The sequence below is a fragment of the Sorex araneus genome, chromosome 10 (genome assembly GCF_027595985.1).
Source record: "Sorex araneus isolate mSorAra2 chromosome 10, mSorAra2.pri, whole genome shotgun sequence".
NCBI classification, from domain to species: Eukaryota; Metazoa; Chordata; class Mammalia; order Eulipotyphla; family Soricidae; genus Sorex; species Sorex araneus.
This window is the reverse complement of record NC_073311.1, coordinates 27,053,655-27,342,012: the sequence shown is the minus strand read 5'-3', so window position 1 is coordinate 27,342,012 and position 288,358 is coordinate 27,053,655. Positions and strand designations below refer to the sequence as shown.

The following is a 288,358-nucleotide window of genomic DNA, read 5'->3' as shown; positions in this document are numbered from 1 at the left end:
GAAGGCTTAGGTTTTGGTTTTATATCTTCTTTCTGGAGGCCTAGATTACTGGCCTGCAGATACAAGAGAATAATGTTGCCTCAATGTTCTTCCTGTAAGATCTTTTGGTGCCTTTGGTGACTGTCAATGTATTGCACCATGAGCCAAAAGGGGTTCCGAGAGAGAGACAAGGGGAAGGAGAGACTAGAGAAAGGAGTGAAGTAGATCCAGAAAGAGGGTAGAGCTGTTGAATAAAAAGTAACAAATCAGCAACCATCTGGGTTCTCACTCTTCCTTTGACCACTGCAGTCCTCGGTGACCATTAGTTTTTTGACACTGCCTGCCTTCCTATTTTCTCCCTTTCTTCCTTCCCTCCTCCTTTCCTTCCCTTATCTCTCTTTTTTCTCTCCTTTCCTTTTTAAGGGGGTATATCTAGCTGTGCTCAAGAATTGCTCCTGGATCTGTGCTCAAGGATCACTTCTGATGGTTTTCAGAAGCCCATATGTGGTGTCAGGGATCCAAAACCGGTAGGCTGAGTGCAAGGCAAGCACCCTACCCATTATACTATTATTCAACCCCTAAGGTAAGCTTTCTTAATTTTATTTTGCAGATGAAGAACCCAAGATTCAGCATGGATTTAATAAATTACTCTGTCACTGATTCATTTGGAATTCCGAGTGGTTCTTGTTTCATACTCTAGGACATATCAAGTATCTAGATAACTATTTCAGTAGTTTTTTGCTTGTTTGTTCATGTTTGGACTTACCCAGTGTTTCTCAGGAGTTACTCTGCATTCAGGAATCACTCCGGGCTATACTCAGGGGTCATATAAGATGCAGGGACCGAACCCGTGTCAGCCATGTGCAAAGTATATACTCTCTACAGAGTATATAGTACTATATACACTATAGTACACTATAATATAGTGTATAGTACACTATCTCTATAGTACACTATCTCTCCAGCTCTTATTTCACTGAAAAAAATTTAAATATTTTACATACATTTCTCTCTTCCCCTGATTTTAAATCTCAAAAAACTACCATAATAAGTATAGAATAACATTACATGAGGCTGAAACCCAAGGACAGTAAATTCAAGGTCCAGGAGGATTGTCCCATAGCTGGAAAGTGGCTTCATGAGCGGAGAAAAGGCAGATGGAATAGAGAAGGGATCACTAAGAAAACGATGGCTAGAGGAATCAGTCAGGATGAGAAATGCGTGCCGAAAGTAGATAATGGGCCAAACATGATGACCTCTCAGTGTCTGTGTTGCAAGCCATAATGCCCAAAAGTAGAGAGTATGGGGCATATTGTCTGCCATGAAGCAGTGGGAGGGTGGGATAGCACGGGTATACAAGGGATATTGGTGGTGGGGAATGTGCACTGGTGAAGGGATGGGTATTTGATTATTGTGTGATTGTAACCCAAACATGAAAGCTTGTAACTATCTCCAGTGACTCAATAATTTTTTAAAAAACTACCATAATATTTAACACAAGGAAAAAATGCAATCTATTTCAGTATTACTTAAAAAATAAGTTAATTAATGGATATTCTTGAAAATTTCTAACAATTCATTTTATGTGTTGCAGTAATGCATAAAGCAAGAAATTGTAATATACGTTTATCTTATACAATTTTTAGTTAAAATTAGGCATCTCAAAGAAGTACCATTACTTCTTCAGCTACAACACATCTTCTTTTCAAATTATAGCCTATTATTCATATATTTATACAAAGAATTTGATCTCCTAGTTCTTTTAGGGGTGAGTATATTTCAATATGTGTTTTCCATAACCAATCAACATCAAAACCACAGGCCATATGACACTTGAAAGAACTTCAGTTAAAAGGTTCATTTAAAAAAAATCAAACATTGCACAATTCAAATGAAAAAAAAAATCAGTAGGGAATATAATAACAGTTATGCCAAGAAATCAAGTTTTGATAAAATTTGGTGTTATTTATTACCAGTACTGACTAGTTTTCCTTAGAAATAATTCCTTTTAAGCAACCAACTTCAGAAACACACATGTCTAAGAGAATACCAGAAGCAGCATAAATCCGCTAAAAGAGCAATAAAATACCTTTCCAAAGAAACCAAATCCAGATTCCATACCATAATTCAGGCAGCACGGCCCATCATAAACAAAAATTCATTATGCCTGCTGTGTGGAAAAATGTTAAGCAAGAAGAAATAAACAAAGAATGTTTTAACAAATTATATTAGCCAAATGAAAAAAAAAGAGAGAGAGAGAGGATAAAGCCACAGTTCTGAATGAGTCTGCCAATAAAGCTTAAAACTGAGCCAAAATTTGGAAGAAATCTAAACATAACCAGACCGAGTCTGAGTCTTCCGAAGATATTATATTCTGGGTTTTTCCTTTCAACTATTTTCTTTAGGTTTAAGGGGAAACCTTGACCAGATCTAGAGATGTGATATTAAATCACACAGACTGCATCCAAACCTAAATTGAGGATGCAATCGAATGAAATTTAGAGACATAAAACAGAGCATCATTCCCATACATGAATTATGCAATACTTTTAGGAGAACATGAAAATGACTGTAGTTGTAGAATGTTGCCTTCAAACCAATCTTTTAAATGGCATTTATAATCCAGCCTAATGTGAACACATATACACACATACGTATTTATACATATATTTTCCTCAGCAATTTAACAATACATTATTATTATTTTTTTTTTTTTGCTTTTTTTGGTTCACGCCTGGCGATGCACAGGGGTTACTCCTGGCTTTGCACTCAGGAATTACCCCTGGCGGTGCTCAGGGGACCATATGGGATGCTGGGATTCGAACCCGGGTCGGCCGGGTGCAAGGCAAACACCCTACCCGCTGTGCTATTGCCCCAGCCCCAATACATTATTTTTTCTATAAATATGTAATAAATCTTAGTACATTGGAATGTAATAAAAAATACCTTCTAATTTGATGCAACACATAATGGCACTAGTCTGAAAAAAATCAAGAAAAAATAAACTTCATCAAGAACTAAAAGATGCCTTTGATAGAACACGAATGTTTGAATTTTTCCCATCCTAGTACTTGAGGCAGGTACTCTCTTCCTAATCAGAGTAGACACCCACTGACTCTTGTCTGTGTGAATAAGATCATTGTGTACTGGTCAAAATTTAGGACTATAGGGCTGGAGCGATAGCACAGCGGGTAGGGCGTTTGCCTTGCACGCGGCCGACCCGGGTTCGAATCCCAGCATCCCATATGGTCCCTTGAGCACCGCCAGGAGTAATTCCTGAGTGTAGAACCAGGAGTAACCCCTGTGCATCGCCGGGTGTGACCCAAAAAGCAAAAAAAAAAAAAAAAAAAAAATTAGGACTATAATCCTTGAAGAAGGAGTGACAAAGAAAGAGAAAATATAAAGAGAAGAAAAGCAAATTAACCACTAGAATCTGTTCCACCTCAGACTGATAGAATTAGTCACATTCTTTTCTCTCTTGAGAAATGTTTCTTGTTGTCAGTAATTATGCAGATTGTAGAATTTAACCATGACTAAGAATTATTTAATATGGAAGCAAAATAAAGTCTAGTATATATCTTTACAATTTAATTATAAATATATTTTATTATATAATACCAATGGGTATTGCAGTATTTTATAACATACTGAGATGTCTTGAACCAAATACCCTTTACACACCTACCATAATTAAAACAAATTTTTACTATATTTATAAGTGAGAAACTTAAAAGAATCAAAGTTAATCATTTCAAATGGTATTTTGCTAGTTGATCATATAAAAACATTGTCAAAGTCTTCTCTAGTGTAGGCTGTTTTAAAAATAACCCTCCAAATACTGCATTCTTTCTCCATGAATACATTTCTGAACTAGCTGTGTGATTTGAAAGAATCTGTATTTATTTCTATACATTATATTCACACATACACATGTTATTTTTTAAAAGGCAAGAGATGACAAGAGGAAGTGTAAGAAAAAAATAATGGCACATCTGTCCTGCACATTTGACTTATCAGTCAGTGTCCTAAGGCAATTTCTTCTATTGTCCTTCCTTCTTAAATTTCCTTTATATTTTATCAGACTTGAATCAGCATTTCCCAATCTCCCTTCCTGAAAAAAGAAAGAGAATACTGGTGGGTCAAGAGAAAGAACAGAAGGGAAAAACTCATCTCACACTCCTAAGAAAAAGCTTTCTGAAAATCAGCATAATTAAGCATCAGTATAATTCAGATACCATTCAAGGACATAGAAATTGAATAAATTCATATTTCTTTTTCTGCTTAATAATGAGTTGGAGAAATAGTGTTTGGACAATTTTTAAAGGAAAAAATTTAAAACTAAAACCTCAAGTGCTGTTTTCAATAAATAGATTCATTTTCTTCTTGAGTGTTTTTTTTAACCGGAAGTAATAATATTTTGAGATAAGAATTAGTAATTCCACTCACTTTTCCCCCTACAGAGAGTGTATATATGTCTATGTTTACATATGTAGATCATCAACAAAAAAGATTGAGTCTACAGTGAACAATTAGACTAAAAAATATGACCCAGAAAAGCTGATGTATGGCTAATCCATAAATAATGCAGGATACAGCTTGTGCATTTTTTTAATAATTAAATCCAGCCTTATTTTGGCTCACAAGTTTTGAAAATTATTGAATTCAGTTTTTAAAAAGTAGCTAGCAAAGAATTTTATTGCAAATTGTTATCAAAGACTTCCTTATTTGCCTATATTTTTCTTATTAGTTTGTTTATATTTGAAAAAAAGAAGAGAAACATATTCATCAATATGAATTTATAACTAAGTTTTCCTTAAGTCCTTAAACTAAAATTCCAGAAAACAAATATGAAATTACTTATTTTCATGACATCTAGTATTTTATATCCTTTAAATGCTATCAGAATAAAAATTATAGCAATTAATCTGTTTCAGGCTAATGGCTAAATATTCCAGTTTAAATAGACATTCTCCTATGTACTTTTCAACAAAAGCTTTCCTTATGCTATACTCAATGCTGACAACTTCTAACTAATTTACTGAAAATGAAATATTCATATTTATAATATCAATAAATCACTTATGCTTCCATAGTCATGAAAACAAATATTTTGCTGTTTGATTATATTATTTAGAAATCACAACTTTTCTAATTTAGCCAGATTATACTAGAGGTTTAAATGATGTTCTTTATTAGAATATACAGCATAGAACTATTGACAAGGAAAACATGCATAATTGAAAAATTTTTAAAAAGGATAAAGATCACTTCTTTAATAAGACATTTTAATAAATAATCTATGGTTTAGCTTCCAGGTATCTTGCTCTGGGAAGATGCTTGTTTTTATGCTTTGCAAGTTACAAACAAGGTTGTTTATGCATGTAATATGAAATCAGTATTGAAAAGTGAAAATTGATAATTGCACTGAATAAACATTTTATTTTAAAAGATTAAATCATTTTACTACTTTATTAACTTTAAAGGTTACAAGCGCATTAAAATCTGTACCAATTGTTATTCAAAATAATCAAAGAATTATTCCAAATTGGTGTTTCTCTCTCTCTCTCTTTTTAAATTTTATTGAATCACAGTGAGGTACTTATAAGCATTGTGTGATTGTAACCCAAACATGAAAACTTGTAACTTTCTCTCATTTTTTAAAGAGAGTATATGTTTTTGAACTCACTATGTATAAAATTATCTCTCTGTATTTATATATTTAAATACTCAAACTTGTAATGCTAAAGCAAATATTAAAGCCTATGTAATTGGTATAATGAAAATTAGCATTCTAAATATTAATAATTGTTTTCTTTGGTAATATATACATAGACAAAATAATTGTTAATCATAAGATGATATAAAAATGAATGCATAAAGGAGGTATAAAGATATTAATTTTTTGTTGATAAATTTTGCTTAAGTATTCTCTGACAGCATAAACACAAACATACTTCTGCACAAATGTGTTCCTACACATCTAAATTTTTCTTCTGTATCTTTTTCTTCATATTTGGTTCTTGTTTTGACCTGCAGATGCAAATATGCATTTTTACACGGTTTTTATTTGTAAAAGTACTATACTACATTGAAGGATTTAATAAATTTTAGAATCTGTAAAGCGGAAGCATATATAAACAGATAAGGAGGATTTGTATCATTTTTCTATCTATATCCGTAGGTACACTGGATATAAATATATATACATAGACATCCACAGAGCACATGTTACCAATTAAAAGTTACATAAACTTAAATCTCAGTAAAAGCTTCAAAGCATGTCAGTCTACGAAAACATATATTGTCTTTAATTCAATGGAAAAATACTTTTCATAAGTAAATAAGTAAATGAATTCTTCTATATTTAACTTTCTTCCTGTGAATCTGTAAAGTTGGAGAGTAAATAGGCAAAGATGACTATTCTCAATTTTGGCTAAGTATGATCTAATGTAATAATTATAAAGTTACTAGAATAGTTATTCCTGTTTGAAATCAAGTGTCATATTGCCTGTAGCCATTTGTTTATAATATTTTTGACTAACAGTAAATCTGATATTTAACTTTGAAACATAGAACCAAGCATTCATTCATTTATAGGCACTGATTAAATAAAAGAAACGTTATGGAATACTAAGGAAATTTTCTTTAAATATCCTCCTGCTTTCTCTAGAGAACACTCAGGTTAAAAGAAAAGTTGTGCACGTGTAGCTATCTAATTCTTTTAAAAATTGAGGTATGATCAAAGTGAAGCAGCAGAAACCTTCAGAAGAGACTGATGACTTCCAACCAGGGGGTTGAAAATCTGGAGACTTTACAGATATCTTTCTTAAGGAACAGTAGCAGCAGATTTCAAAGAAAATGTCATAACTAGAAATTTACAAAAGTCAGGGACCCATGGCATGTCATAACAAACAAGACACAGAGTGATGCTGTCTAGTCATATAAACCAGTATGATGTTTTGACTGACTTAATCAGTCAGGTCAGAAGGAAAAAAGGTTTACTCTTTGATTGACATGATCGATAACAGACAAAACAATCACACTTGTCTCGGCATGTAAAAAACCAGAGTGTATGTGTGTAAACATTGCACAAGTTAAGAGAGATAGTGATAGAAGTGACTGTGGTTCATGGATTTATTGAATGTTCTCTTCTCCCTGCCATGATTCTGGAGACAAGGAAGGCGAAGGAGAAACAGAATTATCAATTGAAAGGAACTAGAGAAAAATTACACGGAGTCAGAGGTAGAGAGCAAGAGTCAAATGTTAACAGAAAAACAAGATTAGAAAAATGAAAGGGAGTAAGGAAAGAAGCAAGGAAAAAAAGTCAGAAGGGATGGGGAAATATATATAGAACACTGGAAAAAAATAGGAACTATTGAAATAAGGTAAAAGCTAACATCTGTTGCTCTGTTCATAAAGCAGAGGAAAGGACATATATACTTTGCACATCGACAAGGTATGCTAAAAAACTAAAATGCTTTCATTGAATTGTATGCACGTAGGAAAACAAATTCAAATTTCTTAAGTGTTAGTAACTATTTGTGTTTAGAGCAGGTTCTATGTTACAAAATCTATTTTGCAATTGTCTGCTGAAAATGTGCACATACATGTTAACTAAAAATGATTCATATAATGTATTTATTTTTTAATTGAAAGAGATCATTTTTACTTCAAATTAGAAACAAGAAAAGTATTGTTAATTTAACAAGATAGTAAGTAGTATTGACAAGCCTATTTGAGTACTATTTGTTCTGCTCTGTACCCTAAAGCATTCTGTGTCTGCCAATAAATGAGTTTCAGAAACCTTTGAACATTTCCTTTATTATTTTAATGGAAAAATGCATTTGAGGTAATAGTCACTAAATTACAAAGCATGCCATTATTTTCAAGTATTATTTTCTGCTTATTAACTTGTCTACAATCTACTCAGGTAAAATATCAATCTTTACAACTATTTTTATGTGTATAGAATGTTTTTTATTAATTAAATAAATAGACAAAAACACATTGCAGTTTTATTGCACACTAGCAGGTGCTTTGCAAACAGAACAGTTAGTGAAAATTCAAATATTTAATGCTTATTTGGAACTGGATATAGGTTTTATTTTTTTAAAGGCTGTAAACTCATATATGATTCTCCAGTGCTTTTCTTCATATCTCTACTTTGGAAGCATTCTTCAAAGGTTAGTACAGTTAGAAGGTACTGAATAAGCACAATAAATTCTTAGGTCCTGTAATTTTTTTTCTAGCTTGGGAGGCTTCTGGCTGGTATGGTATGTGAAAGCACAGAGAATGTCCAATTGAGTAGTTAACATGTACAACATCAACTCCTTTTTCACTTTTGAGTCTCTTCAAAATGTACAAATTTCATTTATCTTAAGAAGCAGAAATGTAAGAACAGTGAGAAGATGTAGCTGAAATATACATAGCCAAATATAAAGAGTTTAACTGTATAATCTTAAACATCTCAAAAGGCATTTCAAATGATAAACATGTAAAGGAGAGGGAAGTTAAAAAATTACCATTACATTATTAGGTAATAATTAGTGCAGGCCAGTTTCATTAATGAATACTGAAATTCATTGGCAAAAAAATTAATAAGAAACTAGATACTTGCATAGCTTCCTTGTGTCTGAAAAATAGTTATTAGTTTCTGTACTTATTTTAACATGTTGCCAAATAACATTAATAATATATCCTCTAATGTGGAGCTTCATCCACCTCCAAATATTGTATGGAATAGGAAAGTTATAGTAGTTAAAATAAGAGAGTTAATGCTTTCTTAACCAAATGATCAAGGCTCTGATCATTAGTAGTTGATATTAGCTTTATCAACAGTTTTGTTGATATTAAGTCCTCCAAATATGCTATAATATGAATAAGATTTTATTTTGTGGATACTCTTCTAGAAATCCATAACACCAAACCTAATAAATAAATAAGTTTGGCAAAGAAATAGTATAGCAGATAAAGCACTTGCCTTGTAGTTGGACAATCTAGGTTCTATCCCCTGTTCTAACAGCATCTGGCCCCCAAAGAACCACCTGAAGTGATCCCTGAGCACAGATCCAGGAGTAAGCCCTAAGCACAGCACTGTGATCCAACAGCCTCCCCCCAAAAGAAAAAAAAAACTCAAACACAAATAGGGGAGATTCTATAATATTCCTTACAAGTTCCTTTTTTTTTACAAAAAAAATGCTAGAACAGAAGGAGAAATGAAAAACTAAAACTCTATCATAGACAAAGAAATAAACACGATGACCTCTCAGTATTTGTATAGCAAATCATAGTGCCCCAAAGTAGAGAGAGAATAAGAAGGAAAGTGCCTACCATAGAGGTAGAGGGTGGAGTGGGGTGGGTAGGGGGATCAGAACATACTGGATACTGGGGACATTGGTGGTGGGAAGTGCATACTGGTGGAGGAATGGATATTTGATCATTATATAACTAAAATACAATCATGAAAGATTTGTAACTATCTCACGGTGATTCAGTAAAATATATATATGTATATACACATACATATGTATGTGTATATATATATATATATATATAGAGAGAGAGAGAGAGAGAGAGAGACAGAGAGCGCTAAGATCTGGAAACAGCCCTACTGACCACAAAAATACCTGGATAAATAAATTGTGGTGTATATACAAAAAAAGAGTCTCTTGCCCGCACGCCTGGCTGTCTTCCCTGGGGCCCCTCAGAGGGGATGGGCTCCAGCTTCCCTCCCCGCCCCGAGCAGAGCTCCCGGCAGCCGAAGACCTCCGGAACCTAGCCACAGCCATATCAAGGCCCCTCTCCACATGTTCGGACAAGTCTGATGCATGAAGGTACCAGCAGACGAACCCAGGTGTGTGTAATCCCATCAAAGGCCAACATCCAGAGACTTAAAAGCAAACTCCCAGAAGCGCATGGCCGCAAAATGGCCTTGAGATATCGTATGACCTACTTTTCCCCTGGGAGAAACTAGCAAGCTACTGAGAGCTTCCTGACGACATGGGACAGCCTCACAAGCTTCCCATGGTGTATCTATATGCCAAAGCCAGTAAACAGCTGAATCTCATTCCCCTGGCCCTGAAAGAGCCTCCAATGCGGCATCGTTGGGAAGGCCGAGAAGAGAGAAGCTTCTAAATTCTCAGGGATAGGACGAATGTAGAGGTTACTGAGACCACTCGAGCAACTCGATGATCAGTGGGATTTCATGATCGTGATACAAAAAAAAAAAAACCCTCTATCATAGACTAATGAACACTAAGCAAGCATTAAGACAAAGTACAATGTGTATTCTTTATGAAAAAGAGGTGCAGCAAGGAACCTTCATGGAAGAGCTGATTAATCAAAATAAAACCAGTTTCTGTTTTTGCTACTGCACTGCACTGTAGCACTGTGGTCCTGTAGTTCATTGATTTGCTCAAGCAGGCACCAGTAACTTCTCCATTGTGAGACTTGTCGTTACTGTTTTTGGCATATTGAATATGCCACAGAGAGCTTGCCAGGCTCTTCCTTGCAGGGGGGATACTCTCAGTAGCTTGTTGGGCTCTCTGAGAAGGTTGAAGTGAACCGAACCCGGGTCGACCTCGTGCAAGGCAAACGCCCTACTTGCTGTGCTATCGCTCCAGCCCTAATGTGAATTTATTTGTGTGGTAAATTTGTTATGTTTAGAAAAGATTCATATGAGATGTTGCTGAATCATGCTTCTTGACTGAGGAAAATACTGTGTACAGAGAATTCTGTGTTCTATCTTTATAACTTTTTGTCAATCTAATATTATTTTAGATTAGAAGTAAAGAAATTAAATTCCTTACAGTAAGGTATAACACTTCAGTAATTCTAATTCCATTGCCTTGAATCTCTTATCCTTTTATTGACATAAAGGACATCGTTCTCCCTGGGGTTTTATATATGTCACCTTTGTGACTAAGACTTCTGCCTAAAGTCTTTGCATCTCCCTAGAAGCAATGTCAAGCCACTGTCCCCAAGATTCCATCCCTGAATATTCCACTTGTAATGACCTTATACACTAGTAATTCCTTACCTTGTATTCCTCTTTTTTTCAACTTAACATTCTTTGCTAATAATACACCATTAGAAAATTTATGAAAGTCTTATGAAAAAATATTAAATTTTTCTTTCTACTAATTTCTCAAAGTATAATTTCTATAATAATAGGAATTTTTTTCATTTTGTTTACTGCCATGTATCAAGCAATTCTACATAAGTGCATTTCTACTATATTCCAGGTTCTGTGTACAATTGAACATTATCCCTTTGTCCCTGCAAAGTTACAGTATAGTTACCTACAGATCTAAAGCAATATGATAATTGCTAAAAATTCAGAAAGTAGATGTTCTAAAGGTCTTTGAACAGAATCACCAAAGTGAAATTCAGCAAAAGGTAAGCAAAGACTAGGGCTTAGTAATTTTTAGATTATAACTCAGAGTGAAAATATCATTAAACAAAGAGGAAAGTAGAAAAATACTTTTTTTTAGCTTTTTGGGTCACACCCAGCAATGCTCAGGGGTTACTCCTGGCTCTGCAACCATATGCTGGGGGCACCATATGGGATTCTGGGGATCGAACCCGGGTTAGCCATGGGAGAGGCAAACACCCTACCTGTTGTACTAGTGCTCCAGTCCTGAAGACACTTTTTCAAAGCAAAGATAACACAGAAAAATCTAAAGTTATAAAAACTCATGGTGCATACAGAAATTGAACAATTGACTCTGAATTGGACCATCAAATGGGAATGGGTGGGTGTGTTAGCAAATTTCATATCAAAGAAACTCTTGGCAACCACATTACAAGATTTTACTTCGACTTGAGGTACTTAATGGTATGGAAGTGATTTGAGAAGTGGTTTAATTAAATATGAGTTTTATGCTAGATGGCCATATAAACATAGAGTACAGATTGTAATAAATAAGATTAGAGGCAGATATTTATTAATTTTAGTAGAAATGATAACTGGAGTTAATTTTTATAACTGTAGACAAATTTCTCTTTTAATCTTGCTTAACATAGAATATTTTTTAAAAGCTTTTTCTTCAAATTAAGTTTTGTCATTAAATCAAAAAACTTATGCCCAGTAAGGCCAGCTTAAGGCATCTCTGTAACTCTCCTTTAGTTATATATTCTTAATCTGCATACATCTATAGACACATATATTCACATATGCAAGCACATGAATTTGACATTGAGATACAATTGAAATAGTTATTATTCAGGAGATAAAAGTCTTTGAGAGAATTCTTCTATAAGGTACTGATACAAAGTTCCTTAAAATGACATTTTTATTTACTCATAATAGCATGAGTTTTCTTTAAAGCTTTCTATCAGAGTAAAGTCCAACATAAAATGTTTGAAAAGTGACATTTTCTAATGCATAGGTCAACTAAATGCAAATAACAACAGGCAAAACAAGTTTTTAAACTTGTATTCTGTTTGGGGGACATATCCAGTAGTCAGGATTTACCTCTGGTTTTCATGCTCAAGGTTGACTCCTGGCAGTGGTGGAGGAACCCTATGTGGTGCCAGAGATTACCACATGCAAGGTATGTACCTTACCCCTTGCACTATTTATCCAAACTTATAGTCATAACTAAACAATATCGTGAAGACAGACTCAATGTCTTAAGGATTTTTTTTTCATATTCTCTATGGTACTCATTCCCTGTTTGCCACACAGAATATTTTCAGATTTGGTAAGCATGTATAGTCATCCATACATGACATTTCATAAAATTATTTTTTTAATTCTGTTGAGCCCTTCCTACACGTCATTATTGTTTAATCTATTGATGCCCATTTGAAACTCACAAAAGAACAAAGGGAACATGCATTTTAAATTGTTTTTGGTTTGTATATCTTACCATCTTATTTAATTATGATGAGTATGTTAATTGCTTTATTAGAAATTAGTGCTTAGATGCCAGTGTACATAGATTGAAAGTTAGTATGATTAACAACACAACAAAAGGCATTCTCTGTGTTTTGTTTTGTTTGTTTGGGGGGGTTCTTTTGTTTGCTGCTTTATTTCTGCTTTTACAAAGTACTTCATGATATTTCTAGTTTTTAACTTCTTGCATGGCTTTGTCTGTGACTGGATGAGTTAACAAGTAATCATCCCTAGAGGCTCTCCAACATGATCAAAAATCTCTTTCCCTCCCCTCACCAATGAAAACTTGAGACCAATATTTTGGAAAAATTTTTCTGGAAGGCTGCCAGCTCCTGCCCCTGGACATTAGTGAAACTTTATTTTCATTCCATTTAGGTTACCATATCTCAAGAAAAAAAAAAGAGGAAGAAAAAGTCATGGAATTTTCAGGGATGGGAGCATTACTAGTAAAGACAAATAAAAGAATAAAATGAGGTCCTTTAAAAGGAGCCCAAAGAAGAAAACCAGAGAAGTCAACATTTAACTTTTCCTTTGAGGGTCATATTTCATGTGCTTGTAATTAACTATACCTTTACATACTTCGATTAATACATGTGAGTCTTTGCCCAAAATAAACTCCTTGATACTTTGCTTTGTTCATCATTATATCTATCTCTTACCTCATCAGGTAAACACATTCTTTTCATCTCTTATTTCTGATGCTATCAAAAGACAGAATTGTTTTTGCACACAATTTCTTAACTCACATGTAAATTGCCTAAAATAAAAATGACCCTAGAAACAATTGGGTCTTCCTGTAACTGAACCAGGAAGAGGTACTAAAGTTAGTCGATTCCATAATTCAGTCTTCACACAGGACTCTTACACTACTAACTCTGCTGCCAAGGGCGTAAGAATTCATGGTAACTGAATGAGGAATAACGTACTGTAGTTGGAGGTGAGAAGAATATATATTCAACACCAGTTAGTTGTTCTTTTATAAACCAAAAGAGTAGGTTTTTCTGCAACTTGTACCCAAACAGCCATGGAAATCAACATGGCTGGCACTTCAAAACATATGTTCAAAGTGAAAGGTTAGTTGAAGGTCAAGAGGGGGGTGACAATTTGCTTCATGTCCTCTCAAAATGGTTCAGTCAAAAGTACCTTGTTTTCAAGGTTACCTAATTTTCTCCCTCTATCAATGAAATCAAAAGTAATAATGCAAAGGAGATCTCTCCCTCTATGGGGCAGGAAGCTTCCACACTATGCCACTCATGTATTCCTTGCAATTGATTAAGATTCCCTTAGATGTGGGGAAGCTGTTTCTGATCCCCTTATCACAGTGTAAAGTAAAACATGCTTGACTGGTTAATAAAAATGGAAGATGGAGTTACAAAGAGGAAAAGTTCACTTGAAAATCCAAACAAAGACTAAAGTCCTTTGGTCACACCCAAGAAAGTCAGACAGTATCTTTTAGAAAGAGGTCTAAAAGTTCTCTAGCTAAAAATTTTCTCATTTACCATTAAATATATATATATATAACTAAAAAAAGAGAATTCCATATTAACTGTCTGAATTAAACACACAAAAAAACAAATATAAATGTTCTCCAGGTTTAAGTTCCTCACTAGGTATGCAGTTGCCAAAGGCATCTGTAAAAGCAATTTTTTTATATGTAAAAAAATCTCATACTAAATGAGTTCACTGTATCACTGTACTTCATAAGTAATTAATATGTATGGTTTTAACTTCCTCTTCCATAAATCACCATTCATTCTCTCTAGTTTTTCCTTTTAGAATATAATCCATTTCGGACATTGCACACATGATCATTTCTCTAAGGTTGTGCAGTAACAATCAAAGAGAAGCATAGAACAGTAAGAGCAGTAAGATTTCAATAGATCTTAGGGATTAGCAGGTTGGCCCCTCATTTTATAGATGGGGAATTTTAAGGTCAAAGCCATGTCAGAACTGGCTTCCTACAATTCAGTTTTCTAAGGAATATCACTATACCATAATGATTTCAATTGTTGTTTGTGGAAGCTAGTTGCTGAAGTTTGAATCCTGGCTCCTCAGCTCTCTAGTTGTGTTCTTGGGATAAATAGTCCTATTTCTCTAAATCTCCATTACCTCATCTACAAACTAGGGATAATAGACATTATAAAAGCAAACTTGGAGAGAGGGTAGTGAGATAGTACAGAGGCTAATGCATTTGATTTTCACACAGCCTACCAGGGTTCAATCCCATGTGGCTCCCTGAGCACCACCAGGAATAACTCCTGAATGTAGAGTCAGGAGTATCACCCGAGTATCACAAAATCAATAAATAATACAAAGTGCACTGGGATAAAACTGCTTCACAGAGTGCTTTTGAAAGTTGTTGATTCAGTGCTTAATCTAACAGTAAGTATATTAACCTTTGTAGTATATCAACCTTTATTAAGATTCTCATATCCATTGAAGCTGTGTTGGAATGAACATTTTCTCTAGAAGTTTTCTTTAAAGTCAAAACTTTGCCATAAAGTTTAAAGTTGAACAGCAACCATAAAAAATTCTTCATTTCTATATTCCAGAGTTTCTTAGTCAAGTATCTGATAGAACTATATGTCCACTTATATTGCTATCAAGCAAGTTTACTTTGAAATTGAATAAGACATTACATCGAGAATTTTGAAATCTTCAAGGATATAGTGCATATATAAAACATAGAAAAATTAAGAACCAAATATAGAATATGAATAATATTAGGCATAGTATTTATTATGAGAAGGAACATATTTTTTTTCTTTTTGGGTCACACCCAGTGATGCTGAGGAGTTACTCCTGGATCTGCACTCAGGAATTACTCCTGGTGGTGCTTGGGGGACCATATGGGATGCTGGGAATCAAACCCGGGTCAGCCGCATGCAAGGAAAACACCTTACGCACTGTGCTATCGCTCCAGCTCCTGAACCTATTTTTTGAAGATAGAAATACTTGATTTTCAAAAAGTGGAATATGTTTCATTAACATATATTTAAACAGGAAGACTCACCATCTTATAAGTAGCACTTGTGATGTCACAAATATATTTTCATGTAGCTAACTCTTCTCTACATGTGGTTGAAGTGGTTGAAGAGTTCACAGGAGGCCCTTTTTCTTTCTCAAGTCTCACATAAATGGTGTCATTTCAGGATGTTGCTAAGCACTTAGAGTTTGCAATGTGGTTCTTTTTAGTGCTGAGAAATTCTTCTCAGTGTTACCCTGACCTCAAGTGGTCTATTTCCTAATGCTTTTAGCAGTGAAAAACATTACATTACGTTCAAACTTATTTTATTACTTATACAGTTTATAAATTGGGTAGAAAACACTATTGAGTTTAAAAAACCAGTTTTTTAAAGTCTGCAACAAATATTAGGAATAGCAATTTGCACTTTGAGGTTCACCTGACTTCATTTTTCAGTTCTAATCATCTTCCATTTTATACAGCATAATTTTTTAAAAATGTGTTATTTTTGTTTTGTAACTCACAGTTAGTGCTTCTGATTATTTTAATAAATTCAGATCATTTATACCTTTGTATTTCCCCAGTGGAACCTATGCTACCTGTTTCCTCAAGATGGCAAGCAAAGAAGTATATTTTTCAAAGTCAAAAGGCAATAAATGCCAATGACATTGTTCTGAAAACTATTAAAATGCAGGATTATAATATTACACTGCTTAAGAAAGCACAGTCACAAATCAAACAGAAATAATTTCATAGCTCTTTTCAGTTGTTTATTGTTACTCTAGTTTTTTTTTTCTTTTTGGGTAACACCTGGCGATGCACAGGGGTTATTCCTGGCTCCGCACTCAGGAATTACTCCTGGTGGTACTCAGGGGACCATATGGAATGCTGGGAATCGAACCCGGATTGGCCGCGTGCAAGGCAAATGCCCTACCCGCTGTGCTATCGCTCCAGCCCCCAACTTTTATATGAGTTTCTTAATCTTTGTCATCTGTAAAACATACAGAAAGCAGGAGATCAACTTCAATTAGTTGTGGAGATAATTAAGTGAAACAATACAAGTAGAAAACAGCATTGGACATAGCACTCTATATTCTCCAAGTATTAATTAGTGTCACTGTCATCATGCAAAGCAACTGGCAGAGCACTTAGCATGTGTGTTTGAACCAAAGGGACTTAATGTTATAAAAGCTTAAAGTCACAGCATTTGATAATGACAGAACGAACTCATACAGCTTCTAGATACACAGGTGATGTGCCACCTTTGAGATGCAACAAGATATATGTCAACAAACCAGTGACATTCAATCTCCTTCCTCTGATGGAGGTAAGTATGATGTGGAAGGCAGATCTGTGGTTCTGGACTGCATACTCCAGCTCACAGGTGGCCGGCCACGTACTCTGATCACACACCAGGCATGCCCTGACTGTTGCCTATGGGGACTTGAGCCATACAGCATGTGCTTTTCATTAGTGAGAATTGTAGCTACCTTTGATGTTCTTGTTTTAAAATCCAATAATACTAAATATTCAGCCATCCAAATTATATATAACTGCCCTAGGATTTTACATAGCTCCTTATGGGCTTACCAATTTCTGTGTCAAATACAAACTTCATTTTATACACACTAAATCCCAAGGACATTTATTTTGGAAACTTTTGGCATTCTAGTTCAAAACAGATGAACATGACTCAATAAAGCTAGGTCTAGGAGATAAATTATGTAATCACATCTCTGAGTCAGGCATTCCAGTGAATCTGTTTTTAACAATAAAAATCTGCTTGGTACACTTATTTAACCTGAAGAGAGCATCAAAATCTATAACAGTATTTCCCAAATAGGCGCTATGTAACAAAGAGTCTTTGATTGATTAGATTAGAAAATTTTATTAGACATCACTGTCTGGAGATTGACATGTTAAAGATTCTTAAATCTATCAGTGGGTCAGAAATTTTCTCAAACTTGATGAATGTAACAAAAAATTATAATGTGTATTGCCTTTGAATAAAGTACAGTTTGAAACAGGAATTTATTTTACTTGAAACATTTTTGAGAGAAAATTATTTATCCAGTTACTATTATAGAAAAGCAATGATTCTTCCCCTATAGATCGGATGCTTGAGTTCTATTTAAGATCTCAGCTATTGTTTACATCTCCTGAAAGGAGTGAAAGCCCAATCTTTCACTACAATCTAGGTATGGTTCATACTTGAATTCTACCATTGATCTTTGCATGCCTTTGTCTTTGTGCTTTAGAGTGTTAAGGCTGGCCTGGTATGAAAGTAATCTATTTTCACTTTCACAAAATTCTTAACCAAGAACTTTAAACTTAATGCAAAAAAGCAGTTTTCAATAAATACATCAAAACTAAATGTAAAGGATTCCAAGTTTAATTTGCTGTCTTCTTGACCACCTAAAGCTACAAGTTTTATTCCTGGTGCCACTCCCTTGTGCTGAATGTGAGTCTGGCAACTAATTCTTTTGTGGCTGGGAAATTCCTGTCTGAAATACCTGGCACAGGTGACTTTAGATCCCACTACAATTATGATTACAGGTTCACTTCATCAGTCTGACCACCGTTGAGCATCACACAAGCACCTATGTGAGCACTGCAGCCACCGCCAACACTACACAAAGAATGTGCACCCCATTTTTTTAAAAAAGCTGAGCACACACAATGGATAGTAATCTCATCCATTAATGAGTACAAAATCCTGACATGCAACTCTCTAAAGCACCACAAAAAAATCAGTGAGCCTCACAACCAAGGATCTTAATAACAGACTCCAAAGAGGGAAGAAGAGGGGAAAAGCACATAGTTGTAAAATATCTTAATACTGCAGCCAATAGTATCCTAATCTTCAGTTAGAATCAACTGAAGGCATTTAATCCATTCATTTGAAAACACTTAACAAATGTTTGTTTAGCACCAAGCATTGGATATCTAGGAGCAGGAAATGTGATACTGAGATATCTTCAGGATCATGGTATAAGTGATTGAATAATAGAAAACTTACTACTGTGGTGGCATGAATGTAGAAGGTCACAGGAAGAGATCCGAATGTCCATCCTAGTGGCTGGGACTTTAGAGAAGAACCTAGGACATAGGACTAGGGGTTGGGTCTTTAAAGATGTCCAAGCACATAGAACAGCCAGGTTAAACAGAGAATCCCCAGTTACATTCGAATTTCTAAAAGACAATTAAAAAATTAATAATATATGTGTTTTTTCCATGAAATGATTATAATAAGATATATTTTATTTTCATTTTTAATACCGGGTAATTCTAAAGACCATTATGTTTAAGCTGCAATTTGAGCAAAATTGTCATATGAAGAGGAGAAACCATGCGACCAATGGACACATGGTACAGAGACAAATCTTTTTCAGCTTTAATGCAATATCTGTAGCTGGTTTTGACAGAATTAGTGATTTGGATGGACAGAGATTAATTTGAAAGTCCCTGCTTTCATTGTTGATGATGGAAAACCATATAATAGTCCCAGTTTTAGTGATAATATGTTTCTACTTTCAGAACAGCTTTTCGGAGTAGGACCAGACTGGACACACACACACACACACACACACACACACACACACAAACATACAAACACACTAAAAGCATGTTATTAGTAAACTGTCAAAAGATGGCAGCACTTGAATTAACATGGCAACAAGGATAATTAAGAGATGCTAATGAATTCAACATACATTTAGAAATCAGTACAATGGTTGTGGGTGAAGATCCCAAACTTCAATTGTTCAGCTGCTCATAAGCTACTTGTGCTAATATATCATAGGTGTTAAGATAAAGATCTTTCATTCTATTCATAGAAGTAGAGTCTTTATGAGCTAAGATTATCATAATCAGTATGAGATATTAGCATCTCATTATGCTAGTATTATATTAAATGGTACTTTGTAAACAGATAAATTTATATAAAGTTTTATTTAATGAAGCATAAGACTAGGTGACTTATGGGTTGTAAGGAAGAGGAGGAGGAGTAAAAAACAATATTCAGGTCTATGGGCTAAAGTGAAAGAAAACGAGGGGTGAAAATCAGAAGGATAGCTGTAGTAAGCACAAACAAATGTAGTCAAATGATCTTTGACAAAGGAGTAACAGTGATTTCAGAGAGAACAGTCTTTGAACAAATGGCATAGGAAATCTTGAAAAACAGCTATCACTGTCACTGTCACTGTCTTCCCGTTGTTCTTCCATTTGCTGGAGGGGGTGCCAGTAATGTCTCCATTGTGAGACTTGTTGTTACTGTTTTTGGCATATTGAATACGCCAGGGGTAGCCTGTCAGGCTCTGCCAAGCGGGCGAGATATTCTTGGTAGCTTACCAGGCTCTCTGAGAGGGGTGGAGGAATCGAATCTGGTTCGGCTGCATGAACAACAGCAGGAGAAAAAAATGAATCTAAAACAACCTTACTCTACAAAATCTAATACAAAATAAATCAAAAGTCAAAAGATCTGATAGATTTGTTGCCAATGAAAGTACATAGGTGACAAATAAGCTCATGAAAACATCTGTTCATATGTCATTGATGATTTGGAAGTCAAAGTAAGATACAACTACATACCTATTAGGACTGCCAAAATCTAGAACAGAGGCCACCATTATTCAATGGCAAAAAGAAAAAAAATATCAAACCACAAAAAGTTGTTAGGAAGCAAAAGTATATTGTTATTAGAAAGAATCTAATCAAAAAGACTAATATTATCTCGTTTTTGCACATGACATGCTGCAAAAGCCAAAGTTCTGGAGATGATAGAAGACCAGTATTTACCAGGAGAGATGAACAATCTTGAAAGGATAGTTAGAGCAGCAAAACTATTGAGCAAAACTACTGCTGCAATGAAGAATGAATTTCTCAAAATTCATAAATTAGACAAAGTGTGAACCCTACTATAAACAGTGTATTTTAGGTGACAATAGTAGTCTAGATTAACTCATCATCTCTTTATGCATGTACCATACATATGCATTATATTAGTGGTAGGAAGATGTATGCAGGAGTTTTCTATTTCCCTCACAATTTTTCTATAGACCTGAAACTTTCTTTAAAAAATTAACTCTAAAATATAGATATGTATAATTTCTGAGTTTGCGCTTGAGTTTTCCCATGCCCATTGTTTCTGGAGCATAAAATATGTAGTTTTGCCCATCATAAGGGAGATCTGGAGTATGGTCAATGGAATAGTCACTGCAGTTTTAAGAGTCTGAAAAGAATATTGATAATGATGAGGCAAGATGAAAGCGCCCCAAATCCCCAATATTGAGGTGTGTGGGAAGAGTAGAAAAAAGAGGGAAAGACAAGAGGAAGGTTAAATGAGTGTGGGGGCAAGAAAACTCCCTGGGAGCCTCCCTTGACACTAGTAAAAGTCCACATGCCAAATAATTCTGACACTTTGGATTAGTCAAGCTGTTTTAACAAAGTACCACAAACTATGTTGCTTAAAACAACTGAAATCTATTGAATCTGAAATCCGGATGGTGATTGGATATGAACTGGAGACTGGGTTGAATAGCCCATTCGGCAGTTTTTCATGTTGGTTCTACTTTAAGGGTTCCTTCATCATCACAGGATTTTCTTTTTCTGTCTATCCCTGTCAAACTTTCTCCTTTTTTATAAACATAATAGTCATTAGATTGGAAATGTTCAAACTTACTTGAAACTTATCTTGATTGCATCTGTAAGGACCCTATTTCTGAATACGATGGCATTCATAGACACTGATGTTAGAAGTTTTAGGGGGACATAATTAAATCCAAGACAGAATAGAATTGAAAAGTGGCCATTACTTTTAGGTTATTGATCTTAAACAAAGTAATTTCCATGGATGGATCAAATAAAAAAAACCAATAGCAGGACTTTGAATAGTGAGTGGTAAGAAAAAAGTAGAATTACTCAGAGAATATAAGCCTTGATAGAAAGTTTTGGTACAAATCTGGAAGTAGTGAACTGGAGTGAATGTTTGATCCAGCTTTTATTTTCATTACTATTTAAATTATATATGTAAATGGTAGAAAAGATAAGTTGAAGTATATAAGGGATATCTAAACATTCTGACAAAATCAAAGGGTATGAATATACAGCACAAAGACTAGCATTAGAAAGAATATTGTTCTTCTCCTAAAATAACCCAGAAGAGGAAACCTTAGATGTAGGTTTATTGTTAAATGCTGTGATGAAAATGGAGAGTTCACTTATTTTTTTTTTCTTTCAAGGTAGGGATGGGGGTGGGCAGAAAGGAGAAAGTTTAAGGTAAGTAATTTAAAGAGAAACAAGACTCAGTGTTCATAGTGAAAAAGATGAAAGAGAAATGACTGGTTTAAGAACCAGATCCAGAATTCTGGAGTAATAATAATAATACATTATCGTAGGGGAGCTAATCTGCACGTTTCTGGTAGGTGTTTTTTAAGCTATATTAATTAACACATTGGTGCCATTTTTCACTGTGATAAGTCTTTGAAAATATTGGATATTGAGTAGCTGAAAGAACGAAAAATGACTTTTTAAACTGAACAAAAAATAAGTAGTTACAGAAGGGACTGTCAGAGAAAGCAGCCAAGGTCTAGGGAATGGATACTTTGGTAGGCTCAGACAATCAATACATTGTAAAAACCAAATTTAAAAAGTTTAATGGTGGTTGGGAAGAGAGGTAATACATGGATTAGATCACACCTAGGCACCTCTAGGAATATAGTCCTCAGAGCATCACTGAGTGTGGTCCAATCCCCATCCTCAAATTTAATGCTGTTAGGTACAGAATGCGGAGTTGAATTTTCAGACCCCACAATGGCCTGGTTGTGGATAATATAAAAATCTGTAGTTTCACCAGGGAAATGAGGATGGTTGAAGGAAATAAAAGATGCTTTACAGGCGCCGATGATACAAAACATTGAGAAACACAATCTTCTTATTAAAGTTTTAAGTACTGTCTATGTCAGCCAGAATAAACAATATTAAGAATAGAGTTTGAGTTTCTTAGTTTGTGGGTCAAACCTGTTGATACTGGGGCTGGAGAGATAGCGCAGAGGGTAGGGCGTTTGCCTTGAACGCGGCCAACCCGGGTTTGATTCCCAGCATCCTATATGGTTCCCTGAGCACCACCAGGAGTAATTCTTGAGTGCATGAGCCAGGAGTAGCTCCTGTGCGTGGCCAGGTGTGACCCAAGAAGCAAAACAACAGCAACAACAACAAAATCACAATGGTAGTATGCGATTCCATGCATGCACTCCAGCTCTTTGTACTACCAGTTCTTTGTACTGTCTAACCTTCCAAATAATAGATTCATTGATGAGAGTATCCTGGTACGATGCTAAGAAAAGTTGCAAATAGTTTGATTTTATGTATAATAACCTCTTTTCTGTGTAAGTTTATCCCATTTCTCTCCACTAGGACCCACAAGCCTCCTCTTGAAAGACCCCTTTGATTTTCTCAAAATTACCTCCAGGCTTCTAAGAATTCCCTTTCTTTCAGATTGACTGTATACGTTTTAATACCTTAAACTTTCAAATACCTCCTTAAAAGTTATTGAATATATGAATGAGTGATTTGTGCTAGGGAAATAAAAAGGAGCAAAGAATTAAAAGAACAGACTAAATAAAATAGTTGGGCCAAATTATTATCCTACCACTTGCTAGCTATGTGACACTAGAAAATCTTTTATTTTTTCCTATTCATTCTCTATTTTTTTCCATTTAGTTTTTGGGCTACACCTATGGTACTCAGGGATTACTCCTGGTTTCATATTTAGGGATCAATCCTGGTGAGCTTGGGGGACCATATGGAGTACCAGGGATTGAATCTAGGTTGGCTTCATCTGCGGTAACACTGACCTACTGTATTATCACTCCAGCCCATGACATTAGGAAAATCCTGACCTTTCGGTGCTTCCATTTTATTTTCTGAAAAGGAGCTAAAACAGTATCTGTCACACTATTTAAGTGTTTGATAAATACATTTGTATTAATGAATGTGCATTCACTCATGCAGAAGCTGAGACTCCCAAATTCAATACTTGGAGGAAAAAAAAACTCTAGTGGAGGGAATTTTAACCAGCCAACTTGATGATCTCTGCACAGTCACATAGATGCAGCTGCCTCCTCTATCTGTGCACTGCCATCTACTGGTAATAATGATGTCGATGGTGTTGATGATGATAACGATGATTTGACTTTTCCCTCAATAAAATACTTTGAAAAAAATTCTAAATTTGTTAGCCAGCTTCTGTTAAGGTTTCATAGCTTAAAATATCAATGATATTGTTTAGTACTTGCAAGAGCTGCTATACCATGGCCACCATCATGTCATGATTTTGTCAGCGTTGTCGCAACGTATCTATTGTTTACATCCTTTGGCATTCTCAGTTCACAGTTAATTTCTGAACTTCAAAAATGTGTTAAATTCTCAGATCTTTTTGCCTGATAGCCTTCCCCTTGCCTATTTTGATTTGCTTTTGAAAAGGTAGGTTTCATAAACTAAGGCAATGAAATGCATGTACAAATGCTTTAGAAGGCATATCTCTGTACAAATTCCTATAACTAACTTGATAATTTACAGGGTAAAATTAGAAAAATTTTAATCAATATTAAGTGTCTAAATTGCACTAAAACTTTCCAGAGACAGAAATGAAATAAAACCATGGACAAAGGAAGATGAGTAGCTGCTTGTGGCTTGTAGCTGGCTTTACTAACGATTATGCATTCGGGGGCTGATAAGATGGTACAATGGGTAGATTGCCTGCTTTGCACACCCCAACACCCCAACCCCAGTTCCATCTCTGGCACGCCATATGATCCCGTTAGTCTCATTCTTGAGCACAGAGCCAGGAGTCAGTTCTGAGTACTTTTGGCTGTGACCCAAAATCAGAAAATAAAAATGAAAAAGATTATGCAGTTTGTCTTCAAAGATAACATCAAGAAAACATGCACACTGGAGGATGTAAGGTCGTTGGTTTCTTACTCCTGTGTGAGGATTTGAGGCTGCTCTTTCCAAAATGTCTCACATGACTTTAAAGTTAAAAAATGAGTTTAATTATGCCTCCGAGGGTAGTAAAAGGGCTAAGGTCCTTGCCTTACATGTGTGCTTGTATGTGTCAGACCCTCGTTCAGTCCCTAGCATCGCATATGAGTATGTCCTGAACACTGCTAGGAGTGACCCTTGAACCCCTTGGCCCCCGAAAAAAGAATAGGTGTTAGTTAGGTAAGGATCCTAGTAAAGATTATAGGATTTTTTTAAAGGGTAAAGGATAGATTAAGGAGTGGGGGAGAACTGTGAAACTAAGATAAGGAATTAAAAGATAGATTTTTAAAAGATTTCATACAGTGAGTGTACAGGATGGATGTAAATGCAAGCAATATTTCTTCAACTATAATAATTTGTTTCTAAATTGGATTTTTAACCATTTTTAAAAGACTCTACTGCTTAGTTCTAGCTTTGTTTTATATAGTGCCACAAAACTGGTTTTTTGTATTTTTAACAATTTAACATGACTTCAACTTATTGGTAAATGGTGATTGTCATATGATAAGTAAGAATAAACTTACATAAGTTTTTGATTGAATTTCACTTTGCAAACACAGACCTAACTAAATTAGAGACAATTTCTTCTCCCAGGTTTTAGATCTTTTGGGGTGATGAGATTAACAGTCTTTGCAGCATAGCTGTATGCACATTTAGAAAAATGCTTCTGTCAGAGGACTAGGATAAAAACAATCTGCCCCCAATGGGGTTTGTTTGTTAATTGCTTTGGTCCACTTTACAAGGTCAAATCCATTCTCCTAATGACGAATCTCATCTGTTCTGGCAGAGAAAGAAATGTTTTCTTTCACTTCTACGTGTGGCAAGAGCTCATTCATCTCAGTAAGTTCTGAAGAGAAATCTAGCTACATCAGAGAGAGGAGGATTCAAAGGGCAGCTGATGGCCAGGAAGATATATGGAATTCACTTTCCTGAGACAGACATTCAAATGGTAACAAGTGATAGAAAACAGCTCTATATTTCAGCATGATGTGTGTTCGCTCCCGACGATTAAACCCCCTGTGAGCCATCTGCGTTTAATGGGTTAGAACTACTTTGTAGCTCCAGTTTTTTCTTTCCACTGCTCTCTTATTTATTTGAGAGGAGACCGAACTCCATTCTTTAAAAGTTAAGCATGTAAGAAATCCTGCCAAGAGAATCAGAAAGAAAAGGCAAATTTATAGCCTGGTGTTGTTTTAAGCATTTAGTAGTATAAATAATAAGTGTAGATAAATGTGTACAAGTAGACTCATAAGTGACCCTCTGTTTATCTCAGTTACATTATTTGCCTAAATTCCAGAGTAGAATTAACCCAATTAGTTTATATAATGGCTAATGCTGTCCCTCAGCTGAGCTATTAGGGATATGCATAGCCAATACTAGACAGGAGATGGTGTTATTTTACTTCTCAGCCTTGGGGTCTGTGGTTTGTGTCTGGTGATTCTTGCAGATAGAAATCAGAATTAAGTGTAAAAATTATTGTTCCTCAAAGCAGTATACCTTGTGGGTGTTATTATCACAATTAAAATAGACTTCTAGTTTTAAATGCTACTAATGATAATGACTTTCTATATGTGGTGCTGTCTGACTGAAGACATGTCACATTTTACTAGCATCTCATTATTTTTCCCTGACTTAGAAAAGTCGGCAGCCATAAGCACTCAATAAATATTTGCTGAATTGAATTGAACTCTAAGAACTGAGAGGTGAGGTGGCACTGAACATTGGTGACAGATCTGGGATCAGAATCTTGACTTTGTTTCGCCAAGTCGTGATCTCAGCCAATGCCATTGGAAATATCACATGAAGAAATTTAAATTTAAGTAATTTTCACATGACAGGCTCTGTTACTCTGCAGTATATAAGTAGAGAAGTCAAGTAAATCTCTCTTGCCATTTGTTTTTCTCTTTTAATATATTGACTAATTTCAGGAGTTTCCTACTTAATAAAATCCAGCTAGTGAGTTCTTTTGCTAGATTACTGAACCCTGTTTAAAATCTCCCCATGAATATTCTTTCCTGTCTTTCCCCCTCTTTGAACCAGAAAACACATCCACAAGGGTAGGCTACTTGGACTTTAAAAACATCAATCAACTTCACAGCTGGGAATAGCGGGATCTAGATAAGAGAGCAATTCCTTCAGTAAGTCTCTGTTTACAAATTTTAAGCAAGGATTTTGTATAAAGTAAAACAAATTTTTACCATACTGAGGTAGGCAAAGAGTTAAATTAAAGATACAAAAGCAACACCCAGCTGCTACTTCTTTTTCTTTTCCCTTTCCTGGAGAAGGGAGTCATTTTCCTGCAATGACCTCAGAATCTTCTGTCTTTTTCTTGGTCAGAGATCAAGGGGTATAGCAGGGTGAAGCCTTCTTATTGAACTTTTCTATCAACTTTCTGCAGATGTGTACTTTGAAGGTGCACTTACAATTTTTTCATTGCCTCTGTTATACATTTATACAAAATCTTATTAAACATGTATGCTAACTCTTCCCATTAGGCAAGCTTCAGCGAATGTCATCAAGCAACTGAGCTATTTTTTGAAGACAAAGGGCCATGGTTTGCATTCACTCTATTTCTAGATTAATACTTTTTCATATGGAATGGACACATCATCACTGAGTTCTTTGAGGGTCATCAACTTTAATGACATTACTGAGTAAAACTATTTCTATACTGGACCTGAGAATTTATATCCTATTAAACAGTAAAGTGAAGAAAAAACACATTTAAAATGATAGAAAAGTTATAGTATAATGTAAACAAAGTATTTCCAATTTTTTTACAGGATGGATTTAGCTTTCCATAAATTTATTGGGGTTCATTCAGAAAGAAAGATAAAGTACTATAAATACAGGTTCCAACTCATCATTAAAGGATTGACTTAAGTATTACTTCCTCTCTACAGTTTCACTATGACTTGTAAAAAGGTTGAATTAAATTATACCTTTTTTCAATATTTTTCTTGTTTTTTTTTTCTGTCATGGCACAACTATTTGTCTCCTTTGTCATTTAAATAGGTTCATTTATTTTAGGTCTTGGCACTAAAGACAGAGGTGGGGGAGGGGGTCATTGGTACTTTTGTGTTGTTGGGATGTAATAACTTCATCAGTTATATACATAATATCAGTACTATAATAAGTAATATCAGTACTATATATTTTAACACTAATGTACCCACATTATCAGAACATTATTAAAGGAAAGATGTGTCTGCTGAATGGAAAACTGAACCTAAATTTTATAATCAACAAGAAAGAAAGATAAAACTCATAGGAAGAGGAAAAAATATAAAATACTTCATTTCAACACTTCACAAACCACAATAAAATGCTTTTCAAATGCAAATTTCAATTATTTTTCCATGATAGCTTTAAAGGCAGCCTTACGAGGCAGAAGAAAAGACTTCACATTTAGAAGTTCCTTAATATTCAATTCATAAATTTTCTTTAGTGTTAATTGGAGACAATGTAATACTGTTAAAGTCATAGAGAAAAACATCTTCCCATATAGATTTGTGCAACTGTTAAATATGTACAAATTAAGATTCGATGGAATAGAAAAACCTATCTAAATATTTAAATCTAAGAATAGTAGAAATAGGATTTTTAAAGGAATGCTCTTTTATCTTAAATTTTAATTCTTTAGCCCCTTTTCCCAATTGCCTAGTCCGATCGACTATATTCTGATTCTCATTAAAATGTCTTATTCACTCATTAATTTATTTATTCATCATCCTTTCAATGATGAATACACTAGCCTAAGGAATCCCACTCGACTTCCTCAATGCCGCCTCGGGAGATGGCGAAATCACCCCGTGATTTCGCTGAGACCCCTTTAAAAGCCCACGATAGTCAATGAGGAAGACCAGGATGCTAACCAGGTACCAGTCAGACTGATATGTCAAAATTCAGAGCAACTGGAAAAAAACAGGGGCATTAATAAGGGTCTTCAAAAATTCAAAGTCCAGATTTTATGCTCAACACTGGTTATGGGAGTAACTGGGGAAAAAAAGCGCATGCTGTCTGTAGCTTCTGAAATTCCCTGGCTCAGAAAACATTAAGAAGCTTGAGGTGCTGCTGATGTGCAACAAATCCCAGTGTGTCAGGATTTCTCACAGGATCTCCTCCAAGAACTTTAAAGTATTTCTTTTACTTTGTATTGAAAATCTATCACGTCTGATGATGTCAAAATAATTATTCTGGATTATTCTCTTAAGCACTTAAAATGGTGTGTCAGGTAAGTAAGAGAAAATAATCATACATTAGGTGAGGCTACCTTAAAAACAGCATTTAAAAGCTGCTTTAAAAACAGGATTTAATATCTAAAGACAAATGTGCTAGAAAATATACTAGCACACTCAAATGAAGCCATTTATTTATCTGAACCGTTTTTTAAAATGCATGAGTATTTTTTAACTCTATACTGTTTCATTCATTAAAACAGGGCTAGAGAGATCATACCATGATTAAGATTCTTGCTTGACTTGCTCACAACCAATCCCAGTTCAATCTCTGGTATAATATATGATCCTTTGAGCAGCCCCATCAGGAGTGGATCCCTGAGCGCAGAGCCAGAGTCATAAGCAAGCCTTGAGCACTACAGACAGGGCCCCAAAACAAAAATAGCAACACAAATTACTCAGTAAAACTGAAGAATTTTGCCCTGCTTGAAGTCTTACTTAGAATTTTTAATTTATTTGGTTATTTAGTTTTGGGGCAACACCTGGTGATGCTCAGGTTTTACTCCTGGCTCAGCACTTAGGTATCACTCCTAGCAAGATCAGGAGACTATATCCGAATATATGGGGTACCAGGGGTTCAACTTAGATCAACTGCATGCAAGGCAAACACCCTACTATTCTACTATCGCTCCCACCCCTTGCTTCAAAGTTTTGTAATCTATTTCAAGGACAAATAACAGTGACATATATGTTTTTAAAAACATAGTTTCTCATTTTCTATATCCTATAAAATTAATAGTATATTTGCTCTGGGAGTGAGAGATTTCTGTTAAAAAAACTGGTTCTAGGGACCAGAATCTAGCATAGCAGGTAGGACACAAGGCTAGCATGCAACTGCCTGGGTTCAATACTGGCACCATGTGGTCTACTTAACATTGTCATATGGTCCTGGAAGAACCCTGAACATCACTGAGTATGACACTAAGTATTATTTGGGCGACCCTGGTGGTCCCTGACAACACAGGGATCAAGCAATAATGAATCTTAGGGCCTCAGTATTGAACCACCAGGCCCCTGTAAATGAGTATCTGCAGGAGTGGTCCCTAGAACATTTGGCCATTGTTAAAGAGACTCACCTGACAAAAATAAGCCCTGACCTGCATCTAGTATTTCACTTCTAAGTTTTTTGATTCAAATTTTTAATGAAACTCCTGCTTGACTTATAAAATATATTATATATATGGACTTTGCTTCTAAGAACAAAAATAATATTTGATATATCACATAAAGAGAGTCCCTTATAATAAACCATCTTAGTTTTCAATTACAGATTTCTCAAGCATGCATGAAAAATAGAAGTTGCTAAAAGGAAATAATGTTTATTGGAATTATAGATGTCTAATTTTTTAGAGTTGTCTTAAAGTTAGCAATTGTGCTTCAGTAGGAAGCACAGGTTTTATTCTAGGGAGAGAAATGGAAAGATAATCCAACTAGGATTTAAAAGTCAAGATCACAGTGGGTAAGTGCTGGACTGGTATACAGCCAACCTGGATTCTATCTCCACATATGGGCCCTCAAACCCTGCCAAAGTCACTGTTGAGCACAAAGCCAGGAGTAACCCCTGAGCATCATTGGGTGTGCCCTCCCCTCCCAAAAAAAGTCAAAAAGTAATATAAATTAAAATAAAAATCTTGATCACTTTTATCTCTACCCTAAAATAGTTGCAGCATATGTAGCAGTTGTTTTAAATTTTTCAAATTGCATCTACAAATTACATCTCACTTTAAAATACTATTTAACTTAAGTGTTGAAGGACATAAATCAGGGACACCAGATCCATTTAGAAAATTAGAAATTAGAAATCAGATTTTTAGACTGGTACCACTAACATGGTCATTGATCTCACTTCCTGCTTAATCACTGATTTTGCTTCAGTTAATAGACCTACAGCATTATATATTTTTAAATATATATATATATTAAACTGAAAAGTGATGAAGAAATTCTTTTAAGTAAATCAAACAAGAATCTAGTACTTGAGAAGAGAAATTAAGAAAACAAAAAGTGAAAGCAACTTACCATCTTTACAATAATTGCATAACGGGGCAGGAGCAATAGTGAGTGAGTGAGTAAGAAGTTTGGCCTTTCATGCTCCTGATCTGGGTTCCATTCCCTGAACACTTTGTAGTCCCTGAGCCCAGCCAGGAGTGATGCCTTAGTACAGACAAAGGAGAAAACCCTATGTTCCACTGGGTATGCTCCTCCCCCAAATAAACAAAAAGCATTAAATGGGTGATCTGTTTCTTCCCTATTTGAGGTTTGAAAAAAAGTCAAAATCCTGATAAAGAGCTATCACACTCGGTTTACACACATAATTTCATTCATTTCAATTAAGTTAAAAGATGACAGACTTCTTGTATTTTCATAGAAAGCTATATAGGAGGAAAATAAACACTATTTAGTTTTAGAAGTAAATGTTTTGTCTTCAAAGACTCACAGAGCCATTTTCTGAATTTTATTTTATAGTAAAGAAACTGAAGGCTTACCATATACTCCCTTAAATTTGTTTATCATAAAATCCAGATGTTAAAAGAACTACTCAGGGAAGGATATAAGACTGTCCCTTTAACCACGTGCATAAGAAAACTGTTTGGAAGAAATAATTAGACTCTCCTGAGGATGAATGACAATGCAATGTGCCTACACTTCCCCAAATTCCCCAAATCGATAGTTAGCCTACTGAGCTGGAGAGATTATATCACTGTTATCACTGTATCACTGTCATCCCATTGCTCATCAATTTGCTGGAGTGGGCACGGAGAGACATAGAGTACACATATATAGTGTAGTAAGGAGGGTGCTTGACTTATGCAGTGGGCCTGGGATTTGATCCCCACCATCCCATATGGTGCCCCAAGCTCCTCAAGGAATACCTCTTAAGTGCAGAATCCAGGAGTTCAGAGTAATCCAGAGTCCAGCGACAATCCCTGAGCATTGCTGGATGTGGTTCAAACACACACACACACACACACACACACACTAAATGAGCCTATCTAAAATTAAATGAAATGCTCTCTTTTTCTCTAGGAGATATAAATTTAACATATTTTATAAAAAATATGAATTCTAATATAAACACAGTTTTGCCTTAGGCAAAAATAAAAAAAGAGACAGCTCAATTAGTGCATTTTATGTCCTATTTTAGTGCTGTCTTATCCCATTATATTATTAATTTTATTATACTTCAGCAATTTAACTACAAAGTTTAATTTTTGGTCAGCGAAAAAAGGAAGCTGGAATGACAACTTCAAACTGTCATAAAATGTGAGTTGGGGTTGAGGGTGCAAACAATTATGCACTCATTAGTCCAGAAAGATTGTGTGATCGGAACAGACAAGAACAATGGCTCCAGTACTCATTTTATTATCCCATGTAGTATTTCACATACTATTGGTGGTTTAAAATCTTGTTGATTAAATTTTATCTATACAAAGCTGGAAAGCCTTCCTCAGCTAAAAATAAGTGAGGGGAAATGAGTTATAGAAGCCCCAATTAATTTTAGATGAAATAAGAGAAAAACTTAAAAGTCCATTTGCCCCGTGTTGCAATTATGCGCATGAGAAAACATTATTAACAGTATGGTAAACCACAGAATTGGAACTAGTTATTTTTTTAATAGGGTAAGGAAACAAAGGAATAAAAATGAAATTCAAACCTTATTCTATGAATTTTGCTTCTCATTTTAAAACAAGGCAATGGGGCTAGATTCATGAGACTGAGTACATGATTTCCATAAAGACTTAGGCTTGGTTCCCAGCACCACGTGGTCCCCCCCAGCATAGCACTGACTGCCAGAGAAATGCTCTCCGGTCTAAGCACAGATCCAGATCCAGTTGTAGCTACTGAGCACTGTAGGATGTGATCCTCTAAAAAGGGATATTTAAATTTTAAAAGCAGAAGATGGACACCTCCCAGTTGGAAAAAAGTTATGAAAATATTACGCTTTTATTTTGAATTTTAGTTTCCAAATTCCTATTAACCATGTGTGTGTATATATATATATTTGTGTGTATGTGTTTTTTTTATAAGATAATAGCATATATATATGACATTCATATGTTTGTGTCATTATCTTTTAAAAACATTAAGGCTATTTAACTACTACTTAAATAAGCCTTTAACAAAGTTCCTGCATGTAAGTATAATTGTCAAAGTCAAATAACTTTATCTTGGGAGCAAAGCTAAAAAGGAGTGAATACAAATGTAATAAAAATCAGGGTTAATATATGGTCAGGGAATGTTTATTTAGGACATCACTCATTTCCATCATCTGCTTGTTTTAAATTTTATGATATAAAATATATAATACTGTAAATATTTTCCCTACTAGAGACACTGTTGAATTTAAGTAACTTTTTCCTAAAACTTAACCTTTAAAATTCACATATTCTTATTCAGAGCCCTCCAAACAAATCACTAAAGCCTGTGGGAATCACAGGAAGATTCTAACAAAGTACAAAGAACAGATCTTGCTCTGATCCAAGCCATGGAAGTCATCTTCATTTCAATTAATTTACTTTGCCTTTATGAACTTAAGAATCTTTCAAGGAGGTTGACATTTCACTCATCTGAAAAAGCTTGGAATGTGACAGGGGAAAGGGAGGAGAAGTAAATCAAAGGAGTTAGCAATTTTCCAGATGCAATGTATTTTTCTTCTCTTCTTTTCCATCAGAAATTTTAGAGAGCCATCTGACATTTTTATTCCCTACACAAAACCACAGTAGCAAAAAGGAAAAAAATGCAAAATGCTTGTATGTCAAAACCAAATCTACACATGCATTTACTAATGCACATAGCTTAAAACAAAAATTCAGATTTGCTGTTAATTGAAATGTTAACAGAAACTGTTTAATTAGATATTTTTGTTAAGGTTTTAATATATAAAATTTCAGTTAAATCATGTCTCTGCCTCTTCGCTAAGATCAAATGTAGTATTTGTTTTTGTCAGTTTAAAAGCGACATCAAGTTTTATACATGTATTTTTTCATTGTGTGAGATAAATATTGTGTGTGATAAAGTCAGTGACTTCATGCTGTCTTTTTCATGGGAAAGATGGAATTTATAAAACTTCTAGGAACTAAATTTTAAATCACCCCAGTATATTTCAGTTACCACGTCTAGCCACATGGTTTCAGGCAACTATGTCCAAGTATTTCAAGCAAATACTGGTCATTTTAACAGCTATTTTTTTTCTTCCAGAGTAGAAATTCATTAAAACAAGTAGAGGTAGAAAAAAATAAATAAATCTTTGAGGACTGAAGATAATTTCTTATCAAGAGGGATTAAAGCTATCATGTCTTCTAGGTAGAAAGGGAGAAATGCAGTTTACTCCCCCAAAAAACACCGTTTCAATATTTATCTGACAGCTTTGGTATATCAACATTTCCTCCAGTGCATTTTATCCTTTATCAGGTATTATTGTACAAGAGATTTCTTGTTATAAAGAACTAACATAAATCAATCTATAACTGCGGAATTTGTTTAATACATTTATTCTCTTAAAGGTTGCATGATCATATTTCATCGACTCGTACAATAGGGGAAAAAATCTTACTACTAAAACAAAGTTTGTAAAGATTGGAGCATGGTAAACCTATTGAATCTTTTCAGAGGTTCATTCTTAGATTTTAATGTTAAATAATAACAACTATTCATTTAAGCTGGTCTCGCCGTATATCTTGACCTTTAGCAATTCCACACACAGCAGCTTATTGTGGTATCCTTTAAATATGAGAAATAAGAATGTTTTACTTTGACATTAAAAGAAAAATAAAAGAGTACTGTATGTTACATGGCCCATGAAATATTGGCAGTGTGCTCCTTGGCTTTCATTCGAAGAACTGCAATACTGGAAGACCTCCTTTCAAACTCTGGCTTTGTTTCAAATGCATGTCCATTGGTAGCCCCAGTAAGAAGAGAGTCAGTGAAAAAATTGTTGAGGGGCACGTGGCTGAACTGGTTCTGGTGGTTTGAAAACCCTGTGTAACTGGAATCTGTCCGAGGCGAGTGAGAGTAAGGTGTCATACAGGAGGAACTGTCACGTGGTAACATGCATGAAGTAACCACAGAACCGCCGCTTGCATTTCCTGCCCACAAATTGTTCTGAATCTGGAATACATAAAAACAAATATTACATTTAGACATTCTCACTTGTGTTCACTTACATTTGCTAAACTGCATTTACTAAATTTTGTTGAGTGTTTACTGTTTGCTCCTATTGGGTGGTCTGTAACGATATTTTGTGTATTTAAAGCAATTACTGAAAAATTATTTGAATGATTCTTCCAATTTGTTATACTGTAATAGATCACCAAAACCCACATACTTGACCACATAAAACATACCAATCTCTTGAGTATTCTTTTTATAGTCATAATTTAGAAAATGAAATCTGGAAGACTTAGTCATGATTCATGACCAATTCATGTGCTTAGAAAGCAGTTTAAAATATGGTTTTAAGTATAAATATAGTTTTCATCTTTCTAAATAAAATGACACAGTTGCACTTCTTAGTTCTATAGTTGGACTTTTTGGTGTGGCAGTTTTTATTGGAAACCATTGCAGACAGTGGATTGTTTGTTCTATAGTTATTTTTTACCCCCTCCCCCACCAAAAAATTTTTTTTATGATAAAAAATTCAGTTTGGGAAATAACTGACTATGGCTTTTTATTTTTGCAATTTTGAATATAAAGCTATATGTACATAAAAATATATGTTTTATAAATTTACCATGTGGTTTTTGTGTCATATAGAGGGGCTGCAAAAGATCTGTGGCATATGAAACAAATTCATAATTCAAAAACATAGTCATTTAGAAAAAAAATCATAAAGTACTGCATAATATCTGATATGAGTAAAAGCTGTTATTTTATGTTCAAGAAATTTATATGTCCATTGTTAAATCACTCCAACAAATAATCAAATGCAATATTACCAATAAATATCTCTAAAGTTACTAGTATAAGAAACATAGAACACTACTAGCATATAAATAAACACTAACTATAACTTATATATTAATTTTTAATGGGAGGAATTGTAAAGTATTTATTTAAATTTTAAAAATAAACTATCATATGCATTAATGAGAAGATCATCACCCACAGTAGAATTTGGGAAGAAGAAAATGTTGCATGGTATCGCATGAAACAGTCTATCAATATATAATTAAAAAATCGCTTGACTTTCTACAGCATTATCACAATAGATTGAACTAGAGGATGGTAATATATGTTTTTATTCTGTCTTATCCGTGTTGAATACATACACAAATACTGTATTATTTTCTTTGCATTTTTTTATAGGGGCCACATCATGCAGTGAGGGGGTGAGGGCATATAATGCTGGGGAATGAATCCAGAACACACATAAACCAGGCATATGCTCCATTCTTTTGAGTCATATCCTCGGCCCTTTATATTTATTTCATAAAGAGCCCAGTACACTGCATATAAGAGCATGATGCTGTAGTAACCAAACTTAAACCACACTTTCTACAACTTTCAATGAGTAACAGAAAACAAGCTAAAAAATTTCTAGATTGCTTAATCACAGATATTATTGTCTCATGAAAGGACTTCAAATCTGCTTCAAAACAAAGAAAAACTGATTTAATAGCGAGGGTGGAGCTTTAGTGATTGGCATCATGCTCACTTCAGGTTTTTTAAATAACATTTTATTTAAGAATTTATAAGTTACGTTCATTGTGGTATATATCTAAAGATATGTACATATAATTTGCATGTTTTATTCATCTTAAATTTTTATGAGCTATATAATTTTAGACTTGGCTCATTCTACTCTAAGTATCCCACTTTAGCAAAAACATATGATTGATGTCAGTGATTGCTGAGTTATGTACATACATCAAAAACAGCAGGGGCTGATGTTATTGCTTTAACAAGTTCTTCAAACATACTTTGGGAGGAGTACTCTGGGAGAAATACTCTGGATATTCCCTACCAGTCTATATTGTTCTAACCATTACTGCCAGTAATATGATAACAAAAGAGCTTTTAAGAAATTAAATTAAACTTGCATACTTATGAAAAAAGATAATAAAAGGCAAATAGTGATAGTGGAAGATAATATAGATTTTATGTTCATTAACAATTTCTCAGGTACACAGTTACTAGAATTTTTGCCATCTACTTAATATTTAAAATACATATAGATATACATAGAAATTAGTTAAAAATTGGAAATAAGGAAGGGTATCAAAGATATAATTTACGAACATAAATTAATAATACATTTTCTCCTTAAAAATGTAACACTAATATACCTACAAATTTTAAAGAAAATTTCCAGTTGCTATGACAAATGTGAAGCTCCTGCTTATAAATAATAGAATAAGCGAATTTAAAAAATTCATTGGTAAAGTAAGTTACTGTAAAATTTACTTTTGCTGCAGTTAAGATTATATCAATATCCCTATGTAGTAGTAAGATTTTTGCTAAAACGTCTTTTCCAAAATCTCTCTCTTCTCCATCTCACCTTGTATATCAATTTAAAATTTCTGGCATGTCTTCATTTGAGACTCTAGTTGGTTTCAAAATTAAAAGTTAAACAGAGTGGGGGACAGAGAGATAGTTTATTGAATAGAGCGCCTGCCTTGAAAGTGGCAGACTAGGGTTTGATCCATGGCACCCCACATGAGATCAAGCCCAAGACCCTAGCACCCATCTAGGGTTCGATTCCACCAGGATTCTACTAGAGCCTGAAGTAGCCTCTGAGCGTAACCAGGTGTGTCCCCAACACACCAACAATAAAACAAAACAAACAGAAACAGAAACATAAAAAGCATATATTCCGAGTGAAGTCTGCCTTCCTCTGAAGCATTTCCTCTAGACTTTTAAACATATGATGATGACAATCAAAATCATACTCATGACAGCTAGCAGTAATTAACTAGTGTGTCAGACAGTACATTAAAAAACATCATGAAGACTTCTAATCATTTCAATGCACCCTAAAGGCAAATGCTTTTCGAAAGGCAAAACTATAGAACTGAGATCTTAAGAAACTCACCCAAGATTACATAACTACAATAGTGATCAACTCTAACCCCAGGAAATGTAAAACACTGCAATGACATAACTGGTCTTATGAGTTGAAATTACAGACTTGTTTATTCACAATCCTAACATCATAAGATTTCATAGGCTTTACTCTGAAAGCAAAGTTTTCAATGATTGTTCATAACTGTTTCCTCATTCTCAGACTAACACCATATAAGATATAAACATTTAATGTAATGTTCTTAAATTCAAAATTCTATAAGAATATGAAATTTTGACTGTTTCATCTTATAGATGGAATAATATCAAATTTATGGACATTTATAAATATTGAAATATATAAATATTTTAATCAAGATTAGAGTTATGGAATTAAAGTGCTGTAAAATCTTACTGGAAATCATAAAATTTGCGTACCTACACCTTAATGACTATGTTTGTATCTGGGAAGTTTTGTTTTCTTTAAACTCATATTAACACACATTATTTTGGAGATTCTGATTCACTGAGCATGGGATATGTCTCAGGTAATGTGTAGTTGCATGATAATAATACAAACATACAATTCTGAATATCACTGAATTTCAGGGAATATTATGGAGTTTTATCTTCTTCCCAAAGACCAAACTCTTTATATGTTTTCAATTATGCTTATTTCCTAAGATAAGAAGTCTATTTAAAAAAATCTTCAATCCGTTTTTGGAGAACTTTTGTAAAAAATAAACTTAACTTCACATATCACTTCTACTCCTTTCCTTTAAGTGATACAAAATAAGTTCCCTTCTCACACATAAAAATCTTTAGCTAGCTATCACCAGGAAGATAGTATAACAAGTCTTGTTTTCTTAAGTTTCTTCATAAAACAAGGTTCTTAGAGTGCATAATTCTAGTCACTTTCCTATGGATGCACTGAAGTTGTCAACACGCTTCACCACTATCATATCATAACATTGGCTAGAATATATCATATTGTGTGTGCTACTGAATGATATAGGGAAATCATAGCAGATATATATCATCATTGTTCTAGTTCATGACTTTTGCAAATAAATTTTAAATATCGGATCAAAAATAGTTATCAATCGTGTGTTATATACATCAATTGTAAAGGTGGGTTCAGCCAATTCCATCTCTTTACCAATTCTATTATGTGTTAATAATTTCACTATTTTCTGGAATCCATATCACACTATGGATATGGTGTGTGAAGTCTATTTACATTTACAATCTTATATATATGTAAATAGAACTTGTATACAATTTTCCATACATGTGCACAAATACATATGTATATGTGTGTATACATACATATATATCAAGAACAATATAAACTTTTTACCACTCATAAAATCAGTACATTTGCTGTTAACTTTTTAAATAAAAGAATGAATTATTTTCTAAACTAAAGCCTTTTTATTTTGAAGTACCTCATAGACACCTAAAATGGCAATGTTCAGCACCACATATTTTGAGGTTGAGGGGAAGCTGTAGGCCTCTAACTACACAATATTCAGGGGTTTTATTGCCAGAAACAAACATTATTCAATAATGCTCACAGCCTTCTTTCATGTATGCTGCTGAAAAAATATAAAGACTAACTGCCTTTCTATAATTTTTCTTTTGCCTTTTAAAGGAGTAGAGAACCTAAAACATTCCACATTTTAGTGTGCTTTGCAGCTTTTTTTTTTAAGTTCTAGGGATATGTTCAAAGCATTGACCAGGGAACATAGCCAACTGCCTCCCATTAGCATGAATGGAAGTTGAACTGCCTTAACTACACTCCACTTTGAACATTTGTCTCTTAATGTTTTTCTAATCAAATAAAAACGTAACACTTAATTATTCCATGACTTTGGAATTTTGGAGCAAAGTTGTTTCTTTGTCAATTTTTTTCAAAATTAAAATAAATTTGTTTAACAGTTTTCTTATAAGGAATTTAAAAATAATATAAAAAGAACATATATATGAAATATATTTAGACATACACAAGGAATTCTTATGTGTATGCAAATGCTTGTGGAGTTCTTCACTGTGGATATGATATGTCTATCATGAAGCAATATGATCACAAACATAATAAACATAATTCACGGTCAGGCTAGATACTTAACATATATCCATTTTTGTAACCAATACAACAGAGAAAATTTTAACGTGATAAACATTACAAAGCTTCTAACATATTCTCTGATTATGGCAAATAAAGGAAAAATGAGTTTGTTAGTCTTTTCTATAAAGTACTGTGATGGCTACAAACCATTCTAATATAAACTAATATTAGAGAATTTAGTCTCTGGAGTTTAATTTGAACTTAATAGAAATTTTGAGAAATATAAAAATATGAATATCACTTGTTCCCTAATTTTTAAAACATGTCTAAAGTCAATAAAATAAATATATTTTCTAAAGTTTAGTCAACACTCCTCATCTTTTCTACATCGACACTTCTACTTGCCAGAAGCATCTATATATGGACACCTACACCTCACATGTTCAAATCATGCTTCATTCATACTACCCTCTCATCACATGTGGGACAAACACTTTTCTGTGGCACTTACACATTGCTTTTAAAAATAGATCGGGGATTCACAAAGAGTTATTTGTGATGGAAGTATAACAACAGCTTCTTTGTTGTAAAAGACGAAAAAGGTGATTTAGTGTTTGCCTTTTTGAGAACTGTTTTACATCGATTGCACAGTCTATATTACTACATACTTACTTTATAGGTAGACCATATTATCATTATATAATTTACCAATTTGTTAAATAATGCTCTTCAAAGCATGCAGCTAGTTTATACAAAAGTTCATTTTTTTAAGAGACTGCAACATTCTTATCAGCATTCCCTTCCATAAAAATCTAGGATGACAAAATCATGTAAATTAAATAATTAACAATGCATAGATATTTAGCTATATACTAAATTTAGGATCCCATTTAACTTTTCTAGTACTGTATCAATATGCACGGAGAAAGAAAAAATGGTTTCATAAATAATGAATTTTACACCAGACCAGCACAGTCTGTCTTTATTCACCTGGAAAATAATTACAACTTGAATTAATTATAAACAAAGATTAATCTGGGCATGTGAAGGTACTATCAATATGAGAAAATTTTCATCATGACTATTTATTAAGTATAGTATTTACCAAAAATAAAACCCTAAAATTTTTAACAGCCCGTTTACATCCCAAAAACTCTAAAAGGGTATTTTCTTAACATATATTAAGCTGAAGTGATAAGAAATCTAGCAGTAAAGGGTCACGTACTAAATACTGATTCTTACTTTGAGCTTTAAATAAAGTTATAACTTAGAAATGTATGTACAGATTTTGAACAAGATAAAGTATCTTTTTCCACTAAAACAATCTGTCACAAAACAGTCAAATAATATCAATAGTCTGAGAGGAAAATTGCTTTCTAGTAAACTTAATATGTATTTATCTTATTATATATTAAAAATGTTAAAACCACTGACAGAAAGACTATATGTTTAATAATTATATAAATCTAATGAAACTTTATGTTATTCAAAAATATTGGAATGTGTCCCTTTAAATACATAAGACACATTAATGAATTTCTATTCCCCTTAATTTTGGATGCATTCTTAAATTTATGGGAAGCATGATAGTTTAAAAAATTTATCAAAAAGTCTCATCATGTATACCTTAGAAAGTAAAGTTTCAAACAAACTGATTTAAGGGGGAAATGAGATAGAGCATAGACTTATTTTATTATAGAAACAATAACTACTACGTAGAGTATTTTACAATGACTTTGGTAATATAATCCATTTTATTACATAAAATTAGCTATAGTATTATTCACATATTTTATAGTTATTGTTGGGTCATCAATGATTTCTTATGTTTAATGACATGATTAACTTATTAAAATTTTTCAAATCAAAAAGCAAATATTAAAATATAAAGTTTTCACTGCTAGTAAGTAATTGATATAGATCAAATATGCAAATACTGTAAATAGCACAAAATACCTTTAATTTTAGACCTAAGATTTTTTTAGGTCTTGAGTTAGTGCCATATATAAAATTTAAATCTATTTTTTAATATCTTAGTAAATCTGTAAATTATATTAATCTTTTATTTGCATTATGTACATATAGAGTTAGAGTTTTATTTTGTAGTTAATCAACTGTGAGTTGATAAATTTTTCTATTAAAAACTATGATTTAGAATAACAGATTAAAATCATATAAACATAGAATTAATGGAAATTGCAAATATAAAATTATATAGGGCAGCATATCGTTCAAACTCACAATAATAGTGTGAATTATAGGTCTTAACCCACCGGTCTGTTCTCATACACTTCTCAGGCTCTGATGCTTTTATTTCCCTTCTGTTTCTTCTTTATTCTCCTGTAAGGTGGTTTTTATATGTATAAGCTAACATTCACACTCTTTAAAAGCTTATGTTTATATTTTCCTCACAATTTATTTTGTTAACCTATTCAAGCTATTGATTTTTCCTTCCTCTTAAAATATACAGTATTCTTGGATTTTTGCATGGGTTTTGAATCATTAGTTTAAAAATTATTTACTATAACCACCTTTTCACCTAATTGGTACTGACAAAATATACTTCATGCTTCCTGTAACTTACTTTGAACTACACAAAGAGTCAACAAAATATGCTTCATGCTACATATAACTTTTTTGTAAATATAACATAAAATATTTTATATTTAAATAAAACATACCTATATATTCTAATGTTTAATTCAATCAGCAATGTTATCCATTGAAAAAATAAGCTATTTGAGTAATACAGATGATCATATATTCTATGATTTTAACTATTTGTACAGTGAGGAATTATACAATATGTTTAAGACATGGACTAATGATGCTGATAGTTGTGCCCTTCTATTCATTCTGAGGAATTTCACTGTAACACTATATGACTAGCTCATCTGGTTGTTCCACAGAGGTGAAAGGTTTCATTACAAAATGCATCAATCATTACAATATTATTTTTAACTTTTTTAAAAGACTTCATATTATTCATTTGCTTCAAATATTTAAAAAAGTAGAAATAGCGTAATAAAAATGTAATATTTTCTCTAGAGGTAAAAACTGTTCCAGATGCCTTTAAATTGCGAAACCACAATGGTCCATGGAGATGAGTTCCATATTTATTTAGCTGAGTAAAGGTAAATTTTAAGAATTGTAGGAACTGATGATGGATGAAAGTAGGAGGAACAGTATGTTCACAATCTCTATATACAGAAGTTTAAAATTTTTATTTAAAATTGTGAAATTGTAATGTAAGCAAGAAATGTTATAGATAGTTTTAATGGGTGCTTTAAATTACCCAATGGCTATAAATGATTTTTAAAGCTTAAGTTCAAACTCCAAGTGGCATATATTTATAAAGTCATCAATTAGAAAATAAAAAATGTGCATTTCTTATGCATTTGTTAAATAGAATTAGTTACAATACTTGTTATACAAAAAGTGAAACCTCGATGAATTTTTTTTCTTAATGTTCTTTTTGTTGGATGACACCCAGGTGTACTCCTGGCTTTGAACTCAGGGATCACATCTGGTGGGGGTGGGTGGGTCTATATAACGCCCAGGATTAAACCCAGGTCGGCAGCATGCATGCAAGGAAATGTCTTACATACTGTACTATCTCTCTGACACTCATTGAAAAATTTAGTGTGAATGAAACTTCAACTCTTCATTGAAGTGTTGGTGAAAATTTCATGAGTAAATAATTCTATCAGATTGAGACTATACTCAAATTTTCCTAATGTCAGCATATTTTATTGTCCTAATTTAAGGAAACTTATAGTTAGTGTTACCTTTCCCTATGTCTTTAAATAGAAATACTCACAGATTACAGATTTGCTTACATACAACAACCAAAAAGAACATTCAAACCACTTAGCTAGCTATTTTGTAAATTTGAATTTACAAATCAAATTTACAAATCAGAACCCAATGAACAATGACTCAAGGTATAGAAAGTTACTATTCATTAAGCACTGATGTGCAAGGCAATTTCCTTGCATAAACTAGTCTATGTATTCCTTAACAAAATGTGAACTTTCATCCCCATCCCCATTTTTCAAGTGGGGAGAAATACATCATAGAGGTTAATTTATTTGAAATATCTAAAATTAATTTAGTAACAGAGCCAAGATTTGATCCCAGGACTGTCTGGCCTTGAAATCCCATTGTTAATATATTAATAACCCGCTCACCCTGTATCCTAGGATTTATTTCCAGTAACTATTTGGAAGTCAATTAAATCCTCTCAAAAATAGAAATTATGCAGTGCATTATAATAAGAATAATAATCATTATTTATCACCTCATACCAACTAGAATTAGCAATATATTATTTTAAGAATAAAACATTTGAACATCAAGTAGTAAAGAGATTACCCAGTTAATATAATAAATGAAACTTAATACATCTGTAATCTGAACCGAAGGTACTAAAATTTGCATTCCTAAATGAGATAAAGCTTTGTCCTAGGAATATAATCTTCCAGAAAATGTTTATATCTCACAGAAAGTATTTAGCAAAATTGTTTTAAATATATTTTCATTTTGATAATATATATATAAGTTAGAATTTAATGCCCATAGACAAACCACTTTTTAAACTCAAGCAAAACATTGTTTATATCTTGCTTTGCTGGTTAGAGTTTTCATGAAGTACTTACAGAATTTCATACAAATATAATCCAGTCTGTAATCTGTCCATAAAGCAGAATATTTTGTCTGGATTACTCATTTTATTCCTATGCTTAAAACATTAGCTATCATATATTGTTGGGTAAAATGTAGATAACATTAGAAGGATAAAAGATAAAGGGGTCAGCGAAGTCTTTCTAGTCTATACTGTTTAGAAGAAGAGGAAATCAAGATTCAAAGAAGTTAATTGTTAAGACTGCAGAGCTGTTTAGCGGCAAAGATTCAGAAACAAGTCATTTTACTGAAAATTATTTAGCTCCTAATTTATAATATGCTACTAAATATTTAAGTGAATCACTACATACAACTTTCTTAATGTTATGATACAAAGACGAATCATCTTTCAAAATACATTACATAGTAAATGGGGTAGCAGACACATTCTATACAACCCACTGAATGTTAGTCAGAAAAAGATGTGCTGATTTAGGAGAATTAAGAAGAGGTTATGTGGAGGAAAAAAACTTTAGGTGATAGGAAGGGGAAGGGGAACAGATTCAGAACCAGAATGAAACTGTTTTTAGATGTCATATCATGGAGAACAATACTGTAATTTAGTTAAATCATAGTATTGCCATATGAGAACTGATATTATGAGACAATACAAAGGTTTAGTTAATGGCACTATTTTAGTACATCAAAATATAATGCTTTCGAGAATATCACCTCTAATATCACCCTTCTCTCCTTTTTGTGTGCTATCCAATATAAGGAAAATTAAGAAAAAGAATTATCTTAACAGTCTAAAACAATATAGTATTTTAAAATTCTTCATAACCTTATTTCATGATTTTAAAACTTGAACCATTTTTGTTTCCAAAGTTATTCAATGCATTTGTGTCAAAATTTAAAAAGTTAGTTGCTCAGCTATGAATTAAGGAGAATATGTTGCTAAACGTCTCTGGACTCCTGACCTCAGAAATACAGGCTTAAATTTAGCCATAAAAATGAAGCCTGGCTTAAAATAAGCCTTCAACTGGTAGTTATTATTTTAACTGTTAAGACTGTTACCATAAATACTGTTAGAATAGTATAATGAAAACCAGTGGAAACAAAAATATTAGCATTTTGGAAGCTGTTAATTACTGATATAAATAAACATTATGTGTTCCACAGATACAGAGACAGAGTGATAAGCTAGATATATACCTTTATACTAGGTATGGTTATTAAGTACACCAAGTCGGCTTGAGATAATTTTCTAAACCATCTGTTTTTCATGTATTTCTGTGTATGCTTTTGCTTTTCTGCCAAATTGCTAATTCTTTATTTTTGTCTTGGCTCCAACATTTTCTAGTTTCCAACTTTTATTGTAATTAATAATTTTTTCAGTAATTAGTAGCAGTAACAAATTTCAATGAGTTGTTGGATTCTATTTCAGTCCCCATATCTCTCATAATAAATTTCTATTTTTGAATCCACATGATAAATAAAAAAAATTTCCTTTAGGTTGAAGTCTCTGAAACATAATGTTGATATTTTTTTTAGCAAACAAAAAAATGTCCACTACAAGTTAAAATAGAATGTTGCCCCAACCTTCCTTAATACCTGCAATGAGGTGTGGAGGACAATTTTAGATTTTTTTTTACAAACATTAAATGATCAATCAATATAGAAAAATATTTGACTTCTAATTTTTACTGTTATTTAGAAAACTGGACTGTCAGGTAACTTCAATTTATTATCTCTGAGCTCTCATATTCGAAGAGTTCTCTAAGCTCTCATATTCATATAAGGTGGGTATATATACTAAACCGTACACCGGTGTATATGCCCCATATATATATAAATTATTTCGAAGCCACTGGGAGAATTACTGAAGAATTCCAAGGATTTCTGAAATAAAAATTTTTAATAAAACCTTTGTTGAAGTGGAAAGAAAACTGTCAGATAATTATCTTATTTTCTGACTAAATAATTTTATTCCCTGCTTAGCTACTTTAGGTTATTTCATTCTGTTGACAATGTCAAATGTTTTGAGTTACAATAAAATAATACAAACATAATCCTGGGTTGACGACCATTCCAAATATATTGTTATATTAAACTTTTATATGGTGATTCACTGGTGTCAGGCACTATTCAAAAAGATTCCCATTATACTTAAAAATAAAAGGGAGTGTGAGACAAGGCAACCTATAACAAGGAACAGAGATAATTAGAGAACAGAGAGAACAGAAGTGAGAATTATAAGGAAAGGCACAATACTGACATAAAAAGATGCAAACAAGATAAAGTGATATGGGACAAACGTATCAATAAGATTCTATAAAGTGCCCATGAAAATATTTAAAAGGGTAACTATATTATTTCTGAAGTTATCAGTCAAATAGTTGAAAATTACATGACGTATAGATATAAGCATACTATCTTCGAACTATAATACAGACTACACTGATGCAGCCTGAATAGAATGATCCTTTGGCATTAATTATTTATTCAATTATTCAAAGGTAGTTAATAGAGAAATTCAATTGTGAGGTTTAAAACCCTGCATTGGGGTCATCACATTAACTCTGGTCATTTCAGCAGTGATGACACTTAAGAAACTGAATAAATGCCTCATCACTATGTGCCTCAAGTTTCCAAATATGAAAAAATGGGGATAATTTATAGCACGATCATGAGGATCAAATAAGTTAACATATAGTATCAATTATGAATAGTGCCTGGTAAATTGACAGCTATAGCTGTGTTAGTAACTAGGAAAATATTGCAGTAACTGGTTTGTGGAGTTTACAGAATGGAAACTACTTTATAACATTTTATTTAGAACTCAACCAAGGACTCTCAAAAATAGTGGTGAATAAAACCTCATTCGTTCTATAATGTAAGTGTCCTGGAGTAGATGGATGCCTTAAGCAGGAGAAAAAGAAAGAAACTATTTCAAGATTAGTTTTAATTTTAGAAAAACAAACTTTTCCCATGGAAGGTGAAGGTATTTCTTTCAAAGGATATTCCTAACTTAGGTTTTCTAGCAAACTTTACTGGAAAAGCTTAGACATAGCAGCCCTCTTAAGCACTGCCTGTGAGTAATCATTGGGCAGGCACCACCCAATTCCTTAACTCACCTGAGCCAAGTCTTCCTAAGTTTCAAACTTCAAAACCTCTAGGGCTTTGCTCATATATATAATAGCACACAATAGAAAATTAGCACATGAATTAGTACTAAAGGACACAGTAGCATATTAATAAATGGTGATTACTTTCTCTAGATAAATTTTCAAGGATCAAAAGAGGTATAAGAATACAAACCTAGAACCAAATTGAAGGAGTGAGTAAATAATAGAGGTTAAGAATTTATAGCTGATGAAAATGAATGTTCTTAAGCTTGGAGTTACAATGATTTGGTGATTGGACTATTACAGTAGTACACTAGCCTACATGTTTCCAAAGTGAAATATTAGAATATATCATAAAACAATAAGGAATGAAATACAGATCGCTTGCTCTTTATAATACAAATAATTCTATCAAGTATCAAATATTATATTATCAACATTATTTAATTAATTAAATACTACTCAATTAGAAAGAAAAATATTTCATTTATATACATTACAAAATATTACAAACAGAAAAATATTTCTAAATTGAAAGAAAAATTAGAATATAATTTCTGAATATCTTTTAAAGTAAGAGTTCCCACTATAAATAAAAATATTTTACAGGTTATCATTACTTTAAATTATGTCTAATTCCATATGTTTTAAGACATAAATTTCTAAATGTCTTCTTGGAACACCAGAGAAACTGGAAAAGACAATATAGAAAAACCTATTATTCAATGGGCTTGAAGGTTTCATAGGCCTCATTTGACAGTAAATTATGGTATGGATCATGAAATAACCACAGAAAAAGCGTAACAGGCAATGTTGTAATTATTCTTTTTTAATTTTAAGAGAGAAGTAAGACTAACTTATTAAAATGTATAGCAATTAAAGTATTTATACTATGAATGATGCTATTTCAACTGTTACAGCATTTAATGACAAAAACACCTGAACTAGTTTTAGGTGACTGGCTCTGAAAGACATAACAAATGAATGTTTTACTAAACTGATCATTCTAATTAATGTAGAAAAGTTTTTATTCCATTATATTAATTTTTTATTCCATTATATTAAATACATCAATGCCCATACTAATCCTTTTACTACATAGACCTTTTTGCCATACCTGTGGGTAGCTGTCAGTCCTTGGCAAAACTGATATGTCATAGGTGGCAGCAAAATGGCTTTTAGCTTGTTGTATTTGGCCGTAACGTTCTCTTTTCCTCCACTTGGCCCTTCGATTTTGAAACCAAACCTAATATTTTCAAAAGAGTAAAATTTTTAACTAAGGAATATCTAACAATGCAAATATATTCAAAAATCTAAATCAGAAAAGTCAATTGAAAAAACTACTAATATGGCAATTTTTTATGTCAGAAAAGGCATACAAATTTTATTTTCTGTTATACTCTTAGAGCGGTATGTCCATTAGGCTCAAAGTGAAGATACTTTGAGCATATGTATTGATTATGTTTGAGCCTCTGTACTGTCTCATTTATGGAAAATGCAAGAATTAGATTATATGATCTTGAAGAGTCCTTATATCTTCAAATGATCATAGATAATCCTCTTCCACAGGAATGCTGCTAGTCTGGAAGACATTCATAAATTCAATTTGGGATATGTATATAACATTAACTAAGTCGATCTATAACCACATTAGTATCTGGACCATTCAAAAATAATTATCTTTAAAATATGCCAAAGAGAAGGCTCTTGTGAGTTGTACCCATACTCAGAAACCTTAGAAAATGTTTAACATAAAGATGACATCAAAGACATATGACAGCAGTAGACATATTACTATTATTTAAAAACAGAAAACATTAAAAATACACTTTGAGAAACAGAAACTAGGAAAAACAGAATGAAATGAAGTAGCATATGGTTTTAAAATATACAAAGGTGCCGAAAAAAATATTCCAAAATCTTCACAACTTTTTTTCTGATTAAAAACACAGACTATAATATATGAAAAAAATAGAGCATATACAACCAAGTATCAAGAAACCCTGTTAGTGCAGAATCAGAATCACCATAATTGTTCACAGAATTAATTATTCAATAATTCACACTTGTCAGCTTGCCAGAATCTTCATCTTCCTATCTTTACATATTAAGGGGCAATATAGAAACTTAGACTCAGTATGTATTATAAGATGTTTTTAGTAAAGATTGCAGGTACAACTTTTGAGAAGCTCTTTAGTCTAATAGAACCATATTCAAAATACAAATTTAGGCAACAAGCTGGAAATCAAAGATTTTTTTCCTGCGTGTTCAATTCTAACATCTTCTATCTGTCCTTCACCTTTAGGACAACATTCTAGAACTCAGTTTAATAATTTAGGTACATATTTCAAATTAAAGATGGCACTTTGAAGAGCTTTTGGCAACTGAAACAGAGAAGAACACTATATATTATCGCAAATTTAATATGGCACTCTGAAGAATGTGCAGTCATTACAAAGCAAGAGAGCTACCTTATCAGCAGCTTCTGAGAACCCAGCTAATAACTGTATTATCCATTAAGTTCAGGCTTAAGGCAAAGTCAACAAAAAAATAAAAGATGGATTTACTTGTCTCCAAAGACAGGCACAAATTAAAAATACTGAGAAAATTCAGCAAGGAACTGTTTTGTTTAGGTTTTTCAAAGACCTTTAAAATCTCTTTAAAATGTGTGCCAATTACCACTCTAATGTGAGAAACAGGAAAGAGAAACTGAGTCAATTTGGTTCAGTTTATTTCTCTGTGCATGTTCCTAGACAAAAATTAATTAGCACCTGATAAAAGATTAGGGGGAAATATGCATTGTACAAAGATTACGTTCACACAGTTGACTATATGAACACAGAATCAAAAACATTTATTAGTGGGACTCACATTAACACTTAATAATTCTTAAATTCTTTCTTAGGTGCAACTCTCTCTACAATTTCTTTCTGCACCTTAGATAAAGTAACTATTTGCCTTCATAAATCAAAGAAAAACTCAGCAGATTTTTCTTGTTATTTATCAAATGCTGTCTTTAATGATGTAAGGATCTTACAGTGGCTGAATCTTCAGAAGAAATGCAATCACTGAACTGAAAATAAAATTTTTCATTAATGTCCCTGTTTAAGAAGTTCATGAGATTTTCAAATTTCAATATTTTCTTATTTGGAATACTAAAAACACAAAGAAAAAAGTTATCCTCCTGAGTTACTGACAGCTGGGCATAAACATAAAATGTATTTTTTAAATATCCAAATCAATTCAAAATAAAATATATGATTTTATCCAGTAAATTTTTCTTTTTCAAAAGATAAAAATGTTCTTACTGAATCACCCAAATTGATAATTATATAATGAGTATATATACATACATATACATTACTTTAAGATAATGATTCCTAAAGCCTCTCAATAAACATATATGTTACCTAGAAAAAAATGAAATGGTACTTTTGGTAACTATTAAAATTAGGTCATTATAAAAGAGCTGTGTAATTTTTAATTGCATATAAAAATAGATTATGTTATATATGATATATGAAAATTTTTGAGGTTATTTCATTGTTTCATTATTTTATTATAAATCCAACATTAGTAAAATTATTCATATTTGGGTCATTATATAGATAATTTACCAGTTCATACTATATGATCTAAAAAGAACCTCAATATCTGATAAAAAAATAAAATTTACAATAAAATGCACAGAATACTAGAACAGCTAGTGACGATTCTGTTTAGTCCTTTAAAATCACTTTTTAAATCAGGTATTATGACAATCTGTACTTTTAAAGTAATTATTTGCTATGCCTCTGTAATAACTTGTTCTTTTATGGTTTTGTGAGTTGTTTAGCCCTTTGCAAGTAAAAAGAAGTTTTATAGACCTAGAAGTGTCTATTAATTATTTGTTCTGTGTCTTTAACTGAAGAATCAATTTCTTCCTTTGTGGCAATTCTAACATTTTTTAATGTTACCCCTGCCCAGACTCTTCCCACATACACCCAGACACATTGGATTCCTACCTGGACCCTGGCCTCAGTGAGCTCTGTCCTCAGAGCAAGCTGTTCTCTGACATATACATCTGGGTAATGGGTTTTCTGAAAGACCTTCTCCAGCTCCTCCAGCTGCAGGCTGGTGAAAGTGGTTCTGTGTCTCCGCTTCTTGCTGCTGGAAACATTGCTGTCACATTTATCCCCAAGTTCATCCAGTTCTCCCTTCTCTGGCATTCCTTTCACTGGAGACATTCGGAGACTGTTGCAGTTGTCCATAGCTCTGTTCAGTTCCGTGTGAAGAGGCTGTCCTTCTACTTTAGTGATCCCATAGTTCACTGCATCCAGAGAAGGAAAACAACAATTCTCAGTACTGTGAAACATCTTGATAAAGGAATTGGGCTGAAATAATTTAAAGTGTGAGGAATGCAATCTATTAATGAACCATTGTGGTAGTCTTAATTTGATCATCATTGCATCATGGACAATTAATGTATTTTGAGTATGCATACAACCCTTGAAAATATATGTGAGAAACTTATAATTTGCCAAAATTCACGGCTCTACGTTATGGGGCTAATGTATTTTTATACACATAATTTAGAATCAAAATAAGGCAGTCATGCTAAAACATCTCTAGATTTTAAAATAAACACTAAGTGAACATAATTATTGAAAAATAAACCAAACTTAAATATAACATTCACAACAGATGAAATCAACACTTTTATGGCCAGGAGATATATTTCAATTTTAAATAATATCTGTAAACCAAAATCCAAACTCTTATGCAAAGTTAACTTCCTCCTCCACAAAAAACCTATCGACTACAAATTTAAGGTATTATTACTTCTAATAGTTCAATCATATATCCATGTCAACACTTAATTTTTCAGTGATCTATTAAATTAATAGTGATTTTCAAATTAGTTTTTAGAAACACTTCCTATAAAAAAATTAAGTATAATCCTTTTCCTTGAAAACTCGGGTTACTCCGAAACGTCAGATTTGTCCTTATCTCATTATATACGATTTAGAGCAAAAAGCTTCATTTCTATCTACTCTAGTAAAGTATAAAAATTAAAACAGCCATTAAAAGATTGTAGAGGATGTCATCTGGCATTCTGTTTAGGAATGTTTTAATGTCACTGATTTCCTCCAGAGTTGATTGCATGCATGCACTATGATAAAAAAAAAACAACTATTCCTATGGCAAAACACACGCAAAGGACACATAAAGCGAAGTGGAAGACATTTGTTCTTAAAACGTAAAGTCAACCCAGACAAAAGAGCAATTCTCAATGAACTCACACATTTGGGAATTTTTAAATGATTCTCATTATTTATTTTCATAATGTCTCTAATCATTATACAAATGGGTGAGTGACTATGAATGCCCACAAGTTCCGTAAATGTCTAACAGTTTTTACGCCAAAGAGTTGATGTAAACCTAAACATAAAAAAGAGCCATGCCAGATTAACAATAAGGTTTTGTCTCTGGGGGTAGAGTTAAATCGGGAACTTCGGTAATTAGGAAGGGGGTGGGGGATTGTTCTGATGCTAAGGGCATCTCAGGAGAAAGACAGGAACTTCCTAAAGTTCGCGCACTGTTACCCACATGCATCTTACTCAACGTTTTCCTACTAAAATTCGTTCTAACAGTGCCATGTTGTTTAAAAGCCGATAAAGTGATCAGAAATCATGTTTATCTTTTTTATTTTGGATTCCCGACAATTAAAAATATGATTGAGCGTTGCCTGGCAGTCAACGCAAAATACTGCAGGTCCATGTTAAAAAATCCCGGTCACTTTTTATGTGCACTTAATAACCACCAAATGAAATAATACAGGCAGAAATACCCTACTACTCTACCCCCCAAAATTGTAAATACAAAAATGTTTCACCCACTTTGGCTATATAAAGGAGAAAAATTAACTGATTTTCTCTATTACTGGTGCTTTAATTTCTAGTTTGACCTTACAGATAAAGTAACTTTCCACGTTGAATCAAATAAAATATATGAGTTCGGTGTGTTAAGTACCCTACATAGAACGTATTTACGAAACAAGTTTCTATGAGCCAGCGCCTTGCCAGATTTTGAACCTCTATTAAAATAGGGGGCGGGAGGCTTGTTGTAAATATTTCACACTTAATTCGTTTGTTATTTTAATGCAACCCGCTCCTTACAGTTTTACTGTGCAATGTATACAATGATAAGAAAAGTCCTCTTGGAATTGTAAACTTGCTTTAGCTGTCGCTATCTGAAAAAAAAATAGGTTTGTATAGGGTTACAAGATAGAAAAGATAGATGGTTTGTTTTGATAACATTTTGACTTTGAGATACTCAGCCATTCAAAGTTGAAGACTTCACCCAGGAGCATTCCAAAAAGGCTTCTTGGATGACTTTTAACGTGGAATCAGAAAGACTGACAAGACAGAATTCGGGATGAGTAATTACACTTGGGATTCTCCGCCCGAGAAACTATATAAAGACCTGGCGCTTAACCCCGTTAAGAAAAAAAAAAAAGAAAAGAAAGAAAGAAAAGAAAAGAGAAACAGAAAAGGAAGAAGAAGAACTAAAGAAAAAGTCGTACTGCAAATCCAAGTGCGCAGAAATCGCAAACCCTCGGGAGCAAATCTAGCAGCCCTGCGTTTCGGACCTCTGGCAAAAATCAAAATCTTTTTAAAGGAGTGTGAAAGGTGTTCCGCTTCAGAGTTCTTGGTGACGGCGGTGACACTCTCCCGAAGCGCGAGGGACCGAGTTTGCAGGCTCCGGCGGGCGCGGGGGCTCCCGGAGGAGCGCGCGGCGCGGCTCCACTCCGTCGCCTTCGCGTCGACGCGCGAGTCCCCGAGAGCGGGGAACTGGGGGTAGAGGCTGGGGGGGGGGGGGGGCGGGGAGCCGGTCCCATCAGTGGGAGGCATCGGGGAGTCGGATCCTTTCCTTTTTGCACCCCCTTCTTTCCTCCCACCTCCTTCCCCCACCCCCGCCCCCAAATCTCCGCTCCCGTCGAGCGCAGCCGTCGCGGGCCGGCGTCCGGCCGCCTGTCCCCGGGGCCCGTCGCCCCACGTCCCGCCCGCGCGGGGCCCCGAGACTCACCGCTGCCGTCCTGACAGGGCGACGTCCGCTCCAGGCGCACGTGATGCTCGGCGCGGGGCAGCGGCCCGAAGGCCTGCACGCATTTGCCCGCCGCCGCCTTGCCGTAAAAGGACTCATTGTCCAGCGTCTCCATAACGTGCTCCAACGCGCCTCCCGCGCCCATGTAGAAGTCGCTGCTTTTGCTCGGCGGGCTCTTGAGGGCAAACTTCTCGCTCAGAAACTCCATAATCCTACAGCCGCGGCGGCGGCGGCGGAGCTCGGGGGGCGCCGGGGCTCGGCGAGAGGCTGGGGGAGGGCTCGGAGGGGCGGGAGCCGGGGAGGGGGGGACGCGAGCGCTGCGGCGCCGGGAGCGGCCCCGCTGCGGCCCTTTAATCCGTCCCGGCTGCACGGAGCGGCCCCGGCCCGCGTCGCTTTTATATCTTGAAACTCAGCTGGGCTCCTCGGGCAACCTCCCAGTTCTAATGAATATGAAAATCAGCCCGGCGACTAACTCCACCCCGGGGCCCCCCTCCGCCCCCCACCCCTCCCCACCCCCTCTCTTCCCCTACGTCCCCGGCGACGGGCGCGTCCGGGCCGAGGTTAGACAGACAGCTCCGTTGCAGACCAATGCCAGCAGGGACGAGGCCCCGACACCCCGAAACCCTGTCGCCGCCACAGTGGACTTGGCGTTCCCGAAGAGCTCGGTGAGATCGCACCGCCGTTAACCCTGCACTCCCCGCGGCCCGCCGGCCCGGCCCCCCACCCCGCCCCCCACGCCGGCCCCTCCACTCCCAGAAAGATTTAGAGGCGTCCAGAGAACTTGAAAGGCCGGAGGATGGCTCGGGGCATGCATTCCCTCCGTAAATCGTTTCTGCCGCAGCTCCTCCGGGATCCCAAAGCCCACGAAGCGGGGCACATGGGCAGCTATGAAGTGGGACCGCCGGGGTCCAGGGGGCGCTGATGTTTCTCCCCCGCGGGAGCGCGGCGCCTGGGACCCCGTGGCCTTTTTTTTTTTTTTTTTTTTTTTTTTACCCCTTTTTGCTGGATTCTGGCGGTTACTGGACGCATTGGCAGTGGGTGGCCAAGAGAAGCCGGGCAAGAGGCATAGAAAATCCTGATCACAGGATCAATCCCCGGCCCCCGGCGCCTCCCCAACCCTGCCCCTAGGTCGGGGACTGAAGCACTCGGTTCAGATTCTGCAAGGACACATAACCGAGCCCCAGACGTATCTTCCCCGGGCTCTGCTTCTCATCAGAGGGAAGCGAGTTACAGGAGGTGCGGGGGGCACGGGGAGTGCGGACGAGGAAGAAGAGGCGCCAGTAGGCCGTCGGGGTGGGGAGTTCGATCAAATGCCACCCGGTGCCCTTGTCCAAATCGCGGGAGCCAGGCGTCCTTGCCCAGCGTGTGCGGGGAACCAGGGCTGTCCCCGCCTTGGCGGCCAGGGCCCCCCGAGTCTGAGTCCCCGCGTGCGGGTGGGGTGCTGGCCTAGCCTGCATGCGGGCGAGAGAGCGCTGCAGGCTGAGAATCCCGCGTAGGCCTGGGGCCTGTCTGTCTAAAGCGCCCGGACGTCCGCGGCGTCTAAGGGAAAGACCTGCGGAGGCGCCTGGGCCAAGGAAAGGCGGTTCTTGCAAACGGGCCTGTCCGATGGGGGAGAGCAGCACCCACAAACGGCTGCGAAATGCGCCTCGTCCCCAGGGAGGCTTCTTGGACTCGAGGGTGCGGATTGCGTGCCTCGCCCGGGCGTGTGCAACCCCGCCGCCGCAGCCCTGGGGCGCGACAGTCACTTCCCCCGACCCTCCCCAACCTCCCCACCCGACTCTGCGGGATGACCAGGCCTTGTCAAGCTCGGGTGGGTAGTACTCTGATGCATGGTGAGTGCGGGGGTGTCCAGCGCCCCCAACTCCCTCTCTTCCACCCCTTTGGGCTTAGCGGATGCACGGGTGTACACTCGGCTGCGTTGATTTTTTTGTAGGTCAGAATTGGCCTTAGTCTGGCAGGAGCAATCTGCAGCCAATCTGCAGCGGGGCGCACATCGGCGTGGCGCGGTGAGGAGGCCCGGAGAAGGGGTCCAGGCCCTTAACCCGAGGGCACAAAGGGTGACTCTAGGACCTCGCTACCCCGGAGAGGAGGCGCTAAGCTCCGCGTGTCACTAAACCAGCACTCCGGTTCTGGGAGTCTCTTTTGGGATGTCCCTCCTTTAGACGTCCTAAAATTACTATCTCGGAGCTCAGGCCACGGCCCCAACCAGGAATGGTTAACCCTCGAGGGGGCGCGGTCAAAGAAACACCCTCGGGGACTGCATTCCCGGGGCCCCCCCGGAGCGTGGCTTTGGAGGCTGGGGCCAGTTAGTGGTTGGGGATGCTCTCCCATCACCCCAGTCCCTTATCTTTGGCTACTCTGTCAAATGAACTTTCTCTCACCAACACTGGGGAGGATGAGAGACATGGTCTTGGAATTGGTTTTTCAAAAATTCACAGCAGCAAGAACAACGCCTTGCTGACTTGAGGAAATATACAAACAACTCCCAGCTATAAACTTAGTTATGTCGTAGAGCTCTGTCAGCTTGTTTATAAATATGCGTCTTAAGAGCCCCAAATTCACTAAAAGACATCCAGTGTCTTTTAAATGAAAGACACATGATGTGAGCTCTAGAGTACTTGTACACCAATAAAGGTCCAACTTAGGAAATGACGGGAGAGCCAAGGACGGCAGCTGTTTACTAAACCGGTTTCCACCCCATACCTCAAACCCACTTATGATGTAGTGGTTGGAGAGATGAGTGCAAAGGTGTCACAACCTCACTGAACATCCTCAGAACTTTCTGAAAAACGCTAATCTATATTACACGGAATACTCTGTATTTTGGGACATGTAACCACATGTGCCCATAACAGAGGGAACAGCTAATGGCAAACTCCCATAACGAATGCTTAATCTGCAGTTTTTGGCAAGAAGCTGGGTCTCTGGTTGCCAAGAGTTGCATTAAATGGATTTTGAGAGGTTGAGATGGAGTTTATGGTAATGACAGAGCTCTAGCTATTGAAGCATTAATAAGACGTTTTAAAATAATTCTAATTAAAACAATAATTAAATGATTTCTGGAAGTTGCAAGAAAGAGGAAATCAGATTGGAGGCCATCCCACCTTCCAAAGGATCCACCTGGGCTTTTCTGCTTGATGCTTTGAGGATAACCCTCTCCGAAATTGACCATAGCACTTTGATAAATTCTTTCAGCTACTCTACCCAGACCAAGCATGGCTCTTTCCTTCTGCTCCATATCTTTATATGCCTTTTCCTAACCCCCTCCAATTCCAATTCTGGTTGGTCAGGACGTTGGGACCAGCATCTACAAGTCTTATAGTTGACTGGCCAAAGAGAGTTGTTTATTAAACTGGGTTCTAATGAAAATTTTTGTCTCATCACCTATACCCCTTGCTCCACCTTCCACTTTTACCTTGGAGAGATTCTATCCTTTGAATCTGGGTTCTAGTCTGAATATTCACCTACTCATCTTCAACCAGTTATAAAGTATACCTGGATTAAAACTCTTGTAGATATAGTTGGGAGTGGCATATGAGGGATTGTGTTGGGAAGCTATTTAGTATATTCATACACAAACATATGTGTGTTTGTGTGTGTATATATATGGGCTGGAATGATATATTCATTAAGGCTAACAAAAGTTAGGATTCCAGTGCTTGATAATTTCTGGGCATGGTGAATATTGATGAATATGGGTAAGCATCCTCCAAGGGTGTTAATGAATGTACAGATTCCAGAAAGCAAAGGAATAAGGGATTTTGAGCCCTTCTGCCTTTTAAGTTTCAAACCTTTAGCAATAATTTCTTCCCATTCCACTGGCAGGATGGGGTGCTACCACAGTGGGGAAAAAAAAGGTTATTTGGTGAAGTGACTTAGAATTTAAATTCACTTCTAAGATTTCTGCAACCAGTTTGTTGTTGTTAGTTGCCACATCCCCAAACATAGCGTTTTGGTGTATTTTTAAAAAGCTCCTTATTAAACTCCCTTTTGAGAACTAAGGGAAAGAAGTTAAGATTAAACAACTTGAAAAAGCCACTGAAATTACTAATTTATCTATATCCCTTTTCCCTTAAACTAAAGGTAAGTTTAGATATGTCAAATTCAGATAAAGGATTGGCTTTTTGTCAATTTGACTTATTTTATGTCTTAAAAATTCTCACGGCCTAAAAGCTGCTTGCAATGCTTTCCTCCCCCATGAGAATATATTTTGGGAAATGAAAAATATTTTGAGTACATACATCAAAGCCGAAGTTGAAACAATATGTCGACTATACTATTCCTCTCTCTCTCTCCACGTACTGACAGAAACTTCACACTTTTATAGTCATAGTCGAAATATCAAGATAGGATTGCAAGAATTTGAGTCTTAGCACTTTCTTTTTGCACAGAGAATTGGAGGCATATTGGTAAGTATAGCAAGGAAAAAATGCATGTGGAATCAGATGAACTATGCCAAATGTAGAAAAGCGTGGGTCTGAGGGGAAGCTGGGTGGAGGGAAAAACTCTCATGAAAAAGTACTAAAATAATTGAATGTCATGTATGATGGCAAGAAGCCAGGTGGCCTCATGTTTGTGTGTGCCTTGCTGCTGTTTTTCCTTCCCTGGCTTCGTCTTCAGTCTTCCCACACTTCTGCAGACACAACAGATACAGAAATATATATTTCATGGAAGTAGCTTGAGGATTTCAACAAAATAAAAATATGTGCACACCGACATTTGAGCTTTTCTTTAAATATAAGTCCCAATACTTCCATCTTCTATGCCAGAAAACATATCCACAGTCTGATAAAACATCTTGTAATACTTTGAAACTTCTTGTAGTTTAATTACAGAAGAAACTCACAAGGAGCTGAATTTTAATAAATCCTGTCAGTCTTCCAAGAATAGTGTTGCAAAGCTCCCAGATATATTAGATTAATTTACCTGGGGTTTCAGTAATACTTATTTTGCATTTCAGAAAGTCACAGGACTTTTCAAACAGCCCTGCTTGGTTTTCACTTCCAACTAGGAAAAGTAATAGTTATTTAAGTAGTTCTTCTTTTAAAGAAATGGACTGAATTTTGGCACTACTAATGAATCTGTTATAAATGTCAAAATCTAAGAACACTGTTGTATTCATGTGCAAGTATTTTGACATTCCTTATTTTGACATATCTAAGTGCAATTGCTTCCGTCACTATAGAAATCAATTTTATTATAAATATGTCCTTGATTAGTCCCCTTGATTAGTCATCATTTCTCAATGACGTAATCATTGCCTTGAAAATTCTGAACATAATAAAAATATCATTAAGTTTACGTCTTATCTGACACATATACCTTTAAATAGTGCACACATGGTCTTTCAATATTTTGATACATAACTTAAATTTCTGCTAATATTTTAGCTATTTAAAGACAGGACTTCTTATTTTCGGAAAGCTGTTGTGCATACACTTTCACGAGTTGTTTTCACGTTTCAGAGTCTTCTTAATAGGAGCATCTCGGTATAGATTGAGCCTAAATGACTGGAGCAATTTCGTCCTGAAGAGTTACGCACTGTAAGAATCAAGTCCATGCCACTCCAAGTACCCTGTGGTCAACAGATATAGTCCAAGCAGGTCCAAGCAGCGGAAGCAGAACCCCGCCGGTCTCCCACCAATCAATGCCCTTTATCCCGGGACGAGTGCAGAGTTTGGGTGGTCAGGCGAGAGGGTGCGTTTAGAATGCGCCCCGTTGTCCACAGCAGAAAGCCACTTGCAATTTCGCTTTACCTCTCAGCCGTGATCCTTTATACATTCAATAGAAAAGCAAGAAAACACCAACACCTTTGTTCCATCAAGGATTACAGGCCGGTGAGAAGGAGGAAAGCGCCAGAGACTCGGCTTTAAAACCCATTAAAGCTTGCAGAGAAAGAGATGAATATTCTCTCTTCTCCTTCCTCCACTATCCCACATTCCCCACCCCACCCCGCCCCCCAACCCACTGGATTCCAGATGGGAATTTCGATAAGAGCGATTCAACTTGCAAATGTGCCTCGGTGGAGTTTCGGAACACAAAGCTCTCTCAGATGGGCCGAGGAAAGCCGAGCTCCTGAACCTCCTGCTCCAGTGCAGAATGCCGGGATGCTTGGAGCAGCGCCTTGGCCGCGCGGACCCCCGTCCCAGCGCCTGCACCAACACCCAGCTGCCGCCGAAGCCCGGGCCCGCTGCTGGGCTGCCGGTGGCGAACGCGTGCGCCCGCTAGAAACGCAGCAAGACTTCGGGAGGCAGCGCCCCCTCGCCCCGGGGGGCCACCACCTGGCGCGCACCTCGCTGCTGGACCACCCTCCCGGCTCTTGGCCCCACGAAGACTCCGCCGACCGCCTTGGAGGACTTTAGGCTGCGGGTGGAGTCCAGACGCCCCCTGATTTGACCTCAAGGCAGTGGGCGATGTCACCTAGGAGCGGGGACAGCCTGCTAATTAGGTCGCGTCCTGTGAAGGATGCTCCTCGGAGGGGAGGAAAAGGAAAGGGATGAGGTTTCGCTTCTCCTGCAAATTTGAAAGAGCCTCGATGGGCACAGAAAGAAGTTAGTGGTTAACCGATTTGTTGCTAATATTTCATCCGTGGTGCTTTCCCTCCTTTAAAGTCTAACTCTTGGAAAAACAACATATTTTAAGCTTTCCATCCAAATATTGATATTGGCAAATAGATCATCTAACCGTCCCCTGGCAAGGACAGTGCCCTTTTTGTTCCACAAGTTGGCAATCAGAATTAATCCATATCACAGACGGCTGCAGATTTAGGGGATAAAGGAGGAGGCTTGTAACTTTGCCTTTGCGGCAGGAGCTGCACACGTGTGCGCAAGTGTGAGTGAAGGGGCGCACACCTCACTCTCCTACCTGCCCTCCACAGCCAGAGATCCACTGGCCCAGGCGGGGAAAGCCCGGGTTCAGCCTGACCTAAGGGACACGCGAAAGAAGGAGCCACGGTGCAGTGTCTTCTTGTGATCTCGTTTTACAGTAAGAAGTTCTTCCCTTTCATTGGATTTTTTGATGCCTCTTCGTTAAACAAAGCTAACGCTCTACTTCTAGCAGCGTGGCGCCTGCTTTATTAGAAGACTTCTGCTAAAAAAAAGGATTCTGAACGGGATTCTGTCACCTTTCAGCTCCCAAACTCCCAATCTTAGGTGCCCCAATGGGCCTTAACTTAAAAGAAGTCCTTTTGGACACGTTTTCTACCTTGAGTTTGCGGTTCTGAGATAACAAAACACAGTGAATGAACCAATTAATAATCAAGGTCAACTATAACACGTACTTAAAATATCTATTTCTATTCTACAAAGCTGTAGCACCCCTCCACCACAGTTTACTGAAAGAAATACACCTTTAAATGAATGATTTTTGTTAGACTCTTTATGATTTCAATTACTTGTGATAGAGATAGAAATAGATAAAAGCTTAGTTCTAAAGGATGACTTTAATTTTGAAAGAACCTTCTTTAAGGAAAATATTTCATGCAGTTATATTTAGATAACCCAAATAAATCTAATAGAGTCCATTTCTAGTTCATTATTTACACTGTATTTAATTGACATGTGCTACTTTTGATCCGAGAGCTTTGCAGTTATTCCTTGACTGCATTAAGAATTATTCAATAAAATAAACAGAAATTTCCCAGTGGATTGTATTAATCTAACTCATATTTGAGTGAGATCATTCATTTTTCTACCATTGACAAAACTGAGTTTTAAAATTAATTAAGGCTTATTGATAATCATTTTATTTTTATATAAACTTACCTGAGGACATCATCTCATATCAGCTATGGAAGTTTCTTTGATTATTTTTAACTGCTAAATCACAATTGAGGCAAACCATAGGATAAACATAGATAAAGATTTTAACACTGTGGATTTCTTAAAATCATTTTTAAGGAAATTTCATACAAGTATAATCCATTAAAGGTGAACCTTATGGCTATTCATAATTTCACTTAAACACCCTCAAATATACTTACCTAACAGTTTTACAAGTTATGCAACTTTAGGAGGGCCAATATTTTAAAAATATAAGGGAAATGGTAATAAAATACATTTGAATAAGGTAGAATGATAGAATTTAACCAAGGAGGTTAATAACATAAAGTTACAGATTAAGGTTAAATAATAAACATGAGGGGGAAAAAAGCTTATAAAGTTCCATAAATAAAGATACAAGGGTATTTTGAGTCTATAACATTACTTTGTTACCAAGGAAAATTAAACAAATTTAGTATATTTTACCTTAACAGAAGTCAAACAGTCACATGCCATGAAAGATCATATCTTATTACACACTGTATTGTACAGAAATTCGGAGAACTGAGACTTTTTTGATAATTTTTTTACAGAGTAAAATTAATAATTTTCACCATTTCTCGTGGCTTCTCAAAATTTATGTCATTTCACCAAAAAAAAGTTGAATAGAAGGAATTAAGTGATTTAAACTAAGAATATACATGCAAAACAGAGATTATTCAGTTTACCACCACTGCTGAGTTTAGTAGATTGGCCTCAGTTAGGAAGTTAGGAAGCATACATGTAAGAAAATAATAGAAGTTTTCTGTGACCCCAATGGACAGGTTCTTAAACCTGTCCTCTACTAGACAAGAGGTGTTACAGGTGGATTTCACCTAAATCAGAGTTTCCAAGTAGTTTTTTAATGCCTGCAATACTGTTACATTTAAAAAATGGTTTTCTTTCAAGCAAAATGAATTATTTGAAAATATTAATATCAACTAAGGATAAAATATATTTTGCTTATTTTAGGAGTTAAATAATCACATGGAATCTAGTGCTTTCTCTCATGTAACCATTGAATCACCCTGCTCTACTCATTATCTAAATAACCTTTGAATTACCTAATGAAAGCAAGTTTGACTAGTAGCACACACCTTTTAGCATTATGTTTATATAGCCCTATCTAGCTCACCTGTATAGTGTAGTTAAGTGTACACTAGTATTGAGATCCTCTGGTTTGGATTCTGCTGTACCACCTGCTGTCTCTGGGATGCTGAGAAAAGTCTGTAACCATCTATGAATTTGTGTCATCTGCTATAAAATGGCCTAGTAATAATACTAATCTCAAAGGATGGAGTAAATATAAAAAAGAGCTTATGATCTAAAACATTTAGGAATTGTACCTGGTTATATAAACAATAACATGTTTATGGCTATTAGGATTTTTTAAAAAATGAGAAAACAGAAAATAAAAGTATAGGTATATAGTACAATTAAACACTGATGCTATAAAATAATAGCCAACTTTAAAATTAAATGCATTTTGGCTGTATAAACTAAGAAAATATAATGCATAAATATGATTATTTGAGGTTAGTGATAAGTAATTACATATGTGAACTAATTTTTGTGAGGATCTTATTTCCTGACATATGTGTACTAGTATGAGTAAACTTGTCTCAAAATTACTGTACAGTCAGGCTATAAACACAGGTATTAGCTCTAAAAAATTTCACATGGCTTTTGAATCTTGTAACATAGGGGTTCTGCTGCTATCTATATAATCTCAAGCAAAGACAATTGCCAATTGACTTCTCAACTCTTTCATTAAAATATCTTCATAGAAAGTAACACATTAAAAATTATACTGAAGTTATTTGCTATAAATGCAAATCCTATAAATCAACTATTTTAGAAGAATGATTTGGATTGAATACCAAAACTTGTGTGCCTAGTAAATGTGCCTAAAAATGCATAATAAAATGATTATGTGTGAAATTCAATACTGAATGTCACATATTTGGAGGGAGTACCTGTGAAAGTTAGCTAGGTTTAGATTGGGCCTTTCCAGGTTCTTGTGATGAGACTAAAGCTCTATAAACAGGTGAAGGGACAAGAAATTTTTCTTCCTGTCATGGGAAGTAATGGCAAGAAATTGTGTAAACAGGGACTTATGCACTTACCAAGCCCTACCATATTGGCACCTTGTGAACTGGAGGCCTCCAGAACTGAAAACTAAATTCTTGTTTCAGTGACTCCAGCTATTGTATTTTACTGCAAGAGTTGAGTCAAATAACACTTACTTTGTTCTAGTATTCTTCAACTAAATATTATAAATTCTAGCTTGTTTTTAACAATTAATATACATAGAAAATAGCATAAGGATTCTGAAGACCTTATTGAATTCTGGGAGGAGTAGCTTGTCAGTATTCATATCAATATATTCTTTTCTTTTTTCTTTTATTTTCTTTGCTTTTGGGGTCACACCCGGCATTGCACAGGGGTTACTCCTGGCTCATGCACTCAGGAATTACTCCTGGTGGTGCCTGGGGGACCATTGAACTTGGGAATTGAATGCAGGTCGGTTGCGTGCAAGGCAAATGCCCTACCAACTATGCTATCACTCTGGCCCCCTCAATGTTTCCTTTTCAAGGAAAGCACTTATAATGAGTTTTGCTCATGTCCCAGCGAGGAAGCATCAGCACATGTAAAATTAACTCTCAATCGACTGAAGTATTTCAGTTGTTCACACTAAACACTAATTAGGAACTTTGGGTTAGATCAGAACTGTTCTTACATTTTATACGTGGAGTCAGATATCCCACATAACACACATAGAATAAATGTGTTCTTTGTGGAATAAGTATTCTCTCCAATCATGTGTATTTTAAAATTACCTTAGTAATTAGGATAATAAGTAGAATAACGTTTTCCATCTAGAGATTATACCTATAGCCTATAGGCTAAAGGAGTTTCAGAATACATTATTCCTAAATTCATTCCAACTATTTCCCTGTCTTTCTCATTGGGTGCTCACATTCTGTCTGATGTTGATTTCTTGAGTTATTTTACTTTCATTCACTGGAGATACTGCTATTTTCTTATTCCAGAAATTTGTTCACTCTGAAGCCTATGCCTTATTATTTCCCCAACTTCAATTCATGTTTAATATAAGTAGAAGTTCTCAAAGTTTGCTATCAATTCTCATTTGAAACTAATCTTTTCCATTCAAATATTTTTACCACTTTAGAGTAATTTTATTGGACTAATTCTAATGCTAATTAGTCTTTAATATATTAAATGAGTTTTGCTCACAATAGGGAAGATAACTTTAAACACTAAAATTAATAGATCAGGTTATGAGAGAGATAACTAATTATTTATCTGCTTAGAAATCACTATTTTCCTTGAAGAGGGTGTGGAGATTGCTAGAAAAGTGGTGAATGTGAGAAAAATTAGACAATTACCTGGCATTCACTTTGGGAGCAGTACTGAAAACATATATTTTTGAGAATAGAGTACTAATATTCCATATCTTTCAGAAATATTTTCTTTTTTGAAAAAATAACTTAACACTTCTCTTTACTTTTTGTTTTGTTTTTGTTTTGGGGACACACCTGATGATGCTCAGGGGTTAGTCCTGGCTCTGATCTCAGGAATCACTTCTGGCGGTGCTTGGGAAAACCATATGGGATGTTGGGGATCGAACTTAGGTCAGTCATGTGCAAGGCAAGCCCCCTACCCACTGTACTCTTGCTCCTGACCCAGCCCCACTCTTGACGTTTTAAAAGTGTTCTTTCTATACACTTTCAGTGGAGGATTTTCAAAATCATGAGAAGTCACTTGGGGTAGGGCCACAACAAGGTGTGTAGAGGAATTAATGATCTCTTAAAATATTTATATTTTCATGAAAATACTTTTTGAATAATCTATAAAAAATTGTTTCCTTTGGCAGTGGTGGTGGGGTTTGGGCCACACTCAGTTTTGGTACTCATTCCTCTGGGCTCAGGGCTTGTTTCTGGTGCTCAGGGGACTATGTGGTACCAGAGATCAAACTAGGGTCAATTTTTTGCAAGGCAAAACTTTTCAACTCCTTTACTATCTCTGCAGCAAATTATTGATCCAATTTGTGGTTTAATTTTTGTTTTCAATTTTTGGTTTGACTTTTACGGTTTGTTTGGAAAGGTTCTGTGTCATTTTTTTATTGAGTAGTCATGATAGCCAAGGTATCGAGCAAGAGAATTCTTGTACACTTTGTGTCTTGACCTCACAGAGACCTATGGGTTATCTTTTTTTGGGGGAGGTGGTGAAAAGCGGAATTGGGGATTTCTATCTGTACTGGGTCTCTATGCATTGCTTGGGATTAAACCTAAGCTTCCACATGCTTTGTCAATGCTTCATTCCTATCTGTAATCTTCCCATGCTCTATGAATTATGATTTCAATTTAGTGTTAATAGGCTCAAAGAGTTTGTCACTCATCAGATATAGCACAGTAGAGGATTATAACAATAAATATTCTTTAAAGCTTCTTTCATATGACATATGACAAAATATATAGATAGCAGAATAAAATTACTGTGCTGTTTTCTTACTTTGTACTATGTATTATATTTGGCAATTTTGTACATTAGCTGCATTTTGAAGTTAATAGAAGGTGACCCACAGTTGGACCAAACCTAAGTGATCTAAAGAGAGATGTGTAGTGGGCCTATTTTTAAGGTGTCATCATTTTCTCTTGATACCTGAACCCTGGAAAAGGAATTTTGAATCCAATATAGATTCAGAGGCAACATAAAGCTAGCAAAGCTGTAAAATTAGCGTCTGTTTTATCTCAATAAAAAGTAATGAATTGCTTTGAGGGAGAGCTTTCCAGCTGGAGGCCGGGGGGGCCTAGTGGCAATGCTTGGCCAACCAACTGGGCCTTTGGTTTAAGGTAAGGGCCAAAGGATTCCCTGGAATCTCCCAGCCATGCTGGGGGTCCCCAGAACCATACTTGGCAGTGCTGAGGAGCCTGCAGAGCTGTTGTTGCTGATGCAGGGGCCATGTGGTATTGGGTATCAGTCGTGGGTCAGAGGCACGCAAGGCATGCATACAGCTTAATGTTGCACTATCTTCCAGCTTTCAAAATGTGTATTTACTAGTAGTTATTAATTTAAAAATGCCGATCAAAGTTGGTATCTTTCTTTTATACCTTTTATATTTCCTTAAAATGAGCATTTTGAGGGGGGCTAGTAGAGATGAGATTTTCTTTTGTAAAATAATGTCCTTATAATCCCATTTGATAAAATTAACATACAGGGTTATACAAAACATATTGTTCTTATTTTTTTTACATTTATAATGTAGCTCTTAAAATTTTAAATTGTACATATGGTTCACATTGCATTTACAGTGCTTATCTAGACCAAGTCTATGAGATCACAAAACAAATTTCAACATTTTCACTATAACATTTGCAGGAAAAATTACTTTTAATAAAGTCCAATGACATATATATCATATGTGTCCAAATACATACATACAGACACACAGACTTTTAAATTTTACACTCACGTTTTCCATTGGTAGAGGCATTTAACCCTCCATGAAAAGTCTATGGATCTCCTAAGATGTAGAAGGTGTATGCAGTTTATTCAACAATGACCAATATAAGTCTTGAATTAAGAGAATAATTTCATATGTTTTCATGTAAATTGAATCGGTTCATCTTTCTCAAGGACTTCATATTAATGGATCTTTCTGTAGCATCTTGGTAGTTATCATTGGAACACAAAAATGACAGAGGTATCAGAGCAAGTTCCACTCCAATCCCTTAGAAAGAAGACATTCCTCACTCTGGTACTCAGGCACACTGCTTCATGCATGTTTGCTTCCTGCGCTCAGCAACCTCAGGATTACTTTTCCTTCCGGTGGCACCTTTTAGCCAACCCATCCTATGAGTTGACTTTCTAGTGTCAGGCCATGGATATCAATTTAAGTGATTCTCAACTGTGTCCCTGGCAGGGGTGGGGGTGGGTGGAGGCACAATAAATCACATGTTCAGATTTACAAACCCTGTACTAGAGGATTCTTGCCCTAAAGGGCCTGCAGGAATATGACTTACAAATGAAAAGTCACAGGCAAAGTTTCACTTCAGGTTTTGATGTGAGTTAGATTCTGACTTCTAGGAACATAAATGAACTCCATACTTGGAGGAGAAAGAAGAATGGTGGTGAGGTAGTACCACATATAGCAGGTGCTGATTATATGCTTTCTAGAAGTTTCAAACACATCACACTTGTTCTTTTCCAAATGTACTATTATTTGTTTATGCAATTGATATTGACTTCTGTGTTGTAGGCCTTAGATTAAAACTGAGTTCATTATACAGTTGGATGCCAAATATAATATGGCTCCCACAAAAAGGTTCCATCTTAGTCACAGTTCTAGTCCTAGTCATGACATTTAAAAATTACCAATTCTAGGGGCTGGAGCAATAGCACAGCGGGTAGGGCGTTTGCCTTGCACGCGGCCAACCCAGGTTCGATTCCCAGCATCCCATATGGTCCCCTGAGCACCGCCAGGGATAATTCCTGAGTGCAGAACCAGGAGTAACCCCTGTGCATCATCGGATGTGACCCAAAAAGCAAAAAAAAAAAAAAAAATTACCAATTCTACATATTTAAAGCCTAACAGAATACAAGGCAAGTACTAATCCCTTTTTATTATCAATAGGAATATAAATAAAAACTTTACATTATGTGAGGGATTTTATAAAAAACTTTTATAAAATAATGAATTTTATATTAACATGCATCTTAAATTCAGTTAATATAGAGCTAAATTCAATTATGCCATCCTGAAGACAAGAACCAAAGTGGAAGAAGTTATCTTTTTCATTTCATAATATTTTCTACATTTAATAGAATTAAAATTTCCCTTTAACTTAGCATTTTTGTCCTAATTTTTATTGTTCGGTATTTCCCTTTTGCCATTCTTACCAATTATTTCTCTATTAAAATACTTTACTAAATTATCTCACAGATCAGCACTGAGAATTAGTGTTACCCAACAGAAATGTAATCTTAAATATATGTGTAGCTTAACTTTTTCTGGTACGTCCATTTAATAAATATTGGGAAAAATTTTAACTGTGAGATACACACTTACAAAGTTGTTCATGATTGGATTCAGTCATATAATGTTCCATCACCTGTCCCTTCACCAGAGTATATTTCCCACCAGCAATACCCCAGTTTCCCTCCTGCCCCTCCTCCCTGTCGCCTACACTATGGCAGACCCTTTTCTTCTTTCTTTTTCTTTCTCTCTTTCTCTTTCCCTTCCCTCTTTGGGCATTATGGTTTCATACAGGTACTGAAAGATAGACATGTTTGTTGCTTTACCTACTTTCAGCACTCAGTTTTTGTTCAGATTGATCATTTCTGACTATCTTTGACGTAGCGGGTCCCTTCTCTATCCTTGCTGACTTTTTTTTTTCTTTTTGGTTCCCATCTGGTGATGCACTGGGGTTACTCCTGGCTTTGCACTCAGGAATTAATGCTGGCGGTGCTCAGGGGACCATATGGGATTCTGGGAATCAAAGCTGGGTTGGCTGCATGCAAGGCAAACGCCCTACCTGCTGTGCTACCGCTCCAGCCCCTCCTAGCTGACTTCTATAATGGGAAATTTTATATTCCTTACTTTATGTACATGCTTCAAATAAGGGATTTATTTTTCACTTATATAATATATAAATTCAAGTTAATTATAATACAATTATGTTTTATAATTATATCAAAGTATATATATGTGGTCAAATGTAGTTAATGACTAATGTTATGGATCACACAGATTGATATTAGAAGTTATTTTCTATTGAAAATAGCCTTTTTGTGAATCTCAGAATCATCAAGACAGCAACATATAGATAGCTGAAATTATTTACCCTAAATTTAATATAAATACATCTCCTATTAGTAATGAATTAGAAATTTTTAAAAAGTATGGGTGCAGTCTCCCTCTAAATCTATAACACAATTATTTTTTTTTAAATTTAAATTTTATTGAATCACCATGTGGAGGGTTACATAGTTCTCAGGATTATGTCAGTTATACAATACTCAAACACCCTTCCCTTCACCCGTGCCCATATTCCATCACTAACCACCCCATTATACCTCCCGCCCCCTCCCGCCCCCCCAGTCCCCGCCCTTGTAAGTGATAAGTTTCACTTTGTTTACGCTTTATCTTGGTTACAGTCCATGTTTCAACACATAATTCACTATTGTTGCTAGGGTTTCCCCCCAAAAAAGAAAAGACAGTCCCACTGTCAAGGAAGCATTTGATGGCTCTCCATTGCTGAGAATATAACACAATTATTTTGAAAACTCAATTTTCTCTCTACCTTAAACAAACTATAAATCTAAATGCATAATTTTTCTTACCTTCAATAATGATGAAAACAACATATAATGAAAAATGTTACTGACATTTAAAATATCTATAAGTGAAAGCTATTTTAAAATGCATAATGAAAATATTTCATAAGAAGTTATAAGAAGCTGATTATAGCAACTTTAACTAGAGCATATGATCAGTAAAGTACCATCAAAATATATTTTACATTTAAAATTTTATTACTTTGTATTTTGGATCAGTGTACCCATAGTTTGTAAAAATAAATTACAAAATTTATGTAAATTATGAACAACTGAGAAGATCTTGGGAAAAACTGATTTAATAACAGCATAATAAAGAAATATAAGAACTATAGTTTATTACGCTGATGTGAGGATTTAAAATTAGATAAAGATATGTTACAACCTTACTACTTATTGGCAATTTTTAATTTTATTTCAGTAATATTTTAATTTCTATCTTTGTCCACCAACATGTTCTTATTGTGGGTTTGTGGGTTTCTCCAAAACAGGAAAAGTCAAACATAATTCTCCAGATTCCTGGTATATCCTCTCATTTGCCTCTAAAAAAAAAAAACAGTGCCTAGAACAATACTTTGGTCTTAGTATATTACTCTGTTTTTAAATATAAGTGCAGAATCTCTTATTAATTTATAAGCACAATAAAGCTTTGTTGCCTGAAACATCTATGTATCTATATTCCTATAATGCTTTAGGTGCTTAAAGATGTTGGAAGACTGGACCTTGGGAAGTGGTTATTTTACAACAATGTAATCAACTATCATATCAAGATATTATGCAATTTTCAACCCCCCAACTGATACATCTGCCTTTTTATGATCAGTGATTCACTTTGCCTAGTAGGGATGTGAGTGATATTGTTTACAAAAATACTTTAGGAAGGAGACCAGTAAGAAGTTAAGAACTTAGTTGGGAGTCAGTGAGATAGAACAGTAGGCAGGGCAGTTGCTTTTTATTCAGCCAACCTGGGTTTGATCCCCAGCACCACATATGGTCCCCTGAACAACACCAGCAGTGATCTCTGAGCACTGAGACGGGAGTAAACCTGAGCACTGCAGGCATAGTCCTCAAAAAAACCAAAGAAGCAATCAAACAAAAAACAGAGTTGGCAATGGTTTTGAAGGTATAAGCTTTAAGATAAAAACAAAATGCTAATTTGGGTCTACAGTTGAGTAGTAGTAGCACTGTCCAATCCCATTACTGACAATCCCAAATTCAGTGTCAACAAAGTGATAGTATGGACTCATATTTTCCTTTGCTAAAATCCCCAAGACAAATATTTGCCTCATGCTTCTCTAAGGAAAGAAGGAAAAAAACTATGCCTTTTTGATTTCTTACAGAAAACAAACTATATGCAAATTTTTAATTATGAATTTTTAGATTAAAATGAAAATATATTAAATGCAACGGATTCAATTTAAAATCAAACATTTCATTTTGATGAAATTAACTAGTGTTAAATTTGATGTATGAGCTTTGGAAATATTTTAAAATTATCTCTTCTTTTTTTTAAATTATCTCTCTTTTTATTACTGAAAAAATACTCAAAGACCAACCAAGTTAGCAACATGTTACTCAATTTTATTGACATTCCAAGTATTATGTACAAATTTAATGCATCAGCATCCATCATCCTCTTACAGATTAATTTTATGAAAGTTATAGATTGTAGTATAAGGAAACTATAACTTAAAAGTTATTTTTAGGCACTAACACAGTATAATCATAAGCATTTCATTTCTCTTACTAGCCTTTCCACTTCATTGATTTGAGCATATGAACCATAAAACCCCATCAATATCTACTTTATTGTGGTTTTCTCCTGCAGGGTCCACAATAAGCTGAGATAAAATATTTTCCATCATTACATTATGTTGGTTTGTGGATGCTGTTAGTTAAAGGATGACATAACAGCATGTTCATAAGCAGCTACACATGGAGCTTATGTTCCAAAGCTCCATTTCTAGGCCACAACATATGAATCTATGTTTTCTTTATTGATTGACAACTCAAGGCTCATTAACATTCCTATCTCAAAAAGTTAAAAGAGATTTACAGCTTTAAAATGTAATAGGACTCTAAAAGTAAGAAGGGGAGTACAAACTAAATAAATGCCCCTCTCCAGCTTAGTCACTTCTAGGTGAAATATTTCAATAAGGGATGGGAAAAGTTTAGAAAGAAATAAATATGAAGACCAACAAAAGTTACTGGAATCTATTATAAAGTAACATATTGGAGTCACTAGAGAACTTAGCTTTGCAACAGACACTCCAGAGACAGAAAATTAATAGAGCCTGTGGGGCATAAACTATAAGGAAAAACTTCTGCACAAGATATCACAGACTATTAATCATAACACTAGTAAGAGATTAATAAAGCTGATCATAATTTTAGAAAATAGATATTGATAGCATTAGACTGAGCTTTGAAAAAATTTTATTGATAATTTTATAGGATGATAACAAAAAGTAAAAGAATATTTTTGAATTAGTAGAGTAACAATAGACCAAAATCCAACAATAAATCAGAACTGCATCCACCTTTTATAATACAAATAACATATGTATTACATGAAATTTACATTTACAGATACAATTATTAAATTTATATTCAATTTTCAACAATTTTCATATAATAGCTCTACATTTTAGAATTTTTTAAAAGGTCAATTTCATTGTCTATTTTGACTTTATACACATAACTTAAACTTTGAATATCCAATTATAATAGTATAACCAAGTAAAATTAATTATTCATTAATCTACATTAAGCAATAAAACTATATTCTTTTATACTGTACCTATGGTATTACAATTATTATTGTTAACAAAAGCATCTTTAGTACATCATAACATTTTAAACCAAAAATTGGATAAGCAAATTCCATTCCAATATTTCAATGATTAATTTTCTGGAAGGCATATCATATAAACAAACTGCAGAGCTATATTTTACAGATGGGAAATAAGGATAATGTCTCCAGAAAGTAAAATTGAGAAATAAATATAACATGAAATTATATTGTATAAATGAAATAATAGTAGCATAAGACTTTGTACCCAATTGGAAACATGATTATATAGCCACAGATTTCTTAGAAAGAAATGGTTTGTCATATGTTTGGAATGCTGGAGCTTGATGGATTAGTTTGACGTTTTCGTCATCCTTTTGCCACTTCCCCATCCACCACTGAGCTGAACAGGATTGTCACGAAATGATATACGTTCTTTCTGAGTTCGTCTTGTATTTGTAATCTTTGGTGCAAGAACTCCCTTAATTGAAAAACCTAGACAGTGATATTAAATATATATTTTCATTGAATATAATGCAAATAAAGTTATATTTTTAAGTGCCAAATATGTTTGTTAAGAACATACAGTTTAGAAGTCTATGATCTGCAAGTTTTAAAAACTGTCTTCACTGGGTTTCTCTTTTGTTTGCATGAAAATATTTTAAATAAATAAAACCCACCAGAAATAACATAGATATAAAGTATATACAAGTGTAATTAAAATGTTCCTGGTCTTTTAAGACTTTAAGATAGCTTAGTTAAGAAATATTTAAATTTGTTTATGTTTTCAGTGTATCTAATTGTTTAAATTTATAATTGTTTAAATTGGTAAAATTGATTTTAAAAATACTGTGTTATTCTTATCTCAGAAAAAAAAAGCAAACAAACCTTATATAAAAGGAAAAACAGGTCCAAATGATATCACAGCTTGCCTTGCACACCTCTGACTTGGGTTCTATCTCCTGACCCTATATAGTTCTAAACCCTCCAGGAGTGATCTTTGAGCTCAAACCCGGGAGTAAGCCTTAGAGCCCTACCGGGTTTTGCTAAATAAAACAGCATTTTGTTTTTCGAACACAAGGGAAGACATGCTAAATCTAGAAACTAAAAATAATACAAGGGCTCTGAAAAAAATATCTACATAGATCTAACTTCAGGCAGGTTGTAACCTTCCTGAGCCTTAGTTCTATAAATGAGGGAAATAATGTGTGCATTACACAGTCCTGGATCGGTTTGCCTTTCTGATTAGACTGCAGTGGTGTTAAGTTTTGTTAGTGTGTTTCCTAGACAGGTGGCATAGAATGGAAATAATTATAATTTGTATGTAATATATTACATGTTAACCAGAGAAAACCAACAAAATTGTTAGAAGTTAAAAAGAAATAGTAGCTGCAGGACTAGGCTGGATTAGGAATGTGTTACTGCACAAGACTCTGAGATGCTGTATCAGGAATACTATTAAAAAATTATGATCATCTGCTTTAAATCTCCTGAGGATTAAAAGAAAAGTGCACAGGGCTGTCTGTGGGGAAAGGTTTGAAAGCAGCAGCATGAGGAATTCCAGAGTTCCCTCTGTACTGGCTGGAGGCAAAGCTTCTGATCATGTTACTCTGTTGTGATGTCTTTTGGCTTAAATAAGTTTACAAATACCTATTTCTCCTAAAATATTAAAAATATATATCCAAATAGAAGAGCTAGGTGGCATTAGGCCATCTGTTAGACTTTGATACCATTTTAAATTTGGTGTAATATGGTGGTGAATGTTGATGATGATAGTTCATGTTTAAAATTTCTTTAAACATGCTTGCCGTTTTATTTTTAGCATTACAACAGAAATAAGGAAAATACTAAAATAATTAGTGAACCTTCATAAAGGGGAGCATATTTTCCTTTCAATTATGTTTCCAAGAGAATATGACTGAAAGTCGGGGTAATAAACTAAAACTGGTTCCTTTAAGAAAGGATACACTAGCCATAGAGATCTGTTAAGATGGTAAGATCTATGGCTTATAGGCACAATTCTATAATGGTGTTAGAGCACAGCTCAGAGTTTAGAGAGCCTCACAGCTGGCACCCAGGAAAGCAACCCTCAGCAGATTAACTACTAAAAAGGATGCCAAATGGAACTGGCTGCCATGTGCAAGCCAGATTTATGTTCAGTCAAGCCACTTCCTTTGCTAAACTGCAGGACTTTTTAAGTCATCAGGAATATTACTCATGCATAAGTATTCTACGATTCCAATGATAAACTGGTGGCATAACATGTCTTTAAACCTTTTCTTCTTCTTCTTCCTACATAGGATATTTCCTCAAATGACAAAATGGAATGGTCTATACTATCTTAAAACAAAAAAAAATGATCTAACAGGAAACCCTCACCTTGTTCAGAAATTTTAATATCTAGATATATAATCGATGAATAGATTGGAGGGAGCAAGAATGTATTTATAAGAGGACTATGTGTAATTGCTGAGTCTTGGGTAGCAAGTGGCCTGAGAAAAGCAGAGCAACTGGGATATAGAATTCAGTAATATTTATTTAAGATTAAAAAATGTAAGGAAAAAATGAGGTCTCTATAAATGGCTAACATTGTTTTAATCGAGAAAGCTAAGTTTCTTGCCATCTTAGTCAAGGTAATAAGCAGAAATATGTATTAAAAAGTCCAATTATATTATTCATTATTGGTTAATATTTTTGATTACATGATGCTCAAGATATAGAGATACATTATTTAATGTGTTTTAAAATGTTTTTAGTTACATATGGTAAATAATAACTGGTATTTTCAGTGCAAAGGATTAAAATATTTAAAAATAATTTCACATACTCTTAAAATATTCAATATAAACAGAATTGCCTTAAATACAGATTTTCTATAGACCAAATTTTCATTCAGAATGAATTTCTACATTATAAGGGAATTTTGTATTGATTGTAATCTTGTTGCATGGTACATTATTTCCCTAATACTATTCTGTTGTCTTTATTATTTTGAAGTTGTTAATGGATCCTTAAGTTTTTCTCTGCTTATTCACAATCAAATCTTGTATTTAAAAGGCAATTTGTAAGCTATTATTTAGCACATTCCTTCAGCAAAAAACTTAGTAAGCATATTGTGTGAAACTACAAGGGCTTTATAGCTATTTTGAAGTATATTTTTAGTAGAATAAAAAAGCTGTAGGTAATTAGTGTTAAATTGAATAACCATTTATAATAACAGTTAAAACATTATTTTAGAATGACTAAAAGCTAGCATTTTGTTTTGCTATATATAAATGAACAATTTGAGCAACAATCAATTTAACTTATTTTATTGCATTCAGTAAGTCTTTTTGTTATATAAATTCTTTGAGCAGCTAGATATATAGGAAATAAATTGGAGTGAAACAACACATCTCTGAAAAAAAACACATATTGCCATTCATTGCAAAGTTATTACTTTGCCCTATGATTACTCTATAAATGAAGAAATAAAATAAAGAAGCAATTTAATACAGTCAATGTGTAATCATTCTAAAATTACTTATCCATGCATGTGAAAAATACAATAGCAAGAGAGTTTTGCCTCAAAAAATTGATATTAGAGCTAGACCTACTGATGGGTTCCTGGAATTAAAAGATTATGATTAAAGGAACTTTAAAAAATTTCTTTTACCTGGAAACACTACTGTTACAGATTTTATGTTTCTTAACAAAGTCCCTCTGCATATTTTCTTGTGATCATACAAATCAAACGGTAGGTCTTATATGTATGCATATATATGTACATGTATATATATGTGCCCAAATATGTCTTGATAAGTCTATTTTTCAATAAGTTACTTTTTGCTACATAATCTGTGTTCTGCTAAAGATTTGTTCTGGTTCTTTAATTTTTTTTCTTGGTTAAAACCCTGGTTCTTTAACAAATGTCAAGGTCTATATATGCTGTGTTTTGATAAGTAATTTAATATGTAAAATGCTTTGAATAACTTTCCTGGTATGTATAAAAAAAGAGCCTTATTAAAGCAGGTCAAAATAGAAATTCCTTAGTATATAGTAATACGTCATTGGATTTTCATCGATATACCCAACTCTATGTGTATGGATATAGATATTATTTCAAATTCCTTCCCATATTGTATTGCTTAACAGCAGATACAGCATACGTAAAGCATGGAGCAAAAAATATCTAGCATTTTAATGAAAGTGACCATAACAAATTTTTAGCAGCAAAGCGTTTACATCAATTTAAGTGCTGTAAATGAGTCAAGTTTGAGGTTGAGCTAGATATTACAGTGTGCAAATAACAATCGCTTTATAAGGCTACGTCCAACCTTGTATAATAAAGATAATTTACATAGATTGACTACAACTTCATGTATAACTTTAAAACCCCAAATCAAGTACAAAAGTAAAATAACAACTTACACATATCATTTGAATTTCTTCAACAGAAATAGTGATTTTTGTTTGTTTTAAAAATATTTTTAAACTTTTTTCAGTAAACAGAAGTGTTCCCATTATTATTGAAAATTACCTTTCTGTGCTTGCAATCCCATTTAAATGTGGCATTTACACTTATTTTTCTTACCCAATATTAAAGAGATAATTAAAAAATGACCTATATTTACAATCATAACAAAAATGAACAGTATTGTTTGTTGCTGAAATCATTGTTTCTTTTTAAAAATTAAGATATGACTCATGATTTTTTTCTGTGCACATCTTTCTTTTTGTTTTCTTTTCCTTTTACAATTCTTTTTATTTCTCCAGATGCACATTATTTTTGAAAGAAAATTCCTATGAGCATAAATTCTAATGCAAATATAGAGTGAAAAAATTAATTTTGATAGATAGTATATAAGATTTTGGGTAGTCTGCCTGTTTTCTGATCTTTTATAATACAAACCACATATATGTATATATATGGTTTAGAATATCTGAGGTCCCTTTATAACATGCAGAATTTTTTCCAAGTTTTTATTAACATATACACTGTGTTTCTTTCTTCTTAAAGATAATTTGTGATAGTGTTTGCATGGATACGAAGACTAGAATGTGGTGCTAAAATTACTGTATTGCTTCTATATATTTTTGATACCTATATTGTAGACATCATTTTCATTTTATGAAAAAAACTTTTACTAAATTATTTTTAGCTGTAAATTCTGAATTTGTGTGTGAATATTTTCAGAGCTAGAGTTGCCTTCTGCAACATGGCCCCTTCAATTTATTGAAACTCTTCTTTAGTATCTTTGCCAGAGAACTCTGATTATTGTTGTTTCTTGATTTTCAAAAATAAGTAGCATATATTTAATATTTAAATTTCTAAATTGATGATGTAATGAAAGGCATAACTTATCAAACAGTTCAGAGAGAAATGGAATAATCTATAAGATTATTCTTAAGAATAAGAATTCTTATTTCTACAGCTAGTTCTAAAGATCATATATACCCTAAGACTTTTATAATTTTGAGAAATATGCATTTACAACATTTCCATTTTTCAAATATTCTCCTCAAGAGACTATTAACTTACAACCATGTGTTTATAAATATAGTACTTAAATATTAATTGCACAAAAATGCCAAAACAAGAATATTTTTACCTTTAATTTGAATGCAAACAGCTTTGACACAACTTCCATCAGTTCTTATATATTTTTAACTTCTAGTAGTATTGTCTCAACCATCATTTTTATGTTAGCTAATTTTGTCAAAATAAATGGCTAGAAGAAAACGTGCATTTTAGCTAAAATCCTTTTGAATTCATATAAGTTAAATTTTTAGAATCATCTGGGGTTTCTGAAATTTTAGTTAAAAATATTCCTCTTTACACAGTAATTCAACATGCATTTATTTAGTGTCTATTATTTAGCAGACACTGTTCTATTCTGTCCTTCAACAGAGCTTCCATGTCATTTTTCATCCATGTGCCAAATAATATTAGTAACTCATACTGTACTTGCTTTCCATTTGACTCTATTCTCACAATTCCATCTTTACAGTCCTCATATGGAACTTGTATAAAACAAATACTTATTTCCACATTCCCAGATAGTGAAGACTTGTGGATAGGTTTCCCAAAAATTTTTCATGGAAACTTTCATTATCCCTTTTCATGCTTATTAGTTCTTAGCAGGGAGACATTTGGCAACAATAAACATGACTAGCCTGAGGATTTATTATATTATTGCACTTCAGTTTCATTCATTTGACAAATGCATTTCACATTTGACCATACTCATTTATTTTTGCACCACATTAGCTAGTGTAAGAAATTGGTTTGAAAGCAGCAACAATAATGACAACAATAAAAGAGTAAAGTTTATTTAAGAAAAATGGGATAAGAACTCAAGTATAATAGTTAGGAACATGAGCTTTAATTTCTTTTTTTTTTTTATCAGTAGAGCAAACAGTAGAGCCTGTCTTTTAAAAATGTTAAATAAATGTGGTTAGATGTTTTGGTTTCTCCTCCTCCTACTCCTTATTTTTCTACATATAATTATATATATATACACTTTACATATATATACACATATATAAGAAATAAATGTAGCTGACATATGTATAACTAGTTTCTTCACACAAATACAGATGCAATTTGTCTATTTCTGGATAATGTCATTGCTATAAAACTAACTACTGATTTAGACATGTAAACATTATTCTGTGGTTACTAATAACTGTTATATTCAACTGTGCCTGAAATCATTGTTGACAGTTTCATTAAATTCTCTCAGATCTTGGAAATAGGTATTATCAGCTGTTAACTATTGTGCGCCTACCTCTTCTAGACTTTTAATATAAATATCTATTTGACAATTCCATCTACCTTACAAAAATATTTTTGGTATAACAGTAATTTTGACTATCCATTCTGGTTATGATAATATTACTGACTTTGGATTAAATGCTGGGTTTATTTAGTTGTCAAGTTTCAGGAAAGAAAATTTCTCTCTTTCCTGAAATCAACAAATCTTTTATCAGATATTTCCTGCCCCAAAACTTCAGATCAAGAGGAAAAAATGATCATAATTAATGGTTTAGAAAATAACCAAAAGTGTCTTAAAATGTAAATTTTGCAGTTAGATACAAAATCTTGCTGAACTATAATAATCATCATTCTGAGATGTTGCTCTAACTTCTTTACAGACACATTACACTTTAGATAATAAACAAGGGGATAAACAAAGCCACTTTTCATTAGATACACAAAAGTTTTACTTGGCCACAACTGTTTGTAAAATCATAATTTTAATTGTTTCTATCTGGGGAAAATATAATGTCTAGAGTAGAATCTAGTTTTTGAATATTTGAATCTAGTTTTAACTAGGAAATATTTTGAGAAGTCAAAGCTGCCAAGTAGTGTTGAAGGGATCTTGGTGTCTCTGCTGCTGAGGGACTGACACTCTAGCCAGTGCTGCTCATTCTGGGTGGTTATGGGGGCCACCAGGGCCACCTGAGTTCTCAGCGGCATTACACAGTGTGAGGGTTTAACATTGGGGCCCAAGTGTGCCAGTCATGCACAAGAGTCCTTTGAATGATCTTCCTGGTGCCCCTGGTAGTCATATTAAAATTTTATCTACACAGATAAATTTCATGAAAATTGATATTTTATTAGAAAACTTCTTGTCACCAAGCTGAGTCACTCCCTTCTCTGTTCCAGAGCCACCAATTCCTCCTAAAGGTGTTAAGGGGAGAAGCATAAGACACTGGAGATTGAAGCCAGGTACTTGAACTTACAAGGCATGTTCTTTAACACTTGAGTCATATCCTTGGCTCAATTAGACAAATTGGAGAAATAAAATCATCCTTTAAAAGTGTGCCAGCAAAATAAACCATCATCATTGTGCATATATTTAAGAATTTATTTTGAATTCAGGATCACATTTTTCCTTCAAAGTGATTACATTGCTCAGATCATCAACTAAGTATATTATATGTTCTTGCAATTATTTTCTCAGCACCCATTTGTGCCCCAATCCTTTGCTAAAATCAGTGTACTCATAATGTTCCTAGAAATGTTACTTTAAAGAAGTAGCAGGGATTAAGCGTTCACTATGTCCTAATACTCAACATTCACTTTCTCTTTCAATCTTCATTAAAACTCTACAAGACACAAATACTTTCCATTTAAAAATGAAGAAAGGCAATACAGTTAAATTATTTTTTCAAAGAGATGCTTATCTGACTTTGCATGCCTTGGACTGAAAGTATTATCCATTACATAAAAAGGAAGCCCATACAATAATAAATTAATAAAAATGACTGTTTAATAGTATCTGTATGTAAAGACATAAAATATTCTATTTATATCCATATCACTTGTATCACTTGTCATCCCATTGATCTTCGATTTGCTCGAGTGGGCGCCAGTAACGTTATATCCATATGTATCTGCCAATATGTGTTATCTTATACCCCCTACATGATCATTTTAAGAATTATTTTCTCAAGTTTTTTCTAGATTTTCTTATAATTTACTTATGATACTGTCTTTCTGTTTATCCCTCATAGCCTAAATAAACTAGATGCTACCATAATTTCTGATGTTATTAAGTCTCACATAATGGAATGAGTGTTGGTGCAGTACACGAACATATTATTTTGTGAAATAATATTAACAAGTAGTTTCATCCCTTAAGCTTTTCTAAAATAGACATGAACCCTAGAAATTACATTTTTTCCAAATTAGCATCTGAAGAAAATTTACAGGAATTATGTAAATATCGACATTTTCTGGAGACCTGGCACAAGCAGATCCAATATGATAGTTAATAGTACAGTGTGCAAGTGTAGAGTGGACTAAAACTTTTTTCAAGAAAAATGAATATACCCTTTCGGCCGGAACCGCCAGCGCCCAGTAAATCGCCAAAATGACCAACACAAAGGGAAAGCGGAGGGGGACTCGCTATATGTTCTCTAGACCTTTCAGAAATGCACAGTCCAAAAAGGAATGCCCCACAAGTGTTATCATGGCAAAACTGGAAGAGTCTACAATGTTACCCAGCATGCTGTTGGCATTGTCGTTAACAAACAAGTCAAGGGCAAGATTCTTGCCAAGAGAATTAATGTCCGCAATGAGCATATTAAGCACTCTAAGAGTCGAGACAGCTTCCTGAAACGGGTGAAGGAAAATGATCAAAAAAAGAAGGAAGCCAAAGAGAAAGGGACTTGGGTTCAACTGAAGCGCCAGCCTGCTCCACCCAGAGAAGCCCACTGTGTAAGAACCAATGGAAAGGAACCTGAGCTGCTGGAGCCCATCCCCTATGAATTCATGGCATGAGAAGTGTTTAAAAATAAAGAGACTCCTGGATATAAAAAATGATAAAAAAAAAAGAAAAATGAATATAGACAAGATTAAATATAAATTTTACTCATCCTTGCACAACTTAATCTGACAAAATAAAAATTTAATGCAGGGGGCTGGAGAGATAGCACAGTGGGTAAGGCATTTGCCTTGCACGCGGCTGACCCAGGTTCTATTCCCAGCATCCCATATGGTCCACTGAGCACCCACCGCCAGGAGTAATTCCTGAGTGTATGAGCCAGGAGTAACCCCCTGTGCATTACCGGGTGTGACCCCCCAAAAAAGTGAAAAAATTAATGCAAAGGTGTCTAAATATTGACTAAACAAATTATTGATTGATCATTTTAATGTAATGTTGGAGATCAATAGCAAGTAGTAAAGTTCCAAAGTAGTTAAAGCACCAGAGATCTTTGATCATAACAAGGGAAATTTTAAAACAGATGCAAGTTAGTCACGGGGTGGCAGATTTGGAGAGAAGCAAGAAGATAAGTTGGGGAGGTACTCAATGGTTGATATCTTGATGGAATCAGTACTACTTATAAAAATTTGGGCTAGCAAAAGTGTTGCATATGGGTTGACACAGTACAACATTGGGTGCCCCCCAAATCTTCCAGGAGTGGTCCGTGAGTAGAGAGCCATGCCAAAGCCCTGACAAGAGCCAGTTGTGGCCCCAAACGAGCAAAAAAATCTATAAAAATATTTATAAATATTATTTCTGATGCTCTGATATCTCATGCAATGTGGGCAAAATTAGAAGGTTAAATTCTGCATGTATGCCTGTGTATTACTGATCCCTACTTTGTAATGGTATTATGGAACATTATTAATTTATAAGCATGTACACGTCATGTGTTAACTTGTAACCAAACTTAACATGTTTCAATATACAATACTAATTATGGATTTTCTCTTTAAAGATGTGAAACTATGATGAGATTGGTATTTTTCTGGTGGCAGGTGACAACATCTTCATTTATTATAGTAAAAGAGACTCCTGGGCAGTTTGGAACAAGAACTTGTCCATTCTCAGAGCTACAATTCCCTGAAAAATACAGGGGCTCATAATTTTGAGAACACAGCACAGCCTCACATAGCTAGTAAATTTAGATTCTTCTTTAAAATAGTAACTGAGTTCCTTAGACTGTGGTTTACTAAAGATAAATTTTTACAGTCTATACCTCAGCATGAGTAACTCACTTAAATATAGAGGAGTTTCTCTGGAAAATATACTATTTCACCCAATCCATTTTTCTGAATTAGGTATGAAGAGACAGTTGTTAACTATGGACGTAGTTCTTTCTGCTTTACAAATAAAGACTGCAGTTAATGATCACTTCTTTGCATAGAGCTTACTGCTTTCTTATAGGTAAAAAACACACAGAGCTATTCTATAATGCTTATCTATTTGAAAAAAAGCTTGCCTTGCACATATCCAATCCTGATTCTATCCCTGGTACCACATGTGGTACCCTGAACACACAGCAAGCATGATTGCTGAGCGTAACCTGGATTAAGTGCTGAGGACACTGGATGTGACCAAATAATGAAAGATATATATATTAAAGTTAAAAAATAAAAATTATATTGGGAAATGTTAATACCAACTACTGTTTATAATAGAATATCATTAAACTAAATTTTGTGAGCATATTGTTTCATAACTATTTCTAGCTTTTTAATTTTCATATAATAATTATCATCTTTAATATGTAATGAGATTTTCTGATCTTGGAAACATTTTAAGGAAAACATAAGATATATTTTTATCACATGTTGAATGAGATGATAAATTATTAGAGAAATTTTAAATGTTTGAAATCAGAGTAGTTTAAAATTATTTTGAAATAAAGAAAATTTTCAGTTACAAACATAATTTTCATATTATAAAATATTAGAAAGATTGTTTTATTTTGTAGTTTAATTAGAAACTTATCATATACAAAATTTTATGATTTTAGTTTCAGAAGAGGATGCACATACCAATATTACACATTCTTTCTTACTGTATTAAAAATGAAATTGGTATATTAATCATCTCTTACCTCTTCACAATTCCAGTTTAAGATACACTATAATAATAAAGCTATTTTATTATTTTATTAGTATTGGTTCTTTTTCCAGTTTATAACACAAATTTATAGGATGGAAGTTGTCTATAAAATGTAGCAAAAGAAAATAATTCTGACCATTTTCATGATAAATCGAGATTTTATATTTTTAATTTTTTCTCAATTGTGAAAAAATGGTCACAGAATTTATCACAAACACATTTTCTAGTCTGATATTCTGAGATGCTGAGAGTAAAATATTAAGAGGCGATTATTTGAGGAAAGCTGAAAATAAATTTCTCTCTCTCTGTGGCATTTGGACCATCCTTGGGGGCTATTTCTAGTGCAGTGCAGGGGCTAGGGGTGTTAATCCAGGTAATACTCAGGTATACAGAATCCACTCCCATATGCAACACCTGTGCTCCAGCTCTCTGAGTTATTGTCTTGATCATGAGAGTCTCTTTTAAATAGAAGAGTATTGAATCCCATTTAATTTGATAAATATATTCATATATACACCTAGAATTCATATGTATATGTAATAATTTCATAGAGTAGAAAAATTCAGTGCAAAAATATATGCAAGCTATTAGTTTACTGCCTATTCAGAAGGGGGAAAAGGAATTCCAGTGGTATTTCTCTTTCAAAATGTTTTGAAATGCTTCTTCAGTAGGGTGTGGAAGGGTCCAGGAGCCAGAAGAGGCTTTGTTATTTCTGGTTAGAGGAGATGTGTTAGTTAGCTCTTGTGGGTCTGAGAGCCTCTGATGCAGCTTACTAGAATCACAGGACCCAGAGCATGATTCATCTGCAATCTTGCCTTTGAACTAGTGATAACCTATGTTAGTTTCTCCTAACAGGGCCTATTCTCACTGTCTGCTTATATTGCTAATTGATCATCCACCACTGTTCCCCATTCTGTAGTGTGTGTATGAATTACCTATTATTTGACTAATAATTCCAAAACAACTCTGCTCTGCCCACACAGGGAATATTTCTGGCTACCTGGTGAATGAGACATTTTGAACTTTCTATGCGGTTACTTAATTGACTATATTTCTGGGGCTTCTATTTTTTTCTATTGATCTTTTCACCTGTCTTATTTTGTTTTGTGCCAGTACTGTGACTTCTGCTTCCTTATAGTAAATCTTGAAGTTAGATGTCAGTTACATAATTTTTGTTTCTCTCCCTCAATGCAGAATTAGTAATTCTAGTGCATTTGTCTTCCAAAGCTGTATTTTAATTTTAACTGTATCTTCTTATTGACCTGTAGAGTGCTTTGCACATTGTAGGCATGTAATTTCTTATTACCATGATGTGTTTGGTTTTTTAATTACCTACAGGTATATGCATATTATTCAAACCTTAAATTTATACATTATGGGATTATACATGCAATTAGAAAACAAAAATATTCATATGGTGTGTGAGAGTCTTTTGCCCCTGCACCTGGTGTCTTCTTAGGGGCCTCTCGGAGGGGGTGCATTGAGTTTCCCTCCCCACCCGAAGCAGAGCCCTGCAGCCAAAGACCTCCAGAACCCAGCCACAGCCATGCTCAAGGTCACTCTCCACACGTTCTGATGAGCCTCACGAAAGAAGGAACAGGCAGAGGAACCCAGGTGTTCGGAATCTGGAGCTGAGATCTCCAAGCCTGCTTGGATAGGGACTGGGCCTCTTCTGCCCAGCCACCCCATTTTCCAGTAGCTAAACAGTCACACCCAGAAACTGCCCCAGTGCTGTGTAATCCCATCAATAGCCAACATACAGAGACTATAAAACCAACCTCCCGGAAGCACGTGGCCACTTTGAGCCCCCTGACATCTTATAGCCTACTTCTCCCTCTTGGAGAACCTGGCAAGCTACCTACCGAGAGTTTCCTGCCCACATCGAAGAGCCTGGCAAACTCCCCATGGTGTATTCATATGCCTAAACTAGTAACGATGATAGGTCTCATTCCCCTGAGCCTGAAAGAGCCTCCAATGGGGCATCATTGGGAAGGACGAGTAAAGAGAGGCTTCTAAAATCCCAGGGCTAGGACGAATGGAGACATTACTGAGACTTGCTCGAGAAAATCGATGATCAATGGGATGATGATGATGATAATGATGACTTAGTGTATATTTATGTACTGATATCACTGTATCACTGTATCACTGTCATCCCGTTGCTCATCGATTTGCTCGAGCAGGCACTAGTAACGTCTCCGTTGTGAGACTTGTTACTGTTTTTGGCATATTGAATACACCACATGTAGCTTGCCAGCCTCTGCCATGTGGGCAAGGTACTCTTGGTAGCTTGCCGGGCTCTTAGAGAGGGGCAGAGGAATCGAACCTGGGTTGGCCACGTGCAACGCGAACGCCCTACTCGGTGTGCTATCGCTCCAGCACATGAATATATGATGTGCTAATAATTTTTGATTAAAAAATTCAAAATTATATTAATGGCATATGCTTACTTCTTTTGGATAAAACCATAATAGTTTTATTCTTTTGCCTTACCAGGAGTCTAACTCAATATTTTACACATGCAAGACAAGAGCTCTTGTTTTCAGCTACATCTCTGTTCCTGGAGCAGTAATCTTTGGTATCTATTTTTGCTTTAGATACAACATTTACGCTCAACCTGATTAGAATATTTAAATTTTAAGAAAAAGGTTGGTCCACACTTGGATTTTTCGATCATTTCTCCTGGATCTAAGGTCAGGGATCACTCCTGATGGCCAGGGACCTCTGCTGGGGATCAAACCTGGCTCTGCTGTGTGTAAGACAAGGGCCTATTTAGAGTCTTGGGCATTAAAATCTAGTCAAGTATTTACTTTGTGATTTTGATTACAAAAATTACATTTAAATAGCTTTACAACATATTGGAGGAGAGTACAATGGATTCTAAAATAGTAATATTTTCAGATATCTCTGATAGCAATATATTATTGTTAGGAAAACCCAATTCTTCTACTTAAAATACTGACATCATTTTTAACCAAACATTGTCATTAGAATGTTGAACTCTGTTATTGATTAATTCTTTAATTTCTTTTCAGCAATGTTTGGGAACCTTAGGGCCACTCCTAGTGGTACTTAGCCTGGAGGTGTGTGTGGGATGACTAAGAGTTTCATGTTCAACACAGCCACTAAGTCCATCCTAGAAAAATGCTCTGATCTAAACAAGCTCCTCAGTGTTTTACAAATATATATATACAAATCTTACCCTTTGTTATTGTTTAAGGAGACTTTTTTTTTGCTACTTCTTCCCTTATTTAAATCCTGCATGTCATTGTATGCACAAATAGAAGATATTGCCTCCAAAATTCTTCCTCACTTCCTTCCACCACATAAGTTGTTTTACTTCTGAAAAATACTTTTTTTTCAATATTTAGAAAATGCACTACCATATTAAAAGAGTTTATCTTTCATGACAACTTAAACCTGCTCAAAGAAGTTGACTTCAGGCGAGTCTGCAGTTCTACAGAAGTACTGTGGATTTTCAATTTCTGGATATCTTTGAAAGTGGAGTGTGTTCTGGGAAATGCAGAGATGATTAGAAGGGAGACAAGTGGAAACCAAATGCCAATATACAGTGAGCCGTGATCTTTCAACAAATGTCTCATGAACGAATGAATGTACAAAAGCTATGTTGTATTCTACTTTTATCCACTAAACTATATTTTAGTCCTTGGGAAAATAAAAGGCCATTATGTTTTTGTTTCTGTTTTTTCGGCTACACTGGGTAGAGTTCAGTGCTTACTCATGATTCTTCTCTATACCACTATGTTTGGAATAAGAAAATAAATGTTCAAGTTGCTAAGTTTTTTTCTTTACCAAACGTAAATTAAATAAGATAAAATAAAAGAATCATTATAAAAAGAGATAAAATTGAAAGTTGTGTGTAGTCTTAAAATAATATAGCATTAAAATAAGTAATAAATATTTTTATTTAGATACTAAATGAGAAATTTGATAAATAATAAATATTGAAGAAAATAAAATATTTTGTCAAAGTTTTGCCTAAATTGGGGCTGGAGCAATAGAGGCAATAGGCAGGGGTGGACACTTACCTTGCACACCACCAACCCAGGTTTGATCCCTGGCACCCCATATGGTCTCCTGAGCACTTCCAGGAGTGGTCCCTGAGTGCAGAGCAAGTAATAAGTCATAAGCACTGCTGTGTGTGGCCTCCAAACAAACAAAATAAACAAATAAATTACTGCCTGAATAAGTAGATCTCTTGGTATTTTCCTTGTACAAATGGCAGATTTTGAGTAAAAATGTGAACGCTCTTAGAGTCTCTTAAGAGATGGGAGAGAAAATGTAGAAAATCCTCTAAGAGAAAACATAATTGCTTAAGAAAGCTGGCATGAAAGAACCAAGAATGTCTGGGAAGATAGTAGTGGGTTAAAGTGCTTGCCTTGCATGTGCCCTACCCTAGCCATGTCTGCTAACTGACCCCACATGGTCTTCTGAGCACCTGGATGTGACCCAACTCCTAACCCATGAAAAATAGAATAAAAGATGCTGATGCTGGTATTTGTTACATAGAGGAAGTGATAAAGTCCTCTTCAGAGTAATTTTTAAATTACACGATGACCAAAATAAAATATATATAATAATATATAATAATTAAGTCATTAATATATACTAGGCAACACATCATGTATTTACACGTAAATATTTTTACTCTTCATCTCTAATCCTCTAAGATAAACTATTATTCCAATTTTTGTGAACTCATTCTTATAGATTAAAAAGACTTAACCAATGTCACACAACTTAAGGTATTGTAACAGTGAAATTTTAGGTTAGATTATAGAGAATATATGCTACAAATATTATAGGAATAGGGAAAGAGAAATACTTGGGAAAATTGAAAGGCCCAAAGAGCTTTATAGCTACCACTATAAAATAAACCACCCTAGATATAGCTTGAAAGCTTTAATAAATACTTTAATAAGGTGTGAATTTTTTTAAACAATAGCAAAGAGGTAAAAGATTTTTCTATATACCAAAGCTTAAGTGGTTGGCTCAGGGCCATGTAGGGCAAAGATCCAAGAAGTTTGAAGGTTAAGAGAGTTCTGTAGGGGACCATGGATGTAGGGGATCTAAACCCTTAAACCAGAAACAGCTGTTTGCAAAGCCAGTGACTGAACCTCTCTCTCTCCAGCCTCCAAGAAACTATTTTGGGTGTGTTGTCTCACAGTGCTCAAAGCTTTCTTTTGGCTCTGTGCTCAGGGATCACTCCAGGAGTGGTTTGAGGGACCAATATGCAGTGTGGGTAAGCTGTGTACAAGGCAAGCAAGCACCTTCCCCACTGTAATATCACTCTGACCCCCTACTGACAAACTTTTATGGTAGAAAATTGATTATAACTTCCTTTTTAGGAATGAGGAAATTAAACTGCTGGTTCAATTCAGGAAACATGATGTTAGAATTTACACTATCTTTTTATGTTATAGTAAATGAGAAATCTGGTTAATTGAGTAGATAGTATTTTATTTATAATAATTTGTTATTTAGTACAAATATTTTTATTAATTGGTCTATTTTAAATTGTTACTTAGTGAACAGATTTAGTTGCCAGTAATGTTTGTAATAATGTCAGTTTTGGTCAACTAATTGGAATTACAGAGAAAAATTGCCTTATTTCAGTTTCTTAGGGGCAGTTAAGAAAGAAGCTCTAAAGCATATATATTTTAAGATTTGCAACTCAAAGACATGTAAGTGAAAGATGAAACTTGTGATTTTAAGATAATTGATTATTGAGTTATTTATGTTTTTACATTCAGAGACACATTATGGACAGAAACTTTACAAGTGTCTTAATCCCCTATACTATCTTCCCAGCATCATAAGCAGAAACTCATATATTCTGTAGTAACATTGAATAGATTCTGTCATTGTTGTTTTTATATCTGCATTTATCCAAAATGTTTTTAATAGACAATGTCTAAAATGGCATACCAAAATTCATATTATGTGTGGCTAAGATTGATTTTGATTTTCCTAAATGTATAGGTAACATTGTTTTGAATATTGAAATAATGTTATTAATGCAGAAAATTCATATTATATGCATATTATACCTCAGTTAATATATAGAATTTTAATTTGAATTGTGTGTGTATGTTGTGCCAGGGATTAAATCCAGGGCCTGATGCATGTAAGGCATCTGTTTCAACATTGAGTTTACCCCCACCCCACACCCTCCAGCTCTTAGCTGTATTGACAAGAGAAACCTTTCAGCGATCAGGTTCTATAACCACAGGAAGAAACACAAGTATTCTAAGACCTCTTAAGACAGATATTTTCTTCTGTTTTTGTTTTTGTTTAGGGAGCCACATCCAGAGATGATCAAGGCTTACTCCTGGTTCTATGCTTAGAGATCACCCCTGGTAGTGTGGGGGAAGTCATATGGGGAACAGAAATTTAATCTGGGTTAGCCAAGTGCAAAGCAAATGCCTTACCTCCAGTAATATCACTCTGGCCTCTGAGAAATATTTTTTATTAAACACATAAAAATTATCTTTTTAAAATAAATTAAGATTTAGTGAATCATACTTACTTATATTAATGAATTAAATGACAGGAATTCATAATGCTAGCTACCAATCATTTTGAAGTTTTTATATAGATAACTGAACTTTTCACATATATTCACTCAAATTTTGATCTAGTATATATCATTCATTATCAATATATAATAACCTTTGTTAATACAACAGTATAATAAAACATAAATTAATATGTATGGTTATGAAATTAACTATATTTTAGGAAACTGAACAAAATGCTTTCAAATAAAGCATCACTTATATTAACATACCATATTTTACAACAATTAAAAAACTTGAAGGACTTATGTTAAATGAAGTGTACAAAAAATTAAACATTATATACTGATTTATAAAACATTTATTCTTTAAAGAGTTAATAAGTGCAATGCAATTACTGAAGTTTTATATATATAGATATATACATAGTGTTTAAAAATAATTTTCTCCCTAACTAAAATGTAATATGTAAACAGATTTACAAATATAAAAATTGGCATTTATAAATGCAAATGATCATTTATTCACCAAAATGTTTTTTAAGCAGGGTTTAGACAATAGTCTTATTATCTGATAATCTGATACTTTAAAAAAAGTTCCTTAACAATTTAACTTTGCCTAAAATAACTAATAAACCAATGACAAAAGGACAAAATACACTACTTTGGTACAGAAGTACAGTTTCTTACAATTAGTATAAAAAATTCTTTTAACTGAACAATTAAAGAATTCAGTATGATCCATGGGGAGGTGTGGTGGGGGTCAGTGGTTATAGTCACAGAATACAATTAAACTGATGCTGTTAATTTTAGAAATAATTTAATTTTGTTGATATAAAAGACAGCATTTAAAGACAGAAAAAATTCAAATACACTTTTGGGGGCAGTTCTGGTTGCTGGCATCTTACCCCCTATCTGTAAAAGTATGCTTGTTGGCATTAGGTTGCATCAATTCATTTGTGATTTCTAAATTAATTCTGAAGGAAACCACAACTTACTTGAAGATCCTGCTGAGTGTCTGTGTGCCTGATTTTTTTTTTCTCTCTTCACAGACAAAGCACTTCCACTGGTCATGGAAAAAAGGTCTAAATCCGTGTCTTCTCTGCTTACAAGTCTTGCCTGGGAGCAATAGGAGAGAATGTATACAATCATGAAACAAAATATGGCATTTTCTGAATACAGCTCACATTACCCCAAATAAACAAACAGGCTCTGTCAAACAACCTTCTTCAAAATGATACCACAATCCTTTATTGCTGCCTAGGCAGAACAAATGCACTATGTCAAAGCATTTTTTGCAAATAAGAGACGATTTTAAAATTGAGGTTTGCTATTTGAGTCTGTACAACAAAAGAAAACATTTTAGTATAGTAATTTTGATGAAAATCAATCTTAAAGGCAACGGATGAAAGTTTAAACAGCTTAACATTACTTACTTACTATGTATATGATTTAATTCTTAATTGAATGTTAGAAATGTCATATTGTATTATTTTCTGCAATATTTATATTTTACCACTTATAAGTATTAGCTCTTTCAATAAAGTTCCCTGTAATCCCTTTGGTTCTCATGTATATGTAGGCAAAGCCACAAACGATCCTTACATTCTCATTACAAATGCTATTAATATGAAAATATTATGCATTAAGTCTAATTTGGGAGTAATTTGTACATGTTTATGTGAAAAAATTTAAATACAGCAAAATAAAACCACAAAACGATCACTGTGGTTAAAAAGTTGCCCCCATATGATGAGCTATAAAATCTCATGAAACCAGAATCGAAAGATCATTCTCTTTCAAATTTAGATCTTTGCTCCTCTCCTATATATCCTCCTTCCCAGCTAACAATTAGTAAGAGGGAATTTCTAGAGGTCAGAGAGATAATTTAGTGGGTTAGAAATTTGCCTAGCATTCTGCTGACCTGAATTTGATCCCTGGAACCTTATGTGGACCTCAAACCTACCATATTTGAACAAGAGCAGAGGTCTAAGAGTAAGCCCTGAGCACCACCAGACGAACCTCAAACAGAGAATTTCTCTCATTTAATAGAGAATATCTCTTTCTTATGCTTTTTCCTGTCTCTCAGAAACAAGATTTTATTGTTTAAGTTACACAAGAATGTTAAGCTCTTGAATTTTGTGTTTTTAGAAGACATACTAAACAGCACGCAGGAAAACAATTATCATTTAAATTTGCACACATATTTACATGAGAAATGAAATATTGAAATAAAATTTAATTACAGCATCCTATGGCATATCTTCATGTGCACATTAAAAGTTTTACATTATTTTCAAAACTGGCATCTTTTTCTTCAACTTGCTTTTGTCATTATAAATTAAATCTGTGAGATTTATATTTAGTTCATGCATTTTAATTGTTGGACTAATATACAAATGATTTCAAAATTAATGCATATATATGAACGTGGGATAGGGCGATAGCACAGTGGGTAGGGCATTCACCTTGCATGCGGCCAACCTGGGTTTGATTCCCCCATCCCTCTCAGAGAGCCTGGCAAGCTACCAAGAGTATCTCACCCGCACAGCAGAGCCTGGCAAGCTACCTGTGGCGTATTCGATGCCAAAAACACTAACATCAAGTCTTAACAACGGAGATGTTACTGGTGTCTGCTCGAGCAAATTGATGAGCAACGGGATGGCAGTGATGGCAGTGATGAATATGAATGTACTAGATCATTATTTAAAAATGTATGAGTTATTAAAAGTAGTTTTATATTTAGTTGCAAAATCTAAATTACACGTAGTACTTTAAACAATAGATTACTATCACTGCACCATCACGTTTTCTAATGGAAATCATTCAAAAAAATCTTAACATTGCTATAATTTATAACAATGGACAAATATTAAAATTCAATCAAATTCAAATGTTTTATTCTAACCTAAAGTTTCCATAGAAATTGTAAATTTTTGTTGAAAATTTCTTGTATACCCTTCAAACAGCTTGTTCTAGTACAATGAATAATAGTAAGAAAACTGAAACTGGGACAACATTATTTATTACTGAACCAAGTTGCCTTATTGAGAGTTCATCAGTCTTCACATGTGCTATTCAATTTATTTGCTTATTCATTTATAACATCTTGTCACTTGTATGGTTCATGTAAAAAGTAATCAGCACACAGATATTTCATTTTATATCAGAATCTTCCTTCGTTGCCTTTACAGTCACACCCTCCAGATCCTTTTCCTGAAAACCAGCAACCACTAATAATTTCTCTATCACATTATTAATTTTGAGATGTAAAATCAATATATATAGCATTGATCTTTGAAATTATCCTTTTTCACTTTTACGTACATCTGTCCTTTTATGCAATATGAGATTATTCTTGGTTAATTTTTATTCATTTTATTATATATCAATTGTATGCAAATACCATTATTTCTTTATTAAATTGAGTAACATTTGGGTTTCTCAAGCTTGGCTACTATAAATAACTGCTGTAAGTTATACATGTGCAGGTTTTTGGTTAAATATCTCAGGAGCAGAATTACTGGATCCTATACTTTTTTGTTTAACTATACAATAAATTAACTTTTTTTATTGTGTCATTTTTAGGAGCCATATTTTAATGCCTGAACTGTTCCATATATTTGTCATACTGGATGCCATCAGTATCTTATTTTAATCATGCTAATAGGTGTATGCTGTTAGTAATCAATGAAGTTTATCATCTTCCATCAATTATTTATATCTTATTTAGCATTTGGGTATGTGCTTTATTAAAATATATATATCCAAGTGCCTTATTTAGTTATACATTTTACTTAAATTGTTTTTTTAAATGACCCTTGTGATCATTAATATTTTGGTGACCTTGTGATGGTGATCTAGACCATTGGGTGATACTTGGGTCAATGTTATTCTGGGAATTACTCAGGGGTTTTTCTGAGCAATGGAATTTGAATAAGAACTAAATAGACCAGATAGTACCTCCCAAAGCAGATGTGCATTATATAATAAACTGAAGATGTGAATAGGTCAAAAAAGTCAAAAAAGGGAGTATTTTTCTCTTCTGTCTGACTGATTGAGGCCTTCTGTGTTTAATCTGGAATTTATATAAAACTAGCAGACTTCTGGATTAAGACTGAAATTTATATCTTCAGTTATATATATAATCAAAGTTATATACTTTGATTCTCAGTGCTATCTATGTACTTGTACTAGAATTTACACTTTTGGCTCTCTTGGTTATGAAACCTTCAGTTTCAGACAAGACCTATAGCATATAAGTCTCTAGAGTTTGCAAAATCATGAGACATATCTGCAGATCATGAGGCCGAGTTTCTAAAATCAAATACATGGGCCAATTTATTGTATTAAATAATGTAACAGATTATAATATTTATAAAAGATAATCTCAAATTATATGCAATAAATCAATTGTATGCAAATGTGTCTTTGCCCTCTCTCTCTGTACACCTGTATGTTGACCTATTAAATGAATATATATATGCATATATATAAACACATATATAAAACTTCTCTGGGAAACCCAGACTGACATAACTATCAATTTTTTTTGTACTTTCATTAGAAGTTCATCAGAAGAAGAAACTACTGTTTAAATTCCATTCATCATTTAATAGGCTATTTTTCTTCTTTTGAACTTATATAAATAAAATAATATGAAACTTTTGTATCTGAATTATTTACTTTAAGGTATTTTTTATTTTTCTATTTTTCAACTATAAGATTTGGGGTCCATACTCCAGAATGTTCAGGAGCTACTCTAGGCTCAGTGCTCATGGGACACTCTCAGTGCTACACAGGAGACCAAGTGGCCCAGGAAAGAGCATCTGGGTCTCCTACATGCAAAGGCTGTTCGGTAACCCCTTGGATAATCTATCTGTTCCTATAGTGTTTTTGGCATTTATACTCGTTGACATGTGCATCAGCATACATTTCTATTCATGCTTCAGTAATTACGACAAAAAAATATCACAATTCATTCACTCATCCTCAAAACACTGAATTTTCAGTTTAGTTTTTTCTGTTTTTATTCCCACCCAGTGGTGCACAGGGCTAAATCCTGGCTCTGCGTTCAGTGAACATTCTTGGTGGTGCCCAAAGACATAAATACATATTTTTTGAATGTGTGATGAGCATTGCATTTAATACTGTATATCCTATTACTTTTCTTAGTCATCACTATCATCACTGTCATCCCATTGCTCATCGATTTGTTCGAGCGGGCACCAGTAATGACTCTCATTGAGAGACTTATTGTTACTCTTTTTGGCATATCCAATACGCACGGGTAGCTTGCCAGGCTCTGCCGAGTGGGCTCCATACTCTCGGTAGATTGCCGGGCTCTCCGAGAGGGGCAGAGGAATAGAACTCGGGTCGGCTGCATGAAAGGCAAATGCCCAACCGCTGTGCTATCGCTCCAGCTCATTTTTCTTAATAATTTCCTTAATGATGAATATGTAAATTGTCTCTAGCTCTGAAAAATTAACATGACTATCAACATTCTGCTATTTATCTACTGACAGACCTTTTATTTTTTTTGGTTTTTAGGTCACACCCAGTGATGCACAGGGGTTACTCCTGGCTCATGCACTCAGGAATTACTCCTAGCGGTGCTCGGGGGACCATATGGGATGCTGGGATTCGAACCCGGGTTGGCCACGTGCAAGGCAAACACCCTACCTGCTGTGCTATTGCTCCAGCCCCACTGACAGACCTTTTCAATGGTTAACTGAGTTCTCTTGCCCCCCAACAACAAACCTGAAGGCAATAGTTCATACAAATACCTACTTTAATAAACACTGATAGTTTTTTCAGAATGAACTTACTTTCTCTACTTTCCCTGTTGTGTGTGTTTCCACATTGTTGGCAGCATTTTGAATGAGCATTTTTCTAGTTTTGAAAATAATCATATGACTTCTTAATCTTTTCTTCAGTTTATATATTTGAAAGCTCTTCATATACATGTGTACATTTATATGTATTTTTGTAAAGTTCATAGCTATTTTTTCTGCTATTATTGAGTTATATGAAAGTTTATGTTAAAATCTAGTTTTTAATATTTTTATATAAATCTATTGTTAGTTTTAGCACTGAAGTTAATTTGTTCATATTTGAAATATGTCAACCTTTCCTGTTAATTTTATTATTTAGAAAGGAATATCTAATTTAATATAGTTTAATCTATCAGTTTTTGTGATGAAAATTGTACTATTTGCTTCTTCACACAGTTATTCAATGATAAATTGCAAGGATATTACTGCATCAGTGGTTTTATGTATTTCATTTTGAGTTTTTAAAAATTTTGGGTTTTACTTAACTATTATTATTTTACTTAACTACTATTATACATATTATATACAGTCCATAGCACAGCGGGTAGGGCATTTGCCTTGCACGCAGCCGACCCGGGGTCAATTCCTCCATCCCTCTTGGAAAATCCGGCAAGCTACCAAGAATATTCTGCCCGCATGGCAGAGCCTAACAAGCTACCTGTGGCATATTCAGTTTGCCCAAAACAGTAACAAGTCTCACAATGCAGACGTTACTGGTGCCGTTCAAGCAAATTGATGAACAAGGGGACGACAGTGCTCCAGTGCTCCAGTGCTACATGATACCTTTAATAATGTTCTGAAAGGAACATTAGTCTATAAAGCCTAGCACTTGCTTGATTATCTTATTCTTTACTCACTCTTGAAAGTTTATTCTATATGATTGTATTTATTTGTATTGTATTTGTATTTATTTTTATTATTAGTAACTCAATGTATTTTATATGCATTAATTCTGGTTTGATGTTAGTTGCCGATCTAAGTACACTGCCTTTGTAGACTATATTCCAATTCATTTTCTCTCTTTAAAGTCCAGACAGAGTTCATTTTTTATACATTTTTAAAGTCCATAAATTATGAGATCATTTAAATATACATCTGTCTCTAATTAAAATGTACTCACTGTTGATTCACAATTGTCTATCCTTTTATTGAGTGTTATTCTTAAGCCTCTGTGGATCTTAAAGAAGTAAGAGTTATATTACCCACCTTCCACTCCCTCATTTCCCCCATAGTTATAATTTGTTTTTAGTTGGGAAATCATCTACCTTCTGTTCTCTAATACATTTCTCCACACTACAAGATTTTTACTATGGGTCTTTATTGAACACATTATCTTTTTAATCAATGCTCTAGAACTCTTGCTGTGTCTTCTATCATGAAAACAGACACAAAAACAAACCAAAAATGTTTCATTCTATTACCATTTATCTTATTTTATATTGTTATACCTTTTCATTATGGAAAGGAAGACCTTTGTCACAGTTAGATATTTGTCAGATATTTATTAGTAGTACAATATAGACTCATAAGAAATATAGGTTAATTATAGATCATTAATCTTACAGAATATCAGGTTAGTTATTGTCTAAATCACTCATATTTTACTCTTTGGATGACTGTTTCTTATTTTTACAGCGACTCATTCTTGAAAATTAAATTAATAAAACCCTGAGACTCGGTTATCAAATAAAAAATGTACATGCTATAACCAAAGAGTGGGAAAATCAACATCACTATAGATCCCAAAATAATATTAATGAAATCTTAAATGCAATTTCATAACATGTAAAATAAATGTCAGTCATAAATTGCAAAGAAATTAAAAACATTTTTTACTATTAACAGTCACCAATGAAAAGCAGGTCATATATAACTATATAGTCTTCTTTTTACTCAGAGGAACAAGAGAACAAGCTATCTAGAATATAACACATAAACTATCTGGGATACAATCCAAAATTATATAACTAAAAATTAAGATAACATGACCCTTTCTCAAAAGATGAGCAAATCAATATAGAATAATTGTGATTAAAGCCAAAATTAAAGTATAACATCTATTATAAATACATTCAATGAAGAAATGGAAATATAATAGCATGTGAATATGATATATAAATATAAATATAAATGTGTTTCAGTGATAACCAAATATAAATTTTAGAAAAGAAACATATCTTAATCAAAAATTCTCAAATTGAAAGAACTGACTCTGTTCTTCAAATTTTATAAATAAGAATTCTACCCTTTTCTCTGTGTCTTTCCCCATTATGGAACTACCAACAATGTGAATATTGTTCCTTTTCATGCTGTCCTATATAATTCTTTTTTTTATTATAATTATTATTATTTGGGGGGGGTCACATGCGGCGACGCACAGGGGTCACTCCTGGCTCATGTAGTCAGGAATCACTCCTGGCGGTGCTCAGCAGACCATATGGGAAGCTGGGATTCGAACCCGGATCGGTTGGATGCAAGGCAAGCGCCCTACACGCTGCGCTATCACTCCAGCCCCATGTCCTATATAATTCTTACACTACCTTCATTGTTCTTAATTATTTTTTTGGCTATTTTTCTGGTTTCTAATTTACTTTGAACTCACTGATTCAGTTTTCATATTCTGTTATTGAGTCCCATATACCATGATTACTGTAGTCAGCTCCATGATTTTTGTTTAAATGTTTTCATACTTTGTTAAAACAGTGATATTATCTCAATATACATCATTAGCATAAGTGTTTTCAAGTCTTCTCCAAATACATTACATTTCTTTGATGTAATAAGAGTTCTTTTCAGTCTGTTGTCTTGCTCTATTCATGTTCACAAGACTGATAACATGTGCATCTTTCACCTATGCGTAGTTCCCTGTGGATCCTGACTGTTTTCGGGGTCTAAATTCAAGTGATCTGTGTGGTAACCAGGTGTTCCAGATAGAGAGGACTGTGAGACATCTTTATGTCAAGTTCTAAAGGGCCTTGGAAGCAACCAGATGTGGTACACTATAGATCCCAAAATAATACTAATGAAATCTTAAATGCAATTTTATAACATATAAAATAAATGTCAGAAGTGCCCAGCAGCAGCCATATCCCAAGATTAAGAGAACCTAGGTCACAAAGGAAGTTCAAAGGCACCAGTTTCTAGCAATGGCAATGCCCACGGAACTGAATAGTAGGTGAGGAAACTCATGTAGTTTTAAACTGAATTAGGTCTCTAGATCCAGGTTGTAAAAAAACTTGCCCTCTGAGACTGATGGCGATTGCAACGTTCTACCTAACTGGCTCTGCTTCCGGTAGTCCACATGGTGCTTTCTACTCTAAAGATACAGCATTCTTGAAAACAGTAAGATATGGACAGTCAGGGAAAGAGTCTATTGGTTTACCAGGAGAAGATTCTTTTGATAGGGAGATCCTTTTAGGTAATCACACTCAGGGTCTACCACTCCGGATAGTGAGATCAGATAGAGCAACCGCTAACAGTGTTACCAGCAAGTTGGGTAGAGGTTGTCAAGGTGGGGTCTGAAAGATTCTCCAGCTTCATATATTATAGTTTCTTGACTTCTGTTCCAGTGTTTTACTATATGATTGCATGGTTGGCGTGCAGAGTGTTTGGCACCATCCATATATACTCGCCTAGATGTCTAAGATAAAGGTCTACTCCTCAGAAATACGCTCTTCATTGCTCTCTTTCTTGATGAGAAGATCTCTGTCTCCAATATGCCTAGATGCATTACTCCAACAGCATGCTGAAGACTTTTTAGTTGTGTTTCAGCTTCTCTATAGCTTAAACCTAGGTCTTGGTTTAGATTTGTTGTGACCATGGGAGGAGATAAACATAAGTTCTCTCTTTTATTGTTTTACTCATTCACTTTTAGAGGTACTGCAATTATAGGTAATATTGCTTTTTCTCAAGGCATTAGACATTAACTAGACATTAGTTAATGTCTAATGCCTTGAAATCTAGTCATCATATTAAGATCTTGGATTTTCTTAAAAGTCTAAATCTTTACACTCTATTACAGAGAGTGACTGAGATCAAAATAAATTCTTGATTCTTCCAAGTGTTTTTTGAATTGTGATGGTACTTTGATAATTATTCTTGGGTGTTTTTGGTGGGTTGGAGCACACCTTCAGTGCTCAAGGCTTACTCCTGGTTCTGTGCTCGGGGGTTATTCCTGCTGGTGTTCTGGGAAAACACATGTGGCTACATGCAAGGCAAGGGTCCTACACTCACTACTGTACCAGTCCCTATTAAATCTACTCTTTCAAAATATTTGGGAAAATGATCTTATCATGAAATTTTATGTCCAAATAAATCTAATTTAAAATAAAATATGTTTTAAATTTGTCATATGAAATATTCTAAAGCAATATCACTGTATAAGTAAACATTATAACGTGTAATTTTTTACACAAGCAGAATATAGTTTTAAAAAATTATAGTAACCTTAGATGCTTATTTCTGGTTATTGAGTATATTTTTCTATAACTTTAAATATAATATCTCACCACAAGCTGAACTCTTCCACCATTGCGTATATCTGGATCTAACTCAGGCAAGAAGTGTTCTCTGCAGAGGAATGAAAATAAAAATCATGCTACAATTAAAACGTTGAGGGTTAATATTAAAGAAGTAGCCAAAGAAAGGTTTGGTAGAAAACAGTAAGTTACCAAATGAAAATATCTTATTGCTTTTATAATTTGTATTTTTATCATAATTTAGGTAACACAGTTACAATAGTGCCCGCATCAATAGTACTGCTGTAAAATTATTACACCATAATATTTTTCTTAAATTATGCTACATTAAAATTACACACAAACTTACATCTTTCCATACAATTTTAAAATTTAAATGTATATAAAATTTAAACCTTTTATATAGTATTAATACTATCCTTCTATGATAGATATCACCATATACAACAAAGAACAAAATCTGAAACAAGTAATAATATGGTAAACAAATTGTAGCACTGTAGCACTGTTGTCCCGTTATTCATAGATTTGCTCGAGCAGGCACCAGTAATGTCTCCATCGTGAGACTTGTTATTACTGTTTTTGGGATATCGAATACAACATTGGTAGCTCTCCAGGCTCTGCTGTGTGGGCGGGATACTCTCGGTAGCTTGCCGGGCTCTCCAAGAGGAACGGAGGAACACAATATCATATCTCTATAAAAATAAATATAATTACTTCATACTCACTACTGAAGTAATAATACATCCTCCATCACAATTTTCTGGTTCCCTTTGTTGCATTAATACTCTCTCTTTTCCCCCATTCTGGTAACCCGAGTTGTGTTCTCAGAATTCAAGGGTTTGTTTTTCTTTGCCTTTGTTCCTTAGCTTTGCTTCTCTATATTCTAAATATGAGTGAGATCATCAGTATTTGTTATCATCCTTCTGGTTTATTTTGCTTAGCATCACCCCTCCCTGTTCTGTCCATGTTGTTTCAACTTTACAACAATATGGAGAATTCAAAATATTTTACATTTTGCTAATTTTAAAACAGTTCTAGTGTGTTTAATGAGTAGCATTAATATACATAATTAACTATTGCCTAAAGTTAGAACACTAAAATTTGGCTTTTTCAGAAATTCTGTTACTGAAAATGGTTTTTCCCTACCAAGTGTGGGGGCAGAAGGGAAGGGACCATAGGACAATAATAGAGGGATGTGAACACTCTGGTTGAGGAGAGTTGCTAATACAAATTATTGGAAACATTTTCAAAACTCATCTCTACTTATATACTTGAAAATACTTATAATAACATATTTAACATTGTTAGATATGTACAATTAAATTCCTCAAAGTGTATGTAAATATTATCTTCAGACTTTCATTTTATCATTTGCATAAATGCTTTTGAATACATTGTTATGGGCTGAACTTTGTTTTGTCAAACATCTTATGTTAGAGTTCTAATTCCCAATATTTCAGTATGTGACCATAAATGGTACCTAGAGGGCCTAAAAAGTGGTAATTATTGTCAAATGACATGCAGATGTGCCTTTATTGAAGCTGACTAATATCCTTATTAAAGGACAAGGTTAAGACACATGACACAGATGAAGATAAGAACATGTGTAGACACAGTGAGAAAATAACTATCAATGAGCCAAAGAAAATATGGATTGGCTTTTCTATTTGCCAAGGAGAAAGATCTCTCAAGAAACTGAACTTTGTTGTTTGATCTTGAACTTGACCTAGTGTCCAGAATAGTGAAAAACCAAAACTCTATGTTTACATAAGCCAAATCTATGCCAGGAAGAGCAAACTACCACAATAAATTAATAACAAAAGATAACTGGTTAACAATTAAATTCAAATCATCTTGTTTGTTGATGGGGTATAATTGTTTGCTATTCTTACCCTTGTGTGCTCACCTCTGTCTTGTAAGGTAGATAAGTTACTATAAAGGAGAAGAAACTAAAGCATTGAGACATCATGAAAAATTATGGAAATTACCATTTACATGACTGATAAACTAATAGTATCTGGTCTGAATAATATTTTTAATTTTCAAACACAAACATTAATACAATGAATATAAAATACAAGACAAACTATTACTTTTATAGTCCATGCACTGCTTTAAAGCATTACAGTAATGGTTTTCAAATATTTTAGAATGGACATGTAAAGAGTTATTAAATCTATTTTATAGAAAAGATTTTTTAAAAAATCCTGGCAACATGCTATATTGTCCTTTGGCTATAAAGTAATGTTTGTTTTAGCACAATTAACCTAGGCTTCACTTGGCAAGATACGTTTATATTACAAAAATCTAATTTAAAGAAAATGACCTCACCCTTTCATATTTCTGGAACTAGTTTCATGAACCTTGACCTGTGTGTGAAGCCATTGATATGTATATTCCTTACTCCTTTCTATTTTTTCATGTCCAGTGGTATCCCTGTAGATAAATTCTTTGCCTGAGGAAGAAATACAGAACTTTTATTATTTAACAGACCAACCTTTGCATAAATAGTTCATTTTAGTTTAAACTTTTCATCACAATTAAGAAAAAATAAGATAATTTATTATAGCTAAAGCATTTATCATGTTTTTATTTCCTTGAAATTGTTGTTGTTACTAGTCAAGAGATTCTAGTGTTCAGTTAAAAAAAAATAGAACCAATTCTCAAGGAAGCTAAAATTATGATGTTTTATTTCTTCATATTCTTTCTATTCTGCTAAGTTGTAAAATTAAGTGCTTCTAAAATGACCACAATTCATTTATTCTGAGTTTAAGCCAATATCTGCACAGTAGCTAGAGAACTTTATATTATTTTATATGTGAAGACTAACCACTGAATTTATGAACCAATACCTTTTTCATAATTGGATTTATGGGTAGAGATAAGTTAACAAAAAGACTCCAAGGGAAGATTTAGCATTGCTGCATCAAGTTACTGAGTATCAGTCTCTTCATTAGATTCCCAGCAATTTATATACTTTTCTTGGGTGATAAAACCCAATGCTGGATCAATGAATATGGTAACAGAAAATAGTGAGCACTCAATGAAGTTACTGAGATTATACCTTATATTTTTATATATATAAGTGAGCACTCAATGAAGTTACTGAGATTATACCTTATACAGATGATACCTTATATAGTTTTGATATACAAAGATTCCTTTAAAACAAGTGCATTTTGAGCTCAAGCAAACCAACAAAACAAAGAAAATAGCATGTGCAAATATGAGAACACATACACCCTTACACACACACACATTTTCTGCATCTTTCTGTTTTCAAAACAGTAAAATAGTGCCCTTGACTTGTGTAGTCCCTTTGTAAAATATTCCTTTCAAAAAGCTTTTCTCAACACTATAGTAACACTGAAACCCTAAGAGGTTTTAAATCTGAAAACAGCTAAGCTTCTAAACAACAATCCCTCAGTAAAGATGAAAGATTTCACTGTAAGGGCCTCAGTCATATTAACCATTTTAACCCTAAGGCATATTGGTAGATTGGCATGAGCTCAGCGTAAGACACAGAACAGTTGGCAGTGGTGAACTTGGCTAAATATACTTAAAGATATTGCGATTCAAATGCTGTAGGAAGCAATCTTGTTTGTGCTAACTCATTTTAGGATTACTCTTGTCATTGAGGAGAGAGTAAGATTTATTCTTTGAAGTTTGCAGAAGGTCTGCATTTAGCATCTTATGTAGGAAGAATAACGGTGACCTGGACTACTTAACTGATGCTTATCAGTTTCAAGTCATGCTGCCTAATAAATCCTTTTAGTTTTACAAGAAACATCAATCTGCCTGCAGATTATAGTGAAACCATTTGCCTATTTACACTCTTTTTCTACTTCACTGGTCTTGCTTCATTAATTTCTTGTATCATAAACCCTGGCAAAAACATCTTTGATTCTTGGTATTCTCTATTTACTATTGTCTACACAAAACCCTTATTTTCAGTTTTTTGAGCTACACTGAGCAGTTCTCAGTGCTATACTCCAAGCTCCGTGCCCAGAGATCATCCCTGGTAGTGCTCAGGGAACCATATAAAGTGGCAGTTATCACTGACATCATCTGTGTGCAAGGCAAGCCCTTTACCTTACCCATACGTTGCCTCTCTGGTCTAATACAATTTATATAGCACTGCACTGTAGCACTGTCATTCTGTTGTTCATTGATTTGCTTGAGCGGGCACCAGTAATGTCTCCATTGTAAGACTTATTATTACTGTCTTTGGCATATCGAATACACTATGGGTAGCTTGCCAGGCTCTGTCGTGTGGGTGGAATACTCTCAGTAGCTTGCTGGGCTCTCCGAGAGGGACAAAGGAAATGAACCAAGGTTGGCCGCGTTCAAGGCAAATGCCCTACCTGCTGTGCTATAGCTCCAGTTATAGTACTATTTTAAAAAAAAACCCTTATTTTAGTAATTTAAGTAGATATAGAAACATGTTCCACAAAATATCATTATCCAAAGACAATGGTTGGACAATATTTTCAGACATTTTGAAATTATATATATATGTATATATAAAGTGCATTTCATGGTAATTTAATTAAAAATCATGTGTTAATATTTATGAGTATATAAGCAATAAAATTATTTAGGAAGATATTTCCATTGGACTGTATAAATTTGTTCTAGAAAAAAAGAGAACATATAACTAAGACTATTAACTAAGTTACTAAGACTAATTCCCCATGCCAGGCTGTCTGAACCGGGGCCCCTTTGGAGGAGGGCGGGTTGAGTTTCTCTTCCTGCCCCAAGCAGAGCCCTGGCAGCTGAAAACCTCCAGAACCCAGCCATAGCCATGCTCAAGACCACTCCACATGCTTGGACAAGCCTCACCCATGAAGGAACCGACAGAAGAACCTAGGTATGCAGAACCCATGGCTGAGATCTCCAAGCCTGCTCAGATCAGGCCTGGGTCTCCTCCACCCAGATCCCCCGTTTTTCAGTAGCTTGGCAGTCACACTCACAAAATGCCCCCGGTGCCGTGTAATCTCATCAATGGCCAAGATCCAGAGACAAAAACAAAATTCTCAGAAGAGAGCAATGCAGAATCTCGCACAGCAGAGCCTGGCAAGTTACCCATGGCATATTTGATATGCAAATAACAATAATGGGCCTCATTTCCCTGAATGTGACAGGGACAAATGGAGACATTACTGGCGCCTGCTCAAGCAAGTCGATGAACAATGGGATGACAGTGATACTAAAACTAATAACTAGTCCTGTTTTGAAAGCATTTGAAGTAGGCAGTCTTGTATAAGTGTAGGACTGAGATGATATATGTACATAGGTATCACTAACAGTATTGCAAAATCTCAATAAAGAAATAAAAGAACATAGAACATATGGGATACATACAATTGTATGAAAACAAAAACCATATATATATAAAGAATTTTTAATGATGTTACAGTATATATATGTATTTCTGTATATATATATATATATATATATGTGTGTAAGCTGGAGAGATAGTACAGTGGGTAGGGCATTTGCCTTGCATGCAGCCGACTCAGGTTCAATTCCTCCATCCATCTCAGAGAACTCAGCAAGCTACCAAGAGTATCCCGCCCTCATGGCAGAACCTGGCAAGCTACCCGTGGCGTATTTGATATGCCAAAAATAACAGTAACAACAAGTCTCACAATGGAGATGTTATCGGTGCCTGCTTGAGAAAATTGAATGACAGATGGTCTTTTAATTGAATTACCATGAGATTCACAGTTACAAAGCCGTTCATGACCAGGTTTTAGTAAAAAAAATGTTCCAACACCCATCCTGCCACCAATGTCCCCAGTTATCCTCCTGACCTTCAGCATGATACTCTTCATGTCCATTCACTTATAAGAAAGTTTTATGACTCCATCTTTCCTAACAGTTGCATAGTATTACATTGTGTAGATGTATCATAGTTTCTTTAATCACCCATCTGTTCTTGGAAATTTGGTTGTTTCCAGTTTCTGGATATTGGGATTAGTGCTGGTCTCATTCCCTGACCCTGAAAGAGCCTCCATGTGGCACCACCGTTAGGAAGGACGAGTAAAAAGAGGCTTCTAAAATCTCAGGGATAGGATGAATGGAGACGGTACTAAGACCACTCAAGAAAATTGACGATTAATGTGATGATGATGATGATGATGATGATGATGATGATGATGATGGGATTAGTGCTGCAATGAACAAAGAAGAGCAAGCAGCATTTCTGCTCTGTGTTTTTGTGCTCACAGGGTATTTGCGCTCACAGGTATCACAGCAATACCACTTTAACAGTACTGAGTCAAATGGGATTTGAGTTTCTAGTTTTTTTAAGAATGACCATCTTTTTTCCCCAAAAGTCTGCACCAGTTGGGATTTTCATGAAAAATGGAGAAGAGCCCCTTTCTTTCCGCATCCATTCCAGCACTGATTGTTTTTGTTCTTTTGGATATGTGCCAGTCTTTGCAGTGCGAGATGATACCACATTATTGTTTTGATTTTTATCTCCCTGATGATTAATGATGTTGAGCATTTTTTAATGTGCATTTTGGCCATTTGCATTTCTTCTCTGAGGAAGTGTCTGTTATTTCTTCTCCCCATTTTTTGATGAGATTGGATGTTTTATTCTTGTAAAGTTCTATCAGTGCCTTATATATCTTGGATATTGACCCCTCATCTGATGGTTATTGGGTAAATAATTTTTCCCACTCATGGCTGTCTCTATATCTTTCGAGGTGCAGAAAATTAATGATACTTAATGATCCTACCTAATTAACCTATTTTTCAAATAGGGTTCAAATTATATATCTTAAACTACAAATATCTCTGAGAGATCAATATAATTCTTATTATCAAGTAATTTTAAAAGGTTTACATATTTATTATATACTACATGAGGTTATGTAATATCAGGTTGATGCTAGGATACTATATATCTTAAACTGGTTATTAATTTGAGAAAATATTATTTAAAATGTTCTTATTTGTGTCTCTACTAGTAGTTAGATTAAGCATGATTATTAAATATAGGAAAATTATCATATATTTCTGCCATCCCCAGTTATTTGCTGAAGCCATATATTTACCTTTTTATTTTCAATTAACCATTTATGATCATTCATCCATTTTAACTAGTCTATTTTTTTTTTCTTTTTGGGTCACACCTGGCCATGCACAGGGGTTACTCCTGGCTCTGCACTCATGAATTGCTCCTGGCAGTGCTCAGGGGACCATATGGGATGCTGGGAATCGAAGCCGGGTCGGCCGAGTGCAAGGTAAATGCCCTACCTGCTGTGCTATGGTTCCAGCCCCAACTAGTCTAATAGTCTAATATTTTTTACTTCCTTCTTCTACTAGATTTTTAGTTTATACCCTAAACACAAAGGACCATCAGTTTGCTTTTTCCATATGCGATTCATTTATTTAACTTCTTCTAAATTATACCATTTCCCATCAAAATGTATAGGTTTATTTCCCAATTCAGTAAACTCATAAGAAGTAAACTAATGGGCTGGTAAGAGTACAGCAGATACACTGCTTGCCTTGAATACAGCTGAACCCGGTTTGAGCCTGTCAACACATAGGGGTCCCTAGGTCCCTCCAGGTGTGATCCCTGAGTATTGCCAGGTATGGCCTGCATAAAAATAAAACAGAAGATTAGTTCTTCACATATAATCACTTTAATACCTTATGTCTCTATTTCTTCAATTTTCAGCCACTTATTCATTTATAGCAATCTGATGATCAATTCCTCCTCTCTCCGTCTCTCCCCTCCCCCCATCTCTGTCCCTCTTCCCTTTCCCTTTCATGTTCAGAATCAAACCCAGGGTTGTACACAAGCAAAACATGAAGTTGACTGCTCTGTTGTTCTGTATCTCCTGCTCAGATTTGGCCAAATTAAATTGTCCTTTGTAAAAAGGTTTAAACATCTCCTATTTATTAAACACATTTATCTTTATTTCTTTCTCTGCTAAACTCAAGTATACAGACTAGTTCCTTTTTCTTAAAACTGCACTTTCCATCCCCAAGAACTTTGGACTAACAAATTTCATGTGTTCTTAAAGAATTCCTTTTAGAATCCCTTAGGCATTGGCAGTTGTCATTCAACAATAGTCTACTAGATCCTGTCCTTGTCATCAAGCTGTTCACCCAACCCCCATACCTGAATTTTGCAGACTTCTGATGCAAGTCAACTTATGGTCATCAATTATTATCTCATATTGCATGCAGTAAAGAGAATCAACAATCACCTTGCTTCTGTTCCATATCCAGCTAAGCTTCATAATCACAGCTATTTTCCCCTGAATCATCTGACTCAAGTTTTGTTTTGTCTACTTAATTCCCAAGACATATAGAAGGACATGTTCTGAAATCAACCTTTACTGCTCATTCCTTAAATACCACCAGCTAATCAGAAACAAGGTATAGTCCACTGGCTGGTTATTTCACTATTATGTGATTCTTCCTTTTCCTCTCTACTGTGTCCATTCCACTGTGGGCTCCATTTCGAAGACCAGTTAACAGGCATGGCATTTATATGGTAACATGGTGACATATTTTCCAAGTCACATTTCACAGATCATAATAAAAAAGGTACCTCTCCATAAAAGCCCAATGACCTCAATTACATTGAGATTCCAACATTTCTTTGTTTTGGACTTTCCTGTCCTGCATTTTAATGACTCATAAAAAAATAGTGTTCTACATTCCCCTCTAGCTATTCTGATTTTTGTCTTTTTTCCCCCAAACAAATACATTTCTTGAACTAGTAGTTAAAGCTCAGGCTTTATACTTACTATAATTTACACTTCAGTCCACTGCAAGATGACTTCCTCACATACAGCACTTTATGTGAAAGTCTTCACATAAAAGTCTTCACACTGAGATCAAGAGTACTGTTAAATCCTTGAGTCTTTCTCAGGTTTGTACCTCTGTGATTCCTCTACAATATTATTATACTCCATTGCCTACTTTCTCCTTATTGAAAGGTCTGTTTTCTCTAGATTCCTGTGGGGAATATCTAGCATTCTGGTCTGGTCTAGGTACATGATGGATACTTTTCTTTGTTTGTACCTGCCCATTTGTATTGTGTGGAGATGAATGATGCTATAAATTTCTAATGGCCCCTGAAAGACAAAAAGGTCTTCACTTCTGCTTGAGATTTTACCTCATTATTCCTTGTTTTTCTCTAACATCTCGTTTAAACCTTATTCTTCTTCAAGTCCACTTTTCCTTGACCTCCGTTAAAAATCTCAGCATGCACTGTTCACAATAACCAGAATCTGGAAAGAACCCGAAAGCTTAAGAACAGATGACTGGTTAAAGACACTTTGGTAGCACGGTAGCACTGTCGTCCTGTTGTCCATCAATTTGCTCGAGCGGGCACCAGAAACGTCTCCATTATGAGACTTGTTGACACTGTTTTTGGCATATTGAATACATCACGGGTAGCTTGCCAGGCTCTGCAGTGAGGGTGGGATACTCTCAGTAGCTTGCTTTGTTCTCCGAGAGGGACAGAGAACCACTGCGTGCAAGGCCCTACCTGATGTGCTATCACTCCAGTCCAAGAAACTTTGGTATATCTACAAAACGGAGTACGACACAGCTGTTAGGAAAGATGAAGTTATGGAATTTGCTTATAAGTGGATGGTCATGGAGAGTATTATGCTAAGTGAAGTGAGAAAAATAGAGAGACACATAGCATGACTGCACTCATTTGTGGAATATAAAATAACAAAATCTGAGACTGATACTCAAGGATAGTAGACAGAAGGGCCAGGGATATTGTTCCATAGTTGGAAGCCTGTCTCATGAGCTAGGGGGGGAAGGCAGTTGGAATAGAGAAGGAATCACTAAGTCAATGATGGCTCAAGGAATTGTTCGGGATGGGAGATATGTTGTGAATGTAGATAAAGGACCAAACCTGATAGCCTCTCAGTATCTATATTGCAAACCATAATGCCCCAAAAAATAAAGAATATTTGTCTGCCATAGATGAAGGGGGAGGGTTAGAAAAGGGGTGGGGTGTATACATTGGGGACATTGGTGGTGGAGAATGTGCACTGGTGGAGGGATGGGTGTTTGATCATTATATGATTGTAACTCAAACATGAAAGTTTTGTAACTGTATCTCACGGTGATTAAAAAAAAAACCTCAGCATACTTTTCTGGCCTCATCTTAGCTAGTCTACTATGAAGATGGTTGTTCATTCAAATTCCTCCCCTTCCTTCCTCATTATGAGACATATACCCACCCAAAGCATTTTCACTTAGGTATCCCACGGATCATTTAAACCAAATATTAACAAAAGTGAAATTTATATAAGCACAGGTTCCTATAATCCCTCACTATAGTTTATTCATGCATAACTCAGAAATTATACTTTCTTACACTCGAAAAATTTATTTTGCTTCTTCATCTTTACTGTCAAAACTCCTTGACTTTCATTGCCATTATTTGCATTCATCTCCTCTGAATAATTATACTAGCCTTATTAATTATATTTCTTATCTTACTTTTGCTCTTGTTTCCAAATATGTCCCACACCACAAAGTCTTTCTATAGTACAATTCAATTGTTCTTACTTCATAGATTAAACTCCTGTATCTCCAAGCATTGCTAAAATTTCCTGAATAGAATACAGATTGTGCATAAATCATCTGACATATCTTTAAGGCTACTGATTCAAACCTGAAATATATTATACTTGCCCCAAATGTTCTCCTCCACCTAACAGCTCTACACTGGGGATAACTTAATTTATCAATGATGTTCTTGCTTGAGGTATTCAGGTCTTAATTTAGAAACTGTAAATAATAGTTTTTGAAGCAAGCTCCCTGATCATCCAACACATCTTTCCTATGTAAGTTAGATTAGAATTGTTCTCCAAAATATCCTACAGATATCTGACCACATGCATTTTATTACTCTTTCCTGCCATATTTGTAATTTTGCTTTCTGTATAAAATTAATGTGTAAAGATATTTTAATTGTTACATAGTAGGATGGCACTCAATAAATACTGATGAAATCAGTTTTATATAATTGTCATATATGATTGATGTTCTCTCAGTGTACAAGAAAAGTAGAGCCAAAATGTAATTTGTATCATGTAGACAAACTGTATGTTGTGAAGAATAACATGTCTACACATGACAAACTTGATTACTACAATAGAATCATCTCTAAAAAATCAGAACTAGATTAGCATACAAAATGACACTAAAGGTAGCAAATCAAAGAAAAACAAAACTACCTCTTCATATGAGATTATTTTATTAAAAAAATCCATGATCTATACAATTCTAAAGGAAAGCAGTTCAGCTTTAAGAATTTTTAAAAATTCTTTAAATTTTTTTTTAAAAATTAAAAAAAATTAAAAAATTAAGTTGTGGAGCTAGAGCAATACTTCAGCCATTAAATTGCTTGCCTTGAATGCAGTAGATGTGAGTTTTGATCTCTGGGACACCAAAATGTCGCTTGAGCCCTGCCAGGAGCGATCCCTGAGTACATAGCCAGGAGTAAGCCCTGAGTACCACTGGGTGTGGCCCCAATACCAAAATAAATCTTTTTCAAAATTAATGGAAATATTTTCTTCATGAAAAGTAAAATAGGTGTTTATTAATACCATATGCTTCAAATAAATCAGTTTTTTAAACTTTCAATAGCATATAAAATCTTCCTTTCTATACAAAGGGAGATTATGATTTCATTATACTTTCAGACACACACAACAAAGAAATTAACTATTTATTCATTTAACACATATGGCAACTTTCCCATGACTATTTTCTTTTCCCTTAATGGTTTTTCTCAGTAATACAATAATAGAATACTCTTGATTTCATGGATAGAGATGAGTTCATTTCTTTACCAAAAGCTTTTTGAGGACACGCTTGCATGCTAGACAAAATGTTTCATGTGATGGAAATATTTTACTAACTTTGATAAATGACTGATTCTATATATCTAGTGTAGGAAATACAAAAATATGATTTATGTTATAAAGCATAAGTGGTCTGTGTGTGCCTATTAAAATTTGTTATTGCATCATACCTCCCAAATAAAGCACAAATAAAATTGAAGTCTGGCATAAATTTTATACTAACAGAATTTTTAAGTTCATTAACATCTGTATAAATACTTGTTGATAGGCTGTTTATGGCTTCTTCCTTAACCAATCCAATCTGTTGTTGGAAAGTTGACAGCATTGGCATGAAACCAATAATTTTCTAAGAGCCATTTGTGTGTGACAAGCAACATCCCTATTCTTTAAAAATATATTTAAATATATATGTAATTGATCACTTAGGAAAAATGACTTGATGAATAAAGAAGAGAATTGTTGGTACAAAAGTTTAAAAACAGAAAATTTGGGAACAGAGCCAATGCTTAATGTAAGGGTTAAAGGTTAACTACAACACTAATCACTCCTTTACATATTTCACTGTGTTTTATGGCTCAGAGGGTTAAAAAAAATGTCTGAGCATAAAAAAAATACTTGCTAGTTTCTGACATTTGAATTAATTTTCAAAATTTGCCTGTTGGGGGATAGTAAATGAAGTATATGAATGGTCTTTATGAAAGGAAAGAAAAATGAAAGTGAGTTAGTTACTACATTCTATCTTTTAATATACATGAATTTTGAAGAATGGAGTTTTTAAATACAAAACTGGTAGAGTTAAATGAATCCCTTCAGAATAACAAACATTCTTTCACAAAGTGGCTATACTTGTTCCTGTTAACCAATTATAAGTGTTCTGTGTATTACTTAGACACAAGTTGTAATCTACCTGCTAGATTAAGTTTTCAAAAGGTATTATTCAGTGAGTGGCATGTGTGTATCTTTTATTGTGCAGTAGTGAAAAATAGCAAAATTATAAATTGTTCTCCAGTTTCTGCTACTAGAGTCACATAGCTCAGAAAAATAAAACTGTTAAAGTTATAGATACTATTATTTATAGTATTTCCAAACTTGCTGTTAACTAAGACTGGAACTAGGGCAAAAGTGCTCGGTTTGGGCACAAAATCTCAGCTTTGCCAAATACTCAATTATCAACATAAGTGTTAGTGTAATATATTAAAAATAAAAATCATGAAAAAAACTACAATGAAGAAAATACTGATGTTTTAAATTTAGACTCATGGGTTGGAATGATAGTACAGCAGGTAGGGCATTTACCATGCATGTGGTCAGTTGGATTTTGATCCCCCACATGCCACATGGTCCCCAGAGACTGCTAGGAGTGATCCCCGAGTGCAGAGCCAGGAGTAAGCCCTGATCACTGCCAGCTGTGACCCAAAAACCAACAACCAAATCCAAAAACTAAATTTAAGAATCAGTAATTTGGCACAGTACTGTGCCAATATATTTTGAACTCTGAGTTAAAGTGAAAAATCAATAATACTGATCCTTCACTGCCACAGACATTCCCATCAATAAACAAAGTGTTAATAGAGCATGTGTTTAAACTACCAGATAGTAGCTATCTAAGAACATTCTCCACTATTTCCTTTGAATATGATACATCATTTATTTTTCCACTGTATGAGATCTTGGATTTGTGACATGTAAGAAAATCATTGTAGAATACATTAATTTAGTCTATAAATGTGGAGCATATATTCAAATGAGCTGCTTAGGAAAGAAGTTACTCATAGTAAGTTGATTTTTCACTGTCTCTCTGTGCAGTGACATTGATCCTTAAATTCTATATTTTCCTATATTTTTGTAAATCATATAACAATAATATAAAAGAATAGAATAAATATAGTATAAAATCACACAATGATATAATAATTGCAGACACTTTAATATGTTTTAAAAGTAAGCTACACTATGGATAGCCTTTATCTCAAGTGTCATGATCTGAGTTGTACCGATCCTTCAGGGGAGGCTATCTTAATGTCTCTAAATTCAGGCCAAGGTCAAGGTTCCATAGGGTCACTGGCAGGAGGGGAGGATTCCAGGATTAACCGCAAAACTAGACAGCGCAGTTTTCTTGGGCTATGCTCAGGAAGTAATCCTTACTAGAATTCTAAATTTGTAATAGGTATTTATTTTTTCAATGTATTTTATTTCATAATATATGAGAATTTTAGTGTGTCTTTAATAAAGAAAAATTAATTTCCAAAGATAAGAAGGATACACAGTCCTAATTGATTTGAAGTTATTTCAAATAATTTTTAGCAATTGCTCAGTAATAACCATGAAGGAGGTTCCATTGACATGATTCTCTCCTATTTCACTCTCTCAATTTAATTATCCTTGGAAAATATTCCTTTATCCAACCTAGACTCCCTCAGGGAGTGTTAATATAGCAGGTCATCCAAACTTGAGCCCACCCGATAGAATAATGGAGAGTCTGAGGATATAAGAAGGTTGGTTTTCAAGTATTACGGCCATAGTAGTCACATATATATTATTCATCTATTTTTCGTTTGTTTGGGGGCATAATTTAGACCTGAAGTCTCTGTCATATCAGATTAATTCCATTTTTGAGTAAAAGGTTTTCACTGGTCCTATTTTTTCATATATATATGTATGTATATCAGTTGAAGGTAATGCAAATAGACTATTTTGTGCATTGGATTTATTTCAAAAGAAGAGAATTAGCTGATACTATAACCAATAGATTGGTGATAGAAACAGCATAAAATTAGTTACATACTATTATATAAACATTGTTTGCATTCATGACTATAAAATGGAAATGCTCATATGTCTAACTGAAGAACACAGATATGGTTGCATAATAAATGAATTTTGCTTTCATTACAAAAAACAAATAAGAAAGCTCTTGCATTAAAATTGTAAATAATAAGTAAAAATAATTATCTTTCACATTTTCGCTGATAGCATATTAGAGGCTAATAATTCTACCTTGCCCAAATTATTATTTTCCATAGTCAATAATTGATCAGGTATACCTATAGCCTGTTTAACTTTACTAAGCATAATTTCATTAATATAAATTGTTATGTTGTTTATCTCCACAAATATAATTTTATTTTATGTAACATAAATTCATTTCTATATGACTCAGAACTATTATGGACTTAATTGAAATAAATAGTTAAGGTATTACTGACTTTTCACATGTTACAAGAGGAAAAAATACAGTTGATAGACTGGTCTTTCCTATGTAATTAAGTTTTTTTACACCATACTTTTTATATGCCTAAAGGGAAGCTGCCCCATTTTTTGATGAGGAACTGTAGTTGGGTTTGATGCTGAAAAAACTCTCAAATGGGCAAGGCACTTTGCTCACCATAAGCTTAATTTTTCAATTCACAAAATAGATAATCAAAATATAGAACGTTCATAAACAGTTGTGTGATCCTTAAGCAGGGTCAAGTACTAAATTTCAAAACTTAGAAATCATTATAAATATATGGCTATAGAAATTACATAATATATAAATCATTCAAATATAATGTATTTGAATGCCTTAGCATTAACTGAAATTACTTAAATAAATATTCCATGTGACCAGTAGCAAATAAAAAAACATAGGTTCTTGTTGCTGTTGGGCATTTGAGAACTAGTCTTTAGTAGGAACTTTATCAAGGCCGGAGGCATATGGGGATAGGACACAGGGCTTCAAGGTGTGTGTAGAGGGGGCAGAGGGTGGCGGGTGTTACACTGGGACAATGTTAGAGGGAAGCAGACATTCTGGTAGAGGGTGTGGTGCTGGGAATGTTTTATACATTTAACCATTAAAAGTACTGCAAATCACAATGCCTAAAGTATATTAAAAATAACAGGTTATTTTGATTTTAATGATAGGAACAGTTATATTTTATGGATATGATATTTTTGTTGGTATAACAAATACAATCTCCACGTTTAAAGGGATAATTACATATGCAAGGTTATGAATATATTTTTCATATTATCTTATAAACATTGCGTATTTTGACTTTTACATTTAGTGTTTTTAAGTATCCACAATTAAATTTACACTGTAATTGTTTAAGATTTCTTGTAAAATGTATCCATTCCTTATTGACTTAAAATATGTGATCTACCTTATAATGTAAGTATAAAATAATGAACCTTAATCAGATGTCACTTTTTATATTTTACTACATACTATATTCTACTTTACAGTTACTCTACATTTAATAGCGTAACTTACTATATCATCCATATCATAATAATTCCCATATCAAACCATGTTCACTATTTCATTTGCTTCAGATTAATGGCATATTGTGGTATTTTTCCACTTTATTCTTCATTGTTTAATCTCTTTGGGTGTTCACATGTTTTGACATCCCAAAAATTATTTTGGCCCTACTTTTCAGCATCCACAAATCAGTATCTTTGAGGACTAACTGAGATTGTATAGTATCCAAGTTTAATTATGAAGAACTTTAATACCTAAAATACCTCAAATTTAGTATTTGAATACATAAATATATTTATAAATTTTCTATAAATTATTGGCATAATTTTAAAACTTCCTTGATAAGATCTCTTACATCTTTTGTGATACACATCATTTAGTATGTGAATAAAAAGTTGTATTGCAATTTTTTTTTCTGCCTGGTTTCCTGCCAGTAGAACTAAGTACATAGGTTAAGGGGATTGGAAAGATAGTGCAGGTGGTAAGGTGATTCCCCTGCACAAGGGTGACCCTGTTCTATCCCTGAGCATCATCAGATGTGATCTCTGAGCACAGACAAGCCCTAAGTACAGACAGGTGTGAGCCAACACTGCCTCATCTGCCACCACATACACAGACACACAGACACACTCATATACACACACACATACACGGGTTAATATTCACTTGGTAAGCTATATTTGTCTAAGAATTTGGTCAGTTCTTTCAATTTTTTAAATTTATGTCATTCAATTGTTCATATGATAAATAGTTTGTCAGTTTCATTTGTTATTTCAACTATTTTAATTCTTAATATTACTTATGATTCCTCTTAGCATTTAAAAACATACTGACCAAGATTCATCAAATTAATTTTTAAAACCTTTACTGATGTGTTGAACTTATGGAATACAATTCCATTATTTTATTAATTATTCATATATACTTTACTTTTAAATAAATATTGAAAAGTAAAGAGAAATTTGTCTAGAAAGGTAGATTAGAATCAGATTATAAAAAAGATCTTGTTATACCATGGCATGACATTTCAGCAAATTTCCTTAATTTTTTGTTTTTATTGAATCACTGTGAGATAGACCCTTACAAGGCTGTTCATGATTAGGTTTCAGTCATACAGTGTTCCAACACCCATCCCTCCATGAGTGGACATTTCCTACAGTTTCCCTCTCACCTCCCTCCCACTCCCCACACTCCAGCATGCCTCTATGGCAGGTGCTTCTCTCTCTCTCTTCCTCCCTCCTTCCCTCCCTCTCCTTCCTTCTGGGCATCCTGATTTGCAACACAGGTACTGAAAGGTTATCAGGAATATAATGTAGATTTTGGATTACTGTTATTTTTAAGAATCATTATTTATTCATGACATTTAGACATTTTATTTCAATAAAATATTTTAGTTAAATATAGTAGCCTTCATTGACACTTTATTAATACTATATTCAGACAATACTGCACATTATTTCAATTCTTAACAAATTTTTGAAACTTGAATTAAGGCCACTGCACGTTGCATTTTCATTATTGCCCTCTACGTGCTTAAGAATAATGTGTATTCCTCAGTTGTTGAATACTCTATAATTATTCTTTAGGCAAATATTAATATATTGATTTATAAAACATATAACACATCATATCTGATAATTTGCATGTTTATAAGTTATAAAAAATGTTAAAAATCATAATCTAGGAAAAGACACATAGCACAAAATTTAAAGTGCCAAAAATTAAAACTCTAAATAATAAATTTGGGGAGGAATATTGGGACATAAAATCTATGCTCATAGTTTACTCCAGACTACGTGCTCAGGGATCACTCCTGGTGGTGCTCAGGAGACAATACCTAGTACAAGTCAAGCATCTTAGTCCTTGTATTCTCTCTCCAGGCCCAAGTTTAGAATTTTCAACCTCTCTTTGGTACTTCTTTAATTTTTGCCTTATCTTACTGGATTTTTAAAAAATGTTTCAAGAGGGGCCGGAGCAATAGCACAGTGGGTAGGGCGTTTGCCTTGCATGCGGCCGACCCGGGTTCGATCCCCGGCATCCCATATGGTCCCCCAAGCACTGCCAGGAGTAATTCCTGAGTACAAAGCCAGGAGTAACCCCTGAGTATCGCCGGGTGTGACCCAAAAAGCAAAAAAAAAAAAATGTTTCAAGACCTTTTGAAACAGTTTTGACTTAGAATAAAATTAGGAGAAAGGTACAGAGATATTTTCCACTTACTCCATTCCCACACATAGTATGATAACCACCCCCTGCCCCTATGGTATGATAGTTACGACTGATGAATTCACTACATGTGAATACTAACACATGTAGTCCTCTAGGGTAGTTTTTCACATTAGGGTTTTGCCATCTATGGGTTTGGATAAAGCTACAATGACAATGTATCGGTCATAATGGTATCTTTATAAAATAGTGCCATGGATCTAAAAATCTGCAGTGCTCATCTTTCATCTATTTTTAGTGCTAAATAATTATCTAATTTGTCACAGTTATTGATTCACCTACTGAAGGACATCTTGGTTGCTTCCATGTTTTGGTCATGATGAATAAAACTACAATGACACCTGTGGATTTTTTTGTGCAAGAGTATGCTTAGTTGGTGATAGGGAGATTGCATAAGGGGGCTGAAGTCCTTGAATTTGATCTCCGGTAATATATAACATCGTTCCCCACTCCCCAACCCCTTGACTCCAGTACTGTCATGAGTGGCTCTAGTATTCCTTAGCTATGATCTAGACACCAGCATTTGCATCACTTGGTTAGAGCATGGAGCCATCTGACCTGTTTGGCCAAGTGTTAGGTGTAGTCTCTGGGCCTCCTCTGAAACACTGAAACACTCTGGGTTTCCACGGGTAAGCCACTCCTCACCAATAATAGCACAGCGGTAGGGCGTTTGCCTTGCATGCTGCTGACATGGGTTTGATTCCTCCCAGCCTCTCAGAGAGCCAGGCAAGCTACTGAGAGTATCCCACCCCCCACGCAGAGCCTGGGAAGCTACCCGTGGCATTTTCAATATGCCCAAAACAGTAACAAGTCTCACAATGGAGACATTACTGGTGCCCACTGTAGCAAATCGATAAACAACAGGAGGACAGTGCATTGCAGTATTGTGATAAGCCTCCAAACTGTCCAAATTCATTTCCAAGTTGACTATTATCATTGCTTTGTCCTCCTGGCATTGCTATGAATGAAAGTTCTGTTGTTCCACACCCCATCATAATTTGGGATTAGTGTTCTGCATTTAGTATTCTTTATTTCCTTAATAATACAGAAGGAACAACTTTTCATATGTTAATATATCATCTGCATATCTTCTTTGTTGAACTGACTGCTAAGGTCATTAGTTGATTTTTCAATCTGGTTGCTGGTCTTAGTTTTTGTTGAGATTAATGATTCTTTGTATATTTTGGATAGCAGTCCTTTATCAGATAAGAGCTTGCAAAATTGTTTCTCCCAGTTTGTAGCTTATCTTTTCATTCTCTTGACCTTATCTTCAGCAGAAAAAAAATCGTAGTTTTAATAAAGTCCAACTACTCAAATATATTGTTCATGTATTGTGCCTCTGGTATTGTATGTAAACACACACACACACACAACCATATCTAAAGTTACCTAGTTTTTTTTCCTATGTTAACTTTCAGAAGTTTTATGTTTTTAGTTTTATGTGTTTAAGATTAACTAGAATTATTAATTTTTTGTGAATCACTCTTTTCTGAGAGCTTGCTTTTAAGTCTCTCTGGATGTGAGAGAGTGATGCAGAGAGTCTCTTGCCCACACACCTGACTGTCTTCCCGGGGGCTCTTCAGAGGGGATGGGCTCTAGCTTCCCTCCCCACCCCCAGCAGAGGTCACGGCAGCCACAGACCACCGAAACCTAGCTGCAGCCATGCTGGAGGCTCCTCTCCACACTTTTGGACAGGTCTCATGCATGCAGGTACCGGCAGAGGAACCCAGGTGTGTGTAATTCCATCAATGGCCAACATCCAGAGAGACTTAAAAGCAAGCTCTTTCTCCCCACATCCTCTCCAACAGCGGTTGCTTTTGTTCTTTTGGATGTGTGCTAGTCTCTGTGGTGTGAGGTGGTATCACATGGTTGTTTTGATCTGCATCTCTCTGACGATTAGTGATGTAGAGCACTTTTTCATGTGCCTTTTGGCCATTCGTATCTCTGCTGGTGGGAATGCCGGCTAGTTCAGCCCTTTTGGAAAACAGTATGGACGATTCTCAAAAAACTAGAGGTTGAGCTCCCATTTGACCCAGCAATACCACTGCTGGGAATATATCCCAGAAAAGCCAAAAAGTATAGTCGAAGTGACATATGCACTTATATGTTCACCGCAGCACTGTTTACAATAGCCAGAATCTGGAAAAAACCCGAGTGCCCTAAAACAGATGACTGGTTGAAGAAACTCTGGTACATCTATACAATGGAATACTATGCAGCTGTTAGAAAAAATGAGGTCATGACGTTTGCATATAAGTGGATCAACATGGAAAGTATCATGCTAAGTGAAATGAGCCAGAAAGAGAGAGACAGACATAGAAAGATTGCACTCATCTGTGGAATATAGAATAATAGACTATAAGACGAACACCCAAGAATAGTAGAAATAAGTACCAGGAGATTGTTTCCATGGCTTGGAGGCTGGTCTCTCATTCTGGGTAACTCAGGGAAGGGACCACCAAGTAAAATGTGGTTGGAGGTCATGTGGGGGAAGGGTGATGCGGGCTGAATACAGACTAGAGACTGAACACAATGGCCACTCAACACCTTTATTGCAAACCACAACACCTAATCAGAGAGAGAGAACAAAAGGGAATTCCCTGCCATAGTGGCAGGGTGGGATGGGGGGAGACGGGTCTGGGGAGGGGGGGAGGGATGTTGGGTTTACTGGTGGTGGAGAATGGGCACTGGTGAAGGGATGGGTTATCGAACTTTGTATGGGGGAAACATGAGCACAAAGATGTATGGATCTGTAACTGTACCCTCACGATGACTCTCTAATTAAAAATAAACTAATAAAAAAAAAGCAAGCTCTCAGAAGTGATATTTTTAGCCGACTTCTCCCTCTGGGAGAAACTGGCAATCCTCTGAGAGTTTCCTGCCCACATGGGACAGCCTTGCAAGCTTCCCATGGTGTATTCATATGCAAAATCCAGTAACAAGCTGGATCTCATTCCCCTGACCCTGAAGAGCCCCCAGTGCAACATCCTTGAGAGGGCCGAGTCAAGATAGACTTCTAAGATCTCAGGGAAAGGACGAAATGAGATGTTACTGAGCCCGCCTGAGAAATCGGTGTTTAACGGGATATCGTGATCGTGATTTAGTTCCTAATTTTTTTCATTAGAGACTTATAGTTTTTGCATATATACATATGTAGCTCTGCAGCACCATCATCCCCTTGTTCATCTTGTTCATCCCCTTGCTCATCCCCTTTTTCAGCTGGAGCGGGCATCAGTAAGGTCTCCATGTGAGACTTGTTACTGTTTCTGGCATATCAAATATGCCACGGGAAGCTTGCCAGGCTCTGCCATGCGGGCGGGATACTATAGGTAGCTTGCTGGAGAGAGACGGAGGAATCAAACCCGGGTTGTCTGCATGCAAGGGAAATGCTCTACAGAGCAATAAAATTTAATAAATTTTAAGTTTATTAAAATCACTTAATTTCATGAGTGAATTTCTTTCACAATCAAAACAAAGAGCTAATTTTTGTGAAGAAATCGATTTTGAAAACTTCATTTAAAAAGCATCCACTTTCTTGCAAAAGTTCAGGAGCGTTCAAAGCCTGATGCTTATGTTCTTTTCCCTTTAATTGGTAATATTAAGGCAACCAATGAGTTTTGAGTTGCTTGAAACTACATATGTTTGCTATGTTCACAGGGGTCAAGAACTGCCTGTTAACATATTGTTTTGATTGACGAGAGCCAGGACACAGGAAGGATTTTCTAAATACCCCAGTACTTTTGGTCAAGGGAGTCTTTATCTTTTTCTTTTCTTTTGTGATCACATTTGATGGCACTCAGGGCTTACAGCTGGCTCTGTACTCAAGGATCACTACTGTCAGTGGTCAGGAAACCATAAGAGGCAAATAGGATTGAACCTGGTCATGTAAGGCAAGTGCGCTAACTGCTATACTACCTTTCCCAATCCTGATGTGTCGAGTAAATTTTACATTTATAATACTTTGTAGAAACTGCAAATTATTGTCTTTGGGATTTAATGATTAATTGTATAGATACTGCATGTGTTGGCGTGATAGCACAGCGGTAGGGAATTTGCCTTGCAGGTGGCTGACTGGGGTTTGATTCCTCCCTCTTCTCGGAGAGCCTGGCCTGGCAAGCTACCTGTGGCGCATTCGATATGCCAAAAACAGTAACAAGTCTCACAATGGAGATGCTACTGTTGGCCGCTCGAGCAAATCGATGAGCAATGGGATGACAGTGATACAGTGATAGATACTGCATAGCATTAACCAGATGTACTGATTTTCTTCAATTAAGATATTTTTGTTTGACCCACCTATTGAGTTGATCAATTACATATCATTTTAATTACCAGTCTATTTTATTTCTTTTTTTTTTTGTGGGGGACATGTGGAGAAGGGTAGTGGGGGCACATCCAGCATTGCTCAGAGTTTACTCCTAACTCTGCACTCAGGGATCACTAGGGGTTCAGGAGAGCAAATATGTTGCCTGTGGTCAAACATGGAAGGTAATGTTTGATGCATTGAAGGTAAATGACTTACCTGCTATACTATCACTAGGGTCCTCTTTATCCATCATTTTTCATTTCTAAAATTTCTACCCACTTTTTCAAATCTTTCTAGTTATACTGTCTCCTTCTTCAACACATATCTAGTCCACTTACATGTACATAAATCTATTCCTAATAAATTTCATTAAATTGAAGATGGTAATTCATTCCAGTTTTTAGTATATCTCTTATATTCACAATTCCATTGATGACTTTGTGGTGATGTAGAACTTTTTTCTAGGAAACATTTGTTTCTTACTTTAGTGGTTTGATTCCCATGATGTTTGGTAAGTGTATTGTTCTATGATTTCTAGATACATATTAATGGGAATTTTTAGAGATGTGAGTTTAAACTATTCAAATTAGAAGCATTTTTACTTCTTTTTCTAAATACCAAAGTACATATACCCATTACCCTAGAGAAATAATACTTATGCAGTCACATGCTATAGATATATATGTCTTATTTATTTTCATATTTTAATATTTAATCTTTAGTAAACAAAAATATACTTAAGGAACACAACTTAATTGTTTGCTATAAAATATGTAATTAAATCTTATTGTATACCTAATTAACATATCATTTAATCACAATTAGCCAGTTATTTCATGATAACACCTGAACTCAACCTCACTAATAAATTTTCAGTATTCCATATTGCATTGTCAGGCCTAGTCATCATAATGATCATGCTGTACATTTGAATTTTCTTGATTCTTAATTTCCTTAATTCCTGATTTCTTAGAAGCTTTTAAAAGTATAGTTACCAGTTTTAACTCTTATTAACAATGATTTATAAGAGCAATGTTACCTAACTTAACCACCCACACTAAAGATACAGTTATCAAGAAACTGTTGCACTAATAAAAGAAAATACAAATAAAATAGAAGAGGAATCAAAGAAATATACATGTAAATACCATCAAATAATATTTGATAAAGGAACAAAGTCAATACAATAGAGAATTTATTTATGTTTTCAACAAATACCTAGAAAAACTAGGTATTCATATCCAAAAATACCTAAACACAGACTTTATATTTTTCTAAAAATTACCATAAAATGTATCATAAATCTTTATGCAAAACAAAAATCTAAAACATTTCCAAGAGGCAACATAGTGGAAAGACAAAGTGACCTCGGTTTAGTGATGACTATTTAGATACAATTTCAAAGATATAATAACAGAGATGAATAATTGAAAACCTCTGTAAAAATTACTGTTGAAAGCATGAGGACTACTGTAAAATCCTTCAAAAGACATAAATATGAAAATATATATCATATATCAAATAAAAATATATAAGAGACTTATCCAATATATGCATAGTATTTTAAACTAACAAGATAAACATCCTACTTATTTTTTAAAATGAGCAAAAAATTAAAAGTGTGATATGTCTACATACATAATAGAATTGTCAAAATACATAATTCTAATAGCACAAAATTCTGGTGAGGATATGGGACAGAAAATGCTCATTCATTCTGGCAGAAATATAAAATTGTACAGTCACTTTGGAAGACATTTGAAGGCTTATCACAAAAATAAATATACAGTTACCAGATGATACGGCAATCATGATGTTTGTTATTTATCCCCAAAAGCTAAAAACTTCTGTTCACACAAAAACCTGCATCAGATGTACATGGAAGCTTTATTCTAATTACCAAAACATGAAACAACCAGGAAGACATTCAGTAGGTTAGTGGTTAAACTGGTACATCATCCTACAATGGAATACATTTTAGCACTAAAATGAGAAAAGCTATCAAGCCATGAAAGTCATGGAGGAACTCTTAAATATTTATTACTGAATATAACAAAATGCAGCATATTGAGCCAGAGAGATAGTATGGATAATAAGGCATTTACTATGTATGCCCGAAACTTGTAGAATGTTACAAGAATGAAACAAATAACAACCCCTATCAAACAAAGAGTGGTGGGGGATGGAGACAGATGAACAGAAATATCCTCAAAGACGACATAGAGATGGCCAAAAGGCATATGGAAATATGCTCTTCATCACTAATAATCAGGGAATACAAATCGAAACAATGAGATATCATCTCATACCAGTGAGACTGGAACACATCAGAAAAAACAGAAGCAGCCACTGTTGTCATGGATATGGAGAAACCAGGACCCATGTGCACTGCAAGAGGGAATGCCAACTGGACCAGTCTTTTTGAAAAAATAATATTGATACTCCTCAGAAGTAACTAGGAGTTGAGCTTCCTTCTGATCCAGCAACTCCCCTTTTGACATATACATCAAGGACCCACAGATTCTCTTCAGAAAATATATCTGCACTCCTATGTTCATTGCAGCACTATTCACAGTAGTCCAAGCCTGGAAAGAGCCCAAGGGTCCAACAATAGAAGACTGGAAAAAGAATTATGGTACACGCACACACACACATATACATACATACACACACACACACAATGGGCTACAGTGCAGATATAAGGAAAGGTGAAAATCATGCAATTTCCTGCTATGTGGATCGGAGAGTATTATTCTGAGTGAATATACTCAGAAGATGAGGGAAAGATGACAGAGACCTAATAATATCTCTCATATGTGGGGTTTTAAAAAAACAGAGTAAGGTACTAATAACAAGACAACAAAAACTGAGGAGTTCAGTGATGGGAATGAGGGAACAGTGGAACAATGGTGGAGGGAAATGAACACTTTGGTGGACGGCATGATGCTGGAGTGTTTTATGTATGGAAGCATACGATTTACAATTTTGTAATCCATCGTGCCTACAATAAAATTTATAAAAAGATTAGCATCCATTCATGATGATAAGTATAAACAAAATATGGACAGTAAGAATATTCCACAACATAATAGTGACTATTTCAAACTATCGCAACCAACTATAGCCAACGTCATCCTCAATGATGAAAAACTGAAAACTTCCTTCTGAGGTCAGGCACAAGGCAAGGATGCCCACTTTAATCACTATTACTAAGTCTAGTTTTGAAAGTCCTCAACATATTCAAGCAGGCAGAACAATTTTAAAGCTATCCAGTTTGGGAAAAAAGTTAAAAATCACTATTTGCAAACTACATAATATACATAGAAAAGCCTAAATATTCCACTGAAAAAGTCTCAAAAAAAGTCTTGGACATAACAAAGAATATGAATGACTCATTGTATATTAAAAACAATAAATCGAAATTCAAAAGCATAAAAGTGGAAACTGCAAAAGTAAAAACTACTCCACATTCATACACTGGACAAATTAACATGATCAAAATGATCATTTTTCTCAAAGCAATATACAGCTTTAATTCTATCAAAATTCCCATGGTATCCATCCAGAACTTAGAAAATATCTACTAATGTTTATTTGGGTTTATAAAATTCTCTGAATAGTGAATGGAATTTTGAGAAAAATATATTGTATTTCCTGACTTTAAATTGCACATAAAGCTACAATAACTGAACTGAGTATTGAAATTGAACTATTTTAAAGTTTAAAAGGTATTGAAAATATTTGTATTCTGTTTATAAGATAAAGGGTTAATTATCTGACTATTGGTAGAAAGTTACCTGGTTCAAATTCTTGGAAACCAGGATGGAGACTTCTGAAAAAAGTAAGTTTCCAAATATGACCCTATAATTCTAGAAATCAGCATCCACTCCTCAACTGCAAAAATATTAACTTTGAAAAAGATATATTCACATTTCTGTCCATGTCAGTGTTTAGTAAAATATCCAGGATATGTAGCAACTCAAACGTTCAGTGAGAGATGAATGGATAAAGAACTTGTACACCTAGTCAATGGAATATTGCACAGCTGTAAGAAATGATGAGTTCTTTCAATTTGCTGCAATATGGAGAAAACTCGAGGGTATCATGTTAAACAAAATAACTCAACAGAAGGACAAATATATCATCTTACTCATTTGTGGTAGACAAATAAAAGAGGGGACAGATGTCAAATTATGACATATTCTTAGCCTTAAATTATAAAACTAAGGTCACCGAGAAGCAGGAGTGTGTAAGGGAGAATGAATGAACTACAAAGGACATGAAAGCAGTGGTGGAGGGGCCTGGGCATTTCAATAGTAGTGAACTGCATTAACTTTTACATCAAACCTACAAATATTAACACTATTATAAAAGTTATCCAAACTATAATAATAAAAAGCAAAATTTTCTCTTAATGCTTTGATTACATTCTTATCTTTATTAGTCTCCTTTTTCCTTTATTGGCCTAAACCCCTATCTCTGTTTTTACTGTTCATATTATGGTCATCATACAGTATAAAAACTTTGGTATCCATGACAGAATTTAGATAAATACAATTGTTAAGCCTTCATAGGATTCCAGGACTGATGTGGTAGTGGTGGCATTCAGCCATTCCTTCACAGTTTAAATAGGTAGTTTATTTTATTTATCTTATTTTTACACCCAAAGATCACTATTTTTGGATGAATAGTGATTTTCATACCTAGCCTCTGTAACAAAAACATACCCAGGGGTATATTACAGTGGGTTAAGCACTTGCCTTGCACACAAGTGGCTCATGTTCAATACCTGGTAGCCCTGAGCCCACCCAGAGTGACCCCTGAATACAGATCCAGGAGTCAGACATAAGAACCACTGGATGTTGCCAAATACAAAAAAAAAAAATTCACCCCAAAACAAATAAAAATAAACAAAATAGCCTGTCATTCCCTAGCGGAGGTTATGCTTTTGGATTAGTCATTTTTCTCATTTCCCATAATTATGTGTAATTTTATATATAAAAATATATTAACATTTGTAATGTCACTATGATTATTTCCTATGAAATATGAAAGTATAAATCCATCAAGGACTTCGCATTTTTGTATGTGCACAATTCTCAATATCCCAACCACCTGAACTCATACCTTCCTCCTCTTCTCACTTTCATCTTTCTATTTTTCACATTCTTTTCATTCAATGTAGTTCTCACATTAGGAGTTTCGAGGTATGAGTTAGTTTCATTGCATATGGATTTTTTTTGTTGTTTGCCATTTTGTTTGCTTTACTCATTTATATTACGTATACCAGTGAAACCATCTGGTATTCATCTTTCAATTCTTTATATGTTTCTTTAGCTTGGCATAATCTCTTCAAGATTCTAACAATTTTGTCCCAAGGTCATATCATAATTTTATGATTTTAATTTTAATGGCAGAGTCAGATTTCATTGAGTACATACAGAACATTTTTTCTTTCTTTCTTTAAGGCGGGGTTTGGGCCCCAACCAATGTTGTTCAGGATCTATACTTGGCTCTGTGCTAGGAACTGATTCCTAGAAGTACATGTGGGGCAGGAGACCTAACCAGGCCTAGGTGTGTGCAAAGCAAGTACCTTAATTCCTGGACTGTCTCTCCACCTAATTTGTTTATCTAGTCATCTGTTGATAGACATTTAAATTGATTCCCATGTTGTAGACTATTATGAAAAATGCTTCTTTTACTATAAAGTCCCACATATATTTTTGAAACTATTTTCACATCGCATAAAAGCTTAAAGTAGTAGTTCTGAGTGAAATGCAATTAACTTTTTAAAAAAAGAAATCCCAATAACATTATTTATAGTCACGCTCCAGATTACATGCCATTTAATGCTGTACCTTTCTCATCCTCAAAAATGCTTTCTAAATTTGTGTTAAATACACACACACACACAAATAGAGAGAGAGAGAGGCCATTCTCAGTCTTTTGCAGTGAAATCTCATTCTGGCTTTTGTTTGTAAAAAAGGTGACTGTTAAGTTTTTTCATGTGTATTTGTACAGAAGTCTATCTTCAGAAATGAAGATATATATGATATATATATAAATATGTGTAAATGATATATATAAATTATATATAAATGATATATATAAACATATATATAAATAAATATATATAAATATATATATAAATGATCATTATATCATTGTCACATATTTTTCTCTAAACTTACTTATATTTGAGTATCTTCACTCTGTTTTGTCTCTACTATCTCAATACTATCTAAATCATCATCTCAAGCTTAGAAATTTTTCATTTGGAAGGAAGTAAGAGAGCTTTTTTGAGACATCATTTATAAAATTTGTGGAGCACAATATCAATGTCTTACTTTCAGACTTAAACAATATGTAAATATTATGTAAAATAGTAATGTAGCACTGTAGCACTGTTGTCCCATTGTTCATCGATTTGCTCAAGCGGGTACCAGTAACATCTCCATTGTGAGACTTGTTGTTACTGTTTTTGTCATATGGAATACACCACGGATTGCTTGCCAGGCTCTGCCTTGCGGGCGGGATACTCTTGGTAGCTTGCTGGACTCTCTGAGAGGGACAGAGAAATCAAACTCAGGTTGGCTGAGTGCAAGGCGAATGCCCTACCCACTGTGCTATCGCTCCAGTCCATTTAACCATTACTCACTCAAAGAATAAATTTCCTCATAAAACCTGCATTTGTTTCCATTCTGATTATTCCCAAGTAAAATCCAGCTTTACTCTAGTATGTCCTTAGAAGAATAGGTTTTTGAGGGAAGAGGTGGCATGAGTCACATCTAGCTGTGCTCACACTCCAATGCTTTCTGCTCAGGGGACCATATGAAAATGGTAATCATAGAAAAAAAAATTAAGCTCGATGGCATTGACATTGGCCAACCAGGAAGGACACTGTCTTTGAAGTGGAGCAGATTTCTGGCATGCTTCTATGATGCAAAAATGTTAGTTTTTAGGTATAGAGTATCACAGACCTGGGAGAGAACCTAAGGGGAAAGCTAAATTAGCCAAAGAAGATCAAAACAGAGGAAAGCTGCTCAAGGAAGTAGCAATCAGATAATATATTTTAGTATTTCAACAACGGTTCTTGCTAGACTTTCAAATGACAGCTTTATATCAGCTGGTATACTCATGTTTTAGAACATTGTAATGTTTCATTAAATGTATGGCATGTTGATCTTGATGTTGACTTTACTAGAATGTGACAATACAAATTTTTCGCTAATAAGTAAGCTACCAACTGTTTGATTCCTCCGCCCCTCACAGAGAGCCCGGCAAGCTACCAAGAGTACCGAACCCGCACGGCAGAGCCTGGCAAGTGACTCGTGGTGTATTCCATATGACAAAAACAGTAACAACAAGTCTCACAATGGAGATGTTACTGGTGCCCGTGTGTATTGGATATGCCAAAAACAGTAACAATAAGTCTCTCAATGAGAGACGTTACTGGTGCCCGCTCAAACAAATCGATGAGCAACGGGATGACAGTGACAGTGACAGTGACCAACTCTTTGACAGAACTTCTAAGCATCCAATAATTACAAGAATTTTTTTTTAATTTAGAAAGGTTAAAATGTAAAAATCTTAGAATTAATGAAGTACTAAATTATTAATATTTTATTAGTATACTTAGCTCCATAATATGTGGCACAACCTAATACAGTCAAGCTTAGTTCACTAAATTAATATCCTCAGAAAAATTGTTATATGCTTTTTGTTATCGAATAGAACCTAACATGTTTTAGCTCAATTGCTCAATATTTTTATTAAGGGCCTACTTTTGCTAGGAATTAATTCTAAAAGATAAATATCTAGTAGTGATGAATAACACTAAATTTCAGCAGCACTCAGAATAAAGATATTTTATTTATAACTATTAATCATCTATATTCATGTGTAAGCTCTACAGACACTATGTTCACTGGGAGCTATAAGAGTAGGATATTGACTGGTTGCATAATAAGACACAATATTTTTATACTGTACTCTGCTCTGTGGAGTTCTAGAAGGATTTGTAAATGCCTATCATGGCCACTATGGGAAGCAGCCAAGATATCAGACCCACTTCCTAAACCAGATCAGATGTATTCTTTAGCTGTTTCATATACTATATTGAATTTTGGGTAAAATTCCACTTGAAGAAAGAGATTTTCTACTAAAATGTAAAGTTTGAAAACCACTGATCGTGTAGACAAAGCACTAATCTCAGCATGAAGATGTTTAAATTAAATTTCCAACTCTACTGCCCATTTATAACTTGACTTCAAATAACCAAACCACGTCTAAACACATGACTGACAAATGATTCTGATCCTAACTTCCAGTCAAACTGTAAAAGAAAAACTATGTGAATTATTCTATTTGAGCTGCTATGCATTGAACATCCTTTACCCTATGCTGTGATTGCAAGAATTCCAGCATTATCCAATACCCATTGTGTAGGAGTATTCATGCTTTTCCCTCCATTTGGAGGAATGTTAAAAAAATTATCATAATAATGACTATAATATGTACTCGAATTTGACATGTCCTGTACATTGTATTATTTTAAATTTAATTCTTATAAAAATTCATAGTGATAGCCTTCACTTTTAACGTGAGATTCCGGGAGTTGAAAAAATTGTCATTTGCCTATGGTAATAATGCTAAAGCTATGGATTAAGAAGAAGAGTGTATTTCTCTGAGGTAGGAAAAAAGCATATATTTGCAGATATATATAAACACACTTTTGTGATATATATTTAATGCATTCACTATTAAGACAGAAAATTTGAAAATACTTTTTCTAAAAACTAATGAATCTTAGAGATTTCTATTCACAAAAAGAAAAATATGTATAATTTACTAGCTGTGAGATGCTATCATTAAAGTACTCAGAGAAATGTGTATATATATATGAAATAATAATATTATACTATAGGGGTATATATAGCATATGTTCCTTAGATGAAGAAAGCTGACAAATCTATGGGAGACCAATCTTCCTGGCTAAGAACCAGGAGTTACGCTTGTTACATAGAACTCTCAAGAGTACTATGCAATCAGAGGTCACAATCGAGGCAACAGAAGCAATGTCACTATATCAGAGAATGGGCCAATTCAGATCTAGTCTCTGACAGTCAATGAGGTCAAGGCTTGCGGCAAATAATTGTATTTAACAAGAATATTCCCTGCACACTTTTAGAATTGTCATCTGAACAAACAAGTCCAGGTCATCTGTAGGTTAAATCTGAGTTCTTTTTCCTGGTACTTAGAGTTGACTTTCTAGTCTTAATCCCTTACCGTTTTTACATTTACAACAGCAATTTTCTTTTGAACAAAAAAATTCTCAATATTTTCTTTTTGTTTTCTGAAAAGTTTCCACTTTGATTGCATATATTTTGTCATTTACTTCCACTTTATTTTCCTTAAAAAGTCATTAAAAATTTTAACTATAATTATAATACAAGCTAAACTTCAAAAAAGAAAGATAAATATATGTGTCCCAAAGTTGTAGTCAGGTTTATGATTTAAAATGTATGATTTAAGTTTATATTTTATGTATAGCAATTTAGAATTTGTGAATTATCACACCAGAATCATTCAGAATTTTAGTCCATATTTTAAATTTAATTACATATATTTAAAACATTATTAGTATTATATTATCTTGTTTGGTTCTTTAATAAAAATCTTTGGAAATTGCTGTTATTATAAATTTTCAAATATTTTCCAACAATCATAATTGAAAAATTATATATTAAAGGACTCTCTTATTCAGATAAATTCTAAAAAATTAGAAAACCAGGATTTTGATGTTTTTAGTATATATTACTTTATATTAACTCCTAAAAATTCTTACATTTAACCTTTAAATTACACACTATACATAACAGGAACATGTTATGTAACATAGCTATACAATACATAATAACAAATTATTTTCAATTTTAGCTTTAAAAACTGGTAATAGTTCAATATTCAATGGAATAAGACTGAAACTTACATTTCATGGCTATGTACTTATTAGTAGGAAATAGTGGTTATTGCAAGTTATACAGCACATGAAAATTTTAAAATTGTATCTGAGATTCTTTTTCTCACTTCTTAATCTGTTCTACACATCTTAGTTACTTACTTTTCAGAATTAATTTTAGAAAGCTTAAGGTTAAAATAGAATTTATGGTTTAATAAACTGCATGGTTTCTAAATTTAGTCTGATAGCTCAGACTAAATGTCAATTTTTGAGATTTTGCTTAATATTATTTAGTTTAGAAAATCATTTTAACTTTGGTTAAAATATATTTTAATCCTTAGATTTAACTGTACAAAGCGAAGAAGTATCAAACGTATGTTGTTCATTAAAACTGTTATTTTAAGGAAACACTTCTTGACCTCATTAAAATAATTAACATTTCATAACATTATATTTCACATCCAAGTTAGGAAAAGCAAAAAAAAATTATCAAAACAAACTATAGTGAATTACATTTTCAGATCATAAAAATGCACTTGTTAAAGTCTTCCTTCCTCTAATCCAATTGCCAGAGGCATTTTAGCAGCTCATATAGGTGGTTAACAACATTTCAGCCATGTTTTCTGACATGCACAGGTATTTTATTGTTGTTATTATTTTCTGTAGCAATGCATAGTAAAGCAGAAAGAAAACACGCATATTTAACACAAAGACATGCATATATAATTGAAGTAAATATTTGTAACACTGTTCTTAAACAATTTGAGAGTAGTTTAAAAATATAATTTATTATTTACTTAATTAATTAGTATATGATTTTTATTAAAGGACTAGAGAAAAATTGCACTACATGTCAGTCTTCTAAATACACCCACTTATTTTCCTTACTAATGAGCAATGAAATCAATGATTGGAACAGATTTTAACATGAAAAAATAGAAAGTAGTACATTTCATTTTGATTGTTTCATATTTTAGGAGTATCATTTCACTTTAAAAGAATTCTAGTTCAACAGTCTTCTACTTCTATAATTCTATGGCATTTGACTTGTTTCTAAAATTATCTAAGTTTCACACTCTGAGACCTAGGTCACAACCTTATTTACGGACAGGAAATAGTTATCAGGTCAGTGAATGGTCAAATGAAAAAGGATTTGAAATGCTTCAGCACTTAGGACTCTATTCATTGAAATGATTGACTTCTATGTTATTTGAAGGTTAAAGTTTCTTTACTGGAAATAGTTATGCCTATATGATTACATCAATTTTTAAAAATTACAGTGTTCCTGGATTATAAGAGTTTAAGGGAAGAGTTTACTATGATAAGGAGCAGTCTGATATATGCACAGATATTTTAATCAACCACTTATTTGAATCCAAGACTAATATAACTCTCTTGGCAAACAGGTATAATAAAACTGGGGTAAATAAAGGACCTATAAAAATTGTTTCTCCATAAAATTTCCTCCTAGAGTAGGTTTATACCATTCCTATCACACTGTATAAAGTTATAAAAATAATTCCTGTATAACGTATTAATCTAGGCCATGATAGAAGTTTTCTGTTTTACATTTACCTAATAATATAACTTCAAATGAATATAATCCTTCTCTTATGATGGGAACAAGCAAAATAGGGGATATGGGGACAATATAAGTAAATGGCTGATTTGAGTCTTTTCTACTGAGACAGTTTCCCTTGAGTTCCTGATTATTATTAGTTATAGAGATGACCATTTTACAGTCTCCAAGGAATGTATTGTCAGCCACATTGTGCAAATAAGAGGTTTTACTTGAAGAATAAAAAAAAAAACACTTCAAAGGATATAAACAGTAATGGAAGAGGATGAAATCAAGTATTGCTCGAATCACTCACTTTCCAATGTTCTGAAGCTCCCGAATAGTCCATTATGAAAACTGCACCAAATAAGGGTATTCCATATCTAGGCAATTTTTCTACATAATCAAGTAAAACTTAAGAAATGTATGTTTTATTCCACAAACGTTGCAGGAAGCCGTCCTGCCATTGATGGACAGAAAGTTGGAAAATTAGGCACAGATTTTATTTTTAAGTTTTATTTTATAAGAAGAAACGGGGCCATTAAAAGTATGTAACCAAAGCTGGCGTGCGTGCACGGGAAGGCCCCTGCAGTCTTTTACAACTTTTCAGAGGCCTCAGTTGTGAACTGGGTTTGCACTCTGCCAGCAGAGCAGCTCTGACCCATGGAGAGCACTCCTCAGATCAACACTGCCTCGGGCCTTTCTGCTTTCTCCAAGAAGTCTTACATTTCAGGCATCAAGTTGAATTTCTTCTGGAGATGATTAACCCAAACCCATGACAGATTTTTTCCAAGATATCCAACCCCTTATGTTTATTTTATCCTGGCTCTTTTTTGGATGTACTGGACACAAGTAACTTACTCATTTTACATGTTAAAGGGCTGGTAGAGAGCCATTAATTCCCTTAAAAAATGAGAAAATATTTCAGTGTGCCGGGCTCTATTGTGTGAGCTCACATTAAGAACATGATTTTGAATTTTAAGAAAGATGTTTCGCCTTGACTATAGATTTTTTTTTAAAGCATTTCATCACATATCAAGATAGGGATCTTACCCTTTTTGGAAAATGCATTCTCGTGGTGTATTAAAAAACACAATGTTAGAAGGATCAGTTACTGTTTCCATAAGCCCGTTTGTAGGGGGTTTCAACTAACCTAAATCTTGGCACACACAATTTTAGTTAATAGTCAAATAAAAAATATAAAAGAGTCTATTCTCCTTCTTATGAACCAATCCCTGTCATTGTTTCTATTTCTATGACATTTTCTTCTTATCATCTGAAGCCTGAATTATATGAAAATATTTCAGGTGTTTTCACATTCTTCTCAAAGTAAAATATTTTCAATCAGAGCAGATTGGGTCACAGTTTCAGAGATGAATACTCCAAACAAGATGTTAAACATTTTTTTCCTTTGAAGAAACAGTTCAAACAGAATAAGATTTTTTCTAGTTCTTTTTAAAAGAATATAGTCAAATCTCTAACGGAGGTTAGGTTCTAAATTTAATGACATTTTTATTATGAATAGGTAATTAAAATATAAATATTAATATTTAATATATAAATTGCTAACATACGTACAGCAATAAAAAAGTTTACTCAATAGTATTTTTAGATATTTACTCTTCTAAAATTAACAGAAATATGTCCAAAACACATTAACATATATTTAAGGGATATTCTAAGGATAAAATCTTGTTTTCAGCATAGTGCATTAGAGGCAAGAAATTTAAAGAAAAATGTACAAATTCCAATGTAACTTTGCAGGTCAAGAATAAGAATTTATCAGATGGAAGTTTGTATATGCTACTGTGTAGATACATGAAATAAATATGACCACCACATGACTGAAAAGAATGAAATTTCATTCTTTCAGTAGATAGACACTACTCAAACATAGATAATTCTATTTGAAATAAGCATAAGGTTTATTACTGAGAAACTTATAACTATGGTATTAATCTTTAAATGTAGCATTTGATGGTGTAAAATTTTGATCCCTGGTTTTAATTTCTTAAAGTTAGTTCTAACTTTTACAACAAAAATAGACTGTCAATATATTTCATACAATCCTTTCTCTTGAAAAGAAAAATCTTACACAATTTAAAATCAGGAAGAATGTAATATATTTTAGAAAATTTCACCAGATAATTATGTTTTTATGTAGTACTGATCAACACCACAGAATAGTTAAATTATTAAAACCTAGATTCACAATTCACTGTTAGAAAACCAGTTCACTGCTCTAGGTGACCAATTCTAGAACAATTAGCCACACCTATTCTTCTTTCTTCAACTAAAGTACAAAATAAATTCTATCTTTATAAAACATGTGCCAATATCTGAATCAAAATACTGTATCTTTAAGTGGTAGATAAAAACTAAGTTAATTTTTATAATTAAATTTATTGCTGGAATGTTTAAAGATATCGGTTTCTTCTTTAATTCATGCTTCAATGGGTTACCCAAGTTCAAGACCTTATATAGAGTGAAGAAAAGAAATGAGAAGGATAGTATATACATTGGGGGTGGTAGGTTAATTCCAGAAGTGTGACTGATTGATTGATTGACATCATTTTTAGAAATATGGATTAAAGCTGCCTTTCAAATGTGTCCAGCTAAGCTTTTGAGAACAATGGATATTTGACTAGAACCTCTATCTTGTCTATTGACACAACATGCATTTACTTTCACCTGGAAAATTCCTCTTGCTAAGCAGAAAATATTTCCCCAGCATACATATATCACATTTTAAAATACAATGCTTCAAAATTTATCAAATTATCAAATTCTGCATTGTACAAATTTTCTTACACATGGCTCTTTCTAATAATAATAATAGTTAAATGCATTAACCACATTATAAGCTTAGTATATTTTAGATACTGTGCCTACCATTTCACATGTAAGTCAGCATTTATTCAACTCTGTGAACTATGAGTTACTTTACCTCATTATATCAATTTTATAACTAAGCAAACAGAAACAGAAAGGTTAAGTGTGTTTAAAATGATATGCTCAGCAAGAGCTTGAGTTGAGCTAGGTAGTCTGGCTTCAAAGTTCACTCTCTTAACCATTAGGATGAGTATTAGTTAAAAATTAAAATAATTCTCTTGATTTTTTTGTATATCGTGAAGCTTCAGTGAAAACACATACTATAGCACAGTTCTATTAAACTACTGTAAAATCTCAATAAAAGAACAGAAATAATTTACTTAGGAAGACAACACATATATGACTTCAAACTATTACTCATCTCTAGTTTACAAGATATTTCAAGAGCTATGAATGTTAATATGAAGGGATATTCTATAATGATGTAGTTTTACAGGATCCCAAACCTCACAGCTGTTTGAGCTTAAGTAGGAAATGATTAAATGAATTCCAAAGTTTGCTAAATAGATCTAAGGGATGGCTGAGACAGTGGGACCTAAAGCCTGAATGTGAACACTGAATGAGTTGTAAGTTTAAGTTGGGAATAGGCCAATATCTGACTTTGAGTAATGGCAATTGGCAGGAAGAGTGTTTCTGAGAATCCAGAGATATTTTTTTTAAGTCAGAACTGTTTATTAATTCAACAAATACTTATTGAGTACATAGTATGGATGAATCTAATACTGTTTCTAGATTGGGGGGATAGAAGGAAACAGAAATATGATTAAGATGTGATCCCTGACCTTGAAAAGATTTATAATCAGAAGGGGAAATAGACAAAAACATAGAGTCACAGGACAGTGATAAAGTGACATGGACAAAGGCTTATGTGAGACTTGGTGCTATTATGAATGACTTATAGTTGAAACGAAATTTGTCAGAGTCATATAGGATAAGTAGAAGTCTGAATGTAGAAAGGTGAGGAAAAGCAAAGAGATCAAGGAAATAGCCTCAAAGTATAAAGAGCAAGATCTTTTTTTCAAAAGAACAAGCGTTCCATTATAGTTAGGGGTATTTGAAATAGTTGAATATTGTTTGAGAATATTTCAAAGGAGGGAAGAAATGACACAAGGTAGATTTGGACATTGTATATTTAATTGTATGTTTAATACTGGAATTTTAGAGGAAACAAAGATATTGTATTACAGGGTTTTAAACAGAGGTGATCTACATGCAGAATTAGTTTATAAAATGTTCAAGAAGAATAAATGAGAGTATCACTGTCATCCCGTTAATCATTGATTTGCTCGAGCGGGCCCAGTAACATTTCCACTCATCCTAGCCCTAAGATTTTAGCAGCCTTTCTTTACTCGTCCTTCCTAATGGTGTTGCATTAGAGGCTCTTCAGGGTAAGGGGAATGAGAATCATCATTATTACTGTATTTGGCATATTAATATGCCCCGGGGAGCTTGACAGGCTCTCGCCGGTGTGGGCAGTAAACTCTTGGTAGCTTGCCAGGTTCTCCATGAGGGAGAACTAGTCTATTAGATGTCTCGCAGGCGCATTGAGGCTGCTCTCTTCCGAAAGCTTGGTTTTGTAGTCTCAGGATCTTGACCATTCATGGGATTACAGGGCACAAGGGGAAGTTTCTGGGTGTGACTGCTTAGCTACTGAAAAATGGGGAATCTGGGTGGAAGAGGCCCAGTCCTGATTTGAGCAGTCTTGGAGATCTCGGCCCCAGGTCGGTCCCGCACACCTGGGTTTCTCTGCCGGTTCCTTCATGCATGAGGCTCGTCCAAACATGTAGAGAGTGGCCTTGAGCATGGCTGTGGCTGGGTTCTGGTGGTCTTCAAAGGCCGGGGCTCTTCTTGGGTGTGAGGGAAACTCAACCCGCCCCCTCTGAGGGACCCGGGTGAAAACAGCCAGGCATGGGGGCAAGATACTCTTCGTTGCTTTCTTCCAGGAGCTTGGTTTTATAATGTCTGGATGTTGGCCATTGTTGGGGTTACACGGCACGGGGGGGGGAGGGGGGCAGTCTCTGGGTGTGACTGCCTAGCTACCGGACAATGGGGAATCTGTGTGGAAGAGGCCCAGTCCTGATCCGAGGAGCCTTGGAGATCTCCGCCCCAGGTCCCACACACATAGATTCCTTTGCTGGTTCCTTCATGTGTGAGGCTCGTCCAAATTTTTTTAATATAAAAATAAAATTTATAAATTTATTTAAATTTAAATATAAATCTACAAATTATAAATAAAGTTTGTAAAATGTTCGAGAAGAATAAATGATAGTATTTACAAAAATATGAAATTTCTGGATATTAGAAAGAAAGCAGTATTTCAATATTTCAGTATGAAAGAAATACAGTATTTCTAATGCAATAGTTCAGTGTAAGAGAAATATTTCATACAGGCAATGACAATGTGGGAAGCTATTATAGTTAAAGAAAAAGTAAACATATGTAAGAATGATTCTAATTTTCTAGATTTAATGAATATTTAGTATTATTAACAGGGGTATAACATATAACACAAACAGGTGAGCAGAGTGATAATAACACCCTTCATTTTGCATGTGTTAAGTTTGAGGTCCTTAGGGGAAAAAAAGGGGAACAATTGAGATTTTTTGGGGGGGTCACACCCAGTAATGCACAGGGGTGACTCCTGACTCTGCACTCAGGAATTACTCCTGGTGGTGCTCAGGGAACCATATGCGATGCTGGGAATCGAACCCGGGTCGGTTGTTTGCAAGGCAAACACCCTACCTGCTATGCTATCGTTCCAGCCCCATAATGGAGATTTTCTTATTTTTACTGCTTGTATAATAGCCTGGTTATGGAAACAGACCAAATACACAACATCAAATGATTGAATAAAGAAGTTGTGGTATATAAACACAACAGAGTTTTATTTCGCCTTTATATAAAAATCTCTTCAACTCGACTCAAGGGTCATTTTAAGAAAACTGACATTATATTTATTTCACCCATGTTCTCTTAGATTTTTGTCTAATGTTTGGCAAAGTAATCTTTTCTGTATAAAAGATAAATACAAAAATCAAAATGAATAAAATCAGCAAAAAACCCAAAATTTCTCATTATTGATATTTAAGGAACAAAATTAGAAGAGAACAAAGAACAATGATCATAGAAAGAGTAGAAAATGGGGATAATGAAAATGAAGATGTAAAGAAGAGTGGCTTCAGGAGATACATTCCTGAAGAAAGGGTAAGTAGGATGAGGGAAGGGAAATGATTCACTCATTTAGCAATTCATTAGTTAATATATTACAATCTCAATGCATGTAAGACCTTTGACTAGAGTGTAAACGCTGCATATCTTTGAACATGACTATGGTGACACTATATATTGCAGTTTATTATTTTTAGTCATTAAACTGAGTTTTCTTTTTTTTATTTTATTAGTGAATCACGGTGAGACAAAGTTACAGACTTACAGGTTTTCATGCTTAGGTTTCAGTCATACAATGATCGAGTGCTCATCCCTCCACCAGTGCCCAATTTCCACCACCAATGGCCCCAGCATCCCTCCCACCACCCCCACCCTGTCCCCTTCACCCCACCCTGCTTCTGTGGCAGGGCATTCCCATTTGCTCTCTCTCTCTTTTTGGGTGAAACTGAGTTTTCTTAATAACTGATTTTTACTTGTGGGTCTAGTGTCAAGTACAGTGTAAGATAATTGAATATCGAAGATACTTTTAAAAGGAAAATAAAAATATAAAGTGAATAGAAGTCAAGTAATTAAAACAGCAGAATGTGTAAGATATTAATAAGTAAAAGAGGTGGGGGGGGTAGGAGAGAGACCTGGGGGCCTGAGTACAGGGGTAAAAAGCACAGGCTTTGCATGTGCCACATACTGATTTCCTGGAACCACATAGCCCCCAGCATCCCTAAGCATAGCATCAAAGGTTTCTGAAGTCCAAGTGGTACCTGAGCAACAACATAGCATGCTCAATCTCTCTCATGCAACCAATAGTGAGTGGCCCATGCCCCTTGAAAACCTCATCCTTAGGAGCTCCTCATCCTTCAAAAAAAAATAGAGATAGTGGACAGGATTACAATTGCATCACATTTTCAATGGTCGAGACCCAACATTCTCACATGTTCTTTATGAGAATTTAGGAACTTGGGGGTAAAAAGAAAATTTTAAGAATCAAAAGATAGGAGTTGGAATGGTAATGAAAACAAAATTACATTTTCATGATGAGCACTGTCAGCTGATTTCAGTCCTATGACTGGATGGAAAAAACATTATCCACATTAATTAGGGGAGAATCCAGTTAAACATACTCATATCTCAAAGCTGAAGCAATAGCACCGCGGGTAGGGCATTTGCCTTGCACGCGGCCGACCAGGGTTCAATTCCCAGCATCCCATATGGTCCCCTGAGTACCGTCAGGAGTAATTCCTGAGTGCAGAGCCAGGAGTATCCCCTGTGCATCGCTGGGTGTGACCCAAAAAGAAAAAAAACTCATTTCTCATAACCACTAATATTTTGTTTTTCTCCTCTTCAGTATCCAGTCTACTCTTCAGACTGGTTCAAGCAATTATCTCGGTGTTGGACTACTACAAAGACTTTCTAGCTGATCTTACCATGTTCACTCTTGTTTCCATCCTACTCTTCACACCCCATGTTCCACAATCATATCATCAAATATGACCATCTCATCATTTGCTTAAACATATAAATAATATTTTTAAAATCTCAATAGGTATTCAAAATGAAAGACTAATTAATATTCTCTGTCAACTTGTGTTTCATCTAGCTATGTATTCTCAGCCAAACCAGATTTCTTTCAACTACTTCAGTTTCTTTGGACTTCTCTTGTCTTTGAAGTCTTCCAATAGGCCTTCATACCCTGAACTCAAAGAGTAACCATATAATACTCTTTGATGACCTAGTTATTCCTATAAAGTTTTCAATGTCATGTCTTCCCCATCTTTTTAGACATTATACATAATAATGCATAATGATTTTCCCATTTTGCTTCAATAGAACCTTATTAAATTGTTATATACTTATATATGTAACTATAAATTCCCATTACCTCCTGCTTCCATTTCTATCAGCTCTATTTTCTTTGCTTATTTCATTCAAATTGCCTTGCAAAATAATAAGTTCATGGAGTATATTTAATAAGTATGTGTTTGTAGACTACATGGTAAGATAAGTAAATATGAATTCCTACATTCAGAAGGCGAACTCAGTCCAGTATCTTATATTTCATTCAGCTTATCTAATGAGTTCATATGATGCATGCATATTATTTGCTCAATTAATGAGAAATTAAGAAAAGAAAGGTTAATAACCATCAAAACTCAGTCCTATTTCATTCAAACTAGTACTTATGTTTTTGCTATTTATGGAAAAATATAGGAATGGTGAATATTGGAATTGTAAAAATAATTAAAAAACAATTCTATACACAGGACCAGAGAGATAGTGAAGACAACCAGAGAAAGGGTTTTAAGGCACTTAGATTATTGGTAGCTGACTCCAGTTTGACCCCTAGAATCAGTTATGGTTACCTCAAATGCCATGAGAAAAGATCTCTAAATGAATGGAGCCAGAACTAAGCCCTGAGCACTGAGAAATGTGGTCTCCAAACCAAAATAAATAACTGTAACTGTCACTGTAATCCCGTTGCTCATTTATTTGCTCGAGCGGGCACCAGCAATGTCTCCATTGGGAGACTTCTTGCTACTGTTTTTGGCATAGTGAATATGCCATGGGTAGCTTGCCAGGCTCTGCCGTGTGGGTGGGATACTTTCGGTAGCTTGCCAGGCTCTCTGAGAGGGGCGGAGGAATCAAGCCCAAGGCAGAAGAATTGAACCCGGATTGGCTGAGTGCAAGGCAAACACTCTACCTGCTGTGCTATCACTCCAGCAAGCCAATGTACAAAAAATATGATGCAGAACTAATAAAATGAATTGTAAATGTTTTTATTATTAAAGACATAAATATTATAACTTCACCAGTAATCATCACTTTTAGGCTACTTGGATTTTAAACAATACCTATCTTTTCCCCCATGTTTATTCCTTTTCAGTCTTTACTACATCTCTAATCACCAAGATGTCCTCTGGAATTCTCTTCCTTTACATAAAGAATCTCTAATGTTTCTTTAAGAATCACTCTATTGGTGAAAGCTTTTGCTCTGATTGTTTCAAAAATTTTCCCTAACCACATGTTTTTACTCTAAATTTTAATTAAGTACACGATCATTTAGTTGATTACTTCAAACACATCTTGACATTTTATTTATTAAGAAATTAAATTTTATTAGTTCTGTATGCACATAATTTTAAGACTGTGAAAATTGTAATGTCAATCTCCATTCCACCACAACCCCAATTATTATCTCACAAGTAACCACATTCAAGTATAATAGCAATTTTTTTTTGCTATTGCATACCTTAATTTCTTTAGGCTTTAATGTTTTTCCCTATCCTTGGTTTTCTGGAACACTCAGTGATCTTCAGGGCTCACTCCTGGTGGGGTTTGGGTGACCAGCTGTTGTGCTGGGAATTGAACCTGGCTCGGCTGTATGCAAGGCAAGTGGCCTCTCTGCTCTCTATCATATCACCCTAAATTTTCTATAAAATGGATTGAATTTACATGATTTACCCTTTATCTACCTGATTTACTACAGTCACATGTGCTTCCTTTTTTTTCAGTCCCTAGAAAATTCATAGTTCTTTTATTGGAGAATGATTCAGTACTTACCTATTTATAATTATGTCAATATAATTTATAGCTGAGTCATAGAGGGTACCAGAAGGGCAAGGGTTAAATATCGCTCTGTGTTTTCATTATTACTGCCAGGAGAAAATTAGGATTTTAAATTTATGTTCAGGATTTGTTAGAATTTAATCTATGCTGTATCCAAGATCAAGATCAATGAGTCAGACCACCCATTTACCTCATTGTTGAGATTGCTTATTGTTTATTGAAAAAAATCAACAGAACCAGCAATGGGAGCTAGTTATATACTTCCAAGTGGACTCAGTTCCCATCTGGTCAGGCACCTGAGAAGATACTTAATTAACTATCTGCTTTATAATCTTTTATTATAAATTATACTATAAACTTTTGAATTGATTAATTCGTTGAACTAAGGTGGTCCTCACACTTACAAACAATCTATCATACCAACACATTTCTTAAGTACAAAATCACTAAAATTCAAGTGATTTGATCAGGAATTGCAATATCTTCAACTATATTAAGCATGCTTTGTGGTTTCCTTTCCTATGTCCTTCCCTCAAGCAAGGAAAATTTGTGTTGTATGAAGTCTGTTGTGCTTCCTGAGTTTGCTGATTTGCTCTCAATACACACAACTACAAGTGAAAAAAAAGAGGAGTAGCAATTACAGACTACATATTCATTTTTTTGTGTCAATTTACTCCATATTCTATATAACTTTACATGCTAGAGGATTATTTTTCATATTTTCTGTTCATTTAAAAATTAGATCATTAAAAAATTACTGTTCTATGAATTGAGTTTGCAATTGTTGGTAGAAGGGTACACCTACTATTTGTTCATATATGAGCATATATATTCATTCATAATATATGTCATATATTACTATTCTATACATATCTACAAGTCATTCCTAAATTCCCTTCTAAAATAGTATTTTTAATGGATGTTAAATACATAAGATAATCAAATATTCTATTCCTCAGTAAAATTTTTCACAATTTCTTCTGAAATGAGAAAGTGCTTATTTTATAAACCTGTACATTTTTCTGGGATATCTCTTCACCCTCATAAACATTTGTCTCTTTCCTTTGCTAGACTCATACATTCTACCCATAGTTAATTATTTCATTTTTTTGTCAGGTTTTCCAGTAGTTTCCTGTCCAGAGTTTGATGGAGGATAAATGTAGACTTGTTATGTTTACATAATTAACTTTATTAATAGTTTTCCTGTTTATAAAATTATAGATTAGAATTATGTTTTTCTAAGAATGCTGAATATATTGTTCCATTATTTAGCTCCAATATATAGTTCTAAGATCAATTTTGAGAAGTCTACTGCCTTTGCAAAACTGATATAACCTATGTGTTTTGTTTCTCTTGCTAAAATATTTTCATTTTTGAAGTAAAATAAATGTACTGGAAACAATTTGTCTAGAAAAAAAGTGAGAAAAAAAGAAAAGAGTAATGTTCAAGATAGAATATGAACTTCTACAGATAGACAAAATATTGGTGTAAAATTTTCTAACTTTTTACCTTTGTCATTGATTCTCTAACCTATTTCCCAAAAAATGCCACAAAGATGTATTCATTTGCGTACCATAGAGTGGAATCCTTTGATGCAGAAAAAGTGACCCTTAGTTTTCAAATGACTACACTGAGAATTTCCTATAATCTATTTGTTATTATTGTGCTCACTCATTTTGGGATTCCTATTGTTTATCAAGGTTTAAACTTCTGGACTATTTCATTTCTGTTATGCTTTCCCCCCCATGTTTTGCTTCTCTTTGTATTTTGTTTCCAGTTTCTGGGAAATTTCTACTAACACTACCTTCTAACTTTTTCTGCTGCCAAGTTTTCATTTCTGTTACTATGGTTTTGTTTTCAAAGAATATTTTTGGTTCTCCGATCTCTCTCATTATAAACTCTTATTCTTATTTGATCAATGCAACAATTTTTATGACTATGTGAATATTGCAGTTTTAAAAGTTTATTCACCTGGTAAAATGTCTGTTACTTTCATCTTGACTATTATTTGATGATGATTATTAAGGAGAGTTAAAACCTATATTGGAAATGCCTAATGCCTATATTTAGGTGCTTCCTCTTGAATTTACAAAAATCTGCAGCAAGCTTCTTATCTCTGTCCTGTTAAGAGCATATTGCTATAAAGTGAATGATTTTAACTCTCTCAGCTTCCTGAATTGAAGACTTTACACTTAATGTGACAGTAATTGGATACTGGGTTTGGGAGAGATAGAAGGGCTAGATTATGTTGTGAGGGTAAGGTCTGCAGTATGTGTGTGGCCACAGAAGAGAGACAGAATGACATCTTTCTCAGTCTATATTCACTAAGGACAGATCAGATGTTTACATCACAAGTAGATAGATGGAAATCTGTAAGCCCAAATAGAGCTTTCACTAGCCAATGAAGTAGCTTGCAACTTGACCTTGGACACATTATCCTTCAGAATGATGAGAAATAAATTGACCTTTTAAATATCCGCTTCATGCTATTTTGTTATGACTGTTTAAGTTAAAACTTAAGTTAAGTTAAAACTTAAGTTAAAACTCTAGCATTCTGGGAGCTGAGAAGGGGATGAACTTGGGGCCTTCATATTTAATATATATTATACTGAATGTAATATAATAAAGATTACATGTTAGTATCATACTGTATGCACATATATAAATATATATAAATCTGTTTCAGCAAGATGTCAGAATTTTCTTTTAAAACTGAATTTGTTTTTAGATAGGAGATTGTTCTATCCTATGTGAAGAATAAAGAGTTCAAGAATGTTCAGTAGTAACTCAGTATTAATTTTATTATATACTTAACCCCATACCTAGAGAACTTAATACCACTAACTATTATACTTCGAGTTTGTGATATTTCTCATATTTCATTCCTGGTTTAGATATTTGTTTTTTAGTCACCCATGAATCACCTCCTACACTATGTAAACTCATTCACCATCCATGATCCAGAGACTCATAAATAAATCTCGAAAGAGATCAACAAGTTGCACAGATTTTTCCAAATCCGGCGCAAGGTCGAGTCATCAGAGCACCCTGGAGGCGGGTAGATGAGTATCTGCCCAAAGAAAGCCCCAGCAGCCAAAAACCTCCAAACTTCACAATTCCCATCATGTTCCTGCCTGGATTCCACTAGGATTCCACTGCTCGGGACAAGTCTCATCCAGAAATTTACCTGTTGAAAAACTGAGGTATGTAGGTTTTGTGACCGATATCTCCAGGCATTCACTGAGTTGGGATGGGCAACCTCCCCTCATTTCCTGTTCTTCTGACAGCCTTGGCAGTTACACCCATGCCCCACCTGCCACCCAGTTATAAATTTAACTCCTTTCCAAGTGAATGTAATTGGGGTAGAGAAGGGACCACTATGACAAAGATAGTTGGAAATAATCAATCTGCCTAAGAACTCTGTGCTGAAAATTAGAAAAAGACAAACATTATAAACTCTCAGTATCTGTATTGCAAACCATAATGCATGCCAAAAGGAGAGAGAGAAAGAGACAGAGATAGAGAGAGCAAGTGAGAGAGAGAGAGTAGGGGAGAGTGAGTGAGTGAGAGAGAGAGAGAAAGTACATGTCATACAGACAGGCTGTGGGGAGGGTGGTGGGAAGGAAACTTGGGACACTGGTGTTGGGAAATAAATGCACACTGGAGGAGGGATGGGTGTGCAGGAACACTGTCTGACTGAAACCTGACCGTAAACAGTTTTGCACCTCTGATCTCATAGTGATTTAAAAAACAACGATAAGAAAAGGAAAAGAAAAGTTTTATGGTTTGGAGATTTAAAATTAACTCAGTTGTATCACCCTGTTAAATATTTTGGACTTCCTGGAGTGTGCAGCACTTCAAATTCTACAACACTGGTTAACCAGGAATAGCACACCAGATTGGATGGGAAATAATTTAGAAAACATCCAATCTTGAGGAACAAAATATCAACACAGAAAGCTTAGCCTGTAACAATTTGGTAATCTCATATAAGGGCTTCATAGTTCCATGATGAGATACAACAACCTTCAGTAACTTTCTTCTGAGGAAACATTTTCTATCATTTTTTAGCAAGTGATAATAAGCAATATAAAATATGTTATTGAGAGCCTCTGTGGGTGAAGGCTTAAAGGGTGGTTAGGAAAAATAGAGATAATGGTGGTGGAACTGCTGTTGGTATACTGAATGTCTGTAATGAATCATCATGAGCAACTTTGTAAACCACAGTGTTTATATAAAGTGTAAGGAGAAAATAAAATTTAAATAAATGAACAAACATTTGTTTTCTATGATTCATTTACTATCCAGCCTAAAAATTTTGGTAACAACTGCCCAACCTTATACTCTCAGGCTAGTTTATATCTTAAAAATATCTCCATTAAAATTTTAACTAAAAATTCTCATATTCATCATTTTTATTCAATCACCTTATATTTCATGCATGAGGCTCGTCCAAACATGTGGAGAGGGGCCTTGAGCATGGCTATGGTTGGATTCCAGAGGTCTTCAACTGCTGGGGCTCTACTGGAGGTGAGGAGGGAAACTCAACCCACCCCCTCCAAGGCACCCCAGTGAAGACAACCAGGCTCAGGGGCAAGAGACTGCATCACACTTCCGGGAGCTTGGTTTTATAGTCTCTGGATCTTGGCCGTTGATGGGGTTACACAGGCTGGGGGCAATTTCTGGGTGTGACTGCCAAGCAATAGCAGGCAGTAAAATGGGGGGTCTGGGCGGAAGAGGCCCAGTCCCGATCCGAGCAGCCTTGGAAATCCCGGCCCTGGGTCCCACACACCTGCCAGTTCCAAGGCTGCTTGGATCATAACTGGGCCTCTTCCACCCAGATTCCACATTTTCCAGTAGCTAGGCAGTCACACCCAGAAACTGCCCTGGGTGCCGTGTAATCCCTTCAACGGCAAACATACAGAGACTGTAAAACCAAGTTCCCAAAAGCAGTGCAGCAGCGTGACATCTCCAAGAAGGAGAACCTGGCAAGCTACCGAGTTTACTGCCCGCATGGAAGAGCTGGCAAGCTCCCCATGGTGTACTAATATGCCAAATACAGTAACAATGAAGGGTCTGATTCCCCTGACCTTGGAGAGCCTGTAATGTGGCACTGTTGGGAAGGAGGAGTAAAAAGAGGCTGCTAAAATCTCAGGGCTAGGATGAATGGAGACATTACTGGGCTTGCAGGAGCAAATCGTCAATCAAAGAGATGAGAGTGATAGTGATAGTGACCTTATACTACAATTTAATTTTCAAAATGTATGCTGGACATGGTAGAGAATTTCCTGAATGTGTGAGGCCCTGGCTTTATACTGGCACTGCAAAATTTTTTTTCTCATATATATACATATATATGTATATATATAATGAAAAGTTACTGACAAACTTTTCAAATTACAGCTGATGAAGAAGAAACACTTGTATCAATGCATTGTTTGAAAATTAACCAAAATTTAGACATAAGTCTTCTTGGTCCTACATTATGGTTTGTTAGTTTTATCCCTTTCTGTGTGGCTGTTTCATTTATTTACTTAGGATAGAATTCTAATGTCCCCCATAAAAAATTATATAAGGAGCTGCACAATTTTATGAGACCTTGATAGGATTATTGACTATCCCAGAAACACAGGAGTCATAGGAAATAAGTGTGTAGGAAAGATAGACATGGGCTCTGGTGTTTCTTTCAGGGAGTAAGATAAAGACAAAAGGATGCATGGAAATATGTTTTGCCATGTATAGACTTTCATGCTGTAATATATTTTCTTTTTAGTACTTTGATGATGGGGTGGAGTGATAGCACAGCAGGTAGGGTGTTTGCCTTACACATGCGGCTGACTTGAGTTCGATTCCTCTGCCCCTCTTGGAGAGCCTGGCAAGCTACCGAGAATATCTCACCCCCACAGGAGAACATGGCAAGCTACCCATGGTGTATTCAGTATGCCACAAACAGTAACAATAAGTCTCACAATGGAGACATCACTGGTGCCCACTCGAGCAAATTGATTAGCAATGGGATGACAGTGACAGTGACTTTGATGATGACATACTGATATTATTCATTGGTTAGCAATGGCTGTCATAAGAAAATACTACATAATGGATGATTAAACATTAGAAATGCGTTCTCTTACAATTCAATAAGTTTGAAGTCCAAGATCAATTTGCTAGAAAGTTGAGTCTCTCAGAGGCCTCTTGCATTGGCTTCTGGTCATTCACCTTTTCACTTATTCTCACCTGACTTTTCTTTTGTGTACCTCATCTTTTGCTGTCTCCTACTTGTCTAGTAAAACATACCAATCTCATTGGATTAGAACCACACTCCTTTACCCTTTAATAGCTCCCTGTAAAGTCCTATCTTCAAGTACAGTCAATTGATTATGGTACACTGGCTGTAACGCAGTCATGATAATTATCTTCTGGTTCTTTATGGTCTATATTGAAAGTCAGATTCAATGAAAATAATGTTTTCCTCTGGTTCTTATTATAATTTTAATCTTTCTCTTTATTTAAAAACAATTTTATTCTGATTTGCTATGTCATATTTTTCTTTGTACATATTTTGTGATTCAGAAGATTTACTGTATGCACAACTAGAGGCTTTTCTTCACTATGTTAAATTCTCAATAGTTATTTCAATACTACTCATAGTCTACTGTTTTTCAACTCTCCTTCTTAGACTCTATTTAGACATGTCAAACATTTTTACTATATCTCATTATTTCTTCTATTTTCTATATTCTTTCTGCATTCCCTTCTAGTACTACAATTTGAATATTACTTTCAGAGCTATATTTCAATCCAGTAATTCTCTCTTCAATTTTAAGTGATCATTAGTTAATAAATTAAGGCTAAAGCCCTTAAGTTCTTAATTTCTGTTATGCTTTTGTAGTTTGCTTTGCTTGAACATGTGGTGACACTCAGGGATTACTCCTAGTTCTCTTCTCAGATGGTCACTTGGGGACCACCAGTAGTGGAATTCAGGAAGCATATATGGTTCTGAGTATTTACTGGTTCAGTCCCATACAAGGCAAATGCCCTACCTACTCTATGACTCTTCCTTGCATCATTGTTATGCTTTTAATGATTTTTACAGATTTTATAGGTTCAATAGGTATTGAAAGTCATCTTTAACACTTCATCTTCCATAACCTTTTAGTCTCTACTATTGAGATTCTATTGGTTCTACTGTAATTTGTGGTGTTCAATAATTTTTTATCTCCTAATATGCCTATTTTTGTTGTATACAAATCTAGGATAGAAAAATATTGAATAATCTTAAGCTTTAGATGCTATTAGATAATTCTTGAGAGGGTTTCTACATGTTTCTGGCAAAAGATTGGAAAGTCTGGTGATATCATAAAACATTTTACTATGTCTCTCTAGATTTTATTCTCAACTCATAACACTTTACTTACTTGTTAGTTTTCCAATAGCTTCAATGAGAGTTTGAAAAAATAATTTTCAGCCATAAACATTGCTCTCTGCAGGAGATATGGTTTCAGTTACAAAGTTCTCTGTTACCAGAGTGGAAGTCTTTTTACATTTTTAATAAAAATAAACTAATAATATCTCACTCTACATATCATGGTCCATTTCAAAGAACTCTAAGAGCTCTAGATTTCTTCCCACTTTCAAAAAAATTCACATCATGTAAACATTTTCAATGAAATACTCCTCTCATATACACATGTATATATGAAACACACAAAGTCTATACATATATGCTACTTAACATATATGATAATCATATGTAGTACAAATTTACATAAAAGTGGAAATGTACATAAATATATAATTTGAAATAGAATAATGTATTCCATTCTGGTCCAATTCAGGGAGAATTAGAAAATAACCTGATATGTAAAATAAATTGATATGGATTAAAAAACTGTCTTTCTAAAACTGTATTTACAATATTTGAGTGCCTTACTCATAATGTTAAAAATTATAATTTCTTTCATGTTTCACTAAACTGAATTTCCTTATCAAACTTTATTTTCTGTACAAAATTGAAGATAATTAAAACATTCTGTTACTAAGTGATATAATGTTTCCTACAATACATTTAGGGGATTTTGTTTTTAAGCATGTAATATACTTATTTTCCTTCATATTTAATTATTCTGGCTACTGATTACCTATTCTACGTGTGATGATGAACAGTGGTAAAACAGCATAATTCTTCTTGGGATGTGAAATTTCAAGAGTCTTGGTTGTATCATAATATGCAAGTAGAATTTTAAATTAATAAATAAGATAAATAACCTAAAAAAAAAGTCTATGAATGGAGAAGATGCCATTCGAAAGTAAGTGGCAAAAGGAGGGAAACCTAGGAAGTATGAAGTGAGAAAGCCCTCCCATATAAGACACATATAAACTGAACAGAGAGCAGCTATTGGTGTCAAGTTTTTTGTGAAAAGGGAATTTTATAAAGACAGTTCCCAGGCAAAAAACTAAAATGAAAATCTTCAAAGAAAAAACTTTTAATTGAAGACTTAAAGGGAAATCTGATATTATTAGTCTGGTGGGTTATACTATGGAGTAGAGCTTTCATTTCAAGTGCAGTGGGATGCATGGAAAAAAATTAGATATTCCATGATCACAGATGCCATACAAAATTTTAAAACAGAGGTTAAAATGTAGCTCTAAGAGTATATTATTTATAAGCTGCATTCAACTATCTTAACTTTATTAATTTTTATGGTTGATTCCTTCTCAGGTCATTCTCCATTAGTAAAGCAGAGTAGTACAAGTATCATTAAAAAAAAAATTTCTAGTTCATCTTTAATTCGTCTAAGTACAGATTTTCAACTTTTATAAAATTTAAAAAGTTCTTTCCATTTTTAAATTTTTTTGTGAGGCCTTTATTACTTATAGATAAATCACTTGGAGCAATGTCTTGAACAAATAAAAAGAGATGGATGAATAGAGAGTTCATTGTATTACATTAAATATTTTATAGAAGACAGTAGTTTATTGATTATGCTCAATGAACATAGTGAGTGATGTTCAAAAATAAAATCATAACTTGTTTTCTTTTGTTTTGGTACCATTCCCAGTGGTCCTCAGGGCTTACTCTTGGCTCTGTCCTCAGAGATCACTCCTGGTGGTGCTCAGGCAACCATTTAGGGTACCATGGATTAAGCCTAGGTCAGATGCATGAAAGGCAAGCGCTGCACCCACTGTACTATAGCTCAGGTCCCATAACATTTTTTTTTCATTTTAGACAACATTTTTATTATCTTCTGATCAACAAGAATCATAAAATTATCCTAAAGAGTTAATGATCAGGAATAATAGTAGTAGAAAATTAAAGAGTTTCCCTATAAAATATAGAGAAGCAAGTCCAATTTGTTAAAGTATGTCAAATGTTCAAAGAAATTATGTTAGCATTCTGTAGATCGCTTCGCATTTTAAGTTGAGAGTAGGATCCTTGATACTTTTATTTGGCACCAAAATATTACTAGCACATATTACACGCTTTTGGTGCTATGTTAAGGGCTGTGGATACTAAGATGTTCGGCAAAGATTAACATTTGGTAGGAAAATTGTAATTTCAAGAATAATGTAGTTGGAAACAGTTATTGATGGGCACATCACACTTAATCGTTTTGATTACCATACATACTTCAACTAACACTGAGTCTTACTCAATGGAAACATTATGAACATCACTTCTAAGAAGCTAATTTCGAAAAGGCTTTGCTTGCCTATGGATTGTATTCATCCAGTTCATACTCTGTAGTTACCTTATCATTACTACTACTGGCAAGAACTCTATACAGATCTAAAAACACAAAACGACTCTAAAACTATCTACATACTGTGACTGTTTTTTTAAAGTTGGTATTAAAAGAGAGAAAGCTAAAAAAAAATATGCTTGTAATCATAAAGTAAAAAAAAAATACCACAAAAGAAGATGGTTTGATTAGAAATGCTCTGAAGCAAAATTTATACAAATTAAAGGTCTTTTTAATGCCTTCAGTACTCAAAATTTAATGCAAAAATATTTGAATGTCTATGATGTCAAAAGACATATGGAATGTGTAAATCTTCAGTTTTATAAGAGGAGAAATAGGAAGCATGCTAGTGATGACAGCTCCAGACTGGGAATTAGGAAAACCTATCTTTAAAATCAAATAAAATTGCCCCAGAGATTGAAGAAGTTATGACTAAACTTGTCTCTCTAAGATGGTTTTGGGTCTGATCCAACTTTTTTTCCAGGCAAGGAAGAAGGCTGGTCTTCCTGAAATGGCAAAAAGCTAGAAGGCCAAAGATGTCATGTTTTCAGGGAGTAATAAATTTTAAATTTTCAGCAGATTACAGCAGAGGACTTTTAACAAGTATAAATGAATATTTCAATGAAAATTTTAAAAAAAGGAATGATATCCTCAGAAACCACAGGATTTCTTTTGAGACTATGTGGACAAATACTGTTAGGCTAAAAATTGAATTAGTTTATTCATAATGTGGCTACACCTAGAATCTAAAGAAAATGGTCCTTAACATTATTAGATAATTACTAGATTCTACAATATATATACATATATATATATCAAGGTTTTATAAGAATATTTTATCTTCAATGTTTTCATTTTGTTTGATTATATCAAGACATTCATCAAGAAAGTCAACAAATACAACGTATTGCAAATGCTAAAAATGTGACTGTTTCCTAAATAATTACATGCTTTGTGCAATTACTATGTATTTATAGTATGTGTTTCAAGCATTTCACAAGTAGGATTTTATAAAATGCTCAACAATGGGGTACTCTTACAGGTAGAAAATAATGCTACATAGGGGTATGTTCCCAATATCACAAAGTCAATAAAAAATTGTGAAATCAATATTAAAATTCTAGATTCTACACTAACTTCCATTAAACTTTATTTCTTTTACCAGTGATAGCTATGAAAAATCTTCTCTTAGGAGTCCAAATTTATCATTAAACAGAAAAAAATAAAACAGGGAAACTTGTAGGAGACATTGAAAGCAATAATCAAGAAAGTGCTTCATAAGCTAAAACAAGATCAGATATTAAAACCCAAGAAGGGAGTATGATGACACAGAGTAAATAAATACAAATACCTAACTAAATACATGCATCTAAATTAAAAAAAAGTGTTAATGAGTCTGTAAAATCCTCAGGCATTCGATCATACCGCATACAATTGACATATCTGACCAAGGGTAAATGAATGACATTATCATAGGTAACGGTGTGATTGAGTTCCTCACTTTTGACTAGGTTCAAATTTTAAATACGGCAGCTAGGCAAAAAGTTGCTAATATTTTATGACTAAAACAAAATAAAATTATATGCTATAAGATATAGTATCTGCTAAAAGGATATAATTATGTACCATATATCATTTAATGTAGATATTTCATTTTCTCTAAATACAAGCATACATTTTACTCATAGTCAAACAAGACTATACCACTATCCTGTCCCACAGTTAATATTCAGATAAAAGAACAAATAACAATGCAAGTATTTTAAGGAGCAATTAATGAAATACAAGGACAATGTCATAAAGTAGAGGTATCTTAGAATTATATTAAATCAGACAATGTTGTTATAAAATAAATGGAAATTACAGAAACAGTCAAATAATGTTTTGATCTAATTTCTACAAGCTAAAGAAGATTATAAAGCAGTGAATATATATCTTTGTTCTAAAGAACTATTCTGCATATAATAATAATTCAATTTCAACCTATATAAACAAAATGTAATGTGGTATTTTCTCATTTTAAAGAGATAAGGTGCCAAAGTATAAAAGAATTTTTAAGTGATAAAATTCTTACAGTTTCTAAAACAAGATTATGGTGATGGTTTTGTAACTATAAAAGTACTGAAATATATTAAATTTTCTTTACATGGATAACACATGTAATTGTGTCTCAAAAGATCTGCTTTAAAAAATTGCCCTCTGGGGCTGAAGCAATAGCACAGCGGGTAGGGCGTTTGCCTTGCACGCAGCTGACCCGGGTTCGATTCCCAGCATCCCATATGGTCCCCTGAGCACTGCCAGGAGTAATTTCTAAGTTCAGAGCTAGAAGTAACTCCTGTGCATCGATGGGTGTGACCCAAAAACAAACAAACAAAAAAAAAGCCCTCTTCACTTCACTTTCATGCTAGTAAGTTGAAGTAATGGTGTAGATCAAAACCATAAACATCAACATATTATGACTACGTTATCTAATCTATAATAAGAAAAAAAGAATGTAGAATGAAAGTAAAACATGTCCTCTTCTGGAGAGGTGATATTAGTCTGTTAACTTTGTCGCTGAGCATTTTGGATCAATCACAAACATGTTGAGCCATGAAGGTAGGTAAGATCAGAGCAGTAAAGAAAACAAAGTGCTATGGTTCAAAGGGTGACGAGGTGGGAGAGGGACTGACTAGACCATCCTTTGTCCTAGAGTATAGGGAGAAGGAAAAGAATCAAATGGTGGGTGGGGTATGATGCCCCCAAAACGTCAACCTGTACCTGCAGGACGAGTGCATCAGGAGCCTGATGGTAACTTCAGGCTTGCTGACACCCCCAAATTATCACTGTACTTTTGGCTGGATCCCAACAACTTGGGACCAAGTTTACCAAGAAATTAAATGGCTAAAAGTTAGGTATGTGGGAACCACACCCACAAACCACTCCGGCTCAGCTATACAAGCTCACTTATTGGCCGCATTTCAGAGACCCATAGATAAATCTCGAAAGAGACGAAAAGCCACAGTTCACCTTGACCCGTGTATGGCTGAACAGACTGGGGTAAATCGGAAAGGGGAGGATTGCCCTGTGCCTGCCCAAGCAGAGCCCCCAGGAGCTACTTGCTTCCACAATCCAAAATTGCCTCCATAAATCCGGCCTGACTCCACTGTCTGAGGACACACTTCACCAAGATACAATCTGCTGAAAATTCTGGTCTGCAGGGCTTTGTGACTTAAATGTCCAGGCTTTGACAGAGTTGGTATGGGCTACTTTCCCCCACTTCCCAAAACACATGGGAGCATTGGCAGTCACCCCCACGAACCTACTCCAACGCCACCCTGTAAACTCTATTACTGGTCTTGCTCTGACCCATAAATAAATTTCGAAAGAGATCAAAAGCTAGAGACACAGCAGTGAGTTCGAGAAGACAACACAGAGCCGGAGATCTCTCCTGGCCCCATATTGAGCCATTTTCACCCGGGCACCCCAGATGGAGTTGCTGCACTCTCCCCGCTGACTCCAGATGGAATCCCAGTGACCATGAGCTTCTACAAGCAAGGCCCAGGTATGCGGGTGCCAGGATTAAATCTCCATGCCGCATGGCGGAAGAGGGTCAGGGCTGTCCCTCCCAGTCTCCTGCCTACTCCTTTTTTTTGGGGGGGGGGTCACACCCAGTGATGCACAGGGGTTACTCCCGGCTCTGCACTCAGGAATTAGTCCTGGCGGTGCTCGGGGGACCATATGGGATGCTGGGATTTGAACCCGGGTCGGCCGCGTGCAAGGCAAACGCCCTACCCACTATGCTATCACTCCAGCCCCTCCTGCCTACTTTTTTACCTGGGTGTCATGGAAACAATGTGCCTCCGTGCGCCATCTTAACACACCAACAGCCCTGGTCCAGAGACACCTAATTGAATCCCAAAATGGATTAGTGCCCTACAAAAATTTCTCTAGAACCCAACCATTTACAATCTAGGATTCCAGAAACACATGGCCATTGCACCCAAGATACTCTAAAGGAGCAATGGACAATACATGATTTATCATCTGCCCCTGGCAGGCAGGCTTGAATGGTGGTGGAAAAATTCGAGCAAAACATAATGCCCCAAAGTAGAGAGTATCGGGGGAATTGCCTGCTATGGAGCCAGAGTAAGAACTGAGATGGGGAGGATATACTGGGGACACTGGTGGTGGAGGGTGTGCACTGGTGGAGGGATGGGTGTTTGATCATTGTACAGCTGAATCTCAAACATGAAAGCTTTCTAACCGTATCTCACTGAGATTCGATTAAAAAAAAAAGCAATGTGGAGTTCATGCCCAATTCAATCAACTCAATCAATGACAGAATGAATAGCAGTATTCCTACATTAAAAAAAAAAGAATCAAATGGTAGGTGGGGTACTGGGAGTGGGACGAGACAGATAAGAACCAATAGGGAGCAAGAGAATAGGGGATGGTTTGGTACAAGGGTGGTGTAAAGAAATGAGAGTTAAGTATCCAAAGCATAAATTCAACAGCACTGAAATCATGAGACTCAAACTTTAAAACCAAACATAAAAAGGTGCCTGTCATGATGGTAGGCTAGGAGTCAGGGGTGGGCAGAAGAGGGAACATGTGAACATCTGGAAGTTGAAAATGTGAGGAGGGAGATGGTCTTGTAACTACATATGTATAAAAACCAACTATGAATACCTTTGTAAATCATGGAGCTGAAGAGAATTTTTAAAAAGAAGCACTAATTGATGACAAAGGTGAGAAGAAAGAAAACATAGTCTTCAAAGTTAAATGATCAAATTTACGTGCTTTAATCTTTTCCCCTTAAAAAGGGGGAACAGATTAAACATATTTGAAAAAGTTTGCATCTATAATTTTTATGATAGTCTCCCCCTCCAATTCCACAATAAAAAGCCTCAATATAACTATCAGTTACTAGAATATCTAATGTACACAGAAGACAACTCAGAGAAATAAATGAATACCAATCATACTATAAGGTACAAATGCAAAAAAGATAAACTAAACAGCTTTTATGGGGAACACAAAACACAAGTATACACCATCTCATATGTTAACTACTTTTAATATATTAGTACAAAAATCAATAAATGCACATTAAGCACACATACACTATTCTTTTAGAAGGTAAGCAAGGATCAAACCCAGAACCTTGTGAACACATTATCACTAAACTATATCCATGGTCATATATTATTCCTGATGATAACATATATTCCACCTTCATAGAAAATAAAATATAAACTGTTAGGAGAGATTTATTGCCCCTGATTCCGAGGTAAACACCATTTAAAGGAAAATAGAACTCCAGACTCCTCTTTTCCTAGATATTTACCCTCTTAATAGTATAACAGATAGGATGTTTGCGTTGCACACAGCCAATCTGGGTTTAATCCCTGACAGGAGTGATCCCTGAGCACTTCGAGGTATGCGGGTCTTTGCCCTCCAAAAAGATATTTCCTTCTTAAAATAATTGTGCTCCTATTTTATAGGCAGACTGGAGTGGTAGCACAGCAGGTAGGTGTTTTCCTTGCACAAGGCTGACCTGGATTCAATTCCTCTGTCCCTCTCGGAGATCCCAGCAAGCTACCGAGAGTATCCCACCCACACAGCAGAGCCTGGCATGCTTCCTGTGGCATATTCCATATGCCAACAACAGTAACAATAAGTCTCACAATGAAGATGTTACTTGTGCCCGCTCGAGCAAATCGATGAACAACGGGAAGACAGTGCTACAGTGCTACAATGCTCTTTTATAGGTAATGTTTATGGAGTTTCTATTAATAGTGAAACAGCATTCATTAATTCATTCTATTAATAAAGAAACAGCAAATAATGAAAAACCATAACAAGGAAATGCACCCAGATTTAAAGTCTTAGTTTCTAGTTCAAATATTTTAATTCTATTTAAAGAGAAATCCATAATTTTAAGTTCACTGCCACTGTCACTGTCATCCTGTTGCTCATTGATTTGTTCGAGCGGGCACCCGTAACATCTCTCATTGAGAGACTTATTATTACTGTTTTTGGCATATCCAATATGCACGGGTAGCTTGCCAGGCTCTGCCATGCGGGCTCGATACTCTCGGTAGCTTGCCGGGCTCTCCGAGAGGGGCGGAGGAATCAAACTCGGGTCAGTCGCATGAAAGGTGAACATCCAACCACTGTGCTATCACTCCAGCCCAAGTAAATTAACAACAAGTAATAATATATTATAAATTTTCCATAAAATAATTTCATTAAATATAAAAATATTCTAACCGATACACTGGCTTGGTATTTTAATTCCAGGTTTCATATCATGACTTGTATTTTAAAATAGCTTTTAACATAATATTTATATATATTTTTCATAACTACTAAATATGTAAAATTTGTGGTTAAATAATTTACCAACTTTATCTTATCTACCAATTCTATCTATATGATTAAACCATACCTTCCAAGTGACTATCTTTGCTGGACTGGGCTTTCTTTGGTGACTTTATAAGAGAAACTTTGTTTTCATTGTTTTTGAATATTGCTAGACGTACAGTAGGATCTAGAGAATAGGAGAAAGAAGTGACAAAATTACAATGCTGGTTCCTTCCTTCTCTGAAAAGCTACATATGTCTTATCACATCACATAAAGAAAAGATAATACACATTCTCTAGAACACTGAAGTTAGTGATTATGCTACTTTTTACAAAAACTTATAATATCAGCTCAGGGAGAAAATTCAAAAGCCCAGAGCCGATTCTTTACATGCAGGAGTACCAGTTTCAATCCCTGGCACCACAGGGTCCCAAGAACTTCCAGGGTGGCCCTGATGGCACACCCATTGCTCTTTGTAGGCCTCCCCCTGCAGCAGGTCCTGGCCTGAATTTCCAGGCCCACACAGCAGGGTCAGTACCACTGCCAGACTTCTGAGCACTGTGTGCCAAACCAAACCAAATGAAGCCAAGCAAAGAAATCTTCATAATCTGAAAACCAACAATTCTTAGTTACTTGATCAGATACATAACCAAGAGAGAGAGTAGAAACACTAACAAGGCAAAGACGTTTACACTTAAAATTTCAGTTATTTTTTTTAATTGGAGGATTTGCTTAATAGTTTATTGAAAAAACTGTAAACAATGAAATAGTGGTGTGATTATGGAGAGCAGTATAAAGAGTGAAACTTGTGCCATTTAAATAACATAAAACTATAATTCAGGGAATCACGCACTTTCTTAGTATGTAATGTCATCAGCAAAAAAAAGAGAGACTAAAATTCTTTAACTAGTACCCAATGCAATAGAGTTGAATGTATTTGGTGGAAAGGTAATAATCTTTTGTTCATTGGAGCCACCCCCACTGGTGCTCAGTGCTCACTCCTGGCTCTGTGCTGAAGAATCATTCCCAGGGATGCTCAGGAGACCCTATGGTATGTCTGGGATCAAACTAGAGTCAGTCAGATGCAAGGCAAATACAGAAAGCCCTGTATCATTCTTCTGGACCCAGCAAACTAATTTTACATATTTCTGAGATTATATATCTTATATTTTTTAAATATCCCATAATTTTATTGACCTACAGTATAATAAGAGTCTGATATTCTATACAGATTCAATATCATTGTAAGGATAAGCTTGTCTTGTTAATCTTGTATCATTATTAGTAATAGATTGCATTAATTTTTGTTTTGATGCCACAGCCAGTAGTGCTCAGGGCTTACTTCTGGCTCTGAGTTCAAGAACCACTCCTGGAAAGCTTAGGGGACCATATGGGGTTCCTGGGATAGAACACAGGTTGACTATATGCAAAGTAAGTATCCTACTTGCTGTACTATCACTCTGTCCTAATAAGCCTTCGTACATATTTAATATGTTAATTATCATATAGGGAGTTTCTTGCCCTTGCGCCTGGCTGTCTTCCCTGGGGCCCCTAGGAGGGGATGGACTCCAGCTATAGACTCTGTAGACTTTCTACATTTTCCAGTAGCTAGGCGGTCACACCCAGAAACTGCCCCCGGTGCCATGTAATCCCACCATTGGCCAACATCCAGAGACTTAAAACCAAGATGCTGGAAATGCGTGGCTGCTTCGAGGTCTCGTGACATCTTATAGCCTAGTTCTCCCTCTAGGAGAACCAGCAGACTACCAAGAGTTTCCTGCCCACATTGGAGAGCCTAGCAAACTCCCCATGGTGTATTCATATGCCAAAACCAGTAACAATGCTGGGTCTCATTGCCTTGACCCGGAAAGAGCCTCCAATGCAGCATCGTTGGGAAGGACGTGTAAAGAGAGGCTTCTAAAATTTCAGGGCTTAGTCTGCTTGAGAAATCTGATGATCAACATTATGATGATAATAATGATGATTACAGACAAAACTATAGACATGTCAAAAGGAGCACTAGTCATGTAAGACAATTAGGGTTCTGTATGATGTTATATAATCTGTTGAACTTGTTATTCCTTTTCCTATTCTTGATGTTCTATTTGTTCTATGTAGTTCCTGATAAGCGATAATAAAGTCAAACAAACCTGGGTTAGACCCAAACACAAACTTTTACTAGTTGTTGACTGAACAATTGTAGAATAAGGTTATTGTTACCCTCCGCGTCCTTCTTTATCAAACAGAAATTACACTGACTTTGAAATATTACTGTGAGAATTAATGACAAAAAGTGTAAAAAGATAAACTCATGCCCACAAGATTCTGTGCTCAACAATAGTAAACATAAAATTACAAGTATAAACAACAATATTATTTGCAATTTATGTTCTTGGAACAGACCTTAGTACTTTATGGTTGGATATAAAGGAAACAATTTAACATGTCCAGAATTATTTCCATAATAAAATGAATGAAAGTTATCTATCATTTAAGTCACTGCATTCCTTCAAGCAAATAATCACTGTGTCATGAATACTTATTATGTGAAATATCAATAACAGTAACATTTCCTCATACTATTTTCAAGAGAAAATAACTCATCTAATACCTAAACAAAATGTTTAGCTCAATTTTCTCAAAATAATTATATTTTGAGAATATTCAAACTCAATACATCAAGGTCTTCGGTGAGCTGTATTACGAATTCACCACCAGGATCTCACAAGGAAGTGATCATTGACAGACGTAAAAAGAGGGGTGCAGCAGGGTGATACCATTTCACCAAAACTCTTCTCAGTGCCATCCTCAAGAACATCATTCAACGGCTGGAATGGGAAGGAATGGGAGTGAAGATAGATGGTCGGCAACTGCACCAATTCCGCTTCACTGATGACATTGTTCTCATAACACCAAACATTAGCCAAGCGGCACAAATGCTGGCTAATAAGTGTGGAAAGGTCGGACTGCAGCTGAATCTCACCAAGACAATGTTTACGAAAAACGAACTAGTCCCTGACGTTCCATTTGCTCTCAATGAAACGAACATCTCTGAATGCAGCAGGTGTGTGTACCTGGGTCGAGAACTCAACATGAGGAACAACTTGGCGCCAGAACTGCGCAGGAGGAAGAGAGCAATGTGGAATGCCTTCAAGAGCGCCAAAGAAGTGGTTAAGAGGACGAAGAACCTCCGGCTCTGGGCACATCTTTTCGACTCCACCGTTCTTCCTGCAATAACATATGCCTCAGAGACCTGGGCCCTATAAAAACAGGATGAGAACGCTATTCGGTATCCCAAAGAGGAATCAAAAGAGCAATGTTAGGGGGCTGGAGCAATAGCACAGCGGGTAGGGCATTTGCCTTGCACGCAACCGACCCGGGTTCGATTCCCAGCATCCCATATGGTCCCCTGAGCACCTCCAGGAGTAATTCCTGAGTGCATGAGCCAGGAGTAACCCCTGTGCAATGCTGGGTGTGACCCAAAAAAGCAAAACAAAAAAAAAAGAGAAAGAAAGAGCAATGCTAGGAGTATCACATCTCACTCAAGTGAGAGAAGGAATCCGGTGTTCCAACCTCCATTGACAGTCAAGAATCAGGGATGCTGTCTTATATGCCAAGGCATCGAAAATCAGATAGGCCAGACACGGAATGCGATTCAGAGATAACCACTGGTCTAGAGCTGTTACCGACTGGATTCCATGGGACATCAAAAGACCATGTGTCCGCCCACCAACGAGATGGTCAGAGTTCTTTGTCAAAACCCTGAATGAACAATTTGAGGCTCTTCCTGTTCCTGGAGCAAGCAGATATCATTGGGCTACACTAGCACATGACAGGGACAAATGGAGATGTTAGTGGCACCTGCTCGAGCAAATGAGGATCAACGGGATGACAAGTGATACAAGTGACAATTATATTTATCATGAGCACTCTATCATGGCAAATGGCAAATTATTGCCATTTCCAATATCCTTTCACTTCAAAATATTCTGATTGTACTGCTTAAAATTATTTTGCCTTCAATTAAATTTTTAAAAAGGAAAATAAAAGAAAATGATGATTCCAAATGGGAAAAAAGTGACATAATTTGATTGCAACTTGAAGTAATACTGTGAATAAAGTTTTTTCTTCCTCAAAAAACAATTTTCTTACCTTCCAAAATACACGAAAACCAGTGTGCTAATACAAGTATTAGAAAGAAGACCACTGGGAATCATCCTGTTTCCTGTATTATAAAGTCAGTTTTGTATTATCTAGTCCTTTAAGATCAAGGACTGAGTCATATGGCTGTTGGGGTTTTTAATCTCTGAATCTCCCAATTTCACTTGTCCAGTGTCTAGGAAAATACATGTCAAATAATCTGCATAAAATTTAGAAAGATCTACAGAGAAGCTGAAATTGTTACGCTGCCTGTATTTTGATACTTGACACATTATTCCTATTCTCATGTAAGTATTTTAATTAGGTGGTGATTAAAATCATCTTAACCTCTGTATAGTCCTTATTTTTTTATTTAGTTTGGAATTCACTCCCATGGTTCTCAGGATTTATTCCTAGCCTTGAGTTCAGGAATCACTTCTTGTGGGCTCAGGGGACCACATATTGTGCTGGGGATCGAACCTGATTGTGCCACATGAAAGACAAATGACTTCACCACTGTATTTTATCTCTGGCTCTATGATCCTTATTTTTAAGTTTTTATACTATTGATATTGGCTCAATAGCTTATTTTACTCATATTAACTTCATACAGAAAAATCTGGTTATGATCCATTTTCTGTATTTACCCCAAGTACAGCAGTGCTGTGAAGTTTTATGTTAAGGTGAAATGAACAGTTATATATAGGGAATAATCATATAGGGATATCATTTACTGATTTAAATTTTCCTTTTGAAATTCTAAAATTAGATCAATATAATGTACATACAACGAAAAACTTTTCCACAGTCAAACGTTTAGCCAAACTTTCTCTAATTTGTAGCTGATTTGATTAAAGTAATTGATTAAATATTGAATAAGTGACTGATTGAATATGCCAGACATGCTATTTAGTTCTGGGATTCTGTGAGAAATAAAGAGAAATTTGGCCTTCAAAGAGCTTATGATTCAAATAGGTTTTATTGTTTTGTTAAAGGCACAACAAAATGATACTTGATAAAATACTTATAAATTAATTTTGAAAATTAGAGGTAAATCAATAAACTTCATTTTGCCACAGCTATATCTCTTTTGAGCCCTCTCTTATTACAATCTTTAGCTATATTTAGCAAACCAATCTATTTGTTATAACCTTGCTACTGCTTACTTTTTTCATGTATAATTTTATAATCTTATTTTAATCAGGAGTGAAGGTTTTGGGCACACCATCAACAGTACTCAAGGCTTCTCCTGGCTCTGTGCAAAAGGATCATTCTAGGAGGTGTTTATGGATCATTCTGAGTACTAGGGATCAAAGCAAGATCTGCCAGACACAAAGCAATTTTATGCCTAAACTCTCTCTCCAGTCCTTAGACTAGCTACTATTTAATTCATACTTTAAAAAGTTAATATTTTAAAAACTTTTTATGCAACTTAATTCTTGTTAGAGATAAATATCACCAGCTTGGTTTTTTCTTCTATTCCTTAGTTTTTTTCTGGGGGGTGTAGAGGTTGGGCACAGGGGGGCACATCTAGTGATGTTCAAGGCTTCCTCATGTATCCACACATAGGTGTCACTCCTGGCAAGGCTACTTCATATATGGTATTGGGGGGTCAAACCCAGGTCAGCTGTATTTGGCAAGTGCCATACCACCTCTTCTGTCTCTCCTATCCCCACCAACATAGTTTTAAGCTCTTTTCTTCATATAAATAAATAGTATGTGTTGCATGCTTAAGTATTTGACAATCTGAAATTTTTACAAGTGGCTGCAAGATTTTTCTCATCCCTAGTTATAGCTCTATCATCTTAACTCAATTAGTATAGTACTTTTCATTCTGATTTTTCTTTTCTCTATGAAATTTGAAACTTGATATGTATAAACATGATAAATGTAGGAAACCACATATGTCTTCATCCTTATAATCTTAGCTTTTAAACTTCTTACCAGCTGCTCTCTACCAAAATTCCTATATTCAGACCTCATTCTCTCCAAGGAGAACTCCACCTCAGAACCAATCACTCATGTCTATTCTCCGTCCAACTCATCTCAGTTTTGTAATTATCTTCACTACCTCTATGTTATTGAATCTGCATGTTTTCAGTGGTCTTTCAACCTTCACCTTGAAAGTGATTTATTTTTACTACACTACAAAACTACCCTGGCTATATGCTGAGTTCCAATGCAGCAAAGGAAACAATACAAACAGACAAATGAAAATTTTAGTAAGTGGATCTGTTAATTTAAAATAGGTTAAATATATTGGTATTAAACCAGAATCCATAAAGTAAATTGAAAGAAACAAACAGAATTATAGGGATATGACCACAGATACGTCTTTAATAATTTTGACACCACTGGGGAAAAAAAAAAGGAAAAAATAGGAAAAAATAAACAGCACTACTCACTACTTCAAACAGAAAACTTTTTCCACAGTGAAATACACTAGGGTCAAAATAAAAACACACTTTAGATGATGGGGAAAAATATACACACATGTGATAAGGAATGTAAAAATTATGGAGAACTCAATTACAAAAACCAACAAATGAAAAAACAAACAACATCAAAAAATAAGGAGAGGAAATGAATAAGCATTTCCTCAAAGATGATACAAGGATGGTCAACAGGTATATGAAAAAGTTCATTATTAATTTATTACAAGGAAAATGCAAATCAAAACTACAATGAGAATGGTCTATATATAATAAAGAAAAGAAAAGATATTGTTGCAGACATGTGATTAAAAAAAACACATTCAGTCTTGGTGGAACTGAATGTAAATTGTTTTTTTCTCTCTAATAAAAAGCATGGGAGTGTCTCAAATAATTCATATAGCCTGCAATTTTACTCTTTGGCATCTATCCCAAGAACACAGAAACACCAACTGGAAAAGACATATGCACACCTATGTTTATTGCGGCACGATTTACAATTGCCAAGGTTTGGAAACAACACAAACATCTAACTACAAATAAATGCATAATGTTTTAGTGCATGTGCATATGTAATGATGTACTTTCAGCTATCAGAAAAGGTGAAATATTTCTTGCTTTCTGCAACAAGGTGGATGGAGCTAGTGGATGTCATGTTAAGTGAAATTAGTCATAGGAAGGACAAATGATAGCCGCCCTCCTTGACAATAAAGACAATAAAGAAAGCAAAGATATAGGCATTACCTAGTGATAATGAACCCCTAAGGCTGGCTATAGAAAAGAAGTTACCAAGGAGTAGGGAAAAAGGGCTTGAAGTGGGGGAAAAGCAGTGTAAAAAGGACACAGGACAGTAGTGAATATTTTTGACATGTCAATAGTGGTAGATATGCAGGAACTTTATACATCGAAAATATAAACATAAATACTTCTAAATATGTTAACTCAATTAAAATTTATGGAAGACCATAATGGTCATAATCACTTGTATCACTTGAATCACCTGTCATCCCGTTGATCTTCGATTTGCTCAAGTGAGTGCAAGTAACGTCTCCATTTGTCCGTCTCGTGCTAGGGTAGCCCAATGGTATCTGCTTGATCCAGGAACACAAAGAGCCTCAAACTGTTCATTCAGGGTTTTGACGAAGAAGCCTGACCATCTCATAGGGGGGTGGCCACGCAGTCTTTTGACATCCCGTGGAGTCCAGTCGGTAACAGCTGTAGTCCAGCAGTGGTCTCTGAATGCATTATGTGTCCGGCCCATCTGATTTTTGACGCCTTGGCAAACGAGACAGCATTCCCGATTCTTGATCGGCAATGGAGGTCAGAACTCCGGATTCCTTCTCTCGCTTGAGTGAAACGTGATACTCCAAGCATGGCTCTTTCTATTCCTCTTTGGGATACCCGAACAGCCGTTCTCATCCTGTTTGCCTAGGGCCCAGGTCTCTGAGGCGTATGTTAGTGCAGGAAGAATGGTGGAGTCGAAAAGATGTGCCCAGAGCCGGAGGTTCTTCATCCTCTTAACCACTTCTTTGACGCTCTTGAAGGCGTTCCATGCTGCTCTCTTCCTCCTGCACAGTTTTGGCGCAAAGTTGTTCCTCATGTTGAGTTCTTGACCCAGGTACACATAGCTGCTGCATTTGAAGACGTTCATTCCACTGAGAGCAAATGGAACGTCAAGGACTAGTTCATTTTTCATGAACATTGTCTTGGTGAGATTCAGCTGCAGTCCGACCTTTCTACACTCGCGGTCGAAGTCAGCCATAACCATCATAATACAACATGAGAAAAATACCAATAGCTTATGAGCAATAATAACTATCAGAGTTCATTATTGTAATCTCTTAACATTTTAGATTCTATTCCATTAGTGTATCTTTCACTCAATCCTCCTCTCCCTCTAGAGATTTCTATTTCAAGCAGGTAACTTCATTCATCTCAGAACTCATCAGGGCTGATTCTTCTCTGATAGCAGGCTACATTGCATACTTCTTTTTTTAATTTACTTTGTTATTGAGTCACTGTGAGATGCAGAGTTACAAAGCTGTTCATGGTCAGATTTCAGTCATACAGTGTTCCAACACCCATCCCTATACCAGTGTACATTTCCCACCAGCAATGTCCCCGGTTTCCCTCCAGCCACTCCACCAACCCGGTCTCTATGGTAGTTTTCCTTCTCTCTCTCTCTCTCTCTCTCTCTCTCTCTCTCTCTCTCTCTCTCTCTCTCTCTCTCTCTCTCTCTCTCTCTCCTCTCTCTCCCTCTCTCTTTCCCTCCCTCCTTTCCTTCCTCCCTCCCTCCCTCTTCTCTCTCTCTCTCTCTTCTCTCTCACTCTCTCCCCTCCTCTCCCCTTCTTTGTCTCTCCCTTCTTCCCTCCCCTTCTCCCACCTCTGGGGCTTTATGGTGTGCAATACAGGTTACTGAGAGGTTATCATGTTTGCTCTTTTACCTGTTTTCAGCACTAAGCACTAGTCTTAGTGGTATTCTTCTTCTATTTCTAATTGACTATTTCTACTATATTCTTAAAGCTAACAATTTAGGCTCATATTCTTTTGCTTATAAATAAGGAAATAAATATATACATATATAAATGAAGCAAACAGGAAATATAAAGTGTTGCTGTTAGCAAATTGCCTTTAAGATTTGTTTTGGCAGAAATTTGAATTGAGGCTTACATATTCTGTGCATATATGCCTTAGCTCCTCAAGGATTATTGCTTTCTTAGATTGAAAATATAATTGGTTCCATTTAATTAAAATTTTTTATTCACTGACACTCTTGCTTTCATCCCTACCCAGTCAGTCTCCCAAAGGTTTATGGACAATGTTGCCCTCTGGTGGTTGAAAATTTATGATGGCATGTTCACAGAAAATATGTATATCTGCGTATGTATTAGAAAACTACTAGTAAAATGTTAGAACTTCACAGAAATTAAATATTTAAGTATGGTTTCTGTGATTAACTGAGTTAATATTAAAAATTATAGCTATTGTTTTAGGCATTTTAGATAAGTATATAACATTAATTTTAACAGTATCATAGTAGAAATTCTTCATTTTATAAAAATAAACTTTAAACACAGTCTTAAATGATTCACTCACCGATATATAAATAAGTGCTAAATTCTCAATATAAAAGAAAATTCATAATTTGGGAGTTTCCTGATAATTTTCATGTTTTCAAGTTTTAATCCTACCTTGAGAGAGTAGAGGAAAAAAGTGCGAATAATTTAAATGTCATTAAGACTTATAGTTCAGCATTCAATGTTTAAAGAAAAATTGCTCTTATTTTATCACTAATAATTTGAAAATGTGAAACATTTTAATAGAGATCTGAAAGTTCACATAATAACAAGAAGACAGTTGGTTTGCAATCACTTAATGATTCTCATAAAAATTATAACTGCCATCTTGGATTTTTATTTAACAGGTTGGGATTGATTATCACTGTCAAAACATCAAGCTTGTGATGTAGCCATTAACTTTTCTGCCTTCTTTTTTCATTTGTTACCCTAGCATGCCCCCTTGTGACAGATAAAAAGACGTTTTCATCTTTATAATAATTATTTAATTTTGTCATTAAAGTAGCAATTTTATACATGAATATATATTTCTTATTTGAAAAAAATTTAATTATTTATTTTGCTCAAATATAAAACATGCACTAGACATTAAAAAACGCTCAGGTATAAGAATTAACAATAAGACATTAGTATCTCCAGAGACAGACTGATACGAAAATTCTAGCATGATATACTTTTCTTTACATTCACTATTAGACACCATGAGAATACTGGAAATATGTAATTGCATCAGTAATTGTTGAAACTGAATCTGTTCTCAAATAATTCTATTTAAACTGTCCCATTTGTTATATATAATTTACACCTAAGATTAAAATTAATGTTCCCTCAATAAAAATTTTTTCAAAAATATAAACTTACTCCAGGAGTTTCAGAAATTATTCTCAGAATAACGTATAGGGTATGTTCATGGACATTGTTTAAGGTGAGTAGGAAGGAACATCAAAACAATTAAAAAGTCTATCAAACTGCTCTGACTTACTTGACTGGATTCCACTTTCCCAAACTAAAAAAATCTTCATAACTATTAAGGGCTCGCAGCTACTATTTTCTTAGACAAATACCACATAGATTTCAGTTCACAGAGCCTTGATGAGCTTAAAATGTATTTATTAAACAGTTTTACAGGAGGCTCAAAGCAGGATACATATATTTACTTTTAAAATGCCTAAATTTTCAATATTCTAAATCTGAAAAACTTTTAGCAAATAAGCAACTTTGTTGTTTCAATAAAAGATAAAATCTAGACATTACCAATATAATGCCAAAAAAGCTACATTTGCAAAGGATAAAATGAATTATTTTTAGCTGTCAATAGTTAATTAGAGCTATGCCAGCAATTATTATCTCTTCTTCAGAATCCAACAGTATTATGGTTATTTTTGTTTTTGTTTACAATAGATAAAATATGTTTATATCCTTAATAAATATAAATACCACATACGTAAATATTTCTTAGAATTCTACTAGTGAACTAATTATTACAGTAATGAATATAAAATTTATGAAAAGATAAAATTAAACTCATACACAGAAAACTGTAAAGCTCTACTCCCAGAATTCATATAGTATTGTAAACCATTGGTAACTCAACAAAAATTCACTGAAATCTATCTAGATGCTTCTTTGCATATTTTTGCAACAAGGAAAAGGATAGGTGTAGTTTCCGTGTTTGTCTCATAAGATGGTAATTTTATGAATGTATTTCTCTAAGTAGCTAGAAGGCAAATGACAAAACAAGACAAACTAAGATTTTTTTAAAGTATTTTAAGTCTGTGATTCAATATGTGAAAAATGTTATGAATAAGTGCAAAGAAAATGAAACGTACAATTATTTTATTTGTAAAGTATAAGAACCTGCTATTTCTATCTTCACTCCTATAAACTTTTCTACACATTAAGCAATTACATTAAAATGTCCAAGAGTGTCCAAATAAAAATAATTTGAAAATTTTGCCAAGTAACATAGAAGAAAATGTGCCTTTTAATATTTCCCAAGTTCTGCATAATTATAAAGGATGCACATTGTGCTTCTCTTTTAAAGTGTCAAAGAGTTAGGTTTTCATAGTTAAGAGTCACCAAATGGATAAACTTAAACAAATCAGATGATTAATAAGTTAAAAAGCATATAAAGTAAAATACATATTTAGAAAAGATTGTGTTTAGAATAAATATTGTCCAAAATAAGATAACTTAGGAACAAAGCACAGTATAATTCTCAGTACACATTCTAATAGTCAATAACCAAGTCAATAAGCTACAGAGGAAAATGTGAAGATAACTTTGCAAACTCTAACAAATCATTCAATGCAATAACATAATAATTTTCTCTAAGATTCTTGTGTGTCATTCAGAAATAGTAATTTTATCTAGGATAATCTAAGAAATACTTAATATATTCAAGAGTTACATATATCCATATATGTGGATTTATTTTTATTAAATCATATTTGATAAAATATTTTTACAAATTATCTTTACTCTCACATACAATTATAGTTGTAAAGAACTTTTTTACCCACCTAAGTTTTTCCTTAATTTTGTTGCTTTCATTTTTCGTGCTCTTTTCAGCATTTGTTGTGCAGTGGAAATATCCTTAAATCCCCTATTAAAAGATTAAATTAATAAAGAAAAAACAAATATTCAGAAGATATTTACAATAGCACATACATGTAAATATACAAATCTGAGTCATATTACAAAGATTTTGGATTACACTAAAGAACCTGCATTTAACAGTTATATAGTTTCTAAAACTCTAACAAAAGTGTCTGAAATTTTGAAAAATATATCTAACATTTAATTTTAACTTCCTAACATTTAGTGTAAAATAAACTACCTACCATTCTTCTGAAATTTTTTCTTCTTTTTCAGATTTTAGCAAACTCTTTCTACTGGACTTTGATTCAGGTGTCCAGGATAAAGTTCTATCTTCTAATCTGGTAGTAGAAAAAGACAACCCTTAATTTAGTCAACACTAGTATCTCAGCACTTTTGAAAACTACAGGCTATTTATGTTGTCTGAAACTTGGAGATAGAGTCAATTTAAGTTACAGAAAAACTTTATCTTGAACAGTAATAAAAGTCTGCCATTAATTTTAAATGTTTACATTTCAATTACTTGAAGCATATTTCAATCCTTTTGTCGGGAGAAATGTAGCACTGGGAATTTTTATTCTAAAATTCTTATCTCTACCTATATGGCAGTACTTAAAATTCTGTTTGTTTACAACAATTAATTATGCAATTTCACTCATACAAGTTTTGCAGTTGTTTTAACGTACCAGATTAACGCATTTTTCTGAAACTGAAAATTCCGTAAAGGTATTATACTCTTAACATTTAATGTTCCTTCCATATAATGTTCATCTCATGAACAAATAAATTTTCATCTATTTTCATAATTCTATTACATTTGTAAAATGTGTAATGTTCTTGTCATTCATGAGTTGATTCTCTAAGACAGTTCATTTAATTTCAGTTTAAATAGCTTTACCTGCTATTTAAATGTGTGTGTTCCGATGAAAATGAATTTTCCTTCTCATTGCTGAGCCAAGCTTGAGCAGGATGACTTGGTAAACTAAGTGAAGTGTCATCACACTTGAATGTTCCAGAGAACTTTATCAGAAAAGATATACATATAAATATAAAACAAGTTGAGAAATTATACCATTCATATATTATTTTATAAGCATATTACCAGGTAGCCTCATAAGGGAGATTCATATAAGTTGAAAATTATAATGAAATTTATAAAAACATTCTAATGTCTTTTTCTTTTTTTAAAATGAGAAATATGCTTTTTGGGGTAGTTTGCATATACAAAATGATTAATTACAGAGATCTTTGAGAATCTTAGAAAATAAAAACTTCAAAGATCATCAAATAAATAACAGATATTGTAGTTCATTGACCTTTGACTGAGAATCTTCAGCTGTTGCCCTCTTAATGCATATTTTTGTAATTTTAAAGTGCTGTCAACTAGTGATTTTAGTCTACTGCCAAATATGCAGCTGAAGCATATCATTTCTTTTTTTTGCTACTGTGAAATAAAGTGTTGAAAGAAATCCAAAATAAAGAAAAAAATTAGGAGCAAATGAAAGAAAGCTACATGAAAAATCACATCTGGGGATGAGGAGGAAGTCAGATGCTTCTAAAAGTAATTGTGTTTTTCAAGTCAATAAATTGTATTATTAATCACTCCAGCAAAGCATAACCTTAAGAAAATGAGCAAAGATTGAGCACTAAGAGGTTTCCATGACATGTTACCTTTGGCCAGTGCAGCTGGTTTGGGAGAAGCAGTGTTTGTGAAGGGAAGCGGGCGGAATCTGAAGCTAGCCATTCTTTCTCTAAGGCAGCCTGCACAAATAATAACATTAAAATGTACATACTTCAGTTTACACAGCTTTTACAAAGAAACTTTTAAATTGTCTTAAGGCTACAGAAGTTAAGACAGTATATATCAGAATGCCTATTTACAGGAAAACTTGCTATTTGCTACTGAGACAATATTAAGCATCTGTTTAGTGCAAACATGCTAAACATGTATGGTCTAAGACTTTTAATTCGAAAGTTAGAATAGTGTGAGAACTTGAGTATTCAAGTGCTCTAAAACCAATAAGTGCAAATGTCAGTGCAATTGTTTAATAACTCTGAATCTGAATCAACTCCAAAGCAAGTGAAGGAAAAATATAACTTTACAATTTAATAATAATTTCTTTCAAACTTCAATATCAAAAATCTATTTCTAAAATAAAGTAACTTTTATATGTTTTTAAAATATCACGTATTTTGGAATAGAATGAAAAAAGTAGCAATTAAAGAACATGGTTATTGATATTTTCTAATATAACCATAAATAAGGACATAAGTACAAAAATTGAACAGTGCTAATTTGAATTTCCTTGCTCTTCATCTTAACATACCTCTCTTCCATTTGTGCAATTTCCAAATCCACTTTATTTCTACAATAGAATTATATTGGTCATGCCAGTTTATAGTTATGGATATAATTATCTAAACAACTTCTTGAAAGGCCACTGTGAAAGTGAGATTAATACATCCTGACTATTTGTTGCCTAGCAATACAATAAGAGAACTTTACTTGTAGCAACAATATCATGAAAGAATCAAATTCCTGATACTTGACTATATGTAAATATAACAACTTCAGTCAGTGTTTACAGAGGCACCTTGATCAATTTCTTCAGAGTATCAAGCTCATCTCAGTCAATGTCATTTATAAGATATATACATATTTATTTGGTTTATGAAGTACTATTTTCTGCACGCAGGATTTATATTTTTAATTATTTCTCTAGTATAAAAATAAAGAAAAATTCAAATCTGTCCTCAAAGGATCACAGCATGTTAGTCACAATAAAACTATTTTAGTGAAAACTAAATATAAAGAATCTGTATGAAGAAGACACTGTTAGAAAAGGTTTTATGCCAGAGGATTCTAGAAGGACAGAAGAGCAGCAAACACCTTATACTTTTATACCAGTGCAACCTAAATAGTAGTAATTGCACTAGTATAATCTGTCAGGTATAACTATACAACTTTAGAGAATCTGAAGGCTTGTAACTTCTTAGGGATAAGGAAAATTATTCTTTCTAAAAGAATTTTTTTAATTGAATCACTGGAGATTCAGTTACAATGCTTTCCTGATTGAGTTTCAGTCATACAATATTCCAATATCCATCCCTCCACCAGTGTACATTTCCCAGCACCAGTGTCTTCAATTTCCATCCCATCACCCCCCAGTCTGCACTTCTCTCACTCACTCACCCACCCACCCACCCACTCACTCACTCACTCACTCACTCACCCACCCACCCACCCACCCACTCACTCACTCACTCACTCACTCACTCACTCACTCACTCACTCACTCACTCACTCACTCACTCACTCACTCACTCACTCACCCACTCACTCTCACTCTTCTCTCTCTCTCTCTCTCTCTCTCTCTCTCTCTCTCTCTCTCTCTCTCTCTCTCCCTTCCCCCATCTATCTCTCTGTCTTCTATCTTTCTCATTCTTTCTGAGTACCTTGAATAGAGCGTATAGTATTATGGGGAACCTGTTCTGATCCCAGAATTACGCAGAGATGGGTGGCCTTTCTGGTCCTTCTGTTAACATCCCCTGACTTTCAAAAGAAGTTATTTCCAGGGGACTTAAAAGGCTTAGTAACACCCCGCAGCCCCATCCAACAATCATTACTTATTTATTTTATTTATTTTTTATTTTTTGAGTCAGAAATAAAGACCAGAACCTGTGGAAGATATACTGAAAAGTTAGCAAATGTACCACAGCCAGACAAAGGCTTAGAGAACTGAGAAAACTTTTATATGATGACTCAAGCTTATCTCTGCAACACAGAGAGCCTACAACAAAATTAAACGAAAACAATAAGAGTAAACTAAGGGCGGAAAATAGTAAAAGAATTAGGCCTGGGTTCAATTCCAGCACGCGCTCGTCCCCAGAGCGTAGCTGGATACAGCCCTGCAGGGTGAGGTCCTGGGCAAACACTGCTGGGTGACGTCCTGGGCACCTCCAGCACCGCCAGCGTGGTCCAACCGTCTCTAGCACTGCAGGGCCCGGGCGCCATCACAGTCATTGGCTCTGGCTCTGAACCTACAGACCGGTTGGCACACCAGGACCAACTGGACCCCAGACCTACATCATACCACTTGGAACACCCTACTCCGCAAATCGATAAATAAACTTCCGCACTGTAAACTGACTATAACTTCCAGGTATACAGCATTGTTTGATTAAAATATATCGCTTTTAAGAATTATTTGGGAAACAAAAGAAATAGAACAAGTGATATAAATAGGAAAATCACAAAGAGAAAGAGAGAGAAACAGACAGGAAGACAAACAGATACAGACAGAAACAGAGACAGAGGCAGAGACAGAGTCAGAGAGAAGAAAAGTGCCTGCCATAGAGGCGGGCTGGGGGAGGGGGATGGAAATGGGGATACTGCTGGTGGGAAATTTACACTGGTGAAGGGACAGGTGTTGGAACATTGTTTGATTAAGAACCAATCACAAAAAACTTTGTAACTATATATTTCACAGTGATTCAATAAAAATTAATTTAATTTTAAAAGGATAAGTGTTAGAAAACTCTTTTTTTTTTTCTTTTTCGGTTACACCTGGCAATGCACAGGGGTTACTCCTGGCTCTGCACATAGGGGACCATATGGAATGCTGGGAATCGAACATAGGTCGGCCTATGCAAGGCAAACGCCCTACCTGCTGTGCTATCGATCTACTCCCTCTCATTCTTTTTTAAATATAGCAATAACACTCCTTTTCTTAAATGATGCCAATCCACCATAGTTCTATTATGTCTGTAAATCAAGCTGTTTCCTCTTTGCAGAAGGATAAGTCTGAGTCCACAGAGCACAGCAATTTTTTTTGTCCTATCATGTATATGCTGAAGGAAGTCTGATTCATGGAGAAGTTACAGAGTCTGAAAAACATTACTTTTAAACTTGTATCTAATAGTACATAAAACTGAAAAAAAGTTATCTAAATATGAGGCCACAAACTTTTATGATTTATGAACTTTTAGTGTCTAATAGTCAGATCTCTTAGAATTGTAGACACATAAAAATATTTAATATAAAATATTGAAGTCTCTTCTTGGACCACATCCCAGAAATTGAGTCACGCTTGAATTTTTCCTGTTCTCTTCACTACAATTTACCCTATACTAAGCCTCTCTCTTCTACATAAATTGATCATTTGTTCAAAGAATTATTTGTATTATTTCAGGTAACTTTTATGGAATCTCGTATAAATATTATTTTGGAAATTTGACCAATTATGCAGTCCAAAATTCACTTTTTAAGCTTCTAATGGAAATACATGACTATTCATATTATTGAAGATGAGTGTTATATTCCATAAATGATTATTTTCACTAAACTATAAATATATATAATTCTTTTATTTTTCCATTGCCAAGTGTGGTTTTATTTCCCCATAACATACTTAAAATGTAATACTCTATGAAGTTAATTGAGATAGGGATATTTTGATATGAATGCTTTTCCTCTGGAGCTCAAAAGCTGACCAGCTTAAACAATTTATCTCCTTCCACAAATTATTGATATAAACTGATTGAATTTGGCTTTGGTCTGAAGCAAAAAAATTCCAATTTTATGGTGTGGTTTTCTGCATTTATAATATTTTACCTTTTTTTATCTTCTCTGGTTAAGGGAGCCCTTCTATGGTTTAGGTTGCTATAATGATTTATAAAGAAATGTAAGTAAAAGAGAAAATATGTTAAATTTAAGTCAACAATCGGATAAAATATAGTTCACAATTCAAAAAGTATGAAATAAAATAGCCCATGTAGATCACTATGCCATATCACTTAACATGATTATTATTATGCTAATATAGATGTTTTATGACAAATTAATAATTCTTTCCAAAGAAGACTGAGGTATAGGCTTACTAGAAATGCAAAACCTAATTATTTTTAAAAACGACTGTGCAAAGTTAACTAAAAAATAAAATGTCCTATTATTTGTCACTGTTTCAGAAGTTCATTCAGTTGTATATAAAAGGTGTTTAAAATTGGAAATAAAATAGGTGTTTATAATATAATAGGTGTATATAACAGGTGTATAAAATTCCACAGGTTCTGCCTATTTCAGAATTTCCTGGAACTAGTTTTGTTTAAACCAGACTGTATACTTAAGGATGTGTGTATGTTTAACACCATGAAGATAGGATCTTCCCCCTATGCTGAAAGTCAAAACACTACCCAGACTGATACCTGACTCGACAGTGAACAGTGATTTATTTAACTGATAGCGTCAGACTTGGTTCACAGTGGAGATAGGAGCTAAAATTAACTAAGGGTGGGACCTATACGCTTCAATGTCCTGTTGTTATTGCTTTTATATCTGAATATAGAAAAATTTAATACGATATGATTTACTTTTCACCTATAAGTGTCAAAAAATTGTTCTAGTTAGGTAAATTTTCAGAATTTAGAGTTTCAAGTGTGGCAAACTCCTTGGAGACCAGACAACAATGAGTCTGGTCTCATTGGAGATTTAGCATCAAAAGGTCAAGATGTACCTTTACCGAGCTCTTACCCATAGTTGCCATGGTATAGATGATATCCTATTGGTTGTCACTTCAAAATACATGTGAATTAGGTCTTATTTTTTAAGTTAAAGCAAATTCTTATTATAGTTTGAGTAACATAGTTATAATAATATTTGAATTTATGGTTCTGATGTACACAGTTAATGCTCCTCACAACCACCAAAGTACCCAAGAAAGATCACCAATATTCTTATATAAATAATTTCTGTCTACCTTTTCCTTCCTGGTGCCCTGCTCATCACAGCTGTGGTAATCTCAATTTTACAATCTAGGTCAGAGATTGTTCATTTAATACTTTGGATCATCTTGTTGCTCTACATACTATAGACAAGAGAGATCATCCAATATTTGTCCTCTGACTTATCTTGCTTAACATGATTATGCCAACGGGATGGAAAAATAGTACAGGGGCTAAGACACTTGCTTTGCATGTGGTCAGCCTTAGTTTGATTCCTGACATTGCGCTTAGTCACCTGAGTACTTTCAGGTGGACCCCACAGCAGAGATAGGAGGAATCTCTGAATACTAGTGGCTGTGACCCACCGTATCCTAAACCCCGCCCCCAAAATGATACCCTCTGTTCCAACCAGACTTCAGCTAAGTACAAGATTTCATAGTTTCTGGTTGAGTAGTGTTTCACTGTCTACAGATATCACATTTTTTCCAACCACTTATGTGTTGTACATTTGGGTTATTTCATATACTGGCCATTGCATTCAGTGTCACAATTCTGCATGCATATATCCTTTTGAATTATTCCAGGGGGACTAGGGAAGGTGGCAGATGCCAAGCAGTTGAATTGCTGGATAATATAAAAATTCTCTTACTGTTTTTTTTAGAAACCTCCATATTGCTTTCCATAGTGTTTCAACCAGATGACATTTCCACAACACTGAATGAGAATTTATTTTTTCACCACATTCTGAACACTGGTTGTTTCTAGTCTCCTTGATTCTCCAGTCTCACCAGTGTGAGACAATATCTTATTGTCATTTTTCATTTTATTTCCATGATAAGTAATAAGGAGAATATTTCCAGATGATTACTGATTGTACCTTTGTCTTCATGAAGGAAGTATTTCTTTCTTCTCACACTCCCATTTTTTATGAGTATTTCTTTTATTATTAAGTTTTATGAGAGCTTATATATCTTAAATGTTAGTCATTTATCTGATGCAAATATTTTCTACCATTTACTAAAATGCCATTTAATTTTACCCTTGGGTTTTTCTTTTTCTGTCATGCAAAAATTTTAAACCAGATTTTATCTTTTAATGGCCTTAGTTTCAATTGTCCTCTTATTTATTCATTTCAGGGGTTTTGGCTCACATCAAGTGGAACTTTTGGCTTACTTTTGGCTCTGTGCTCAGAATCACTTCTGGTGGTGCTCATGGAGCCATATGTGACTTCAGGAATCAAGCCTGGGTTGGCAGAATGCAAGTCAAGCACCTTAGTCTCTGTACTATATTTCTGAATCTCTAGTTTCTTCTTATATAAAGTTTTGTTACCTCTGCATCTAGGGAGTTGGCTAGTAATTCTGAACAGAATTCCTGGGACTACACTTTGTGCCTGTCCGTCAAGCAATTTCTGGGGATCATGTGAGAAAGCATACAATGCCCTATCTCTGTAGCAGCACTGTAGCACTGTCGTCTTGTTGTTCATCAATTTGCTTGAGCGGGCACCAGTAACGTCTCCATTGTGAGACTTCTTATTACTGCTTTTGGCATATCAAATATGCCATGGGTAGCTTTCCAGGCTCTGCTGTGTGGGTGAGATACTCTTGGTAGCTTGCCGGGCTCTATGAGAGGGATGGAGGAATTGAACCCAGGTCAGCCACGTGCAAGGCAAACACCCTGACTGCTGTGTTATCGCTCCAGTCCATCTCTGTAGTAGGCAAAAAAAGAAAAATTGTCCCTAGCTTTCACCATGAAAAGGGCCCAACTTCATATTTGTACTTTTTCAGTACCAAACACAATATCATTTTTAATGACTTTGCCATTTTGTGCTTCTGCTCACCTCCTATAGGCATCCTGGGGACTTTGAGTTTCTGGCCTTCCCTAAACATACAGTAGACATAGTCTCATGAAAATCAGTTATTAATTTACTCCTGAACTATAAACTAAATGACTGGGGTCAGAGGAATAATATAGGGATTAACGTGCTTGCCTTGTAAGTGCTGATCCCATCTTGAGCCTGACACCCCATGTGACCCCTCAAGCACCTCCAAGAGTGATCTTTGAGTCTAAGTCAGAAGTAACCTCTAAGTACATCCAGGTGTGGTCCCCCAAGTATCCCTTTTTATAATTGAAAAGAAACTAAATGATAAGAATGGCCTGATCATGGGTTTGGAGTGGAACAATTAAGATTTGTTGATCAATATTTGTCAAAATTTCACAAATCTTCACATGTCAAAGTTAAAGCTAACCTACTCTAGTAGCAGTTTTACTATACCTGAAAGGTGGAAGGTGTAATTCTCAGGGAAACTTTATGTCCAAGTAGGGCCTGAATGAAAGCTTCTGGCTTCGAAGGACTTCTGTCATGTAAAAACTTTAACTACAATTCTACAAATTCTTCAGACAAGTATTATGATAGCTCAGGTAAAGTAACCATAACCAACCTCTAGATAAAGCCAATTACCTCATTATTGGGTGTAATATGAGGAAAACAAGATGACATTCTTTTTTGTCACCTCAAAGGGAAAACAAATCATAGTTAAATACATAACTGTTTGATTACTTCTATGGATGCCAATGGTAAGGTCCATTTCCATTACTGAGGAGGTCTCTAATAAGCAAGGTGCTATTTCTGATGGATAGTCAAACACATGACAGTTTTGTGACTCCTGCAGAAACTTGCTTATTTGTCTTATGGTGGAGGAGATTCTATCACATAGCTGCACTTGCTCTGAATAACTGCCTATATCACATTTTCGATCCTTTTCTATCATTGGAACCTATTATGATCATCAGTTTAATTTTGTCATACAACTTTTGCTCTTGAAATTGGCCTGCACAAATTTTGTTTTCTGGATCATTCCTCAGAATTATCTAAGTGTATTTTATCAGAAATTCTACTTAACAATAATTTGAAACTTTCACTCTCTTCTGTCCATATACCTTGATAAGGCATGTTGATCAATAATATGGCTGTACTAAGAAAAATCAGACTCAAGTAATAGTTGGGTAATAGTTGGGAGGAGTATGGAAATACAGGGAATGAAATAATTCCCAACCCACAAATTTCAGTACAGCATAGTAAGCACATCCTCAGGGTGCGATCTAACTCAGGGGGACTTAATATATACAAGTATAATATAATATCGGTAACTTTTATTTTGTAAATACCTTGTTCCTCTTGCTCTGAACTTTTCAGGTGAAAGGTCTGAGTATGAATGGAAAATTATTTATGTGTCTTTATTGCTACTAAATAGATGCTCTCATTTTGGGCTGAATAGAGAATTAGGGAACAACTTGGAGTTAGAGAGAGGGAATCTAATGATATTTTTCCCTCTGCAGGACTGTCTCTGAACTTTCCCTTCATAAGAAAAATGGAAGACCATGCAGACAGATTAATGATCCAGCACATACCCAGCATACAAGACCCTGGGTTTAATTCATGGAAGCATACACACAGTAACAAACCCCATAGGAAAAGGCATCGGAGAGAGTACAGGGGTATGGTTCTTGCCTTCCATGCAGCTGATTCTGATTTGATCCTCAGTATTATATATGGTCTCCCGGACACCACTAGAAGTGATCGCTATGCATGGAGATAGGAACACCCACTCAACACCACTGGATATAGCCCCAAACCAAAAAAAGAAAAGAAAAGGAAAAAACAAATCATACACAAGAAATGCCCTCCCCACTCCTCACCCCTGCACATGCTATCAAGATGATGCAAGCACCTAACATTCATCATATTCTAACATCTGCTCTACACTTATATGAGGCTGTGATCACAATATGATAGCTACTTTGGTTGGCTTTAATGATTGTGTATCAGAATAGCAGGAAATAGATCCAGATCCTGAGTCTCCCTAGTAGAACAACTTTGGAAGTTTTCCACATTTCCATTCTCAGTCATTGTGTGGGGTGGGAAAATAGTACCCACGAACTGGCTTGATTTCAACTTACCATCAAGAAAATACCTCTATGAATCTGGGACATAGTCAACTATTTCAACTCATTGTCCACAGTTTGCAATGGCATAGTTGCCTTCTATTTCCTGGTTGGGGAGCAAAAAGTATTATGTGCAGTAGCTAAGCCATGCACCTATCTGCTATAACTGGCTTAAAAATTCAAGTGTAGTGTGAAAGTTGATATAGACACTTAGGAAAAAAATTGCTTGGCTTGAATTAAAAAATTTAATTTAATGTACTGTGAGAATAAACTAATGTACATTTCCCTAGCATCTGTCACATCATCAAGGGTGGTCACTGAATTGGATACTTATGGAAAATTTGCGTTGTGGAAAGAGTATTGCTGGACAACCATTCTTCAAAGGTCTCTAACATTTATGCATGAGTTATAATAAATTAGGTTCCAGACCATATTTTAAAGAAAATAATATAGCTAACATATATGGAAGATCCAGTTTTTAATATTTTCCACAGGACAGAAGGCAACAAATGAGTTTCATGTCTGTGGTAATAAAGATAAATACATCATTTGGAATATAGAACAGGGGAGGGGGTATTTATAGTCCTTATATAAAACATGAGATTATTCCCTAGTGCTGGAATTCCTGGGGGAATTTCCTTGGGATTCCTGCTTCAGATTTCCTCCTGGAATTTGGAAGGCTAGGGGAATTGATATGACCATGAGAAAGTTCTTGTTGCCTACCATGACAAGTAATGTCTCATTTCTTTTGCTAAAATCCCTGAATGTACAGCAATGAAATTTAGACTGCAAACAGGATAAGCTCAGATACATTATAGTCGGTTACACTTAAACTCTTAAAGTAAATTGTGTTTAATGAAACTGAAATAAATATATTCTTAACTGTCACTGTCATTTCAGTTAACCATTTGTCAAAAATATTTTGCAGAGGGATTTTACTAAGAAAACAATTTCATAGCACTTAAAAAATTATAGTGCATTTTTATGCAAAATTTCCATAATTATCATCTAGGTTATCAAGACAATGTTATATTTAACAATTGCAGATATCCAAATATTTTTTGGCAACTCATAAAATTAGTTTATGGTCTATGTTATATATGCCTATGAACGTAACCTGGCACCAGTCATTATATCTAACATATTGGGAACACTCAACATTTATTGGCTATTATGGAAAAATAACTGAACAGAAAGAAGAGATTATATTCTCAAAGAGAAATGTAAGATTAATCCCCAAAGCAAATATATGTATTACTTAAATAAGTGCCAAGACACATATCCTGGTTAGTTCAGTTATATATTTAGATATTGGAAAAGTAGAGATAAAAATTAATAAATAAATGCAGGAATGGAACATACTGTTAATCTCATTTTGTTAGTTAACTTGTAAGATGATTTTCAAAGAACAGTAGTGACAATATGAAGGAAATGAAAACAAAAGAAGTAAACATACTCTTCTATTTTATATTTGGGTTTTAATCATTAGCTTTGAATAATTTTTTATTAAGAACCCAACTATATTTTTCTATCATTTTAAAGTCAAAAATGCTTGACATCATTTCTTAGGTGTATACAGACTGGACCCTGGTCATATTTATCTTTATTCTCTTGTTCTAGCATTTTGCCCATTGCAAATTTACTTTTCTTCTAATACATTAAGGGATTTACTGGTCCAAGTCTTCTAGATTTGCCTTATGTTTTGTTGAGGGTAATATTCTTTCCTTCACTCTGTTTCACATCTTTATTAGCCTATTTTATGCAAACTTTCCCTAATATCTCATTAGATTCTATGCTCTACACCTTAATATTCCTTATTTTTGAAATAATTTTCATGATAATTTACTGTATATTTATGTGATATTGAGAGATATACCCCATGCTGCTTGGGGCTTACTTCCGGTTATGCAATCAAAGATCATTTCTGGGGAGCTCAGGGGACCAGATGAGATGCCAAGGCTCAAAGCAGGATGAAACACATGTATGTGCAGCCTACTCCTGTACTTTTTTTGGCCCCAAGATTTTTTTCTTTCATTTTTATCTGTGGTAAAAAAGAAAAAATTCTGGCACATTTGTAACTTCTAATGTTTATTTTTTTGTTGTTGCACCCATTCTGGTGCTCAGGATTTGCTCCTGGCTCTGAGCTCAGGACTTACTCCTGGTGGGGCTTGAAGATAATAAGGAGTGCTAGGGATAGAACCTGGGTTGGCCATGTGTAAGGCAAGTGCCCTACCTGCTATATTGTCTCTCTAGCTCTAAGACATTTTTTTTTGAAATGTTCTTTTATACACTATTTTGAAAAGACATATATGCCTCTATGTTTGCTGCAGTACGAGTTTTAATAGCCAAAGTATGGGAGGGAATAGCCAAGGGAAATGGGGACGGTGGGAGATTATGGGACATTGGTAATGGAAAGTTGGGACTCTAGCATGGTGTTAGAACAATGTATTATGAACTACCATCAAGACTATTATAAATCACGGGAGATCAATATGAATTACTAATATATTCTCTTTTGTTTTACTTTATTTAAACATGGTTGCATACAAAACTGCTTATAATACAACTATTACACATATTAGTGTTCCAACACTGGTCCTACCCCACGGTGACCATCCCTCCACTATTGACTTACTTTCCCAACCACCTTTATGCCTGCACACTTAGCATACACAAAACAAATTTTTATATTACTAGTTACAACTAAGTGGCTAATGGAATTATTAAAAATATTACAGTCAAAGAAGGATTGGAGTGATAGCACAGCGGGTAGGGCATTTGCCTTGCACACTGCTGACCCAGGTTCCATTCCTCCATCCCTCTCAGAGAACCCGGCAAGCTACTGACAGTATCCTGCCCGCACGCCAAAGCCTGGCAAGCTCCCTGTGGCTTATTCAATATGCCAAAAACAGTAACAAGTCTCACAATGGAAACATTACTGGTGCCCGCTTAATCAAATTGATGAACAATGGGACGACAGTGCTACAGTGCTACTGTCACTGTCATCCCATTGCTCATTGATTTGTTCGAGCGGGCACCAGTAACGTCTCTCATTGAGAGACTTATTGTTACTGTTTTTGGCATATCCAATATGCACAGGTAGCTTGCCAGCTCTGCCACGTGGGCTCCATACTCTCGGTAGCTTGCTGGGCTCTCCAAGAGGGGCAGAGGAATCCACAGTAAAAGAAAATTTGTGAAAATTGTTATATCTCACCATGAGATCATTAAATCCTTGCCTGAAGGTATACTAAGCTGCTTCTTGTTAGTTGAATCAACTGTTTTATTCTTTTGTTTACTAAGCTAAGTTGACTTCTATGCTACTTTCCCATGTAATTTGGTGTCTCCCTAATGTGATGTCAGAATTGAGGAATTTGGAGGTGCTGTACAAACAAATCAATAAAATATTCTTTTACAAGTAGTTCACTCTGGTCAAGGTATTAGAGCTTCTATTAGAACTAAGACACTTTCTAAAAAAGCTAAAAATGCAAAAGATGTTTAAGGTTCTGAAGACCAATCAGAGCAGCCAGATTTAGGGAATCAAGATCCTAAAGAGTGTAATTTTCAGTTGACAAGAGTCTTGTATTTCCCTACAACTTCCTTCAAAAACATTCCCATTTTTTATTAATAAGAGAAATCAAGAAAAATATGAGACCCATTTGTGGCAGTTTTGATGGGCTAAAAAGGTACCGATTGAAGGAAGGGATCCCAAGACAAAATTCAAGCACCAAAATTCTCAAGAAAAAGTATTACAGAAATTTAAGGGTTTTTTACATTTATTTTCAAATATTTAGAAACATAAGGGTAAGGGTATGTCTAGAATGAAAGGGCAAAAATAATAGCTAAGTTAAATATTTTTGTACTGTTGAAGAATAATATGTAAGGCACTGTCAAGGCAAAACTGATATGGTAACTATTCAGTTCTCATGAAAAATATCACATTAGCTCAACCCTAACAGAAACAAGAACTAGACAAATTCTACAAAAGCTTAAAAATAGAATTCAAAATATTTATACCTATAAAACATATGCCTATCAGAATAAAGTCAAATAATCTTTAAAAAATCAAATATCTTTCAGTCTTTACATTTTTCATATAAAATATCTAATAATAAAAAGCATGCAAAATATGAAAAATGATTGAAAATACAGGAGAAATGGTTAAGAAAATTAATCTACAAAATCATTTAGATGTTACAAGTTTGAATGTTCGACTCACTTTTCAAGGAAAATATAGATAATTATTTTATGAAACTTTAATGTTTGACTGGAATTTACAATTATCAAGTGGAAATTCTGATAAAATATTAAATAATTTAAAACTTAGAATTCTATTTATGAAAAAACATAATTAGAAAACTCAGGAGAAATTATTAAGGAATTACTTACAAGATAGATTAAGAAAAAGCAGATGAAGCAAATTAGAAGAAATATAAATAAAAATACACAGCAAAAAAGAAGAGTTTTGGTAAAGGTCTACGTGGAATTTAACCGCATACGTTTTACTAGTGGGAAACATAAACGTGCATTTTTTTTTTAAGTCCCTTCACTCAAAAGAGAGAGAGATTGTGAAAAGGGTGAAATATTTGAAATATCTCTGGCCATTCAATTTTCAAAGCCGATGAAAAGTATTAACTACATATTCAAGAAGTTGTATGACCTCTGCACTCCACAGAGAGTTAATTTAACAGAGAAAGCTTAGACAAGTTAAGAAACTAAAAACAGACTGAAAATTTGTGTAGTAGTAAATGTGAGAGATGAGTGTTTTTAAAGAGTAAAAATATAATAACAATAAGATTTATAATTGAATTTTAAATAGAAACCAAGAAAGCTAGTTGTTAATAAAATGACATTTATAAATAATATGAAACCCTACCTGTAATCACATATCTCGAGAAAATAACTTTCATAATTTAAAGGAAAGAATTTTTTTTTCTTTTTGGGTCACACCCAGGGATACACAGGGGTTACTCCTGGCTCTGCACGCAGGAATTACTGCTGGCGGTGCTCAGGGGACCATATGGGATGCTGGGGATCGAACCCAGGTGGGCCGCGTGCAAGGCAAACGCCCTACCCACTGTGCTATCGCTCCAGCCCTAGAAAGAAATTTTAAAACAAATACTGACCTGAATTAAAATAAACCCTAAACCATTACATTGACACAAAGGAAAATGATACAAATTGAAGAATGCTCATGCAGGAAAGAATAAGCACATAAAAAGAAGCAACTGCTAGGGCTACAGGGACTATAGCAGGGAAAGTTCTTATTTTTTATGCAGTCAACTGAAGTTCAATCCCTAGTTCCTCATATTGTCCCCCTAGCACTGCTAGAGGAGACCCCGAAACACTGCTTGGTGTGGTCCCCAAACTGAAAAAGACATTTTTTAAAAGTAACTACTAACAAGAAAAAAGGGCAGAGAGTCTCTTGCCCACACACCTGGCTGTCTTCCCTGGGGCCCCTCGGAGGGGATGGGCTCCAGCTTCCCCCCACACACCCCAAGCAGAGCTCCTGGTGGCCGAAGACCACCAGAACCTAGCTACAGCCATGCTCGAGGCCCCCCTCTCCACACGTTCGGACAGGCCTCACGCATGAAGGTACCAGCAGAGGAACCAGGTACATGTCATCCCATCAACAGCCAACATCCGGAGACTTAAAAGCCACAAAGCGGCCTCTCGATATCTTATAACCTACTTTTCCCTCTAGGAGAAACTCGCAAGCTCCTGAGAGCTTCCTGCCCACATGGGACAGCCTCTCAAGCTTCCCGTGGTGTATCTATATGACAAAGCCAGTAACCAGTGGATCACATTCCCCTGATCCTGAAGCCTTTAGAGGCTTCTAAACTCTCAGGGATAGGATGAATGTAGAGGTTACTGAGACTGCTCCAGTCATTCAACGATCAACGGGATTTTGTGATTCATGATTCGTGAACTACTAACGAAAAAACTAAGGGGAGAAATGATGAAAGTTAAAATGAGCAAAAATGAACATAGAATGAATATTATAAGAATCAAATAGAAAGGCATAGAATAGTTGCAATAATTTGTGGGATATTAAAGAAAAACATAATATGAGACTAATACCAAAGGACAGTAGAAACAACAGCCAGGAGGACTTTCCACTGTTGGAAGTTTGCTACAAGTGGTGGTGGGGGAGGGAGGTTAGGATAGAAAAGGGACAGCTATGATAATGATAGTTGGAAATGATCATATATTCACTATGGACAAGAACTGAGTGCTGAAAGTAGGTAAAGGGTTATACATGATAAACTTTCAGTACCTGTATTGCAGGTACTGAAATTGTATTCAATACCTTACTGCCCAGGAGGGTGGGGGAGAGGGGGAGAGAGAGAGAGAGAGAGAGAGAGAGAGAGAGAGAGAGAGAGAGAGAGAGACCAGACAGAGACAGAGAAAGACAAAGAGACAGGCAGAGAGAGGAGAGACAGAGAAGAGAGAGAGAGAGAGGGAGAGAGAGAGGGAGAGAGAGAGAGAGAGAGAGGGAGAGAGAGAGAGGGAGAGAGAGAGAGAGAGAGGGAGAGAGAGAGTGCCTACAGAAGGCACTTCATGGGGATGGGTGTGTGCAGGATGTGATAGAGAAGAAAACTAGCGACATTGGTGGTGGTATATGTACACTGGTGAAGGGATAGGTGTTGCACTCTATCTCTGGGTGAGTCAATTAAAAATAAAAAAAGAAGTAAGGCTAAATAAAAAAAAGAAAGATGTCATATACTAAGGTATTTATATTCTTAATTAAAATAGTGTACTCTAATAAAATAAAATCGAATATAAAAATTAATGCCAACTATCTATATATTTTTGGAATCAATCTGTAAATATAAAACATCCATGTTGAATGGAAAAATTATTAAAAATTATTACAAATTTAATTGCCAAAATGAAGTTGCAGGTATGAATACAATTCATATTCAATCGAAGATTTTGCCTGACTGATGTCACTGTTGTCCCCAAACGGGATTGGACTACCATCTCTATCATGTAAAATTCTACTTCACAGAGTGGGGAGAAAGGTCTGCAAAGTTTAAGTTTAAGAATAGAACTCCCAGAATGACCACAAACTGGGAGCTCTTTGGCACTATTGCAGCAACGTGGGAAGATGCCGCTGTCGTTAGTCCTTGACAACATCTACGAGGAATACAATTGACTGGTTTAGCACCTCCATGACTGCATGAGGAATGCTGAGAGTGGGAAATCCACAAAGAGACGCCTGTCTTCAGAACTCTCAAGCTCATTCGCCAATGTGGTTTGGCACAAGCCTCAGGCAATCACAAGCTAATGTCCGAACTCGCAAAGCTGTGCAGAGAAGTGATAAAGGAAAACCTCAAAGAAAGAAGAGCAACAGTGTTGGCCAATGCAGCAGAAGCTGCGAAAAGTATTCGAAACGCTCGCCTGTACTTCGCCAACTACAAGACCAAGATGACTGCCCTCTGACATCCTGATGGATCTATCACATCTTCCAGAAAGGCAATGGAGAGGATTATTCACGGCCTCTACTCGGATCTCTTTGATAGCCACATCCACCTGCCCACATACCACATTCTGCAGGATGGATATGTCATTCCCAACATCCTCTCTTCCAAAATCCAAGGCGCCATTTCGTTGGTAAAGACGCATACAGCACCCGGTCCAAACAAGGTCAGACCCGAACACCTGAAGAATCTGCCACCAGTACTCATCAATACACTGGCTTGGCTTTTCACACACTACCTGTCCGAATGCAAGGTTCCATCCCAATGGAAAACCAGCAGGACCGTTATGCTGTACAAGAAGGGAGACATCCACAATATCAGCAACTATTGCCCAATCTGCCTGTTGTCCATTGTCTACAAGTTGTTCACTCGAGTCATCCTGAATAGAATAGGCAGAACACTAGACGAAGGACAACCATGCAAGCAAGCCGGGTTCCGAAAAGGATTCAGCACAATCGACCATATCCACATGGTGACCAAACTCATTGAAGTTTTGCAAGAGTTCAAGATGCCTCTCTGTCTAATGTTCATCAATTTAAAGAAGGTTTTTGATTCTGTTGAGACCAAAGCAGTCATCGAAGCACTAGCAAAGAGGGTGTTCAAACTCAGTACATCAGGATCCTCCTAGAGCTGTGTTACAGATTCACCACCAGGATCTCACCATTCTACAAGGAAGTGATCATTGATGTAAAGAGAGGGATTCGGCAGGGTGACACCATTTCACCGAAACTCTTCAGTGCCACCCTCAAAAACATCATTTGATTATCAGGGGAAAATGGTGGGGGATAGTGGGCACTGGTGTTAAACCCAATTATGGATAATTTTGGGTTATTATCATCACTAATAAAAAAGAGGGGGATGAAAAAGCCAAAGTAAGACATTGGCATCACCAGCTGTAGTATAAAAGCCAAATAAATAAGAAGTAACTACATAAAATTATAACAGTTTTCTAGAGAGAGCTGTTCTCCTAAATTCATTTAGAAAGTCACAGCAATTGTAGACAAATTGTAACACTTATTATGTAAAATGGGATTATATTTTTTAGTATCCATACAGAAAGTAAACTAATAATAAAAGCAAAAGTAGTAATAATAATAAAAGTATAATAATAATTAAAAGTAGCAATAATAATTCTGCTTGACGATGACCAAAGTTGGACCTCAATATGAAATTTATAATAAAACTACTTGAATTTAAAAGTTGTGTACTGATGAAGAAAAGAATAATGAAACAACTTAGAAAAACCACATATAGAGACACCAGAATAAAGTAAGCTTTCACTGTATTCTATTGCTTGTTCATAAATCCACTGAGTCAAGGAAACAGCTAAACACATGGGGGGAAGGTGAGGGGGAGACAGAAACTTGATTCATTTTCTCATGCTACACCTAAAAATTATTTCCAAGTGTATCACACTTAAAAGTTCAAAGCTAAGTTCACAAAGTTTCTAGAAATCTTAATAACCTAAAAGTAAGTACAGATTAAAATCCCATTAAGTAAGCAAGTAATCATCAGAACTTAAAGAAGGTATTTACATGGGAATTAAGAACATATAAATATTCAGAATATATTTATGAATGAACATATTCAGAAAATATTCAGATATATCTTATATCAGATATATATAGAAAATATTCATATGTATAAAAAGAACCTCCAAATATCAATAATATAACACCCAACTAAAAAAAACTGTTATAACACCAAATTGATATCTAAATTTCTAGTCAGCATAAAATATTAATCAATACTATTTTTTAGAAAAATGCAAATTAGCAGAATATTAAGATAGCACCATAAACCTTTGAGAATAGGGTAAAAAAAACATTGTTTTGCTGAATATGGAACTACCCTGGACTATAAACATTCTGCTGATAGGACTGTAAATTGATAAAAATAAGTTTGAAATACTTCTAGTAATACTATCTATGAAGCACAGTATATACTCTGATCTATTTTCAAAAGAAATTTTGCGCATGAAATATGTGCATAAGAATTTTCATCACACTTTCAGTCATAATAGGCGCATTACAAGTAAATTAAATATTTCAATAGCATTAGGATAGGCTACAAGATATGTATTTTCAAATTACAGCTAATAGACTATTAAAAACCTTATATTATATTATGTAGAAAAATTCAGAAGTATATTCTATATGATTCTATTTTTCAAAATAAGGAGAACATATGGAGCTCTGAATACTATAGAATGTATTGGGGGATGGCGCTACATCTCAATCTGAATGGAAGTTATGTGACTGTAATCGTTCAGATAAGAGGGAAGAGAATAAAAAAATGAAGAATGTAGAAGTACTGTCTACAGTAAAAGGATACCCATTTTGGTTGGTAACAATAGAAATATAGTAGGTCATTATGTAGTTTTCTACCTTTTGGTGGAATATGCAGATATAATCCAAAGGCATTATTATTAATTTCCTAGGTACCAAGAAAAAAATTGTTGTGCAGATAGTGAGTACTATAAGTTATTTTTTAATGCTGAATAGTGTATAATATAGCATTTTTATAAATAATATTTGAAAGGTACATGGGAACTCTTGTAAAGATCCCAAGACCACTTTTAAAACACTGTAAACACTTTCAGAGCAAGTGATGACATTAAGAAATTAAAAGCATGCTTTTGCAAGTGTTATTTGAAAAAAACTGTAACATAGCATCAATAGAATAAACACATTTAGAAATGGGTTTAGCTCCAAATTAGTATACTAAAAATATTTCAAGGCCAATATTTATATGTTGTAATTAATACTTACTTCATCAAATGTAAAATCCTCTAAATCTATTTCTTCATATTCTTCTTCAGATTCTTCATTCTTAATAGCTTCTAGAGCTGTAGCCAGTTTCTTTCGTAAAAGAAAGCCCTTCCAAACTGCCTAAACAAAAATTTAAAGCATGTTATACAAGGTTATAGATCAAACTCCAAACCAGATTCTCTGTGTTATCCCATTAGGAAGATAAAACATCTTAGACCTTAGTTTAATGGCTCAATAATCTGTTTTTTGAACTTTATGTGACACTTAAAACTGCAAGATAAATTAAAAGGCTGCATGTGTCTAAGGTTCTGAATCTCAGGAGACTTTACTCGTGGTAAGCAGAAAAGAATCCATAAAACTCCCTTAATGGCACATGTAGGTCAAACAATCAATTATCTGACAATTCCTCCAGGACCCAGTCTAAAATAAAAGGAAAGACATACAAAGGAAAAACAATTTTTCTAATTTTCAAATGATTAAATATAACATAAACTAACACATTTAGGAAAACTTCAGCAGATGTAAATGGCCATATTAGAGAGCTAGTAAGCTGGCACTAATACTTAACTATTTTAGTCTAAATAAACTAAGCACAGAATAATAGGATTTAAAACATTCAGATTCCTCAAAAGGTTAAAGTAAGGTAAGTCCTCCTAAATATAATACCAGGTACACTGAAGTTTTAAAAAATAAATATCATTATATACTATTGGGAGTGAGCTCTGGGTAAGCTAGTAAATTCTAGAGAATTGTAGGACATAGTTACTGCTAAGTGCGAAAAACAATGTGGAGATAAATGTATAGCACATTCTACTATTTATGATTTAAAAAATAACAGTATCATGATTTTATGTGTCATATAAGTTCTATATATTTAAATACTGGAGAGATAGCTCAGCAGATAGAGCGTTTGCCTTGCATATAGCAGACCCGGGTTCAATTCCTCCATCCATCTTGGACAGCCCGGCAAGCTACTGAGAGTATCCCTCCTGCATGGCAGAACCTAACAATCTACCTGAGGTGTATTCGATATGCCAAAAACAGTAGCAACAAATCTCATAATGGAGAGGTTACTGGTGCCCGCTTGAGCAAACTGATGAACAATTGGGCAAGGTGCTACAGTGCTATATATTTGCTTAAACTTCAAAGGGAAAGCATAGTGTTAGAAAATGGTTATTTATAGAGGCAGGAAACATGGAAGAAAGACATAGCATAAAAGGTGAACTTTTCTTAAGTAGGTATGCTCTCTCTTCCTTCACCTCTTCATCATCTCTCTCCCCTCTCTTTCTCTTTGTCTCACTCTATTTCCTACTTTTTTCCCCTGATTTTGATTTTATGTCAAAGAAAAGTGATATGGCTGACAGTTCGTATAAAATAATTTCTTATTGCTGTCATTCCTTCTTTCAACTATATGTGTATGTGTATACACATAAACATAGAGGCTGGAGAAAAAGTAATTATAAACATTTTAGCAACAAGGATTTTTCTATAGATATGGAATACAAAAAAAGAACTCAAATGAGTAAAATACCATAGCCCTAAAGTTAATTTTAAATATCACTAAAATATTCTACTGAATAAAAGGAAATATTCACGCATCATATAACAATGCTTTCATAGAACTTAACGACAAATAAAACTATTCCATCAAAAATGGGGATAAGCGAAAAATAAACACCACAGATGAGGACATACAGATGATTAACTGGCAGATTTAAAAGTTCATTGTCACTTAATACCAGATAAGTGCAAATCAAAATGGCAATGACACGTCACCAGTAAGAATGATCTACAGAAAAACTCTAGAATCAAGTGCTGGTAGTGATGTGAAACAACTGGAACCTCATCCACTATTTGGGGAGAATGTGAAGTGCTTCAGACTGTAAAGAAAGCAGTAGGGATATTACTCAAAAATTTAAATTAACCTATCATATGATCCAGAAACTCTGATTCAAGGTATCTAGTACAAAACCGAAGCATTACTTAAAAAAAAAATCCACACACACCTGTGTTCACTGTGATTCTCCACAAGATATGTCAACAACCCTAGTACAAGTGACAGATGAGTCAATTAAAAAGCTGAGGTACATAAAAGCAATGGGATAGTACTCAACTGTAGGAAAAGATGAAGTCTTGCCTTTTGTTACAATATTGATTGGGAGAATGTCATGCTAAGTGAAGTAAGGTAGGAAAGAAAAAAAAGATAAATGAAAGAAAGGCAAGAGGAAAGAAAGAAAGAAAGAAAGAAAGAAAGAAAGAAAGAAAGAAAGAAAGAAAGAAAGAAAGAAAGAAAGAAAGAAAGAAAGAAAGAAAGAAAGAAGGAAGGAAGGAAGGAAGGAAGGAAGGAAGGAAGGAAGGAAGGAAGGAAGGAGAGAAAGAAAGGAAGAAAGAGAAAAAGAGAGAGAAAGGGAGGAAGGAAGGAAGGTAGGAAGGGAGGAAGGGATGAAGGAAGGAAGAAAGGAAGGGAGGAAGGGAGGAAGGAAGGAAGGAAGGAAGGAAGGAAGGAAGGAAGGAAGGAAGGAAAGAAGGAGAGAAAGAAAGGAAGAAAGAGAAAAAGAGAGAGAAAGGGAGGAAGGAAGGGAGGAAGGGAGAAAGGGACGAAGGAAGGAAGGGAGGAAGGGAGGAAGGAAGGAAGGAAGGAAGGAAGGAAGGAAGGAAGGAAGGAAGGAAGGAAAAGGAAGGAGGGAAAGAAGGAAGGAGAAAGAAGGAGAAGAAGAAGAAGAAGAAGAAGAAGAAGAAGAAGGAGAAGAAGGAGAAGATGAAGGAGAAGAAGAAGAAGAGGAAGAGAAGAATGGGGAGGAGAAGAGGAGGAGGAAGAGGAGGAGGAAGAGGAAAGAAAGAAGAGCAAGGAGAGAAAGAGAAAATGGAAGGAGAATAGAAGGGAAGAAAGAAGAGTGGCAGAAAGGAAGGTCATTTCCACTTAAAGTTTGATAAGTCAACCTTCATTTATTCCAATAAATACTGCTATGGTATTTCTTTTTAATTATTATTTTCTTTGGCCTCGAAATGGTGCAGAGGAGGCCTGCAGTCCCTCTTGGTGATTCTCAGTAAAACTCAGAGATAGTGTATAAAGAATAACCAAGTGAGAAATGGCTCAGATATTATTGATGAAATATTTCACTTTTTATGACTATTAAACCAACCTGAATAAGAATTGCAGCATTTTCTCTCTGTTCTTGTAAATTTTTAATATTATCTTTTTCTTTCTTTTTTAAAATAATGTGATTCTTGATGTAGGAATCTGGACTTGATATCAGTTTGTGTTTAATGTAAGCACGCCAATATGCCTGGATTACCATAGCTGCCATACTACAAAGGAGAGAAAATAAAACATTTTTTTTCACAAACACAGTTGCAGATATGAAGTTATCTTAAACTATGTAAGTATGAAATATATGAATTATTAAAAATCAAAACCTATGCTTATAGTTACAGAAGTAAAGTACTAGCATAGAACCTTCAAATACATGAGAGAAATGGACTGATAAAAAAAACAAGGGACATAAGTCAGAGGTTTTTTTCCTAAAGAAGGGAGAACTAATATCAAGGTTCTGTATGATATTGGAAATGTCAACATTAGCAGAATGGAGCAATGATGATAAAGAAGAGACACATCTTAACTGGGAGTCAACATGAGTTGGCAAGAGAAGACGGAATCTTGTGTAGAAAGGAGGGAGTGTTCTCGGAGAGAAGGAAACACTCCACCATCGTCACTGTAATAGGAAGGATCTATCAGATCTTTGATAGTTTTCTTTTCCTCTGCTTCTCAGACAAATAATCAAATAATACTTATAGATGTTATACCATTTCCCTGGTCTATAGATATTGTCAGAGTCTCTTGCCCGCGCGCCTGTCTTCCCTGGGGCTTCTCAGAGGGGGTGGGCTCCAGCTTCCCTCCCCACCCCGAGCAGCGCTCCCGAGGCTGTAGACCTCTGGAGCCTAGCCACAGCCATGCTCAAGGCCCCTCTCCACACGTTTGGACAAGCCTCACGCATGAAGGTACCGGCAGAGGAACTCAGGTGTGTGGGATCCGGGGCTGAGACCTACAAGCCTGCTCGGATCGGGACTGGGCCTCTTCCACCCAGATTTTCCATTTTCCAGTAGCTAGGAGGTCACACCCAGGGACTGACCCCAGTGCTGTGTAATCCCACAAATGGCCAGCATCCAGAGACTATAAAACCAAGCTCCAGGAAGTGACATTTTACAGCCTAGTTCTCCCTCTAGGAGAACCTGGCTGGCTACCGAGAGTTTCCTGCCCACATGGGAGAGCCTCGCAAACTCCCCATGGTGTATTCATATGCCCAAACTAGTAACAATGCTGGGTCTCACTCCCCTGACCCTGAAAGAGCCTCCAACGCATCATCATCATTGGGAAGGACAAGTTAGGAGAGGCTTCTAAAATCTCAGGGCTAGGACGAAAGGAGAAGTTACTGAGACCACTGGAGAAATTTGATGATCAACAGGATGATGATGATGATGATTGTAGGATAACATAGCCTCAGGTAGTTTAGGTTTATTGGGTTACTCCCGTTACAGTGCTCCCATTCCTCTTTGATTATTTGTAGCTTCTTCATTATTGTTCTGTTGACTTGTAAATATTGTTTTTCTCTTCTCCTTGTGTCCTTTGTATAGTTTATTCAGAGCAATGTCCTTTTTGTATGGACACGGGAAGACTTAGCAAATGCTATGCTTTTGTAACCTGGGAGTCATTTGACTCTACATGATATTTTCCTTCTGGGCATCTGTTCTCTCAACCTAAGCCTCAGCTGCCCTTACTTCCTAGCACCCCCGAAAGCAAGGTTCTGACGAGGGACGAGACGGACCCAGAGCAAGAGGTGAGTTGTATGCTACCCTGGCATCGAGATGGGCCTGGCCAAAGTGCCTATTGCTTAACTATATGTTAAGAGCTTGATCATGGACAAATGTTGTCATGATCCAAACGGTGATCACTAGATTTGGACCCTGCTAGGGTTAGGAGTGATTAATCTGGCCTGAGTGCTGTAGTTGAGTCTGGCAAGATGTTGCCAGGAGAGCTGCCTTGCAAGCCTCAATGTATCTCTTGCTATGTCCATACAAAAATAACTAGTATTAAGATGTTAATAAGCGTTTGGACTAAGGAAAGGAAAAAAACCTTAAGAGTCAGGAAGGGCTTTGGAATGCCCTGCCCTCAGGAAGGGCTTTCTTATGTTGATTTTGCTACCTGGCTGGGTGTAGCCTAGAGGGCAAGGTGGGAGAGAGAAGGAGGAGGAGAGAGATGAGAGAGGCTGCTGGAGATCCAGAGAGAGATGCAGAGCACGGAGAGAAGCAGAGAGAGAATGAAATAAACTGATCGAGCAACCAGTTTGGCCTTCTTCCTTCAGTCGCCTGCCCTTGACCGACAGCACACACAGCGGTTCCAGAGCACCGAACGTGGGCGGTGAGACAGAGCCCTCCGGAGAGCCCGCGAGTGCACGGCCCTTGGCGTGCTTTAGTTTTTTACAGATGATGATAGCTATTGTCCAAATTTTAGGCTCTAAAACAACCAATACTCCTTTTTTTTTTTTAAATCTATACCCCTGGGCTGTCCAGAAATATATCAAGCTTGGATAACAATATAAAATTATTGTAAGTAGGTTTTCAAAATGTGAAGTTATTTATCTCTCTTTAATAGATGTTGTGTTTCCCATGCATATTTTGCAGGAATATTATGAAAACATAGCACGCAAAGTGAAGATTTTTCTATTTTATTCTTGATTATTACTTTTGAGTTCAAAAGGCACAGGAAAGTGATTCTTATGTATATTAACATATATATTATATCTTTATATATGTAAGCATGCATGAATATGTATGTATACATATATACATATATTTCTTCCCTAAAGTTCCATTGAATGTTTTCATTAAATTGATAGTTACCAAAGTCAGTGGAATTTTCTTCTTCTTCATATTAGCACTGTAACACTGTAGCACTGTTGTCCTGTTGTTCATCGATTTGCTCAAGCGAGCACCAGTAACATCTCCATTGTGAGACTTGTTGTTACTGTTTTTGGCATATCGAATACGCCACAGGTAGCTTGCAAGGCTTGCTATGCAGGCAGGATACTCTTGGTAGCTTGTCAGGCTCTCTGAGAGGGACGGAGGAATTGTCCCCAAAACCCAGGTTGTCTGTGTGCAAGGTAAACGCCCTACCTGTTGTGCTATTGCTCCAGTTCTTTCTTCATATTAATACATTTAAATTAAAGTGTAGTTAAATAATAGACTACCTGACACAACCACACATATATAATGTATATATAAAAATATTGAGCTGTGCTGAGAGTTCAGTCTAGAGCTCCCTCTGGGGTAAGGCTAAAGCCTGTTCATCAGAGACACTTGCTCAGAGACACTTGCTTCATCAGGCCTGTGTCTCCTCTGTTCTGCTTCCTATAGTTTATCTCCTGAGATCCCTCTCGCAAATAATTGAAGGTGTCATAATCCCTGTTTCAAAAGGGAGGGAGGGGACTGAGGGAGGAAGGAAGGAAGGAAGGAAGGAAGGAAGGAAGGAAGGAAGGAAGGAAGGAAGGAAGGAAGGAAGGAAGGAAGGAAGGACGGAGGGAGGGAGGGAGAGAGGGAAGGAGGGAGGGAGAGAGGGAAGGAGGGAGGGAGAGAGGGAAGGAGGGAGGGAGGAAAGAGGGAGGGAGGAAGGGAGGAAGAAAAAAGAGATGGAGTGGGAGAAGGAAAGAGAGAAAGAGAGGGAGGGAGGAAGGAGAGAAATGAAGTGAAGAAAAAAACGAAAGGAAAAATAATTGCTGTGTCTCCAGCTATTGTGGCTAGAAAATGAGGCTTTAATAAATCCCCGATCATTTTTTTTTAAGAGAAAGGGTAAGTCACTACTCATTCATACTGAAAACTGAAAGAACAAAGATTACATGCAGACAGGAAGATCAACTATTCTGTATTTTAATCTACCCAGCATTACTAACTATAAGAGAAGCAAATCTGAAGATTTTTTAAAAACAATCATTGGCCTTACTGGCCACTTATTAGGACACTAAGGTTTCTGAAAAGAACAGAAAAAGGTGATAAACCAAAGTAAAAATATACCTTAGCTCAATAAAGTCAACTCTTTTATGTTTTACCTTTAAAATAACTTTTTAAAGTATTTAATGTGTTTAGTAGAGTTTGCTAAGGAGGTGCTACAGGGAAAGGGAGGGATCCTTGGGGCATTGGAGGAGGAAAAACTGCTGATGGTTTTTGCTGTTGTTATACATGCCATGACTGTTGGTGAGTAAATAACAGTACCTTAATATAACTAAATAAACATAAATAACAATATCATTTATTAGTAATAAAGGACTTTAGGTGATTAATCTCAAAAATAACGTATTTCCAAACAAAATAGTTATGTCAGAGAACATAGGGATGCATTCAAGTATTTGCATACATGAAAACCAAATGTTTACTAGGTCAAAACCAAATAACAGGGATATTTGGGAGAAGCTCCCAAGAAGCGCTCCTGGTATTAGTAAACCAGCGGGGCCTGCCTTCAGTGCCAGGGTGTGAGGATGTGGACTGGAGAAGGCCCTAAGGTACCAGGGATCAGCAGGGCCATGCTGGCCAAGCGAGGGAGTCTCCAGGCCACTTCCAGTGATGCCTGGGCCCTCTGGGGCTGCACTCAGTGATGACCGGGAGTCATTTGGTGCTGGGAATGAATCTGAGTTGGGTGCATGTAAGCAAGCACCTTAATCCCTGTACTTGTTCCCTCGTCACAGAATATTTTTTAATGAAATAAATCGAGTATTCAAGATTATATCTACAATAGTTTTTTTTCTTTAAGATTACTTTAGTTCTTTAGAGATTAGAAGACAGAAAAATAATTTTAATTTAAAAAGAATTAAATTAAATAAATACTAAAAATTAAATAAATATTGTCACTGACACTGTCATCCCGTTGCTCATCGATTTGCTTGAGTGGGCACCAGTAATGTCTCCATTGTGAGACTTGTTATTGTTTTTGGCATATTGAACGGGTAGCATGCCAGGCTCTGCCATGCAGGCAAGACACTCTGTAGCTTGCCGGGCTCTTCGAGAGAGACGGAGGAATCGAATCTGGGTCGGCCTCATGCAAGGCAAATGCCCTATCTAGTGTGCTATCACTCCAGTTCTAAATTAATCAATTAAATCAGAACCTGCCAAAATTCAACCAAATTAAACCTGCCTTATAATTAATAATTCTACACATCAGTCACATACACATACACACAACAAACATAATTTAGGTAATAAAGAGCTAGTTCAGGGGTTAAGAATCACGCCTCGCATGTGACTGGCTCCAGTTCAATCCCCAGGTAACACATGGTTCTGTAAGCGCCCCCTGAGTGCGGCCCTAGAGACCACCCCTCACTCCAGCACATTGGACCGGCCCAGGAAATCCCTGGCACTACAGCCCAAGAAGCATCACATCCTTGGGCCCTTGCACTGACCCACAGATACAACCTGAGCACTGCTTGGGAGACTGTTCTCCCGTGCCCCTCCCCCCCCAAAAGAAAGAACCCAGAAACATAATTAGGGTATCAGCATAAAGGATAACAGAGATCCCAACCCTTTATTAAATGATTTGGTGACATGATGAGGCTTTTCATCAGAATAAAAAAGAAAAAGAAAAAGAAGCACCTATAAAAAGAAAAAGAAAAATAGATCTAAATCTTACGTTTTGTCATGGTAGTCAATACTTGGACAATCACTCAGCAGAGAACGTGTCATTACTGTTTCCACGGAGGGAAGACTTTTGGTGGGCATGCTGCTTTTGTTGCTGGCCTCAGTTTCCTGACGGATTGTTTCTTGGCTTCCTCCTTCCCTACCTTCAGAGTAGGCAGAGGTGGCTAACGGAGAATGAACAGAATCAGAACCCTTTCTTTTCTCAGCAACATCTGGTGCTTCTGGGCTGTGTTCCCTCACATGGTCTGAGTCAAGGTCTCTCCTTTGCAGCATTGTATCACTACTTTTAGGCGATATATGTTTTTGCTGGGCTTCTACCTCTTCTCTCGTGTTCATACTTTCATCGCCTTGCTCATGTGCAAATCGATGCTTATTACTTAGGGTCATCATCTTCTTAAAATAAAGGCAAAGACTTTCTGCAGCATCCAAGGTGAATATATTTCTGACCAAGTAAATAATGAGGACATTTATAATAAGAATTAAGTCCAGATAATCTTAAAAATTGTATAGATTTACCAATTTTTTCATTAATATTAAACTTTGCTCATTTATTTTTCTTTTTTTTGGGTCACACCTGGTGATATACAGGGGTTATTCCTGGTTCTGCACTCTGGAATTACTCCTCAGGGGACCATATGGGATTCTGGGAATCTAACTCAGGTTGGCCTCGTGCAAGGCATACGCTTTACCCGCTGTGCTATTGCTCCAGCCCCAACTTTACTCAATTTGTAAGAACTGTATTATAAACAACTTTGTAAATCAGTGTCTAAACTAAAAAAAAATAGGAAAAATTATTTCTATTTATATAAAATTGATCTCATGTTCTATCATAATATGGAAATATTTGCTTAATTAATTTAGCTATGTCAATCTAGAAAACTATGGAAGCTTTATAACCAGTTTATTATAGGTATTTTTGATGCACATGAATGAGAAAAATGCATGATTTTTTCACCATAAAGATGAGAGATCATGGCAGCCTAAATTTAGAGATGTTATTTATGAAACAAAGATTAAAGTACTTTTGACATCGACTCTTGCCATGTGAAATATTTGTACTGGACTTTTAAACAAAGAACTTACATCATGGGAAAGTTTTTAGTCCCATTTTTCTCCGGAGAAAAAGATCCACTGCAAAGAAAATTCAAATGATTTAATACACAGATGCTTGTGATTCTTTAGGATAAATGTTGGTTAATATAATACTGAAGTTATGATTTGTTAAATTAATCAAATATTTTATGTTTTCTATCTTTGAGCCACTCAATAATACATATGAAAGACTTTGCACATGTGAATCATATACTTGACTACATTTATTTTCCTTTATGTTTTGCTTTTTCTAATTTTACTTTAACTTTATATTTTCTAAATGAATTTAATATACAGACAGGGTATCTTAAGTATTATGTGAAATGATGCAGAATGTAGAAAATATAAAATTATTTAACTAAATAAAAAATAATTATTTTCTAAGGAGAAGGATTATAGTTTTAATGTTTACCACAACAATAATTAGTCATCCAATATATTTTAGATATGTTATATTTCATTTACATTAGTGGAAAATAATTCAGAAGAGGTTCAATTCAATAGTAAGGGATGTCACAATGTTTGAAGTTAGAAGTTGAATCTATAATCATTTATTACTAAATATACCAATGTAGTTTATTTTTCATTCAATGCTAATGAAAAAATTTGCAATGATAATATACTGTCCAAAGGAATTGTGAAATCTAAATTTCAACATGGAGGAAGCAGTCAAGGTAAACTGTTAGGGCTGGAGAGATAGCACAGTGGTTAGGACCCTTTGCTGTTCATTTCTTTATTTATCTATTTTTTTATTTATTAGTGAATCACCATGAAGTAGTTACAGATACAAACTTCCATGCTTGCATTTCAGTGATATAATGGTCAGATAACCTTCCCTCCACCAGTGCCCATTTTCCAACACCAATGGTCCCAGCATCCCTCCCACTATCCACATCCCATTCCCCCTCCCCCCACCCCATCTCTGTGGCAGGGCATTCCCCTTTGTTCTCTCATTTTGGGTGTTGTGGTTTGCAGTAGAGGTATTCGGTCTATAGTCTGCTTTCAGGGTGCGACTGCCATACCAAGCAGATCCTCCTAGCACCATTTACTTGGTGATCCCTTCTCTAACTGAATTGTCTTTTCCCCCAGTATGTGAGTTCAGCTTCTAAGCTGTGGAGTAATCCTTCCAGTACTTATGTTTAATAATCTTGGGTGTGAGTCTCCCATTCTGTTACTTTATATTCCACAAATGAGTGCAATTTTTCCACTCTTTTGTGCAATTGGTCCCTCCCTTTCTGACTCATTTCACTTAACATGAAACTTTCCATGTTGATCCATCTATATGCAAATTTCATGACTTCATCTTTCCTAACACCTGCACAATATTCCATTGTGTAGATGTACCAGAGTTTCTTTAGCCAGTCATCTATTCTTGGGCATTCATCACTCAGGATTTTTCCAGACTCTGGTTATTGTCAACAGTGCTGCAATGAACATACAAGTCCTTGCCTTTCATTTATCCAGTGGTTTCATTCTCAGCACCATGTGTCTCCCCAAGTATCATCAGATGTAGCTCTGACGTCCCTGAGGTCCAGGTAGCCCAGGTGATGTCTAGCACCACAATTCTGAGTAGCACTCATCCTTGAGGCCCCATATTGGGCTACTTTCCCCAATCGTTAAGAATCACAGGAAAGTAACCCCAGAATCTTGAACATTGCTGTAGATCCCCCAGTCCCAAAGAGTAATCTTCATATTAAAACAACATACATTAATACATATATATAAGGGAAATTAGATTTGCCAAAAGAGAGTTATAAATAATCCTAGCATTTATTAAAATTAAATAACTATAGCAACTAAAACTATTTCAAAGTTGCGATATGTGTTTATAAGATGAATCACTATTAAAATTATTTTGATAGGAAAAACCAACTCATGAGATGTTATGGAAAGAATTATGAATGGTAATTTAGCTTAGATATATGGAAGCATATATTAGCATTCCAGTTATATACATAAGATCATAATTAGATGTGCAATCATTTTCCTTTTCAGTTGCAATTTCTAATGCAACACAAATTTTACAATAGTTATAGAAATCCATTTTGATTCTGAATTACAATTTTGGATGGCAATACAAGTTCCATCACTGTTGCTTTTTATTTTAATTCTGAATTACAATTTTGGGTCAGTAATACAAAGTTCCATTAATTCTATTTTTTATTTAACTCCTATTATAGCTTAATATATAAACAAAATATATGTATAATCTGATACCTTATGTATAATAAATATATCTATTAAATACTGCTGTACTATCTGAGTAAAATATCATATGTGGAGTATTATGAGTTTCCCGTAGTCATTCACTGTCACTGTCATCCCATTGCTCATTGATTTGCTCAAGCAGGCACCAGTAACATCTCCATTGTGAGACTTGTTACTGTTTTTGGCATATCAAATACGCCACGGGTAGCTTGCCAGGCTCTGCCGTGCGGGTGAGATACTCTTAGTAGCTTGCTGGGCTCTCTGAGAAGGACAGAAGAATTGAACCTGGGTCGGCCACGTGCAAGGTGAATGCCCTACCCGCTGTGCTATTGCTCCAGCTATTGGTGAAATAAATTTATAACTGTCTGTGTGAATTATTGTATATTTACAGGATGCAATGTTTTTTTATTTATTTTAGAATTTATATTTCAAAGTACATTCATTACACATACTAATATATTTTGAAGAATAAGAAGTAAAGTCTGGTTTTCTAAAGGTGAATATCCCTGAAACATACTGCTTTAAAATCCAAAATAGTATGATTATATTAGTCAGATTATTTTAAGTAGTATGTATTACTTCTTTTAAAAATGATAAGGAAAAGACAATAATCTTACCCTTTTCCAGTAATATACTTTTCAACCAATAATTTTAATTCTCTAATCTGGGACTGGCTAAATTCCAACAGACGGCGAAATTCTGGTTGATAGGATTCTTCAATGTGGTTTTCTAAATAAGAGTTTAACATTTCACCATTGAGGATTCTTAGAGCAGGTAAGGTCTTAAGTACAAAATTCCTATTGAAAACAGAAAAAATGTAATAATTTTGAAAAGAGTTTAAAACTAAACAAATTTAAGTTACATTCTGATAAAATAACTCTGAGAACTGAGAAAATGCAGATATGCAGAGAAAGCAATACTGTAAAATTTGTTTTAAACATTATTTGTTATAAAACTGCATGTTTTGCCTGTTTTTTCAGTTTTAGAATCACATCCAGTGGTACGTGTGTCTTCCTTCTGACTCTGCGAGAGACCACACCTGATAGTATTTGGGAACCATGTGTGGTGCTGGGCATAGAATCTGAGTCTGCTGCACACAAAACAAGTGCCTTAATTCCTGTGCTATCTCTCCAGCCTTTAAAATTTTATGTTCATGTTAAAAAAGTATCTCATGCATAAGTATTTGTTTTCTACTTAAATGCAAATGGGAAATTTAAGCAGTTAGAAATTTGAGAAATGTAGAAAACAAAAAGCTGTATTGATGGTAATCAGATGATAATCAGAAAACAAAAAGCTGTACTTATAAATCAGATGTACCAAGAAGGTAATTAAAGTACTATTACTGAATATTATTGTTTAGGTCAGAAATAGATTGGAACTGATTTTTCCATAGCAAAATATATTGAGAAAAGCTGAAATAAGAAAGGTAAAGTTTACCATATTTTTCATGATGTAGACATCTAAAATTATGATAATTATTTCTCCTAAAATCTTGCTAAGGATAAAACTAATAAATATTTGGTGAAAAATGAAGTCTCAATCAATAATTATTGTGAATGATTATTGTGAAATAAAATGGTGTGGCAAAAAACTTTTTACTGGACCTAGCCATTTAAAGAACATACCTAATCTTTTCATGAATGTATCAAGAGGGAGAGGGCTTTTTTTCACAAGACAATTTCTCAAAGGTAAGAATGTAATTTTTGAAACAATAATATTTCATGGTCAAAAACCTGCTATTAAGAAAACTACAATATTGTGATAAAAGATAACAAAGAAGATCAAATAAATGGAAAGATATCACATGAACTATGCTAATAATTAAGAAGATTCAGTGTGCTCAAAATGTCAGTTTCTTCCAATATGCATTCAAAACAATCCCAATCAGCCTACCAATAAGATATTTTGTGGATATCAACAAACTTATATTAAAAGTTATATGAAGGAGCGACATATATCAAATTTCAACTAACCATTAAAAGCACAAAACTGAAGACTAATTCTACCTGATACAAGATTTACTACTATCAAACCACAAGAATCACTACATGTAAGATAATTAAAGAACAAACATATTAATAGAAAAGAGAGTCTAGAAAGTGACTCACATAAATCTAGTTAAGTAATTTTGGCAAAGAATAAAAATACAATGAAGAAAAAATAAATGAAGCTAAAAAATGTACATCCACATACAACTGAAAACATTACTTAAAATACAAGAATCTACACATAGACTGTTCACTTGTACTAAAGTTAACTGCAAATATATCACTGGGGAAAAGGATATAATTCAGTGGTAAAGCATATGTCTCAATTGTGGTAGGCACTAGATTCAATCTCCTGGAAATGCATGCACACGCAAGAGCACATACATGCACACATGTGAGCACACACAGGCACACACGCACATGCGCACGCAAATACTCATAAAAATAAATTAAACACTTTAAAATTTGAAGAATATAATAGCCACTATTTAGGACAGCTTAGCTGTGGTGTCTATCCAAATTAACTAAAAACTATGCAGAAAATCACTCATTACCAAAACCTGAAATGTACTTCAATATGTAGATGGATAAATAAACCATATTATGGTAATATAATGAATATTATTTAAAATGCAAAGTTAATGAGTTCTCAAGCCACAAATAGACATGGGTATGAAACAGTCAAATGTAAAAAGAAAAAAATGGCATTGCAAATTGACCTTATCACTGTTCAGCTAGGTTAAAAAAAAAGAAAAAAGGAACTCCATTTTGTCCTGTTTTGAACGATTAAAATTTCAAAATTACAGAAGAACAAACAAGTGACTTCAATATCTTGATGGAAGTAACACTAAGACCAGAACTTACAATGAAAAGAATGAGGTATACAAGTGACAGGTTTTGAATAGGGGTTTCTTATAAAGAAAATTAATGAAGCATAAAATCTTATTATAAATCATATTTCCTGAGAGTTGTATAAAGCTCTTTGTTGCTTCAAGGTATAGTCATTTCTGGTTAAATAACAATAAGCTACTTAATGTAGAAAAATTTTATCAGAAACCTGGACCTATCATGATAGTACCCATAGTGCTAGCATCTTAGATCCTCCTGAGCAGAAAACCTTTCAGGACTCATGTTAGCTGTAATAAGGAGGTGTTAACAAAAGGAAGGCAATGCACAAGTTGCTATTATGAGAGCCAGAATGATCAATATTCAGTTCCGTATCTCAGTAAATCTCTTGAAGTGTTTCCTCTAGCAATTACAAAGCAAGTTCCACCCGCATATGCCTCAAACCATTCAGAATTGTATTTTGAAAATTTTTTTCTTGACTATGACATGAGGGGCCTCCAGAACATTGTTTGTAACGCTGTCTTCAATTGCATCAAAGACCTATGCCGGTAGTTCCAGGAAGATATATGTTTGATTTGTATTTTTGAAATATGACCTTACTCTTGCACCATAAAGGAAAATAATTATCTGTACTCAAGGAAAACTTAAAAAGACTATGCTATACAGCAGAGGCTCGGAGGTATATTAGAGCCTTAAAAAGTTCTGAAATTTAAATAATTTCTAAGAATCTTAAAATTTTATGAAAAATATAGAAAAAGGAATATCTTATACATGTGCACACACATGACCCTATAATTCTACAATGCCTACGAATTATTAAAAATAAGATATTTGGAGTTTTCAGTTATAGTCCTGTGAAATATTCACTAACTGACATTGGTTTTATATAAATGGTACTAAAGCATCTTAGAAAGTATTTCTGTAACACTAACATTAGAAAGTACATATCAGAATATAAAGACAATAACTGTCTATTCAGAATGAGTTAATGACCGAATAAAGAGTCCTTTTAGGCAAATAAACTAATAAATTCAAGAAGTAAAGTATCATAATTTTGTTTATCAGATTAATTAATGATTAATTAATATTTTTTTCTCTCAAGTATGTTTTATTTAATAAAATAAATGGTTGTGGTTTGGACAACCAAAAGAATTTCAAAAATGAATACAAAGGAAATACATGGCATCATGTGGAAGCTGTACCAATATTAACTGAAAATCAATCAGCAGATGTAAAATTAGACTTTTACTAACAAATACTATACTACATTTTAGCCATAGTTATTGATAAATGCAAATATATTATTAAGCATATTATTGTAATCACAGGAATAATTCTAGAGCGTGGGCCAGCAGGTCTTGAACTTACATATTTGGAATATTTTTGTGTACATTCATTACCTTTATTTTAAAATGTCCCTAAACTGTTTAATTAGAATACTTTAAATTAACTTTATGTATAAAAATTTAGTTTGCTACAACACCCAAATGGAAAGAGAGAACAAAATGGAATGCCCTGCCACATAGGCAGGGTGGGGTGGGGTGAGGGGATAAGGGTTGTAGGAGGGACACTGGGATCATTGGTGGTAGAGAATGGGCACTGGTAGAGGCATGGGTACTTGATCATTGTATGACTGACATGCAAGCACGAAAGTTTGTAAGTATGTAATTGTACCCCACGGTGATTCACTAATAAAAAATTTAAAAAAAAAACACTGAAAAAAATTAGTTTGTCTCTTCTAGATTATAATAAATGTTTAAAATTGTTGGTTTTAATAATAAATTCCATATTGAAATATTTAATTTTAAATGTATTTTTCTTTCTTTTAAGGAAAATTTTCATATCTATATGTTATTAGTACATGTAGTGACTTTTAGTTTAAATGCCAGTTTATGAGTATATGTTGAGTATATTAGAAAGTTCTGTCTCAAGTTGATTCATGTTGGGAATGAGGTATAAGAATATTGTGTGATTTCACATTAGTTTTTCCAGCTGGATTCATCCTAGCTAAGAACTGGATCAATATTTCATTTAGTGAAAATTTCCTGTGAATATTCTGTCACTTAAGAAGCTCTATTAATCATCAATGAATGAAACACATTCCCAAAGGAGATTCCAAACTGAGTCTTCGAATTAAGGTTTTAAAAGAGATTTTTTTTTTTTTTAGTGAATGAGTTTTGTTCGTGTTATCACTGGCTAGACATGAAAGTAAGAAGCCAATTGGGAAATTCTATAACTAATCCCTCTTTTGGTATATCAAGGGGTTATATAAAGTTCAGTGGAACACACTACTAAAGTTAAGTCTTTCATTAATAAATTCATATTTGATAGATTACTAGATTTATATTAGCTTAACTCATCTAAGTAAAATTTAACAGGCAAAATTTTAAAATTGATATAACTAGTCTAGAATTTATTCAAACATAATATAAATTCTAATATCTAGATAATTAAGTAATAAATATACAGCCTAAGTTATTTTCATACTATATCCAATTATTTTCTTTGAAACTATTAAGTACATATATGTCCCTATACAGTTAACATAATATCTGAATATATACCTTTATATATTTGCAACAGATTTATATTAATAAACTTCCCTAAAACTATATTTTGTTCAAAATATAAGTATGTATATTCAGACAAAACAATATATAAACCCAAAGATTACTAACGACATGGGCTTATTTTTAGTTATGATAAGTAACATGATAGCTGTTCTGACAGACATTGGTTCTGGATCAGTAAGAGAATTCACATTGTGTTTGCCTAACACTTCATAGAAAAACAGGCTCTGATAAACTTTCTCTGAATAATGAGCTCACTACTTAATTTTATTTGTTACCATAGACTTGTTATGTAAACAACTGGGGAAGTAAAGACATTTATCTAAAAACAAATCACCAGATGTTTTCACTATTAAAATAAAATCACTTTCTGAGATGAACTTTTTTGGATAACACTGAACTAATCTTTTTGTAGGAACACTTGATTCCAAGACCTGGTTCATAGAAGTGAACACTCAATACTTGGGCATGAGTGCTTTAAATCCCAATAAAGAGCATCACAGCTGGAGAACATGATCTTGTTCAAGGGCATCTTGACTGCTGCTATTTGAGATGAGGAAGAATGTCAGAAAGTATGAAAAAATGGTTAAAACATATTTAGGTTACCTTTAAAGTATGCAAGGAATTTAAATAGCTATAAATTCTGGTGCCATTATTATTTGATATTTGTTACTGACATAAACTACAATAAGACTGATTTCTTAGGGGAAATGGAGGATAAAGAAATTTATTTAAAATTACTTCAGTATTCCAGGGAGCAGAGAGATAGTTCACCAGGTAGGGCACTTGTCTTGCACGAGGCCACCTGGCGTAGAGACCCAGCATAGCATATAGTCTCCAGCGCCTGCCAAGAGCGATTCCTTAGCATGGAGCGGGAAGGTATCTCTGCACGTCACCAGGTATCACTTCAAAACCAACCCACCCCACCAAATTTCTAAACAAGTATCTTTTCTATTTTAGAAAATAAAAGTTAAAAAAATTAAAAATAAAAATATTTTTACAAAAACTTTTCCTCATTAATTTTTAATATAATTGCATTAACTTTCCCCAAGTTTTTGCATATGCAAAAAAAGTGCATCAAATTATGTTTCTCCCACTATCATAAAACTCATCCATGGGGAGTGACAATGCTTCTTTACCTCCAGTTTATTTCCTGAAGCATTGGGTTTCCAGTGAGAGATAATTCACGGAGAGAATAGCATGAATCAAACCAGCTTTTGGCACTTGAAAGATCTACAAAAAAATGGGCAATAAAAATCATTAAAAATAAAGAAAAATATATAAATCATTGACTATTGCATTTACTAATTAGCTATTAAAAGAAACAAAAACTATTTAAACTTTAAAATTCAATATGATTTAAAAGAGATATTTTAAGAATACAAACCATGACACATATGTATATATGTATCCAGATACATATATATTTTTACCATGTAGCATCTGTATTAATTATGAAAATAATACTACTGCTTTATAATTCAGGTTTTTTTCATATTTATCCCACAGGATGTTGATTGAAAATGAGATAATGTGTATAAGGGGCCTTAGTAGCTCATAAATATTGTAAATCAAATCTTAAAAATGTGAGATTAAAGTAAAGTAAGCAGATACCTAAAGAGAATTATATTGGTATTTTATACTTTCAAGTGTAAAAAAAATTAGGTCAGTTTATAAATAAATATAAAGTCTAGTAATACATACTGGAATTGTTCTCACATAAACATATTACTGGATGGGAAATAATATTTAACACACAAGATAAAGACCTGATATCCAGGATATATAAAGTACTCACACAAATCAACAGCAACAAAAACCCATTGGGAGAGGAAATGAACAGATACTTCTCAGAGAAATACAGGGGGATGACCAATAAGCAGATGAAAACATGATCAGCATCACTTATTATTAGAGAAATTCAAATCAAGATGACAACGAGATATCCTCTCACACCTGTGAGAATTGCACATATCAAAAATCTGTGTTGTCAGGAATGTGGTGAAAAAAGAACTGTCATCCACTGATGGTGGTAATTTTGTCTGGTCCAACCTTGGGGAAAACAGTATGGGGAGCTCACAGTGAATTTAGAATTGAGCTGCCACATAGCCCAGCAATTTCAATTTTGGGCATCTACCTCCAGGGTAGAAAAACATTCATTCAAAAGGACATATACACACTGTTATTCATTGCAGCACATAGTGCAAGAGCTAAGGATTGTGAAGATATGGCATATATACACAAAGGACTACTATGCAGCCTCAATTAAAGATGAAATCATGCAATTTGCTGCAACTTTGTTGGAACTACAAGATATCATGGTGAGTGAAATAAACCAGAAGAAGTTCAAACACAGAATAACCTCATGTATCAATGGTATGCAAAGTAACAGAAGAAAAAGGTCAAACACAGGATAACCAGAATCAGTGATGTATAAAATAACTGGTGAGGAAATGTAATGTAGTAAAGGGGGAATGCCTAGATCATCCTTAGCCCTAGAGTTAGGAGGAATAAGGACAGAAGGAAAAAAATCAAGGGGCTTGGAGGCAAAAGTCAAAGGGAAGAAAGGGGGTAATAGGAGTCAGGGGCCTTGGACATACCCGTGAAGTGGAAGAGTGGTATAGCTATATAGCTGAAGCACAGACCCAATAACACTGAAGACATAAGATTTAAACAACCACAGAACTTTGAAATGTGTCTGTCAAGGTTGGAGGTGTGGGATTAGTGGGTGGGGGGAGGGAATACGGGAACACTAGTGGAGGGAAGTTGAGACTGCTGCTAGGATTGGTGTCAAATTATACATGCTTAAATCAATCAATAAATCATAGTTCTTTAAGTAAATATTTTAAAAATAAAATAGAAGACATAGGCCTAGCAGAAAAATAGGGTCTCAACCCATCAAAGTTGAGTACACATTCTTCTACAATGCACATAGGACATTTTCCAAGAGTTGACCACATACTGTGTCACAAAACATATCACCATAAAATCAAAGAAGTTATAAATAATATCAAATAACCTTTCAGATCATGAGGCTCTGAAAACGGAAATAAACCATAAACAGAAATGGGGAAAAACTCAACACTTGGAAATTAAACAATTCATAACTGAACAACGAGTTGGCCATCATTGGAAATAAAATTACTTCTGAAAACAAATGAGAATGAAGATTGAATTATCAGAACATAAGAGGCACAGCAAATTGAAGTTAAAAGGAAATTTCACAGCAATGCAAGTGTTCATTAGGAAGCAAGAAAACTTTCATATATGGAACATAATTGCGCAGTGTAGGCAGCTTGAAAAAGATCAACAAAAGGTATTCAAAACTAACAGAGTAAAGGAAATAATAAAACTTAGAGAAGAAATCAATAAAATAAAAACAAAACAATTCAAAAATCAGTGAAATTAAGAGCCGATTCTATTAAAGAAACAAGAGTGACAACTGTTAGTAAGGGTCACAAGGAAAGAACAAGAGAAAACCCTTCTGCCAAATCAGAAATGAAAGGGCAGACATCAAAACAGATAGCACAGAAAGTCAAAGTATCATCATGGATTACTTTGAAAATCTTGATGCTATTAAACTAGAGAATTTAGAAGAAATGGATACAATTTTGAACTCCTATAACCTCCAAGGCTGAATCAAGAGTAAGCAGAGCACCTGAATAAGTCAATTATTATCAAGAAAATAGAAATGGTAATCAAGTCTCTCCTCAAACAAAAACCAGGCCCAGATTTACTGGCATCTTCTTAACATTTAATAAAAATATACTATCATTTCTTTTCAGGCTCTTCCAGGAAGTTGAATCAGTTCTCCCAAATAAGCTTTAATGAGTTAAACATTGTCCTGATAACAAAAGCAAAGAAATTTAAAAGGAAAGAAAAATATAGACCTCTACCCCTGAAGAACACAGATGCAAAGCTTCTCAAAAAACAGTTGAACACTGTAATCAAAATTACGTAAAAAAGGTCATACACCATGATAAATTAGGAGTCACCCATACAAATGATAAGAAAAAGTAACTTAATATTTTAAATAGATACATTTGAACAAAGCAAAAGAATACACAGAAATCACGAATAAATTAATATAGAGATATCAATGCTTCAGTGAAATAAAAATTAAAACCTATAATGTACTAACACAATAAAATTCTAACCACCCTCTATAATGACCTATAATGGCTCTATATTGACCCATCTACTGTATGGTATAAATGTTATAACTACCTCAGGAATAGTTTCTCAGTTCATAACAAAGTTAAATATTCATCTACTGTATTATCCTAGCTATTCTATTCACATATTTACTCAGAACTAAAACATATATTTGCAAAAAAATCATACAATAATTTTCTTAAAATATTATAACCATAATATGCCCAAATTGCAATAAAATATTGATCAATAGGAAGTATTCAAAACTATATAATGTGATTCTATAAGCTATATTTCTGCTTTAAAAAGAAGAATATACTAATAAGGTAAACAACATGATAGAACTAAATTATCACATGAATGTGGGGCAAAGAAAGTTGGAGACATAGATAATATATCATTTGATTGCCCTATATAATGAGGTCAAACATTCAAAATGAATTTAGAGCTATGGTTTTACCTATGAGGGAACTGACGGGGTATGAGTAAGATGAAACGTTGGGAAAAATAAGTCAACAAATTAAAAAAATGTGCCATTCTTTCAATTTTTTTAAGAGTATCTCCTCTGTTTGTCTTAGGAGTCAATTTCACAATTTTATTGACTCATGTCCTTCATTTGGCTCTAAGTTTAATGGGTAAAGAATATCTGGAGTTCAAATAAAATATAATTACCACAGTTTTCCAAGTCTATCACAAGATATGGAGATAATGTGATTCAAAAATTATAAATTACTTTAGCATGCTTTTGAAGGAATTCAGAACATGCCACCCCATGCTGTTCTGGCACATTGACTACTTTTAGTTAGAGATACAAAACAGTAAATAAAAGGATATCATTACATTTCCTCCTCGAATATCCTAGATCAACCTTGATCTTAGCGTATAGGGAGGAGAAGATAGAAAGAACAATAAGGGGGAGGGAAGAGAATGAGAATGGGAAGTAATGGTTTGAGGTTTCAGTTATACCACTGAGGTGGATTTAGCTATATATTCAAAGCACAGACTCAACAACACTGAAAGATGAGATCTAAGCTGCAGTCATCGAACTTTGTAATGTGCCTGTCAAGGCGGTAGGTCAGGGTTGCCATGGGAGAGCATGGGACCACTGGTGGAGGGAAGTTGACACTGGTGGAAGAATTGGTGCTGAAATATTGTATGGCTAAATCTCAGCTATCAATTACTTTGTAAATCAAAGTACAGCAAAATAACTTAAAAAAATAATATAAAAGATGGATGTCGGGGCCAGAGCAATAGCACAGCGGGCAGGGCGTTTGCCTTGCACGTGGCCGACCCGAATTCGATCCCCGGTATCCCATATGGTCCCCCCAAGCATCTCCAGGAGTAATTCCTGAGTGCAGAGCCAGGAGTAACCCCTGAGCATCGCTGGGTGTGACCCAAAAAGGAAAAAAAAATAAATAAAAAATGGATGCCACAGGCTTCTTTTTCTGCTTCTTTTTTTTTCAAATTTAGGAGCAGAACATAAAATTCCCATGTGAAATCTGCCTTCCCTATACCAGAAGAGCAACATTCTCATCTCAAGAATAGGAAACGGGCCCAAAGAAAAGCACACAGACTTGTCACACTAAACCTTGTCCTTCCCACTCTACTGTCTTCCTACAACCCTGTTCAACACAATATCTGTACTCAACTCTAACTCCTCCTTTGTGCTATCAGTTATTATGTGGATTCCCATACATGTATAGAAAAAACAATTAAACTTTTATGCTTTTCTCCTGTTAAATTGTATAGTGTCAATAATGTCAATTTAATACTAAGAACAGTTGCAGTCAGAGTATAGGGTTTAAATTTTTCCTTCTCTAAACTGGAATATGTAAGTATTTTTTGTAAATGTCATTAACAGTTATAATTAAAACAACTTTGCCTTATTTTGCCAAACAAAATATCAAAAATGTTTTTATGCAAATATATATATATTAGTTTAAACTTACCAGAAAGACAATTGTTGCTAACATCTAGTTTTTCCAAAGAAATAAAATGAAAAAGTGGTGTTATCTTTGCCAAACTGAAAACAAAACATATATCATAAAAATTTTAATATAATGTCCTAATGACTCTAAATAAGATGTAACTTTATACAGTAATAATTTACTATTATAAATCAGTATAATATGTTATACATTACTTATTAATAAAAAGATATAATTTATATAATAAGTGACTATAAAATGTAACTATAGGTTCATATCAGATAATTATATTCAATTATCTATAATCAGTTATGCAATGTGTATGTCTAATACCACTGCAACAATCATTCCAAGTATTTGTTGATGTAATAATTATAAATTTTTCAGTATTTTGTTTGAAATGTTCATTTAGATGTCAAAATTATAATAAAATTATAAATACCAATTACAAGTATTAATATTAAATCAGTATGCACATATCTTTTAATATTGTATAGATTTTTTAAAATATTGTATAGATTTGTCATGTTAAAAGAAAAAAATTGCAGGCAATCTGTTTTATCTTTATGAAGTTTTCCTGAATGAAAACTATAGTCTCTACTCTTAAGAGAGAAAGCAATTATTTTCAATTTTCAAGAAAAAATTATCATCACCCCTAACTATAAAAGTTTTGTTTACTAGGTTAAAAATATGCAAAGTATATAAAGTTTCCTTAGGGTTATTTCTAAATATGCTCAGTATATTGTGTACTGTACACATATGCTCACTGCATAAATAATCCATGTATTGCAATAATAGCAAATGTTTTATACCAACCGAAAGAACTTAAATTTAGCAAAAATATACTAACAATTATTATTAATTTGTGCAAGCTTAAATTCTAATGTCAAACTTTTATCTTTCTTTAAAAAAGTTCTAAAGTTTTAAGTGAAATTGTCATTATAAAATCATATTCAAGCAAAGTAAGCATGTAATGGTAAAACATACATCAGAAATAAAAAGCTATGTAGAAAAACTTAACTTTAGCTTGATTTACAATAAAATATACATTCCCTATATATAAAATTTAATGAAAAAATTGATCCTTCCTCCTAATTGTTTGGGATGTGTAACTGATAACACGTGCTTTGAGTAATGGAGCATTTCTGGTATTAAAAAATGCATTACTTTCCATTTATTTCATACTTCTGATTCTTATACGGTCTTTCCAGTTGTCACAGCAGAGACTTTTACATCTTTGACCAAAATACACTGCCATGGAAAAAGTTCTATTATTTTAAGGTCAGAAACTCACTGAATAATACTGTGACTACAAGTCTCCTGGGGTTTGGAACAAAAGTAACCTTTTTATTGACCTTGACTCCTCTCATGTACTAACCTGTTCTGCATTAGCCAAGAGACAGAAGATACTACTGATAAAAAATAGACTAAATAATGAGGCTGGAAGAAGATCTACCTGAGTGTAGCTAATACTAAGTTAGTATATACAAGTGTAACAACATAACTACTTATAGGCAATTCCTATAGAAAAAGAACAAGATATGAAAGAATAAAACAGCTAAAACCTTGGTTATTGAATTTATACATAATTATTATTTAATTGTTTGTACATAAAATCCCTGATATAATTCACTAAATTGTGACATACTGGAAGAGTGAGTGAGAGAATAGGGAAAGTTAAAACTTTGCTGAAAGTGAACTTAAGTCCAAATTTTGTGATTTTTTATATAGAAATTTTCTAGGTAAATATTACATATAACTAATTTAAATTCAAGTGAATACATATTTATAATGATTGCATTTATTTAATAGTTTTTTTAACTTTTAATGTAATTATAGTATGCCTGTCTCTAAAAATATTGCTAAATGGATAATACATCTCATGGTTTTGACAATAAGATGGCAAAATATAGACCACATACAGGTCCTATGGTGATATCAGATAAGAATAAGTAACAATGTTTTAGAAACAAAAATAAAAATACTCCTAATAAAAATAAATTCTTGTAAGCAAATATTTTATTGCACTAAGTACTTTTGTAATACCAAGATACTATCTTTTCAGATAATCATGGCCTGAAATCACATTATTTTTCATTTTTGAATTTTAATCAAGAAAGCTAGCTATTCATTCACCTTTATGACTATTCATAAGGATGGTAGAAACCTAATAGTAAATCTGTTTCTTTAAATCTCTAGAATTTTTCCTTTTACTAACATTCTGTGTATATTTTTTCCAAGAAAATTCAAACCAGAGAGACAAAGGACATTAGTGAAAACCTAATACCATTTGACCTTGTCACATTAGCCCTGGGCATAAAAAAGATATAAATTTCAAAGACGACAAAAAGCAAAAGATTTGTACAATGAGAAGCCAATGGGTAATAGTTTCCACTTTCTGCTCCTACTTAGGGTCTCACTGGAAGTAGAAAGGCTTGTGAAGCCAGAGAGTCTTCCAGTTAAAACTCCTCTGAGTCAAACTTAAAACAGTCACATGTCCTAATGAAAATTTAAAACAGAAGTCAGGATGAAACAAGTATTTCAAACAATATGTACTAAGTATCATTCTTTATATGTATTTCATTTGTTAGGGAAAAAAGCATATGGACTCATAATTTCTTCCTTGTGATGAAAATATTTATCAAAAATTTTAATATATAGATTGTATAAATATACATATATACATACAATTCAAATTACATACTAAGCATAAAAATATCACATTTATAAAAACTCAGTTTACAACAAGTAATGATATATTTTATATTTATATCATGATAAAATGTAACAAACAAGTATTTATTTCTCCTTTACAGGTAAAAGAAAACTAGATTCAGGCTGTGAACACTTTTTTCCACATCAACCAGCAGGTAATATGTAGAATTACAATTCAAACACATAACAACAGACTCTGAGATTTTCTCTGTCTGCTATGGCTATAAAAAAAAGTCAAAGAACCTGTAAAGGCTTAATGTAAAGTGGATAATGCTTACAAGTAATAATATTAGTTTACTGTTTAAAAATCCCAGAATAAATATTAATTTTATAGTGTAAGTTTGGAAATAAATTTACTACTTTGTAGAAGTAGTGTATTTCATTCATCCCTCTCAATCATACTTCCCTGGTGCCCTTAAACTAGCTTTCTTAACTGTCTCAGAAAGTACAAAGCAAACCTTACAGGCAAAGAGTCAGAAGAGACCATCAATTAATATATTCAGGCATAAGTGACATCATTATAAAAAAATTCAAAATAACATGTTATATTTTTAATCCCTTAAAAATTATAGCCAAAATCAAAAGATTAAGGTTTTCTATACCTAAAAGTGTTTGAGGTCAAGAACACTACATTGCTCATTTTCATAGTCTCCAAAATTGTAACTTCTCCTACCACAATAAGCAAACAAAATAAAAGAATAATTTTCATTTAGCATTCAAATAAATTATCAAAATTAAACAATATTTAATGGTCTGATCATATAATCTAATTATATCATGTTGATATGAAAAATGTCACATATTTCTAGGGTAAAAGCCTATCTACCATATTAATCTAAATTTTTATAAGGACAATATTCTTTGAATACTAAAGTGGTCCAAATTACTTCAAAATTTTCTAGATCTAAATAATATATGATCATTTTGGGTTTGTTATATGGTTGATATGTTGATTACTGTGTGATTTAATACATACATCCAGAGCCCAGCTGATTAGTTCTACTGAAATTGTATTTCTTACTTGGAAAACACTGTAATCCAATGAGTTTGAAAGTAGACCATATCATTTTTGTTGTGTTTTTTCATTAAGACAGCTGAAATAAATATCTTTATAACCAAATAAATTTTCATATTTCAGATTTGATTAAACTAATTCATGGTAATTTTGAATACATATTCAATTTTTTAAGTCAAACTGGAATACTTTAATCAAAGTTAAATTATTTCGGATATACATGTTCATATGATGAGTGCTACTGTGACAGAAACAAAAAAAAAACTGTTTTAGGGAAAAAGATATGTATATAAACTTGGTTGCCCTTGTTCACTTATTCTACAAGAATTGTATAACTAAAAGGAGCAACAATTTCTTGTAAAATGATGGTTCCTTTTCCTATTCCATGTGCCTTTGATGAACAAATTAATCATATTAGTATGAGTAGGACTCAATGAAATATTAAGCAGCGGGAGATATATACATATTGTGCTCCTGTTTTGGTTTTAAACAGTTTTCTCTGCAAAGATCCAGATGTTTGGTGGTTTCAAATGGATCTTCTATGGCAGGTACCCATTTCATTTAATGTTAAGATTTTTTTTTTTTAGTGTTACTTTATATCCTCAGGGAAATCAAATTTAAATCAATCTTAACAGTTACAAAAAGACATGCAAGTTGAGAGCAGATTAAAAATCGTTCTTCCAGGACTTAATAAGTACCATTTGAGAGAATGAGACATCCTTCTGAATTAAATTAACTACCTCCCCTATTTTCCTAAGACTATATTCTTTACAAATATAAACAAACCTCCTGTCAGAGATTTCTAAAAGTACATCTCTGAGAAGAAACAAAATAACAAGAAGAAATTGACAGTTAAAATTTTACTAAAATTTTAAGGGAATATCAACATATTGACTTTTAAAACTCTTCAAGTTAATAATTATAATTTATAAACTAATTGAGACACACTTTCATAGAATTACTAAAGAAAGCTAACAGCTTTTCTACTTTTTTTAAATAAAGATCACAGCTTAGTTTAATTATTAACTGCATTTATTAAGAATTTAATATACTATTTACTAAGAATTTATTAAGAATTAAATATACTAATTTATTAAGAAAAATACCTGTTTTGAGAGAGAGAGATATTTTGTAATAAGGGCAGCCAATATGAGGAAAACGCTTCCACAGTTGAAATGCTGTTATCATCCAAGTACAATTCTCTTAGTAGAACATGATTCTCCAGAGGTGGAAGCTATATTTAAATTGGTACATTAACACATAAAAAGCAAAACATTTTTAAAACTAAACTAAAATTTAAAAACACTACATTTAACCACAGATTTATTTTAGTAAACTAAATTACATGTCAAAAGAACTTAAATATTAATAAAATTTCTAATTTTGTTAACTTCATAACGAATTGTATAATTTATTTCATGGCCAATTCTAATCAGAATTTCAAAACAGATAAATTTGTTTCAATAAAATATTAAAATATTCCTTAAAATTCTACTTCAACTTAGCATTACAAAAATTCATAGCCAAATTATATGTCCTCATAAAGTAATTATGTTGAAGGTTTTTTTAAGTATGTAAAAGTTGAAAGTAAAATAAAATCAACTGTATCTGAAAAACCTAAAAATATAAATGAATCATAAGGATTTTTAAATGTTCAGCTGACATGTCTATCAAAAGGAAAATGCTTTATTATTTAAAGACATTTAACAACTCAAGAAATTTACCTCACTTAGATAATTCCCTTGTAATTTCAATACTTGCAGCAATCCACAGTTTTCAATACCCTCTACTTCGGTAAGATTGTTGTGTGAACAATCCAGATAGATAATTGTTGGTGAATCAGAAAGGCCTTTTGTACTGATTAATTGATTGTGGTTCACAATTAGTTGCTGAAGATTTCTCAAAGATTCTAAACCAGCTGGAACAAAATTTTTACAAGATCATTTGAATTATACATCTTTCAAACACAATGGGAAGCTTCATTTTTTTTCTCTAAAAAACTGAAAATCTAGAAATGTTATTTAGTTTGATTCTAATATCATATGTGATCTGTGTAGGTACTATCATTTTATAAATATAAAGAGTCCCCTGTCCAGGGGAAGAGAACATTGGTGACACAGTCAGTTGGTGTTGGAACATTGTATGACTAATACAACTGTATTATGAACAACTCTATGAGTCATGATGCGTTAATTTAAAAAAAAATAAAAAAAAACGTTTTTCTGCCAAATTCCCACAAGTATCATCTTCAAATAAATGTTGGAGTAGAAATAATTTCAAAATATTATAAAATATTTGATAATTACTTGAAAGATAATCTTTTGAAAGAAACAGTTATATGTAAAACTATTATCTGACTCTATGATGAATTTATTCAGGATTAATATAAAACATTTTTAAACCAACATTCGTTCTTTGGTTTGCATATATTAAAATTTATAAAAAGATAGGAGGCCAGGCTACTTGTAGCACATATAAAGAAATAAAGGAAATATAGCAAGTATAATTACTAGATTTTTTTAAGAAAATTTAATAATATGTTATTAAAATTCAGAAAATATGTAACAGTGCTTTGAATGTATTACCAAAATATATACCAAAATTCATGAATTCAGACAAATTTAAAAAACCTAATAATCTAGATCAAATTAAGTAATAATAACATGGATGGTTATTTTTTAAATATATTTTTAAAATATATTTTAATGGGAAACAATTTTAACAGATTCAGGAAAAACTTAGAATGCTCCCAAATTAAAATAGGCACCTAAATTTAAATACCATTATTTTTTAAAGTTTTTAAATCATTTAAAGTTTTCCTAGAATCAAGAAACTTCAAAGACTAATATTATTCTTATAATAAACAAAAATTATGAACAATTTTATCTACTGTTATTAGGCATGAATTATCAAATAAAATTTTTGCTAAATTAAAATAATATATCAATAAGAAACTATAATTTCAAGAGATTTGAAAGAGTACATTACAAATAATATTTTTATCATAATATAAAATCTCCTGAAATAGAAAATACTTCAGTATAAATTTAGTTCATACTAAATAAACTAGTTTATGTTGTTTAGTATAAATTATGATCATATGTGATCATATGATATGTGATCAAAGTAGATTATCTGCTATAATCCACTAAAGCAGATAATGGGCATTCTGTATGACTGTAACACTGTCATCCCGTTGCTCATCGATTTGCTCGAGTGGGCACCAGTGACATCTCCATTGTGAGACTTGTTGTTACTGTTTTTGGCATATCGAATATGGCACAGGTAGCTTGCCAGGCTCTGCTGTGAAGGCAAGATACTCTTGGTAGTTTGCCAGGCTCTAATGGGCATTCTAAGCAGATTTAAAAAAAAATCATTACAATCATGTTAGTTGTGTAAAATAAAATATTCTAGCCTATTTTAATAAGGCTAAAACTTTTAAAGGTTATTCAAATTGCATTTGTTTGTCAGAGCTGAGCAAAACAGAATTTTTAATGAACTCATTAGAATGGGCAATGCATTGTGAAAGTTTTCAAACATCACCCAAGAAGAGACTGAGAACAAAAATTAAGCTTACATTCAGAAAAGGCAAAGTATTTGGCACAAGAAGCTGAAAGAAAATAGCATAAAAATCAGAATCAGGGAGAGAAAGTCTAACGAGTTTTTGTGATGAAGTAGTGGTTAGTAAGAATAAACTTATAATATATATTTTACAATTTCGAAAAGCATTCCTCATTACACTAAGCAGCCTGCATTCAATAATGTGTTCTGGAGCAGGCAGAGGGGTATGAATATCCCACTGGTATGATAGTGTTGATAAAACTAAAGATTTTTGATACTGGCTTTGGTAGCAAAATGAGGATGGATGCCACAGTGTAGTGGTAATGGTTGAAAAACTCATGTAGACTATTCGTTAGTATTTCTTAAAGAAAGTCTTCCAAAATCCTTTCAATGTCCCAGAAAATCCTATGCAATATTTCATTCCCTTTCTGAACACATCACTTACTACTGTCCTCTTCCCTTAGTTCATCTAACATGCTAATGACCTCCTTCTAGTTCCTCAAACACATAATATGTGCTTCCACAATTTTCAATTAAGAAACAGGTAAATCTTTTTGACAATTCATTAGAGATTCAAATAGGGTGAAAGAACCATTATTTCAAAGATCAATGGTTTGAAATCTATTTCAAAATCTACTCTGAAATCTATTCCAACCTTTTCAGTACAATTTGTTTTTCTACTTTCCAAAATCCATTATATAGTAATACCACACCTATAAACTATCATCTAGAGAGATTCCTTTTCTATCAGTTAAAAACTAGTAAATGTAAACAAGGTAAATTGAAGACATTATTTAAACACAAATACCAGTTACATGGACAAGTAAATTATCAATGATTCATAAATAAATATGCATTATATTCAAAATATGAAATAGTCCGACATCACATGTTACTGCACATGAAATCTGTTTCAGAAATAGGCCTTTAAGCCTTCCAGTATAGTTGTATCTAGGACCAATGCCAATGTTTCCCAAAGCACTACCTGGAGTGGTCCCTAAGTAGTCAGGAACAATCCCTGAGCACCACCTGGTATTATCCAAAACAAGACAAAACAAAAAAAGTATACCTGAACCTAAATCTACATATGTAAGTGTATTTCACAGAACAACATCTAGATTGATCAATAAGTATCAATAGTGGATATCCTGCAAAGTAAGGAGAAAAAAATAAGTAGAAAAAAGTTTCCCTGTTTACATCATATACCTATTTTAAAATTATTTAAATGAGACTATTTCTCATATATTTAAAAAGACTTGTCTTAAAATTGTTTAAATTATTAATTTTCATACAATACTTAAAGCATATATTTGAGAGAACTAGACCAAGTGTTGAATATTAGTACTATACTTATTCAATTATCACCACTACCAAAAAAACATATGAAACTGAAGAAATTCTTAGGAAAACCTGACGCAATTGTCCATTAATATAGCAATATTGGGGAAACACCATTATATAGCCAAAGTGGGGAAACACTAAATAGAGCAAGAAATACCTATAAATTTTAAAATAAATACCTTAAAGAAAAAACTATGAAACTATAAGAAGAATATTCCATGGTATTGAAACACTGAACTAACTAATAATGGTGAGTTTGAATGTTTATAGAAAAAGTTAATATTGATTGTATAAGCATAAGATTTAATCTAGAGAGCAAAAAAAAAGGAGAGCACCCAAAAATGGATAGAACTGAGTAAGACTGGAGTAGCTCAATCTTCAGTGTCATTAAATCTTGAGCTAAAGGAAGTTCAAGCTGAAATGTGTGACTGCAACCTCTTGAGAATCCTTAAATAACAACCACTCAGCGTCAGGCTCCACAGAATCCACAATCCACAGAATGTGAGGTAAGATATATTTGTGATTTAAAACTCATAAATGATAGTTGTGTACAATAGTGCACATTCATATACACTAATACCAAAAGGAGTCTATTCTGAAAAAAATAAAGAACATGAAACAGAAAATAGGTTCAAACTATGGAAGAATATTTCAACGAAATTTAGTGTCTTAAGTTCAAAAGTATTCGAAAGAATAGATCAAAACAGCATCACAACAAAACTGACAAATAATTTTGAAAGAATATTTTACAGAATAGAGAACTACAATTTTAATCGCCTACATAAAGTACTAATCACATTGAAGATGAAATGCAAAGAATAGACTACAGGGATTAAATGCTAAGTGATGATAGACAAGAAAGAGAACAATATCAATCAAAATGTGAGCAGGAGCTGGGAACCTGGGTGACCTGGTTTCAATCCCCAGCACCTCATTTGGTCCCTGATCAGCTCTAAGAGTGATTCCTGAACTCAGAGCCAGAAGTCCTGAGCACCACCAGGTGTGGCCCAACTCCCTGTTCCCCAAGAAAGAAAAAATAAAATATGGATCATTTATGGTGACAACAGAATCAAGCTAAAATATTTTTAAAGACTACAAGACAAAAACTTTTCCAGAAATGGATAATTGACTCCATAGTTTTAAAAGAAAATTAGATATCAAGAAATTTTATTGTCTTAATAACTTAACAAGTTGGCTAAGTTAGAGAGCAAGGACAAAGTGTTATTCAGATATTTAGATGAAAATGAATTCTGACGAGAAAAAAAGCTGAGCTAGTCTCACTGTTTACAATACATAATATCATATATGCATTGCACAATTTTCACAAACTCTAAGTGAAAGCTTTACCTCATATAGAATGCACAGCTATATTCTCATTCCAGTGTGAAGGCAATGGAAAGATGTTCCCCAATGTGAAAGAATTCAGGGAGTCCATTGGCCCCCTCTTTGGAAAAGTAAGATTTTTTTTAAAAATTACTAGGTAAATACTGAAAAGCCAAAGGATGAAAGGAGTAATTGTTTTAAGGACAGGGAAAAAGTCATTTCCCTACAGTCCTAATGTTGCTAAAGGATATACATGATCACAAATCCTGATTTGAAGTCATTAATCTTGATGTAAAAGTTATAAGGGGAAATGATCGAAAACAGTGTAAACATCTTTTAACTTTTTTTGTTTTCTCAGAGAGATGTCAATCAAAAGCATATTTTAATAAAATTACCCAAAACTTGACAAGACTGGAAGGAGGATACGTCCGTATGAATGAAACATTAGTATGTTTAGTATGAGGAACAAGGAATGGAAAAGAGAGTTAAAGTTCTGTTCACCTACTTTCCCACTCTACTACTTAACAGTGATTTAATGTTTTTGTCCTTTTTAAAAAAAGATTTCCAACTCTAGTAAATTATTTGTAGAAAAAAGTGACTAAAAATAAAGGTTTCTAGTCAGTAATTCAAATATGTGTGGTTTTTGTGCAGATTGTATTGTTATAATTTAAGAATTGTATTATTTCTTCACTTATTCAAACAAATTTTTAGTTTGTAAATCATTGAAATCTTTTAAAATATAAATTATTGCTTTTAATACAGTAAAGTTCTGGGTTCCTAATCTCAAAAGCAGTTTTAAAGTGCTGACTGCTTTTTTAAAAATTAATGTTAGTATATAAAATATCGACCTAAGTTCTGGAAGTGACCCTGATTTGCCACCAAGCACTGAACAGCACAGAATATGGTGCTGGTTCCAAAGCACTGGGGAAGTAGCCTATAACAACTAACAGTAAAAGAAATCTGTCTAAAGCACATGCCATCATATGCATTCTATTACCCACATTTTTCCAAATGTCTAACCATACCTCATTATCTACATATTTTTAATTAAACTTTATGCACATTTATTTATATGGGACATTTAGACATTGCCAAAAACTATAGTCTTAATTTCAAGTGATTTTTTTGTTTAACCACTTTTTTATATATAGTATTAATAGCGGATGGCATTTCAAAACCATTTTATATTTGCTATTCCTCAGAATGTTGAATGTCTATATTCTATGCTGATCAAATATTTATTTCTTTTAAAAACACACAAATTTTACTTATGTACTACTAGTTTATAGTACCATGACGTTTTGCTAGTATAGTTAGTATAGTTGCAATAGTCAATAAGTACGTGTTTCACTCAGAATCTCAAAAATTCTAGTGCCATCACCCAACTAATGTAAATTTTCTATCCTCTTCTCCCATTCTCATTTCTTCTTTCCCACTGTATAGTTTCAATTACTTATTGGCAGTATTTGAGCATTTTTTAAACTTCTTGAAATAATCAAAATAGCTTATCTTATTAAGTGATTTACATTTTTCATATGTGTATATAATTAAAATGTTTTCTCAAAATAATTTTGTTTTATAAAACACATCAAATAACCTATACTGCAAATACCAGGATTTTGTGGCACAGAAAAAGAAAATGAGCCACTAAGTCAAGAATTGAATCAAGGTATCAGGGCAATAGTACAATGGGTAGGGCATTTGCCTTGCATGTAGCCAGGTTCGATTCCAGCATCCCATATGGTCCCCCTGAGAACTACCAGGAGTAATTCCTGAGTGTAGAGCCAGACATAATCCCTTAGCATCACCGAATATAGTCCCAACACTAAAACAAAACCAAAATTCTAGCCTAAATCTAGTATGTGAAGAGAAGTATGTAATACAATAAAATTAGTTTTCAATCTGAGAAGATTGATTGGTTTCTATAGACACACAACCTAAGGAAACAAACTCAAAATTCACCGAAACTAGGCAAGTATAACAGATATTCTCACATTAACCTGAAATCTCAATAAGATATTCTGAGTCAAAAGAACAGGAAAGTATGCAGCCTGTGTCAGGTTTCATTACTAAATAAGAGGGTTAAAAATATACGCTCCAAAATAAACACCACTTGCTTCTTCCACAGTAGCTCATATTCACTTCAATGGTGACCAGAAAACTACTAAAATCACAGCATAATTTCTCTAGATATACTCTCACGTTTGAAAAAGCCTCTCTATAGAGATGATTTTCATCTCAAGTATAGAATAATCAAAAACCTTAAAGTAATGGAATTCTAGGTAAAATAATCATAAAAAACAAAAATGTGGCTTAGAAGATGAAATTAGAATTCATAAGAGCTGATGATACAACACAATCAAGACAGTTTGAAAATTAAAATGACTGAAACTAAAAACCCAAGGGTGAAGAATATAGAAAGGTAATAATTGTCAAGTGAATTCAAATATATGGATTTACCTAGAGGCACCAAAGAGAAACAGAATTACAGAAAAAGTAATATGGAAGATCAAATCTAAAATCTGAAGATCTAATATCCATGTAGTTTATCAAGAGAGTAAACCTAAATTTTATTGAAGAGTATTTGATAAAATAATGGCTGATGCTACTATTTCAAAAAATGTAAGTTATATAGACAGTAACTCTAACAAATCCTAATAAGGATTAATTAAAAATAAGTTTATGCCAAAGCACATAAAGAATAAGTAAGATAGGGCTGGAGTGATAGCACAGCGAGTAGGGCATTTGTCTTGCACGTGGCCGAGGCAGGTTCAATTCCCAGCATCCCGAATGGTCCCCGAGCACTGCCAGGAATAATTCCTGAGTGCATAAGCCAGGAGTAACCCCAGTGCATCACCAGGTGTGATCCAAAAGGCAAAAAATAAAAGTAAGAGAAATAAGCAAGATAAACAAAATATTATTAAGTATTATTAAGTCCTATAAATTAAACTGACAACTGACTTCCCAGCAGCAACAGTAAAAGAGTAATGGAATGATATCTGCAAAACATTAAAAGAAAATGCCAACTTATAAAAATACACCCTCTTATTGAGTACAACTCAAATATCAGTGTTAAGAACGAGTGGAGGGATTTGGCTACACCTCAAGTAGTAGAGCACCTGCCTTTGGCAAGGCTCTGGATTCAATTCCCTGAAACACATAACTCCTAAACACAGTTAGGAGTGGCATTCACAACTGTCAACAATAAACTGACATTTACAGACTAACAAAACCTGGTAGACGTCTCTACTAACTAGTGAAATAACTAGAGGAATTACTAGTGGAATTACTAGAGGAATTTTAGGATCTAATAAAGAAAAAGACAATCTAAGTTCTAAGTGAAAATGAAATAAAATGTTCAAAAGCAGCAACTATGGGAAAGTATGATCAAATTTTACATAAAATGACATTAATTAATTCCTTGACTGCTTAAAGATACATATAGATATTAAAGAACTAACAAGTAAGTATAAGTCAGAAAAGTTGAGGCAAAGATATGAATTACATTGATATGTATATTTTATAATTCCTATGGTAAATGCAAAAATGATTACATTTATAGTTATGAAAGAAACTGAGCAAAAACATGGAATAATGTTGGTGTGGATATACAATACCAGTAAGTAAAAGAAGAGGGAGGGATTTAAAAACACATCTCAGAATTTCCATTTATGGTAATGATATTGTAGGTAATAAGAAACAATGTATTGATGAAAATGATGACAAAATATAAACATCTCCTCAAGATACTAAAGAACTACAGTGATACTATAGAATAAGTTACAGAAGAAGTAAGTTGAGCACAAGATTCAGGGTACTTACTAATTCTGAAAACATGTTAGGGAGTCAAAATTGGGTTCAGGTCTTTATCACAGGAGACTCAATGAACCTTACTCCTTTGGTTAGAAACTACAAGTGCTACCCCATAATCCAAATATTCAATAACTTTCAAGGTACTGAAGTTTAGCTCTAAATTCTCTGTGTTTAGTATATAGATTTAGCTACCCAGAGATAGGCAATAATTTCTAATGCTAAAATAATAAAGACCTTGATTTCATAGCATCAAATCGATTCACCAGTTTAATCTTTTTCTTAATATCTGACTGCCAAGTTAAAAAAAAAACTAAGGAAGGAAATTATAATAATATACATTTAAAAATAATAGGAACAGAAAATAATTTATGACACATTTAAGTCTAATTACATAATTTATAATACATAGGTATACAGAAATATAATTACATAATTTCTAATACATAGAAATACAAATACTACACAGTATTTCAGTGGTCATAGTTAATAGGTCTGTCTAATCATATAAATAAATTATGCATCATATTTTTTCAACTCTGTAAAGACACACAGCTATAGAGTAAAGGGGCAAAATGGTTTGAATCAGCAAGCATACTGAGGGACAAGAGCCCATAGGGCGCTAGTCTTGTATACTGCTAACCTGTGTTCACTCTCCAGCATCCCATAGGATTCCCTGAGCCTATTAGGAGTAGTACAGAAATCAGAGCTAGGAGTAAGCCTGAGCACAGCTGGGTGTGGTACCCCCCACCCAAAAAAAAGAAAGATAGAGAAATTATACTGAGGTAATCACAAATAGGATCATCAAAGTAAATTTATGAGAGCAATAGACATAAAGAACTTAAAGAAGGTAATTATCTTCCAAATATTCAGCAATAGGTTGATGCATATACCAGTCTAAATAAATACTGTGAAAATCTTATGTATGAAATATAATAAGTCATTATTTTAAAAGAGCATAATTGAATGTGTGTGTATTTTTAAAACATGTTAGACAAAAAATATGAACCAGCAGACACTCACTAACACTAAAGTATATTCTTTAAATAGAACAAATATTGCATATGAAAGACGGAATAAAGGACAATGGAAAGGTATTAAACAGAGGGAAAATCCAAGTGATACTAGATCACGAAATAATGATGTCTTAAGGCATTATGCACACAGAAGCACACAACCACACAGTAACACCAATGCAATAACAATAACAATAACCAATTAAGGTGAAATGGAATTAAAAAGCTTATATTTTAAGAACCTAACATTACTTGGACAAAGATGAAAGCACCAAGTATCTACAGATTTTATAAATCTAGAAGGCATGATGTATTTTTTAAATCATATAACTGGTAATATAATGAAAATAAAAACTCAATAAGATAAAAGTCATCTGAACTAAATTAAGGCCAAAAATACCACAGGAAAAAATTATGATAAAGAATAAATAGAATTAAAAAGTAAGAAGATATGAAGTCAAATATAATCAATAACTACTTAATTAATATTGCATTTAATTTCTGAGGATTAAATATTACTTTCCAAAGCTAAAATTTGTTAGACCCTTTAGATAAAACAAAATTTTATATAGCATGACAAGGACTGATAAAAATAGAACCTGAAGAAATATTCTGAGGATTAAAAAAAGATCAAATTAAACACTGAAAGCACTACTTTTCAGTGAGTTTCAGAGATATCATCCTAGAGATTGTTTTAAAGGTTATGCAAACACAAAACTATTTTCATTACTAGATCTTATTTGCCTTTTTCACTCCTATTCCAAGTGATATTGTAGAAAATTAAATGTAGACTGAAATGCAAGAACTCAGCTCACCTATTTGTTAATCTAGTCATTAACAGGCTTTGTGTCAATATTTTACAATGCTCCTTTTTTCACTACATCTATTGATTAACATATATTACTATCTGTAAAATTTGATGTAGTGCTACAAAGATTAAATAGTTGGTTAAGTGCTTGCCTTGAAGTCAGCCAAACCAGGTGCAATCCCCAATATCATATATAACCCTGCAAGTCCCACCAGGAGTAATTCCTGAGCACAGTTGCGTGTGGCCCTAAAATAGCAACAAAATATTTAGTGCAAAATGTTCCTTATATACTATAGATGTGGGATCAACATAGCATTTGTTTTTTCCTATTAATAAATATATTTACACATAGTAAATATTGATTGACATAACCCACATAATGGAATTTTTTTGAGAGCATCTCTAGTGTAAATGGGCCCAGAATCTAAAAGAAAGCTTGGTACTTTATATTAGTCAAGAAGAACAAGACAATGAGCTTTACTTGAAATGAAATGAACACTTAAAAATGATAAAAATGATCAAAGTAATTTAGATATATAGTGATATATCTGCACGCAATAAATTTAATGATCTGGAAAAGATATGAAGCAAAAGAAAAGTGTAGAGAGTTGAAGCATCTATATATATATATATATATATGTACATATATATATCAAAACCAGTAGAGCCGATATTACTGTAAGCATGGGACAAAAACTATAAAATTTAAACTCCAAAATATGTCTGTTGAGGAAGAAGGCTGGGAGGTGGGAAGTAACTGGCATACATTGGCAGATGGATAAAGATCCTGACTTTAGGATTGGAGTTGGAAACACTGAATGCTTAAAACTTTTATGAATAGCTGTGTAAATCATAATGTCTAAATAAAAAAATGAAGAAATTATTCTACACTCATCATGAAAGTCATGCATATAATTTTTTTCTCCAGGATTACGCGAACACGTACAGTCAAAAGACAGATGAATAATGAAAAATAAATAGGTGCTAAGTCAGTATTACTGAATTTTTACAAAATACACATATTTCCAAACTGGCTGTGCGGAATATATTTAAATTTTCTAACTTTTCTGCTCTTTTATTTCCTTATTATTATTATTTTTAAAGTAGCAATGATTAAATGGGAATCAGGAAACTTGGATTATAGCCCATGTATTTTTACATTGTAGGTATCAGAAACAATAGCTATTACTATTCCCTAACATTGTCCTCAATAAAGATAAGGAATTAAACTTCAAAATCATGTTGAACAAATAAAACATTGAAGAGATATTTGTGCTAAACCTTGAAAGCAAATAGTGTATTAATACACACTCAAGAAGTCTATACACAAATGACTCAGCAGTGACTTAATCAAGTCGATGCATTTGAATCAAAAGGGGGATTCTAAATGAGAAGAAAATTCTACTAAGTTGCCAAATTGTAAATCTGCTGTCAAGGATGAGAACAGAGTAAAAAGATTTATGGAATGCCTTACCTTAAAATACCATTACTTCCTTAATATTTCTAAGAAAATCACTCTCTCAGTCAAAATTTCTATTTGTTTTACTTCCCCCCCTAAATAAACAATATCCATGAAAATAAAAGTATTTTTCAAAGGATTTAAATAATAATTAATATACAAAGTTGCTTAAATGTCCAAGTTTACTGCTTCAATATATTCTTTATTAGCTTTTTGAAAGCTTCCAAAGTCCCACAAAATAAAACTGAAGCCAAGTATGTTTATCCCTCAAAGGGCGCTTGCCCACGGCAAAATTAGCATTTGGCTATACTTGCTACAAATATCTATTTCAAAGAATTCCTCCCACAGAAATGAGCCAATGGTCTAATAAAACATCCCTGCCACAGGCTGGTAAGGGGGGGTGGGGTGGGAGTGGGGAACCTTCTACAAGGAATAGCAAAAGTAAAGATGTTATATTATAGGCTAGAGGCTTTTACTAAATAAGCATTTGGTGAAGGTCAACCTCCTTCAACTGCTCAGTGATTGCTATGGCTGAGAGTTCCATACAAATATGCTGAGTTGCATTTGGGATTTTTAATTTTCAGGATCATATATGATCTATGGAAAAAATAATACTAAAACGGGAGTCAGGAAACTTGGATTCTAGCCTCACCTCTGCCTGGAGTTAGATGAGAACTATGTGGGTCTGTTTTTCCATTTGCAAACTAAGAAACCTAAACTGGCAAATCTGTAAAATTCCTTCAGGCTTTGTATTTACACATTGTGTTGCAAAACTAAGGAGTCGTCTAGCGCCATCTAGTGATATCCAGGTAATTTACTAACTATAGAAGAGTGGAAAACATCTTACAAGAAAATTTCTGGCACTTCAGTATATTTTTTACATTATTATTTTATCTATCTAAAGTTACCAAGACAACACTCATTAGCAAAAATTTATCTAGGAATATGACATGTCCTATTTGAAAATTTTAGTTTAATATCCTTCATGTATTTATTGTCCTAGTGATAACATCTACATAGTTCTATTTTCTGAAAATAAAGCTAGCAGTAGAAAAATAACAGTATCACTACTCAAAATGACATTTAATGGAAATATATTAACACAAAACTTATAAATTAACAATTAAACTGCTTATATGAAAGAAGTATTCCATTATTATTAACGATTTCCTAAAATAGCAAGTAGAAACTTCATCACAAAATAAAAACAATTACTTGCTTTCATACATCAATGTTCTTATTCATCTTAAATATCAATGTCTTAATTATCATTTTCCTAACATTACATACAGAAGCAATTTACTTAAGTTCTATAGATGTGTACATCTACATAACTCTGTATGTGTATAAACAGCTATCACAGGATACATCCTTAGTAAAAATAAGGAGAGCTGTTTTGTTTATTATTTCATGCCCAGCAATCTCTAGTACTGTACACTTACGCAGAGGAATAAATCAAAGCCATTCTCAACATATAAAGTAGTAATACAGCAAAATAAAGAAGTTGTTTCCAGATTGAATACATATTTTGGGGGGCCAAGAGATAAGACAGCAGTTTGGGCGCTTGCCTTCCCTATGGCTGGACTTGTGTTTATCACGGGCACCACAGAGGTCTCCTGAGCCCCATCCAGAACTGATTCCAGAATGCGAGCCAGGAACATGCCCTGAGCATTATGGGTGTACCATCCCCCAAAACTACTTTTATTAGTGGGGCATTAAAATGTGGGCCAATATTAAAATTAGGCCCTAGGGGGCAAATTTTAAAGTTTAAATGCAAATTCTAACATCTAATAACTCCATGATAAAGGTGATTTACTTAACTTTTCTCAAATTTTTACTGGAAAATAAAATTAGTACAACTAGCTCTGATAAAAAATGAAAATTAGTTAATATATGTCCAGCACTTATAATAAATACCTGATAATAAGAAAATATTATGTATTGCTTTATTATATTATATTAAAGATACTTTTTTCTTTGAAATTTGTAAAAATAATAGTGTCACATAATTTTAATTTTACCAACAATTTAGTTACTCAATGTTTCTGCTATAAAATCAATAAAATCCAACATAAAAACTGAAGAAAACTTGACTATATGTTATAAATTATCAATTTTTCATTTATCTAGACTACCAAAAAACAAAAATACAAAAGGCTTCAACAAATTAATTTTATAAACTTTAATAATCTCTGTGACAATACCCATTCAAAAACTAAATTTTTTTAATGTAGAAACAAGATACTATACTAAATATCTCATAAGTAACTTTCAGGAAGAGAAAAACTTAAAATTTAATCTGAAATACACCCAAATGAAGCTGATTTATAAAAGTTAATCATATAATATCAAGGAAAAATGAAACAATTTAATTAATGAAAAATATAAAGTTTCATCTAATTAAAGTAAGTCTGTCATCAAAATTATCAGGCTATATATATAGTATTTTTTCATCGAACCATTAACTTAGTATTTTTTCAAGTTTTATTCATGCTATGGCCTGCATGGAACTTCATTTCATAAAAATACTATATAAATTCCATGGTTAGAATGCGCTCTATTTTATCACCCATTCATCAGTTGGACATTTTCATTTGTATCAAACATAAAATTGTGATACAATTTTCTCCATACATGACCAATTGGGTTAATAAAAATATTTAAAATGAATAAGTAATCAGACTAACATTAACTTAATGAACTGAGAATTATTTTGTGATTCAAAATATACAAGTATATGTGTAGATCAGGTCTAAATATTTTATGCTAAAAATATGTCATAAAAATAGAACCAGTAACAAATGATTCAGTATTTAAATACCAAATTTAAACTATAATAATTATTTACTGCTACAAAATAATTAATACCTTAGTATATATTTTATAATCATATTTCAAATTTTATCATTTAATGTTTAGTGATCAATAGTAGTTATATAGTCCTAGAAAAGAGCATGTCTAAAACTTTAAAATTATAATAATAAATACTATTTAGTTTCTATTTTTAACGGATGTAATGAAATTTTAAACTATTTATTTAAAAGTATATTTCACAATGTATTTCTACCCTCACGTTTATAGAACTGAAAACATTCAGCAGGGCTAATTTAAAATGGATTGCTTTAAAAAGATTAAAGTACTTTGATTCACTTAAATGCAAAGAAAATAAGTAATGTTTAAATTTTTTTTCTACTAAAAAAGAACAGTAAGAGCTAATGCTGAATTCTGTAATTATTAGAATTTAGTAAGTATTAGGAACAAATTAAACTTGCAACTACAAATGTAGCCTATATGGTATTGCTTCCAATTTTATTTCACCTACATAAGAAATATTATAACATGGAATAGTAACTTATTAACCTATAAATACAAATCTATCTTTGTGCCCCTTTATAAGAGCCTTAGCATCAATATATCATTAAAAAAAAATAAAAACTATGCTTTTCACTAAGCTCAACCAGAATCCTTCCTAGGCAGTTTCTGAAGATGAAAAACAGACTCCAAAACAGACTCCAAATGGTCTTCAGAAAATTTACCTTCTCATGTACACTCTGCTGACACTCAATAAATACAGTGTTTTCATTTATGAAACAGACAGCAAAGACATTTTTTTTACTTTGTTTGCTCTGTACTACATGGAGATACCTCAGGTACATCAATTAATACTATGGCAGTTTTCACATAAATTTTTGAGATATCCTATTCCAGGAAATCCACTAGCTACAAAAAATCCCATACAGCTATACTGGCAATGGAGACGAAGTGAAAGGGAGTTCAAGCATGTCTTTTTACAAACAGACTTTTTCTTATTTTTAAGCTTGCTTCAGTGTGTGCCAATATCTAACATACGTTATGATGCACTTGTCTTCATTCCAATAACAACAAAGTTACTTCTATATGTATCTTTAAACTAGAGTTTTAATGAAAAATTTACATCAAAGTTATTAGTATTCTCCATATGCAAGAAGTCTGTTAGTTCCCAAATCAGGAAGCTCATATATATATAGTCAAACAAATAAATAATATTACACACAACATGTTCTAATTTTTCTTTAGAATGATCCTTCCTGCAGGATTCTGATAGCCCCCTTCCACTGCCCCAAACCATATGCTCAAGTTGCAGCACATGCAGAGGGCTCCAGATATCCCCTGGCTGCCTTCGAGGAAATTCATACACTTTAACCTTGCTAGGATGAGATAAGAAAAATAATTAAAATAAATACTTAATGTCAGTATTTATAAAAGATCTATAAAAGAAAAAGAAAATAAATAAGTAGCGATATGCAGAGTGGTAGAAGTCCAAAATGGTCTAAACTATATGCAAGCAGCCAGTTCTTTCCTACAGATTTCCCTTGCTCTAACAATATATATTGCAGGAAACTATAATAGATCTGATAAATTATGAAATATCTAATAATCTGGTTAGCAGTGTGGAATATTAGAAACAATCCAATGTCATAGGAACCAATAAAACAAACTTTAATCCATTAACATACCAAAATACTATGAAGACATGGGAAAAGAATACTATGAAGTCAATAAAATATTAAACAAAAATATAAAGATAAACCACAGAACCCAGGTAATGCAGAACTTTGTGATCTTGGACTCTGGGCTCAATGGGTTCAGGGAGGCAAGATCCTCTGCCTGCTTCCCCCATTCTCTAGCGACCTGGGGGTCATACCCATAAGCCATCTCCTGCCAGTGCCAGATAATCTCCTCATTAGCCACTTTCCAGAACTCACGGCTGCTTCTCCCAGAAGGGAGAATAAAATGAGGCTCCCATAACCATGCCACTGGATTCTGCCCCAGGAGCGAGAGGGGAGTGAGTGAGAACCTGCCCCGCCCCAAGGGACCCAGCCCCGGCAGCTGACCTCCACTACCCAACCACCGCCACGCTCCAGGCGCTTTCCACAAGCTGAGGCCGAGCCTTACACATGAGTGAACATATTCCTGGACCACGTGGCCACAAAGCAGACGTGCAACACATCATCATAAAGGGAATACATATGCATGTACGTATGTATGTATATATGTATATATGTATGTATGTATATATGTATGCATGTACGTATGTGTATTCATACATATATATGTATATATGTGTGTGTATATATATACATATACATATATATATATATATTTAAGCCTCTTGGAGAGCCCAGCAAGCTACAGAGAGTATCCCACCCGCATGGAAGAGCTTGGGAAGTTCCCCGTGCCAAATACAGTAACAATAACAGACTCATTACCCTGACCCTGAAAAGAGCCTCCAATCTTTGGGAAAGACAAGGAAAGAGAGGCTGCTAAAATCTCAGGGCTGGGACAAATGAAGACGTTACTGGTGCCCACTCGAGTAAATCAATGAAGAACAGGATGACAGTGATACAGTAATAAAGATAGAGAACAGTACTAAAAAATTTTCTGTTCTATAAAAAGAACAGCATATGCATATATTGCTTAGATATATGTGTATAGTATACATGCCTACATATACACACATGTGATATACAAATTATTATGCACATGCACAAACAGAAAAAACCTATAAATAAAAAGAATGAGAGAATGAAAATAATTGGAATGCAAGCACACTTTTTTAACCTTTTTTAATTTATTTTTATTAATTTTTTAAAATTTATTTTATTATTTAATTAGTGAATCACCATGAGGGTACAGATACAGATTCACACATTTTCAAGCTTGTTTTTCCCTCATACAATATTCGCAAAAACATCCCTCCACCAGTCCCCATTCTCCACCACCAATAAACCCAGTATCCCTCCCACCCCCCAATTCCATTTCCCCCCCACCCCACCCTGCCTCTATGCAGGGCATTCCCTTTTGTTCTCTCTCTCCAATTGGGTGTTGTGGTTTGCAATAGGGGTATTGAGTGGCCATTGTGTTCAGTCTCTAGTCTACTTTCAGCACAAATCTCCCTTCCCGTGCGGGATCTCCAACCACATTTTACTTGGTGTTCCCTTCTCTATCTGAGCTGCCTTTTTCCCCATCATGTGGGACCAGCTTCCAAGCCATGGAGCCAACCTACTAGTACTTATTTCTACTATTCTTGAATATTAGTCTCCTACTCTGTTATTTTATATACAACAGATGAGTGCAATCTTTCTATGTTTGTCTCTCACTTTCTGACTCATATCACTTAGCATGATACCTTCCATGTTGATCTATTTATATGCAAATGAACCTATTTTGAAATGAACATTAGAAACATATTTTTGTGAGGTATATATATATTAAATAACACTGAATACATTGAGAAAGTATCTAGCTACATACCAAGTGCACAAAAGAAGCAAAAAAAAAAAGTGCTTCCAGTCATCCAGAAAGCAAAGTTCAAAATTAAACTTTTATTTAAAGTTAGCACAGTGGGTAAGGTGTTTGCCTTACACGCTGGCCGACCTGGGTTCGATTCCTCTGCCCTTCTCAGAGAGCCTGGCAACCTACCCCAGAGTATCCCGCCTGCACAGCAGAGCCTGGCAAGCTACCCATAGCATATTCGATATTCCAAAAACGGTAACAATAAGTCTCACAATGGAGACCTTACTGGTGCCCGCTCGAGCAAATTGATGAGCAATGGGATGACAGTGATTATCTATAAATAAGATTATTTAAAAGTTTAAAATTAGTATTTTAATTCTTGGTAACAATATTAGCGTAAACTTCAAAATCATTTTGTGGCCATTATAAGATAAAGAAAATATATTAATCTCGAGAGAGATATAGAAGTGGTAACAGAAAACTAAGTAAACTTCTGAAAGTTTACTTGGTATCATTGAAATTACTAGCGTCATTAAGGAATTACAGAAAAAGGTATCAATTTAGTAAGTGGGGAGATTGCTCAAAGGTTGGAGTACATACTTTACAGGCAGGAACCCTGGGTTCTCTCCCCAGCCCCTCCTATGCCCCCACGCAGCACCATGGACGCTCCCCCTCTAAAGATGTGAAATAGAAAGGTAAGTGTTAATCAATTTCCAACTGCAAACTCTTCAATATTCCAGTTTTTAAAATCGTGAGAACTTAGTCCTGTATCAAGTTCTTCCCCACTTGGAGATTTTCTTTTCTATTCTCTTCTACTTTCCAATAAACTTTTCTACTTTCAAAAAAAAAATCGTGAGAGCAATGATAATTAGAAATCTCATCTTTTTCATCTACCATTACTTGGACTGTATCGGGTAACACTAATATTGAAAGCATTAGATGAAAGGTAAGAGAAAACATTATAATGAAAGATTGAGGCTTTCACTTCCTGTACTTAAATAGACAACAATAAGTAGCATCCTTAGAAACCAACAAATATTCCATGTACTTGTTATGAATATTCTAATGTAATGTATATTAAAAACAGGATTTCCGGCTAAGATGACGGGTTGCAGCGGCAAGTGCCTGGGCTGGCGGAGGGACGGCAGCTCTCAGCACTGAACAATCAATTGGGGTCATAAAATTTCTGCATGAGTAAATGTGGGTGCCCGTTGCTCTTCTGTCTCGGGGAGAGTGCCCTTAAGCTAACTCGGCCTGCTGCCCGCTGTGGGGGCCAGTCTAGAGTGGGAGTCGTGTGGATGGTGGCCGCGTGGTCGCCAGCTGGCAGAGCTAAGGGCAGTGGCAGCGTTTTAACGTGTGAATAGGGCTCTGTGGGTCCAAGTCGACACTACCACGGAGCTCAGGTTCTGGATTTGAGGAGCACTATGGGGTGCTGGCAATTCACCATCAACAAGGTGGCCCCATGGCCATTACCTCCCCAGACCATCCAGCACCACCAGCTGCATACTATGGAGAACAACCTCTCTGAGGGCAGTCTGGAGACTGAAGATAAGTGTGTGTGCTCCCTGGTCTTGTGGCGCTGGACTGGTGGCCACCTACTGACCACCTATAGTGCCCAAGAGGTGAATTGCAGCAATCCTGGCCCCTGCAACCCTGGTCCCCATCCTGGTTCCTGCCAGGGACACTGCTGCCACAGCCACTGGGGCCCAGAAGGCACAGCACCACTGGCAGGTCAATCTGGACCCACAGGGCAAGCGCATCAGCAGCCTGATAGTGTCTTTAGGCCCCTGACACCCCCCAAATTGCTACTGTGCCTCTGGCAGGACTCCAACAACTAGGACCAAGTTATATCCACAAACCTTTGGCTCAGCCATACAAGCTCATTTATCAGCCTTGCTTCTGAGATCAGTAAAATAACCTCAAAAGAGCGCAAAAACTGCAGTTGATCTTGGACCTGTGTAAGGCTGAACTGATGGGAAACGCTGGAGGGGGCCGCCCACCTAAACAGAACCTCTAGCCGCCACTTGCTCCCACAATCCAAAATCACTGCTACGTCCCCAGCGGGGCTCCACCATCTTAGAACAGATCTCACCCAGATAGTACCTGCTGAAAATTTGGTTATGCAGGTTTTGTGACTGAAATCTCCAGGCTTTCTTGGTGTTCAGATGGGCTATCTCCCCCTACCTCCCCCCCACCTCCCTGTACTTCGAAAGCCCTGGCAGTCACATCCATACCCCAAAGCCACTACTCAGTTTTAAAAAAGCTACTCCAGCTATACCTTCCCAATAAAAATACTGAACATCCTGAGCAATCAATCATGATGACCTCTTAGTACCTGTATTGCAAGCCATAATGCACAAAAGGAGAGAGAGAGAGAGAGAGAGAGAGAGAGAGAGAGAGAGAGAGAGAAGGTGCCTGCCATAGAGGACGGCGGGGGTGGGGATCAGAAGATCACCCCATATGATTCTCTGAGTCTTGCCACAAATGATCCCTAAGGGCAGAACCAGGAATAAGCCTTGAGCACTACCTCACTTGGGGCACCCCTCCCCCATTAAATGGAAAAGAAAAAGGCAGCAAGCAAGTAAACAATTTTATGACACTAAAAGTAAATAAACAAGCTCATAATATGTGATTGATAGAAGAAATCTATCAATTTTAAGAGTTGTGAACATGCATCAGTGGTTAACAATTTATTAAAATTTATAAGAAAAAATTATTAAAAATTCATCTTATGCACTATAATGTCAAAGTAAAATTTATATCTAGCTCTTTATTTTTGACAATCCCTTATATCTATTAACCATTATGTAAGTTCTTGTCAAGAAATGAAAATAAGAGTATGTACTCTGAATTTAATCTCACAAGTTAGCTATTTAAAAATAACAGGATTTTAAAGTCAGATAGTAAAAATATTGATACTTTTATTTCAGAATTATCAGAATGGAAATAGTACAAAAGTACATTGAAGTTGAATTTTGATGGACAGCAGAGCCAAGTTGAATGATAAAAAACAAGACAGTAAGAACAGAACAGATATTCATAAAACTTCTCAGAAATACATAAAAAAGGTGAGTCAACAGTAAAAGTAAATAGCTATGAAATTTGACAGAATACAGGTGATAAATAATAGATAAAGTTCAAGTTTCACAGGAGATGATGAATATATCTATACAATCCAGGAAGACTGGCTTCAAACATGAAAAGTATTGCTGAATTTTAAGGTTGGAGTATGGAAATAAGTACACTTCATCCAGAAAACTCTCTCAGACACCTGCACAAGGCTGACTCATCCCGGGCACCCCAGAGCAGAGGAAGTCAGCCCAGGACCCACTTCAGCAGAGTCCCGGCAACCAGCTGAAAGCTCCCACATTCGACATTCATGGACATGCCCCTGGCTGGATCCCACTGCTTATGACAAGACTCATCCAGAAATTAATCTGCTGAATAAACTCAGGTATGCAGGCTTTGTGACAGAGTCAGGATGGGTTACCTCCCCCAACCTCCTTGTACTTTCAGAAGCCCCCAGCAGTCACACACACACACACTCCAAGGTCACCACCAATTAAAATTTTAACTCCAGCCCTATCACCCCATTAACAATTTTGAACATCTTGGAAAAAGACATTTTCAAACTCTACAACATTGATAAATCAGTAGCACACCAGATTGGATGGGTGTAGAAGGCAATCAATCTCAGTTAACAAAACATAAATACAGAAGGCTTAACCTTAACAATATTTTAGTAATATTTATCCAAGGACTTACTGACTTCAAGGTGAAACACAACAATATTTACTAACTTTCTTCTAAGGAAATATTTTTGATCATTCTTTTAACAAATTATTGCTAACAAACAATATTAAATAAATTATTGAGGGCTGCTATGGGGGCAGGCTTAAGGAGCTGTTGGGAAAATTGGAGACAATGGTAGAGGAAAGGTGTAATGGTGGTGGGTTTAGCATAGGAATACTGAATACCAGTAACAAATCATTATGAACTTGTAAACCACAGTGTTTATATAAATTGTAAGAGGAAAATTTTAAAACATAAATTTAAAAAATAAGTACACTTTAATAGCCTAATCTTTAAAAGAAACAAGGGAACAAATATAATCCCAGAATCTCTTGTTAAAATTCTATTGTGCTTACCAATTCGAGTGATTTTATTGTGTGAAAATTCAAGACTTTGAATATTAATGCAGCCATCCAAACCATGAAAAGAGGTCAGTTGGTTTTTATTCAGAAGAACAACACAAAGATTTTCTAAGTTTTCACAGTTGACAGTCTCAATATGATTTTCCTAAAACAAAGAACAAATGTAATTAGTTTTATTTCAATTGTTTATTATTAATGACACATTTCAAGCTGGAAAAAGGAAGGGCAAGATCTTCAAATGACTACCTAATTTAATATAACTATTAAAACATAGCACTCTAACACTGTCCTCCTGTTGTTCATCGATTTGCTCGAGTGGGCACCAGTAACACCACAGGTAGCTTGCCAGGCTCTGCTGTGTGGGCGGGATACTCTCAATAGCTTGCTGGGCTCTCTGAGAGGGACGAAGGACATATACTAATAAATTATTATTTTATACATATAATAATTTTAAATATATAAACCAGAGAGGATCATATAACAATATATTTCAAACAGTCTAATAAACAAGAGCAAGCATTTGGTGAAAGTCTTTACAAAGGCTTATTTTTAAATAACACTATAACTTGTATCACTTGTCATCCCATTGATCTTTGCTCGAGCGGGCACCAGGATTGTCTCCATTTGTCCCTGTCATATGCTAGTATAGCCCAATGGCATCTGCTCGCTCCAGGAACATGAAGGGCACCAAACCGTTTGTTTAGGGTTTTGACGAAGAAGACTGACCATCTCCTAGATGGGTGGCCACACGGTCTTTTGACGTCCCAATGAATCCAGTCAGTAATAGCTCTAGTCAAGTGGTCATCTCTAAATCTCATTACGGGTCCTGCCCATCTGATTTTTGATGCCTTGGCAAACAAGACAGAGTCCCTGATTCTTGATTGTCGATGGAAGTTGGAACTCTGGATTCCTTCTCTCACTTGAGTGAAATGTGATATTCCAAGCAGAGCTCACTCTGGATTCCTCTTTGGGATACCTGAGTAGCATTCTCGTACTGTTTTCATAGGGCCCAAGGCTCGGAGGCATATGTTACTGCAGGAAGAACGGTGGCGTTGAAAACATGTGCCCAGAGCCGGAGGTTCTTCTTCCTCTTAAGAACTTCTTCAGGGGCTGGAGTGATAGCACGGCAGGTAGGGCATTTTTCCCTGCACAAAGCCAATCCAGGTTCGATTCCCAGCATCCCATATGGTCTGCTGAGCACTGACAGGGATAATTCCTGTGTGCAGAGCCAGGAATAACCCCTGAGCATCACTGGGTGTGACCCAAAAAGCAAAAAAAAAAAAAAAGAACTTCTTTGATGCTCTTGAAGGCGTTCCACACTACTTTCTTCCTCCTGTGCAGTGTAGGTGCCAGGTCATTTGTCATGTTCAGTTCTCGACCTAGATACACATAAATGCTGCATTCTGAGATGTTCATTCCACTGAGAGCAAATGGAACATCAGGAACTAGTCTGTTTCTCGTGAACATTGTCTTGGTGAGATTCAGTCACAGTCTGACCTTTCCACACTCACGGTTGAAGTCGGCCAGCATTGTTCTGCTTGGGTAATGTTTGGTGTTCTGAGAACAATGTCATCAGCATAGCAGAGGTTGTATAGTTGCCGACCATCCATCTTCACTCCCATTTCTTCCCATTTCAGTGGTCACATGATGTTCTCCAGGGTGGCAATGAAGAGTTTTGGTGAAATGATATCACCTTGCCAAATCCCTCTCTTTACATCGATGATCACTTCCTTGTACAATGGTGAGATCCTGGTGGTGAATCCGTAGTACAGCTCATGGAGGATCCTGATGTACTGAGTTTGAATGCCCTGTCTGGCTAGGGCTTCAATGACCACTTCAGTCTCAACAGAATCAAAGTACTTCTTTAAATCGATGAACATTAGAATGGCATCTTGAACTCTCATGAAACTTCAATGAGCTTGGTCACCATGTGGATATGGTCAATCGTGCTGAATCCTTTTCAGAACCCGGTTTTCTCACATGGCTATCCTTCATCTAGTATTCTGCCTATTCTATTCAGGATGACTGGAGTATACAACTTGTAGGCGATGGATAACAGGCAGATTGGGTGATAGTTGCCGATGTTGTGGATGCCTCCCTTCTTGTACAATAGAATGGTCCCATTGGTTTTCCATTGGGACAGAACCTTGCATTCGGACACGAGGCATGTGGAGAGCTGAGCCAGTGTATTGACGAGTACTGGTGGCAGATTCTTCAGGTGTTTGGGTCTGACCTTGTCTGGACCAGGTGTTGTACGCTTCTTTACTGATAAAATGGTGTGTTAGATTTCGGAAGGGACAATGTTGGGAAAGGCACATCCATCCTGCAGAATTTGGTATGTGGGCAGGTGGATGTGGCTATCAAAGAGATCTGAGTAGAAGTCATGAGTAATCCTCTCCATTGCTCTTCTGGAAGATGTGATAGATCCATCAGGACATCGGAGGGCAGTCATCTTGGTCTTGTATTTGGCTACAGACAGGCAAGCATTATGAATACGTTTCCCAGCTTCTGCTGCATCGACCAAGACCAATACTGCTGCTCTTTTCTCATTGAGGTCCTCCTTTATTGCTTGTCTGCACAGCTTTGTGAGCTCAATCATTAGCTTATAATTTCCTGAGGCTTGCTCCAAACCACATTGACAAATGAGCTTGAGAGTCTCCAAAGACAGGCGTCTGTTTGTGGCTTTCCCATGCTGGGCATTCCTTGCACAGCCATGGAGGTGTTGAACCAGTCGATTGCATTCCTCGTGATTGTATTCCTCGTCAATGTTGTCAATGATGGCATCTTCCCACGTTGCCACAACAGTGCCAAAGAGCTCCCAGTTGGTGGTCATTCTGGGAGTTCTCTTCTTAAACTTTGCAATCCCTTCTCCCCCCTCTGTGAAGTATAATTTTGCAGGAAAGAGATGGTGGTCTGATCCCATTTGGAATTTTGTGACAACAGCGACATCAGTCAGCAAAAGCTTCGATTGAATATGATGTGGTCAATTTTGTTGTAGAACTGTCCACCGGGAGACTCCCATGTCCAACAATTTGATTCAGCCTTCTGGAACTTTGAGTTAACATGGATGGTCTTGCTTGACATGATGAACTCAGACAGTCTCTCACCCTGTTCATTCCATTCTAGGCCATAGGTCCTGATGTGAAGCTCTTCGGGCGACCTCCTTGGTACTATCTTGGCATTGAAAACATCGACATTGATCTTGTAGAAGGTGTGGTCTTCTTTATAGAACTTCTTCAGCTCCATGTAGAATTTCTCAATTTCTTCTTCATCATAGTTGGATGTTGGTGTGTAGATGAAAAAGATAGAAACTGCTGGCAGTGAGCCACATCTATTCAAGTGTAATCATCAAAATGGGTTGTAAGGCATTCAAATGAATCAATGTTCATGGCCATGTTCATGTTAACAAGAACACCGACACCACTGACACCTCTATTGTCGCATGTTCTGAGGAACAGTTCTTCTCCAGTGTTGAAAGTGGCATGATGTGATCGATGCCTTCTCATTTCTGTCAGACCAATGATGTCATACTTGGTCTTCTGCACTTGCACCATCAGGTCCAAGATGGATGCTTCTGGTGCCAGCGTATGTGCGTTGAAAGTACAGACAGACATTTTAGTCCTTCTTCGTTTTTGTAGCCTAGTTCATCCCTGAGATTTTTATCAGTCTCTACTTGTTCATCCTTCTTAACGCTGCCGTACTGGGGGCTCTTTCAGTGTCAGTAGAATGAGGCCCATTGTTGTTCTTGGTTTTGGCATATCGAATATGGCATGCATAGCTTGCCAGGCTCTGTCGTGAGAGTGGGATACTCTTGGTAGCTTGCGGAGCTCTCCAAAAGGGATGGAGGCTTTTAGTTCGGTCGCTAATTGCCCTTACAGGTGTTCCCATAGTTCACACCACACTTGAACCTCATCAAATATGGTGCAGTAATTATGGAAAATAGGTATTAAGTGTCTTATGATGTGTCTCGAGGCTGCTTTGCAACCACATGGTCCGGAAAGCAACTTGAAACGTGACAGCGGCTGGGTAGTGGAGGTAGTGGAGGTCAGCTGATGAGGTATTTATCTGGCACCAGAAGGGTGGGTCATCTGGGTGTGATCCCAGGGTTGCCAGAGATTGGGTGAAGCAGGTAGAGTCCTGCTGAGCGTGGAATCCAAGATCACAAAGTTCCGCTTTACCTGATACTGTGGGGCTTCACTCTCGCATGAGGCTCAGCCCGAGCGTTCGGAAAGCGGCGTGAAGCATGACGGGGCTGGGTGGTGGAGGAGCCCAAGCCCAGCCCAAGCCCAAGCCCAAATAACACTAAAAATGTTGAAATCTGCAGATTTCTTAGACCTTTTTATAACCTTCACCTCCAAAGATTATAAGATAATGAATTATAGCTATATCTTAAATGTAAGTTTCTATATTTAGTTACACATGCCCATGTCTACAATATACTCTATTGGTTTAACTACCACAATCATGAGCGACAATAATTTCCTATTTTAAGGACCTTGAAAAGATTAAGTTTTTTAAAATATAGTCCCATAACAGGAGTATTTAGTAAACAATATTTTTCAGGGCTAGAACAAACCCGGCATCCTATATGGTCCCCCAAGCACCACCAAGAGTATTCCTGAATGAAGAGATAGGCATAATCCCAAAGCATCACTGAGTGAAGCCCAAAATCAACATATATATATTTTTTCAAAAATATCTCTGCATATAGCTTTGGTCCAATGAATTTAACTAAAATTATAGAAAGCTCATGTCTTAACAGACAAATGTTTTGATGGAAGCAACGCTAGCTTGAACTGTATATATATATATGTATATATATATACATATGTACATATATATATATAAAAGAAGACTCTAGTATCTTACCACTATTTCCCATGGGAAAGAAGACAAAGAAACCGATAGCTTTTATGGGGTAATTTTTACATAAAAGTATGCTTTGAGAATGCAGACAATCATCACAAAGAACTAATACCATGGAGCAAAACTCATAATATTTTAAGCAATTGGCCACATGTTCTAACATGTGTACAAGACATCGCTGGGAAGTTCTGGTTTTCTGGCCAATAGAATGTTAGCTAGTATGATGTCAGTATACACTGAGAGTTTGCATTGGAGTTTGTATTTTTTTGGAAAGTTCAATCTTAAGGTCCAGCCACAAAATAAATATGTTGAAAATAGCATACAAAAGCAGAGGTACAGATATCAAAAAATGAGACATAAAAGGCACCTGAAATATTCTAGCCCTAACTATAACTGCATAAAAAAACGTTCAACATAATATAAATACAAGCTGACCTCAAAACCCTGAGCAAATAAGATGGGTATTGTTTCAATTTAAGTAATTTTGTCACTTGTAACTAAAAACAAAAAGTGATAAAAATACATTTCTTTAATAATATAATTTCCACATGATCATCTTGCCTCTATGCTTCTCATACATTTTACCCTGATCTCTTCAGACCCTACCTTACATGTAGGGTTACTTCAAGACTGCCATTTTATTTTGGGGAGGGAGTCATACCCAGCAATGCTCGAAGGTTACTCCTGGCTCTGAATTCAGGAATCACTCCTGGCAGTGCTCGGGGAACCATATGGGATGCTGGGGATCAAACCTGGGTTGGCCACATGCAAGGCAAATGCCCTACCCGCTGTGCTATCACTCCAGCCCCCAAAACTGCCTTTTCTTAAATGTAAATATTAACCTGCTTTACAACATCTTATAAAGATAAATGATGAAAAAATACAGAATATACCTGGGCATCAATATACTTCAGTTTTTTGCAATTACTCAGGCTATCCAAACTGGTTAATCCACAGCGTTGAAGAGATAGAAACTGAAGATTTGAACATTCTGCCAGTGTAGAAAGACTGCAACCTGGCAAATCCTGAAATACAACTGTTGTAACCTAAAAAAAATTAAAGAATTAAATTATTTCAGAAGGAAGAAGAAATTTTGAGGTCAGATACAAAAGAATATACAATAAAGATATAAATATTCTTTCTTATCCTTAGCAAGTGGTAAATCAAAACATAAAATATGGGGTATGAAAACAATATTTTCTGCATTTTTAAACATTTTGTAAACTATTACCACATTTATTATTAAGATTGTATGTGAATTCCAAACTCTGTGATTTCATTTTTCTTTGGGGGGCTTCATGCCACGTCTCGCTATTCTGGGCATCTATTCCCAGTTCTGTGCTTAGGGGTCACTGCAGTAGGGCTGGGCAGAGCATGTGGTAGCAGAGATCAAGCTGAGAAGTTGTACTTGCAAAACTGTGCTCCAGCCCTTTGTCTAACTCATTGAAATCACCTCAGAGAAAACATACAAGCAAAATTGCTTTAAAGAAAGAATATTTTCAAACTGCCACATGAAGAAATCCTAAACTTATTTTTCCCAGATACTTAAATTATCAATTAAAAAATACAATGTTTATAAGAGGAGTCTAGTGTGTAGTATACTCTAAACAGAAATTTTCAAAAATATTCTGTTGAAGCTGAAATGAACAGTGTTTTGGGGTACCCCGAAACACTGTTCATTTTATATATATATAAACATATATATACATATACATATATATATATATATATATGGATCGGGACTGGGCCTTCTCCACCCAGATCTCCAGTTTTCCAGTAGCTTGGCAATCACACCCACAAACTTTCCCTGGTGCCATGTAATCTCATCAATGGCCAAGATCCAGAGACTATAAAAGAAAGCTCCCGGAAGAGAACGATGAAGAATCTCACATGGCAGAGCCTGGCAAGCTACCAGGGGTGTATTTGACATGCCAAAAACAGAAACAATAATGCGCCTCATTCCCCTGACCCTGAACGAGACAGGGACAAATGGAGATGTTACTGGCACCTGCTTGAGCAAATTGATGAGCAACGGGACAACAGTGATAAAGTGATTAAATGTATGTATATAACTATTAAATACAATTACTCTGCATATGTTCCATATGTTTCTGCATATGGAACATTTCCTGGACATTAAAATTAAGCCATATTTGAAATTTACATATTTATGTAAATAACTGGAGAGTCAACACATCAGAAAGATTTTTTTAAAAGGAATTAGACTACAGATGGATTGATTTCTTTATCAATTTTGTTTCTAAGAACACATCCTGCTGTACTCAGGGTTTAGTCTTGGCCCTGTGCTCAGGGATTACTCTTGGCAGTGCTAGGGGAAACATCTGTGGTTCCAGGTCAACAGTCTGTACGACAAGCACCTTTCCCACCATACAATCAGTTTTAAATCCTTTGAATATTTTTAAAGTATTTTTAAATCTCAACTGAATGAAACTCTAGCTTTATAGATATTTTTTATCAATTTGTCAAGTATTCAAAAGACCAAACAATTATTGAAACAATTTTCCTGCAACCTTTTAGAAAGAAATGTATTCACTCATTTCTGTTGAAATAGTGTCTGTATAACGTCCATTTAACTTATTCATAAAGATATGCTGTTAGAAAACACGCACCAGCTAAAAATCCAGAAACTTTTGATAAGAGCACTTATACACTGAAAACTCTATCACTACAAAATGGTTTATAAAAAATAAAACAAAACCACTTTTGGGCAGGAGTCATAGAACAGAAGGTAAAGCGTTTGTCTTCCATGAGGCTGACTCGAGTTCAATGACCTTCATCCCATAATTCCTGAGTGCAGGGCAAGGAGTAACCCCTGAACACCCTGAGCATGGCCAGATGTGATGCAAAAAATCAAAACAAAACAAAAATACCTTCATTAACCCATACCGTATTATTCAGTCAGGTTTAATGATATTTTGCTTATAATAAAATAGTATAATTAATTTCTAGCTATTATGATCTGAAAATTTGTTTAAATTAAAATTTTTTGTTTAATTGAGTTATATCATAGATATGACAACTGGTACAATAACTTTGTCTACAGCATCAAATTTAAAAAAATCAAGAGACATTCCATAATGATCCCTCTTTCCTTGTATTGAAGATTAAGTTTTTAAGGACTGAAGCTATAGCACCAGTGGGTAGGGCATTTACCTTGCACGCAGCCAACCCAGGTTTGATTCCTCCATCCCTCTCGGAGAGCCCAGCAAGCTACCGAGAGTATCCCACCCACACGGCAGAGCCTGGCAAGCAACCCATGGCGTCTTCGATATGCCAAAAACAGTAACAACAAGTCTCACAATGGAGATGTTACTGGTGCCCTCTCGAGCAAATCAATGAACAACAGGACAGTGCTACAGTACTAAGTTTTTAAGATTTTCTTATGATACTGCAATTTATTGTCTACTCCACCCTAGATTTTCTAGGCATATGTGATAAAAAGAATTTTATTTGATTATTACTGATACATGCATGACAATAATCACATAAATAACTGTCCTCAGTTCTCAAAAGGGCTAGCATGATAGCACAGCTGGTAAGGTGTTTGCCTTGCACGTGATCAACCCGGATTCGATTCCTCTGCCCCTCTCGGAGAGCATGGCAAGCTACCGAGAGTCTCGCCCATACAGCAGAGCCTGGCAAACTACCCATGTCGTATTTGATATGCCAAAAGCAGTAACAAAAAGTTTCACAATGGAGATGTTACTGGTGCCTGATTGAGAAAATCAATGAACAACAGGATGACAGTGGTAGTGACAGTGACAGGTTCTCAAAACCAAGCAACCAATAAGGAGTGCGTGTAGAAAAACAACTAAAGGGACTGAAGAGATAGTACAAGGAAGCAGGGCTCTTTCCTTGAAAGAGGCTGAACTGGGTTCAATATCCAGAACCATATTTGGTCCCCTAAGACCTGCCAGAAATGATATCTGAGTGAGTTGCCAGGAATGAACTGCCAGCTGTGTCCCCCAAACTAACAGATACAAAAAACAAACCAGGCACTGGAGAATAGCTGAAGGTCACTAATTACTTATTTTAAAAAGAAATGAATGGGGACTGAAGAGGCACAGAAAAGAAGCCACTTGCCTTGCATGCAACTGCAGCAACCATAACAAATCCCCAGCACCACATAAGGCGCTCTGAGTGCACAGCAAGGAATACCTCCTGACTACTGGCAGGTGAGACCCCAAACCCCAAAACACAAAAACAAATGAATACAGTACACTACCCTTTTGGAAAAACTAAAATATATCAATAGAATTCATAGTTTTTTCCCAAATAAGGCCAATGTAAAAATAATTGAAAAATTAATATTTGAGAGCTTCACTATATCCCTGTATCACTGTCATTCCGTTGCTCATTGATTGGTTTTGCTTAATCAACTATATCTTTTTTAAATTATTCCTGATTGCATTGCATTTAAAATACCTAGAATATTATATTTTAGGGAATTCACTCGTTCATTCTTGTGTTGATTGAAAGACATACAGGTATCTATGGCAAAATGTAATGATAAAAGTACCAAAAGGAATGACTGTGTTTTGTGTTGAACATCTATTTAGTGCCACAGTCACATGTCTATTCATTGCAGATAAAAAACTGTTTAAAACTCAGCTACGAAAAGACAATAAATGGTACAACTGACTTGAACAAAATAAAAATTAATTTCAAGTATACCATGTAATATCACACCATTTATAATTAATTGCATAAGAGAAATAACAGTCAAATATAAAACTGCTATCACCAAAATTGGTGAATAGCTGTCTCTCATGCTATGATACAAAAGCATATAAGAAGGCCCTTATTTTGGACTGTTATTTAGAGAAGCTAACATTAGTGAAAAAAATACCAAAAATTTAATAAGTTCTAATACTGACACCAGGAAACACAAAAATACTTTGTTAATTACCAATAATTATTCATCAATCATAATTGTTGTTGATGTAGTTAACATTTAATATAAAATAAATATATCACCTAGGACAGAACACTTGTTATTTACACTGCTCTTTCATATCCCAGATACCTTTAAACACTTGTCTTCCTGTGCTCTTACAGAACATCCTGGAACCATATTTGCAACATTTCTAAATCTATAGCAGTGTATTTATCCATTGAATATCATTTTCTCTATTAAAGTAAGCTCCACAGAAGAAAGGCCGTGTTTGTTTCTGTCTACTTCAGTTTCACAGCAGATTTTGATTAATTATAAATAGAATATAGACCGATTGTTACAGGGTGTGGAGGTGCTCGCTGTCCATTAGGTTGACCCTGCTCCAATCCCTAACACTCACTGCATGTGATCCCCAACACTGCCAGGAGTGATCTCTGAGCACAGGGCCAGGAGTGTCCTCTGAGTACCGCTGAGAGTTAGGCAACCTCCACTTCAACACACACCCCCCAAAAATTAAATCATATTCAGATTTATTTCCATTAGCAAACAACAGAGGTTTCCAGATTTCCTTTTTAAGGCTGCAGTCAGCAAAGATTATGGAGGGGCATTCAGTACTAGAACTGAACTCGGAGTCTGCTACATGCTGTTCAGGTGTTCCTTCCAGCACTTGAGCTAGTTCACAAGACTCCTAGGCGTTCATCAAAGCGAAGTGGCATTATGTAAAATTTGGAATAATAGGATATGAATTTTAATTTTCTAGTATTGCACTAGAATCTCTAGATCTCCAGATCTAAACCTCTAGAATCTCGAGATCTCCAAGGCTGCTTGGATCGGGACTGGGCCACTTCCACCCAAACCCGCCATTTTCCAGTAGCTAGGCAGACACACCCACAAACTGCCCCCAGCGCCATGTAATCCCATCAACGACCAAGATCCAGAGACTATAAAACAAAGTCTCCGACCCCTTATAGTCTAGTTCTTCCTTTCGGAGAACCTGGCAAGCTACCGAGAGTATTCTGCATGCACGGCAGAGCCAGGCAAGCTCCCTGTAGTGTATTCGATAGGCCAAAAACAGTAACAATGATGGATCTCATTCCCCTGACCCTGAAAGAGCTTCCAGTGTGGCACCTTGGAGAAGGATGAGTAAAGAGAGGCTGCTAAAATCTCAGGACTAGGACGAATGGAGATGTTATTGGCGCCCTTCGAGCAAGTTGATGAATAACAGGATGACAGTGATACAGAGATACAGTATTGTACCATCTGAATTTATTTTTCTATATGTGTCATCTTCCTGCCTTATTTTTGCCTGAAAATATGGTTTTCATTAGAGGATTATTAGCAATATAATGGATAATAATTTTACAGTTAAATCATATATGTACCAAGTTTATACAGTATAAAAACTAATTATTTTTCTATATAAAATGTCTTAGGGGCTGCGTTCAGCGTGGGGGTGGGAGTGGTGGTGGACAGCTCCCTGCTGCACTTACAGGACCCAACCCTGGCCTCCCCCCTTTGGTGCATGGGGCCTGGCCCTTGCACCATCTCCCCGCCCCCTCCACAACTATCTTGTGCAAATCACCATTCCTTAATGTTGAGAGTGTGCCCTTGTTATGAATATAAAATATAGGGTGGGTGAGCGCCCGCATATCAGCGGTATCAGAAGATCAGCTGCCACCCTTGTGTTCCATAGAAGTGGGTCCTTATCCCAGTCAGGATAGGGTTGCACTGACCATGCTGATGTTATGTGAGCATCACTGACTATGTTTCTAACGAGGAAATTGGCCGTTTATGGTCATGTGCATTTTTTTTTAATTTCCGTTTATTGCCAAAACGCCCCTGTGGAGATCAGCTCAGCTTATGCATTTGCCAGTAACTTGTGCGTTATCACCTTACCATCAAACTGGCTTGTTTTTTCCACCCTGGAAAGTTTTTTTTTTAATGGTATTGTATGTTTTCATGGAGAGTAATATGTATATTACTCTCGGAGAGCCTGACAAGCTACCGAAAGTATCCCGCCCGCATGGGCAGAGCCTGGCAAGCTCCCCATGGCATATGCCAAAAAGAGTAAGGATAGATCTCATCTCCCTGACCCTGAAAGAGCCTGCAATCGTTATCAAAGAAGATTAAGGAGAGGCTGCTAAAATCTCAGGGCTGGGAGGGATAGAGACGTTACTGGTGCCCGCTCGAGTAAATCGAGGAACAACGGGATGACAGTGATGACAGTAATAAAATGTCTAGACTTAATCCTTACTACTTCTTTTCTGGGGCTTGTCAAGTACAGGGAAATCTACTTCATTCCAGAAGGAGCCACTAGGTGGTGGTGTGTCCAAGATTAAAGCAAACTTCTATCAAGTTGGGAGTTTCCTACTGTAACTCAGCCCCAACTTCCCAGAAGCTGCCACTCTTAGAACTTTAATAACTCTGCAACACAGGCTTCAGGATAGTATCAAAGATCTTTATAGTATCTTACTGAGGGAGAAGATACCCTCAAAATTGCAATTAAGGTGTTTTTTTTTCAGTAATCCCCATTTCCAATAGAGCAATTATTTCACTAGCAACTTCAGTAATCAAAATGCAAAATTCACCACAATCCAATTCTAGTCTTTACAAAGTAGTTGTCCCCTTTTTCTAAATTTAACTTTCAGTAGTTAACAAAGTATAGTATGTAAACATCCTCAACAGTATACACCAAATCTTGTATACATAGTATAATCTAATTTTAATTAAAAGAGAGACAAAATTCTTAGATAAAAATTGTCTTCTATATTTTCTATTTACATTGTAGGAAACCAACTGTAATATTTTCAAGTTTTATAAAAAAAAACATCGAATACCTGTTGTAAAGTATTCCAAGGGCCACGTCGAAGAATTTCTATCATGTTTAAAGGAGACATGATGTTGACTGGGCATTTAATAGGTCTTTTTCTCTTAACTACCTTCTTTTGCTGATTTTCCTTGAAAATTTCAAGCCAAGGTTTAAATGATTTTTCCCAAGCTAGTTTCTTCTCTTTAATAGTCAACAGGAGGGCTGTCTCTGGCAAAGAGCAGGTCACAGTATTTGCACATTCAGCTCTATTTTCATGACATTGTTCTGGAATATTTCTCTTTTGAGACATAGGAGAATTTACTCCCGTAAAAACTAGAGCATTTTTTGCAACACATCCACCCACATCATTGCAAGGAGTACTGCTACCTAAAATAGTATCTTTCTTGTTTATTTTGTCATCCAATTGAGTCCCTGCACCATCGCTGGTATAAAAAATTATGTCATTATTTAGAACATTATTTTGAGGATTTGCAACAGTTTCTTCGGGTTTTGAATTATTTTCTCGGCTTTGCACTATTACATTTTTCTCTTTGACTTCAGATTTTTCTAATTTTAAAGGTAGGGAATTTTGTCTTCTTGAAATAATTAGAACATTTTCTTCACCTGGTATTCTATTCTGTTTTGATATCACTTCATTTTCCACTTTCAGTATCTTAGTTTGCTGGTTATCTTGGATTATTTTCTGTAGTTCACTTTTCTCCACATCACTAATCGCCTTATTATGTTGTACTATTGCTACTTGTGTTTCTTGGCTCATATTCTCAGACTTAGCAATTTTCATTGTTTCCTTTTTGGGGACCTGTGACTTTAATTCTTGCAATTGAAACTGTTCCATTGCATTTTCTTTAAAATCTTGATTTTCCAAATAAGACTTTTTCTCTATATTTTCATATTCTGATTTACCTGAACATTGTTGCTTCAGTAGGTTTCCTAGTTTTTCTTCCATTTTAAATTCAGTAAAAACTGTTTTGCTTGTTATAGAGTTGTCTGATTTTATTTGTCGTGATTCTTGCAGTGTACTCTGTCTACATCCGTTTTCTGTATTCTTTAATTCTTCAACTAGCCCAAGGGGAAGGTGTTCCCACTTCTTTGATGTTTCATCTTCCAGACTTCTGGCTATACCATTCTTATCCTTTAGTATACCCATAACAGTTGAATATTTGGCACTATACCCTCCCTGCTTTAATGTTCTACTCATCATTAGCTGCTTGCTTGTGTCTTCTTTAAACCTTACTCTTTCCTTATTTAATAGTTGTCCTTTTTCTTGTCTCAGTAAATTCTTTTTCTCTTCATATTCCTTTACTCTTTCTATCCTTTCTTCATCTTTCTGCTTTCTAATCTCATTTTCTATCCTTTGTTTTTCCTCTAATCTTTTCGATTTTGCTTCTTCTATTTTTCGTATTTTAGCCTCCTTTTCTTTCCACTCTTCTGCTTTTCTTTTCTTAATTTCTAATTGTTCTCTTATGATTGGGCCATATTTTCTACGAACTACAAAAGCTTTATATGTAGCTTGAATTTTCACGGCTGCATTATGCTTCACTTTGAACAAACGTATTTTTTCTTTTTCCTGTAGGTCTTTAAATCTTGTTCTTTCTTCTTCCATTTGTAGATTCAAGTTTCTAATAAATTCCTAAAAGAAAACAAGTCAAATAGTAGTCAGTATATGCTAAATACTCAGTGCTAGTTATTGTAAATTTTTAAACAAATATTAAAATGAATTGATTAAGCAATTACTAAAAAGTTCACTTAGCAGAACCAATGCCATTTGGAGTAAAGAATACCAATAAAATGTTTCCCATCCAAAAATTAAGTAAAAGTATAGAAATTCTAAATATTACTGACACAAATATATAGATGTCAGCAATATTTTAGAACCCTGAAGAAAGTCAACTCTATGAAAGCAAATGTTATCTATATTGTATTCACTGCTGCTTTTTAAGTGTTTTAGAGAAATGGCTAGCACAATTTTTATAAGTAAATTTACAAATATAAAAATATAAAACATTCTAAAGTTTCAAAATAATGTAAGGAATGAATGCCAAATGTGCAGTCATTGTATAAGCAAAAGTTAATAAACATGCAAAGCTGTTATATCATTAAGTTGTAAGAAAATCAAGTACTAAGAAATATGGAATCTATGACTAAAAAAACAAATCTTTTAAATTTAAGACTGCAGAAAGATGTTTCAAGTATCTAAAAAAATCAAGAATATTTGCCATTGCCTTTAAAATTTTGAGAGAATTTAGGTAAATTTCGGAGATTAAAAACTGAATCTAGAAAGAAGAGAATGACCCAAACAATACTAATGATCAAAGAAACCATTAGCACTTTTTTTTCTACCTCTTCTTCCTTACTCTTAAAAGGGCAGCTAGCTCTTAGTTCATCGTAAATCCTTTTTCTTAGATAATATATTATATTTCTGGTTTCCTTTTATTTTCTTTTATCTTGAATTTAATTGTTATATTTTTAAATTCCCTAGTATAATTTTCTTTGTATTGACTCTACATGGACATCATTATTTCTAAACATTAAGATCAATATTTTTTAAGGAATTTTAAAACATTTTCAATATTGTTTCTTTACCCATTGTTTCTTCTCTATTCTCTCCTTTCCTTCCATAATTGCTATTACATCATATTAAACCTTTTACTGTATGCTACACAATTTCTGTTTATTTTTATTGTTGTTTACCACTTTTGGTTCTTTATGTGTTTTTCTATCGACCTAGCTTCAGTTTTGTAAAATTTACATGCAAATATCAGCTCTTTTGTTAAAATTACAACTAATTTTATTTTACATATTAAAATTTTCAACTCCAAGATGATATTTACATACTTATTCCAAGTCTCTTCTCATATCACCTCCCTGCTTAACTATTTTGAAGTTACACAATAGAGCTATTTAATCATTCTGAACTGGGTACCTGTAGATAACTTACCATTGGGTTTTTATTTGGGAGGGGGGTAACTTTGCTTAAATTTTTACTCTTCAAGTATCTAACATAATTTTAATGAACAGTTGAAATTAACACCTTATAATAAAGAAGCATATCAATTCAACATGTACATCAAATCTACATAATGCTATACACTGTAAAAAATCTATCTGGACTAAAAAAAAACTCTACTTTTTCAAAACTTTTCTTATATAAATAAAGATAAAGGAAATACAAAACAGAAATAAGTTTTTTATAATCAATGGAAATTTTATCTAGATTTGTGCTAATTTAAAGTATGTCTATATAAAAATATAGAATATATAAGTTATAACTATGTCATCAGACTCTTCTTAGACTATAAGGGGTTATTAAATTCAATAATTTGTCTTTAAGTAATGCAGTAGCCATTTTAGGTCATAATGAAGTCATAATTCATCATACTCTGCTTCTTCATATTTTAAAGCAACCTTAGGATTGAAAATTCATGTAGAGGGCTAGGGATGTGGCACATTGCCTACTATGTACACATAAAACTTGGGTTGAATCTCTAGCATCACAAAAGCAAAGAAACAAAATCTCACTGTTGGTTCAGCTGGTGGAGGACAGTTCTTTAAAAAATACATTTCTTTGGGGCTGGAGAGGTAGCACAATGGGCAGAGTGCATGCATTGCATGCAGAAAGCTCGGGTTCAATCTCAGCACGAGGCCTTAAGTATGACCTGGAGCCACCGCTGAGGGTGGAGCAGAGAAAACACCCTGAGCACCACTGCACATGTCCTAAAAACCAGAAACAAGTAAATAAATACAATTTAGTGTAAGTACTAACTCATTAAATTCCCTTAACTTCATTTTAGGATATTATATTTTAATAAGAATTTATAGTTATTAATTTTTTAAGGTAATAAATCTCATTGGGAGGGACATTGAACTACATCTGGTTATGCTCAGGACTTACTCCTGGCTTTGCACTCAGGGATCAGGGATCACTCCTTGCAGGGCCCAGGGGTGCCTGGGATTGAACCCATGTTGGCCACGTGCGAGGCAAGTGCTTTACCATTTGGACTACCTCTCCACACCTTTAAATTAGCCAGTTGCACATAGTAATTTATCAAATGCGATTTTTTTACTTATTAAACAACAAATAGATACCTCATGCTGTTTAAATTTCTCTTTCCATATTTTCTCCTGTGTATGGAGCTCCTCATTAATCTTGTTCTGTTCTTGCTGAAAATTTGGTAATATTAAAATATTACATTAGAGGGGATAAAAAAAATAAAAATTTAAGAATAAATTTATATTAACATGTCAGAAAATATTAAGTTCCTAACATAAGCTTATTACAACATTTATTTATAAACAATTATTGGAGATACCAACTCACCCAGTGTTTCTAATTAGCCTTTCTTTAATCTTAAACATTAAGTAACATATAAATCAGTATTTTTCAACTGGGAATCATATGGCCCTTTGTGGATTCCTGGGATATCCTAAGATATAACATAAATGGGGATCGTGGCAAAAGACTTGTGTGAAACAACTATTAAGATAAGGGGGCATGGGAAATGCCAGAAGGGCTGTAACAGAAAAATAAAATTTCATAAAAAATTATATAGATGATACCCCTCTATATTTCCATTTTGAGTATATAAACAACATAAAAATAAAAATAGCTACTTTTTAAACACTAGTAAGACTGATAAACCCTTCCATAGACAACACACACACACACACAGACACACACACACACACAAAGAAACCATAGGAATTCAGATGAAAAAGAAAGGGGGAGGTTAAAAAAGGATTACAGGGGAGAAACAAAATGTCAAAGAATCATCAGGTGTGCATCATTGGGTGTATCTGCCAACCCCCGGTGGGGGGTGGGGAAAGATAGTTCATTAAAAACCCTAATGCCACAAAACTGGAGAACCTAGAAATAGATGATTTTTTTTGTGTGTGTGGGGGGGGGGTGTGGGTATTAGGCCACACATAACTGTTCTCAGGGCTTATTTCTGGATCTGTGCTCAAATCCTGTCCTCAAAACTACTCAAGGTCACTTCTGGAAGGGATCAACAGTTTATATGAAGTATCAAAGATCAAAACACGATGGGCCCACACACAAGGCAAGCATTATATCCCCTGTGCTATCTCTTTGGCCCCAGAAACGAATAAACTTTTAGAATTCTATAACCTACCAAGACTCAACTGGAAGCAAATAGAAAACCTAACCCATCATTTACTAGTATGGAAATTCAAAGAATAACCAAAATATATACAAAATCAAATGCTCATTTCAGAGGAACTCACTAACTTCTTTAAAGATTAAAAAAATGACAAATAATCAATTTTTCTAAAACTCTTCCAGAAATTTTAAGAAGCATAAATTCATTTCACTTAGCATGATACTCTTCATGTCTATCCATTTATAAGCAAATTTAATGACTTCATCTCTCCTAACAGCTGCATAGTATTCCATTGTGTAGATGTACCAAAGTTTCTTTAACCAGTCATCTGTTTTAGGGCACTGGGGTTGTTTCCAGATTCTGGCTATTGTGAACAGTGCTGCGATGAATATATAGGTACAGATGTCATTTCTACTGTGCTTTTTTGCATCCTCCGGATATATTCCCAGAAGTGGTATAGCAGGGTCACATTGAAGCTCAATTTCTAGATTTTGAAGGACTGTCCATATTGTTTTCCAGAAAGGCTGGACCAGTCAGCATTCCCACCAAGAGTAAAAGAGCATCCATTTTTACCCACATCCACAACACCAGAACTGGTTGCTTTTGTTCTTTTGAATGTGTGCCAGCCTCTGTAGTGTGAGATGATATCTCATTGTCGTTTTGATTTGCATTTCCCTCCCAGGGGAAATGCACTAGTGATATGGAGCATTTTTTCATGTGCCTTTTGGCCATTTGTATTTCTTTTTTGAGGAAATTTCTGCTCATTTCTTTTCCCCATTTTTTTATGCGGTTGGAGGGTTTTTTCCTTATACAATTCTACTAGTGTCTTGTATATCCTGGATATTAATCCCTTATCAGATGGGTATTGGGTGAATATTCTTTCCCATTCTGTGGGCTCTTTCTGTATTTTGGTCACTGTTTCTTTTGAAGTGCAGAAGCTTCTTAGTTAGATGCAGTCCCATTTGTTTATGTTTGCTTCCACTTGCATGGTCAGTGCTGTTTCATCCTTAAAAATGCTTTCGTTTCAATGTTATGGAGAGTTCTACCTATATTTCATTCTGTGTACCTTATAGATTCATGTCTGATATTGAGGTCTTTAATCCACTTTGATCTGACTTTTGTGCCTGGCATTAGACAGAGGACAGTGTTCATTTTTTTGCAGGTAGCTATCCAGTTTTCCCAGCACCACTTGTTGAAGAGGCTTTCCTTGCTCCACTTTGCATTTCTTGTTCCTTTGTCAAAGATTAAGTGGACATATATTTGGGGGTCTGCGACAGGATATTCAACCTTTTCCATTGGTCTTCATGTCTGCTTTTATCCCAATACCATGCTGTTTTAATTATTACTGCTTTGTAGTAGAGTTTGAAGTTGCAGAAGGTGATGCCACCCATCTTTATTCCAAGGACAGAATAGAAGAACTGCACTCACTTGTGGAGTATAGAATTATATCACGTGAGGCTGACACCCAAGGACAGTAGATACAAGGGCCAGGAGGATTGCCCCATAGCTGGAAGCCTGCTTCATGAGCGGAGGAGAGAAGGCAGATTGAATGGAGAAGGGATCACTAAGAAAATGATGGCTGGAGGAACCAGTTAGGATGGGAGATGTATTCCAAAAGCAGATAATGGACCAAACATGATGACCTCTCAGTGTCTGTGTTGCAAGCTATAATGCCCAAAAGTAGAGACAGAGTATGGGGAATATTGTCTGCCATAAAGGCAGGGGGAGTGTGGGAAAGGTGGGGTATACCTGGGATATTGGTGGAAGGGAATGTGCACTGGTGGAGGGATGGGTGTTTGATCATTGTGAGATTGTAACCTAAACATGAAAGCTTGTAACTATCTCACAGTGATTCAATATTTTTTTTTTATAAAAAGCACAAATTCTTTCTAGTACTTGATATAAGGTCTGATTACCCCAATACCAGAAGCAGAGACACGAAATGAAAATTACAGACCATTATCCCTAATGAACACGGATACAAAATTCTTTAACAAAATCTTAGTGATCCAAGTTAAACAATATATCAAATGGATAATATACCATGATTAAATGAAACTTGTGCCAGTGGTGCAAGGAGGGTTCAATTCATGCCAAACAATCAATGTGTCATACCATTCAAATATCTTTCACTGTCACTGTCATCCCATTGTTCACCGATTTGCTTGAGTGGAGAGTGGGCACCAGTAACGTCTCCATTGTGAGACTTGTTGTTACTGTTTTTGGCATATTAAATATGCCACAGGTAGCTGGCCAGGCTCTGCCATGTGACCAAGATACTCTCAGTAGCTTGCTGGGCTCTCCAAGAGAGGCAGAAGAATTGAACCCAGGTTGGCTGCGTGCAAGGTAAACGCCCTACCCACTGTGCTATCGCCCCAGTCCATTCAAATATCAGGAAAGACAAAAATCATATCATGATATAAATATATGCAGGGAAAAGATTTGGCAATACCATATTGTGAAATAAAAATGTAAATAAAATAAAGCTAAAATTTTGTAGCTTACTATAAGAAAAAGCTATTGATTAGACAGGGCTATAAAACATTCTAATTACTTTTTAATTTATTTTTACATCACTTGTATCTCTTGTATAACTTGTCATCCACATCAATTTGCTCAAGTGGGTGCAAGTAACTTCTCCATTTGTCCCTGTCCCGTGCTAGTGTAGCCCAATGGCATCCGCTCCCTACAGTAACACGAAGAGCCTCAAACCATTCATTTAGGGTCTTGACGAAGAAGTCTGACAATCTCGTAGGTGGGCGACCAGGCGTTCTTTTGACGTCCCATGGAATCCAGTCAATAAGGGCTCTAGTCCAGTGTTCGTCTCCAAATTGCATTACGTGTCTGGCCCATTTGATTTTTGACGCCTTGACACATGAGACGGTGTCCCTGATTCTCGATCCTTGATGGAGGTCAGAACTCCAGATACCTTCTCTCACTTGAGAGAAATGTGACACGCCACGCATAGCACTTTTGATTCCTCTTTGGGAGACCTGAATAGTATTCTCATCCTGTTTTTGTAGGGACCAAGTCTCTGAGGCATATGTTAGTGCAGGAAGAACAGTGGAGTCGAAAAGATGTGCCCAGAGCCAGAGGTTCGACATCCTCTTAACCACTTCTTCAATGCACTTGAAGGTATTCCACGCCACTCTCTTCCTCTTGTTGCAGCTCAGGTGCCAAGTCGTTCCTCATGTTGAGTTTTCTACCTAGGTACACAAAACTGCTGCATTCAGAGATATTTGTTCCATTGAGAGCAAATGGAATGTCAGGAACTAGTCCGTTTCTTATGAACATTGTTTTGGTAAGATTCATCTGTAGTCTGACCTTCTCACATTCACAGTCGAAGTTGTCCAGCATTCATGCCACTTGGCTAATGTTTGGTGTTATTAGAACGATGTTATCAGCGGAGCAGAGGTGGTGTAGTTGCTGACTGTCTATCTTCACTCCCATTCCTTCCCCTTCCAGTCGTCACGTGACATTCTGTAGGGTGGCACTAAAGAGTTTCGGTGAAATGGTATCGCCCTGCCAAACCCCTCTATGTCAATGAACACTTCTTTGTAAAATGGTGAGATCCTGGTGGTGAATCCGAAATGCAGCTCATGGAGGATCCTGATGTACTGAGTTTGAACACCCTTTTTGGCTAGGGCTTTGATGACCACTTTAGGCTCAACAGAAGCAAAGGCCTAAACCTTTAAACCAATGACTGTTAGACAGAGTGGTATCTTGAACTCTCACAAAACCTCAATGAGCTTGGTCATTGTGTGCATATGATCGATATTTTTACATATATTCTTAAAATGTAATTTACTCAAACAGAATGGCTAGAATACCTAGGAAATAAGTACCCACACACTCGAGTTCTCTTTATGAAAGACATAAAGCTAGAAGCCCTGTGGGGGTGGTGGGTATAGGGGTGGTAACTGGAGCTATGCAGCTGGGTGTTGGCAGAGCCAGTTTTCAAGCTCACATCTCCACAGGGCTGGAACCTTGCTTAATCTCCCCCTATCCTGGTACAGGCCCAGTAGGGGTGGCATCCAGAGCTGCACCGTGAGTTATTCTCCCCCTCCATTTCCCGGTAGAACTATAAATTAGCCTCTTAGGTGGAACTTTCACTAGGGCAGCCCAATCACCAAAAACACATTAGGCCAATAATTCCTTAGCCCCACCTCAATTAAAAACACAACAGTAACAGTGAGTTTGAAAGTCTAAACCTCACAGCAGTGCAGAAGCCCACCAAGTTCAGTTAGTTAAGAAACTAGCCCATAAGACCCAACAGTAATGGTGCACTAGACAACCTCTCTGACAAGGAATTTAGAAGGGAGCCACTGAGGAGGCATAGGGAGCTAAAAGAAACAATGGAATGCACCTGAAATAAAATACAAGATGATATGAGAGCAGAAATATGGAAAATACAAACAAAATTATTAGCAGAAATGACAGATCTTAAAAACCTGGTAGGTGAATTGAAAAACTCAGTAGAAGGCCTCAGCAGCAGAGCGACAGCTTCTGAGGACAGAATCAGTGAACTCCAAGATGAGGAACAGAGAATCTCCAGACAGCAGAAGAAAATGACAAAGAGCCCCAAAATGAACCAACAGATGTCAAGAAAAAATTGAGATGAAGCCAAGAGGAATAACATAAGAATCATTGGAGTCCCAGAGGGACAGGAAGAAAACCCTGACGAAGAAGAAACTGTCAAAGACATCTAAGACATTCCCAAATCTGAAGAGCACATGCAACCAGATTCAGGAGGCTTGAAGGTTACCAGTTTTAAGAAATCCAAATAACCATGGCATATCCTTATCAGAACAATGAGAACCTTAGACAGAGACAAAATTCTGAAAGCAGCAAGATCAAATAAAGAAATTGACTACAAATTAGGAGCATCCTTAAGGTTTACAGCCTATTTATGTGATGAAACCCTCAGGGCCTGAAGACAGTGGTGGGATCTAGTGAAAAAACTCAATTAAATAAATGCCTCATCAAAAATACTTTGCCCTGTTAGACTCTCATCCATATCAGAAGGAACAACACACGGTTTCACAGACAAACAACTCCAGAACTCCATATACTCAAAACCATGGTTACAAGAACAACTAAATGGGCTACTTTATACAAGGAAAACCCCTCAAATACACCAAACTTTGGCAAAAAGATGGGATTAAACCCTATAAAAATCTTTCAATGTCAATGGGCTAACTGCACCAATTAAAAGACACATAGTGGCAGGATGGATCAGAAAATTGAACCCAACATTCCGCTGCCTTCAAGAAACACATCTCAACAGTCAGAGAAAACACAGATTCAAAGTCAAAGGTTGGAAAACAATTCTACAGGCAAAAACTCCCTCTAAAAAGCTGGGGTGGCCATTCTGGTATCTAGCCACATTGATTTAAGACTGTCAAGAAGGTCAAAAGAGACAGTGAAGGTCATTTCTTGACGATCAAGTGATCTGCACATCAGGAAGAACTTACACTTCTTAATGTATATGCACCTAATGAGGGACCAGCAAAATACTAAAAACAATGACACAGATTTGAAGAAAGATATCAAAAGCAACACAATACTAGTGGGAGATTTCAATACCACTTTATCTCCTCTCAATAGATCAACCAGACTCAAGCTTAGCAAGAACATACTTTATCTGAGGGAAAAAATGGAAGAAAGGGGATCAGTAGATTATATACAGGACACTTTGTCTTCAAAATGCTGTATACACACTCTTCTCAAGTGTGCATGGGACGATCTCCAAGATTGACCATATGCTGGGCCACAAAGCATACCTCCATAAACGTAAGCAACCAGTGTTGGCATATATGTGGGGAAAAGGGGTCTCTCCCTCAACTGCTGGTGGGAATACTGACTGGTTCATCCTTTTTGGAAAACAATATGGACGTTTCTCAAAAAACTATAAATTGCACTCCCATTTGAACCAGCAATACCACTTCTGAAAATATATTCTGGAGATGCAAAAAAATACAGTAGAAATGACATCTGCACTTGTATGTTTTTGCAGCACTACTTACAATAGCTAGAATCTGGAAACAATCTGAGTGCCCCAGAACAGACGAATAGTTAAAAGAAACTTTGGTTCATCTACACAATGGAATATTATGAAGCTATTAGAAAGAATGAATTCATGAAAGTTTTATATAAGTGGATCAACATGGAGAGTATCATAATGAAAGAAATGAGTCAGAGAAAGAGGGACAGACATAGAATGACTGCACTCATTTATGGAATATAAAGCAAAGAATGGGAGACTAACACCCAAGCATAAAAGAAATAAGGGCCAGGAGGATCGCTCCACAGCTTGGAAGCTGGCCTCACATGCTAGGGGAAAAGGCAACTTGTACAGAGAAGGGAACACTAAGTGAATAATGCTTGGAGGGCTTGCTCAGGATGGGAAATGTGCACTGAAAGTAGACTATAGATCAGGCATGTTGGCTACTTAGTACCTGCATTACAAACCATAACACTCAAAAGGAGGGAGAGAGTAAAAGGGAATGTGTCTGCCAGAGGCAGGTGGGGGGATGTCATGGGAATGGCAGAAGGATCACTGGGAAAATTTGGTGGTGGAAAATGTGCACTGGTGGAAGAGTGGGTATTTGATCATTTTATGACTAAAACATAATCATGAATGTTTGTAAGTCTGTAACTGTACATCATGGTGATTCATAAAATAAAATTAAAATTAAGAAGATAGAGATTGTATCAATGATCTTCTTGGACCATGATGCGCTAAAAATAGAACTGAATCACATACACCGAAAATCAAGTAAAAGACCTGGAAATTAAACAGCTCACTACTGAACAATAAGTGACTTGAAAAAAAATCAAAGAGAAAATCAGAAGATTCCTGGAAACAAATGAAAATGAAAACACGAGTTACCAGAACTTATAGGACACCATGGCAAAAGCTTGTGTTGAAACAAAAGTTTATAGCTCTACAAGCATTCCTCAATAAATTACTGGAAGTTCTTGACTTAGCAGTTAGTCAAGAAAAAGATATCAAGGGCTTTGATATCTTTGATATCAAAAGATAACAGAGAGGAAAGGAAGAAACCAAGCTATCACTATTTGCAGACGATATGATACTATTCTTAGAAAATCCAAAGACTCTACAAAAAAAGCTCCTAGAAAAAGCAGGTTTGTATAGTAAAATGGCAGGCTACTAAATAAAAATCCAAAAGTCGGGGCTGGAGTGATAACACAACAGGTAGGGTGTTTGCCTTGCACGTGGCCAACCCAGATTTCCAGCATCCCATATGGTCCCCTAGCACCGCCAGGAATAATTCCTGAGTGCAAAGCCAGGAGTAACCCCTGAGTACTGCTGGGTGTGACCCCCAAACCAAGAAAAAGGAAAGAAAAAGACTCTGTTGTTCCTTAATCATTACATTATTAAATTAGATATTGTAAGGGAGGTGTTTAGCCCAGTGCCTGATACAACCTGAGTGCCCGAGAACAGATGACTGGTTAAAGAAACTTTGGTACACCTACAAAAGGAATACTGAGCAGAGATTAGGAAAGATGAAGTCATGAAATTTGCTTAAAGGTGTATGGTCATGGAGAGTATCATGCTGAGTGAAATGAATCAGAAAGAGAGGGGCAGACACAGGATGACTGCACTCATTTGTGGGATATAACATAATATGAGACTGACACCCAAGGACAGTAGGCACAAGGGTCAGAAATACTGTTCCATATTTGGAAGCCTGCTTCATGAGCTGGGGGAAAAGGGAACTGAAATAGAGAAGGGATCACTAAATCAATTATGGTTGAAGGGATCGTTCAGGATGGAAGATGCGTGCTGAAAGTAGATAAAGGACCAAATATGATAGCCTCTCAGTGTCTATATTGCAAAGCATAATGCCCAAAAGTAGAGAGAAAGTATGGGGAAATTATCTGCCATAGAGGCAGGAGGAGGGTTGGGGTGGGGGGGGTAGGTATACTGGGACACTGGTGGTGGAAAATGTGCACTGGTGAAGGGATGGATGTTCAATCACTGTATGATTAAAACTCAAAACATGAAAGCTTTGTAACTGTATCTCACGGTGATTCAATTAAAAAAAAGAAAGACATAAAGCTAGTGAGTTCTGGTAAATATATAGGTAAACTTTAGTAATTTATGACACAGATGTCAGTCCTACCTAGACCATACACTGGCTTCCTTGTAATCCACTAACAGGGTCATAAAACAACATTTTCTCTAACTACCAAATGATCTGAGGGCGTAAAGTCCTAGGGTGGAGATTGAGAAACTCAAAAGGAAAAAGAAAACAAAAAATGACTAAATGAAAAAACATAATCTAAGAAAGTAGTTCACTGGAGGGGACAAGCACAAAATATAATTCAAATATCTATTATTCAAATACGTGGAACCACTTCAACCAAATACAATTACAAAATGTGCTTATATAACTGACCACATTAGTAAAGACATTGCAAATATAAAAGATGTTGCATATCTAAGAAATTTCACTCTGGTTAGAAAGATAAAAAATAATTAGTAGTAAATATCAGTCTTTCTCTGATAACATTTGAAACATCATGCAGAATTAGGGCACCCACGATTCAAAGAAATAGCTAAAATTTAGATTTCAGTAAAAGCAAATCAGGTACTTCATATTAAGCACTATTTACCTAGCCAACTGCTTCCAGTGTCAGATATAAAAATCATAAAACAGTCTTACCTATACCATACACCCAAGTTTGCTCATACATCAGAAATAAAAATAAAAACACATTACCTTATAAATATCTTCTAACTTCTTCTTTTCAATTTCAAACTGTCTCATCCAGGAATATCTCTTTTCTTCTTCTTCTTGAAACTGTCTTTTTTCTTTTTCACTCTGTATTTTGAGAATTTCATGCTTTTGGTCTTCCAGTTCTTTCTGCTTATCTTGCCAAGCCTCAAAAGACTGCCTACATTTTTCTTCAACTTCATAGTACCCAAAATTTATATCAAGATCATCTGCATTCATGAGGTGAAAAATATTGTATAAAAAATATAATCTTTCAAACAGGATTCAGTATCAAATATAAAAAGTAATTGATGGGGGCACTGGCATCACACATAAATAGTACTCAGGGCATATTCTTGGGTTTATGCTCAGGGATCTTTCCTGATTATACTTGGGGGATCATATGCAATACAGGAATTGTATTACATATACTATCAGAACCAGACTGTATGCATGGCAAGTTATTAATCTCTGTAGCATCTAGTTTCTAAAGTGATATAAAAGTGAAGAAAAAATTATACCAGATTTTTAAAACAAAAGTGCTTAAGTACAAAAAGAAAACAAGTTTTGAGTGAACATGGTAAACCTACTGCAATCAATAAATCAATTTATCTTAAACTACTGCACAGCACTTGATACAAAAATATGCATATATATGCACATGTATTTGAAGTTAAATAATACTCAGGCAATAATAAAGTTAAGGCTGTATATAATTATTACAGTCAGCTATGTGGAAACAAATTAAATAATTTCAATCAACTTAATTGGAACTGGAGTGATAGCACAGCAGGTAGGGCATTTGCCTTGCACCGAGCCGACCTGGATTTGATTTCTCCACCTCTCTCGGAGAGCCCAGCAAGCTACCGAAAGTATCTCGCCCGCATGGCAGAGCCTGGCACGCTCCCCATGGCGTATTCGATATGCCAAAAACAGTAACAACAAGTCTCACAATGGAGATGTTACTGGTGCCTGCTCGAGCAAATTAATGAACAATGGGATGACAGTTATACAGTGAATCAACTTAATTATGTCCATAAAGCATTTGTTTGTCTTTTGTAAAAACAAGGACAACTTAACGAATTTGTAATTAGTTATACAGAGGCAGGATAATTTTGAAATGTTTTGACAATTTTGTTAACTGTCAAAAAAGAACTAGATAGTACAGAGGACACAGTGCTTCCTTTGTAAAAGCAGCTGACTCTGGTTTGATCACTAGTATCACATATGGTACCCCAGACACTAAGAGAGCTCATTCTTAGTAGAGATGGGAATGGCCTCTGAGCATCACTGGGTGTGGCAGCAACTCCACACCCCTTGCTTCCCCAAAATAAAAAGACAAATGTCAAAAGTAAAGGAAGATTATTTTTTAAAAAAATAAATGCAAGTAACATAAAAATTATCAAAATTAAGATTCAATAGTCTGGTCCACCTGGAAAAGTATGTTCATCCATAGGCAACTCATGAGCACAAGACTCTAAGATGGAATCAGGATGGTCACAATGAATATTACTTCTCATAAATTCTTCCTTTTCTATTTCAGCTAATATCTAAGAGATTAAAAAGAGTAATAATAAAGAAAATCAAAATAGAGAATAATGTTGGCTCTTTAACAACATATGAACATGTATCTAGAACTTTACTTCAAGTCCCTCAAATAAAATTTGATGAATAACTAATCTTAATACACAAATAAATGTTTTCCTGTCAGACTATGTTATACCCTCTTATGTTTTACAAAATTCCAATATTTCTCTTATTGATCAATACTATTCAATTAAAGTGACAATGATCAAATGTTTCTAAATATTTTTCCTCCAAATATGCTATTTCCTGTTTTACTTATAATTATTGCTCACACAGTTTGTTAATAAATATATTAAATAGTGATTATCTATTTCCACTTGAATTATGGGTATCAAAATTTTGAACAACTCTTACACTAGTTAGACTTTCACCATGCATTAGTTAGAAGAAAATATGGAATATTTTTAAAGTGAAGAAACAGTACAACAACTTAAAATTAATATTGCACTTTCGAGTGTGAACAAAAAAGAAAATATGAAACATACATTTAAGTACATTTTACATTATGATAAACAATTCAAGGATCAAAGATAGATTTAAATAAAAGCCGTAAAATTTTGGCAAAATCAGAAGTAAAAATGAGTTCAAAATATTAAACATGTAGACTAGATCTATTAAGTACATTTCTAAAGGATTTTAACCATAAATTCTAAGATCCCTTGGAGCTGGATAGATAGAACAGAAGGTTCTATCTCCCCAGGGCATTTGTCTTACATGTAACCAAGCCAGATTCAATCTTTAGCAGCCCAGATGGTCCCCCAAACACCACCAGGAGTGATTCCTGAGCCAGGAGTAAACCCCGAACACTACCAGTTTTAGCCCAACCCAATCTCCCCAATTTATTTTAAAAAATTTGGAGGAAAGAGTTTTGGTCATATTGGATTATGCTCATGACTCTAGGTAGCACATGGAGTGGCAGAGATTGAAATGGGGCCAGCTGCATGCAAGGTAAACACCTTAACAATTAAGACTTCAAACTTGATTTAATTTGCGTGTGTGTGTGTGTGTGTGTGTGTGTGTGTGTGTGTGTGTGTTTTGCTCTGTTTTGGGGGAAGTTGAGCCAAAGTCAGCATTGCTGAGAGCTTAGTCCTGGCTCTGTGCTCAGGAAACATCCCTTGTGTAACTCAGGGGACCGTAAATTTTGTCAGAAATTGAACTGTAGTAGGCTGAGTGGATGGCATGTGTTTTACCCAATATGATCTCTCCTATCCCATTTAAAATTTATTACATCAGTGAACTATCATAAGCAAAGATCAATTTTAACAGTAAACTGAAGTGTTTACAGTTAAACATTAAACATATACCTTCATTAATTGCCTTGGATTCTCCTTATATCCAGTTGGTAATTCTATCCTTAAATGCATGTGATCATTAGAAAGGGTCCCATAATTACAATCTAGAATGAGAAAAACATATATCTATTTTAAATATTAGAATAAGGAACAAAACATTAAAATCCCTGGGTTAACTTTTTGTAACCATCATCATGTGGTATAAATGATGCTTCTTGCCCCCTGATAATCTTTACAAGATTCATCCAGGTCTCAGGATTTTGCAGGGACCCTACTTTTTAGTGTACAGATGCCATACAAGTGGAAGACAAGATAAGTCAGTTTTTGATTGAGAGTTCCAAATACGCAGTCAACAATTAGCATCAACTGCCAGTCATTTCAGTGAGCCATCTTGGTACTCCAATCCAGTAAAGACTTAAAATAGTTGCAGTTCTAATCAACATTTGATGATAGAGATACAAAATATTCAACCAAGAGCTGCCTTGTTTAGACCAGTCAACCCACAGAAATTCAAAAGCTAACAAATTATTTTACTAGAGGGGCACCTCTGGCTTAGTGACATGGCAAAATAAGTAAGTTTAGAGTTTACTGCCTGTATACTCAGAAATCACACATGGGAGGGCTTGGTGAATCATATGTGGCGCAGGGGATCAAACCCAGGTTGGCAGCATGCAAGGCATGCAGCTTTCCAGCTGGTATTCTCACTGGTCTCATAATTTGTGATTTTAAACCACTACATTTGTTTTGCAACTTTGGAACAAAAATCAGAACATCTATGTAGGAAAAAAAACCCACAAATACTATTCCCCTGAGCTTAATGTTGTTTTTTTTTTTTTATCTTTCAGCTTAGTAGTTAAAATATCTTCTGGTGTCTACAACTATACCTTAATATATTTATACTCATAAATAAAATTAGCTTATTTCTCTTATGTTCATTATTTATGGAAGTCTTAAATATCTGATCTTTCATAAATTGTTAATGAAATCTGGAGGTTTTTTTCCTATTTGATAGATTGTCAAATTCAATTACAAAATTATTACTAGTTCCTAATGAAATTTAAGAAGATACTACTTTTGGAACAAGAGCAGTAGTACAGGGGTAAGGCATTTGCCTTGCAGGTGGCTGACCCAGGTTCGATTCCCAGCATCCCCTCTGGTCCCCCAAGCACCACCATGAGTAATTCCTGAGTGCAGAGCCAGGAGTAACCCCTGTGCATCTCCGGGTGTGACCCAAAAAAGAAAAAAAAAACAGCAAAAAAAAAAAAAAGAAAATCTTACTTCCAACCTTCTTTTTAGATTGTTAATATAGTCATAATATTTTTCAAACAATTTTGATAATTTGAATTAGATCATCAAACATTTTTGGTCACAGGGGCCGGAGCGATAGCACAGCGGGTAGGGCATTTGCCTTGCACGCGGCTGACCTCGGTTCGATCCCCGGAATCCCATATGGTCCCCCAAGCACCGCCAGGACTAATTCCTGAGTGAAAAGCCAGGAGTAACCCATGTGCATTGCTGGGTGTGACCCAAAAAGCAAAAAAAAAAAAAAAAAACATTTTTGGTCACAGATATATGTGATATCAGTTTCCTAAATCACTGTAACAATAGTTGTGACACAGGATGGTATCACTTGTATGTGGTATTTAGATAACTATATGGGGAAATGCAACGATGTAAAAGGGGGATGTCTAGGCTACCCTTAACCCCAGAGTTACCCCAGAGGAGAAGGAAAGAAATAGAGTGAAGGGGAAGGGGAGTTGGAATGGATAAGAAGCAACAGGGCCTGGGGTCAAGGGGAAATATGAACATCGATGGTGTTAAGGAATGACCGAGCTAAATATTCAAACCGTGGAGTCAACAGCACTGAAATCATGAAACCAACTTTAATAGACAAACTTAAAAGTGCGAAGATGGCAGATTGGGGCTGGGGCTGGAGAAAGCATAGGAGAGAGAGACTGGGAGCACTGATGGAGGGAAGCTGACACTGGCAGTGGGATTGGTGATGGAACACTCTACATCAAAAACCCAACTATGAATAACTTGGTATCACATGGTGCTTTAATAAAACAAAATTTTTGGGGAAATAAGAGGGAAAAAGTTTTGACATACATTTTATGTAATCAATTTCCCATAATTGTACTTATGTCAATAAATATTTATGTTTATCTCTATTTCATGTCAGTAAATGCTTAAAAATCATCTCCTTTAAACGGTTACAGTTTATAATACATGGTCTTGTTGAACATTTAGATTGCTGCCACTGTTTATTAAAAAGTATGCTTACTATTAATTCTAGTTAAACTTTTGATCATCTTATTATTCTTAGAATAATACAAAGAAGTGAATTTTCTCTGTTGAAGCAACAAAGATTATTAGGCTTATAATAAAATTTTGTATTTAACACTTCTAAAATATTTTTATGATTCATTATATTTAATATGAATTTTAGAATATGGTTTTAATTAAGCCCTTTCAAACAAAACTGTTAGTAATTAGTATTTATTGGAGATACAAAGAAGGTATTAAGGAAAATAAATAAACTAAATTGAGCTGCTCAAATGATGGAGGAATTCTGACACTGGTTGCTGGAGATTCTGAAAAAGCATTGAAAGTATAAAAATATAGTACAGAAACAGTTGTGAACCACATTATCTCAATAAAAGAGTTTACTTTATAGATAAAAACACATGCATGCATACAACAAGAGACAGAAATTCTAAATTATAAACTATTTTCTAAGTTATATGCAATTCTTTTTTAAAAGGTACCATTTGGCAAATTGATGAAACTGTATTTACCTAAATCATCAGTATCTTCCAAATCCTGAAGAATGAGCTCTTCAGCAGTGCTACTTTTTTGCTTTATGGTGTTGATAGAGTGAAGAATTGAGTCAGGTAATTCAATTAAATCCTAAAAGTACAAATGAAAGAAACTGAAAAGTTGTCAATTACCATAACTAAGTGACAAAAATTATCTCCTTTATTTATTCTACATCAAAAGCTTTAGAAAATGTATTAATGACATAGAAATGGTTTCTTTAAAGTTCACAGTCCAAATATAGCACTGCTGTCTCATTGTTCATCAATTTGCTCAAGCGGGCACCAGTAAAGTCTCCATTGTGAGACTTGTTGTCACTGTTTTTGGCATACTGAATACAGCACAGGTAGCTTGCCAGGCTCTGCTGTGTGGGCAGGATACTCTCAGTAGCTTGCTGGGCTCTCTGAGAGGGACGGAGGAATCGAACCCGGTTGGCCACCAAAGATATCTGATTAAAATTTGGTTTTCATGTTCAGATGGTTCAAACATGTTTACCTTACTTAAATAAGCTGTAAATAAAAATACATAATAATAAAAATTGATTTTTCTAAGAACTATTTATGTTTAATGTAATATCTACTAAATCAAGGTATAATTATTCTTAATGATATTTTTATTTTCCTTTGTTTATGTTTTGGGAGCATACCCATGGTATGCACAGCTTATTCCTTAACCTGCAATCAAGGGTCACTCCTGGTACCTTGGCTGACTGACTACATGGGGTCCCAGGGATCAAACCCAGGTGAGCTGAGTTCAAGGAAAGCACATATCCACTGCCCTTGGAAAATGATCTTTTAAATTTAATGCATTTTTTGAGCTATATCCAGCTATTGTTAAGGGTTTCTCCAAGGATACAATATGGTGTGGGGTTGTCTCTATGTAAGACATGGTTCTATGTAAGCCCTATGTTATTTCTCTCGTCCCTTCAGAATTTTTTGTGGTTCTTTTTCCTTAATATTAGTTGACAAGATTTGAAAAAGCAAAATAAATAATGTGGCCAAATGATATTTTCCAAATAAAAATCTATAGTAGGGTAAAAAATAAACAGAATAACGAAATGGAAATATAACTAAATTAATGCAAAAGAAACATGACAAATCATCAAGATCATTCTACAAGTAACCAGGGGCCTATTGGCTAGAAAAATATGTGAGGTAAAATTTCAAATTGTATCTGTATTTCATAATGTGCATGAAAAGAAATTTCTACTCTCTAAAATTTCTATTCTATATTCATCGTATCACTGTCATCCCATTGCTCATCAATTTGCTCGAACGGGTACCAGTAACATCTCCATTGTGAGACTTGTTACTGCTTTTGGCATACATATCAAATACGCCACGGAAAGCTTGCCAGGTTCCGCCGTGTGGGTGGGATACTCTCGGTAGCTTGCCAGGCTCTCCGAGAAGTACAGAGAAATCGAACACGGGTCGGCAGTATGCAAGGCAAACATCTTACCCGCAATGCTATCGCTCCAGCCCTATAAATATAAAATATTATGGTACAAAAATGGGTCTTTTATACCCATTTTTCGCAAGCTCATTCTTGTGAAATAATAAGCTTGATAAGCACTTAAAATAGGGGAAAAACAGGGAATGGAAAGGAGTTCAAAATAATATTCCCACTGATGTAAAAATTTCACACTGGGACCAGAGAGAGCGTAATGGTTAAGGCCTATGCAGAGAACTCTGGTTCAACCCCCAGCACCACATGGTTCCCAGGTATCACTGACACTGAGTGTGGTCCTGCAGGCCCTGAATACTGCTAAAGCTGCCTGGACAATCCCCAGGGCTGTACAGTCATGACAGCATCACATCTTAGGCCGTCACATTAGACCACTGGCAGGGGAGACGAGAATTGCCAGGAGGAGTCACCAAACACCCTTAGAGAAGTGGTCCAACCAAAGCCTCCTAAACACATGCCGAGTTTGTCCTTATTTCAAAGGCCTGGCAGGCTGAGACCCTCCTTGCCAAGATAAGCAACTGTGTCCAGGCTCACAGGTCCATCGCTCCATTCTGCCCTACTCTTCTTAGACTTGGTCTCAGCACCACTGCTGTATCAATTTGGCCCACAAGAGATATATTCTGTACCTTTGCCACCTAAATTCCTAGAAATTGCCCATAATCCTATCTCCCCAGGATAGCAAAAAATATTTTGTTATCTTTATATCATTGGCCCAGAATATTTCATAGCAGATCTAAATTACTATGTGTATTTTTATCCTTTTTTATGTGATTGGCTTAGAATATTTTATATACAAATTTACTTTTTCCTCAAACTTGGGTACATGTCAATGCTCACCCCACTCCCAGGACCAATTAATCTATAGAAGTCAAAATTTTCCTTCTAAAGTTTCCCAGTTAAAAACTATTGCCTAAGAAAGTGAGATGCATCTCTCTCTTTAGAAGTCTCCGCTGCCTCAGTTTAGCCTGTGCACTTCCTTTCATTAATGGACCCTGCTCTGCATAAACCACCTGACACCTGCTCAATTCTTTTACCACCCCAAGGCTTGAACCCAGCAGGGTCTGAGTTCGAGCACCTCCTCAAATCCCTTCAGTTAGCATCTCTTATGACATCTCAAAATATTTTACAGAAATATTTTTTCCGTATATCTGTAACCATATTAGAATGCTTTGATTAATCGGTAAAAGGAGTAGAGCAGGGTACAAATATATGCAAACACATATGAGCAGAAGACATATAATTCTGATTTCATAAGAATGCACATATATGTAGATTCATAGGTTGTGTATATCTTCAACACACATTTTAGTATGTTTCTATATTTAAACATATACCAAAATACATTGTAATCTTAAAATGAACATAAAAAAAGAAAAATATATAAGGCATACTGAGAAAAGTAGTATTTCCTCTGGAAAGGTACTAAAGCTAAAAGACTTAAAATTCTCACACTTAACTGGGGCCAGAGTGTGGAATAGTTTAGTCGACAAGGTGCTTGCCTTCCAGGACAGAACTTGAGTTCTATTCTCCAGCAACCCATATAGTCCTTGATGGCTGCCAGGAGTAATCCCTGAGTGCAGAGCAAGGAGTAAGCCCTGAGAACTATCAGGTGGTGGTCCCAAAACAAAAAACAAACCAACAACAAAAAAACTTACTGAATCACTGTCATTGCTCTGTGTTTCTGATTTTGAGTCACTATCAACATACTTTTCCAAGGAAGAAATGCTGATTTTCTCCAATTCAGCTTCTATTTCTTCATTGAGCTTTGCCTCTTCATCATCATTGTCATTCATCATCCTTGTCGTAAGAGAAAACAAAGGTTTAAAGGGGTCACTTAATTGCCCATAATCGGTATGTTAATAAGTAATGGGAACAGGAACCTAGTTCAGAGATTCTGAATCTAAAATCCCCCTCTTCATCTCCTTGGCAATCCAACATATTTTCTAGCCCAATATTTGTCAAATTGCAGATAATCTTTCATTAGTAAACTAAGGAATTAATTTAGTGGCTTTTCCTCAGCAAGTTTTAAAAGTATGCTAGAACAGGAAAAGTTGGACTAGAGCTGAAAAGAGACTGCAATGTATTATATATACTAGAGATTAGAAATCTTTCAAAAACCTTGTTTTATTACAAAGTGTATGTATATGAAGGTATGTATAAATTGCAGTAAAATGTTACCTTTATCTGTTTGTTCTGATGTGCGTGGGTTTGGGTTAAAAGTGTGAGAAATTCTACAGCAGTCCACTATTTTGTTTTTTAGATTCTTTCACACTTTCATTATTTTATCAAGCTCTTCAGCTTTACCCCTGTCCTCTGGGTGTTCCTTTCTTCCCTCTCTTCCCCTCTCACCTTGCTCTAATCCATCCTGTGATTCTGTTCTTCTTGCTTGCTTCTATTTTTCCTTTCCTTTTCTTTCCTTTCCTCACTCATTTAGGAATTTTTTTTTTTCAAATTCTGTTAGGCATATTCACAACAAATGCATGCTGCACCAATTTAATACACTGAGTAGATGACACCCGGAAAATCCTCATTAAGTTTATATCTTAGTTGGGGCTGGAGCGATAGCACAGCAAGTAGGGTGTTTGCACACGGGCCGACCCAGGTTCGATTCCCAGCATCCCATATGGTCCCTTGAGTACCGCCAGGGGTAATTCCTGAGTGCAAAGCCAGGAGTAACCCCTCTACATGACCAGATGTGACCCAAAAAGGAAATTAAAAAAAATATATCTTAGTTGTCACTGTCATCCCGTTGCTTATCGATTTGTTCGAGCAGGCACCAGTAACATCTCTCATTGAGAGGCTTATTGTTACTGTTTTTGGCATCTTAGTTAACCAAAACTTAATGCCTGTATTTTATGACTTATTTTCCTGATGCTTCTTATTTATCTTACTAGGAAAGAAGCCTCTGTACATAATAATGTGAAATCATTTATTTATGCTTTGACTCTGAGGGTGTCTCATTTATTAAATTGCGCAACTATAGTTTTGTTTATTGCTTCAGTTTGCTCCAATGCTAAATAAATAAATAAATAAAAGTATACCTGTATCTGCCTTCTCTCCAGATCAATAACATATGTTTCCTTCAATGACTTGATTTAATTAGAATAATCATAACATGTCACATTCACTTGGGCAATTATCTCAGAAATTAAAATCTGCATTGCATGTTGTGAATTTTTAGAAAAATTTTATCCATAAAATGTCCTAACTCGAGGGTATGGTGTCACCAGCAGATAAACCTGTACCTGTGGGGTGAGTGCATCAGCAGCTTGATGATGCATTCAGACTTCCAGATACCCCAAAATTGCTGCTGTGCCTTTAACAAGATCCCAACAACTTGGGGCCAAGTTTACCAAGAATTAAACGACCAAAAGTTAAGTAGGTGGGAGATACACAAACAAACCACCTCCAGCTCAGCTACATAAGCTCATTTATTTGCCTTATTTCAGAGACTGATAAATCTCAAAAGAGATCAAAAGATGTAGTTAGGGCCTGTAGTGCAGAGGTAGGCTAGAACCCATGCCTGAGAGCCCCAGGCTCACTAGGATCAGGACTCTGACTCCTCCCCCCACGTCCCCAGCTTTCCAGTAGTTTGACAGTCACACCCACAAATTGCCTCTGGCACCATGTAATCTCACCAATGGCCAAGACCCAGAGACTATAAACTAAAGCTCCCAGAAGAACGCTCCACAGAATGCCCTGACCCCATGCCAGGCTCTCTTCACCAGAGCATCGGAGTGGGGCGGGTTGAGTTTCCCTCCCTGCCCCAAGCAGAACCCAGGCAGCCAAAAACCTTCAGAACCCTACCACCACCATGCGCAAGGCCACTCTCCTTATGCTCTGATGAGCCTCACCCAAGAAGGGATGAACCTCACCAGAGAGTGTACTGGCAGGAAAACCCAGATATGCGGGAACCGATGACTGAGATCTCTAAGCCTGCTTAGATCAGGACTGGGCCTCCTTCCCCCAGGTCCCCAGTTTTCCAGAAGCTTGACAGTCACACCTACAAACTGCCCCTGGTGCCATGTAATTTCATCCATGGCCAAGACCCAGAGACTATAAACTAAAGCTCCCAGAAGAGAATGACACAGAATTTCCTGGACATTATATTTTATCCATAACAAGCAATACAAACCAAATCGTCTAGCATTGCCTTTTCAGCAGGTTGAGTGGTGGAGTAGTAGACTGGTGTCGAAATATTGAATGTAACCAAAGTAGAGAGAGAATATAGGGGAAACTGTCTGCCCCACAAGCAGGGGAAGGGTTGGAATGGGGGATGGGAAGGATACTGGGGATTTTGGTGGCGGAAGTGTGCACTGGTGAAGGGATAGGTGTTTGATGATTACATGACCAAAACTCAAACATGAAAGTTCTGTAGCTGTATCTCATGGTGAATCAAAAAAAAGGGAGGAAAAATAATAACAAAATAAAGTTATCATTCAGAATAGAATAAATAAAGTAATGTGGACTTCATGTCCAATTCAATCAGCTAAATCAATGACTGAATAAATAGCAGTGCTCCTATATTATAAAAAAAATTCCAAACTCAAAACAGATACAATGACACTAAATATGTAAATAGTTAAACTCTAATACATACATACCATTGATTATCAGCAGTTCTTAACTAATCAGCAATAAAGGAAATAACTACTGATATATGTCACAATACCGCTGAAAACCTGAGAATTTACATGAACTCTACGGAGTGAAAGAGCCCACATGTAAAAGTGACATCCTATCTGATGTTATCTTTATGGTATTCTGAGGTGACAACATTTCACAGATGGAAGACAAATTAATAATTGCCACCAGGTAATGGATAAGTGGGTAGCTTGTAAAAAACATAACGCACAGCACATGAGTATAAGCAAAACTGAAGAAGAAATATGAATAAAATCAGCATATAACATCTGCATAAACATCTTGGTTGTGGTATTATATTATTCTTAAAAAATAAAACCATTACAAATTGTGGACAAAGTATACAAGACATATTTCTGTATTTTTACTAAATCTCAGTGTGATTCTAAAATAAGCTTAATAAAAATGTAGACACAATAAATATCTAATAAGAAAAGTTAAATAATTATTCATGCATAGAACAGAATGCAAATATTATTTTTAAATGAATACATTTACTGTGTGACAATGGAAAGTTAGCCAAGATTAAATAGTAAAAATGGACAAGTGGTAGCGTTACTAAGCAGATTTACATAACACCACACACACACACACACACACACACTCTCTCTCTCTCTCTCTCTCTCTCTCTCTCTTCCTCTCTCTCCCTCTCTCAACACAGAAACTTTCTAAAAGCATTTATGATTTTTTCCATTTTCAGTTCATAACTTCGAGTTACATGCTGTGAATATGATTTTTATATTTTAAGTACACAAGACTATTCATAACTTCCTCCTCTGAAGGAAAACAAAATAATTCAGATAAAAAATATACTACCCTATAATTAAACATAAAATTCGATTCAAATGCCTTGCTAGGCAGAAAACTAATTTCTTTTTAACCATTGCTATAAAAGAGTGCCAGGTATACAAAATTCCATGAGAAAATGAAGGGAGAGCATGATTAAAGCAGGGAAAAGCTATTTCCAAGGTATATCCCTCTCTGTTTATCTGCTGACTGTTTAGATCAGTAGATGTTAAGACATAATGTAACGCAATTACATAGTTTAAATTTTTAGTTGTAATTCTTTAAATAATATAGAGAAATTGGACTAAAGCGATAGCACTGCGGGTAGGGCATTTTCCTTGCATGCAGTAGACCTGGTTCGATTCCTCCATCCGTCTCTGAGAGCCCAGCAAGCTACCAAGAGAATCCTACCTGCACTGCAGAGCCTGGCAAGCTACCTGTGGCATAATCAATATGCCAAAAACAGTAACAACAATTGAGATTTAAACCTGAAAACTTTGTAACTTTCCACATGGTGACTCAATAAAAAATTAAAAAAAAAAACAACAGTAACAACAAGTCTCACAATGGAGACGTTACTAGTGCCTGCCCGAGCAAATCGGGACAACAGTGCTACAGTGCATAGAGAGATTAATTTCTATTTAATTTGAGGTTAATTTTAACATTTTAACATTTTATTTTATACAACCTATCCAACTACTACTTCAACATGAAGCCACCAATATTATTAGAAAACAAATATTAATAATGTAACTTTTAATGACTTTAACATTATTAAATGTGAAAACTTACATTCATGTTTTATATACCGATTCATGGAAATCAGATACGTATTTTACACCTCCAGCACATTCCAACTCGGACTACTAGTAGCGTTTCTTTCAAGTTACTCAGCAGTCACCTAACTTTAGCAGATTTTACACGGGGCCTTGCAGGAGGTCACAGCAAAGGACTTCAAGTTGATTATTCCGCGAGTTTAGCTGAGGATGATCGAAGTAAATGAAAAAAATCGTAAGGAACTCGACCTTTCACCTTTCAAAGCACCTTCCTCTGCAAGGATAGGGCAAAGTAAGGGAGGGCGAATTTTATTAAAAGGTAATACAATTATGTAGGAGGAAAGCGGGCGGTAGAAACTTATGCAGAGGGGGCAGACAAGAAGTCAGCAGGAGCCCTCGGCATCGCCTGGGAGGAAGGACAAGATCTCAGCGCGAGAAAGGGCATCAAGTGCTCCTTCAGCAGAGACCGCAGCTCCGCAGACTGCGCGGTCCTCCCCCCCCCCCCCCCCCCCCCACTCCTCTGCGCGAGGTTTCCCGCAGGCCTGGACGGGGAACTAGCCTGGCTGCGCTCTCCACCCCCCAGCCCCACCTCGCACAACTCCAACTCCGGGGTGGGCAAAAGCGGATTACCCACCGGTGGCTAAATCCCTCGGCTGGGTGGAAGACAGCGCCCCGAATCTCAAACAAACCGTAACCATGGCAGCAGCCAATCGCAGAGCCGGTGCATCCCGGGTTGCCCTACAGGTGCCCCAGGAGGACAAACTTATAGCCATTGCCCAGTGGGAGGGATGTTGAATTTCAGAAGCTAAATAGAAGTTTCAACTACGCTGCGCCCACAAAACCAGGTACATTTTTCATCTTTGCATGTTGTGTGTGGATGTATTTAATAAAATAACTTTTTGTTTGAATTGCCCGGGATAGTTTGACTTTAAATTATTTCAGAGTGGGGCTGGAGCGATAGCACAGCGGGTAGGGCGTTTGCCTTGCACGTGGCCGACCCGGGTTCTAATCCCAGCATCCCATATGGTCCCCTGAGCACCGCCAGGAGTAATTCCTGAGTGAAGAGCCAGGAGTAACCCCTGTGCATCGCCAGGTGTGACCCAAAAACCAAAAAAAAAAAAAAAAAAAAAAAAAAAAAAAAAAAAAAAAAATAAATTATTTCAGAGCTAAGTGAATTTAGGGATTGTTAGTTGCCCATACATAAATCATTCATCCACAAGACCTTAATCCTGAAGAATGATTGAAAGGCCCTGGAAGTATGGAAGAGAACTAAATAAATCGTTAACTTTCCGTAGCAAGTTTTTATTTTAAAAAATAATTATTTCTTAATACCTATCCAAAAATTCTTTAAAAGTGTGCAAGGGCCAAAATTATTTTCTGAATGTGTTTATTTTCTGGAATATTGATGGCAACGACAATTGTCTTAAGGTAAAATTTGACGTCTTAAGTACATTCCATGCTGTTTACTTTTTACTTCAAGTGTATCTGTGTGTTTGTGTATTTTACAATAACACAAAATTTTATTTAGTTAAAAATATATTTTAATTGTGTTTGATTCGGTGCCGATAGTTAAGCCCAGGTATCATGCATGCAAGGAATGTCCTTTGCAAATGATTCTACATCTCTGGACTCTTTAATTTTTCAGTTTTCAAACAAACATTGAATTCCAAGAGGAAGTAGGTATAATTGAAAAAGATATCTAACATACAGTAAGCTAAGAGCAAACATTTCTTTGATTCTTGGTAGGAAAAAAAGACTGTATTTCCTGGTTTCACTAATATCTGTTGCAGCAACAGAAAAGTTACTAATACATAATGAGAAATGAGTAGTCTTTCATGTTAAATAAATAAGGTGGTCCTGCATTCAAAAACTGATTTTCCAAATAAAACAACTCCAGGTTTTAAAGGTAATAAAATTTGTAACATCCTAAAAGCATGAAGTCTTCATAGTGATTCTAAGTACTGTGCTTCAGTTTATTTTTACTTAAAATCTAGCCCACATTTTCATTTTCCATCTTTAACCCTATCTGTGCTCTCTCTTTGCAGCTGACACACCATCTACTTCAACCTCTGACTTCTTCAGCATCCCAATCCCATTTTGCATCCTGAAGTATTCTTCCTTATACAACCTCTATATTTCTATACAAAGAGGTAATAGGATGAAATTAATGACTAGTATTTAACCAAGCACTGGGCCAAATGACAAGCATAAACTAATTCAATTTTCATAGAGGTAAATGCTAGTATCATTTGCATTTACATATGATGATATTAGAGCCTAGAAAGGCTAGTGAGAGTATTTCACAACTTTAGGTTTGAATTTATCTCTGCTAGATTTTTGTTCACTAAGCACAGAAGTAATAATG

At 35.1% G+C, this 288,358-nt stretch overlaps 2 protein-coding genes and 1 pseudogene across 2 annotated transcripts; 1 reads left to right on the top strand and 2 right to left on the bottom strand.

The window, feature by feature from the left end:
• Positions 1-34,015: 34,015 nt before the first annotated feature.
• LOC129399263 (U2 spliceosomal RNA) lies at positions 34,016-34,124 on the top strand (annotated as a pseudogene).
• Positions 34,125-34,737: 613 nt separating this feature from the next.
• Positions 34,738-55,325, bottom strand: ALX1 (ALX homeobox 1). Its single transcript, XM_004602712.2, has 4 exons — positions 55,010-55,325; positions 51,946-52,250; positions 49,059-49,187; positions 34,738-35,227 (listed from the first exon to the last, which is right to left on the bottom strand). The coding sequence occupies exons 1-4, from the start codon at positions 55,233-55,235 to the stop codon at positions 34,907-34,909; spliced, it is 981 nt and encodes a 326-aa protein (XP_004602769.1). The 5' UTR covers positions 55,236-55,325; the 3' UTR covers positions 34,738-34,906.
• A 17,545-nt stretch (positions 55,326-72,870) lies between these two features.
• Positions 72,871-286,260, bottom strand: LRRIQ1 (leucine rich repeats and IQ motif containing 1). Its single transcript, XM_055118200.1, has 28 exons — positions 286,010-286,260; positions 281,443-281,584; positions 278,305-278,416; positions 275,519-275,610; positions 274,060-274,177; positions 272,634-272,857; positions 262,853-262,927; positions 258,774-260,396; positions 251,915-252,067; positions 246,150-246,300; positions 224,132-224,325; positions 223,514-223,641; positions 218,699-218,772; positions 213,734-213,827; positions 207,808-207,987; positions 204,974-205,021; positions 203,883-204,332; positions 198,355-198,520; positions 195,212-195,331; positions 175,969-176,058; positions 175,196-175,317; positions 174,543-174,638; positions 174,222-174,304; positions 162,135-162,236; positions 104,508-104,631; positions 102,204-102,264; positions 92,860-92,980; positions 72,871-74,473 (listed from the first exon to the last, which is right to left on the bottom strand). Coding segments are annotated over exons 1-28 (5,088 nt in total). The 5' UTR covers positions 286,012-286,260; the 3' UTR covers positions 72,871-74,330.
• Between the last annotated feature and the right edge of the window lie 2,098 nt (positions 286,261-288,358).

Excerpts from the sequence above, each read along its gene's own strand:
- ALX1 (XM_004602712.2), bottom strand. The coding sequence starts at position 55,235 with ATGGAGTTTCTGAGCGAGAAGTTTGCCCTCAAGAGCCCGCCGAGCAAA. Across the intron at positions 52,251-55,009 it reads GCCCTGTCAGGACGGCAGCG|TGAACTATGGGATCACTAAA; the intron begins GTGAGTCTCGGG and ends CTCTGGATGCAG. Across the intron at positions 49,188-51,945 it reads TCACTGAGGCCAGGGTCCAG|GTTTGGTTTCAAAATCGAAG; the intron begins GTAGGAATCCAA and ends TGAAAATATTAG.
- LRRIQ1 (XM_055118200.1), bottom strand. Across the intron at positions 224,326-246,149 it reads CAATAAAATCACTCGAATTG|CTGGTTTAGAATCTTTGAGA; the intron begins GTAAGCACAATA and ends ATTTTGTTCCAG. Across the intron at positions 175,318-175,968 it reads ACCAGCTGCACTGGCCAAAG|TTCTCTGGAACATTCAAGTG; the intron begins GTAACATGTCAT and ends TTTCTGATAAAG.